This window comes from Schistocerca cancellata, chromosome 2, assembly GCF_023864275.1.
Source record: "Schistocerca cancellata isolate TAMUIC-IGC-003103 chromosome 2, iqSchCanc2.1, whole genome shotgun sequence".
Classification (NCBI taxonomy): Eukaryota; Metazoa; Arthropoda; class Insecta; order Orthoptera; family Acrididae; genus Schistocerca; species Schistocerca cancellata.
This window is the reverse complement of record NC_064627.1, coordinates 659,453,372-659,741,729: the sequence shown is the minus strand read 5'-3', so window position 1 is coordinate 659,741,729 and position 288,358 is coordinate 659,453,372.

The following is a 288,358-nucleotide window of genomic DNA, read 5'->3' as shown; positions in this document are numbered from 1 at the left end:
ACTAAATTCCTCTCATTTTTTGCCAAAGTTAAGTCTCAATGAGCTCCTGTCCTATGAGGGTAATCCCAAAAGTAAGGTCTCCTATTTTTTTTTATAAGTACAGAACTCTGTGTGGCAGTCGGTCACACTGTTACGAAGAGTGCTTCACGCGCTGTGTGTCAACACGCCCACGTCGCGCTCAGGCGCTCAGTCTTGGCCTGGCACCCGTTGAGAATGGAACTGCCGTTGGATGTTACCGCCAAGTGCGAATTGCGCGCAGTTATTCGGTTTTTGAATGCAAAGGGCACTGCGCCGATTGAAATCCATCGCCAATTGACGGAAGTATACGGTGAGTCGTGCATGGATGTCAAAAATGTTCGTAAGTGGTGTAGAGAGTTTGCAGCTGGTCGGACCGGAATTTACGAGCGGGAGACCGTCAATTTCTGAGGAGACAGTGTTGAAGGTTGAGCAAAGCATGCGTTAAGATCGGCGGATCACCCTGGATGATGTCTGGCAGGTACTGTGAGACACTGAAAAAACTCAAACGGGCTATTGAGAAACGGAGAAGAGGAATGTTGAGCAAGGGCGTACACATTCTCCATGACAACGCTCGCCCACACATCGCTCGGCAAACCGTTGCTCTCCTGCAACAGTTTCAGTGGAACATAATCACCCACCCACCCTATAGTCGGCGCCCAGTGGCTATCACCTGTTACCTAAGTTAAAAGAACATTTGGCCGGAAAGCGATTCAGCTCCGGCGACGAGGTGAAAGCAGGAGTTTGTGGTATCGATAGCTACGATGCCACGGCGTAGGTGCAAGTTCATAGGTTGGCACTCTCCAGATTCAGCCCATTTGATCCCGAGTAGACGACCTAGCAACATTGTTTCTGTTTCCTAGTGGGCGAGCCACTACAGATTTTGCCTTTGTACCTTCTAGCCGATGTTTGATTTATGTACAGCTTCGCACCTACGTGCTCATCTTCAGTGCAAAGTTACGTATGTCATTGACTAATATTCTCTATTAAATTTTCTGTAAAGTTAAACGAAGTTCCGAAGCATTTCACCTTTTCCTGCTTCTAAACACTTCCTACATTCGACCTACCCTTCAGTTTACAGGAGCAGACCCATGCGCCGCCTTTCCACGCGGGATACAAAAAGTGGCGACGAGGATGGGATTGAAAATTTTTTTCCCTCTCCTATCATTTTTTTGTTGTTGCTCGGTACTGCTTTCTTTTCGTGCTAGCCCAGTGTGACTGCCTCCACCCTTCGCTCTAAGACTTTCATCTGTAGCAACCATGGTTTCGTCACAGGAACAGGCTTCGCTGTTCGATCTTGTGCGTTTTCAGGCTCAGCAAATGACGCAGCTGCTTGCTGCCATAAATGGACTGGTCACCCTACAAACTGCAGCTACTACGGCGCCTCCGACACCACTGCCTGCATCGACGCCGTCGCCGACGGCGCCGCCATTTCGTGCCTTCCATCCTGACGTTGAACGCTGGCCAGGATACATCGCCCAGCTCGAGGCCCACTTCGCAGCATACAACATACCAGGTACAGAGCGGCTTGCCTTTTTCATTGCCAACACGGGTGTTGTTATACCGTGTGCTCGTAAAATTGTATCCCACCACCCGCCCAGAAACTAAAACTTACGACGAAGTGACTGATGCTTTGAACTCCCACTTCCGTGACAGTGTTTAAATGTGGTAGCTGCACGCTACAAATTCTTTCGCCTCCGGCATGGCCCTATTCAACCAGTAAATCTTGGTTAGCGGACCTTCAGGGACTAACAGCTGTATTGACTTTAATTGCTCATGTGGGCTCTCTTATGCAGATATAATGATTAGAGACGCTAATGTGGCAGCTCACCGCATCCACGAGCAAATCATCAAATTTAAAAACCCGTCGTTATAGGAAGTAGTGGACTTGCTAGACAGACAAGATACATTAGACATGGCTACTTCCGCATTCGACGTGACCCCGGGTGTGTGTACTGTTAGCGCGGCACAACACGAGACCTCCCGCAAGGCCCCGATCCCAGCACATCCAGCCACACCTCGCCGCATCGCATGCACGTAAACAAGTCTCACGCCTGGCACCTACTCAGAAACTGAAATCATGTCCGAACTGCTTTCGTGCCCACCCACGGGACAGTTGCCCATCCTGTCAAGCACAGTGTTATTTTTATAATAAGAAAGGATGTGTGCAAGCTGTGTGCAGTAAGAGAACCTCTAATTCACAACTTGTCTCCTATTCGTGTGACTCGCGTGGGCGTCATCGCAACGGAAACCGCCGTGATTATGATTCACATCAGCCTGTGGACGTTAATGCCATTTATTCAGAGACCTCTGCTTCTCTTGCTTCTACAGCACGTCGTGTGAATCAAGCTTTCCCAACACTTCCTCTCGCATTCAGTGCGATGCGATGAAACTTTTTGTGACTTTGCACATTTGTGGTCTTTCTGTTCGCATGCAGCTGGACACTGGTGCGTCAGTTTCTTTACTCAACAAATCAACGTATGACTTGCTTGGTTCGCCGGCCGCGGTGGTCTAGCGGTTCTAGGCGCGCAGTCCGGAACCGCGCGACTGCTACGGTCACAGGTTCGAATCCTGCCTCGGGCATGGATGTGTGTGATGTCCTTAGGTTATTTAGGTTTTCGTAGTTCTAAGTTATAGGGGACTGATGACCACAGATGTTAAGTCCCATAGTGCTCAGAGCCATTTGAACCATTCTGAACATGCTTGGTTCACCTCCACTTCGTTGTTCACATTCCACACTGACTGCATTTACTGGACAGGAAATCTCAGTTCTCGGCTTGTTTGCAAGCCACGCATGGTGCAACGGCACGTACAGTGTCTTTCCATGTGCTTCGCTCTAGTGATGCTACGAACATTTTTGGCACGGACGAACTTCCTGGCCTTGCAATTCAGGACAATGTACTTTGCATCAACGCCAGTGACCATGCTGACAGTGTTACCGCCCTATGCGATGATTTTGCTGAACTCTTTTCTGATGGCCTTGGTTGCGCCGCAGACTTTGCAGCACATGTTGTAGTTAAAGACAATGCCGTGCCTATTTTCCGGCACACACGCCCGGTACCGCACGCACCGCATGACACCGTAGCTGCTGAACTTCAGCATTTGCAAGACAGTGGTGTCATTGAACTTGTTTCCGCTTCGTCGTGGGCTTCGCCTATAGTCTGTGTGAAGAAACCAAACAGTCGTCTCCGTCTTTGTGCTGACTGTAAGTCTACAGTAAATCCCCAGACAGTGGTAGCTATGATTCCCTTACTTCATCCTGAAGGCATTTTTGATAAGTTTGGTGCAGGAAAATTCTTTTTCATGATTGACTTGCAGGACGCATACTTTCAGATTCCGCTCGACAAACAGTCGCAGCACTATTTTGTCATAAACACCCATCTTGGATTGTTCACGTTCCGCCGCCTTCCGTTCGGTTGTGCCTCGGCTCCTTCTATTTTTGAATCTTACTTGCAACAGTTTTGTGCCACTGTCCCTGGTTGTTCCAATTATCTGGACGATATTGTCGTATCAGTTCGCACCCCCTGACGAACATTTGCAGAATTTGCATGCCTTATTTATTGTACTTTTGCAGGCAGGACTAAAGTGTAACATAGACAAGTGCAATTTTTTTCAAACTGAGATTCAGTATTTAGGACATATGATTAACGGACAGGGTATCCAACCCTCGCCGTCACATCTCAGTGCAATTAGAGGCTTGCCAGCACCCAGGAACTTGAAAGAACTTCCGTCTCTATCGGGCAAAATTACGTATTCGATTTATACCAAACGCAGCGCAGATTGCAGTGCCTTTGCAGCGCCTTTGCATCGCCTCCTGCGTAAGAACGTTCCTTTTGATTGGTCTTCGGAATGTGACGCTGATTTCCACAGGATCAAATCTGCTTTGTTTAGTGATCGCTGTTTGATTCCTGTTGTTCCCTCCAAACCTGTTGTTTTGGCTGTCAATGCATCTTCTCACAGCATCGGAGCGGTTCTCTCGTACCGCATTAATTATGTCGATCGCCGGATCGCTTTTGCGTCTAAGTTGCTCAGTGCTGCCCAGCAAAACTATTCTCAAATCGAGAAAGAAGCTGTACCTATTGTATATGGAGTGACAAAGTTTCATGATTTTTTGTACAGTCGTAAGTTCTATTTGGTCACGGACCATAAGCCTTTGATGTCGTTGTTCCACCAGTCAAAGACAGTTCCGGCCCATACTGCACAAAAGTTGCAACGTTGGTCCTTGTTTTTGTCTAACTACAATTACGAAATTTTGTTTCGGCTTATGGCCCAGCATGGCAATGCTGATGCTTTGTCTCATCTGCCTATCGGTCCTGGCAAAGTGTTTGATTCTTTCGAATTGTCCGGCATGTTTATTGATTCGCAAGATATGTAATTAACTGGTGGTTTTCCGGTGGATTTTCGTCGCATTGCTCCTGCGACAGCCGCCGATGCTTGTTTGCAGATTATTTTGCAGTATATTCGTACTCAATGGCCTCCATCTGCTACCCAGATTAGTGATCCCTTGTACGGCGTTACTTTGCGCAACGTCACAACTTGTCTGTACACCACAGGGTTATCTTGTTACGAACTGACAATGATCAGTCTGGTGTGGTTGTACCTCGTTTGTTGCAGTCGGAAATCCTCAGATTGCTACACGCTGGTCATTGGGGTATAGTGCAGACGAAGCAGTTAGCGCCTCGTCACTACACTTTGGTCGGCATTGATAAACAAATTGAGAATTTGCTTGCTGACTGTCGCTCTTCCGCAGAGCATCAATCTGCTCCCCACCAGCGCTTCTTTGTGTGGACGACTCCGCCTGCGCTTTGGCAGAGCGTTCATATCGATTATGCGGCTCCATTCTGGGACTCCAGCTGGTTCATAGTTATTGATGCATACAGCAACTTTCCTTTTGTTGTACCTATGTCTTCTACTACATATGCCAGTACTATTCGGGCTTTGACATCTGGCCGGCCGCGGCGGCCGTGCGGTTCTGGCGCTGCAGTCCGGAACCGCGGGACTGCTACGGTCGCAGGTTCGAATCCTGCCTCGGGCATGGGTGTGTGTGATGTCCTTAGGTTAGTTAGGCTTAAGTAGTTCTAAGTTCTAGGGGACTTATGACCTAAGATGTTGAGTACCATAGTGCTCAGGGCCATTTGAACCTTTGACATCTATTTTGTGTATTGAGGGCCTTCCTGAAGTTATTGTCTCTGACAATGGCTCCCAATTCGTGACCTCAGAGTTTGAAGCGTTCTGTGCTGCTAATGGCAGTCCCCACCTGACCTCAGCCCCGTTCCACCCCCAGTCGAACGGCGAGGCTGAACGCTTCGTGCGTACGTTTAAGTCGCAGATGAGCCAGTTGCTCGCCACGCACTCTCGCGAGCGCGCGCTCTGGACTTTCCTTGCTTCCTATCGCTCCCACCCGCGCGGCACCCGTTCCCCAGCGGAATTGCTACATGGTCGCGCCCATCGGTCGTTCCTGCAGCTATTGTACCCGCCGCCGTGCCCTCGCGCTGCTTCGCCTCGTTCTGACTTGGCGCCGCATGATTTGGTGTTCTACCGCCTTTTCTCTGGCAGGCAGCGCTGGGAGCAGGGGCACATTCGTCGCCACCTTGGCCGCGCCTTCTTTGTCATTTCTGGTCCTTCCGGCACTGTCAAGCGACACCGGAATCAGATCCGTTTGTGCCGTCCTCGGTTTTCTGCCGCAGGTTGTTTTCCGACAGAATTGGAGGCTTCGCGACTTCCGCCGCCTCGGCCCACAACTCCACCGACGGCGCCTCCGCCGCTCGCGCCTCCGCCGCGGGCGCTTCTGCCGTCGCCGCCGCTGCCGGTCCGGTCACCTGCACCGGACAGACGCCTCTCGCCGCCGCCACGGCCCCACATCCGGCCGCCGCCGCCGCCGTGTTCACCCGCGGTGCCGGAACCGATGGACGCAGAGGCCGCCGTCACGTCGCCGTCGCCCATGGAGGTCGTTGCTCTGCCTCCTCATCTGAGCATACCCAGTGGCGGTGCGCGCCCTGGGCAGGTTTTCAACGGGGCATTTTCCTCGCCCCTTCGTAAGCAATTCGGGGATGCGGGAGGACAGCGCGCCCGGGCAGTTCCGCTGTCCGCCCCCCAGCTGCGCCGCCCCTGGGTCCCTCCACCCGCCGTCGGAAGCCATACTCAACGACGGTTCGTCGTTTCAAGGGGGAGGGATGTTGGTATCGATAGCTACGATGCCACAGCGTAGGTGCAAGTTCGTAGGTTGGCACTACAACATCGACCCAGACGACAGTGCCCTCTAGCCGGCACTGTGCAGCTATATGAGCGCAGCTCCAGATTCAACCCATTTGATTCCGAGCAGACGACCTAGGAACATTGTTTCTATTTCCTAGTGGGCGAGCTACTACAGATTTTGCCTTTGTACCATCTTGCCGATGTTTGATTTATGTACAGCTTCGCACCTACGTGCTCATCTTCAGTGCAAAGATACGTATGTCATTGACTAATATTCTCTATTAAATGTTCTGTAAAGTTAAACGCAGTACCGAAGCGTTTCACCCTTTCCTGCTCCTACTTTCCTACATTCGACCTACCCTTCAGTTTACAGGAGCAGACCCATGTGCCGTCTTTCTACGCGGGATACAAGAAGGTTCGTAACTTTCTGAACAGCATGGTGGCGAGCTGGTATGACATGGGCCTACCAAAACTGTCACAGCGTCTACAAAAATGCAACGACAGAAATGGTGAGTATATCGAAAAATAGCTAAATGTTCAAGCTGTAAACTGATGTAAACCACTGTAGAAATAAACAGGTCTATATATATAGGAGACCCTACTTTTGGGATTACCCTCGTATCAAAACAAGCTAAATATGGATGATGAACGAAGCTCTAGAATGGAGTAATGGCTGTGAACTACACATGAGTTTCCAGAAGAATGTGTACATTAATGCCTTTAGCTGCATTATAGTTCATCACCACAGTGGGAAAATTCAGAAAGGGAAGAAGTCTGACAACAAGATTCCATATTATCATCAAAACTATTCTCAGCATAGAGGAAGGCTTCAGATCCCTAAACTGAGAAATAAAGAAGGGATACTCTGTTCAAACACGGAGATAATACCACATTGAGGGCCCGTGACAAAGGTAGATAATTTTTTTCAGTCATTCATCATGTATGCACTTTATTACTATTACTGGTCTCAGTGCTGGCCATCTTCATATCTCTTACAGGAAATATAAGTCAGAAACTACAATTAACGATTATATTTCAACAAACACGATGAACTATAATTCACATTTGTATTGCCTCTACATGTAGTATAGGTATTAGGTTCAAACAAACTCGCAGAGGCTAAAAAAATGTGAATTAAAGTCCATTATGTTTGTTATAATATAATTATTTATTGTAGTTTTTTATTATATTTGCTGAATGGCTAACGTCGAAACTGGTAATCGTAATACCTAGAAGATAATATAGTAGAAGGGATACGTGTCCATGGAACTTACCTTGACAACCTGCAGTTAACGAATGACACTGTACTATTTGCCTCTAGTGTCGATAGACTTTGGGAATTTATGGAACAATTTAAAAGAGAAAGTTTGAAAGTAGGCCAGAAAATCAGTTACAATAAGACTAAAATAATATATGATCAGCTCATCGAAAATAAAACTGTACAAATTAACTATTAAGCCACAGTTTTGCATTTAGGGCAGTTGAAGACAAGAAGTTAATGGAATACAATAGAAATAAACATGAAAAGCGGCGAGCCATGGGCCATCTGGTGTGTCCCTTTTCATTTAATATGAGAATTACATTCAACTATGAGGATAATAAGTAGGTGGAGCATTACAATAACAGCTTAGAAAATAAAACTGGACTGCAGTGAATGTACATACTGGCCTCTAACTAACTTCATGTCTTAACTACATTTAACATGGTGTGGGTCTTCTTTTTCATTGCTTTCTGAGAGCGCTTAGGAACAAGGTGCACACTGGATTTGAGACGGGAGAGGCAGTGTCTGAAATAATGAAAAAGCATGGATTCTGGCATTCGCAGAAAACAGGGCAGTAGCGTGAGGCGGTGTCAGCGTGAAAGTTGCGCGTCTCCGGGAGAGTCCCCAGGCGACTGGTGCTATTGTTTGTCTCCAGCCTAGCGGCCGATGAGTGCCAAGGGAAGGAAGTTTTGTCAGTGGGAGACTGGCACACCGTCATGTTCAAAAAAGTACCGTCAGCCGATAACAATCGCGTGAAAAAAAAACATGAGACGCCGCAAAATAAGAGCCTAACGTCGAGCACAGGTTTTTACTTGCTTAGGACCTGTGATGTGCATCTGCAATTGGTACGAAGGCTCGTGATGTCAGGAGGACGGATAATAGGGGGACGTTTTTCGGTGAAGAAGGGTGGATTGGAAAGTCATTGGAGTTCTAGTGTGACGCAGTTTTTATTGGCGGGATTTTTGCGGAAGAAGCAATTACGCCATTTGCAGATGGGGAGTCCGATAACAATGATTGGCGGTCATGTCTTGCTTGGTGGGAGAGAAAGAGCAGGCTGCATGGTTCACATGAAAAATTCGGGAGTTTGATGCTGAACGCATCTCCGTTGACCGCGGCCTCCATTTGGGCAGCCGACCAGGGTCAAGGGTTCGTGTCGGGGAAGCACAACCTTCGCCCTGTACTTCTGTCAGTTAGTCGCGATGCACGACTCATGCTGATAATTCACGGTAGCATTACTAGCAGCACCGGCACCTTAGGAATGTCCATGGTCAGTATTTAGTCAGATTATTGCAGTTATCTGCCCTATATCCACCAGGGGATTGGTAGACATATGCGTTTTTTCAGTTTTTCAGGCAAATAGTCACTTCATTCGTTTAGTTAGGAACTCTCATGTCATTTCAGAATGTCAGTTGCATCTACAGGGCACGTTTTCTAACTGTTCAAGTAACTCTGGAAACGAGGAGGTTCGCGAGGTGTAAACCATTAGTGCAGTTTTGTAAGTTTAACTTAGTACTATCAGATACTCAGATACATATCATGTTTGTGCTTTATTTGAATAAATTGATGCATTGAATTAACTATTGACACCTTCAGTTAATTTAATATTCAATATCTTGCAATTCTCCACTTTAAAATCCACAGCTAGGGCCCCGACGTTTCATCGCATTAGTTAATCAGTTTGCGCTCAGTAATTTAGCTTGGGCCTTAAAGGTCTGCCTGTGTAATAATTAATTTTCTGAGTCCGGTTAACGATTTCAGTCACACGTGACATTTTGCAAACAGAAGAGTACAAATAGACGTCAGACCTTTTGGTGAACACCGTTTTCAGAGCTAACCTTTCGGTAAGTCTGAAACGGACAAATTACAAGCAGTGTGTATTGCATGTGACTACGGGAAAAATGAAATGTGCGTACAGCATTTTTTGCTGGGAGTCGCTTCCTGGGGAGTTCAGCCACTTGATGCAAGTTTTTCTATTTGGCGCCTCCTCGGCTACTTGCGCGTCGATGATCAAGTGACGATGGCGACAGCCTGGAGTGGAGAAAAATCTCTAACTCGGCCGGGAATCGAAACCGCATTCCCGCGATCAAGAGTTAGCACGCTACCCACAAGATGCTGAGAAATGAGTCTTGAGTGCGAGGAATAGAAAGAATCTCGTAGGGACTTACTTGGAGAGCCATGAAAACATACGAATGGATTAGGGAACCAGCTGGAGTCCAAGAAGTAATTAGGAGTGCAGTGAAGTGGAGGTGGACAGGAGATATATCCAGGTGAACGGACGGTAGGTTGAGCAAGCACGTTCGAAGAGACGGGGAAGGACCGAGAAGACGACGGGACCGAGAAGACGACGAAGTGAAAGGTAGATATTAATTTGCCGTCCGTTTTTGATCTAAACAGTTTATGAATGGAAAATACAGAATATGAATGTTATTCGTTTTCCTCATTTGTGTCTTTTGGACTGGCAAAGTCGTCATCAAACAGTAGTATCTTTGTCCAAAGTAGCCCTGACAGTAATCTTCCTCTGCATACCTGTTGGCTGTTACGTAGTATTTCGCAAAGTTGCTTGCAAGTCTGCCATCGTTTTTGCCCAACCGAACACATATTAACGCAAAAATAAACAGTATATTACATTCAAAAGAGGTGTCTTTCATTTATTATTATTAATAATAAATGGTCTTACTAAGTAGGATTGAAAGGTTGAATTCCTATTGGAGGTCATAATATTCCTTGTTCAATTGGTGCTAGTCTTCTTCTAAAGAAGGCTAAGAAGAATGATAAAAAGAATAATACTTGTGGAAGGATCAATAAATATGAGTTTACTTTATTGCGTGTGGAAGTTTCAGTCTTTGTTTCTTTCTCTACGCGTTTACTTCTACGTTTACGTAAGTGCGGCTCGAAGAGAAGCTTAGCTTCTCATTACTTTCTTACACAGTGAAACTTGTGTCCAACTCTGTCGCCTGCTTTTGTATAGAAATTGGCCGCTATCGCATTTTTCCACCTTTTAGGTGACCTTAAATTCCTTGATGTTGATGTTGCTGTCTGTTAAAGGACAGCTCAAGAACTAATTAAGATACGGCCCTCCATCTGTGCTCTCTCTCTAATGACCACGATACGTACAGGTCATTAAACTCTTACCTGCTCTTTCTTCCAATGCTGTCGACCTCGATACCACGCATCAGAAATTTATTGAACTGCGTTGTGATTTTCCTCTGTTTTCGTTCCTATAGATTTTTAATTATGGTAGATGTATATTTCATTCTGTTAATAAGCCCTTTACTGTATCACCGATTTGAGTGTTTGCTATAATCTGTTATGGCTTTTGTCGCGCTATGAATTATAACCAGTGTGGAAGAAGATGTTCTAACTTACTTAAGATGTCGTCGTTGGTCTCATTCACTGGTAATGGAAAACAGCCGTGACAATATCCACGACCGGTGTGAACTTAGTAGTGGGAGCAAAATCCTGGTTCCAGAACTGAAACTTCATCGTCACTCACCTGGGTATAAAATCAGTTAGGGGCCACCAGTGGTGACTTCGACGTCATGTGGTCTTCCTATGTGCGGAATCGCCTGCCGCCTACGTAATACCATCAATAAATTCCGAGATCGAAAAACTAAAATGCTTGGTCAGCTGTAAATGTAGCTTAAATGGAGCCTGGTAGGTGTTCTCCAGGTTCCGGCGGATAAAGTTGACACCATGACGTACCAGATTGTGGCTGGCCCGCTTCTTGATTCTCGTGGCTGCCGCCGAATCGATGTGATTCGTGTTCTCAGCGAAACGGAAGAGCGTTTGTAAGTAGGCTGTTTATGTTTTCTTATTGGCAACGTTACATAGCGCTCTGTGTGCTAGTTTGCATTGTTGTCTGCCATTGTAGTGTTGGGCAGCGGCAGCTGGATGTGAACAGCGCGTAGCGTTGCGCAGTTGGAGGTGAGCCGCCAGCAGTGGTGGATGTGGGGAGAGAGATGGCGGAAGTTTTGAAATTGAACTGCTATATATATTATGATTATTAAGGTAAATACAGTGTTTGTTCTCGATTAAAATCTTTCATTTGCTAACTATCCCTATCAGTATTTAGTGACTTCCGTAGTTTGAATCTTTTATTTGATGCTACCATATACGAGGAATGTGATTACGTGTTTATATGTATATGAATAATGAATAGAAGTTAGGGACTCTTGACTTGTGAAAAAGGATGTTGGAAACCAAGAATCGTACTTTAAGAGTTATGAAATGTGTGTCAATGCGTGAATGTATCACAATGCCGGCGAAAATTTTTTGGACACTGTTATATTCATAGGATTTTGTTTCTACACATTTGCAACGTAAATTCTCGACCTGTGAAATTTTTATATGAGACTGTCCCTGTAGCGGGAACTTCTGTCGTAAATATTTCCGTACGAAAGTTAAGTGACCACCTGCACGTGCGTCGTCGGCACACAGCTGTGTCAGACACCTGGAGAACAAGCCATTAGGGTGTGCCTTTCCGGAAGCACAGGTAGAAAACAAAAGAGAGGCCATTAACCTCGCTGTTGACATTCCTTTGTAGAGGGCATCGCTAATGCGACACGCTCGTTACTTGAAAACATATGGTTACTTATACTTTGTGCTAATTACTGAAATGCTTATGAATTGATGGGAAATATTCGTACATCTGCACAGCTGATTATGACAAGTATCTTTCTATGAGAGTTGAGAGAATTTCTACTAACTTATGAAATGTCACATGACTATTGAATGATATTTTTATGCTTTGGTTTGCGTAATTGCTTATTTCATTTGATATCTGGTTTCCAGCTGTGTTGCAGCATTGCTTTTATAAAATAAAATGCATTTGCTAATGTGAACACTTTCTGTCAACAGATCTATTAAATAATTATTTTATGATCCACATTCTTTAAAAAAGGAGCACTTGGAAAGGAAAGAACAATAAGAAGGAACTAGTAACAGTAACACATAATTTTCTTTTCAAGTACATGGTAATATTTTTTTTTACAATAAGTTGTTGTGGTGCACCACTTTAATTACATAGACATTAAGATGTGAATAGACATTTCCCTTATCTGCATTGTTGTTTTTACTGTAATATTTTTTCTGCTTGAGCTATGTCATGTTTAGGTATAAGTTGCTGCTGTTTGTCAGGCATAGTGTTACTGAATTTGACTTTGTATTATTATGTTAAGCCAGTTTTACTACTGATTTATTTTTAGTTGCTGCACATTGGCTCATATTAGTTGTGATTTTGCATTTTATCTGTTAATTTAGATTTACTGCTGCTTGCATTGCTGTTTGTGTTAATTTGTTATGTGCTGCTGCATTGCCTCATCCCTTAGTTTATCATCTGTGCTCAGTAGATTTAAGTTAGCTTAAGAAGGGGTAGACTATATAAGAAACTAACTATGATGGATTGGAAGAAATGCATTGAGGAGCTATAAGAAAATGTTTTGGCAAAAAAAAGTAGTGTACAGTGGAGAAAAACTATTTTTGAAAGAGGATGTGAACAGAATACAGACAGCAGGCGTAGATAGGACTTTTTGTGAATAATGATGAACGAAGGGAGATCTCCATGCAAAATACTGCAGTAAAACAAACCCTGTCCTTTCCTTTTGTGTTATCCCACTATGTTTTTGTGTACCCTTGTGTATTTGTTTTCTTCCTGTCTCTGTGTAGTTTCATAGAATTTTTTCTTCTTTTAATATTAAGCTACATTCACTATGATGAGGAATACTGTTATCCTCAAATATAATTGGCATTGATAATATGATATTTACCTTGTGAAGATGTTTAGACGTTATTTATTCTGTTTTGTTTTAATGCTCATGTGTAAAGTTGATGTTTCAAAAGTTATTCTGATCGTTTATGTATTTACTTATGTCATAATTCCTGTAACACTGATGTATATGTTTGTTTCTATTCTGTTGTAAAGCCTGTACTACAAATGTTATCTGTATTGTTATGTTCTTTAATGATGTATTTTGTACCTTTGTAATTGTATTCTCATGTTATAATATTGTAATTGACACCAGTTAATCAAATTAAGTAACTTGTAAGTTCCATTTCACTGCACACGTTTCTGTTGGTCATAGTATATGGACAATATGTGAGGAGTAGGGACTGATAGTGTTTGCACGTGTGTTAATAATTCAGCAAGGGACTGGATAACAGCATTGCTGGTTTTAAGGACAATTCCAAAACTTTGTGAGTGCACAAGTGGTGGTTATGAACTTGCTATATTATCTGCAAGACTCTTCAATGGTAATTGTGCACCTGCACAGTCACAACAGATGGCTGCTGGCCATCTCTACAAGGACTACAGTGGGTCTGCATCTTTGATGGCCAACCAATACCACAATCTCTACCAGGACTACAGTGGGCCTGTCCACAATTTCTACAAGGACTGCAGTGGGTCTGCACCTCTGGTGGCCCACCAATACCATACTCTCTACCAGGACTACATTGGGTCTGCTCTGTGATGACCTATCTACCAATATTCATCAACTTCGACTGACTCTGCTGTGGGTTTGCTCCATTGTGGCCCATTACCTGTCAGCATGTCAAGAGTCAGCACTGTCTTTCCGTTGGAAGGACACCACTACTTCTTCAAGACTGCATGGAAATCCACTACTTCTGTGTGCAATTTTTTTTACTAATGAGACTTTGTGAAAAAAAACTGTAATTACTATTATGATGAATGATCAGGACTGTCTTTATGGACTGTGAGAAAATTTTAGCTTTTGACCAACATTGTATAAATAAGTGTGTGCATTTGATATCTTTGTTAAAATTTTTTCAAATCATTATTGGCCACTGCCCAAAAATATTTTGTAAAATTTTTTGTGGGGAGCATGGGGGCTATGTAAGTAGGCTGTTTATGTTTTCTTATTGGCAACGTTACATAGCGCTCTGTGTGCTAGTTTGCATTGTTGTCTGCCATTGTAGTGTTGGGCAGCGGCAGCTGGATGTGAACAGCGCGTAGCGTTGCGCAGTTGGAGGTGAGCCGCCAGCAGTGGTGGATGTGGGGAGAGAGATGGCGGAAGTTTTGAAATTGAACTGCTATATATATTATGATTATTAAGGTAAATACAGTGTTTGTTCTCGATTAAAATCTTTCATTTGCTAACTATCCCTATCAGTAGTTAGTGACTTCCGTAGTTTGAATCTTTTATTTAGCTGGCAGTAGTGGCGCTCGCTGTGTTGCAGTAGTTCGAGTAATGAAGATTTTTGTGAGGTAAGTTATTTGTGAAAGGTATAGTTTAATGTTACTCAGGGCCATTCTTTTGCAGGGATCTTTGATAGTCAGATTGCGTTGCGCTAAAAATATTGTGTGTCAGTTTAAGCATAGTAAAAATTCTTCTAAGGGGACGTTTCACATTCAGCAAACGGAATCTTCGGTAGAGCATATTGCGCGCATACTGAAATAGCAGTGAGTATTAACTGTTTTATGCCTGCCCAATAACGCACGAATATTGCTGGGGAGAGGGTCCACCCCGATAGCTGAGTGGCAGCGTGACGGATTGCCGTCGTACGGCCCGGGTTCGATTCCCGGCTGGGTCGGAGATTTTCTCCGCTCAGGGACTGGGCGTTGTGTTGTCTTCATCATCATTTCATCCCCATCCGGCGCGCAGGTCGCCCAATGTGGCGTCGAATGTAATAAGACCTGCACTAAGGGGGCCGGACCTGCCCCGCAAGTGGCCTCTCGGCCAATGAGGCCAAACGCCCTATTTCCGCTGGTGAGAGGGAAGATGACGTCGGTATATGGAAGGTCGGGGAATACTACGCTACTGGCCATTAAAACCGCTACACCACGAAATGACGTGCTGCAGACGTGAAATTTAACCGACAGGAAGAAGATGCTGTGATATGCAAATGATTAGCTTTTCACAGCATTCACACAAGGTTGACGCCGGTGGCGACACCTACAACGTGCTGACATGAGGAAAGTTTCCAACCAATTTCTCATACACAAACAGCAGTTGACCGACGTTGCCTGGTGAAGCGTTGCTGTGATGCCTCGTCTAAGGAGGAGAAATGCGTACCATCAAGTTTCCGAGTTTGATAAAGGTCGGATTGTAGCCTATCGCGATTGCGGTTTATCGCATCGCGACATTGCTGCTCGCGTTGGTCGAGATCCAATGACTGTTAGCAGAATATGGAAACGGTGGATTCAGGGGGGTAATACGGAACGCCGTGCTGGATCCCAACGGCCACGTATCACTAGCAGTCGAGATGACAGGCATCTTATCCGCATGGCTGTAACGGATCCTTCAGCCACGTATCGATCCCTGAGTCAACAGATGGAGACGTTTGAAAGACAACAACCATCTGCACGAACAGTTCGACGACGTTTGCAGCAGCATGGACTATCAGCTCGGAAACCGTGGCTGCAGTTACGCTTGACGCCGCATCACAGACAGGAGCGCCTGCTATGGTGTACACAACGACGAACCTGGGTGCACGAATGGCAAAACGTAATTTTTTCGGATGAATCCAGCATCTGTTTACAGCATCATGATGGCCGCATCCGTGTTTGGCCAAATCGCGGTGAACGGACATTGGAAGCGCGTATTCGTCATCGCCATACTGGCGTATCACCCGGCGTGATGCTATGGGGTGCCATTGGTTACACGTCTCGGTCACCTCTTGTTCGCATTGACGGTACTTTGAACAGTGGACGATACATTTCAGATGTGTTACGACCCTTGGCTCTACCCTTCATTCCATCCCTGCGAAACCCTGCATTTCAGCAGGATAATGCACGACCGCTTGTTGTAGGTCCTGTACGGGCCTTTCTGGATACAGAAAATGTTCGACTGCTGCCCTGGCCAGCACATTCTCCAGATCTGTCACCAACTGAAAACGTCTGATCAATGGTGGCCGAGCAACTGGCTCGTCACAATACGCCAGTCACTACTCTTGATGAACTGCGGTATCGTGTTGAAGCTGCATTGGCAGCTGTACCTGTACACGCCATTCAAGCTCTGTTTGACTCAATGCCCAGGCGTATCAAGGCCGTTTTTATAGCCAGATGTGGTTGTTCTGGGTACTGATTTCTCAGGATCTATGCACCCAAATTGCGTGGAAATGTAATCACATGTCAGTCCTAGTATAATATATTTGTCCAATGAATACCCGTTTATCAGCTGCATTTCTTCTTGGTGTTGCAATTTTAATGGCCAGTAGTGTAAATTCTGCGTCATTGTGGTAAGACATACAGAGTTATTCTGCTGCCCCCGTCGATTTGTTTTGTGAATCCCGCGCTACGTCTGTATCAGGAATGATATACCGACAGTCGACAGCCATGTAATCGACATCTCTGTCGGAGCTTTGGGCGACTATTAGCAAAAGGAATCATACTGTAAAAAATGTAACTGGCCATATGGCAATTTTGGAATTTCTTCCATACTTGTCCAAGTGTCTCCAGTCTTTGTCCGTGTGATTAGGTGTTGAATTTCTCTGTAATTAATTCCCTTTATAATACTTAAGTATTCGTAAATGGTTCAGAAACGTTGCCTTACATTGTGTTTCACCATCGGAAACAACGAAATTGACAGGAGATATCGAAATGAGTAGTTTGGAAGTAACAACTTTCCCGTTTATAAGATCCATACTAATTACGAGAGCTTAAATAAATAAATGGAATAAACTTACAGAGACATCCGTATGACTACACCCATAATTATACAAAGAAGGATTGTAGATACTTGGGTAATAGTATTGGTTAAAAGCAGTATTGGTTGCAATTTTAGTTTTTTAGTTTTAAACGACGCGTTTCACCTTATTTAGGCATCTTCAGGTTATCTTTTCTAGATGGACGCGTCCATCTAGGAAAGATAACCTGAAGATGCCTAAATAAGGCGAAACGCGTCGTTGAAAACTAAAAAACTAAAATTGCAACCAAGACTGTTTTTAACCAATACTGTTAAGCACTAGTTTGCTGTATGCCACATATGGATTAGAAAAAAATACTTGGGTAAGTATGACACAAGTAAGGTGTGTCTTGGTGGAAAAATACTGTGCAACTCATGGCCAGTACTCACTTGTACTTTTACAGTACGATTCTGCGTGCTTACAGTCATCCAAACCTCTGAGAGGAAACTTATATCGATTATACGGATGTCGCCTGTATGGATACCGTTCGTGATACAGGCGTAGTGTGCGTTGTATAAAACAAGTCTAGGGGCAGACGACTCACTCCGTGTGTAGGACAAGCAGTGCGCACTGCTGAAATCGCTGTCGAGTACACAAACGCTACACTCGAATAGTCGACGATCGCAGAGTAGTGTTTGTCCGAGACCCACCTGATGGAATACGAATATATTCAGATTTTAGGGAAACGTCGAAATGGACAGCGTCGTTGGAAAGGCCATCGAAATACGTACCAGGGACAATCTGCGGCTGTAGTCTCAGCGAGACTTGCGAACCAGCATTGCGTAGAGTTGAGAAGACACTCAGCAAACGCGCCAAGCTGACGGCCAGGGCGAACGGAGCGGCTGGATCGCCACCGACGCGCGACCTCGGTCGTGGACCGCGTACGGATCGGTCCGAGGGGGAGGGGATGTAAGTCGGTCGTGCGGTTCCGGGAGGTCATTCGCGCCGCCGACACGGCAGTGACGAGACATTACCATCAGCTCGAAACCGAGCTCCTTTATAAGACAAATATGGCAGGCCTCAATAAAAAAGGCACAAAATCGCTAAAGCACACAGTCAAACCCAGCCAGGATTTTAACAGACGTTTCTCCCAACCGCAAGTAAAATAACGGGACCTTCAGCTTTCATCCTTCAAGGGTTATACCTTTCGGCCCTCGCAGAAGTATCGATAAATTGATTCAAATCAGAATAACGTAAGTTATGTCAAGACACAAAATAACAAGGTCCTGCATGTGCCCACCTTCTCCTTCTGGAGGAGTAAAAAACACATGATGATTGCGACACGTCTGATCGCTGAAATATTGAATTCACTGGACACTATGACCTGGCAGTACACCTGGACTGTTCGATCAAACAAAAAGTGAATTATGTAATTTTATTGCTTCATCCTGATAGTTAACCCTTTCGTGGGTGAAGCGATACGTATGTCCCACTAAAGTAATTCACATTTTTTAGCGTTGGGATGTCTTCATCTCATACCTGTCTAGTACTACCACGTAACGAGGTGCTCTCAGAACTTGGAGAAAATACTACCGACCACAGGGTGGCTATATGGAAACATACGATATTGCAGCGCCTGTGTTGTTCCGAATTACCATGCGATCCGGACATGCATGCATGTTCGAAGGAAGAGTGCATCGTAATTCGGAATAATACAGGCGCTGCAATATCGTGTTTATTCGCTGACACAGGGCAATCGACTTTCAAGTAATATATCTCCCCTGTATAGGAATATACATCATGGATGTACGAGTACAGGGTGTAAACAAATGGTTGACGACATATGGAAGATTGGATGTGGCTGTGAGTCGTTCTCGAGTAGCCAAATATTAAGGCAACCGTTCGCGATAAGCTGGAAATCAGGGTTCGACTGCCGGTCGAGCACAAATTTCCATTGGCGTCATTCCGTTATACAGTTGATAGTTGTCCATATTCGCAACTGCGAATACATTTCATGGATATTCAGAAAACTGTGAGTGACAAAATAGGGCAGAAAATGTTTATAGATGACACAATGTGTCTGGTTCACGTAAATCAGATCAAATCACTATCTTATCCATTCCAAGAATGTCTGAAGTAACTTACCGTATTTTCTTAAACACCGCAGACATCGTTTCGAAACAATACTACATACCTCAGTAATTCTCTTGGTTTGTGCATAGCTGGTTCGTAGTCGGACGTATATGCCCCAGAAAACGCCGTGGAATGTAGGAAACATTGGTGTGTGGTATGACAGCCATCTTCAAACATTATGTTGAAAGCTTGGGTGCGATATTTCATGTTTTTCATTCTCAAGAGAATAAACGTGCTTTGTACTGATTTGTTATAAATTTTTCTATAATGGCGATCCTTATAAATCAATCTAAAATGAAAAATTTAACTCTTAAAACCTTAGGTTTACATCAAAACATGGATCCAGTTAAGTTCGATAGACACACGTGTCCTACTTCACTGATTTTCAAAATCGGTCAGCTTAAAATTTTTTTGGCAGTGAAAGTGTATCATTTATCACAAAAGAAGACAGTTTTTGACCTTTTATTTTTCAAATATACGCAAAATAAATTTTACTCATGAAAGGTTTAAAATTTGTGATTGCTCCTAATGTGCAACCTCTTTCGGAGATAAACTGCAAATTCCCACTATCTTGCCAATGATTCCTAGCTCTCCATTTTATTTTAGTGAAACTCAAGCTGTGTAGTCGTTAAATTTCATTTGCACAGGATTTGGTATACAGGACTTCCGCAACTGAGAGGCATGATTAATTAATTTAAAGAGATCCGTTTCATTTGTATAAAGGATCATTCAAACCACGAGCGGTTTCGGGATGTTACAATCTCATCTTCTGCTGTCTGAAATTATTGTACTTTGTAACGCATCACATGCGGTCGGGCCAGTCGGTGCAAGAGCTCCGGCCACTGCACATAGGCCGAAAGTCTCCCCAGTTGAACAGCGGCGCGGTGGGAACGCCACCAAATTAATCAGTCTCTACACGTTGCTACTCCCAGATGTATGTATGAAATAAGTGACTGCTTTTGTGACTCATTAATGCTACATCTTTCTCAGTAAGGTCTACTTCTCTATCCTGAATGACACAGTGAAACTTAAACCACAAGAATTCTATCGTCCAACTTACGATTTCACACTGGTTGCGTTATAAAATTATAGCTTAGAACTGGAACTGCATTTCCTTGTGAAACTGATACTGAAATCGTGGAGCAGGACATAAAATCTTATGTGTTTTAAGGTATCTACTTGGGCTACAGTTTCCGCAAAAAGAAACCGTAAGTTTCTTTCGTAACAAGAAACATAATGAAGGCAGAAAATTGGGCAGTGAACATCCCACGTTTTCTGCATTCGATAACTTGGGACCGTCGGTGTGAAGGCGTTAACAGGTAAGCATATAAGTTTACCGAACAAAATATTAACCATTATCACACGGGGGCACTCTGGAACATTTGAAGCTCTGTACATGGTGTAGAGCCGCTGACCCAAGCACGGCAGCGAAGTGGTGTGTATGTGCCAGTCGATTACATGAAATCAGCGCAGTAACATGGGTCATAGGTGGGGACGTGACAGAATGGCATAATGAGCATGTCCACGAGCACACTGTGCGTAAACGTGTCCGATTTTGTTGGTGTATCAATGCGGATCGGCAAACGCGTCTAGCAGAGGTGTACAAATTCTCCTTCCAGCCTGCCTGTCGCTATCTCCACCGCAACCATTGAAGCAACTCAGCTTGCCGCAACGGAGGTACAAGATTACATGTGCACTGAAGCACACTGGTTAAAGCAGACCTGCTTGGGTTTCCGAAAGCCTGGCAAGCTTCACGGGACCCGTTCAGCCCGCAGCACCTGACAAGTTGCGCTATCACTCCAACGTATTTAGCCATGCATATATCTGAGTATGTAGTTCCACTGCAGCTCATTTATCACAACGATGGGAGCAGCAAAATGAATAAACCAGACTTAGAGATGATTCGGGAGAAATTAAGAACTGGGGAACATGTGTCAATGACGAAACAGAGCCCTATTTCAGCAGGGGATAAGTTGTGTTTTATGAGGCGCTTCAGATAAACCGATAGGTGTCTCGCAATGCAGATTGTGTAAAAAGTTACTAAACACTCATTCGGGAACCTCGAGTGTGTTACGACATGTTCATAAATTGGACCAGCTGTTTCCTCACTCCATAGATATTTTGAAAGAGGACAGAGATTTTGCGGCTGACAAGAGCTTGTAAATGTGTGCTAAGAACTTGAGGCCATTTAGCAGCATTAGGCTTTCTAAATTTAGGGCATACATTGACTGAAATAGGAAAAAAACCTGGCTCAGTGGATATTAAAAACCACATTCTGATGGTGCGCAACGTAATGCGAAAAAAGCTTACTATGACCGAAAAACTTCAGACATGTACATTTACATTAACATAATATTAAAAACGAACTTCGTGTTTGGTAAAATACATGTGGGAAATTTACATCGAACTGTTTCGGCCACTTGCAGTTAATTTAGAGATGCCGCAGTACACTTCGTGGAAAAATAAATTAAAATTTGTACAGCTGGCATCGTTTTTGGCTGGAATGCACTAAGGTTACAGAAATAGACTACCGAAACTTTACTTGAGTTAACGTTGCAGTATAACAGACACTTTCAGGTTCACAGGTGCAAACCATCTCGACTTTAAGACATAGTTATGATTACTACAGAAAACATGTATTAGAGGTGACCTGATGATAGTTCGAATTGAGAATAGCCAGCATGACTCGAGAGAGGGTGAAGCTGCAGAGAAAATTGTTCATATCGAAATAAATAAATAAGACCGAAACACGCCGAAGGAAAAAAGGACAATAAAATTCACCATTTTATGGCCTACAATGACGCAAAGTGAATTCATATTTCACTGAGCCTCGTCATATGATACTCTGGTAAAAAAAAAAGACTTTTCACCAACTTCCGGCACCACTAATAACACTACAATGAAAGCGTACAGAATAAACCGCTGCGTAACGTGGCACAGAGGGAAGAGGGACAAGCAAGCAAGATTCCTTTAACCTGCCTGGGGTGGGCACAGATCGGCATGAATGGGAGCAGAGCATCTTGCCCGTTGCTCTGATATCGTGAGGCAGCTTTCCTGCCTGGCTCACAGGCGAGAAAGGGCGGGTTAAAGGCGGAATATGTACACCTCCGGTGTCTACAAGCAGTGGTGTATCATTAGCCAAGGGGTGAGAACCGTAACCATAAAAGACGATTCTGACCGTCAAGGAGCGGAGACAAGTGCCACATCTTGTTAATGATAACGAGTTTCAGACAAGAGCGGAGTTGCTACTTTCAGTGAATGCGGGTCTTTCTGAAACGGTACTAAATGAACTGCATACTACAGGCACTCGGAGTCGGGTACCTCGCTGAAAGTCACACACAGTGGCACAGACACGTATTCATTGGGCCAAAGTACAAGAAAATTGCACCGCACCTGATTGGACGCGTTAAGAGTGATCCACCGAGTTGCAGTTTTGTCTTTTTGAACCATACGAGGCGTCGACTGCCTCGACAATCCAATGAGGCGCTTACTATGGAACGTGCGGGGTGTTCAGTCCGGGCTGGATTTGGTTCTGCCATGTTTCTGTGGTCATCATCATTATCGTCATCGTCTTCAAGGATTAGGTCTTTTGGCCTGTTCCGTGTCAGAATTGTTCACGCCATCTCTTTAATTCACATTATCTTTCCAGTTTACTCAGTATTTTCAGGTATGTTTGTAATAGATTCTTGTCTAGTATCAGTACTTATTTTATGGTCCAACATTGAAAATCCCGCTACAAAGCGGAGGAACTTCATCTTTGATGATTCGATTCGTCGTAAATGATCATTCGCTATCATAAAGCAGCAAAGGTAACGCGATTACTTAGTAGAGTTTAATGTTTCTTTCCGGACGTTACGTTTTAATGCACAGTGTGTAGTTCCACAGAAATGTCTGAACCTGGCCAGTTTTAGCTCTTCATAATCATATATAAACTCTCTTAATTGGTTGAATTATATGTCCAGCTGTTACAATTTTGGCTCTTACGTTTCCAGTCCTTGAAATGCCATCACGTTTGTTTTATCTGTTGATACTCTCATTCCGTATTTAGCGGCAGTTTGACTCAATCTGTGTTCTGAAATTTGAACCTTTTCTTCAGATTCTGTTATTATAATCTGATCACCAGCAAATAGCATCGTCATAAAATTAAAATTACCAAGTTTTAATCTGTCATTTGATAAAGTACCCATTCACTAACGGTGTCTTCGCTAGGGATCACTCACAATTATTACTTTAGAAAATAAAGTTTTCCTTATTTTGTGTGTCGCTCTCTAGTGGTAATTGAAAAATACATTTTAATAAGATGAAATTAACTGAAGTGCCGTTAAGTAAAAGAAGCAGCCAAGTAAACAAAATGATAAGTTTCAATTATCACACGGCACAGATAAATTTGCTACTAAGAGAGAGAAGATTAATAATTCAATATTTTGTCTAGCCTGCTTTGATAGAGTGGAGTGAACTGACCGCTCACATCGTTTGATGGTCGCATGCTGATCATTAATATTACGCGTTTTGCACAGAAGTGGTGTCCGGAAACTGCGTTTACAGATCAGCTTAACAGATCTCGGGGAGGTACGAGTGGCTGCTACCAATTCGAATATCAATGATGTTCGGCAGCAGCCAGCAAACGATATGTCGGCAGTCTCGCAGTGCTTCTAGCTGAAACATACAAACGTTGGCAGGCGAGATTAATGTAGGTGAAATGAAACACTGGTAAACAATAACAGTTATTCATATATTGACGATACTTTCAGATATACAAATACTTTATACACCTTAAAAATATCTTTCAAGTACAACTGCCTGTTACAACGTCATTCGAGAGAGCGATCATCAATAGAGAGAAGGCCCCAGGACAGAGAAAGAGAGAGAGAAAGAGAGAGCCAGACGCCGCTCGTATTTATACCCTCCTGGAAATTGAAATAAGAACACCGTGAATTCATTGTCCCAGGAAGGGGAAACTTTATTGACACATTCCTGGGGTCAGATACATCACATGATCACACTGACAGAACCACAGGCACATAGACACAGGCAACAGAGCATGCACAATGTCGGCACTAGTACAGTGTATATCCACCTTTCGCAGCAATGCAGGCTGCTATTCTCCCATGGAGACGATCGTAGAGATGCTGGATGTAGTCCTGTGGAACGGCTTGCCATGCCATTTCCACCTGGCGCCTCAGTTGGACCAGCGTTCGTGCTGGACGTGCAGACCGCGTGAGATGACGCTTCATCCAGTCCCAAACATGCTCAATGGGGGACAGATCCGGAGATCTTGCTGGCCAGGGTAGTTGACTTACACCTTCTAGAGCACGTTGGGTGGCACGGGATACATGCGGACGTGCATTGTCCTGTTGGAACAGCAAGTTCCCTTGCCGGTCTAGGAATGGTAGAACGATGGGTTCGATGACGGTTTGGATGTACCGTGCACTATTCAGTGTCCCCTCGACGATCACCAGTGGTGTACGGCCAGTGTAGGAGATCGCTCCCCACACCATGATGCCGGGTGTTGGCCCTGTGTGCTTCGGTCGTATGCAGTCCTGATTGTGGCGCTCACCTGCACGGCGCCAAACACGCATACGACCATCATTGGCACCAAGGCAGAAGCGACTCTCATCGCTGAAGACGACACGTCTCCATTCGTCCCTCCATTCACGCCTGTCGCGACACCACTGGAGGCGGGCTGCACGATGTTGGGGCGTGAGCGGAAGACGGCCTAACGGTGTGCGGGACCGTAGCCCAGCTTCATGGAGACGGTTGCAAATGGTCCTCGCCGATACCCCAGGAGCAACAGTGTCCCTAATTTGCTGGGAAGTGGCGGTGCGGTCCCCTATGGCACTGCATAGGATCCTACGGTCTTGGCGTGCATCCGTGCGTCGCTGCGGTCCGGTCCCAGGTCGACGGGCACGTGCACCTTCCGCCGACCACTGGTGACAACATCGATGTACTGTGGAGACCTCACGCCCCACGTGTTGAGCAATTCTGCGGTACGTCCACCCGGCCTCCCGCATGCCCACTATACGCCCGCGCTCAAAGTCCGTCAACTGCACATACGGTTCACGTCCACGCTGTCGCGGCATGCTACCAGTGTTAAAGACTGCGATGGAGCTCCGTATGCCACGGCAAACTGGCTGACACTGACGGCGGCGGTGCACAAATGCTGCGCAGCTAGCGCCATTCGACGGCCAACACCGCGGTTCCTGGTGTGTCCGCTGTGCCGTGCGTGTGATCATTGCTTGTACAGCCCTCTCGCAGTGTCCGGAGCAAGTATGGTGGGTCTGACACACCGGTGTCAATGTGTTCTTGTTTCCATTTCCAGGAGTGTATATTAGCAGATAACTGGAGGCAACTTTACTGTCACTTTTCCTTAGTCTTTCCCTGTTCTGGAAGCCTCTTGTGTGGAAAAATGTTCGAGAGACTTCGCTGCTCTCCTTTCCGGCGCGGCTGATCGCATAAAATTTGATTGTTGACGCCGCTTGCGCTGCGTCTGATGCGTTATTTACCAATTAAAAAATACAGTTGCTCTCTCACATTTAAGAATTAATTACAATTCGACATTATAAGACAATTTAAAGATAATACACGGAATCAATACAAAAATACAGCGACTCTGACGTAGGTTTAAAAAACGGATTTTAGTTCTGGGGCTTAAATTTATTTAAAGATGGAAAGAAACGTTTCAACTTATTCGTGTTTCTGTGAACATGAACTAAAATGTTTGTTTCAACATTCTCGGTGACCAAGCGTTGTCCTTTATTCTACATCTTCGGGATGACTCTTCCAAGACCACAACAGTCACGTTCACAGGACCAATACGTATACAGGGTGGTCCATTGATCGTGACCGGGCCAAATATCTCACGAAATAAGCGTCAAACGAAAAAACTACAATGAACGAAACTTGTCTAGCTTGAAGGGGGAAACCAGATGGCGCTATGGTTGGCCCGCTAGATGACGCTGCCATAGGTCAAACGGATATCAACTGCGTTTTTTTTTAAATAGGAACCCCCATTTTTATTACATATTCGTGTCGTACGTAAAGAAATATGAATGTTTTAGTTGGACCACTTTTTTCGCTTTGTGATAGATGGCGCTGTAATAGTCACAAACATATGGCTCACAATTTTAGACGAACAGTTGGTAACAGGTAGGTTTTTTAAATTAAAATGCAGAACGTAGGTACGTTTGAACTTTTTATTTCGGTTGTTCCAATGTGATACATGTACCTTTGTGAACTTATCATTTCTCAGAACGCACGCTGTTACAGCGTGATTACCTGTAAATACCACATTATTGCAATAAATGCTCAAAATGATGTCCGTCATTTGGCAATACGTGTAACGACATTCTTCTCAACAGCGAGTAGTTCGCCTTCTGTAATGGTCGCACATGCATTGGCAATGCGCTGACGCATGTTGTTCAAAAAAGTTCAAATGTGTGTGAAATCTTATCGGACTTAACTGCTAAGGTCACCAGTCCCTAAGCTTACTCACTACTTAAATTATCCTAAGGAGAAACACACACACACACATGCCAGAGGGAGGACTCGAACTTCAGCCGGGACTAGCGGCACAGTCCACGACTGCAGCGCTAGACCGCTCGGCTAATCCCGTGCGGCGACGCATGTTGTCAGGAGTTGTCGGTGGATCACGATCTCCATAGAAAGAAATCCGGGGACGTCAGATCCGGTGAACTTGCAGGCCATGGTATGGTGCTTCGACGACGAATCCACCTGTCATGAAATATGCTATTCAATACCGCTTCAACCGCACTCGAGCTAAGTGCCTGTCATCGGCCCGTAATTTCTCTTGTGCCCAGTGGCAGTACTGTACACGACGTTCAAAGTCATCGCCATGCAATTCCTGGTGCATAGAAATATGGTAAGGGTGCAACCGATGTTGACGTAGCATTCTCAACACCCACGTTTTTGAGGTTCCCGATTCTCGCGCAATTTGTCTGCTACTGACGTGCGGATTAGCCGCGGCAGCAGCTAAAACACGTACTTGGTCATCATCATTTGTTTCAGGTCGTGATTGACGTTTGACATGTGGCTGAACACTTCCTGTTTCCTTAAATAACGTAACTCCGGCGAATGGTCCGGACACTTGGATGATGTCGTCGAGCATACCAAGCAGCATACATAGCACACGCCCGTTGGGCATTTTGATCACAATAGGCATACATCAGCACGATATCTATCTTTTCCGCAATTGGTAAACGGTCCATTTTAACACGGGTAATGTATCACGAAGCAAATCCCGTCCGCACTGGCGGAATGTTACGTGATAACCACGTACTTATACGTTTGTGACTATTATAGTGCCATCTATCACAAAGCGAAAAAAGTGATCCAACTACATTCATATTTCTTTACGTACTACACGAATATGTATTAAAAAAATGGGGGTTCCTATTTTAAAATGGTTCAAATGGCTCTGAGCACTATGGGACTCAACATCTTAGGTCATAAGTCCCCTAGAACTTAGAACTACTTAAACCTAACTAACCTAAGGACATCACACACACCCATGCCCGAGGCAGGATTCGAACCTGCGACCGTAGCAGTCCCGCGGTTCCGGACTGCAACGCCAGAACCGCTAGACCACCGCGGCCGGCGTTCCTATTTTAAAAAACGCAGTTGATATCTGTTTGACCTATGACAGCGCCATCTATCGGGCCAACCATAGCGCCAACTGGTTTCCCCCTTCAAGCTAGACGAGTTATGTTCTTTGTAGTTTTTTCGTTTCGTGTGATATTTGGCGCGGTCACTATCAATGGACCACCCTGTATATTCGCACCTCTACTGGCCTCCTAAATCATCCGATCTTAATCCCGTAGTAAATATCTGCGGGACTGGAACGGCGGATAAAACTAAGCAAATCGACATACTCGCAGTCTGGTAGTTGTGTAGGATTTGATCATCAGTGACGAGAACCTGGAGAAACCTGCAGACTCTGTTCTTCGCCGAGTTGAGGTCATTGCCCAGCCAGTAGGCGGGTGTACTGGATATCAGCGTGAGGTCTCCTGTAGGTGAGTGATTTATTGCCCGATGTGGTTGGTCGGTGCGTGCTGTGCGCCGCGGCGTGGCGGGCCGCAGCTGTGCCGCCCTGTGGGCGTCGCTATCTTGGGCGGCGGCTATCTTGGGCGGCGGGACTGCGCAACTGCGCATGCGCGCGCCCGCCGCCTTGCGGCTGCCCAGGAAGCCACCTGCGGGTCTGCTGCGGCTGCCCTCCCTGGCTGCGGCCGGCTCTCTGTTCCCAGAACGCCCCGAGCCCCGACCTCGCGGCTTCGCCACGCCGCGCTGCAAATACCGCGCCGACTCAACGGAAACTACTCTGTGACGAGCCAATGGTGCCATGGCTAGTTTACTCGCACCTAACGTCCACACCGGTTGGTTCCAACTCGCCACCCTACTTTCCGCTGGACGCAGACATACGTCATCTATATAAAGTTCAGTAATGGGAAATTAGGGCATGACAAACAGAAACTTCAACCTCGAAGTTCCAAGAACACTTTCAAATTATCTTTGCTCGTAAAAAAAGCACACTCCTCTTTCTGACCGTTAATCACTCTGACACACACGTTGTCCCGATTCCAACTCTTTTGTTCACAGGGTTAGAAAATTTGTAAAACATCAGGACATCTAACTGGTGGTAGAATGAGAATCACAAATATAAAAAAAATGTTCCAATTCTGAGCGATTTTTATGGAGAACCATTCAGAACCGTATTGCATACCAAAGATTCCAGGCTCAAGCAAGAACACTTAGCGATGCAACGTACTGCGTGTCATCACAGACTGTTCTTTATTTTCAAATGGTTCAAATGGCTCTGAGCACTATGAGACAACTGCTGAGGTCATCAGTCCCCTAGAACTTAGAAATACTTAAACCTAACTAACCTAAGGACATCACACACATCCATGCCCGAGGCAGGATTCAAGCCTGCAACCGTAGCTGTCGCGCGGTTCCGGATTGTAGCGCCAAGAACCGCTCGGCCACTCCGGCCGGCCTTTATTTTCAGTTGGTACGTCGTGCGCCTTCGTCAATAAGGTTCAAATGGCTCTAACCGCTATGGCACTTAACATCTGAGGTCATCAGTCCCCTAGACCTAGAACTACTTAAACCTAACTAACGTAAGGACATGACACACATCCATGCCCGAGGCAGGATTCGAACCTGCGAGCGTAGCAGCAGCGCGGTTCTGAACTGAAGCGCCTAGAACCGCTCGGCCACAGTGGCCGGCGGTCCATAAGGCGTGCGTTACGAGTCCAGATATTTGTCAGTTTAGTCATCTCTGTAAATCAGTTTTATGTCCGCAAGTCTGTCTACTTGATTCAGTCTCTTCTTCACTAACAGGTAAATCGCAATCGCCCGCTCTTTGCATACTGCCTGTTAAGTGAGAGCGTGGTAGGCAATACACACAGCTGGTAAAACATATCTCCTTAGTTCTGTCACAGCCCAACTGAGGGAATTCGCCCTTTACACAATGTCCTTAAACCATGGAGAGACATGAGTAGGGCTTACGCGTCGAGTTTAGAGGCTGCGTTTCTCTTTAGACAGCCCCAATGTTCCGAAAATGAGTCACACCGTGGCGTCTAAATACACAAATTAAGAAAAGTTTTGCATCACCACGGTTCCCAGATTTCCTGAAGACAGACGTTGACTGTGTATATTGTATCACAGACACAGTCCCTCTGACTGTTCAGAGATGTCACTAAACCCGTCCAAAGATGTAAACAACCATGCATGAACAGCGCCTATTAGACGGAGGGGGTCCGACAGCTGATCGGTTCCAGTCATTCCACCAGGAAGGAGGTACACTGCTCGGATTGTCTGTAGTTCAACCATGCCTAGACGATCAATACCGCGGTCCGATCGCGTCCGCATTGTTGCTTTGTGCAAGGAAGGACCCTCAACAAGGAAAGTGTCCAGGCGTCTCGGAGTGAACCAAAGCGATGTTGTCTGGACATGGGGGAGATAGAGAGAGACACGAACTGTAGATGACATGCCTCACTCAGGCTGCACAAGGGCTCTACTGCAGTGGATGACCGCTACCTACGGATAATGGCTCGGAGGAACCCTGATAGCAACGCCACCATGTTGAATAACGCTTTTCGTGCAGCCACAGGACGTCGTGTTACGACTCAAACTGTGCACAATAGGCTGCATGATACGCAACTTCACTCCCGACGTTCATGGCGAGGTCCATCTTTGCATCCAAGACACCACGCAGAGCGGTACAGATGGGCCCAACAAAATGCCGAATGGACCGCTCAGGACGCATCACGTTCTCTTCACCGATAAGTGTCGCATATGCCTTCAACCAGACAATTGTCGGAGACGTGTTTGAAGGCAACCCAGTCAGGCTGAACGCCTTAGATATACTGTCCAGCGAGTGCAGCAAGGTGGAGGTTCCCTGCTGTTTTGGGGAGGCATCGTGTGGGGCCGACGTACGCTGCTGGTGGTCATGGAAGGCGCCTTAACGGCTGTACGGTACGTGAATGCCACCCTCCGACCGATAGTGCAACCATATTGACAGCATAATGTCGAGGCATCTGTCTTCATGGATGAGAATTCGCGCCCCCAACGTGCACATCTTGTGAATGACTTCCTTCACGATAATGACATCGCTCGACTAGAGAGGCCAGCACGTTCTCCAGACGTGAACCCTATCGAACATGCCTGGGATAGATTGAAAAGGACTGTTTATGGACGACGTGACCCACCAATCACTCTGAGGGATCTTCGGCAAATCGCCGTTGAGGAGTGGGACAATCTGGACCAACAGTGCCTCGATGAACTTGTGGATAGTATGCCACGACGAATAGAGGCATGCATTAAAGCAAGAGGACTTGCTACTGGGTATTAGAAGTACCGGTGTGTACAACAGTCTGGACCACCACCTCTGAAGGTCTCGCTGTATGGTGGTACAACGTGCAATGTGTGGTTTTCATGAGGAATAGGGGAAATGATGTGTATGTTGATCTCTACTCCAATGTTCTGTACAGGTCAGGTTCCGGGACTCTCAGAACCGAGGTGATGCAAAACATTTTTTGATGTGCGTATATCAGGAAATCATAGTCGTTTGTACAGATGTCGGTAAATTGGTTCAAAACGAGTATTATTTTGACAATGCGCTACACTCATGTGTCTTCTGGGGTATCGCAGTCAACCATCAAAGTAAACTTAATGGACATTGCTTGAAGGACATAGGTCCCTTCCGTTGGGTTGTGAAACAACTAAGGCGGCATCTTTGACCGTTTGTTTATAATGCCAACCACGCTCTTACTTAAAAAAACTGTGAACCTGCTGATGAACGTCTGAAAATAAGTCAGCGACATTTCCAGGAAACTACAGCTGTATTCGAGAAAACGGGGAAGACATCACAGCAATAAGCAAAACGTCTGTGTAAAGCATGGAAACGACCAAGGAAGCTTATAAGTAAGTATGGTGAAATGTATCTGGTTTTCAACTCTGGAAATAAAGTGTATTCTTTGATTTATCACCCAGTCATGTTTCAGCACCTTTGTCCCATACTCTGTGGATATCATTTCATTTCTCTGTAAATGCAGCACAATTTTACATAGCACGAATATTATTTTTAGACCAATAATGCTAGACCAATGAGAAAATTTTTCAGCCAGGCAGTGAAACACTTTTGTGTTTTTCGCAAAAAAAGTCCTTAGTTTTTCGTGGAAGTTCCCCTTTCAGGTCTCTGCATATTGTTTGAGACTTGTTTTTAGCTGAGTCTGTAAGACCCTTTTTATTAAAAATTATCTTTAGTGTGTAAAATTTTGTGTAACCGTTCAGGCCCAAAGAGCCCATATACCAAGAATTGTACTGTCTGTACAGATAAACGTGGGCGCGGTCTTCAGTTTTTCTGAAGACAGCTGGGAGATGCCTGGCTGTTCGCTTTCGTCGTTTGTCATCCAGATCTTGTAATGTAAAGATCGTTCTCTGTAACTCTGAATAATTTCCGCTGTATTAAGCTAATTCTCATTCAAAACGCGTTCGATTGCTTTATTATAATACCAGTCCACATATTTATGTTAATGACTATTGTACCGCCAGATCCATTTCTCAACCTTTTGTGGAGGAGACGCAACATTTCGAGGTGGCATCGATACGCCGTTCGCTTGACTTCGTTACTAATTTTCAAGATCTTTTTTCTGTTATCGTACAACTTGAACTGCAGTCATTCGAAGAAGAAGTCCGAGAATTTTAACCAATTACACAGCATAGAGCGATTATCAGAACATGATATGCAATTTACACATTCAAAAATTCTATCGGTCCACATCTTTAGTTGCGCGGCTCCCAACTCCAGTCTGGCACAATTGCAACATGTTTCACTTCCCTGGATCGGTACGTATTTAGCGAGCGGAGGTGGAAGCCAACTCACAAGTATATCCGTAATGCAGAGGAGGATACGAACCGTGACTCCATTACCAGCCTGCGGAAGTGCCTGGTGACTAATGGAACATTCCATCTTCCTCCTGACTCATGCCTGAATTTCGTAGCATTATTACGATAAATCTATTGCATAATATCTGTCTTTCAACGATGATGAAATTAATAAAATAAGTATGTTTACAACTTCTACTGGAACAGAGATTTTTTTGGTGAGATCTGAAATTTTTTATGCGACATGTTTCGGTGCATGATCTTCATCAGGCAGTTTTACCAATACGAAAATCACTTAAAGATTTATCTTTTTAAAAAAAATTGTGTTGTTGGGGTACTGTGTGCAATTGAACATGATTCGAAAGCGACAGTGAGATGCACTTTAAGAAAAACTGCTCCAAAATACACTACTGGCCATTAAAATTGCTACACCACGAAGATGACGTGCTACAGACATGAAATTTAACCGACAGGAAGATGTTGTAATATGCAAATGATTAGCTTTTCAGAGCATTCACACAAGGTTGGCGCCGGTGGCGACACAAACAATGTGCTGTCATGAGGAAAGATTCCAACCGATTTCTCATACACATACAGCAGTTGACCGGCGTTGCCTGGTGAAATGTTGTTGTAAAGCCTCATGTAAGGAGGAGAAATGCGTACCATCACGTTTCCGACTTTGATAAAGGTCGGATTGTAGCCTATCGCGATTGCGGTTTATCGTATCGCGACATTGGTGCTCGCGTTGGTCGAGATCCAATGACTCTTAGCAGAATATGGAATCGGTGGGTTCAGGAGGGTAATGCGGAACGGCGTGCTGGATCCCAACGGTCTCATATCACTAGCAGTCGAGATGACAGGCATCTTATCCGCACGGCTGTAACGGATCGTGCAGCCACGCCTCGATCCCTGAGTCAACAGCTGGGGACGTTTGCAAGACAACAATCATCTGCACGAACAGTTCGACGACGTTTGCAGCAGCATGAACTATCAGCTCGGAGACCATGGCTGCGGTTACCCTTGACGCTGCATCACAGACAGGAGCGCCCGCGATGGTTTTCTCAACGACGAACCTGCGTGGACGAATGCCAAAACGTCATTTTTTCAGATGAATCCAGGTTCTGTTTACAGCATCATTATGGTAGCATCCGTGTTTGGCGACATCGCGGTGAACGCACATTGGAAGCGTGTATTCGTCATCGAAAAAATAGTTCAAATGGCTCTGAGCACTATGGGACTTAACATCTGTGGTCATATGTCCCCTAGAACTTAGAACTACTTAAACCTAACTAATCTAAGGACAGCACACACATCCATGCCCGAGGCAGGATTCGAACCTGCGACCGTAGCAGTCGCGCGGTTCCGGACTGACACGCCTAGAACCGCAAGACCACCGCGGCCGGCTGTATTCGTCGTCGCTATACTGGCATATCACCCGGCATGATGGTATGGAGTGGCACTGGTTACACGTCTCGGTCACCTCTTGTTCGCATTGACGGCACATTGAACAGTGGACGTTAGGTACATTTCAGATGTGTTACGACCCGTGGCTCTACCCTTCATTCGATCCCTGCGAAACCCTACATTTCAGCAGAATAATGCACGACCGCATGTTGTAGGTCCTGTACGGGCCTTTCTGGACACAGAAAATGTTCGACTGCTGCCCTGGCCAGCACATTCCCCAGATCTCTCACCAATTGAAAACGTGTGGTCAATGGTGGCCTGGCAACTGGCTCGCCACAATACGCCAGTCACTACTCTTGATGAACTGTGGTATCGTGAGCCGGCCGAAGTGGCCGTGCGGTTAAAGGCGCTGCAGTCTGGAACCGCAAGGCCGCTACGGTCGCAGGTTCGAATCCTGCCTCGGGCATGGATGTTTGTGATGTCCTTAGGTTAGTTAGGTTTAACTAGTTCTAAGTTCTAGGGGACTAATGACCTCAGCAGTTGAATCCCATAGTGCTCAGAGTCATTTTGTGGTATCGTGTTGAAGCTGCATGGGCAGCTGTACCTGTACAAGGCATCCAAGCTCTGTTTGACTCAATGCTCGGGCGTATCAAGGCCGTTATTACGGCCAGAGGTGGTTGTTCTGGGTACTTATTTCTCAGGATCTATGCACCCAAACTGTGTGAAAATGTAATCACATGTCGGTTGTAGTATAATATATTTGTCCAATGAATACACGTTTATCATCTGCATTTCTTCTTGGTGTAGCAATTGTAATGGCCAGTAGTGTAATACTCATGGCGGTTGCCGATGGAACACTTGTCGTTATTATCTAGACGAATGCTTTTCAAATGTCACCGGTGGTTTGTACGAATAACATTGAAGCAATACTATGGCCGTGGTGATTTAGCTTGATTAAACAGTTGTCACTGAACTAGCGCCAGTGACACGAGACTGTGACCGGCAAGCACGTTTGCTGCCCTGAGCAGCGCGCCTCTCGTAGACAGCACGCAGTTCCCTTTGTGTGGAAGTAATCTGGAGGCACAGCAGCTGTGACGTATGACGAGGGACCGCTCGAGCGCGTGCCCGCCGTGTGTTACGTAAGCTGCGGTGCGGTGCCTCGCTCCTAATTGCCGTGTTGACTGCCGGCCGCGATGAGGGGTGACATCATCAGCTGCAGGCGCCCCCGCTGCTGTTTGTGCTGCTGTGTAAACGCGCTCTGCAAATGTTTTCGCAGACCAGCGAGGCCGCACCGGGGTCAGGGCGCCTTCTCTGCCCCCTCACGTGGCTGGTGGACTCTCCTCCGGTATACAGCAGGCTAGGACGCGGCGGAAGCACTAGACCTGCCTGGCGAAGTTGAATTAAAATAGCGAAATGGAGCGCCCCGTAAACTGTTACCTCACTCGTCGGAATATTTTCTTCGTGAGACTCTTCGGTCGCTGGACAATACAGGTCCATTTGGAAAAGACCAGTTCGTGGTGCGTGTGGAAGCCCGTAACCGCCTGGTGCACAATCTCGTCTGACATGAACCGTTGATCCTTCAAGGCCCTTTTTGAGGGACCGAAGGCGTGAAGGTCACATGGGGAGAGATAAGGACTCCAGAGCGGATTCTCGAGTCTCTGCCACTAGAGTTCGTGTAATTTTTGCGTTACGACATATGCTATATAGGGACCTGCGTTATCATGAAGCAGCAGCAGCACCCATCGTCAAATTTTTCCCAAACGCTTCGCCTTAATGGCAGACACGCTGCCCCGTACAAATTATTCATTCTCCGATGGATGTCTTACCGGTTTTTGTCCTTCGGCCTGAGCATAACAGTGTGAGGTGGCAGAATAAATGAAGGTCAGATTCGCACCTTACATGAGAGCTTCATACATCGCAACAGGAAGGTGAATATGGCACCTAACTTAATTCGGCGGTAATGAGCAAATTTGCCTAGCAGTATGTAATGCAATAAGGGATGACATTCAGTCTATGGTAATTAACACACCGTTCCTATAATACATGTTTGAGTGGAAGGTGAAACAATCAGTGAGAAGCGTTTTACTTTGGAATTCAGAGAGACGGCGCAGAGGCAAGGCCGCGCTACAAGGGGTACCACAGAAACCACTTAAAGGGGTATTCCAGACGATCAGGTGAATCAGACGGGGAAAGCGAGTATAATGGCCCATCTAAGGGAGAACAGGAAAGAAAGCTTTTAGTAAACTGCGTTTCGGAATTCCAAGTGGATACGAAACAAGACCATTTTTGATCACATGTTCAGCGAGTGGTACACACGTGAGAGGGTCAATGTACGCATTTAGGCATCTGGAAGAGGCACAAAACATCCAACTGGCGGAAACGCGCTAGGAAGGAGAAAAGATCCAAAGTTTCGACGCAATTTAATGGTAGGGACCATGCGATTGGTGGAGACAGTTTCCACAATATAAGAGGAATACTACCATTGGTCGAAAAAAGTCGCGATGTGAAGAACAAAAGAACCCAGGTGGAGAGACAGTTTGGCTATGAGCAGAACGTACCTATAGCTTTTGCATGGGGGGGGGGGGGGGCGGTCCATCACTATCATTTAGGAAGGTAAACCAGTCTTCGCCCACCACATAAAAAGGTTTTGCTGTTAACGCCAATAGAGTCAATCAAGCACAAATTAAAAAACCCACAAATACGTTAGCATCCGTATTGCATGCGGGTAAAACTGTAGAGAAACACTAACTGATCCAAAAGTCTTTAAATAAAACATATGTATTGTAGCTGTTGAGGTAATTATTTATGAAAAAGCAACTAATTGTAAGCTAACATTGGAGGTAATTATATATTTTTGAATATCATTATTAATCATTTATATTAAGCAATAATATAATTATATTAGTCTTTGTATTTAAATTGTGACACTTTGGCATTTTGCTGTAACTTCAAGTCGTAAGTTAATTTAAAAATAAACATTAATTACTTTAATTTAAAGTACTATACACTACTGGCCATTAAAATTGCTACACCACGAAGATGACGTGCTACAGACAGGAAGTAGATGATGTGATATGCAAATGATTAGCTTTTCAGAGTAGTCACACAAGGTTGGTGCCGGTGTCAACGCCTACAACGTGCTGACATGGGGAAAGTTTCCAACCGATTTCTCATACACAAACAGCAGTTGACCGGCGTTGCCTGGTGAAACGTTTTTGTAATGCCTCGTGTAAGGAGGAGAAATGCGTACCATCACGTTTCCGACTTTGATAAAGGTCGGATTGTAGCCTATCGCGAATGCGGTTTATCGTATCGCGACATTGGTGGTCGCGTTAGTCGAGATCCAATGACTGTTAGCAGAATATGGAATCGGTGGGTTCAGGAGGGTAATACGGAACGTCGTGCTGAATCCCAACGGCCACGTATCAAAAATGGTTCAAATGGCTCTGAGAACTATGGGACTCAACTGCTGAAGTTATTAGTCCCCTAGAACTTAGAACTAGTTAAACCTAACTAACCTAAGGACATCACAAACATCCATGCCCGAGGCAGGATTCGAACCTGCGACCGTAGCGGTCTTGCGGTTCCAGACTGCAGCACCTTTAACCGTACGGCCACTTCGGCCGGTGGCCACGTATCACTAACAGTCGAGATGACAGACATCTTATCCGCATGGCAGTAACGGATCGTGCACCCACGTCTCGATCCCTGAGTCAACAGATGGGTACGTTTGCAAGACAACAACAATCTGCACGAACGTTTGCAGCAGCATGGACTATCAGCTGGGAGACCATGGCTGCGGTTGCCCTTGACGCTGCATCAGAGACAGGAGCGCCCGCGATAGTGTACTCAACGAAGAACCTGGGTGCACGAATGGCAAAACGTCATTTTTTCGGATGAATCCAGGTTATGTTTACAGCATCGTGATGATCGCATCCGTGTTTAACGACATCGCGGTGAACGCACACATTGGAAGCGTGTATTTGTCATCGCCATACTGGCATATCACCCGGCGTGATGGTATGGGGTGCCGTTTGTTACACGTCTCGGTCACCTCTTGTTCGCATTGACGGCAATTTGAACAGTGGACGTTACATTTCAGATGTGTTACGACCCGTGTCTCTACCCTTCATTCGATCCCTGCGAAACCCTACATTTCAGCAGAATAATGCACGGCCGCATGTTGAAGGTCCTGTACTGGCCTTTCTGGATACAGAAAATGTTCGACTGCTGCCCTGGCCAGCACATTCTCCAGATCTCTCACCAACTGAAATGTCTGGTCAATGGTGGCCGAGCAACTAGCTCGTCACAATACGCCAGTCTCTACTCTTGATGAACTGTGGTATCGTGTTGAAACTGCACGGGCAGCTGTACCTGAAGATCGTCTTTCGTAAAACAATCAGATAACTCTTTCACGTCGAACTATGCACCGTAATTACACATTCTTAGCAGGTAATCTATGCGAAAGAGGTCTCGATCTGCCTTGTCGCTGTTTTTATTAGTCTGATCAGGCATCTTGCTGTCGTAGGCGGACAAAGTGGTGTGATACATTTCATTACGCTGCACTTTTATGGTGAACAGTAGTTTATCCGTCTGCTGCCCACGCGCAGCTGACGCCATTGTGATAACGGCCTAATAATCATCAGCCACTAACATCACCTGATCAAGGGATTATTGAATATAATGGGTTATTTTTGCTTTCGTGAAGGCATGCACACGTCGACTCTGCCCACTAGCTTATCGCTGAAAGTCAATAAAGTTATGAAGTCGTACTGATAAACTGTTGACACTGAAGCATAATCACTGTAGCAAGCATTATTATCGTTGCAAGCGATGATGCGAATTAAGCAGCCGGAGCACGTTCCAAACAACTACGACGGAAGAGTTAATAGCCGGAAGCGTGCTCATCTTTCCAGTCAGCACTTCCTTCTGCGTGGACTCGCATTCGGGAGGACGACCGTACAAACCCGCGTCCGGCCATACTGATTTAGGTTCTCCATTATTTCTCTAAATCGCTTCAGGCAAATGCCGGGATAGTTTCTTTTAAAGGGCATGGCCGACTTCCTTTCCCATCCTTCCCTAATCCGATGAGACCGATGACCTCGCTGTTTGATCCCCTACCTCCCCCCCCCCTCCCTAAATGAACCAAACAAGCAACCTTCCGGGTGCGTCAGCAATTGGCGCTTTGACAGCATTCTGCCGTATAACGAGCGTTTCTCAGAGCGTGGTTTCCTTGTCCTGGAGTAAATATTTTTATTCGTTCCCCTGAAATATCTGCAAACTGCCTATATTTTTACTTACATTTTTGAAATTCCTGAGGACCAGTACTCGTATTCTCATCGATTTGTGGAATCTTGAGTACGGTATGTGTCGTGGTGACTGACGTCTTTCGAGCTTAAACCAAATTTTTTGTTTGTTCGTTACCTCTAAGGACTTCAATTCACTGGCGAAAACATCTGCCACGAGAAAGCTCTAAAGCCATGCATTTTAGAGTGCATGTTTTTTCTTATTTTGGTCCTTACTATCTTCTCCCAAAACATGGAAATCAAAGAGGTTGCAGTATTGGAAATTTGTTTCACAATATCGAAGATAAACAAGTATTCATAGTTCTCAAGGTATGCATTTTACAGCACATATTTACTAGACACTTTTTCCTTTCTTTTGTCCATAGCACTCTTCTGGAAGTTTGTCTGTGGACTTCTGGCCCACACTGTACATAAGCACCTCACATCTACCTTGTCGACGCGGTCGAAGCCTCAAAAAACAGCAAACCAAAATAAATGGACGGGATTAATGATAAGAGCCGAAAATAAGATGGAAGCTTCTTGCATGATAGACTCATGCTCCCACTGGATGTGTTATGGAGACAAGGAGGCACACCTCAGAAACCTGGGAATTGCCTAAAGCCGAAGATAATTCCTTTTTACAAGACCGGTAACAGGAGTGAAAGCGAAAATTACAGAGGCGTTGGTTTGCTGCACAGTGCCTATAAAATATATTCCAGAATAATCAACAGCGGGGTTAAGGGCATAGCAGACACTATCATCGGAGAAGAACAGATAAGGTTTAGAGAGGCCCGCTCTACAGTAGATGCCATTTTCGTAGTGAAATGAATGACTGAGAAAAGATGGGAACTGAATCTGGAAACTCACATCGTCTTCATCGATTTTCAAAAGGCATTTGACAGCCTGAATAGAGATGTGCTCTCGGAACTTTTGATCAGAAAATGTTTACCATATAATCTAATAAAAGCGATCATAAGTCTGTATCAAAAGGCTACTCCGTTTACTCACACAGGGATGCAACTAAAAGTAGCAGTAAAAACTAATAAAGTTGTTAGACAAGTTTGTTGTCTCCCCCGCCCCCCCCCTCTCCCAATAGTTCGTGGACGAGCTCATAGTAAGAGGGAAATAAATTTTCAAGTGTGGCATAACGCTCGTATATTGAGTGGGGTATTAAATACAAACGATGTTGTCACTATGTGACAGACGGAAAAGAATTACAAGGTGTCCCAAAAGCCAGGAACGGACTAAATATCGCTAAAGTGGTAAGAGGCAGGGACGGGTTGGATTTGGATATAAACAAAGGGGGTGAGGGGAAACTTTTTGGGTGACGTGAGAGAACAGTCCGCCATCTTTGTATCCGTCGTACTGGTTTCGGCTTACATTACTTCAATGGGAGAAGGATCATATGATATATGTTTTGAAGATATAATTTGACTAGAAACACAGTGGTGAAGTCCGTTTTGCGATAACTTTGATATGTAAAAAGTTATGGATCATTTGTCATAGCATGTGTAATTCGTCATGAATCACGACACATTGCAAAACAAAGTGCACTTTACAGAATGTGTTCCACATGCTGTTTGTGTACCTGAAGACATTTCGGTATCCATCGGAGAAAGTTTGCGTGAACACGACGCAACACAACAGGTGTGACAGTAACACACGCTTCGATAATCGGCTGTTCCAGGTGCTGTACGGCACGAATCTTCACAGAATACACCACGGACTTCAGGTATCTCTACAGACAGAAATCTAGGGGGGTGGGGGGTGGGGAGTAGGGGGGGGGGGGTCAGATGAGGTGACACTCCATAGGACCACGACGCCCAATCCAACAACTGATGAACTGCATCTCAAACCATTCCCATGCACAGGCACCATAATGGGCTGGCGGCCTATCCTGATGAGAGTACAAAAGAAATGTCCAGTCTTCGTTGAGAACCATAGACATGACCATCTCATCCAGCACCTGGAGATAGATCGCAGTATTCCGGGTCTCCGTCAGAAAGCTAGGGCCAATAAGACACATTCCCCAAATGCTGTACCATAGCATCAGTTTGCGACGTCCTTGAGTCCTACTGGGAGAGGTCCACATTGGGTAGTTCGATGACCATTATCGCAGGTTGTGCTTTCTGACCTGCCAATTGACGTACAAATTCGCCGCATCGCTGAATTGTAAGCAATATCTTGATCGGTGGCGTGTTGTGCTAACACCCCCGCACAAAACTCCATACCCTGATAAGGTTCGTCTTGCCCATGACGTTGGGCGAGTCGCCTGATACCTTGGATAGGATTCGTGGCCACTGCTGCCTAACACTGCCGTGATTGTAGTCTCATCAGTTGCTGTGCAGGGCACTTGGTACGGGGCATATGTGGCACAGATCCAATTGCCTGAATCTTTCTGATCGATTTCCTTACAGTACTTTCCGTGATGAGCTCCCTGCCAGAGTGCCGCTGGTTGAAGCCTGTGGTAATTGCCGTGGAACTCTGGCCACCAGCTGACAGGATGATTACGATCCTCTCTTCTTGGGTCAGTGGCACATTGTCCTCCATATTGACAGCACACCTGTAACGACAGGAACAACACGCGATCAGGTTTGAGCATGCTGCATGAGGAATTGCACATGTTACAGAAAATGATGCATACTTTTTACCTACCAAAGCTATTGCAAAACTCCACGTAAATGAAAAGTAATAGCATTTCTAGCGAAAATCACGATAAGATCTAAAATCTGGTTGAGTGTAAACTGCATCGATAGGCCCTCACCTGCTCACCTGTAACGACCAACCGCCGTGTCATCCTCTGCCAATGGCGTCATTGAATGCTGTATGGAGGGGCGTAGGGTCAGCACCCTACTATCTTGGACGTGAAATATCCCCAACAATAGATCGCGATATAGAAACGAGACTTTACAAATTTAAACATGCATGTGGAACAATTGGTAGAAATCCAAACTATATAACCAGAAAGGTTACTAAGCAGTAGCTTTCTAAAACAATGGCTGTACCGATAATATTATATGGAAGGGAGACGTGGGTACTCTCGAAGAAAGACACAAGGAAGATTACATCAACTGAGATGAAGTTTCTCACGCCAATCAAAGGTGCACACTGATGCACAAAATACGAAACACAAAAATAAGACAAGAGTTATAGATTTTCGATTTTGAAAGAAAAATTAAACAATATGAAGTCAACTGGTGTAATGGTTAGAATGAATGCAGCAAGGTCGTCTGCCTAAGTCGCCATGAACTACAAGCCCACTAGACAGCGAAGCGTCAGACGTCCGAGAGCAACACTGTTTCTGGTTCAAAAAAATGGTTCAAATGGCTCTGAGCACTATGAGGCTTAACTTCTGAGGTCATCAGTCCCATAGAACTTAGAACCACTTAAACCTAACTAACCTAAGGACATCACACACATCCATGCCCGAGGCAGGATTCGAACCTGCGACCGTAGCGGTCGCGGTGTTCCAGACTGTAGCGCCCAGAACCGCTCGGCCACACCGGCCGGCACTGTTTCTGGAACAGGCTGTGCAGTCAACTACTTGAAGTGAAGATGATATTTCTTCACTCTATCTTTTTACCTATACGGTGATAATTATTACGTAAATTGAAAGTGGAGGGGGAGAAAGGAAAGGAAAGGAACCAATGATATCAGCTGTATCAGGACTTTATGCGGAATCAGTGACGAGGAGTGAAAATGTGTGGTGGACTGGAACTCGAACCCAGGATCTCCTTCTGTCTAGGTAGTTGGCGTTAACCACTGCGCCTCCCGAACAGAGTGTTTATCGCAAAAGCGTGGACTACCTCGGCTCGATCCCCAGACTACCCCCCCCCCCTTCCCCCCCCCCCCCCCCCCCCCCACAGACACACACATAGCACCACCTGTCTGCAGTCTCCGTCCGTGTCGTCCAATCTCTCTAATTTTAGATTCCCGCTGTAGGTCGAACTCGTGTGTCCGTACTGAAGATTGTGGATTCATTGCCCATGGAGGCGAATCAATTATAAGAGCGTGTAGTGTCTGTTCTTTCGGAGAACATATGATGATAGCCGACGACGCTCCCCCCCCTCCCTCTCCCCCTCCCCCCTTCCCCCCCTCCCACACACACACACACACACACACACACACACACACACTCACTCACTCACACACACACACACGCACACACACCAAAAGTCAACTCAAAACCTTTTCTTCCGAAAAGCCTTGCCGTTAAACGTTGACACCTCGTTCCATTGACGGCCTGTGTGAATGTGAATACCACCATTTTAAATGCATTCTGTAACGTCTAATCGAGCTTTACTTTAAATGCTGTGTCTCTCTGTCGTTTGTAACAGCTTTGGTCTTTACGAGATCAGTAGCCATACATGTGATTCGCGACAAACTCTGTCCACTGCCAGTAACGTGGGTGGTCAGTCAACCAGAACGTGCCAGAGTGTTCGTGGGACTTCAGCACTCTTCTTCTCTGGAAAATGCTTCAGTGTAGACAGCCATAAGCCTGCATTGGCTCGGTGTCTGACGTGCACGATTCCCGTCGCTATCCCGTTCGTCACAAGCCGAACTCAGCAGGAAAACCGTATCACATAAAAGAACAGCGTTAGTATTCTCGTGACACGCGAAGGCGTGTTGTGTCATTAGAACAGGTGGCTGTCAGCCGTGCCCTTTGCGCCTTCCGATTGCCACGCTATCCATTGTGGAGCAGCAGCTGCTGGACTGAACTTTGTGGCTGGCACGCACAAGCACTTGCGCACTGCCTGTCGTGTTGTAGCGCCCGCCTGCCATGTTATACACTTCGTTTAAAACAATTTAGGTTCAGTAAAGCCATAGGAACAAAGAAGCTGTTGAATGATTGAGGGTGACAGGATCAAGAATGCTGGAATATACCTGGGATATGTACAACTGTTGTGGGATGGAAAAGGCTTTTGGCAGAGAAGGCAGAAGTAAAGTTCTAAAGCATTACGAGGTTTAGAGTGGGAGGACAAAATATTTATGCACGATCACTTGCCAAGACAAAAAGTGAAACCTGCGTGAAGGAAATAGTACACGGTGTCCAGAAATGTTGCGACAAACTTCTAGGGGAATCGGGACACATCATAAGGATTGATAATTGCGTAGCAACCAATGGCCTCAAACGTCAGGGGTAAATGGTAGCAGAGGTCGAAGATCGGAAAAAAGAGAGTGATTCATTTGAAACATTTATTGGACGCGATGAGTACACAAGGTCTACAGCATGAGTACAGTTCTAAAGTTACAGCGTGAGAGATTTCACGGCTCCCCATAGAAAGATATCAAGGCTCGACAAATCCGGTGAGCGTGGGGGCTCGGGAAGCGGTTCACCTGCCTCAATCCATCGAAGCAGGAATGACCAGTTCAAATGCCTGCGGACAGTCAGTTCAAAATGAACAAATCTTTCATGTATGACACTCCTGTAGAGTCTGAAATGGATCCCGTCGCAAGAATAGTCTGCGCAGCTGCTGCAGTCAAAGAAACTGTCGGTGTGTTCGAGCGTGTCTGGCAATCAATGCTCCGTCAGTTTCAAGCATGTGTGGCGTCTTATGACGCAAATTTCGGGCATCTGTTGTCACATTACAGGTGTATTCAGGCCGTACGCCATATGTTGTCATTATGTCCAATAAATGTTTCAAATGAATCACGCTTTTGTTTCCTTTCCGATCTTCGACCTCTTACCCGTGACATTTGCTGCCGTGGGTTCAAAATGGTTCAAATGGCTCTGAGCACTATGGGACTTAACTTCTGAGGTCATCAGTCCCCTAGAACTTAGAACTACTTAAACCTACCTAAACTAAGGACATCACAAACATCAATGCTCGAGGCAGGATTCGAACCTGCGACCGTAGCGGTCGCGCGGTTCCAGACTGTAGCGCCTAGAACCACTCGGCCACCACGGCCGGCGCTTCCGTGGGTTGCCACGCAAATCTGAATGTTTATCGTGTGGCCCACCTCACCTAGAAGTCTGTCGCAACATTCCTGGGACACCGTGTATAATATATATATAGGTAAAAGAAATTTTGAAAAGGTGAAAGGTATGTTGTCACCAAAAAGAACTTGGCTAAAATGAAGAGCGAGACTAGTCAACTATTTGCCTGGAATGTAGTATTATGTAGTAGTAAATAATGGACAGTGACTAAGTAAAATACTAGGATGATTTTCAGAAAAATGTTGAAAGTGTAATAAATTGGCAAAATGAAGAATGAAAAAGTACTTATAAGAATGGGAGTGAAAGCAGACTATGGTAAAACTGGACAATTTGTGAGAGGGTATTGCTGTGACAACGGTACTCTCCAGCTTTTTTATTCTTAAACACTGTAATTCTGATCGACATCCACCATATTGCAGTCTGTTCTTCGACAGTGCTGCCATTTGTGATGGAAACTGCAAGTATATGCATTAGACTTGAGCTGGGCACAAAGCCATTTCGTTCGCTGGTGGCCGCGTGGTTAGACACGCCCTGCCACTGACTGCGGGGCCACTCCCGCCGGAGGTTCGAGTCCTCCCACGGGCACGGGTGTGTGTGTGTGTGTTGTTCTTAGCATAAGTTAGTTTAAGTAGTGTGTAAGTCTAGGGACCGATGACCTCAGCAATTTCGTCCCTTAGAAATTCACTCACACACACACACACACACACACACACACACACACACACACACACATGGTCCAAATGGCTCTGAGTACCACGGGACTTAACTTCTGAGGTCATCAGTCCCCTAGAACTTAGAACTACATAAACCTAACTAACCTAAGGACATCATACACATCCATGCCCGAGGCAGGATTCGAACCTGTGACCGTAGCGGTCGCGCGGTTCCAGACTGTAGCGTCTAGAACCGGTCGGCCACACTGGCCGGCACACACACACACACACACACACACACACTTGTTCCCTGGTGGAAAAAATATACTTGTAGACTTCATGAAAACTTTCTGCTACTGCCGATAACTTTGAAGAGCTGACTAACTGAAGGTAGTTTGATATAAATAAGTTGCATATGCTGACCATTCTGTGTAAGAGACAAATTTTCCAAAAATATTCTTCAGCCACTGGAAGCGAAAAAATTATTTTCATACATTACTGGGTGACAGCACACATACCTGCAGAAACGAGTGGAGCAATTGAAATTGTAGGAAACAAGTCTCGTTAATGAAATTACAGACATTCGTGAATAGTTTACTACAAAACACGAAAGTTTTATTTTGTACTATAACTTTGTTTCTAAATATAACGTATAGTTGCTCCGAATATTGTATTAAATGTGCTACGAATTTGTATTTTCTCATGTCACTGAACCTGTAAGTGTGTAACAGTTTAATTAACTTGCTTAGCGGATGTTGTATCAAATGTGTCGCGACCTACTTCTTTCTCAAACGGTTCCCCTGAACAGATGCGTAAACAAGTGTGCAAAATTTTTGTTTAATTACCTTGCTTAGCGCAATTCACTTTTCCGGTTCTTATTTTGTTTCAATGACAATGGGCCTAGAATTATTTAGATTTTCAGAAAAATAAAGAAATAAGTTTTACCGAATCGGCAAAGTTTGTGACACAAGTTTTCCTGTTTTGGATGAAACACAACTCATAAAACTGGGCAAATGTGCGACAAACTTATAATGGTAGATCCATAAAGGAACCCTAGGCTCACCATCTTTCTGATAAAAGAATTTAACTATACTTTTGCTGTCTTAGACTGCACATCACATTGTTGTCCTGAGCTGGGGCGGTAACTTTATGACTATTATTAACCTACCACGTTCTGAGTATCTCACTGCACACAAAAACTTTTCTGCTATCAAAATTATAGGATTAACGTTATAAAATTCCATATATTCGAAATTAAATGTCACAGTACATGTTTGTAAAAGGTTATGTTACAAGATGTATCATGAAGCTTCCCAGTTTTACGGTACTGGAGATGATAAGAATGATAAAAACCGCTTGGCTGGGGCATGTACAGGGTGATTTGCTAAATGCAGACTGCAGGAAACCATCCCTGAGAAGATTGGGGGCAAAGAAAGATAATGTTGGCATAAAACCGGAAATGCGTTCCCAGGTAGTACATCCACTTGCAGTCAGAGATAAAAGATATTTGGGCAGCGGGAAGGTGGACTGCCGGCTTGGAGTAAGCCACACGACTGTGTGGAACGTTCTCCACGATTGTCACTATCTGTATCAAGGACTTGCCCCTGCGGCGACGGTTTTACCGCTGATTCATCACACAAGCCACTACGATCCTGGTGTTTCAATCATTTACCCTACTTGTATTCGCAGATGTGGCTACTTGTGAGAGGAGCAGTATTGTCAACCTTGACAACACCTAGCTGTGGACTATGGGATTGGACCAACAGAACCAGTCCAGCTAAATGTGCAGTCAGGGATTATTAGTGACCACCTCGTGCGACTAGTCACCTTTCCATAACACATCAAGGGCGAGACAAATCTATACTTCCTGTGGATGACCGTGTCGTCTCTGAGGAAGACGTGCCTTTAGTGGTGGGAAAAACAATGCGGCTACTGCGTGACGTTGCTCCAGCTGACTGACTTTTGAGTGTGGACTGTGGAGCTAAAATACTAACACAGGCAGAATACTCCACTTGCCTGGAGTGTTCCAATCAGTGAAACCTACACTGTCAAGAATCGTTTATCTCCACCTTTAGGTTGGTGTGCATCCCTCGGAACGCATTCCTGGCTATATGTCCGCACGACCTTTTCTTACTCCTTACCTCTCAGGGATTGCTTCCTTATGTTTGTTCCCATTTAGTAAAATCTCCCTGTATAGCGAAGGAACCGCCTGCAATCAAGAGTAATGGAAGGAGAAATTGCAAGGAAGATAGGTAGAGAAGAAGAAGAGTTGGAAACCTGGATAACATTAAAATGGACGAATGTGCCAGCAGAGTAAAGAAGAAGCACAAGATAAAGGGAACTGGAGAGTGTCTACTCGATACTTGTCTTACGACAGATATACAAAAACACAATTAGAAGAAGAACAAGGCAACAGCGAAATCGATTGGAACTGTATGCATGGTACACTAAAAAATGTGCCCAGCTGGCATTTCTGCAAACACACATGAGATCGTCTAAATATATTAAGTGCTATCAGAGCTCTGAGATTAATAATTACTTAAATTTTGCAATTCTGCCGCTTCAGGTGTGAAAGGAATGGCCAAGTAAGAAGGGAACCTGCACGTTGGCTACCTGAACAACTAAAACGGCTCATGAATTTCAGAGACGCTGCTCATCGTACATACAAACAGCGTCCCACGCCTGAAAAGCGTATTGCTTTACAAGCAGAAGCGGGACAGAATCCGTCACACTGTGATAACCGTAAAACTCAGGCATGCTCATACATTTACCGACAGCAGAAATAGACCAGCTGTCCCATGGAAAAACCTAAGTGGTCCTAGTATAGGGAAAGTAAAATCTGCAGCTGTTTCCATTGTTCGAGCCGATAAACTGAACCGGTGCTTCCCATTGCCTACAACGGCAATTGAACCGCAAACGAAACAGAAAGTCATTGATTACTTCATGGAGGTAAACCACTGTAGAGACGAAAAATTCTATCTAAAGTATATTACTTGCAACACCGCCAAGAAAGCCATCATGCCTATCAGATCAACATCTAATGGACACAACGTCATCACAGTCCAAATGAAGAAGCTGATTATTGACCCACTAATAACCACTATGACAGATATAGTCAACCGCTCTTTAACCACAAGTGTTTTCTCAGCGGCCTGGAAACAGGGACTAGATAAGCCGTTACCTAACAAGGGCGGTGCCACAGCACCCTCTGAAGACCGATCTATTTGTACTCTTCCTGCGCTGTCCAAGGCCTTAGAATATATAGTCCACGACCAACTAACAAACTACCTAAGTACAAAAAAACTATTAAACGAATACCAATCAGGCTTCCGTAAGCATCGCTGCAAAACATTTGCTGTAATAAAGCTAACAGAAGACCTGGTGCTTGCCGTGGATGCATAAGAGTCAAGTACCATGTGCTTCTTACAAGGGAACCTCCCCATCGCACCCCCTTCAGATTTAGTTATAAGTTGGCACAGTGGATAGGCCTTGAAAAACTGATCACGGATCAATCGAGAAAACAGGAAGAAGTTATGTGGAACTATGAAAAAAAAAAGCAAAATATGCAAACTGAGTAGTCCATGCGCAAGATAGGCAATATCAAGGACGAAGTGAGCTCAGGAGCGCCGTGGTACCGTGGTTAGCGTGAGAAGCTGCGCAACCAGAGGTCCTTAATTCAAATCTTCCCTCGAGTGAAAATTTTACTTTCTTTGTTTTCGCAAAGTTATGATCTGTCCGTTCGTTCATTGACGTCTCTGTTCACTGTAATAAGTTTAGTGTCTGTGTTTTGCGACCGCACCGCAAAACCGTGCGATTAGTAGACGAAAGGACGTGCCTCTCCAATGGGAACCGAAAACATTTGATCGCAAGGTGATAAGTCAACCGATTCCTCCACAGGAAAACACGTCTGCTATATTCTATACGACACTGGTGACGGCATGTGCGTCACATGACAGGAATATGTTGTCGACCCACCTAACTTGTACACTTGGCGAATGGGTAAAAAGATTCTTCTACCTTGCCCAATTTAGGTTTTCTTGTTAATGTGATAATCACTCCAAAAAAAGTGATGAAAAATAAGAGTTAGTCACATAAACTGCAACAAATGAATGCAACAGTTTCACAGTCGCACAGTTTTCCCTGTGCTCTGTCAAAACATATGTTTTTAACGTTTTCATACAACGTCCCCATACTAGGGCGCAGTTACCTCGCATCGGACGAATCGCTCCGCAGCTGCTCACGCTAACCACGGTACCACGGCGCTCCTGAGCTCACATTATCCTTGATGTTGCCTATCTTGCGCATGGACTACTTACTTGTATATTTTGATTATTTTTTTCATAGTTCCACACAACTTCTTCCTGTTTTCTCGATTGCTCTGTGTTTAGTTTTTCAAGGCCTATCTACTGTGCCAACTTATACGTAACTAAATCTGAGGGGGGTGCGATAGGGAGGTTCCCTTGTCAGACTCCAGCAAAGCCTTTGACATTTTACCTGGCGAACTTAGCAGCCTAAATTTCTTGCCAAGTGCAGCACAATGGTTTCGCTCATACCTGACGTCTCGCCAGCAATGCGTCATGGCACCATAGGATCACAACCGAGGCAGGTAGTGTCAGGTGTCCCCAAGGAAGTGGTATTAGGTCATATACTCTTTTCATTGAACGTAAATAATGTGTCATCAGTTTTGTCCTACTGCAAATACCACACGTACTCTGATGATCTCTAGTTGTATCTAAGTACGAAACCAATAAACCTGAAAAACAGCTATCGAGGATATCAGTCCCGTCTTACGTAAACTACTAATATGGGTGCAGGATATAGGGTTAAAGATCAACCCAACCGAAACCCAAGCGGGTGATTGGTCATTCTAGGCTCAATAGTCCGAAGTATCGGAAATCAGTGCCATCTTTAACCCTAAACGGGATAAATATCAACTTCCCTCTTTCAGCAAAGAGTCTAGGAATAATAACAGATGAAAGTCTAAATTGGACTGAGCACAGAACTGCAATGTCCAAGAAGGCATCAGGACCTTTCTATTCCCTACAAAAATATAAAAAGCTCTTACCTCTTGACCCGAAGAAGAAACCAGCACTTATACTTCCAGTTATCGATTAAAGCGATGTTATCTTGCAAGGCATTTCTCAAAAAACTCACGGTTCCTCTAACTGCTTATGAATGCCTGTGTTCGTTGTACCTGCGATATTCGACTATTTGATCACATATCACCATCATATGCCCAGCTATCCTGGCTGCATGCAGACAAGTGCAGAGATTTCCATACCCCCCGTCTTCTCTATTGTGTTAGCAGTGAGCCCTGTCCCTCATGTCTTTCCCTTAGTTTAACGCTCTTGTCTGAACAATACGGAAGAAACGGCCGTTCCCACCAGAGGAAAAAGCCTTCCCATCGTTCGGCCACCTTTCCGAAGTCCGTCTCAGCAGCAGGAGCCGACTCTGCAATAACCTCCCGCATTATATTACAGAACTAAATAACATCATCAGCTTCAAAAGAGAGGTAATGACGTATCTACTAAAGCAACAGCAAGGGTTATCATTGTCCTTGTACGCACTCGTTACCATTGTACATCCCTATTTCCAACCTGATCTTCCTCAATTCCCAGTTTCTTAAACGATGCAGTCTCCTTAAATTTCCTTTTCCCAGAACTCGTTGAATCAGGAAACATCTGTCTTGTACACCTATAAATTCTTCTTACATCTGCGACTATCGTTATTGGAATCAATGTTACAATTATTGTAATTTGGTCATATAAAAATTGTTATTCTTTAAGTAACTATGATGCAATACAACGTTTCCCAACCTGGGGGTAATTACCCTCCAGAGGGGTAAAATATAATTCTCTGAGGGGTAAAACCGAAAGGGTTCAGTTGTACTTCGGTCATCAAACTAAACTGTTTTTAAAAGACCATCACTGTTATCATTATTTCGAAAAAACTGTAATACTGATTACATGCCTTACCAATAATGACAATTTTTTTAAATACTAACATTAGTGAAACGAATGTATAAACATCATCTCCCTCTCAAGGTGCATCCACAACACTCACTTGTACTTTGTCCAATGCGTCTACGGCAGTAAAACTGAGATATATTTATACATCACATATGCTTCAATATTTCATGAAAATACCTTGGGGCACCTGAGGCAGTAAACGCACCATTGGCCGTCTATGGCTAAACTAAGCCACGCAACTCTCTCGAGACACGCGCTGCGTCCCTTGCCGCCGTGATATTGATGACCCATCCCTATCCTTCGACACAGGTCTGCAATGTGGCTTTTAAAGAAATAAGTTGCGTCGTGGCTCGCCGCCTCCTCTCCATTCCAGGTCTGAGTTGCCATCGAAATGTATGTACATACAAATGGCAAAAGGGGTTACTGTTATCATATTCCAATCAGCCAAGTAAACTTTCATTATCATTTGATATACAAATTAAGGGAGACGAAAATTTAATAGCCATGGGTGACTGAAATTCAAGAGTAGGAAAAGGGAGAGAAGGAAACATAGGTGAATATGGATTGGGCGTAAGAAATGAAAGAGGAAACCGTCTGGTAGAATTTTGCACAGAGCGTAACTTAATCATAGCTAACACTTGGTTAAAGAATCATAAAAGAGGGTTATATACATGGAAGAATCCTGGAGATACTAGAAGGTATCAGATAGATTATATAATGGTAAGACAGAGATTTAGGAACCAGGTTGTAAATTGTAAGACATTTCCAGGTGTTGATGTGGACTCTGACCACAATCTATTGGTTATGAACTGTAGATTAAAACTGAAGAAACTGCAAAAAGGTGGGAATTTAAGGAGATGGGACTGGGTAAACTGACTAAACCAGAGGTTTTACAGAGGTTCAGGGAGAGCATACGGGAACAATTGACAGGAATGGGGGAAAGAAATACAGTAGAAGAAGAATGGGTAGCTCTGAGGGATGAAGTAGTGAAGGCAGCAGAGGATCAAGTAGGTAAAATGACGAGGGCTAGTAGAAATCCTTGGGTAACAGAAGAAATATTGAATTTAATTGATGAAAGGAGAAAATATAGAAATGCAGTAAATGAAGCAGGCAAAAAGGAATACAAACGTCTCAAAAATGAGATCGCCAGGAAGTGCAAAATGGCTAAGCACGGATGGCTAGAGGACAAATGTAAGGATGTAGAGGCTTATCTCACTACGGGCAAGATAGATACTGCCTACAGGAAAATTAGAGAGATCTTTGGAGAAAAGAGAGCAACTTGTATGAATATGAAGAGCTCAGATGGAAACCCAGTTCCAAGCAAACAAGGGAAAGCAGAAAGGTGGAAGGAGTATATAGAGGATCTTTACATGGGCGATGTACTTGAGGACAATATTATGGAAATGGAAGAGGATGTAGATGAAGATGAAATGGGAGATACGATACTGCGTGAAGAGTTTGACAGAGGACTGAAAGACCTGAGTCGAAACAAGGACCCGGGAGTAGACAACATTCCATTGGAACTACTGACGGCCTTGGGAGAGCCACTCCTGACAAAACTCTACCATCTGGTGAGGAAGATGTATGAGGCAGGCGAAATACCCTCAGACTTCAAGAAGAATATGATAATTCCAATCCCAAAGAAAGCAGGTGTTGACAGATGTGAAAGTTACCGAACTATCAGTTTAATAAGTCACAGCTGCAAAATACTAACGCGAAATCTTTACAGACGAATGGAAAAACTGGTAGAAGCCGACCTCGGGGAAGATCAGTTTGGATTCCGTAGAAATGTTGGAACACGTGAGGCAATACTGACCTTACGACTTATCTTAGAAGAAAGAATAAGGAAAGGCAAACCTACATTTCTAGCATTTGTAGACTTAGAGATAGGTTTTGACAATGTTGGCTGGAATACTCTCTTTCAAATTCTGATGGTGGCAGCGGTAAAATACAGGGAGCGAAAGGGTATTTACAATTTGTACAGAAAGAAGATGGCAGTTATAAGAGTCGAGACACATGAAAGGGAAGCAGTGGTTGGGAAGGGAGTGAGACAGGGCTGTAACCTCTCCCCGATGTTATTCAATCTGTATATTGAGCAAGCAGTAAAGGAAACAAAAGAAATATGCGGAGAAGGTATTAAAATCGATGGAGAAGAAATAAAAACTTTAGGTTCGCCGATGACATTGTAATTCTGTCAGAGACAGCAAAGGACTTGGAAGAGCAGTTGAACGGAATGGACGGTGTCTTGAAAGGAGGATATAAGATGAACATCAACAAAAGTAAAACGAGGATAATGGAATGTAGTCGAATTAAGTCGGGTGATGCTGAGGGAATTAGACTAGGAAATGAGACGCTTAAGGTAGTGGATAAGTTTTGCTATTTGGGGAGCAAAATAACTGATGATGGTCGAAGTAGAGAGGATATAAAATGTAGACTGGCAACGGCAAGGAAAGCGTTTCTGAAGAAGAGAAATTTGTTAACATCGAGTATAGATTTAAGTGTCAGGAAGTCGTCTCTGAAAGAATTTGTATGGAGTGTAGCCATGTATGGAAGTGAAACGTGGACGATAAATAGTTTGGACAAGAAGAGAATAGAAGCTTTCGAAATATGGTGCTACAGAAGAATGCTGAAGATGGGTAGATCACATAACTAATGAGGAGGTATTGAATAGAATTGAGGAGAAGAGGAGTTTGTGGCACAACATGACAAGAAGAAGGGAACAGTTGGTAGGACATGTTGTGAGGCATCAAGGGATCACAAATTTAGCATTGGAGGGCAGCGTGGAAGGTAAAAATCGTAGAGAGAGACCAAGAGATGAATACACTAAGCGGATTTAGAAGGATGTAGGCTGCAGTAAGTACTTGGAGATGAAGAAGCTTGCACAGGACAGAGTAGCATGGAGAGCTGCATCAAACCAGTCTCAGGACTGAAGACCACAACAGCAACAACAACAACAACAACAACAACAACATACAAATTAAGTCTGTTACTCCCAAAGTATGGCGTATGATGTATCATTTGACTCGTCTCGTCGAGGACATGCCCACGGAAGGTGGTAAAATCGACTGCCACCTTATCACTGCTGAGTTTTTTTTGTCAACAACTGAGACGTCTCATAGACACAATCCAAGATAGCGATCGAGAAGACTGAGCGAAGTGATTCTGCTCCATGATAATGCCCACCCGCATTCTTCTAGACTGACAAAAAGCACTGTACAAGAGTTGGGCTGGGAAGTCATTCCACACCCACCTTATTCACCTGATCTTGCGCCTTCAGATTTCCATCTTTTCGGCTCCCTACCGACCAACCTTCAAGGAACTTTCATTTCGGATTAAAATGCACTCCGAACATAGTTCGATGAATTATTCGCCTCAGAACCACGTGATTTCTGCATTCACGGAATTGAAAAGTTCCTCCAGCATCAGCAGACTGTTGTAAATAGTGAAAGATGCTATATTACTGATGACTAACGTCTCTGTTACGTGTATCTCTTGTGTTTATAAAATTTATGGAAAAACGCTACTTACTTGAGCACCAACCTATTACATGTGAACTCCCCACATAATAAAGGCACGATCTGTAATTCATGGGTCGTGCGGTAGCGTTCTCGCTTCCCACGCCCGGGTTCCCGGGTTCGATTCCCGGCGGGGTCAGGGATTTTCTCTGCCTCGTGATGGCTGGGTGTTGTGTGCTGTCCGTAGGTTAGTTAGGTTTAAGTAGTTCTAAGTTCTAGGGGACTGATGACCGTAGCAGTTAAGTCCCATAGTGCTCAGAGCCATTTGAACCATTTGTAATTCATGTGTATAACTCCGTATGAATTCAGAAAGTTTACTGGACGTTGATTTTTTACCGATGATTAATCAGGAACATTGCTGTCGCAATGCGTAGAGAAAAAAATCAATGAGCTTTGTTAACTTAGAGGTTAAAACGCGTACGTTTCATATGTATTCAGTACCAGCGATGGCGAAGCATGAGAGAATCTCTGACCAGAGAGTTTTTTTATCGTGGCTAGTCTGCGCTTGACCGCGCGAGACGACAGTAGTAGTCGAGTTCAGTTGCGAGTTGCACTCAGTAGTAGGAAGTTGCTAGTTGCACTGAGTCGGATACAGTTGGAGAGTAGTAGCGCGCCGGAGACGTAGTTGTGTGTGAGGAGTCGGCGGGCGTCGACATGGGTCTCTGGTCACGGTTCTGGACGAGGTATATTGTTATCAAAGGTAATGAAGCAGCATTGCGCTCAGCTAATAACATATGGTAATTGTAATTAATTTGTTCAAGAATTCCCCCCAATAATAAGTTTTTATAAAGTGGATCTTTTAAACAAAGTAATCATTTTAATTTAAAGAGTTTTTCCTATGCATTTCCTCCAAGAATCAGAATTAAATATACGCCAGCGTTGCACGAAGCTGTGCCAAAAATAAGATAGTGATACAGTTTTACTGATGTGAGAATTTTGGTTTTTGTGTTCAGGTATAATTGTTCCACAGGGCCAAGGGTCAGCGCGGCTGCCCTTATAAAATTTATCAGGTTCATTTTAGCGTTAATTTTGTGGGAAGCTAACATTCTGGCTCATTTGCATTTTTACTTAACATTGACATTCTTAATTTTGCAACGAGGTTACACTTTCTATATTATTGACTTTAAAAATTCTTGAGGGGAGGTTACACTTGGCTCTATTCCCATTAACATTTTTAAATATTGTTTTTTTGAAAATTTTTCTTGGGAGGTTACAAGGTTTGACAGGTGGTTTATGAATTGGCTTTAGTTATCATACAGACTACGTTTTTTAGATAACTGCGACTAGTGACGGGTTCCCTGTCCTTCAACTAGTTTATTGCTGTCATTCCTTAAGTGGCCTTTCATTAATCGGCTGTTTATGTTTTCTAAGCACGCTCTGTGTTTCGTAGTATGTATTTAAGCAACTAGTTTAGACACACACTTCTTTTAATCTTGTCCTTTTTATTTCATGTCTTTGTTTTAGGATTTTCCACCACATACGTGAAACAAAGTTACTGATTTTACTATAATAAAGTTACAACGATAAGAACTCGCTTACTCATTTACAACTGGTGTTTCACAAATCCGTGACTGAACAGTAATCAGCTTTCCTCTCATAGAGGCCTGTTTAGCAGAGGGATCTAAGTAGTGTGTTCCTTGGCTGGTGCTCGTGTTGTCCTTTATTGCTGCTAATCGATTCTGCATCACTAATAGTAAAAAACAACCGAGTTCTGTCTATTTGGCCCGATTGCAGTCCAGATGAACGTATGATTAGCACTGGGGTGTTCAACACCTGTGCCTTTGGGATAATTATGTGAATCACCATATGTGCAAGCTCGAAAGGATGACAGCAGTACCAATTACGCTTATTGGTGACGAAATATGCTGTTGTATAACTGTACTGTTGAATCTTTCAGCCTAACGATAAAGTTTATAAGCCAGTCGAGGTTTTCTTGCTCATGGAGGCAAATTGCAACCGTTGCCTCTGTATTAAACAGCTCAAGGCTGCAATAACTTGAGTACTCGACAAGCGAGTTCTTTCATGTCTTGAGACCGTGGCCGCAAAAAAAGGGCAGACACTGCCACTGTCGGGAGCTGTTGGCAGTGTGAGTCAAGTTGTGTGCGGTAATTACCGGTGTGTGTGTGTGGGGGGAGGGGGGAGGGTGAGTGGGTGGGCGGGTGCTGTAACAACTTATTACCTGCCGAGTTTTAAGCAGACACACTGTTTCAATGTCTTCGGTTCCCTTTGGCTCAATCAAAAAAAAAAAAAAAAAAAAAAAGTGGTTCAAATGGCTCTGAACACTATGGGACTCAACTTCTGAGGTCATTAGTCCCCTAGAACTTAGAACTAGTTAAACCTAACTAACCTAAGGACATCACAAACATCCATGCCCGAGGCAGGATTCGAACCTGCGACCGTAGCGGTCTTGCGGTTCCAGACTGCAGCGCCTTTAACCGCACGGCCACTTCGGCCGGCGCTTTGGCTCAATCATTACAAATCGGAAGACTTAAAAAAAAAAATGGCTCTGAGCGCTGTGGGACTTAACATCTATGGTCATCAGTCCCCTAGAACTTAGAACTACTTAAACCTAACTCTGCCATCACGAGGCAGAGAAAATCCCTGACCCCGCCGGGAATCGAACCCGGGAACCGAGAACACTACCGCACGACCACGAGATGCGGGCACGGAAGACTTCGAGCAACCGCATCTACGTCTGCAACTGACAACGTTTACTGCCAAATAATATTTCAATGCTTGAAAGGCTTCAGTTGCATTGTCCAAGCTGTCTACTTTTAATTTCGAATTCTCCGTGAAAACTGATATTTGTGCAATAGCGATAGAAACAGCTCAGCATGTCTTTGGCTTTATAAAACTATTAGGCTTTATAAAAGCATTAGGACTTGTTTAAAACAAGTAAGCTTTCGTGATCTCTGTAGATCATTCCAACTGCACTGGCAGGCTAAAAGTCATGGGCGTGTTCAGGGACAGGAGTCGGTCGGAGGCTGCTCAAACCTATGCGGCGCTTTTGTCTGCGTAGTCTTGGGTCCCCTACTCCTCACACTGAAGTCGGTGCCGGTATGATTCAGTATACCGCCAATCGCTCCGTAAGGCTCCGCGGAGGCGACCAGACGACCGTCAAAATGGTTCAAATGGCTCTGAGCACTATGGGACTCCCCTAGAACTTAGAACTACTTAAACCTAACTAACCTGAAGACATCACACACATCAATGCCCGAGGCAGGATTCGAACCTGCGACCGTAGCGGTCTCGCGGTTCCAGACTGCAGTGCCTAGAACCGCACGGGCCGGCCAGACGTCCGTCCATCAATCACTTGTGGCCATCCTGTCCGGCGGCTAAGAAAGTGTAAACATTATCTCCGTGGCACTGAAGATCCACGCCGGACACGCTTGATCTCAGAAACGCGACTTCTTGTATAATCTGGCACATGCGCCTCGCACCGATTATCATCCCACGTTCAAAGTCGATTAACACGCGACGCGTTCCCACGTTCACAGCACGGCTGTCGGTGAAAGACTGCTCAGTGTCGTGTCTACAGTCAAACCGTACGCTAGATCTGCCAGCAACATTCGGGCTTCATGCGCTCCACGTCTTCAAATGGAACAAAGCTTAACATTAGGAAGATATTTCATATTTCCCTTAGGAAGGTATTCAGTACAGATATACGTACATGCTTCCGATACTCGGCTCTGTCTTATTTTTGGGGTGGAAATTCCTTCCTCTTCTTCCCACTCTCGTCCCTAGAGTCAACTATCAGATTGCAGTGACTTAGTACGCTTGAAAGATACTTCAGTTATGAAGTTACGTACGATTTAACTAGCTGGAGTTAGTGTTTACACAATTAGCGATCTAATGATGAATTTAAAAATTGTGGAATGAGTGATTAAACTCACGAGCTGTGAAAGCAGTTCCTTAAGTACATTTTCAACTAATGTAATGTCCATGAAGACGGAAGATATTTTTCCAAGTAGGCGACCAACCACGTGGGCCTCTCGAAACAGATATAACACCTGGCGCCTGATGGCTGAATATCAACACAGTGCAGGTCGTGAGCGAATACAGAACGTTTCGGCGCAGCTAGTCATGCATCTCCAAGTGGCTGTCGCAGCAGCTTGGCCTACACTTATCTCCACATGCATGGCACAAATACGTATATCGGCTCGTTGGTCTAGGCGTACGGTTTCGAACCGCGCCATCGCTTGAATTTTGATAGTTGGCCTTCGGCTGTGTAGCGGCAAGGATGTGCTCCGCGCTCCGGGACGCGCGCCGCTAGCGTTTGTTTACTCGCGCGCGGCGTTGGGCAGTATAGTAGTGTGATTTAGATCGACTCGAAGTATTATGGCTCTTTCTCACCTAAAGGCGACGTTCAAGTTACGTTCAGCGCACAGTACACCAGACCCAAAGCTCATGAAATTGAATGTTTCTTGCGTGACGTGCTGCAATTAGACCCACAAAATCTGCTTTGTTTTACAACCTCCGGCTAGAGGTGTCCCAGGTGCGAGAAGAGATAGAAACGAGGGTCCACAATTCAGGGTCGATTCCAGTCTATGTACACAGGTACATATGGGACAGTACTCCTCGTCATACGAGAAGATGACCTGGACAATCAACGTGCTCAGCTGTTACAGAATTTTCTTTACTTGGTTAGTATGGTATTTAGTTTGTTATTAAATCAAAAACAAATAAATGAAAGGAAAAACCATTGGGCCCGTGGATGAGTGTACTACAGAGTCCGAGAACAGTAGTGCGTTATTATGGTGGCCCCAAGTTGCCGACTGTCGTAAACTCATCACCTTGCTTGATCTATAGAAGTGTAAGCGACAGGAACCGTAATGTACCATGGGCTTCGTGGAGGTGTATATGGTTCATTAGAGGCACCGTCCCAGCCAGAAGGCATCGTGATTAAGGTACTGTGCCCCCCCCCCCCCCGTCTCTTTTTCTGCAGGAGGGACATAAAAACTCTCGGCTTGCTACTCACGTTTAGGGGTTCCTGTGATTTCCAACGAACGCCGGAATAATTCCACAGTCAAGTGAAGCAAGTCCGATGCCTCCCTTTCTCCCTCCACGCTAGGCAAAAAACTGAAACTACCAGTTTCCTTCCTTGTACAAGCTGAGTGATTGTTCCGCCTCCAGTTGCCTCAGCTTCAAAGGCGTCTTGTTGCCTTTTTAATTACCGTCGGCCAATGCTTATGAAGGCGATGGAACTTGTCTTTGGGTTATGTAAGAGATTCAAGGTACAGAGTCGTTTGTTGTGCCAAATGTTTGTCTTAATTTCCATTTAGAACTTGAAATTGAATAAAAACAGCAGATATTAAACAGTGTTAGAGGTGTTAAGACCTCAGCTGAAGTTTCAACGTTGCCTTGTTTTACTGTTCACTGTAATCTCAACGAACCCTATAGTAAACTGAAACGTTTGTTGCTACGGTTAGAAATCTCGCTCTTTAGAAGGCAGTGGAATCATTGTGGGGTGGGGTGGGTCGGTATTTTTCACTGTTACTTAGTATATTTTTTATGTGGATTACTTACTAACGCAGAATCGGAGAGGAAAGGAATATGTGGAAAACACTGATAAGGAGAAGGGACAGGATGATAGGACATCTGCTAAGACATGAGGGAATGACTTCCATGGTTCTAGAGGGAGCTGTAGAGGGCAAAAACTGTAGAGGAAGACAGTGATTGGAATACGTCAAGCAAATAATTGAGGACGTAGGTTGCAAGTGCTACTCTGAGATGAAGAGGTTAGCACAGGAAAGGAATACGTGGCGGGCAGCATCAAACCACTCAGTAGACTGATGACAAAAAAAAAAAAAAAAAAAAAAAAAAAACTTACTAACACAGAACCCCTGTTTCCATGTAGCAACTTCAACTATCTCTCGGCATTTTTTTGTCATCGAATCACTGTCTTCCGAATACAACCCATCTTTTCCTGTAGCGCCTTTGATTTTGTGCCATAGAACTGCAGTTTCTGCCAGCATACGCCATCCATTTCTCCTGGTTGATAGACAGCACACGAAATGGGTTGCCTGGAAGTGGCTAAGCTTGTCTTCGTTGACATAAGAGTAGTACTGAACGGGTTTAACCAACGGTTTAACGTTCCGCCGCCGACGAGATCATTAGAGACGGAGCACGACATCTGACTGAGGATGGAATTTAGTCGCGTCCTTTCAAAGGAAGTATTTCAACTTTTGCCTTAAGCGATTTATGGAGATTAAGAAAACCCTACATCAGGAAGGGCGGACAGGTGTTAGAACAGCCATCCTCCCGAACACGAGTCCACTGACTCATAACTGCGTCCTCTCGTTCGGTTTCGTCCTTTAATTGAGGATTGTTGTAATTACTATTATTACTATTACCTTGGTGGTAGTTGCAGCAGCAGTAGTAGCAGTAGTAGTAGTAGCAGGAGTAGTGCTTTTATCCAGCTCTGCACATCGATGCCCTATCATTATTCTTAGTGCTCTTTGCAGGATGACCAAAGTGAGAAAATAATTACTGCCTAGGTGGTCAGGCAAATGAGTCTAACGGTGTCGAATACATACAACAGAAACTGATTCCAACAAGAAGGAGCGGGGTGTCGCAATGGATTGGGGGGGAGTGGGGGGAGGGTGATTCATGTTACTGTCCCACTACTCAAATATTTTGGTTTTCCACATATACATCTACTTACATATTCCGCAAGCCACCACACGGTGCAACGCAAAGGGGACCTTGTACTACTGCTAGATATTCCCTTTCCTGTCCCAATCGCAAACGGAGCGAGAGGCAAACGGCTGTCTATCTCAAAGTTTTAAACATGGCTGCTTGGTTCAGTGACCATTTCTAAATTAAAATTGAAACAAATGAACCCTCACTCACACCTATTTTTAGTCCTATTGACCATGTTTCAACACTTCTAAGAGTGCCTTCATCAGAATTAAAACAATTAAAATTGCCTATAACATAGTTACAGATTTATAGGAAAAGACATTTTTTATATTAAAAGTGATAGTCAGTACTTACTTAAAGTGTTAGTCAGTACTTACACTTTTTATATAAAACATGTCTTTTCCTATAAATTTGTTACTATGTCATAGGCCATTTTGATTGTTTTAATTCTGATGAAGGCACTCTTAGAAGTGTTGAAACCTGGTCAGTAAGACTAAAAATAATTGTGACCGAGGGCACATTTGTTTCAATTTTAATTTTGACTGTCTATCTGTTTTCGCACGAGCCTTAATTTCTCTTGTCTTGTCTATGCGGCAGTAGAATCGTTTTGTAGTCAGCCGCAAATGCCGACTCTAAATTTTCTCAGTAGCGTCTCGCGAAATCAATGTATTTTTTCTCCAGGGGTTTCCATTTGAATTATCTGTATTTTTGTAATACTCTCGTGTTGATCGAACTTCCCGCTAACAAACCTAGCAGCCTGCATCTGAATTGCATCGATGTCGTTCTTTAATCCGACCTGCTGGGTGTCCAAAAGACTGGAGCACTACTCAAGAATAGGTCACACTACTGGTCTATATGCGATCTCCTGCAATTCTCCCAATAAATCAAAGTTGGCCATTCGCCTTAAACCCAAGTAACCTAAGGACAGCACATACATCTAGGCCCGAGGCAGGATTCGAGCCTGCGACTGTAGCAGCACCGCACTTCCGAACTGAAGCGCCTAGAACCTCTCGGCCACAGCGGAGGGCAGTCTCCCGGCCACTCACGTATCTGAGAACTGTTCCGTATGCTCATACTTTCGTTAGCAATCTGCAGTGGAGCACTGTGTGAAACGCTTTCCGGAAATCTGGGAATATGGAATCTGCTGTTTTTTTCCATCTTTGGTTCACAGGTTGTCGTTTGAGAAAAGGGCAAGCTGATTCCGCACAAGCAGTGCTTTCTTAACCCGTGCTGCACTGTGGACAGAAGCTTTTCCGTCTCAAGGAAGTTTGCTGTAAGGGAAGAGACTGATCACTAATCGCTTTCATATCCATTGCACTGGATACTGCTCGAGTGTCTGTCATCCATGACAGATAACATAAAACGAATGCCCAATATCTTACAATGAAAGAAGAAGTGGTCACTCTTGTGTTCGGCTTTTCCGTGGTTCCCCTCCATTGGTTAAGGTGAATGCCGACATGGGTCCTGCAAAAAGAATAAGTCAGAGTTCCTTCCTCGATCTGAGCTGGGTGGTCCGTCTCTAATGCCATCGCCGCCGACGTAACACTAAGTCCCAGTCTTCCTTTTCCCTTGATTTCGACAGCAATAACTTCGTCAAGTCGTACCAGTGATACCGATCACAACGTGAAACATGCAGAATGTAATTTTACAGCATGGTGTTTGGTAATATTATTACGGAAGAAGGGGCTCGAAACTCTGCTGATCCATCTAGGTTTGGGTTTTCTGTTGTTTCCATAATCGATTACTGCTATGCCTTTAATGAAAGCGCCGCCGACTATATCTTCGTGTCATATTACATGCAGCTTATGAGCTCTTATTTTACAGCGTTTTTGTGACTTTCTCCAGCTATCCGAACGAACCCGCGACCATTCGCTCTTTCATTTTAGAACATAGGATATCCCTTTTGCCACACACAACAAGGATAGTAGATGCTCTAGCGGTATTGCGGTGTAAGGAAGTGAAAACGATTAATGACCAGTCTCTTCTGTTGTGAAACTGAAGCTTCGTAGTACTCTTTATAATTGAACAGATGTGTGACTTGCTTAACCACTAATAAGAGTAAACAATAGTATTCTCAGTCTTTGGTGTAATAAGAATGAATCCAGCAGTATCCTATTAATACTGTAATCAACATTACTGAAATTTTGTAAATTCCTGGTTGGTACAATATGTAAAACAAGGGAAAGACAACCATTATGTATAGCGCATCGATGCGTGGAGCACAGAAACACGTAATAGAAAAGCGCATTCACACTAGCTTTCGAACACTATCTCTTTTTCTAGCAAAAGTACGCACATTCACAACTCTTGCCTTGGCCAGGGTAGTGTATATACGGATGTCTGTGTGGCTGTGTGTGTGATGTGTGTACTTTTGCTAGAAAAAGAGCTATAATTTAGACGGCGTAAGGAGGTCGCTGATAGTTCACAGCGCTGTTAACCAGCTTTCAACTGCGAAGCGCTAACGGCTGCAGCGGATAAGAGGGGCAGTTAATACGGCTGTGGCGACAATGAAGCGTTGCCATAGAGACGTTTCCAAAATCGTGTTACAAGATTGGTAGAAAGAGGCCCTCGAAACTGCCATGCCCAGCCCACTGAAACTGTCAGGGATCAACAACTTAACGCCGAATCGACTATTGTACTCGAAAGCTAGTGTGAATGCTGTTTTCTGTGTTCCACGCCATCTAATCGGTATGGGTGAGTGGTTGTCTTTCCCTTATTTTGCGTATTCCTAAAGTTTTGGTTAAATGCTCTGCGAAATTATATATTTCCGAGCATTTACAAGTCCGCCAGTATTGTGACTCGATATTCATCCAATACCTTTCAACTAATATTTAATCACAGAAAACAACGCCGTATCTTGGCTGTCAGAGGTCGCAAATAATGTTATCTGCCATCTGATTAATAGAGAGGATGAGGTACCTAACTTTTTATCCGAGTATCTTCTGACAAATGAAAGATATCAGTGAACTGTCTTCGTCTAGGCGAAGTTACAATGTGCTCGAAAAACAATAGCCAACACGTTTTCGTAAGAACGAACTACCGTGATAAAGGGATCAACATTATTTAAATATGGAACTGCGATGCTCTTAGGAATCAGAACAACTCTTCTCGTGGAGACAGATTCATTGGCATAAGGATTCCGTACGTGCATTTAGAAATTACAGACTCTCAATGCATGAAAATTTGAGATATTTGTGTTTTCCTGGAGGGCTGAATGACGTATGAAGTGTAAACTTGTATCGCTCTCAGTTGTAACGAAAAACTTGGTCACTACCTGTTTATAGCCACTCGGAGGGTTTTAATGAGATGCTCATTTTGAGTTGGTCGAGTTTCCTCCGAGATATTCTGAAAATCAAATGCAGTATGTTCTTTGCACAACAGTAACGTCACTGATTTGATATTAATGACATAAATGGAATGTGAGTGTTCTATGACTATTACAAACGAAAGTTTGTTTGACGTGGAACGATGAAACAACTCGAAAAGTGCGCTTTACGAAGAACGTACTGCAATTTAATTTCAGCATACCTCACAACAAACAGGGTATGCGCAGAAAGGGTGCCAGTGCATTTTACTGGATGTCTCTGAGGTCCTTAGTAAAAAAAACTCATTATCTCTTATCCCTATCACGTGCATTTCGTTGGGAAAGGCGTTAACCTTTGAGTAGTACGCAACTGAGTGTGCCAGAAGGAAAAAAGATATATCGTTAGTGTTTTTCTCATCAGACCTTCGAAATAGTTCTTTTCTCAACGAGAAATGCTATTCTGAAAAGAAAAAAAAATGTAGTCCCATTTGAAGAGAAAAACTAGTTCTCCTTCTATCGGATGTTACAGACGATCTAGATGCAAGTTGCTTACTATTTTACGACCTCCTCGTGTGAGGTGTCCGATTTTAATTTATAGAACTTACACTATGTAGTAAATTAATTTGTATCGTAAGGTCAGCGATTTGGTCATTTTGAGGTTCTGCCTAACTCATATCGTTGTAGTGAATGTACCTGTGACTGACTTTCGATTATCCTCTGTTTTAAAACAAAATAAGGATTGTAACCTCCGGTCTGTCACTCTCTTGCCTCAAGCCTTGCAGGATGTAAGCACGCTGTGTTCTTGCTCACTGTAATTTTGTCATTAATTATAGAAGAACAAACGTGAACTACGTTTTTATTTGTTAGAAAATAACTAACAATATGCAAAACCTCTTGTTATATTTCAGTTTTCAATAACGTTGGGGAGCGATTGGTTTAGTGACGTGTCAATTGCATACCAACCGCGCGCCACTGCATGCACATTATTCACATGTCGAACCTTGAAATATTCATTTCTTGTCACGAAGTTCGATTATTGCTTTCCTTTGTGTAATGTATATCATCATATTGCATTATATATCATATTATCGCGGTCTCCCGTTACCAAACTATTCTGCTCCCCATAACGACTGTGCAGCTGACTACAAAGGAAAAACAGATACCAGCAGCTAACAGAGTCATTTTGGCCATGTTTAACATCAACGGAAATTAAAACTATAGTGATATACACTATTGGCCATTAAAATTGCCACACCACAAAGATGACTTGCTACAGGCGCGAAATTTAACCGACAGGAAGAAGATGCTATGATATGCAAATGATTAGCTTTCCAGAGCATTCACACAAGGTCGGCGCCGGTGGTGACACTTACAACGTGCTGACATGAGGAAAGTTTCCAACCGATTTCTTATACACAAACAGCAGTTGACCGGCGTTACCTGGTGAAACGTTGTTATGATGCCTCGTGTAAGGAGGAGAAATGCGTATCATCACGTTTCCGACTTTGAGAAAGGTCGGATTGTAGCATATCGCGATTGCGGTTTATCGTATCGCGACATTGCTGCTCGCGTTGGTCGAGATCCAATGACTGTTAGCAGAATATGGAATCGGTGGGTTCAGGAGGGTAATACGGAAAGCCGTGCTGGATCCCAACGGCCTCGTATCACTAGCAGTCGAGATGACAGGCATCTTATCCGCATGGCTGTAACGGATCGTGCAGCCACGTCTCGATCCCTGAGTCAACAGCTGGGGACGTTTGCAAGCCAACAACCATCTGCACGAACAACAGTTCGACGACTTTTGCAGCAGCATGGACTATTAGCTCGAAGACCATGGCTGCGGTTACACTTGACGCTGCATCACAGACAGGAGTGCCTGCGATGGTGTACTCAACGACGAACCTGGGTGCACGAATGGCAAAAACGTCATTTTTTCTGATGAATCTAGGTTCTGTTTACAGCATCATGATGGTCGCATCCGTGTTTGGCGACATCGCAGTAAACGCACATTGGAAACGTGTATTCGTCATCGCCATACTGGCGTATCACCCGGCGTGATGGTATGGGATGCCATTGGTTACACGTCTCGGTCACCTCTTGTTCGCATTGACGGCACTTTGAACAGTGGACGCTACAGTTCAGATGTGTTACGACCCGTGGGTCTACGCTTCATTCGATCCTTGCGAAACCCTACATTTGAGCAGTATAATGCACGAGCGCATATTGCAGGTCCTGTACGGCCCTTTCTGGATACAGAAAATGTTCGACTGCTGCCCTGGCCAGCACATTCTCCAGATCTCTCGCCAATTGAAAACGTCTGGTCAATGGTGGCCGAGCAACTGGCTCGTCACAATACGCCAGCCAATACTGTTGATTAACTATGGTATCGTGTTGAAGCTGTATGGGCAGCTGTACCTGTACACGCCATCCAAGCTCTGTTTGAATGAATGCCCAGGCGTATCAAGGCCGTTATTACGGCCAGAGGTGTTTGTTCAGGATTTATGCACCCAAATTGCGTGAAAACGTAATCACATGTCAGTTCTAGTATAATATATTTGTTCAGTGAATACCCGTTTATCATCTTCATTTCTTCTTGGTGTAGCAATTTTAGTGGCCAGTAGTGTGTATTTCTTCGTTATACTTCTGCTGTGGTCACTGTGATGTATCCCACTTCCGAACAATTATCTTTCCGAAAATTAGTTATTATACAAGTATTTCATTTCATGCATTCTTTTTTAGAATTATACATTACAGACTCCAGCAGGAGTCGGAGCTAGTTACCTGCAGACAGAGCGTCAGCGACTTCGGCTGCGGTGACCGATTTCCTGTCAAAGGGTGCTTTACGTGACCAAGTTAGCAGCGGCGTTATAGTGTTTAGCGTCAAAGGGATAAGCCTAGCCTACCTCCTCTGACAGACAGTTGAAATAAAGTCTGTGCCTGCTGGCGACTCTCCTCCTACTCTAAGTTGGCTGATTTGTGGGGAGGGGACCAAACAGCGACGTCATCGGTCCCATCGCGTGAAAGGAGGATGGGGAAGGAAGTCGGCCGTGCCCTTTCAAAGGAACCATCCCGGCATTTGCCTGAAGCGATTTAAGGAAATCACGAAAAACCTAAACCGGGATGGCCAGACGCGGGTTTGAACCGTCGTCCTTCAGAATGCGAGTCCATTGTACTAACCACTGCGCCACCTCGCTCGGTCCTCCTGCTCTGTATAGTGGGCAGCCACCGAAATACGCTGTCGCCCATTGCGACGTGCTTTTCAACTGTGGAAAGGGCAACAACCTTAAATCGGGAGATAGGGAGAGCTGTTGTTAGTGCGGCCACTGACGTCACGCTGCGCGCTGGGTTATAGCGGCCGTGTTTGCCAGCCGACTGGCTGCAGCGGTCACCCGCCCCCCCCCCCCCCCCCCGCCTTTCCCCAATCCCACTCCTATGAATAGCGGCTCCAGCGCGGCGCCTGAGGTCAAGGACTGCGGCCGCCTGCGCTCCGGCCTGACACATCCTCCCACTCACGTGCAGTTACGTCTGTTCCGCCATTATACAGCCACGTTCTAAAATTCCAATTCGTGACTACGATTTTTTTTTTCTTTTTTAAGTTTATCTAGCGAACCCGGCAGTGCTACGCAATTAGCTACATATGTCTGGAAATTGGATATATGTCCTCATCTCCATCTTCCTCCCCCTCTCCCTATCCCTCTCCTCCTCTCGCCTCCCTTTGTCCGTCTCCTCCTCATCCCCCCCCCCCCTACCTCTGTCCATCACCTTCCGCCTGTTCCCTGTACATCTCTTATCCCATACTCTCTCCATCCATCTCCTCACCCCTCATCTCTCTGTCCATATACTCCATCCGCTTCTTTATATCGATATCGTTCACCTACTCTGTTCATCTCCTGCTTCCCCCTCTGACCTTGTTGTTGTGGTCTTCAGTCCAGAGACTGGTTTGATGCAGCTCTCCATGCTACTCTATACTGTGCAAGCTTTTTCATCGCCTAGTACCTACTGCAACCTACATCCTTCTGAATCTGTTTAGTGCAAACATCTCTTGGTCTCCCTCTACGACTTTTACCCTCCACGCTGCCCTCTGGTAATAAATTGGTGATCCCTTGATGCCTCAGAACATGTCCTATCAACCGATCCCTTCTTTTAGTCAAGTTGTGCCACAAATTTCTCTTCTCCCCAGTTCTATTCAGTACGTCCTCATCAGTTATGTGATCTACCCATCCAATCTTCAACATTCTTCTGCAGCACCACACTTCGAGAGCTTCTATTCTCTTCTTGTTTAAAATATTGATCGTCCATGTTTCACTTCCCTGCATACAAATACTTTCAGAAAAGTTTTCCTTACGCTTAAATCTACACCCGATGTTAACAAATTTCTCTTCTTCAGAAACACTTTCCTTGCCATTGCCAGTCTACATTTTATATCCTCTCTACTTCGATCATTATCAGTTGCTTTGCTCCCCAAATAGCAAAACTAATTTACTCCTTTAAGTGTCTCATTTCCTAATCTAATTCCCACAGCACCACCTGATTTAAGACGGCCGGTGTGGCCGTGCGGTTCTAGGCGCTTCAGTCTGGAATCGCGCGACCGCTACGGTCGCAGGTTCGAATCCTGCCTCGGGCATGGATGTGTGTGATGTCCTCAGGTTAGTCAGATTTAAGAAGTTCTAAGTTCTAGGGGACTGATGACCTCAGATGCTAAGTCCCATTTGAACCACGCAAGATTAATTTTGCATCTAAACTCCAAGTAAAAGACGAAACTATATGCCACCCATTAAAAGCTTTGCAAGGGTCCACAGAAACAAAACCAGGACAACCAACTCGCCCACGATAGTTATCTACAGTGTACTACTACCAACACCTGGCTACTATAGGCAACACAACCACACAAAGCTAAAACTACTGTGTCGACCAAACAATAACGTATTGCTGGTACACTGTCATCGGACAACGGCCTCGCCGTATTTGCAATTTCACAGTAAAGATCTATTTACAACCAAAAAAGCTACAATCTACACATCCACGACCATGCTGTGCTAAACAGTTGGCAATAGTTTTGGCATAATCAAATTCCACACGGCCTCGACATATTTCCACGCAACAACAAACTGATTCAAGTCAGTTTCGCCTGTTCCGCCGTACACCACCACACTGTTATCCAGTCGCCGCTTGTCAACAGCAAATATGGCTCACAAAATCAGAGGTCGCTTGTGTTCTGCACTGTCTCGCCGTAACCAGCTTCTCCACCGTTCCCCGTCACTGACTGAGCTGCCATTTTTTTCTGGACACCAACAAGATGACGCCGTATGCTACCCCAGCTCGACGTTATCTGCATTACAGGCGGTCGTGCCCCATGAGGAACGCTGCAGTTCAGTGCTGGTGTCATCACGCTTGTCGCAGTTCCACGGTGCTCTCTCTCCAGGGCCTGCTTTGCTCGGTGGCCGTCCACAAACTGAATGCCCATAAAGCTACATCACCTTCAGAGGATAACTGCGGCCAACTCCCTGGCCTGTCAAGCCGATAAAGCGGGAAGTGCAGCAGGCGGCCCAGCAACAACCCGACGCGTGATTTTTGATGTTTGGGTCTGGGACGTGACACCGTTGCTCAGGTAACACCAATGGCGAGCCGGTTTTCTCTACCACACTGCCAGCGGTTCGGTTGGTAAAGCACCTCTGTCGCCACACTGTGGGTAAACAGTACCATTTGGTGTCGCGCTTCAGTTGCTTTTGCGTTCGTTAGCTCTCTTTGTAAAGTGTTATTTTTTGTCCTTGAAGTGTTCTGCTGTGCTCAAGTGCTGTGAACGAGTGTTTCTGTGTTGGTGTTGCGTTGATAATAACAGGTCAGCATGACTGAACGCGAGATTCACAGTAACAGAGGTCGTCCGACAACACGTTCACCGGCTGCGAAGATAGAGAAATGTGGAAAGGGAATTACGATCCGCGGCCAAGGTCGCGAATTTGTGTGCTCTGTGCGCAGTTATTTTGAACTCAAATACAATAACGGCGGTTCGATTTTAGAGGTTACAAGAGTGGTGGGCAGAACAGCTGCTGCACTTAACACTCATCGATCAACGGCGCTGAGGGTTGGCAGGTCATTCTTTTTCAGAAACTCCAAGCAAGAAAAAATTTTATGACAGACGGATCATGAAGATGGACGCATTCCAGCAGGATGCAATTCGGAGACATGTGTACGCTTTTTATCAGCGCAAGGAATATCCTACTTTATATAAACTTCTTTTCAGCCTCAAAGAAGCAGAGCTTTTCAATGGGAGTAGGTCGTCGCTTCGCAACTGTTTACTCGAGCTTGGTTTCCGGCACGAAAAGTTTTCGTCTTGGACATTTATCTTCGAGAGATGTGACATAGCGGCGTGGAGAGGCACATGTCTGTGTGCAGTGATGAATGTTTCGTTCGAAGACATTGTATGCTTGGACGAGACGTGGCTTAATGCGAGCCACACGTTGACAAAGGGGTGGACGGTTCGCACAGCACAAGGAACGACGAAAGCGCCGACAGGCAAGGGTGGCGGGATAATCGTCCTCCACGCTGGGTCTCCGGCCATCCTGATTTAGGTTTTCCGCGATTTCCCTAAATCGTTTCAGGCACATGCCGGGATGGTTCCTTTGAAAGGGCACGGCCGATTTCCTTCCCAATCCTTCCCTAACCCGAGCTTGCGCTCCGTCTCTAATTACCTCGTTGTCGACGGGACGTTAAACATTAACCACCACCACCTCCACGCTGGCTCTGCTCGTGGTTTCATTCCAAACTGTTTATCGCTGTTCCGCTCCAGGAAGCGACTATTATGAGGAAATGAATGCCAAAGTTTTCATGGAGTGGTTCTCTGATGTTCTGCGGCAGAATATTCCTCCAAATACGATAACAGTAATGGACAATGCGCCATACCACTCTATTGTGATAAATAAAGCTCCGACAATGCAGTGGAGGAAAGCAGATATTTTTCTCTGGGTGCAAAGAAATGCTCTATCCGATAAAGTTGAATAAGGCATGAATAAGGCAGAATAAATGGAACTTGTAGCACTTTACAACCCAAAAACTCCACGCTATCATGTCGACGAACTGGCTACCGATAAAGAGCATAATGCAATCTGGCTTGCTCCATATCACACACATTGTAATCATATGGAGAACGTATGGGTGCAGGAGAAAGGTAGTGTGGCAAAAAACAACAATAAGTTTACACTCAGTGAGCCTGAAACGCTGACAAAAGAAGCCGTTGCAAGTGTTACCCCTCAGGACTGGTTTCGAATTGTCAACCATACAAAGGAGGTAGTTGAGGAGACGTGGATTCGTGAAGGACTGGTGGAAGAACAGATTGAAGAGCTGGTAATTACAGTCGGCACCAGTATCAGTTCCGAGGAAGAGGAAAGAGACGGTTCTTCCCTTGATTTCGCTTCACTTACACCATAACTGTGAGTATGGATAAAAGGTAATTGATTTAACTGTTTTGTTCACTATTGTCGTTTATTTACCGCCAAAGAATGTTTGCCTGGCGGCCGCTGACGTTCGCGATATAAGGTAGGCATGGCTTTATTGCCGGCCGCTGACGCGCTCGGCACACGCTGGCAGCTACGATTCCCCCTACTCGCCCTGCGCGGAACTGTCAAAAGTCGCAACTAATTTTAAACGCACTATAGTCTGCCACTGTCCACAGCGGTTCCGGACTAGCGCACGACAGTGTGGCTGGTCCCACTCCTTACTGCTGACTGCCAGTTTTCCTGTTGATTGTTTTCTGTGGTGACTCCATGGACCAACCACACCGATGCACGCCATATAACTCTCAAGCCTTGCCTCACAACTTGTCAAGTGCTGCTCACTACGGCCTCCGGCATTAGCTCAAGTCGATGCCACATCATCCTCTTAGGACTTCAAACTTTCCTGTCGCGCTGCCCCAGCTCAAACGAACAATGGGGACAGAAACTCGCTGGGCTAGATACCACACGCCCTGGCGTGTGGAAGCTAGCCAGACACTTCACCAGGGAGAAACATTACATTCCCACGCTACAAGGAGCAGACGGCCCAGCTTACTCCGCGACGGACAAGGCAGAGCTTATGGTCACAACACTTGCAGCGTCTTTCATGTCGAATCTGGGTCCCTCAGATCCAGTATTCACACTTGAAGCGGACCAAGAGGTTACACGACTTGTAGCCCAGCCCACGCGCAACGAAATTAGACGCACTAGCACAAACGAAATCACATTGGCTATCAAGCATACCAACGCTAGGAAAGCGTGTCCTGAAGGAGTTCACGGATAAAGCCGTAGAATACCTTACACGCATAACGAATGCCATCCTAAAACACCAACACTTCCCTGACTTTTGGAAGGCTGCCGAGGTCCTGATGTTCAGGAAGCCAGGGAAAGACCACTCCCTCCCACAAAATTACCGACCCATCAGTCTGCTGTGCTTGCTCAGCAAGATTGTTGAGAAGGCAATATTAAAACGTATCACTAGGCACTGCATCGCCAATGACACCCTAAAACCGGAGCAATTCGGCTTTAGGAATCACTACTCGACAACACAACTCCTTCGCGTAGTCGAACATATACCACACGGCTACAACATGAACACACCCACAGGGGCTGTGTTCCTGGACATCGAAAAAGCTTTCGACGGTCTCTGGCACAACGGCCTCATACGCAAACTAAGCGAAGCTGGTTTCCTGGACGGACTCGTACGTCTCATACACTCATATCTCACGAACAGGTGTTTCAACACTAACGTGCAGGACAAACAATCAACACAACATGGTATCCAAGCGGGAGTACCCCAAGGAAGCATCCTAGGGCCCATGTTGTTTAACCTGTACATTGACGACTTCCCAGCAACACAAAAATGGCTGGTTCAAATGGCTCTGAGCACTATGCGACTTAACTTCTGAGGTCATCAGTCGCCTAGAACTTAGAACTAATTAAACCTAACTAACCTAAGGACATCACACACATCCATGCCCGAGGCAGGATTCGAACCTGCGACCGTAGCGCCCAGCAACACAAAACACGACGTTAGCCATCTACGCGGATGACACCTGCATCCTTGCGCAAGATTGGAAACCGTCGAACATTAATTCACGAATACATACGACACTCAGAACAGCCGAGTCTTGGTTGGAGCGATGGCGTATTAAAGTAAACGTCGACAAGTGCGAAGCAGTTCTGTTTACACGCAGACCAAAACTACTGCGCAAACATCAACACAGTAGACAGATAACACTACATACACGCCCAATGCGTTTCCGAGAGAAAGTCAGATACCTACGTGTCTGGCTCGACCGGAAACTTACATGGAGGGACCACATCGAGTACGTTGTCAACAGAGCGCACGCGAAGCTCAAATAACTCTACCCAATGCTCAACAGGAAAGCACACTGAATAGGAGGGTGTCGAGGTACATATACATGACACTGATTAGACCTCTGGGGATATGCAGCTCCTACACGACTGCGCCGCGTGCAGATCATACAGAACAAAGTGCTATGAATCATTAGCAACGCTCCACGCTACACACGTACCGTGGATCTTCACCAAGAATACCGCCTTCAAACCCTCAAGGAAGTATTAAAAAAACACGCCACACAACTATACAGGAACTCGAGACACTCGAACAATCCTTTCATCCTCACTCTGGGAAACTACGATCACAACCACAGGTGGAAACACAAGCGGCCAAAGACACTACTAGCTAGGGCATAGCCACCTATGGTAAACTGACATACACCAACAAGCGACAAACGTCGACAATCTCTGCATGTCAGCAACACTGACTGCTAACTACCAGCTGCTATTAGTGCCGACCAACAGGCTACAGCAGGGACACCGACGAGCTCGCCCACTAACGCACAAACAATTCGCCAACATCGCCCTACACTGTGCATCCGATATATGAGCTATCGGACACAAAAACGATGATAAACCTAACTGTTGCAGGTTGCTGACGCTGACCGAGAGTTCAACACCGGCACCCAGCGGCAGCCGCCGAGAAACAGCACCGCACAGTGTCAAAGGTATCGACATGCATGATACCCACTACTAACAAAGCCTACCCTTGCACGACCTATCGCAGGCAGCAAAACATCCGCTACTGCTCTAACCACCCGGGCTAACTATCGTAGACTTTTTTCCCCAGGCTCTTGCCTTGGCACTTTTTTTCCCTCTGCCCTTCAAACCGCTACCCTTCGTTCGACTTCGACCCAATCTATCTCCAGGTGAGCGCGTATTAATGGTTAACCTTAACCAGGCATACGCAAACATCGCAGTACCCACATCCTGCGACACCTCACTTTAGTGAAAACTAACCATTATGCAGAGATGGCAGTAGACCTTTTGAGTTGGCCATCGTGTCGGTGTGGGCGTGGAGGGGTTCCACCTCTGTAAAAAAAGCCCCAGATCAGCTCAACGTGGCTTTGTATCTACTACTTGGTGACACACACGCCCTCTGCTGCGATCTCAGCGCTGGTGCGATTAGTTGTGTGGGCATAAATACAAATGAGACGCGGAACTTTAATTTCGCGGCACATACGACATACGCTACGTGATGAAAAGTATCGGGACACCCCCGTTGTAATAATGAATCGCTCACTAGACGTCACTAGAGATGGACGCACCAGTATGCAAGGAGGCGGGAGTATTGTGTTATCAGTAGAGACGAGAGACGCAGTAACAGCAGACTGGATCGGTCAGGAGGGCTCAGTCATTTCGAACGTGGAGTAGTCACTGGATGTCACCCGAGTAATAAACCCGTCAGGAACAGTTCAACCCTTCTAAACTTGCCAAAGTTGACAGTTGGTGATGCGATTATGAAGCGCAAACGCGAAGGAACAATCACAGCGAAACCAACGCCTGGCAGTCCTCATGTAATGTCTAACATTGCGGAGGGTGGTTGTAAAAAAGTCGCATTACGTCAGTAGATGGAATCACTCGTGAGTTCGAAGGTGCTACCAGCATTCCAGCTTAAACAGTGTGTGTGTGTGTAGCTAATGAAAAGGAATGGGGCAACAGTGTTGGAGCACCTCCTCATCAGCCACACATTTCTGTAGTCAGCGCCAAGCGACGCTTAAGGTGGCGCAAACGTCGACGCCACGGAACTGTAGATGACTGGAAACGAGTGATTTAGATTGACGAATCGCACTATACCCTGTGACAATTCATGAAAGGGTTTTGGTTTGGCGGATGCTTGGACAACATTACCTGTCATCAGGTGTAGTGCCAACAGTGAAGTACAGAAGAGGTGGTGTTTGGGCATGCGGGTGTGTCTCGTAATTAGGCTCTGGCCCCCTTATTGCGCTTAAAATAAATCCTATACCCGGATAAATATAAACACCTTTGGACGAAGGTAAGTCAATTATTATCCGCAAAGTAGTTATAAAATTTTATTGTAATCAAATAGGAAACTTACAAGAACATCATTTTTTGACATAGTCTCCTTGCGTTTCAACGCATTGGTCCATCGTTGTATGTACTTCCTGATGCCCTAATAAAAGAAGGTTTTTGGTTGAGCTGCGAGCCAGGAATGCACGCTTCTTTCACTGCTTCGTCCGAGGCAAATCGACGGGCCCTTAATGCCTGTTTGAGTGGAGCAAACAGGTGATAGCCAGAAGGGGCAAGATCGGAACTATATGGAGGATGATCCAGTACTTCAAATTTGAGTTTCTGGAGCGTTTCAGCAGTATGGGCAGCAGTATGCGGACGGGGGTTGTCGTGCAATAACACAACACATTCTGACAGCAGTCCTCGGCTTTTGCTTCGAATTGCAGACTTCAACCTGGCAGTAAGCATCTCACTGTAACGTACACTGTTTATTGTTGTGCCTCTTTCCCCATAATGTTCCAGTACTGGACCTAGTGCATCCCAAAAAACCATAAACATCGGTTTCCCTGCGGACGGTTGGCTCTTGAACTTTTTCTTGTACGGCAAATTGGATGTTTCCATTCCACATTCCGCCGTTTACTCACTGGCTCGTAATGATGGAGCCATGTTTCGTCACCAGTAATGATCTTGTCTAAGAAGTTGTCCCCTTCGTTACTACATCGATCCAAATGTTTGTTTATGCAGCTGTGTGAGCTGTTTTGGGACCCATGTTGCACAAACTTTATGAAACCCAAGTCTGTTGTGGATGATTTCGTAGGCAGAACCGTGACTAATTTGCAAACGATGTACCATTTCATCAATAGTTAATCGTCTGTCCAAGAAAATCATTTCACGTGAACGCTCAATGCTTTCTTCATTTGTGGCGGTAAACGGTCGTCTGGCTCCTTCATCGTGCGTAATACTTGTGCGACAATTTCGGAATTTTTCAATCCATTCGTTGACACTCTGTTGTGGCAAAACACTGTTCCCGTACTGTACCGAAAGTCTTCGATGAATTTCGGCCCCTACATTTCAGTAGGACGATGCACGACCACATGTTGCGGATCCTGTACGGGCCTTTCTGGATACAGAAAATGTTCGACTGCTGCCCTGGCCAGCACATTCTCCAGATCTCTCATCAAATGAAAACGTCTGGTGAATGGTGGCCAAGCAACTGGCTCATCACAATACGTCAGTCACTACTCTTGATGAACTGTGGTATCGTGTTGAAGTTGCATGGGCAGCTGTACTTGTATACGCCATCCAAGCTCTGTTTGGCTCAATGCCCAGACGTATCAAGGCCGTTATTACGGCCAGAGGTGGTTGTTCTGGGTACTGATTTCTCAGGATTTATGCACCCAAATTGGGTGAAAATGTAATCACATGTCAGTTATAATATAATATATTTGTCCAATGAATACACGTTTATCATCTGCATTTCTTCTTGGTGTAGCAATTTTAATGGCCAGTAGTGTAACAAAATTGCGGATAGTAATTGACTTACCTTCGTAGTACTGTGTACTGGCTGTGGCAGAGGAACTATATGGAGATGGTGATGCTTTGTATCAGCATAGCAATGCTCCCTGTCTTAAAGCAGTATCTGTGAGGCAATGGTTTACGGACAACAACATTTCTAAAATGGACTAGCATACCAAGGGTTCCGACTTGGACGTAATGGAACTCTTTTGGGAAGAATTACTACGTCGACTTCGCTCCAGACAACAGCGTTCAATAAAATTACCTTCTGTTCCTGATGAACAATGGGCTGTCACGTCTCCACATTTAGACACATCATTGAAAGTGTTCTCAGCAGAGTTCAAGCCGCCATAAAGGCGAAGGATGGACACACCACAAATTAATGTCCAGTAATGGGTGTCTAGATACTTTCGATCATACAGCATACACTGCTTTGCGCGAGTACCAGCTGTCTGAACCTATTTCATGGTCGTTCCAACTTCTATTTTGGACTATCACTGACATGTGAAAGAAGACATATAGATTCAGTTCACATAATTTTATTTGGTGCGAGAGGTTTTGAACAAAATTGCTCTTGGCGATGAGCGATAAACTATAAGCGTAAGACCTGTCAAGTCATTAGCTCTAAAATGAATGCTGGCCTTCTGTTGAAGGCAGTTAACTGAAGACATTTCTCACAAAAAGTTCGTAAGAAACGACTTTTATATAACGTATCTGTCTTGAGAGATATACCTCTACTAAACAAGTTCTCTATATCAAAGCGTATTACGGATGGCGTATGTTCATGAAGAACATCTTAAAGTATATTGTGATCGAGCCCTTGTCATATTAGCAGCTTGTGTAACCTCTTACAAAGATACAATCTTCCGATCGTATTTTTTAAGTGATGGTTGCATTGATATTGTATGTCGTGGCCATTCCAACGTGAACCTGCAGACCAATTGTGGTGTCACCGCCAGACACCACACCTGCTAGGTGGTAGCCTTTAAATCGGCCGCCGTCCGCTAGTATACGACGGACCCGCGTGTCGCCACTGTCAGTGATTGCAGACCGAGCGCCGCCACACGGCAGGTCTAGAGAGACTTCCTAGCGCTCGCCCCAGTTGTACAGCCGACTTTGCTAGCGAAGCTACACTGACAAATACGCTCTCATTTGCCGAGACGATAGTTAGCATAGCCTTCAGCTACGTCATTTGCTACGACCTAGCAAGGCGCCATTACCAGTTTATATTGAGATTGTACTTATGTATCATCAAGAGCGATGTTCTCCAATTATAGATTAAAGTTAAGTATTTCACCATCTGCGTCCGTTTTTCTAAGTTCTAATTTCCTTGTCATATTTCAGATCTCACGCAGGCCTGCGTGAGCTTAAACGCGTGCCTTTTGGCTTCCTCCAATCCCCGTGAATTATCTCCTGCCAATTCACAACACCAGTCACAGCTGCCTTCTGCCCACATACGATGTCCGCTGACACCACTTGCGTGCAGTTTGACTGATTGAAATAAGCGGTTAGAAGATGTGCTATAAATTGTGGCTGACCTACATTGTGAGAGCCTGCTATTTCTTGTAGCAGCGCTTCCGTGGTGTGCCTTGAAACATTCCAGGGAGCGGCGCACGCTATGCGTGCGCAACCAGAGGTCATAGAGCCGCCTCGACTGTTGGCTGGACCCTGTTGTGGGGCCGTGCATCCGGTTGCGGAGGCCAGCGTGTAATTTTATTTGTGCAGCCAAAACAAGGTAAACAGACAGCCTTTCCGGAGGTTCCCTGAATTTAATCAGTGCCAGTGGACCGCTGTTGCTTCGATAACGAACCGCGAGACCTCTAAACACAGCACTCGATCGTGTTTACGGACTGTAGCTTGTTTACCAGTACCACACAAGGCTGTCAGACTGTTCTACAAAGACCATAACAGGTGTTACAATATTTTTCTGCCTTGGAATCGATAAACACCGGTCGGAACCCTTGATTCGCAAAGACTGGGACATCTTATTTTTCCCTTCGAAATCAGTAGAGCCTTTCAGGCTACATCGATATTCAAAAACTGGGACATGTTATGTACGAATCTGTACTATGATATGATCAGATTATCACCAGATATGTAAGGCAGTATTTCCCGAATCCGCGTTGAGTATAATATTTAGATGCCCGATAGTCTCCTTATAGCGATTCGGGGGAACGGAACGTGACTTCTTAACGTAAGTCTGGCGCGTTAAGGGGTCTACTACATTACTGACCATTAAAATTGCTACACCAAGAAGAAATGCACATGATAAACGGGTATTCATTGGACAAATATATTATACTAGAACTGGCATGTCATAACATTTTCACGCAATTTGGGTGCATAGATCCTGAGAAATCAGTACCCAGAACAAAAACTTCTGGCCGTAATAACGGCCCTGATACGCCTGGTCATTGAGTAAAACAGAGCTTGGACGGCGTGTACAGGTACAGCTGCCCATGCAACTTCAACACGATACCACAGTTCATCAAGAGTAGTGACTGGCGTATTCTGACGAGCCAGTTGCTCGGCCACCATTGACCAGACGTTTTCAATTGGTGAGAGATCTGGGGAATGTGCTGGGCAGGGCAGCAGTCGAACATTTCCTGTATCCAGAAAGGCCCGTACAGAACCTGCAACATGCGGTCGTGCATTATCCTGCTGAAATGTAGGTTTTCGCAGGGATCGAATGAAGGGTAGAGCCACATCTGAAATGTAACGTCCACTGTTCAAAGTGCCGTCAATGCGAACAAGAGGTGACCGAGACGTGTAACCAATGGCACCCCATACTATCACGCTGGGTGATACGCCAGTATGGCGATGAGGAATACACGCTTCCAATGTGCGTTCACCGCGATGTCGCCAAACACGGATGCGACCATCATGATGCTGTAAACAGAACCTGGATTCATCCGAAAAAATGACGTTTCGCCATTCCTGCACCCAGGTTTGTTGTTGAGTACACCATCGCAGGCGCTCCTGTCTGTGATGCAGCGTCAAGGGTAACCGCAGCCATGGTCTCCGAGCTGATAGTCCATGCTGCTGTTGTCTTTCAAACGTCCCCATCTGTTGACTCAGGATCGAGACGTGGCTTCACGATCCGTTACAGCCATGTGGATAAGATGCCTGTCATCTCGACTGCTAGTGATACGAGGCCATTGGGATCCAGCACGGCGTTCCGTATTACCCTCCTGAACACACCAAATCCATATTCTGCTAACAGTCTTTGGATCTCGACAAACGCGAGCAGCAATGTCGCGATACGATAAACAGCAATCGCGATAGGCTGCAATCCGACCTTTATCAAAGTCGGAAACGTGATGGAACGCATTTCCCCTCCTTACACGAGGCATCACAACAACGCTTCACCAGACAACGCCTGTCAACTGCAGTTAGTGTATGAGAAATCGGTCGGAAACTTTCCTCGTGTCAGCACGTTGTAGGTGTCGCCACCGGCGCCATCCTTGTGATGAATACTCTGAAAAGCTGATCATTTGCATATCGCAGCATCTTCTTCCTGTCGGTTAAATTTCGCGTCTGTAGCACGTCATCTTCGTGATGTAGCAGTTTTAATGGCCGGTAGTGTAAATTATCCCCTGAGAAAGCTACATCAACCAGTACAAAAATGACAACTGAGACTGTAGGTTAGTACTTGACTGTATCAAAACTGTTGCGCCACTCCTGTGCTGTTAACAAAATAATTGAAATAAATATAACAGTTCCAAGAAATAAACGTTTGCCGTGGCTTCACGCACCGACTCAAAAACAGCACACTTGCAAAATGACTGAAAAAGTAATGAGCCTAGTTTCTTATGCGTTCTCTGGGTGGAATAAACTATTTATCACCGAATTAAAAGTATAATATTAGTTTGGTGAATAAGGTGAACGTAGCGTTTTTGTTTTGCATGTTGGTATTCCGGTTGATATGGGTTTAATTTTCGATTGTCATTTTTTATTTGTAGTTTACTGTTGTCGTACCCGTACACGTATTGTCATTTTATCATGTGGAGATAGTGGGTGGAGTTGTGGACCCTAGAAAATGGAGTTTAATGTGGAGAAGTCTGAACATTTCCGACACATTCTTCTGTTTGAGTCAAATAGGAGGGTGACAGCAGCGGAGACAGCCACAGATATTTGCGCCTTTTTTGGGTTCAAAAAATGGTTCAAATGGCTCTGAGCAGTATGGGACTTAACATCTGAAGTCATCAGTCCCCTAGAACTTAGAACTACTTAAACCTAACTAACCTAAGGACATCACACTCATCCATGTCCGAGGCAGGATTCGAACCTGCGACCGTAGCAGTCTCGCGGTTCCAAACTGCAGCGCCTAGAACCGCTCGGCCACACCGGCCGGCCTTTTTCGGGGATAATGTTACTGGGCACAGTACGACAAGAAAAAGGTTTTATCGTTTTAACTAGGAACGTTTTGACAGTACTCATTCTCCACGTTCAGGAAGACCTTTGGGGTTTGATGAAGATCGTTTGAACACACTAATCCACAATAGTCTACATCAGTGCACTCGAGATCTAGCAAATGCGATGAATTGTGGTCATTCCACTACAATGTGACATATGCATGCAATGGGGAAGGTCCAAAAATCGGGTGTCTGGGTACAGCAAGCTCTAAGCCACAATCACAAAAATCAGTGGGTGGCCATATGTACGTCTCTACTTGTTTATCGTCAATTGCATCGTGAACAACACCAGCCATGCCTGTCTTGTATCATTACTGGTGACGAGAAATGACGTCTTTATGCTAACGTAAGGAAAAGAAAGGAATGGCTGAGCCCAAACGAGGCAGCAACTCCCCTTACGAACACCTGCGCACATCGACGAACGATATTGTTATGCGTCTAGTGAATAGTGATGATGTGGTGTACTACGAATTGCTTCCCCGTGGTGTTGCAACCTTCCATCTTTCTATTGCAATCAAGAATTTAATAAAATGGCAAAGGTAATGTTAATCAGAACACTAGGAGGAGTTGTGGTCTAAATAACAATTTATTTATTCATTCTTTACATCACGGCTAAAGAAAGGTCACACAAACATTTTTTGTTCGACAAACTCTTTCAATGAAATGCAGTCTATTGTGAATAAAGTGATCGGCTGGGCATCAACACACTACACTAACCAGAACTAATCGCTTTACCTGACTTCATACAGGTGAATTTGTAGTACAGCCCAAAAACTACACTACTATCAAGCATCTGTACTCTACTATTCCACAAAGAAAAATATGGCTCCAAAGAACAGGGTGCTGAGAAACATATATTGGAGCCCTACGCCATAGCATCGAATACTTTACCCTTCTGCTGGTCAGGGTGGCACACAACGATGCGCTCAGCGACTGCAGTAATTGACAGCGACAATCTGTTATTAAAAGCGCATGCCCGGAAGTAAGCAAATATGTACTCTCACGTTGGGCTAATGCGGAATGCAGGTGATTCCCTATGAGCCTCTGAAACCCCGGTGGATTCCAGTGTGCAGTTGGACCCGTTTGCTGGTGTGCCGAACCAATTTGACTCATGACACAACTATGCGTGACGGAATATGTCAAATGTTTAGACGGCCGACTCAAAATCTCACGCATCACTCATTGTGTGTGTGTGATGCACGAAGCAGTACCTCTGGCGCTTCAGATAGTGACTGGCACAGGCTCAAGTGGCATACTAGCAAAGGACACAAGTTTCACCGTTTAGGTAAAGACCTGCCTTTTTTTACTACTGAAGTGCCAGTGCAAGAGTGTGTAGATTAGATTAGATTAGATTAGATTAATACTAGTTCCATGGATCATGAATACGATATTTCGTAATGATGTGGAACGAGTCAAATTTTCCATTACATGACATAATTAAGTTAATTTAACAACATACTTAAGTTAATACAACAACTTTTTTATTTTTTTGTGTTTTTTATTTTTATTTTTTATTTTTTTAATTTTTTTTTTTTAAATTTATATCTAAAAATTCCTCTATGGAGTAGAAGGAGTTGTCATTCAGAAATTCTTTTAATTTCTTCTTAAATACTTGTTGGTTATCTGTCAGACTTTTGATACTATTTGGTAAGTGACCAAAGACTTTAGTGCCAGTATAATTCACCCCTTTCTGTGCCAAAGTTAGATTTAGTCTTGAATAGTGAAGATCATCCTTTCTCCTAGTATTGTAGTTATGCACACTGCTACTACTTTTGAATTGGGTTTGGTTGTTAATAACAAATTTCATAAGAGAGTATGCATACTGAGAAGCTACTGTGAATATCCCTAGATCCTTAAATAAATGTCTGCAGGATGATCTTGGGTGGACTCCAGCTATTATTCTGATTACACGCTTTTGTGCAATAAATACTTTATTCCTCAGTGATGAATTACCCCAAAATATGATGCCATATGAAAGCAACGAGTGAAAATAGGCGTAGTAAGCTAATTTACTAAGATGTTTATCACCAAAATTTGCAATGACCCTTATTGCATAAGTAGCTGAACTCAAACGTTTCAGCAGATCATCAATGTGTTTCTTCCAATTTAATCTCTCATCAATGGACACACCTAAAAATTTGGAATATTCTACCTTAGCTATATGCTTCTGATTAAGGTCTATATTTATTAATGGCGTCATACCATTCACTGTATGGAACTGTATGTACTGTGTCTTATCAAAATTCAGTGAGAGTCCGTTTACAAGGAACCACTTAGTAATTTTCTGAAAGACAGTATTGACAATTTCATCAGTTAATTCTTGTTTGTCAGGTGTGATTACTATACTTGTATCATCAGCAAAGAGAACTTACTTTGCCTCTTCATGAATATAGAATGGCAAGTCATTAATATATATTAAGAACAACAAAGGACTGAAGACTGACCCTTGTGGAACCCCATTCTTGATAGTTCCCCAGTTTGAGGAATGTGCTGATCTTTGCATATTATGAGAACTACTTATTTCAACTTTCTGCACTCTTCCAATTAGGTACAAATTAAACCATTTGTGCACTGTCCCACTCATGCCACAATACTTGAGCTTGTCTAGCAGAATTTCATGACTTACACAATCAAAAGCCTTTGAGAGATCACAAAAAATCCCGATGGGTGGTGTTCGGTTATTCAGATCATTCCAAATTTGATTGGTGAAAGCATAATGGCATTTTCTGTTGAAAAACCTTTCTCGAAACCAAACTGACATTTTGTTAGTACTTCATTGTTACAGATATGTGAAGCTACTCTTGAATACATTACTTTCTCAAAAATTTTGGATAAAGCTGTTAGAAGGGAGATTGGACGGTAATTGTTGACATCAGATCTATCCCCCTTTTTATGCAAAGGTATAACAATAGCATATTTCAGTCTATCAGGGAAAATGCCCTGTTCCAGAGAGCTATTACACAGGTGGCTGAGAATCTTACTTATCTGTTGAGAACAAGCTTTTAGTATTTTGCTGGAAATGCCATCAATTCCATGTGAGTTTTTGCTTTTAAGCAAGTTTATTATTTTCCTAATTTCAGAGGGAGAAGTGGGTGAGATTTCAATTGTATCAAATTGCATAGGTATGGCCTCTTCCATTAACAGCCTAACATCTTCTAATGAACACCTGGATCCTACTATATCCACATTTAGAAAATGATTATTAAAAATATTTTCAACTTCTGACTTTTTGTTCGTAAAGTTTTCATTCAATTTGATGGTAATACTGTCTTCCTGTGCTCTTGGTTGACCTGTTTCTCTTTTAATAATATTCCAAATTGTTTTAATTTTATTATCAGAGTTGCTGATTTCAGACATGATACACATACTTCTGGATTTTTTAATAACTTTTATTAATATAACACAGTAGTTTTTATAATGTTTGATAGTTTCTGGGCCACTACTCTTTCTTGCTGTCCGATACATTTCCCTTTTCCGGTTACAAGATATTTTTATACCCTTAGTAAGCCATGGTTTGTTACAAGGTTTCTTACGAGTATATTTAACTATTTTCTTGGGGAAGCAGTTTTCAAATGCATTTACAAAAATGCCATGAAATAAATTATATTTTAAATTGGCATCAGGTTCACGGTACACCTCATCCCAGTCTAACTGCTGTAGGCTTTCCCTGAAATTTGCAATTGTTAAATCGTTGACTGAACGTACTACTTTGGAGGACTGTTTAGTATTGCTGAATGGAGCTATGACATATATTGTAACTAGCTGTGCACCATGATCAGAAAGACCATTCTCAACAGGCTGAGCATTTATATGGTTAAACTTATCTTGGTCTATAAAGAAGTTATCTATCAGTGAGCTGCTATCCTTTACTACCCGAGTAGGAAAATCAATAACGGGTGTCAAATTGAAAGAACCGAGTAATACTTCAAGGTAATTTTTCCTATTACCCTCTTTCAGAGAATCTACATTGAAGTCCCCACAAATAATAATTTGCTTCCCCCTGTCTGACAGATAGCACAACAAGGAGTCCAAATTTTTCAGAAATAGATTAAAATTTCCTGATGGGGACCTATATACAGTTACAATTATAAATGTGCCTTTATTTAATTTAAGCTCAGCTTTTCTCGCCAGCTCGGTAGCCTAGCACATTTACAAGCTTAGACTACTCCCGCTTTAGCACAAGCCGATCACAAGCTATAGCACGTTATTCGAAGCTGGGAGACCGCCCAATGCTTTGCATACACAGATCTCACCAACCAGCGACTTTAAAAATTAATTGGGAGAAAAGAAAAGAAGATTCAGCTCTAGTACCTCTTTTCCACGCGTTTACACCATGTCTTTGCTAAAAGCATGACCTGGATAGAACCACAGTCCTCCATAAAATGATCGTTATCCCCCTGTTGCGTCCATTTCGAACTTTCCAAAGAACGCCCATAAACTCATTAAAAGCCTCGTGTTTTCACAAATATGTTTTGTAGCAGAGTCTGGACCCCTGGGCGCCACTGACCTGTCCCACAGAAATTCGCAGAAACTCACAGCCGTCTCATTGGCTTTCTACGTAACAAGGGCTCATCCTCTGCTTTATTGTCGGTCATCAATGCTCTGCCCATAGCAGCAGCGACTTCTCGGCGCTAGTCAGCCTATCTGGGTGCGGCAGACGACCAACAGGCGCCATCCAATGTGTCTGCACAATGTGACCGAGGGACTGGGCAGTTCACAAATGTTTTCACCCTGATTGTGCAGAAAAAATGCTCTCCTCAGCCCTCAGTCGACATACCCTTTTCTGCAGTCAGTTAACTCGGCACCCTCTTACTTTGAACGCAGGTAAAGCTTACCACTATTCCTTCACTTGAGCACAGAAGCAGGAGTGTTAACCATTTCATCATATGAATGAAGTCAGATCGTATCCGATATAGCAACCAAGTAATAAATATCATCTTCCCTAAGAACATCAAGCAACATGACACCATATCAGAAGCGAGAGTGCCCTGCAATCTCTCAGTGTAACTCACTGTTGACATTTATTACAGATCTTATCTTGCAGATGGAACTCCATGATAACCCCCGCCAGCATTCTTCTAGACATACAAGAAACGCTATACGGGAGTTGGGTTGGGAAGTTATTCCGCACCCACCTTATTCACCTGATCTTGCGCCATCAGATTTTCTACTTTCCCACTTTCTATGGAACAGCCTCTAAGGAGCTTCCTTTCTGGAGGAAAATGCGCTCTGAACACAGCTCGACGAGTTCTTTGACTTAAAACCAAGTGATTTCTATCGTCATGGAACAGAAAAGTTTCCACAGCATTGGCAGCGTGTTGTAAACAGTCAAGGGCAATACATTGATGATGAATAAAGTCTCTGTTTGTTAATCTATTGTGTTTATTACACTTGCGGAAAAACGCTACGAACTTATGCATCAGTCTAATATGACGCTCCATTAATTTCACGGGCACAGTGTCTCATAGATTAACTTTCCTAATGGCTTGAGTAATCAATCATAAAAGCAACAGCCCTGGTCTGGCGCTACTATAAACACGTCAGTCCAGAACGGGGACAGTACAATGACTAATTAGATTACATTGCCACGTTTATGTTAATTCGTGACAAAACAACGGCTGGTAGTGGATGCAGTGCCGCTCGTTCTTTAATCGTTATTCCCCGCCTTTGCGGCATCCGCATCAGTCTTCAGGGCACTCCAAGCCCTGGAATGTGATGATGTCTGGCAGCTCGGACGTTCCTTACCGGATGTGACAAGCAGCAGGTTCTTACTGATAGGTTAGTTAAAGACGTTTTCCCACTCACTGTCCTTCTCCCAACACTCATCAACCCTTTGACATCTTGACTGCTAAGATGCTGCCGGCCACAGCACAGCCTCGTGGCTAACGCCGCAGATTGGCTTGGACCGGTGGCGAAACATTCATCACAATGCGTGAGGCAGTCAACATGGTAATATTCATTGTACCCCCTTTTGCACGTTAAATTAATATTTCTGAGGGAGGCAACTGAAAATGTATGTACTTTTGGAATGCTGATGGAAAAGAAAAAAAAATAATCAGCTGTCATTCAACAGGTGTTTCAAATGTAGAGGAATTTCTATGACCATTTTCCATTATTTTTTATTTTTTATTTTCTGTAATTCGACATAAATGAAAGGGACAATTATATAACAAAGACTATGATTTCATCCATCATAAAGAATACTTGTATATTTCTTGAGGGTATTTTAGTTCTGTCATTGCAGCTACAAAAATACGTGGTCTTTTTCACGAGACGAGTTTCGCTTTATTGAAGTAAAGCATCATCAGTGGTCTGTAACTAAGTTATTTATATCTTGATTTGCTTTAAGATTGAAAACAGTTCGTTAACAACATGTTGGTTTGTTCTTACGGTGTTTTTCGCTTGATTTCTCGCTTACATCGGGAAATGCCGTCTGCTAGCATATCGTTGATGTTTTTCTGCTTTAGACACTGATATCTGTGGTCTAATTTTTAGTCGTTCTGCAACACTATACGTTTCTGATGTTTGTCACAGCACGCTTTTTTGCACACCACTGTTTTCTGTTTGTTTTTATACTTCTAAGTATGTGCTGTGGTTCGTGTTTTGTAGTGTTGCCAACATAACCTTGCCAGTAGTTTGTCTTTGACCTACAATAATTTTTTGGGGGGGGGGAGGGGGTGGGGGAGGAAGAAATCTTGATGAGTGGGTACAAGTGTATAGTAATGTAATGGAGTGTAAGTTAGAGGAGAAGGTAAGGAGTAAGAAATGAAATGAAATTGGGAGGGGTGGGGTTGGGAGGGAGAGTGGGAGGAGGTGAAGGATGGAAAATTGGAATTTGTGGTAAGATCTTATGGGACCAAACTGCTGAGGTCATCGGCCCCTAAGCTTACTCACTACTCAGTCTAACTTAAACTACCTTACACTAAGGATAACACCGACACACATGCCCGAGGGCGGACTCGAACCTCCGACGGGGGAGCCATGCGAACCGTGACAGGACGCTCCAGACCACGCGACTATCCTGCGCTGCGTGAAGGATGGAAAAGGCTCTTTTCTTTTTCATGCAATTTCATCAATTATTTTATACAGTGTTGGCAACACTACAAAACGCAAACCAAACACATACTTAGAAGTATAAAAACAAACAGAAAACAGTGGTGTGAGAAAAAGTGCGCATTGAAAAACATAAGAATTGCATAGTGCTGCAGAACGACTAAAAATTAGACCACAACGATCAGTGTCTAAAGCAGAAAAACATCAACGATGTGCTAGCGGACGGCATCTCCCGATCTAAGCGAGAAATCAAGCGTATGTGTAAACCAACATATTGTTAACGGACTGTTTTTGATCTTAAAGGAAAGTAAAATATAGACCACTGATGATGCTTTACCTCAATAAAGCGAAACGCGTGTAGTGAAAAAAAACACGCATCTTTGTAGTTGCAACAACAGAACTAAAACACCCTAAAGAATTGTAATGCAACCACAGACAACATGACTACACAAATGAAGAAATACTTGCACACATCGAAAGCCTGGTACTGTGTTTCTAATTATTTAAATGATAAGATACTGCACAAGTTACGTCCGATCACGCGTAGCACGACTCACGAATTTACAATCTGCTGTCGTCTTTCTATGGTATTAAGGAAGTCTGACTCCTTTGTTATGAGAAATTCACATATATACAACTCATCATTCGCACGTTTACGACAAATTGTAACATGTGTACTGCAAGTACAATGAAAATAGGGCTGCTGGAAAATAGAGGCAGGAGAACACACTCAGACACCTCATACCCAACACTAAAGGAAACTCACAAGCACTTGAAAATTAAAATAAATTCTCATGTTGCGTCGTGCTTGAATAACGTTAGTACCATACTTTATTTCTGAAATCGTCGTAACACAGATACTTACACAAACGATAAAATATGTAAAAAAACATAAAAAAACATCCGCCTCTATAGCTGCTGGGTGAGCATTGCAGATTGTCTACCGAATGGGCCCGGGTTCGAGTTCTGGCTGGATCGGAGATTTTCTCTGCTCGGGGACTGGGTCTTGTGTTGTCCTTATCTTCGTTCCGTCATAACTGATACCAGGATGGCCTGCAGGGAGTCACTTGACAAGTCTGTCTATATATCTTCATACTTCGGTACGGCTTGGCCCTAATGAATGTTCTGAATTGTCGAAGCATACTGTGGTATCTTCGACTGTCGATATGGCTGTATGTGCACTTCCCGAAAGCCAATGTTAATAATAATTAAAAGGATTATCCAAATGGAAAGGTAGTTATTATGCTGATGAGAAGGTAAGAATTTTAAGAGAGACAAAGAATATGCCGAACTGAACCAAACCATTCAGTAATAACTTCAAGTGAGTGAGAGAAGATACAGTGAACATGTCGTAGAGAAACGATAGAAAACGATAAAAGTATGAAGAAAACATTACACCGTATGATGAGCAGACATCACGTTTTGTGAGTTAACATAGCACACTAACTAACAACAAAGTGAAAGTTTTGACAGCATTCGAAGATTTCTTTAATTGTTTATACACAATGGAGCAGAGAAATGGGAAAAATGTTGGCAGCTTTGCAGTCATTGTACGAGGACAAGCCAAAACTAAGGTCTCCTATTTTTTTTATAAGTACATAGACCTGTTTATTGCTACAATGGTTTACATCAGTTTACAGCTTGAACATTTAGCTATTTTTGGACTTAATCACCATTTCTGTCGATGCATTTTTGTAGATGCTGTGGCAGTTTTTGTATGCCCATGTCATACCAGCTCGTCGCCATGCTGTTCAGAAAGTTATGAACCTCTTCTTTCACCTAGTCGTCGGAGCTGAATCGCTTTCCGGCCAGATGTTCTTTTAACCTAGGGGACAGGTGATAGTCACTGGGCGTCAAGTCAGGACTATAGGGTGGGTGGGTGATTATGTTCCACTCAAACTGTTGCAGGAGAGCAACGGTTTGCTGAGCATTGTGTGGGCGAACGTTGTCATGGAGAATGTGTACGTCCTTGCTCAACATTCCTCTTCTCCGGTTCTGAATTGGCCGTTTGAGTTTTTTCAGAGTCTCACAGTACCTGTCAGCGTTAATTGTGGTCCCAGTGGGCATAAAGTCGACCAACAATACCCCTTTCCGATCCCAAAACACGGTTGTCATGACTTTACCGGCAGACTGTGTTTGTTTGATTTTCCGCGGCTTTGGCGAAGAAGGATGCCACCATTCGTGTGATTGTTGCTTGGTCTCAGGTGTAAAGTGGTATGCCCAGGCTTCGTCACCCGTGACAATTGAGTCCAGAAACAGCATGGCGGCGAGCAGGTATGACATGGACATACAAAAACTGCCACAGCGTCTACAAAAATGCATCGACAGAAATGGTGATTATGTCGAAAAGTAGCTAAATGTTCAAGCTGTAAACTGATGTAAACCATTGTAGAAATAAACTGGCCTATGTACTTATAAAAAAAATAGGAGACCTTACTTTTGGGATTACCCTCGTAGAAGTGGGAAACGGCGTCAAACTGTGTAACATAGAGGGATATTCCGTTACCACGAAGCAGTGGACCAGCGCAGAGGGCGCAGTCACTGTACGTGCGTTTTACTGACATTGTGACAGTTTGACAGGCGGCTGCAAGACCAGTGATCCAGATCCCGTCGTTACTTGAGGTCGCAGGGCGGGGTCGGAATTTACAAGAGGCTGGCTGAGCATTGAAGAAACAGTCTAGAGCGTTTACAGTCTATGTGTACCCGAGAATACACTGATTCCGTGCGAACTACCATCGAAAGGAGTCCTTGTTGTTCGGTGGGAGAACTTTCATCTCTGCAGTTCGTCGTCGGTAAAGCTAGAGAATACTCCATCAGCTGCAGTTTCATCCGTACAAACTCCATACTGTGCAATAACTGAATTCTAATGATTCTATCTAGTGCCTATAAAGTTTTGAACAATTGTGTAAAATTAGTGAGTTGTGTCCTTCATTGGAGTTCTTTGGATGTCCATTTTCACCTAAGTGATTATGTGAATAAACAGAACTTCCGTTATTTGGTTGAAGGTGCGAGGTGCCGGGGCAAGCAGTATATTTAACACTAAATTCTTCTAGAATCTCCATATGTAAATGATGCTCTAAGCCCCCCCCCCCTATTCTAACTCCGACTTTTGCTGTTGCACATCGATTAAAAAATGTACGCGAACTGACTGTAATCAACCCTGCAAGTGGAGTAGAAAAGAGTTTGGCACCTGCAATAATTTAATTTGATAAATAAGTTAAATAAAGGAATGTTTCATTAACGTAGTGAGAAATTATGGGTTGCTCTACCGATTAACAGAATGAAAGTTCTGTCCAAAATAACAATATGATTTATTAAGACTAAACACAAAATAATAAACAAAAACACATGAAACATTTATACTACATCAAATTGGCTCAAATTGGATACTCAAACAAACGCCATGAAGGTGAAGTTGTCCCTAAACTAGATTGTGAGGTTTAAGACGAAGTGGTATGTGGAGCCAATTCCTTGCCACTCAAATCTTAAGAGAGACACACAGCTAACCCAACATTAATTGCTGCTACTCAAGACAGAACAAAGTTAGAAAAAGACGAACAGGCGCGCTCTGCTGAGCTCTGATTATCACCTAGGAAAATCCCTATCTGCCGGTGCTGTGGACATACATTACCAAACTGTCTTCTTAACTGCCAGAACACGATCTGGCGTACCGGAGGCGATGGCTGGTTGCTTCGACGTCCTCGACCGAAAGGCGAGAGCCGACTACACAACATTCCCGCCCCCACGACAGTGGCCGTGGTTAAACGTTCCAATCAGCAACTCGAAAACCGGCGGAAAATTCCACTCTATTGCCGGAGCACTACCATTCCACCAATGGAGATTCTTGGCGCCAATTTCTGCGCTGATTTTGCTACGTCACGGAGTTATGCCCTGAGCAAGCCAATCACAGTTACTATTTTGCAGAAAGCGCGGGAATTTTCCCGCCACAACTGCCTGGGTACACAAGTCATTCCCACGCCTCGCTGGTAGCCCGCCAGAAAGTGTTTTCGCTAAGTTTCTGCGAAGTAACGGAACCTCTAGCCCAGCCGCTTACTTCAGACCCCTCCAGGCGTGTCTTTTGACAATGTCGGCGTCTGCAAAGCATTCACTGACTTCCTCACACCCGTCGGCTTAACGCTTTCCAGATCAGCAGAGCCCGCCTGTCACCGGACCACCTGGGTGACGAGAGACGCTGCGTGGGAAGTCCGCATGTGAAGGAATAGCGACTTTTCACTGCATGCAATTAGAGAGGAAAATCGTAAGATAGAAATATGAGAGGGGGCTCATGCCACCTCTCAAAGGAAATCTTGCTCAACTTCACCAGCGTCGATTACGCAGTAATGGTATGTTGCGCAATCACGTGTCGCAGGCTTTTTCGAGGACGAAAGAGGCGCTGATTATGATTCAGAGCTGGGAGCTGCGTTTCCGATTTGCTAAATTAAATTTTGTCATACAACAATAATCTGACTCAGTCGAATCAACTTTACTTGCAATCTTATTGCAACGATCCATCAACGCGACTGAAAGGCTTAATTCCAACTTGCAACATATTGTCATACAAATAATAACTCGAGACAAATGAGTTGACATTATCAGACAAAGCTTCCCCAATATCGCTGCGATGAAGGCTGTGGAGAATACTCTCGTAATATGCTTTTGTTGTGGGGTTTATCATGTAATACTAGGCAACTGTTTCAACTTGGTAATTTAATTTACAAATATTTCTTTTCTTCAAGTGAAGTGATTCATAATATGAAATTGTCACTACAGCGTTGTACACACACGATGATCAGCAGCTCGCATGAATTTCAGGATCGTTATGGTTACTAAAGTTTCAGCCTTGGCTGCACAGTAGGGTTTATCTACGATTTATTATACCAGACCGACATCGCGTCTCATGTTCATCTTCAGCGGTACAATAGTATGAAACTACGATGTAATTCACACAGTGCCTAAAGGAACCCCTCATTTGCATTTTTTCGATGTGAAACACTTGGGCGACAATATCTGTTAGCCTAGATAATCTGCTGATTTGTTGCTGCGGTTGACTCATTCTGCACAGGACACAGCCACCACACAAGCTGCTCGTTTCGGCTATCAAGACTTGCCTCAAGCTCCATATTCTCTTGTCATGATTTCTTCCTCTTTCCTCTGATGAAGAAACCAATTTGTGGCAATAAAGTCTAGACTGACGAGGAGGTGATTTTCAAAGTGAAACATTTCCTGAACAGCTAACGTGCATAAATTTACCATCAAGGTCTCCACCAAGACTTCGATCATTGGGAAAAATGGTCGCTTTGAAGGGTGAATCTGTAGAGGAGGGCTAACACCAGTTGTCGTGGTCAGCCAGCCGCGGTGGCCGAACGGTTCTAGGCACTTCAGTCCGGAACCGCGCTGCTGCTACGGTCGCAGGTTCGAATCCTGCCTCGGGCAATGATGTGTGTGATGCCCTTAGGTTAGTTAGGTTTAAGTAGCTCTAAGGGGACTGATGACCTCAGATGTTAAGTCCCATAGTGCTTAGAGCCATTTAAATATTTAGTTGTCGTGGTCCCCGCTTTATTTTTCCACAAACTAATATTTGCGGCTTTATGACTGCCTCCTAGCAGATGGTGGCGACTGGAAAGCGGCCAGCAACGCCACCTGGCTCCGCCCTGGTTCACTGCGCCACCGTTGCTGAAGGCTGTACCCCAAAAGCCGATTATTATCCTGCCTCTAAAGGTTTCTGACTCTACTGTTCATCACTGTCTGCCGGGGATAACAAGAAACAATTAGAATGTATAAATCACAACACTATCAGTGAGCGTTCGAGCGAAAATGAGAGTTGTATTTGATATAAAATAATAAAGGGCGAACATTAAAAAAATAGAATTGTTGTTGAGAAATGTTTGCCATTCCTTGAGCATGTATATCCTATGTCGTATGTAGTAGAGAAGTTTCAAAGAGCAAATCAACCTGTCTTCTCATCATTTTATATATGTTTAAAGAATTTACTATCATCGAATGGCATTGAGTGGCAACGAGAATTTCAGCTAACATTTTTGCAAATAAGAGTACCGTGGCTGTGGTAGGAGTATTTTATTGCATTGAAAATTCTCGGTTCACTATTGTTTGTTGTATCTGCTAAGTCCGACGTCGGGAGAAATTCATTCCACATCAACGGCATCCTTTTTGTTTGTAGGAAAAGACAAACGTAATTGTCAGTTACCAAGAATTTTTTTAATTTTTTTAATATCCCGCGCCCCCCTTTGCATGCCGGAGAACCACAGCTGCAGCTGTTAGCGCATCGCCGTTGAAAGCTGGCAACGTTGCTGTCAGCGATCTACATACGCCGTCTCTGCTATAGGGTGGGCCAAATAAAAGTGGCCCCGAGATTAGAGTTCCATGGTACAAAGAAACACAGTACAGGAAAGGAAACACAGTAATAACGTGACTGTATCAGGTGTTGAAAGTGACTACCTTCATCCCTTGCCACTTTTGGGCCATAGTCAGCAAGTTGGTAAAGGCGGATCGAAGCTGGGACGCTAGAATTGCTGCAGTCTCATCCGAAATGTTCTGCTGCAGTTCTTGAAGACTATGTGGGTTGTTGCGATCCACCTTAGACCTGAGGCTCCCCACGCAAAGTAATCGCACGCTGACAGATCAGGTGACCTCGGTGGCCAGCTAGAGCCGTGACCAGCCTCATCTCTGCTTACAACTTTGTCAGGCGTGAAGATTGTGTAATCGTGATCCAAGGAACCGCTGTGCATCACCTGGCAGGCGTACACGTGGTATGTGAGTCACGGGATGTGGTTATATGGGTATATTCACGTCCAATCGTATCCGTTCGTCCGGGGCACTTCTATTTGTCCCACTCTTTATATAGGTGCAGTACTATTGTAGGTGATACGCCCTTGCCTTCATCCGACTTCCGAACTAACTTTGTCAGTTATGAAAAGACCTTCCCTTGTAAGCCTTCTGCTCTCTTTGTTTAATCCTCTTACATGCAAATACGCATCCTGAAGTGCACCTTGAATGAAATGCCCTCTTCAGTTTATGAGGTTCAGAGCAATGAATTGATATGATAACGCCATTAGGCTACATCGCAGTGGCCATCTGTCATCTCAAATGGTTCAAATGGCTCTGAGCACTATGGGACTTAACATCTGAGGTCATCAGCCCCCTAGACTTAGAACTACTTAAACCTAACTAACCTAAGAACAGCACACATATTCGTGCCCGAGGCAGGATTCGAACCTGTAACCGCAGCAGCAGCGCGGTTCCGGACTGAAGCGGCTAGAAACGCTCGGCCACAGCGGCCGGCCATCTGTCATCTCGCTACGTGTAACTAACTCAGTTTGTAGCCAAGGTGAGTGCAGTGAGCGTGCTTGGTTCTGTCTGTTAGACTTGCATTTCTACCGACAAATCTGAAATTCAAAGACACAAGACAATGAACTGCCTCCTCTGTCTCTTCAGTTCCTACTACGGACTTAACTTTGTGGCTCGTCAAACATGCAAAGAAGAAGATGAAGCGTAATGTACTGCAATACTGATTCAGGAAAACTGGTATCTCTGCGGCAAGCAGGAAACTAGAGCAATAGGTGTGATAACTCGATTCCGTTTGCAAAGTGCATACTTAGATACAAAGATTTTAGAAATTTTAAAATACTGACAAGAGATCGCGTATCAACCTCATAATCTTTTCAAATGTAATGGAAAGTACTTAAAAAGGCTCACTGAAAGTGGATGTGACGAATTCAACTGCCCTAATTAGGATGAATAATGTAAAATCGATTCTGTATCGTGCTTCAAATACCGCCCATCTCACAAACAGCAAACGTATTGTTTTAACGTAAATAGGTGCCCGTTAAAGATCTGAAAACGCTGTTCAAAGAGCTTACGGCAATGTAGCCGGGTGACGTCGTCGACAACCGCGGACATTTCGACAGGAGCACACCCTGCCATTTTCAAGCCCTGCCTCGAAAATGGTAGGGTGTGCTCCTCTCGAAATATCGGTGGCCGTCGAAGACGTCACCCTGCTGCATTCCCGTAAGTAAGTTATTTGAACATTGCATACTCAGGACTCACATCTGAAAACGCTGTAAGCAGTGCTATCCCAAGCCTTGCAGTGCGAACCAGAAAATAGGCACGGGTGTATAGCACGATATCTGAAAATAAACAACAGATACTGACTGCATTTCCACTTAACATTTTACTCAACCACAACAGCAGCTCTGCAGAACCAACCAACCCATGTGGACCGACAACATCGAACTAGCACTCCCCTTTGTGTATGCTAACCAAAACGTCCACAGCAGACCATGCCGCGGCTTCGTCTCTGGTTGGCCTCCGTAGCCACCTCGCCAAAGTATTTACCTGCAAATAACACTTCTACTGTGTGTGTCAAAATACAAGTATACTTTCAGAGATCGATTTCTCGGCCCGGAAAACATCTTTGCAGCGTATCTACGATTCAGAATAGACGAACGAAAAATCACTACTGAAAGTTACGACCGTCACAGACGATTCCCACTCTTGAAAGTGGATTCTGAGCAACGGTACAACTCTGCGGTTTACAAGAACACAAGTTATTGCCACAAGTGTTCTTGTTGTGGTTTTCAGTCTTTAGACTGGTTTTTATGCGGTTTCCCCCTAGGCCACAGAGGAAAGAAGTGACGAGCAACAGAAAAAAGTCCTCAGACCGACTGGGGGCTAAAACCAAGACCTTTGGGTTAGCAGACTGATACTTACTCACTGACCCACCGAGAGGCAAACTTCAGTTCCGTCCGTCGCGAAATTAACACAGCTTTGCCACAGACTGCCCCAGGCTGTGGCAAAACCATGTGTCCGCAATATCCATTCTTCCAGGAGTGCTAGATCTGCAAGTTTCTCAGGAGAGCTTCTGCGAAGTTTGGAAAGTAGGGGACGAGGTTCTAGCAGAAGTAAAGCTGTGAGGACGGGGCGTCGGTCGTGCTTGGGTAGCTCAGATGGTAAAGCATTTGCCCGCGAGAGGCAAACGTCCCGAGTTGGATTATCGGTCCGGCACACAGTTTTAGTCTGCCAGAAAGTTTCATATCAGCGCACACTCCGCTGCACAGTGAAAATTTCATTCTGAACCTCACAACAGGCCACAGCAATCTACCCACCACATCGTCGCGAACCCAGGGTTATTGTGCGGTTCGGCCACCAGTGGACCATCTCCCCCCCCCCCCCTTCCCCCCTCGACAACGTAGCTCAGAGTAACTTTCGTTTATGGAAGAAACAGAAATTCGCATTATGTGCAACTACCGCTACTAGAAAGAAAGTAACAGGCCCACGCGAAGGAAGACATCCTGAGTTTGAAGCTTTGGAATTCGTCCGTGATAGGAGGAAGACTGGTCAACCTGTTGTAACGCCGGAAATGCATATCCTCTTATTTCCATCTATTGTACTATAATTTTTTCTCCTTGTTTTGTTACCTCAAGTTATGACATTTCTGTGTCTTTATATATTGTAATTGTTTCACTATTTGTATATATATATATTTATGCATTTATGTCGATGTATAATTGGTTTGTTTTGTAAATATTATTTGTATTTTTACGCTGGGTCTTGCCTAGGGAAAACTATGCTATCGAACGGATACATCGATAGGTCGTGTGGAGAACCAAAGTCTTTAGGATCTTTGATAGTGTGAATTCGGCCGCGTGGAGCGCGGGCAGAGCAGTCGGGCTGGAGGAGAGCGGTGGAGCAGGTGTGTTGTGTGACGCTCCCGCGAGTTGCCGCGCTTTCGGGGTTTGGCAGCATGTAATCGCGCTCGATAGTTTCTGACACGGTGTCGCGGACGGGAAGCATTAGCTGGCGCACTTCAGGATCCCGTTTCGCTTGGTGACCGTGTCGAGAAGAAGGCGCGCCAACATCCAGCTTCTGCAACAGCGACGGCCGACAATGAGTGATTGTCGCCACCTCCTCGATTGACGGTTTCAAACCTTCAATCAACCAACAAGGAAGACTGGAAGCATGTCAAGTTTTAGAACTGTATGGCAGACCTCAGCTTTTAAAACTGTTGCATCACAAAAATACAGCAACTTAGCATGAACCTTTGTTGCTCATTGTCCCAATTGCGTTACCAAGTAGGGTCCCTTCCTTTTCTGGAATGAACCCGAGTGTCGTTGAAATTCATACGCCAGCATTAAAGTAATATCATTCCATTTCACTGCTTTAATTTCAAAGTTCAATTAAAGTATTCATAGCTGGCTACAATATTTAGATTACACAAGCGGAAATTAAGAGTGCGAGTTTTGTTACCATATTTTAGCTTACCTGTGACTGCAGCTCAGCTTGGTACGTACTAAATTTTACTATTGTTAATTGTTCAGAATCATTTAATTCAAGTTCAAATTTAAATCTCTTATTTCTAAATTGCGTAGATTCAAGTAGCTTTTGAAATGATTGTTGAGATAGCCCAAGACTAACCTTATTTTACTGAATTTCGTAGTGCTTCAGAAACAAAGTTCACTATTAATTTCAGTCACTAAATTAACTTTCAGTTTTCCGGTTTTATTAATTTTTTTGCTAAATTAAGTCAGAGTGTAGCGCAATTTATTACTTCTGAGAAACATTCAGTTTTCACACAACACATGTCAACCTTCAGTTGCCACACTTCTAGTGCTAATTATGTGTGCAATAACCTTCCTTATTCAGTTATTATAGTAGTTGTCCATAGGACTGGCGACCGTAATTTTCCCCAAATCTCAAATATCTAATTAACGCCAGTTAATTGTTAACGTAACGACCACACATTTACTTTATTAACTTTACCCCTTTTCAAAATTAATTTGCACCAGTTTCATTTGCATTTTTCCTTTCATTTAGATGTAACCCTTTCCTCCCTCTTTATCGACAGATTAACTTCGGTGACGATTGCTTTCCCCAAATTTCCATTAGGTACACGCGGTTTAATTTTTCACTGTCATTAAGGTCGGTAAGTGATGGGGAGGTTACACTGTGACTACTGACATCATAGGAAACGAAGAAGGAGAGGTGGCTGCAGTGTTTAATGTACTGAGGCAAGAATTATGGATAGCCGTGGGTCGGTTGATCGCTTTATGAAACGGGTGGGGCTTATCTCTACGACACTGAACAACACTACTCCAAAAACTTGCACAGGATTTTCAGAAAAAAACTTCAGAAATTTGAGATGAGTCAAATAGGCAACGCCGATGAGACGCCAATTTGGTTTGATACGCCACGTGATTACACGATTAACCAGAAGGGGTCAAAAGAAGTTATCATCAGAATATCAGGGCGTGAAAAACAATGCTTAACTGCAATGCTGGCAACCACAGCAGAGGGGTGCAAACTTCTCCTTTTCTTAATCTTCAAGCGGTAAATTCCCCGATGATGTCACTGTTCGAAATCAAGAGAAGGATCGGATGAAAAAAACTTCGATGCTTGACTGGATCCGAAATGTGTGAGAACTCCGTCCTGGTACGCTTTCCAAATAACCGTCAGTGCTTTGTCTTGATGCATTTCGTGGTCATCCCACTGACGACGTAAAAAAGATCTGCAGTCTAGTAAGTGACCTTGTTGTTATTTCTAGAGGAATGACTTCTACGTTACAACCCCTGGACGTTAGTATAAACAAACCTTTCGAAGGTTACGCTCAGGAACAGTACGAAAAAGGTTTTGTGAGCCAAACCTTGAACTGACTCCGACAAGAAAAATTAGGTGAGCTGCGTCGCACATTATTGTACACTAAATTTCGGCTGCTTGGAAAAGCATTGAAGCACTAATGATCGTAAAATAGTTCAAGAAATGCTGTGTTTCAAATACTCTGGACGGCAGTGAAGGTGATGTACTCTTGAACGACATCGAGGATGATGGGGAAGAGGAAACGAATCTGTTTCTAATGTAGACTCTTTCGAGGATACCAGTCATTATGACGTTAGTGAATAATGAGGAGTAACACCTTTAATTTATGGTATGTTTGCATGTCACTTAGGTAATCAAGTTAGACGTTCTATTTTAAAGACTGTCACTCGATGATGGATCACTTAAAAATTATTTTTGTTTTGGTAGTTCATCTATACATCCACTGTTGTTTAAAATAAATTTAGTGTACTAGCGATGCTCCAACGATTTTTTTATGATTTTAAATTTGAAACTTGGGATGCGCATTACATTCGATGGATTAAATTCCCGTAAATACGGTACTTAATTTGTAATTTCCGATGTACCAGTATATCAGAAGGAAGTGGTAAATTAAATGAGAAAATAGTACCTTTCTCTAAAATGTTAAAATAATAACATTGTTTTATTACAATAGAAAACCATAAAAATGGACTTTGGTTAAGTTTTTACTAAATTGAAAGAAATTCAGTTTTTTTTCTGTGATAAACCACACTTATTTGGGTTACTAAGCCGCGATCGAATGAATTTGTCGCAGAAACTTGACATTTCATTTCCATCTGTGGAGGATACTTTCAAGAGGGACTTTTGCTCCTACGAAGGTCAGATTCAGTCCTTGCACACTACTGATAGTCAACATATTTACTGCCGGCCGAGGTGGCCGAGCGGTTCTAGGCGCTACAGTCTTGAACCGCGCGACCGCTACGGTCGCAGGTTCGAATCCTGCCTCGGGCATGGATGTGTGTGATGTCCTTAGGTTAGTTAGGTTTAAGTAGTTATAAGTTCTAGGGGACTGATGACCTCAGATGTTAAGTCCCATGGTGTTCAGAGCCATTTGAACCATTTGAACCAACATATTTACTCCTTCGAAAGCAGACATGTATCGGATAGATCTATCTCGACTATGTAAAACTTGTGTGTAGAAAAGGAACTGGCATGAGTAACAGCTCAGAATGATCTAATAAATCTTTGTGACGGGTGCTAATGTCGGCTTGATTTACATACTTGACATTTACATGTGTTTGCTACCAATTTAAGGCCTCTCTCATTTTCAGTCAATATTGTAATATATCGTTTCCTAGTCAACAATGTGTAATAACTCTGTTCACTATTTGTAATTTCTTCGGCCAGATTCCGGTTGCAGAAGGAAGGGGGTTTTTGTGTGGCTTTTATTACCGAGCCTTCGTGACTGGCTTGAAGGTTTGTGATCTTCTGAGATGCTCGCTATTTACCGAAATCTGCGTGACAGGAAGTTCTAAGAGACCTGGCAGGGAAAACCAGCTTACAGAAGCGGAACTAGCGGGAGCAGTAAATGGCCAACCAAAAAGCCTGGTGTCTGCTTCTGATTGGCCTAAAGGCCTACACGTTAAAAAATTTCGTGAACCGGTTTTGGAGGCAGTGAAATCAAGAAGTCGGCCGGCAACCCTTCATCTACGTCTACAGCTACGTGATTACTCTGCCATTCACAATAACGTGCCTAGCTACCGTCCCACTCTCGAACGGCACGCGGGAAAAACGAGCACTTAAATTTTTCTGAGCCAGCCCTGATTTCTCTTATTTTATCGTGCTCATCATTTCTCCCCATGTAAGTGGGTGCCAAAAGAATGTTTTCACAATTGGAGGAGAAAACTGGTGATTGAAATTTCATGAGAAGATCCCGTCGCAACGAAAAACGCCTTTGTTTTAATGATTGCCACACCAATTCACGTATCATGTCTGTGACACTATCTCCCCTATTTCGCGATAATACAAAACGAGCTGCCCTTCTTTGTACTTTTTCGATGTCATCCGTCAGTCCCACCTGATGCGGATTCCACACCGCACAGCAATACTCCAGAATAGGGGGGACAAGCGTGGTGTAAGCAGTCTCTTTAGTAGACCTGTTGCACCTTCTAAGTGTTCTGCCAATGAATCGCAGTCTTTGGTTTGCTCTACCCACAATATTATCTATGTGATCGTTCCAATTTAGGTTATTTGTAATTGTAATCCCTAAGTATTTAGTTGAATTTACAGCCTTCAGATTTGTGTGACTTATCGCGTAATCGAAAATTAGCTGATTTCTTTTAGTACTCATGTGAATAACTTCGCACTTTTCTTTATTCAGGGTCAACTGCCACTTTTCGCACCATACATATATCTTACTTAAATCATTTCGCAAGTCGTTTTGATCATCTGATGATTTTACAAGACGGTAAATGACAAAATCATTTGCAAACAATCTACGACGGCTGCTCAGACTGTCTCCTATGTCGTTTATATAGATCAGGAACAACAGAAGGCCTATAACACATCTTTGGGGAACGCTGGATATTACTACTGTTTTACTCGATGAATTTCTGTCTATTACTATGAACTTGTGTAGCAGACATGAGATCTCTGGGGCTGAAACGGTGTTTTCCTGGTATAATTCAGAAAGCCGGGAGAGGGTGACCCTTCATGATCAACAGAATACGAGAGCGTGCTGAAAAGTAATGTCTCCGAATTTTTGTATTCTATTCTTAATATCGGTTGAGGTGTGACATGTCATGCAAATTACTCGGTCGGCTTTCGCGCTTCGCTGACGCAAGTTGCAATCCTCTGCCGGTACATGGCACCAAAATGTAACGTTTAACATGGTGGTGTGTAACGTATCTATGTCGATGCGTGAGGAACCTCGTGCTGTAATCGAGTTTCTCACTGCAGAAAACGTGCCTCTAACTGAAATCAATAGAAGAATGAGAGCTGTGTTCCTTAACAACACAGTGATAGGTGATGAAAGCTGGCTTGGCCATTCCGATCATGCACGCGAGAGAGTATTAATGGAGTTCGGCCACATCAGCAGGCAAAGTCGCGCTCACATTGTTCTGGGATGTTCAAGGTGTGGCGCATTTTGAATCGATACCGAAAGGCACCACCATAAAATCTCCAAGGTACTGCGAGATTCTCAGAAAACTAAATACACGAATCCGAAGAGTTCGCCCACACATTGAGCACCCTCACTTTCAACACGACAACGCTAGACCTCACACGAGCGCTGCGACATCTGCAACAATCCGACGCCTTGGGTTCACTGTCAACGATCAAGCTCCATATAGCTCCGACGTGGCGCAGTCCGATTTCATCTGTTTCCAAAACTTAAAGAACACCTTCGGGGACTTCACTTTGATAGTGATGAAGCAATGCACGCTTAGGTCAGGTTGTGGTTCTGTTAAATAAGTCAAAAATTCTCCACTGATGGTATCAACAAACTGGTCTCTCGTTGGGAAAAGTGTATTCGTCGCCAGGATGAGTATGTTAAGGAATAAATGTGTATACATGAAGAATAAAGATGTAGAACGTTTGTACGAGGGTCATTCAATAATTAAAGAGACAGATTGGTCTGAGGAAAAAACTGTTCGTAGGGCAAGTTTGGTACTTTCATGGCTTTAAGTTGGCATCACTGGGACGAGCCCTGATCAGCTGATGTATCAACATTGTTTTGTTTATAACCTCAAAAATATATATCAAGATGGTGAGTCGACTTGAAACGTCCACATTAGTTGAACAACTTTCTGTTATTCGTTTTTTTACTTAATGAAGGCGAGAAACCAGTGAATATATACTGTAGAATGTCTAAACTTTATGGTGAAGGTTGTATGAATAGTGCAAATTTTTACAAATGGGTGTAGTAGTTCAAAAATGGTCGCGACTCAGTGACTGCCGTACACCGTTCTGGCCGACCAGTTGCAGTATCAACTCCCTCACTTGAAAGTCGAATTGATGGCATTATTCGTGCCGACTGCTGTGTGACTGTGCATATGATAATTGATAAGGTTCACGTTAGCACCGGTACAGTTCATAACATTATCTGTAACAAGCTGAAGTACCGCAAAACATGTGCAAGATGGGTCCCAGTGGAGTTGACGCTGCTACACTAGGAAACAAGGTTGAGAGTGTGCACAGAGCTAAAGGAACGTTTTGAAAGAGAAAGTGAGCACTCCTTCTACAAAATTTTAACTTATGATTAAACTTGGGTTCTGTTATGAGCCAGAATCAAAAAGACGAAGCATGGAGCGGAAGCACACCAATTCACCTGTCAAGAAAAAATTCAAAACCCAAGCATCAGCAAGAAAAGTCATGTTGACGATGTTTTGGGATGCTGAAGGTACAGTTTTTTGTGATTATCTCGAAGAGCAGCGTACAATGAACAGCCAATACTACTCGGATCTGCTTTTAAATGAGGTGAAGCCAGCCATGAGAGAGAGACGTCGTGGATCTCAGAGGAGAGGTGGGTTCTCCAGCAAGACAACGCACGTCCTCATATAGCTCAACTAACCCGTGAAATCATCGACAAAATGGGCTGGGAAGTACTGCCTCATCCCCTTACAGTCCTGATTTAGCAGCTAGTGATATCCATTTGTTTGGTGTACTAAAGGAAGCATTACGTGGGAAGAGGTTCCAGACCATGAGGACGTGGAAAAGTCTGTTAACAAGAAGTTTGTTGGAAATTTGTTCAGACATCAAGATAATGTGTTCTTTGCAGCTGGGATAAAAAAGCTTGTAGCCCGTTGGAACAAGTGCATAAATGTTCAAGGGGAGCCGGCCGCGGTGGTCTCGCGGTTCTAGGCGCTCAGTCCGGAACCGCGCGACTGCTACGGTCGCAGGTTCGAATCCTGCCTCGGGCATGGATGTGTGTGATGTCCTTAGGTTAGTTAGGTTTAAGTAGTTCTAGGTTCTAGGGGACTGATGACCACAGATGTTAAGTCCCATAGTGCTCAGAGCCATTTGAACCATTTTTTTGTTCAAGGGGATTATGTTGGAAAGTAGAAAAAGTATTGTTTTGTAAAAATAAACGCTTTTTTCTCCAGAACAATTTGTCTCTTTAAGTATTGAATGACCATTGTAGGTTGATCGATTTAAAAAGCTTTAATAGTTTTCACATAAAAAATTCGGAGGCATTGCTTTTCAGCACGCCCTGGTAAACTCACGAAACAATTTTCATCAAAAATACGTTTTTTAGCGGTGAATATGGCACCTTCTGTGTGCTGTACAGCAGCTAGCTGGACGGTAGTGTTTTAGTGAAGGAGGCAAACTTGCCGAGGTTTAGCAAAATCCAATAAATTCTATTGCTCTCCATGTGACTTTGAGAGTTATGCTTCTGTGGGGTTCTTTCGTTATTAACTTTGAACTGTATTCCTGTTATGTTATTGTGGAAGTTACTGGCGGGAATTCTTAGAAGCCACTTGGAGGCAGCGTATAATCTGTTAGCGTTGTACACATTTCAGTCCACCGGTGAGATCTCGGAATACTTCTGGTAGTAGATCGACTGTTAAAGGGCTTTTAGTTATGGACTTTGGAGTGGTGAGAAGTTTAATCGTGCCTCTTGGGCCAAAGCGGAGCTGGCAAACCTTGTTGAGATTGATTTTACGTATGTAGTAGTGCAGGAATTAATACCTTAACAAGTAAAACCGCGGAGTCTACGTCGCGCAATTTGTCTCTTTCGCCTCACATTGCCAAGAGTGGAGGGATTATGGTAGCAGCCGCAAGTGTGTTTGAGCCCATCACCACGGAAGAATAGATGCATGTAAAGTTACAGTGTCATACACTATTCTTACATTGTTGCTGTTGTGGTCCTCAGTCCTGAGACTGGTTTGATGCAGCTCTCCATGCTACTCTACCCTGTGCAAGCTTCTCTACCCTGTGATCTACCCATCTAATCTTCAGCATTCTTCTGTAGCACCACATTTCGAAAGCTTCTATTCTCTTCTTGTCTAAACTAATCTATATCTTCCATGTTTCACTTCCATACATGGCTACACTCCATACAAATACTTTCATTCTTACATTAAGGGGTTTTATGTAATGAGGAATAATTGTCGCTGTTATGTTGCATACGAAGGAAGAAAGAAGTGTGTCATGTTAATTAATATGATGTGTGGCTAAGTACAGTGAAAAAGCCGTTATTTAGTTGATGTAGAAGTTACCATCCGAGAAAGGGTGAAGCTGGACACGAGTAATGGCTTAACAAAGTCTGATTACTTTGTCTTTTATTTTGTAAGGTTTCTACGGTATTATTAACGTCAGGGTCAGATTAGGAAAAGATCATCTAAGATTTCATTTCCCCTGCAGGCAGTTCATACTTACAGTGCAGCGTTACATTTGAATGAGGATCATTTAGCGTTTGGAGGTTTGTTTAGTCAGTTTGCGTACATAAATTTATAGGGCATTTTTACAGAAACATCTTGGTTATTTGTTCTTTCAAAATTCGTTTCTTAATTTTATGTAGAATTTTTATTCTTCTAGTTTTGCGTGTTAGAATTGCACCTCACGCATTGTAGCACTATTCACTGAGGCCGGCCGGAGTGGCCGAGCGGTTCTAGGCGCTACAGTCTGGAACAGCGCGACCACTACTGTCACAGGTCGAACCCTGCCTCGGGCATGGATGTGTGTCGTGTTCTTAGGTTAGTTAGGTCTAAGTAGTTCTAAGTTCTAGGGGACTGGTGACCTCAGAAGTTAAGTCCCATAGTGCTCAGAGCCATTTGAACCATTCTGAATTATTCACTGCACAGCAAAATACAGAGTTTCACAGGTCATCTCATTTATTTACACTTTTGGTTTTCTAATTAATTTGGTTGAAGTTAATTAAAAATATAGCTATAGCGTGCTGTCTGTCTAAGGGCGTCGTCCAGTTTAGGGAGAAAGTCGGGACGCCGTTGTCACAGCCACCAGCCAATAAGACGAGAGAGCCGCCATTAGGCGGGCTCGCCTCATTACTCGCCGCTTATCTGCCTGCGGTCGAAGACGGCGCGGAAAGTTCCTGCCGTGACCCCGGGGCCGGCAAGGTCGGTCGCCCGCGTCCTGAGGGCAGAAAAGACTGACTCTGCGGCCGGAGGCACGGCGCCGTTGCGTGGAACCTTATCGGACGTTGTTGACGACGACGTTATTTGACGCAACAGTGCTGCCCCGTTACCTCATTCATCACCGATTTACATTTCAAGTGGCGAAAACAAGATCACGCTAGTTATTTCGGGCTATATGTATCTCACCGCTGTTTCGTCGTACACATCATTATCAAACATATTGCATGAGCTACGGATGCGGCGTATTGCATAATTTTTTGCTTATATTTAACTGAAATAGCGCTACTACAATATCACATCATGAAATTTCTCATAATTAGAGACAAGAAGTAGCGATCCTTAATTGCTTTGGAGAAAATTTAACAGCCAAGATCGCATTCAGTAGTATTTATTCCGGCTAACCGGTTCAACTGTTAACACTGTCATCTTCTAAGCATAAAAAGAATTTGTTATACATCCTGTTCAATAACGAATGTCAACATAGTATGTGTAGTACAGTCATAATGGAACAGGACGTATAACACAGTTTTTTTTTTTTAAAATCACTAGGTGACACAGTCTTAACTGTTGAAACCGGTAACCAAAAATAAATAATCCAAAATGAAAATTTCACTCTGCAGCGGAGTGTGCGCTGATATGAAACTTCCTGGCAGATTAAAACTGTTTGCCGACCGAGACTCGATTTCGGGACCTTCGCCTTTCACAGGCAAGTGCTCTGCCGACTGTGTTATCGAACCACGACTCAAGAGCCCCCCCCCCCCCTTTCCCCCACTCACACAGCTTACTCTCCTACTACCTCGGGTAGTCAGTCGTGCTTGGGTAGCTCAGTCGGTAGAGCACTTGGCAGCGAAAGGAAAAGGTCCCGAGTCCACTACAAACGACGAGCAACAGTGCAGACCGTCAACCTACTCTTATACTTTTTTATCCTACAAAAAGTTGTACACTAGTAACATAAAACTATTTATCTGGTGAGAGAAATCGTCAAATAAAATCCCATACTAAATGAGCAAAGAAATCAACAAATCTAACTCGAAAACTTCAGACAGAGACTGAAAGCATTCCAAAAATAGCCGGTCGCGGTGGCCGAGCGGTTCTAGACGCTCAGTCTAGAACCGCGCGACTGCTACGGTCGCAGGTTCGAATCCTGCCTCGGGCATGGATGTGTGTGATGTCCTTCGGTTACTTAGGTTTAAGTAGTTCTAAGTTCTAGGGGACTGATGACCACAGATGTTAAGTCCCATAGTGCCCAGAGCCATGTGAACCAATTCCAAAAATAGACACAAAGAAAAATATCTGAAGTCCAAAAACAAAACGAACTCTCAACACCGAAAAGATATTCAATGAAAATGTAATAAAAGAGGAAAGTTTTGAAAGGAAAAACTGAAACGAAATACAATGTAATAATATGCGCTATTTTTATGAATATACTAAATTGAAGAAAGTTTTATGATTGTTAAAAAAAGTTTTCCAGAAAGTTTTTTACTAGCGTACACTCCATTGCACAGTGAAAATTTTGTTCTGGAAACATCCCCCAGGGCCTGGCTAAGCTACGTCTCTGCTATATCCTTTTTTCAGGAGTGCTAGTCTTGCAGGGTAGCAGGAGAACTTCTGTGAACTTGGGAAGGTGGAAAGGTAGGAGCAGTGGTACTGCAAGAGGGGGGGGGGGCGCTCGTGAGTCGTGCTAAGATAGCTCAGCCGTCAGAGCACTTGTCTGCGAAAGGCAAGTCCCAAGTTCGAGTCTTAGTACAGCACACGGTTTTAATCCGCCAGGAAATCTCCACAATAAAAAGTACTGAATCGTGACTAGCAAAGTTTCTCCAGATACATATGCGTCAACAGCCCTGCAGTAATTTAGGAACGACAATTTTTACTGCGTCCATTGTTATCAAACATATTCATTCTCCACGATCGAAATTTCGGCATATTATGCCATTCTCAAATGATAATGCATTAGGAAATGCATTAATGCATGTTGTTCCCTTTAAGAAGACACTGACCTCCTGTCAACGTGCATAATAAGACATGAGTCTTCGTCATTTATGTAGCATTTCATGCAAAAATTACTGTGGGACTCATATGCTAAGTTCTTTTAGATACACGATATAATTATACACAGGGGATATGTAAACATGTCTGACACGACACAGTGTACTTTTAGAAGGAATGATATGAATTCATGCACTTCGAAGTGAGCTATCACTCCAGAATGGCATCACAACCCAAAATCATGATAAGAGGGGCACATAATGCAATAGCCAGCACCCAGGATCATGATTTGCAGAAGGTATTCGATACGTCCTGCACTGTCGCCTAATGAACAAAACAGCACCATAAAGAATATAAGACCAGCTATGTGACTGGAATGAAGAGTTCATAACAAACAAAGCGCAGTATGTCATTCTCAATGGAAAAATCTTCAGATTTCCGGCATACCCCAAAGGAGTGTTTTAGGACCATTAGTATTCACAATATACATCACCTAGTGGATAACATCAGGGGCTTTTTTGAGGATGATGATGCTGCTGTATATGGGGCAGTCGCAACCCAAGAAAACTGAGACGAAGACCTGCAGAAGATGGCCGCTCGCTGTAGGGCTTGGCTGTTGACCTTCATCGTAAACAAACTGTTAAGGCACTGTTTTTCTAAAACTGCTTCATAGCCTTATTAATGAACCATTATTCACATAAGGATACCCAATCCATATGAATTATTAATGCTGGATGCAAGTATGCAGACAATTAAATCTAATATCAATTACTGCAAATCTAAGTAATACTGTTTCCTTTGATTCTGTTTGGTATAACGTTTTTCTGCAACCTGAAACAGCTAGCCGGCTACGAGAATGAGCAAGAGCTCTGAGGAGAGGACGCTGCACAGACCATAAAAAATGTTTCCGCTGAAAATGGGGGCGACAGACCGAAAGTGCCCAGCATGTTGTAAACTTTCACTGGGCGAGAAAATTAAAGAATGCCCTTTAGAAAAGACAACCTCTGCAAAGGGAAGAGAAAAGCACGATGCACTGATTATAGGACATAATCGTTGGGGGCCACGGGAAGCTCCAGGCGATAATTTTTAAGTTTTGTAAGGAGACGCATGGTTGTCTCGTGAAAATATCGTTGTGTTGGTGGAGATTCGTGAATGCAGACGTGCAGCCATTTCTATTGGATGAAAAGCGAAAATACACATGTAGTGGGAGAGGATTTCTGTCTTCTGTCCCATTATAAGCGAGAAGTGAGCGGTATTGATTAAGTATGGCAGTTTCGTTCGGAGAAGGGAAATAGTTGCAATTATTATAAACTTTTGATTGGTCAGAAATGTGAAACTATATTGCTATTGGCAGGAAAGAAAGAGATGGGGCCCCTCCACGCCCGCACCAACGTGGTGACCAAACCAAAAGTTCTACTGTCACCTCCGTAAACATGTTAGTTATCTAGTAGGTGGATCACAGGATGCTGGGCTGTGATGTTGTCCGTGCGTCTGGGTAAGGCTACGTATTAACACGGTCCATCAGGTGATAGATAGTGGACGAAACGCGAATGAGGGTAGCGATTTGAAGAGCAGAGGGAAAAAAGTGCCATGGCTCGTGCCGTGGGAAAAAAACCTCTGCGACAGTGGGATGGGTAGTAAGAGCAGTAGTGGCTTACTAGCTGCGATAGCTCATGCAAGGTTGGATTTGTTAGTATAGGTATCATGCATCATTACCGTGTCAGGCGATGGCGATGTGTCCCAGTTGCTACGGCTGCTACTTTCCTGGAACAATCAAGATCGTTATACAGTAGTGGGAGATCGGCCATAGATCATCTCACTGTGTGGGGGATGTGTGGAGCTTGTTTGCTTGCAGTGTACGGTACGGCTTCCCTGTGTGGTGCCAGTTATTCGGCAGTGTATTTCAGCTGGATATTCAGTAAATGCGTCTGATTAACAGGGGCTCGCCTGTGCCGTTATGTTTGCGTAAGCTTGGCCATAGATGTTATGTCCTTGCAAGTATGTCTTTTGGTCTTTTATGTTTCCATCTATGGTTGTGGTCGTAGTTCCCCAGATTCAGAATAAACGGGTTCTGCGAATGTCTGGAGTTTCTGTATAGTCTTGTGGTGAGTTTGTGGATTACCTCCGTGAGAGTCTCAAGTCGGTATTCCCGGTGTAGATCCACGATGCGTGTGTATCGTGGAGCATTGCTTATGATTTTGAGTACCTTGTTTTGTATGAGCTGCAGACGGCGCAGGCGTGTAGGCGCAGCGTATCCCCAGACGGGAGCTGCGTACGTCATCAGGGGTCGGATAAGTGTCATGTACATGGACCTCGACACCCTTCTGTTCAGTGTGCTACGCCTGTTGAGCATAGGATAGAGCTGTTTGAGCCTCGCGCTAGCTCGGTTGGTCATGTGTTGTATGTGGTCCCCCCAGAGTAATTTCCGGTCCAGCCACACACCGAGATATTTGACTTTCTCGCGGAAACTTATTGGACGTGCACGTAGAGTTATTGGTCTGCAGTAGCGCAGTTGTTTCGGTCTTCTCGTGAACAGAACAGCTTCGCACTTGTCGACGTTTACTCTAACACGCCATTTCTCCAACCAAGGCTCGGCCACTCTGAGTGCAGTCTGTAGGCGTGACGTGATGTTTGATGGTTTCCAATCTTGCGCAAGGATGGCTGTGTCATCCGCGTAGATTGCCATCATTGTGTTGTGTGTGGTTGGGAGATCGTTTATGTAGAGGTTAAACAGTAGGGGCCCTAGGATGCTTCCCTGGGGTACTCCCGCGTGTATACCGTGTCGTGTTGACTGTTTTCCCTGCACGTCAGTGTTGAAACTCCTGTCTGTGAGGTATGAGTATTAGACGCAGCAGCCCGTCAGGGAATCCCGCGTCGCTGAGTTTGCGGATGAGGCCGTTGTGCCATAGACGGTCGAAAGCCTTTTCGATGGCCAGGAACACTGCCCCTGTAGCTTTGTTTATGTTGAAGCCATGTGTTATGTGTTCAACGACCCGTAGGAGTTGTTGTGTTGTGGAGTGGTAATTTCTGTAGCAACTGAGTTTCTGGCACTGGCAGAACCACCTAGATTTTGTGGAGGAGTGGAGAAAGATACTTCATCTTAGGCCATGATATAGAGTATGGACTTAATTTCAGATCTTCACAGGGAGAAGACTTCATCTTGTGATGGCAGGCAGAGAACACTTTGGTACTGCAGAAGCCGATGTCTCCGTTTAAGGGTTGAACACATAATTCTCATGAGTTGTGAAATAGTTTCAGTGAGGTTGTATAGCGACCAAGGAATTATTTATTTTCAGAATGACATTTTCACTCTGCAGCGGAGTGTGCGCTGATATGAAACTTCCTGGTGGATCAAAATTGTGTGCCGGACCGAGACTCGAACTCGGGACCTTTGCCTTTCGCGGCAAGTGCTCTACCACTTTTTTTTTACAAAAATTGAAAAAAAAGGAAAAAGGATTTTGGAAAGTTTGTTTTTCTGCTTTTTTAATTTAAATTTAATTTTATTTTTATACAAATGGATAAAAGGAAGGCCGTTCCTCTTCGGCTACATAAACAGAATAATAGGAAGTCGTCCCGTTACGACAAAGAATGCTCCATACTACAGCCCGCTGCGAATTTTTCGATGACTGTCGTCTCGTTTATGTGTTGTTTCCGTTGTTTGTTCAATCTCATAAAAATAAAGGAACTGGGAAGAGGTGCTATGGTTATCTTCTCATGTCATCGATAATCCAGCTGCGAGGCGGATTATGGAATGCGCTCCAAAGAAAATTAGAAAAATATTGCTTATATTTAGGGTTCTTGACGATCGCACAATGTCGTTCGTTGAGGTAATACCAAAAATCGGGTACTGTCTTTTCGCCATTACCGAATAGGTAGTGAACGCCGTGGCCGCTGATCCACGTCACAGAGTTCGTTTTTGCTCTTGGGAAATAAATCTTATCGGGGAAAGGAAGTGATCGGGTAGTTATTCTGTCGAGGGTCGTGCGTGTGAGAAAAGCCAGTATCTGACGCACCAAATACCAAACGTCCTTTGCCGACCCGCATTCGAAACGATGTTCATCCGTGTCAATCACTTGGCATGTGGCACACATGGGTGAATCAGCGAGGTGGATGTGATGTAGGCGGGACTGGCACAACTGTTTCCCATTAACAGTTACGTACCATGCAGATTGCACGTCAGTATCAAGGGTGGTGGCATTCACTGCCTGCCACACAGCGCGCCACTTAGTAGTGGGGTGTTTGCTTTCAATCACATTCGGCGTCCTGTTCATTTGCATGGCAGCATATATCGCCCTCGTCATCATCAAGCGTGTGGGTAGTAGTTCGATGCGGATGTAGCTTAATTCAAGGAAGAATTGGCTAATGTAGAAGAAAGGTGCTGGGATGTCCGATATCATCACAGGGGGTGCGAATGAGATTGGTCGTAAGGCTTCCAGTAACATACTTGTGAGGCACGTCGGACTTCGTCGCTACAGTTGCAGGTGACAGCTGACGAACAGGGCCTTCGCTCTGTTCTGAACATGACAAAGGCCTAAACCCCCTCTTCTCCTCGGGAGGGTTAGGGTGTAAGTAGGCTGTTTAGATTTTTATATGGGTAATGCCACGTAGCGCTCTCTGTATGAAAATCACTGGCTGTGCTGTGTGCAGTATGTGGCTAGTTTGCATTGTTGTCTGCCATTGTTGTCATGAACTGCTATAGCTGGATGCGAACAGCGCGTAGCGCTGGGCAGTTGGAGGTGAGCCGCCAGCAGTGGTGGACGTGTGGAGAGAGATGGCGGAGTTTTGATAATCTGTAAGACTGAATGTCAATTATGAATATTAAGGTAAATACATTGTTTGTTCTCTATTAATATCTTTCATTTGCTAACCATCCCTATCAGTAGTTAGTGCCTTCAGTAGTTTGAATCTTTTATTTAGCTGGCAGTAGTGGCGCTCGCTGTTTTGCAGTAGCTTGAGTAGCGAAGATTTTTGTGAGGTAAGTGATTTGTAAAAGGTATAGGTTAAAGTTAGTCAGGGCCATTGTTTTGTAGGGGTTATTGAAAGTCAGATTGCGTTGCGCTAAATAATATTGTGTGTCAGGTTAAGCACAGGCTTGTATAATTGTTCTAAGTGGACGTTTCACATGTATAAATTGTTTTAAGGGGACGTTTCATATGTCGACCCTTAGCCTAGGATACCTCACTGGAATCTTCTGATTTTTTCTTGTAGTTTGTGTATTTAATGTAGCTTTTGTTTATTGCTAGTGCGTAATTGTAGAGAGAATCTCCTGGGTAGTTGCAGACTTTCATTGTTGCACAGTAAAACAGTTGTGGCATGCATGTAGATTTGCACCAAGTATTTCGCAGCTGCAATTAACTACATATTATTTTCAGTGCTATGTTAATGTGTTCTCTTATTTTTGCTATTCAAATTGTGCTTTTCTGTGTTATCGTGTGAAATATTGTGAAAATAATGGCGTGTGAAAAACGTAACACTCGACTCCAAAGTAAACTGAGAAATGACAGTGAAGACGAAAGCAGTGTGTTGGCCCCATCATGTAATGAGTTAACTAATATTCAAAGTAGTAATTTGGTAACTGTGCATAGGGAAATGGAGCGGGCGTCAGACAATGGCGTAGGCAGTGAAACAGGTAGTGAACAGGGAAGCATTATCGATCGATCGGTCGGCAACAGCTCGCCTCAGGAATCCGAAATGACAGGACACAATTTTGCAAATACTGTAGATTCAGGTTTTGCGTCCTCACCGTTTTCTCAAATGAGTCAAGACACATTTTCTGCTTGTCAAAATGTGAACGCTGCCGGTGAAAACGCACTGCCAAAAAGCATAGAGAAACAGATTCCAGACACTAATACATTATTATTGCAATTAATGCAACAAATGGAACAAAATCAGAGACAGATGGGACAAAATCTTCAAAAGTTAGACACAATGGAACAAAATCTTCTAAAGTTAGACACAATGGAACAAAAGCTTCAAAAGTTAGACTCAGTGGAACATATGCTTGAACAAACACGTGAAGATTTAACTACTGAGTTACATAAAATAGAATCGAAATGTCAGAAAGTCTGTAATGACGTAAAAACACAAATTTGTGAGCATTTCCAACCTATTTTTTCGCGTCATGAGAAAGCATTACAGAATCACGAAGCAGCCATAAAAGAGCTGCAAACCATTGTTCATGAAAATCATGAGACCTTGTGGGCTAAAATTGACTCAGTTGCATCTACCGATTCGGTTACGCAACTGGCAAAAACTCAGGAAAACTTAAAGAACACAGTAGATTCGATTTCAACACAAATGGACACTCTGAAACTTGGTTCAGAAAAACACACTGAGGAAATGTGTTCACTATCGGAGAAAGTAGCCGAACTTTCGGATCAGGTCACTAACTTATCTACAAAGGTAGATGATGATCTGAATGACACAAGACCCATAGCCTTCACTGACACAGAAGAGTATGAACAAATTAGAAAATTCAAACAAAATCAAAATCAAATCAACACACAGTACAGAAGAGAAATCCGGGAAGTACAAGATCAGTTGACGCAGGTAATACAAGAATTACATATTTCAGAGGACACTCGCGCTCCAATACGGGAAGAGGGACATAGAAATACGGAACAGCCACAAAATAATAACACAGGGCATTTCGGAAGTTATGAAAGAAATTGGCAATGGGCACCGAATTTTGAGATCGAGCTGCCGACACGACGTAACAATGACCGACATGCTACTCGCCGACACGATGATTTTGACTATAAGCTGTTCATTACTACACGTAAATTCAAAACATTCAAGAATTCTGCCAACGACATTCATCCACAAGCGTGGCTCCATCAATTCTCTCATTGTTTTCCTCCCAACTGGTCATTAGAACACAGATTAGAATTTATGTGTGGCTACTTGGAGAATGAACCAGCTGTAAGAATGCGATCGGTCATTCACGATTGTCACAGTGAAGGAGAATTTTACCACGCCTTCCTCTCAGCATATTGGTCTCAAGCTACACAAGACCGCGTAAAACATAGCATCATGATGATGAAACACTTTGAACAATCTGAATTTTCCAGTCTTGTGAAATATTTTGAAGACATGTTGCACAAGAATCAATACCTGTCAAACCCATACAGCCCCTCAGAACTCATCCGCATTTGCTTAATCAAACTGCCTGAACATTTACGGCATATTATTTTGGCAGGACGTTGCAAAGACGACATTGAAGCTTTTCAGGGACTGTTACAAGAACTAGAAATTGACACAGACAGTCGCGGGATGCGAAAACAGGAAAACAATCACTACAGGTCACATCCGTCACAATTCCGTGACGACAGAAACAATAAATGGCCACGACAAGCCTATTCTTACAACGTAAATCGTGACCAAAACAGACACCACCCATATGACAACCACTGGCAGAGTAATAGTTACAGGGAAAGATCACCTTTCCGCGGTAATGACTATCACAGAGACAATCAGAGAAACAGACAATATGGGAACCAAAACAATTATTATCAAGGGAGACAGAATAACTTCAGACGCAACGGTCCAGCACGCAGTTACGACTCAGGCAGAAATTCTCCACCACGTAACAGACAAGAAAGAAACTATGTAAACTACCGACATGACGACAGGCGATATGATCGTAACGACAGACCTGAACTGCATCAGAACTGGCGAGTTTTAAACAGAGCTGGGCCCTCTGGGCAAGGCGAATTTGTGGAAGTTAGGCCTCCTAATCCCAATAACGGCGCGCGCCGACAAAGAAACAGACAATGACTCGCACCGCAGGCAGCTGTGTGCGCCGGCTGGCTCCGAGGAAAATAACATTGACGCTAACCTTGAGCAAAATTCCCGTATTCTTTACGGACGAATACCGCATGATAATTGCATTCAAGTTGAAACTCTGCGTACTGAGAAGAGAAAAAGGTTTTCACCACATTTCTCATGTAAAACCATTTATTGACAGATAATCTGCTTTTTAACTTAGTCTTTGCAATTTTCACTTCACGCTACTAGTACAATTTGTCAGACTTAAGAAACTGTTAACATGCAACATTTTGGTTTGCTTGAGAGTGGATTCTGGATTTGAGGTGCTTTCTGTGAAATGCCAGATGACACAGTGGTTAGTTTATGTGACAGCTACACGATTTTATCACGACGCTGCTAATGCGTGACAATTTACAATGTTGCTTTTGCGGTGTATCTGTTTTATATCTGCACAGTTTTTTCTGAATTCTTCTATAAAGTGAGACATGTTTTAGTGATGACTTTTGTGCTATTGCTACAAGGAGACAACCTTTTCTGTAGCACAACAATACGTTACAGCACAGTACTTTCTTCATCACGGCAATAAGCGTAATAAGTAAGTTATCTATACGCAAAGCATTTCACTTTTGTGTATCATGAGGTAAGTACATTGACTTCTGCAGAACTTAGCTTTCGGAGGACAATAACTACGACACTTCCCAGAGATTATCTTACAGCAAGACGCATATTTAGCGCTACTGGACACGTATTTGAGTGATTAATTTTGTACTTAAAACATTTATTTTTAAAGATTTTTGAATTACAAAGAAAGTTTTTCGTGATACATTTCATTCCATTGCTGTAATCTGTAACACCTGAGGGTATAATTACAACAAACCTCAGGGGGGTACACGCCTACTTTGTGTACCATGTGTTTGGCAAGCACAAGGAGCCCTAGCTAATATGGTATTTGCTTATACAATTTAACACATCGGTACCATATTTCTCTAACACATAAATTACACAGCTATCTGATCATTTAACAGAGAAACAAACATCTTTTTACTACGTCAGTGACACATGTTTACGCAATTACAGAGTTGGATTACTTCACACTTAAGAAATTGTACTTTGTCTGTACCTTTTGCACTGTTCATATTTTTTTGGTACCATTGTGATACTATGAGAGCTTTGAATGATGTATTTTGGTATGAGATCATAATTTTTAAAGTACGTTTGAGGTAGATGACACTACTGAAATGAGCAGAGAATTTTCTTTAGGTTTTGAAATCATTGGAGGAAGCTACGACGTTTTTGACAATTGACTGAGGTGTTATGATGTTATTTTTACGACGACGATGTGTATTATGCTGTTGAGGTATGTTTATGTCAATAAAATTCTTGACCTGTGAAATGTTTTTATATGAGACTGTCACTGTAGCGGAAACTACTGTCGTAAATATTTCCGTAAGAAAGTTAAGTGACCACCTGCACATAATGCGACGTGGGCACCCAGGTGTGTCAGACACCTGGAGAACAAGCCTTTTCAGACGCTCAGGTAGAAAAGAAAGCCATTAGGGTGTGCCAGAGGCACAGGTGGAAGAGAAGGACAAAGAGAGGCCTATACCTCTGTTAATGACATTTCCTTGTAGAGGGCATCGCTAATGCGACACGCTCGCTACTTGAAAACATATGATTTTTGTAATGCGTTGTGGGCACACAGCTGTGTCAAACACCTGGAGAACAAGCCATTAGGGCGTGCCTTTCATCGCTAATGCGACACCCTCGTTACTTAAAAACATATGATTACTCGCACTTTGTGCTAATTATTGAAATGCTTATGAATTGACAAGAAATATTTTTACATCTGCACACCTGATTATGACAAGAGTCTTTGTACGAGAGTTGAGAGCAATTAACTTATGAAATGAAATGTCACATGACTACTGAATGATATTTTTATGCTTTGCTTTTCGTAGTTGCTTATTTCATTTGATGTCTGGTTTCCAGCTGTGTTGCAGCATTGCTCTTATAAAATGAAATGCATTTGCTAATGTGAACTCTTTCTGTCAACAGATTTATTAATTAATTATTTTATGATCCACATTCTTTAAAAAGGAGCACTTGGAAAGGAAAGAACAATAAGAAGGAACTAGCAACAGTAAAACAAAATTTTCTTTTCAAGTACATGGTAATATTTTTTTTACAATAAGTTGTTATGGTGCACCACTTTAATTACATAGACATTAAGATGACCACTTTAATTACATAGACATTAAGATGTGAATATGCATTTCCCTTGTCTGCATTGTTGTTTTTACTGTAATATTTTTTCTGCTTGAGCTATGTCATGTTTAGGTATAAGTTGCTGCTGTTTGCCAGGCATAGTGTTATTGAATTTGACTTTTGCTAATTTATGCTGCTAGCTTTGCCAATTTGCATTTTTTGTCATTTCTGTTTGTGTTGATTTGTTGTGATGCTGCATTGCCTCGTCCCTTGGTATATATATATCTGAGCTCAGTAGATTTAAGTTAGCTTAAGAGGGGGTAGACTATATAAGAAACTGACTATGGAGAATAGGTAAAGTATGCATTGCAAGGTTACATGAAAAAAGATTTGGGCCCAAATGAGTGTTGTACAATCAGAAATAATCATTTTGAAAGAAATATGAATAGAATACAGGAAGGAGGTATAGGTAGGATTTTCTTGGAAATAAATGATGAGGTAAGCAATATGTGAACATATAAATACAGAAAGCATGCTTGGATAGGATTTTTTTGGTGGAAACAAATGTTGAAATAAGACGAAAGATCTATCGAATGAAGTTGTGGGGTGGACTGCAGTACCAAATGTTACACTGAAAACAAACCCTGTCCTTTCCTTTTGTGTTATCCCACTATGTGTTTGGGTACCCGTGTGTATTTGTGTTTTTCCTGTCTTTATGTGTTTAGCTGATGAGAGCTATGTTGTAGAATTTTTCTAATACTCTGTTATTTTCTTTGTAAAGATGCTTAGACTTTATTTATTCTGTTTTGTTTTAATGCTCATGTGTGAAGTTGAATTTTTAAAAGTGATTCTGATCTTTTATGTATGTACTCATGTCATCATTCCTGTAACACTGATGTATATGTTTATTTCTATTGTTTTGTAAAGCCTGCACTACAAATATTATCTGTATTGTTATGTTTTTAATGATGTATTTTGTATCTTTGTAATTGTATTCTCATGTTATAATATTGTAATTGACACCAGGTAATCAAATTATTAACTTGTAAGCATTCATTTCACTGCACACTTTTCTGTTGGTCATACTATATGGACACTATGTGAGAAGTTGGGACTGTTAGTGTTTGCACGTGTGTTAATAATTCAGCAAGGGACTGGATAACAGCATTGCTGGTTCTAAGGACAATTCCCAAAAACTTTGTGAATGCACAAGTGGTGGTTATGGACTTGCTCTATTATCCGCAAGACTCTTCAATGGTGATTGTGCACCTGCACAGTCACAACAGATGGCTGCTGGCCATCTCTACAAGGACTACAGTGGGTCTGCATCTCTGGTGGCCCATCAATACCATACTCTCTACCACGACTGCAGTGGGTCTGCTCAGTGATGACCTACCTACCAATATTCGTCAGAACTTAGAATGACTCTGCTGTGGGTTTGCTCCATTGTGGCCCATTACCTGTCAGCATTTCAAGAGTCAGCACTGTCTTTCCGTTGGAAGGACAACACTACTTCTTCAAGACTGCATGGAAATCCACTACTTCTATGTGCAATTTCTTTTACTAATGAGACTTTGTGAAAAACAAAAACTGTAATTACTATTATGATGAACAATCTGGACTGTCTTTATGGACTGTGAGAAAATTTTAGCTGTTGACCAACATTGTATAAATAAGTGTGTGCATTTTATATCTTTGTTACTGTAATTGTGAAAAATTTTTGTCAAATCTGTATTGGCCAGTGCCCAACACCATTTGTAAAAATTTTTTGTGGGGACCATGGGGGCTATGTAAGTAGGCTGTTTAGATTTTTATATGGGTAATGCCACGTAGCGCTCTCTGTATGAAAATCACTGGCTGTGCTGTGTGCAGTATGTGGCTAGTTTGCATTGTTGTCTGCCATTGTTGTCATGAACTGCTATAGCTGGATGCGAACAGCGCGTAGCGCTGGGCAGTTGGAGGTGAGCCGCCAGCAGTGGTGGACGTGTGGAGAGAGATGGCGGAGTTTTGATAATCTGTAAGACTGAATGTCAATTATGAATATTAAGGTAAATACATTGTTTGTTCTCTATTAATATCTTTCATTTGCTAACCATCCCTATCAGTAGTTAGTGCCTTCAGTAGTTTGAATCTTTTATTTAGCTGGCAGTAGTGGCGCTCGCTGTTTTGCAGTAGCTTGAGTAGCGAAGATTTTTGTGAGGTAAGTGATTTGTAAAAGGTATAGGTTAAAGTTAGTCAGGGCCATTGTTTTGTAGGGGTTATTGAAAGTCAGATTGCGTTGCGCTAAATAATATTGTGTGTCAGGTTAAGCACAGGCTTGTATAATTGTTCTAAGTGGACGTTTCACATGTATAAATTGTTTTAAGGGGACGTTTCAAGGGACTCGTAACGAATCTTAAATAACATGCCCGTATTATCAAAGGATCCCAAAACCGCCAACATGCGGTGAGCCAGGGTAGGTGGTATCGGGAGTATTTGTGCAAAATGGGGGATACGTGACTCCAAATAGACGTTAGCATATCGTGTCCGTTGCATGAGGTCTAGATGTCTAAGACGGTGGTCACTTATTCCTGCTCTCATCTGATCTGTAGTTAAGGGCTGTTGAACGCTTCATGTCAGATGTGAAATCAATGCCAAGACAGCGGATCGTGTCACTGATTCGTAGCGGTGCGACGCTCTCGTCGGGTAGGCCTCTGCCTATAGACAGGGCGTGTGATTTGTGGAGATTGAGATGGCTCCCCGATGCCGCGCCGTAGGTCGCCACCCACGCCAGTGCTGCACGAACATCGTCATTATTGAGAAGGAGTACCAGATCATCCGCATAGGCAGTGAGCAAAGAGTGTGTCCACTAAGGGACATCCCAGTCAGGCGTTGTCGGAGGCCGCAGAGGAGTGGTTCCAAGACGAGGGCGTACAATATCGCCGAAAGAGGGCAGCCTTGTCGCACCGATCGCTGGATACCACTGAGCTACCCAAGCACGACTCACGCCGCGTCGATCCAGTTACTGACCACTAATGTTTATCAATCAGCTTATTAATTTTGCCCTACGATGACCATCTTCAGACTTGCGTAAGTGAAGTATACTACACAGTTCGTGTCACTGCGTATTTTGCTGGTACAGTCAGGTTAATTAATTTTGATGAAGCTTGTATGGCTATTCAATGTGACTATACATCAAAATACGCAGTGACACGAATTGTGTAGTATACTGCATTTGCTCAGATATGGAGATGGTTCTTGTGGGCCGAAATTAATAATCTGACTGACAAACGTTTGACCGTGACTGGATTTACAATAATTTTTTTAAATTAGAGTTCTCAACCGCCACAGCAGCCATTCTCTGCACCTGAGAATCAGCAGAGTGATAAGCATCGGTAGCACTTGCGTACATAGGGACGTGTGGACCGCAAAGTTCTTTGTTTCACGTCAAAGTTTCGTTTTCTGAATTGATTGATACAGCCAGGTAGCTACGCCCAGTAGGCGCTTAGGCAAAAGAACTGGTACTTGTACGTCTTCTTCTGGGCCTTTTCCTTGGCCTATCAACTTATTCAACAATCACTGGCGATTCTGGTGGACGCAGTTTTCGTATCGTTTCTATTTCAAATCCACCCACCTGTGCCAAGGTCACATATGATTTTGCACTCTTGTACCCTTTTCTAATTATTTATATTGTTTATTCAGAGACAAGAATCACATTAATGCAGCTATCAATAAATCATATTGTTATTGTGACGTTTAGTTTCATTTAGTAGTTTGGTGGAAAACTTTATCAAAATATCTACGGTTCATGTTTCATGTTTAATTGGACCACGCCTGTCTAATTCAAATAATTTAATTAGTTATCCGTTGTGCGACTTTGCTTTTTCATTTCACTTCATCTCATGGGGAGCAAACGACTCTATGCGTAGGTTACTACTTACCAATCTCGCAGCATCTCAGGTATACGCTAAATTCCCAACCGACACGTCACAAAACGTAACATATTGCAGAAAGATCCATTATTGAATGATTATCCAATAGCAAGAACATCACTAGAAGGACTCACATTCATAAAAAGCTAGGGGTATGCGTGCAGAGCTTTTAAAGGTGGAACTACCACATAAAACTAATCGCAGGTGAGGCAGATGTCAGACTGCAATCCATTAGAAGAACGGTCACGAAGTGTAGTCCACACACAAACCAGGCAACTTACAGAACCCTCGGTCGGCTGATACTTGAATATCGGTCGACAATATGGGATCCGTCCCAGATAGAATTGATAGAGGAGGTGCAGAAGGTCAAATGAAGAGTTGCTTGTTTCGTTGCAGGTGTATCTCGTAAGCGTAAAACGTCATGGAGATGCTCAGCCACCTCAAATGGTAGAAGCTGCAAGAGAGGCGTTTTGCTTCACCGGGGGCTTTACTGTTAAAACTCCGAGAGTGTATGTTCCTAGAAGAAAACAAAAGTGGGATTAGAGTTTAACGCCCCGTCGACAGACCGGTTCAGTAGGGTCTCCTTGTGTTCCTTGCGCATAGGGAGGCGGACGACGTCATCGAAGAAGTCACAGAGGAAGAGGTCGCGCAACAAGTTGGGCGCCTGCAGACAAGGAAGACCAGCGGGTGCGACAACGTCAGTAGCGAGCTGCTGAAGATGCCGCCGCCGAACGCTGTACGGCAACTCACGAGACTCTTCAATCCCGTGCTCAGGACCTGCAACTTCCCGATTGCATGGAAACATGCGGAAGTTGAAGCGGTTTCCCAAGGTCGGAAAAGACCTACGGCTACTGCAAAATCACTGAGTGATCAGCATGTTGCCCGCAGTTTCGAAGATATTCGAGGGGCTGTACATCAAGAGGCTGCGGCGGCACGGCCTGGACTTCAGGAGGGGCCACTCCACGCAGCAGCGACTTCTCCGACTGGTAGAGCAGGCGATGGGGGCGCTGGAAAGTCACGAGTATCTTGGGGCGGTACTCCTGGACGTTTCCAGGGCCGTCGACATCGTGTGGCACGAGGGCCTTGTGCATAAACTACACTACTGGCCATTAAAATTGCTACACCAAGCAGAAATGGACATGATAAACGGGTATTCATTGGACAAATATATTATACTAGAACTGACATGTGATTACATTTTCACGCAATATGGGTGCATAGATCCTGAGAAATCAGTACCCAGAACAACCACCTCTGGCCGTAATAGCGGCCTTGATACGCCTCGGCATTGAGTCAAACAGAGCTTGGATGGCGTGTACAGGTACAGTTGCCCATGCAACTTCAACACGATACCACAGTTCATCAAGAGTAGTGACTGGCGTATTGTGACGAGCCAGTTGCTCGGCCACCATAGACCAGACGTTTTCAATTGGTGAGAGATCTGGAGAATGTGCTGGCCAGGGCTGCAGTCGAACATTTTCTGTATCCAGAAAGGCCAGTACAGGACCTGCAACATGCGGTCGTGCATTATCCTGCTGAAATGTAGGGTTTCGCAGGGATCGAATGAAGGATAAAGCCACGGATCGTAACACATCTGAAACGTAACGTCCACTGTTCAAAGTGCAGTCAATGCAAACAAAAGGTGACCGAGACGTGTAACAAATGGCACCCCATACCATCACGCCGGGTGTTACGCCAGTATGGCGATGACGAACACACGCTTCCAATGTTCGTTCACCGCGATGTAGCCCCCAATGTGCGTTCACCGCGATGTCGCCAAACACGGATGCGGCCATCATGATGCTGCAAAAAGAAACTGGATTCATACGAAAAAAAGACGTTTTGCCATTCGTGCACCCAGGTTCGTCCTTGAGTACACCATCGGGCTCTCCTGTCTGTGATGCAGCGTCAAGGGTAACCGCAGCCATGGTGTCCGAGCTGATAGTCCATGCTGCTGCAAAAGTCGTCGAACTGTTCGTGCAGATGGTTGTTGTCTTGCAAACGTCCTCATCTGTTGACTCATGGATCGAGACGTGGTTGCACGATCCGTTACAGCCATGAGGATAAGATGCCTGTCGTCTCGACTGCTAGTGATAAGAGGCCGTTGGGATCCAGCACGGAGTTCCGTATTACCCTCGTGAACCCACCGATTCCATATTCTGCTAACAGTCATTGGATCTCGACCAACGCGAGCAGCAATTTCGCGATACGATAAACCGCAATCGCGATAGGCTACAATCCGACCTTTATCAAAGTCAGAAACGTGATTTACACGAGGCATCACAACAACGTTTCACCAGGCAACGCCGGTCAACTGCTGTTTGTGTATGAGAAATCGGTTGGAAACTTTCCCCATGTCAGCACGTTGTTAGGTGTCGCCACCGGCACCAAACTTGTGTGAATGCTCTGAAAAGCTAATCATTTGCATATCACCACGTCTTCTTCCTGTCGGTTAAATTTCGCGTCTGTAGCACGTCATCTTCGTGATGTAGCAATTTTAATGGCTAGTAGTGTACTTACACGGGGGCTACCGCTGTCGCACGCACGCCTGCTCCAATCCTATCTGACCGGGTGCACTTTCCAGGTGTGCGCCGACGACGGGACGTCGACAACGCGTCCCATTGCACCCGGAGTACCGCTGGGGACCGTCCTCGGCCGTTGCTCTTCTCACTCTACACCGCTGACATCCCTAAGGGGCAGGGCGTGCACGTTGCGGTCTACGCCGAAGACCCGTCGTTATACGGACGAAGCGTCAGCGCCAGGTTCATGCGTCACTTTCTGCAATCGGCTTGCGACGTCCTGGGAGCTTTGGCCACCAAATGGCGGCCAAGTTTAATGCAGCCAGAAGCCAGGCGGTGATATTCGCAAAAAAGAAGATTCCTGCCTACCTGCAGTCACTCAGCATCATGGGAGGCCCCATCCCATGGACGAACACGGGACGCTACCTAGACGTCATTTTGGAGCGGCGCCTGATGTGGAAGGCGCACATCAGGGAGGTAAGTGGTAAAGCGCTAGGCAGACTGCGCTTATTGTACTCCTTACTGAACCCAGCGACGACCCTGCCCCCCCTCCCCCCCCCCACACACACACACACACTGCGGCATCATTCTGTACCTGACTCTAATCAGGCCAGCGTTGGAGTAGCTGCTGTGCTGTGGGGCAACGCGGCCGACTCGTCGATTATAAAGCTGCAGACGGTCCAGAACAATGCGCTTAGTTAGCGCTACACGTACCGAGAGACTTCAGCACCGGAGAAATTCGAAGAATGGCAGGAATCCCGCTGCTACAAGACCGATTCCGGCAAGCGGCGCAACGTTTTTACGCGGCCGTGCGTACGTCGGAGGACGCTCTCATCCGTGACTTGGGCAAACAAGTCCACTGCCGACCGACCACAACATGGCCAGACCCGTTGCTGGCGCAATAGAACGCCGCTCCACGAGAAAAGAAGAACACATTGGAGCTACGCAACCCAGACGACGATTCGACACGAGAAGAACAAGAAATCCAACCCATGAAAGAAGTAGGAAAGGCGTAATACGCTCACCCTACAACACACCGGAACATTCAGTTCCGCGGAATTGCAATGCGATGCGATGCGACCTGTCACTAGAGACGGAACACAAGCTTCGATTACGAGAGGATATGGAAGACAATCGGCCGTATCCTTTTCAAAGGAACCATCCCGGCATTTGCCTGGACTGTTTAGAGAAATCACGGAAAACCTAAATTTGTATGGTCGGAAGGGGATTTGACCTGCTATCCACGCGGATGCGACTCCAGTGTGCTAACCACTGCACCACCTCGCTCGGTTTACTAGAAAGGAGAATCAATATATTGCTTCCTCCTGTACATATCTCACGAAAAGACCATAAAGGTAAAGTTTGATTTAAGCTTATACGAAGACTTGCCTGCTTTCGTTCTTCCTGCGAATAGAACAGGAAAGGCGGGGAAGTGACGCTGGCACACAAAGTACCCTGCACCATACACATAAAATGGCGTGTGGAGAACAAATGTAGACGTAGACGTTGTGGATAAATACATTTAATAATACAGGCGAAAAATGCTGTCCTTTCTAAAATATTGCATAATTTACGTTAAGAAGTAGGTACATATTAAAATTATGCACATTAAAAATATGACAACATGAATAAGAAATGATGCATATGGTGTTTCAAAAAGTACTTTACAATTACAGTGACATATAACTTGACTTGTAAGTAGCTAAAAGTAAAGTCCTCTGATGCACAAACTCAAAATTTTATTTGTGTGTGCATGTGTGTGTAAGATAATGCCTTTCCAGGTGACAAGAGCAACATAACTGAAAAAGATTTTCTCCGTTGTTGCAGGGTAGTAGGAGCACCATAAATGACAAAGGAGAACGCTGTGTAAGGCTTGATTTATTGAAACTAAGTCAGTCACCATAATTCAGAAAAATTTCAGAACGCAACAGGGGAACCACCCTCTCGGCCATTCATAAGAAAACTGCACAGAAACTTCATGGAAGCATGGTGTACGGATTTGATGCATCGTGTAGGCAGGCCTAGGAGAAGTGACGAAGGTACGGAGAGAATTCGACAGGTTTTCCAGCATTCACTACAGAAGTGTGTTCGTAATTCATTAAAGGAACTGCCAGTTCCTTGTACGACAGTGCACCGGGTACTCCGAAAGCGTCTTCATCAGTTTTCGTCCAGACTGCAGCTGTTACAAAAAATCAAACCAGATGACAAGCCAAAACGTGCTGTATTCACTCAGGACATATCCGGATGAATAATTTCTGAGGCACAATACATTTTCAAATGAATCAACTTTTCACGTGTGTCGCAACGTTGATAAACATAACCTACGCACATGGGCTCGACCAAGGCACACGCTATAAGGGAGGTGGTGCGTGATAGTTCCAAAGTTGATGTCTAGTGCCGCATGCTACCTGACCGCATTGTAGGGCCATTCTTTTTCGCCAAAGAAACAGTAAATACCTCAAATTATTGTAACGTGCTTGAACTATACCTAATACCATAATTGCATAACCGGCAACCTCATGTTCTTTTCCAGTAAGATGTTGCACCTGCACACTGGGTTTGCCTGTGCGACTTCTCCTTAACAGGACTTCCCTAAAACAACGGGTTGGGAGAAATAGTCCGATTCCCTGGCCTCCTCGATTCCCTGTCATTACACGCTTCACTTCCTCTTATGGAGATACGTCAAGGACCTAACGTACTGCATATCCCTGTATGCTCTTGCTGATTCGTAGGTAAGAATAACGCCAGCTGCTGAGACAGTTGAACTGAGATGTTAGAACGGGCTTAAACCGATTTGGACTATCGACTAGATACTGTACGTGCCACAAGGGTAGCGCACATAGAACTTGATTAAGGAACCAGAAAATAACTTTTTCAGTTGGTACATCAAACTTTTTTTTCTAGGTTAATTACAAGTCGAGTTATATGATATTGAATTCATGGCACGAGTGCCATAATGAATCTGAAATCAGTTTTCAGGAAAACCCGTACACCTTTTCAAAGGAAGGCGGAAAATGCCTGAAATTGATACTAGACTATGGTGATATCCGGAGGCGTGTAGAATGCTGAATTATGGGTCCATCGCACCATGAAATTTTTTTAAAAAAAAGAAAACGCGTCGTAATAAGGCTTGAAAAAATCCGTTCAGGCAATTGTGACTCGTGGGCGGTTTACCATATAGCACATGGTATGGGGACCATGCTGTCAGGGACCTCACAGCCGCGGTGTCCAATATTTCGTAGAAGGATCTACCAACGAACTTGACATTTCAGACTAGAGCACGCAGTCTTTTTTGAAAGACAGTTTTTTATTCACAATTGTCTTGATCGCACTAGATGGACTTAACAACAGTTTAGAGATTTCGACTCAAGCGAGTCATCATCAGAACCAGTATCTCGTTACAGAAGTGACACATCTAAAATGTCGTAAGTCCATTCACTGCGATCAAGAAAACTGTGATTACAACAGGAAAATTAACCATTAACAGCTCTGAACTGAAATTAATGATATTTTAGGATTATGTACGCATGATGTTGCACTATCTTCAAAGCCCTGCGCTACAATAGATCATTGACATAAAACTGAGTGTATTTTTGGACGTTTGAAGAATACATTTGGCGTAATTCAATTTTTTCATTCTACATTTGATGCATTACAAATTGGTATGAAAGTTTTATTTACATCTTCTGCTCCGGTGTGGTTTGCTGTGTGTTGTTATCAACTTGCGTCGCAATATTGTCGACAAACATAATTTGCTTCATATTTTAGCAAAGAATGCATAAAAATCGATGGTGATGTGACTTGTGAAGATACCAGCAACTATAGGTTAAATGATAAACTCCAATAAATTCGTAAAGTTGGTCGGCTGAGCCTGTCACTCTGTGGCCTTAAACGATCACCTGAAAATATTTAGGCTGCCGTTACAATAGGTCGTGTCTTGCTTCGATGACAGCATGACATAAAGCATACTCGTACTGTTCCTCTACATCACACTGACGCCGATCGAGTCGATGAACTAGAAAACAATGTTGTATGGGCCATATAAACTTTCAGTCCTAAACAGAGAGCCGGCCAGAGTGGCGCTTCAGTCTGGAACCGCGCGACCGCTATGGTCGCAGGTTCGAATCCTGCCTCGGGCATGGATGTGTGTGATGTCCTTAGGTTAGTTAGGTTTAAGTACTTCTATGTTATAGGGGACTGATGACCTTGATATTAAGTCCCATAGTGCTCAGAGCCATTTGAACCATTTTGAACCTAAACAGAGACCCAATTTCCAAGCTGTAGTGCAAATTGACGAATTTTGTTTTGTTATATGAACATTAGACAATGGCCATTCAATTACTCTGAGTCCATGTGCTGCTAGAGTTTCTGATTGTCAGATTCGTCTACTTAACTATATTCCGCTGCACTACCGTGTCTCTAATTATTCCCATGATCTTAGATCTTAACTTCAATACCAATTCATAGCGGCTATCACAGTTTGCAAGTTCCTCTGTTGATACAGCGCCATTTTCCTATTTTGATATCCTTCCACGACAGTATTAGGAGAATTCCCCCAAACTGATTGTTTCACAGGTAATGTACTTTTCCTAGTCCGTAATCAAGCCTACTTCCAACTCAGGTAAGTCTATCCATCTTCTCATGACAGCAAAGAATAATACTGTACACATGGGCACATGTGGGATAGTTTATAAGCCCTAAAGAAAAGGGTTGCATGCAAAGCGTATTCATTACGGCCCTGTCACAACATTGAAAAAAGTGCTTTATCGTTTGCTGCACTGAGGAAGTTAGTAACCATACTCAGATGTGTACATATGAGCTAAAAGGTGATCCTGTTCAGAATGGCCACCACTAGAATTGGAACTGGAGACCGAAGATTGACTGTCAGAACTATAGCAGATGTTTTAACGACACACTGCGGGCACATTCAACATATTTCTTTTGAGGGTCTGAGTATGTATGAAACTTCTCGTACTATGGTGTCAATAAAATGTGGATCTTTCTCATGGGGCGTGCAGACCTGGATTTAGGGTTGTAAATCTACTGTAATTTACTATGGACTATCGTAATTGGAGACTCGATAGTTTTCCTAGTAGCTTTGGTCAGTTAAGGTTGTTCCTGCGATACCTGTACATTAGATGTGTTGCATACCTGTCAGGCGCCGCCTCATAACGTTCGGTTATTTACGTATGCGATCAGTGTCTTAATAGATTCCCCTAAAGACTGGAAGCGGTGAAACGTTTAGAAACTGAGTGAAGATACATAAAGGTCTAGGTAACCTACGGAACATTTTTTGTTTTAGATAGTTTTCTTCTATCTGCTACTCAAAAGTAAGCAGTATTTATGGAAAAATTGAAACAGTGATTGATTCAGGTTTTATTCGAAAATTGTTGATTTGTAATGTGAAACAGAGGGATGATATAGTAAAAATAAAGAAAACAATACAGATTTATGAGACAGAGCTAGAAAACGCAATTTCCTCAGCAAAAAAGTAAAATAAAAAAACTGCAAACAAAGATATATCAAACATCGTTTCTATACTTCGTCGAACTGACATAAAACATGTTTCTGTTATTCATAGACAACCTTCGCATTTATCAGTAATAACAGGAAACTCTTGCCTTTGGTCATCATGAATAACGTTCCATTCAGCACAAAAGTGACTGCTTTGGTTAGATAAAAGCGCAGAAGGTACGCAATCAACTTATTTTTGTTATTTATAGAAAGTACTTCATATTCTGTACGAATAGAAAATACACGATGAACTAACATTGAATGATGTGTGATTCTAATTATGTGAAAAAGAAACAAACAAAAGAACAAAGAGCTGTCGTCACCTCCAGTTTCTCTCTTACACCTTCGTTTATGTTTCTTTCCCTACCAATGTTACCATACTAACGGTAATCCTACCATTTACTTCGTCATTTATGTACTGTACCCAAACTACCGAACAGTAGTTTTGCTAGAGCGCAACTCTACCTGTCCCGCATCTGGTTTTAGTGACCCGATCCGACACACGAGCGCCTCGGTGACAGATCTGATGTTCTTTGTACGGTGTTTATGCTCCTGATTTTCTTGTTGTACATCACCCAATGCGAACAACCCGAGAGCAGTAGACACATCTGGTACGAGACACTTGAGGATTGCTAGATTATTTTTGCGCAGGAGCTACCTTTTGTGGTCATGAAAAGCGTCGCACACAGAATGATTTGCTGTGTAGCGGACGTTATCAGCCCCTGAGGCACTTGCCACGGCTTATCACAGGGCACGGTAGGAGTGGCCGGCTGTATTTCAGAAGGCTGACGTGCTTCGGCACTGTTTTCGCGAAGCACCTGCGCGATAACAGATAAGGCGTGCACACCCACTCTTGCCGGCGAAAACAACACGCCCGCCAGGTGCCGGGCAGAACGTCTGTCAACACGTCGCACACCGACGGCGACCTTAGCGGCAGCAAACAATCCGCTCCGTGTTTTACTGGTCGCTGGGCGACGCCACGTTACCAAAGGGGCGTGACCGACACAACGCCCGGTGTACTTTGAAACGACCGTCCTCGAAAGGAGTGTTTTCGTCTGGATATGTAAATCACCGTGACATCAAGTTTCACTGACCTTGTCAACTCGATAAGATTACTAGATTAACGATTGCTCTACCGATACGTCTACAGAGGCCTCAGTATCCGCCACGAAGAATACTGTAAGTGTACCGCAGTGACCATGTTGTTGTGGTTTTCAGTCTGAAAACTGGTTTGATGCAACTCTCCATACTGCTCTATCCTGTGCAAGCCTCTACATCTCCGAAAAACTACTGCAACGTTCACACTTCTGAATCTGCTCACTGTGTTCGTCTTTTGGTCTACCTCTACAACTTTTAGCTCTCACACTTACCTCCAGTACTAAACTAGTGATCCCTTGACGTCTCAGAATGTATCCTATCAACCGAACCATTCTTCTGATCCGGTTGTGCCACACATTTCTTTTCTTCTCAGATCTATTCTGTACCTCCCCGTCACGTCGTCTACCCATCTAATCTTCAGCATTCTTATGTAGCACCATGTTTCAAAAGCTTTTATTCTCTTCTCGTCTAAACTATTTATCGTCCATGTTTGTCCTCCATACATGGCTATCCTCCTCACAAATACTTTCAGAAGAGTCTTCCTGACACTGTAATCTCTACTCGATGTTAACCAATTTCTCTTCATCAGAAACGCATTTCTTGCCATTGCCCGTCTGCATTTCATATCTACTTTGGCCATCATCAGATAGTTTGCTAACCCGAATAACAAAACTCATCTACTACTTAAAGTATTTCATTAGCTAATCTAGCTCCCTCAGCATCGCCTGATTTAATTCGAGTACATTCCAGTCTCCTTGTTTTGCTTTTGTTGATGTTCATCTTATATCCTCCCTTCAAGACTCTGTCCATTCCCTTCAAATGCTCTTCCAAGTCGTTTACTGTCTCTGACAGAATTACAGTGTCATCGGCAAACCTCGAAGCTTCTTCCCTGAACTTTAATCCCTACTCCAAATTTTTCTTTTGTTTCCTTTACTACTTGCTCAATGTACAGATTGAATAACATCGGCGACAGGCTACAACTCAGTTTCATTCCCTTCTCCAGCACTGCTTACCTTTCGGGCGCTGATAACCACGCTGTTGAGCGCCCCACAAACCAAACATCATCATCATCACTGCTTACCTTTCATGCCCCTCGACTCTTATAATTGCGTCTGGTATCTGTACACCTTGTAAATAGCCTTTCGGTCCCTGTATTTTACCCCTTCTGCCTTCATTATTTCAAAGAGCGTGTTCCAGGTAACATTGTCAAAGCCGATTCCTAACTCTGCAGATGCTAGAAACGTAGGTGACTATAAACCTGCTTATGAGTCATTTTTATGGAAACGAGGAAGATGTATCACTGTCCCTCCTAAATGGTAGCAACACTAACCTCGGCGCAACTATTTTTGACGGTTCATTTGAACATGCAATGTCTTGAAAAACAACGCTAAGAAGTTCAAATCATTTCACAGAATTTTCACTGTATGTGGTTACACGAGTACGTAGTACACAACAAGAATAATTACCCTCTCAATGTGTCGAAACAGACCATTACTTTCTGAAGCTGAGCTTTGTGCTTTCTCGTAGCGTTCTTTTCTTTAAAGACGTCATAGAGCCTTTGATTTGAAGCCGTCTGGCAAATTATCTGTAAAATGGCTGTAATGAGAACGCACAATTTTAAAAAAACCGCACTGGAACAGATACGAACACAAAGAGGATAAAGCAATTAGAATGCACTTGCTAACTCTCCTGTGCTTGTGACGAAGCTACTTACAGAATATCACACACGCTGCGTTTGTAAGCAGTTTTCTTTCTTTCGCGCCGTACAGGGGCGTTACTGTCCTCTTGACATAAGCAAACACTCGGTAAGTATGAAAGTGCTTTATCAGAAAGTACTGGTTTCATGAGAGTCGTTGGAAAGTATGGTCTAACAGTCCGCCCCGAAAACATTGTTCAAACCATAAAGATACCGCCACTTCTGTAGTGTAACGACGTAAGTTTCTTATAAATGATTTTCTTTGGACATATGACCATGTGCAGACTTCGTCACCTACGTCAGTTACAACCCACTTCAAAATTATTTATATTCTTTTTAAATTGTCTCAGAATGGTTCTTGAACGAAACTGTAAAACATCATTTGAGTCGTTTGCACAGAATTACGTCACTCGGGCCAATTGGTTTTCGTAAACTTTTTCAATTTTAGATGTCGTTTGTTTCTCCTCAGAAATTATATTGATACACGTTGTCTTGATTTATCGATATTAGAACCACATTGAATAAACTTTTTGAGATTCACAGTCGCGATGAACACTGTCAAAATTCAATAAACGTGTCAAATATATTATTAATTCATTCACATAATTCTTCATAAATAAATCCTCGGAACACATATTTCAACTTTAGTAGCATCTGCTAGTTTATTATCTTCCTACATACAGACGTGAACCTGAGCCTTGACGAGACAAAACTAACATTTTCAATAAGATTAAACTTCCTATGATATTGTTGTACAAAACATTACAAATTTTCATTTATTTTATTTTTTAGAAGCACGACGCAACAACTCGGTTCCAGGATCTTCTGTTGCTCTTTGGCTGTCGACCCGCGACGTATAGTGGCCAGCAATTTTCTCTCTGGTCCCGGCAGCGAAGATGCTGTCTCCGTTCGTTGCGCCGCCCTCTCCGTACATGAAACATAAAAAATACAAAAACTTTAGACAATTCACAACCATTACAAAATATTACAAAAATACACAAACAAAACTAAATTAAACTTATATTCACCTGCAAACTGGGCTGACACTGGTGGATGGGTGACGCTTCAATTTCGTCCCACCACACTTCTTTATATTGTTTCAAGAACTGTTGCCGGAGACAGAGTGAATTCGTGATTATGTTACAAGCCTTCAGGAATGATGGAGAAGGCTGATTGTATCAATTTGAGGTATGGTACCCCAGTCCGGAAACGACCGAGTCGAAAGCTATAATCGAAAATAGTTGTGATACCTCTGACAGTGGAATACATCTGCCGATTTTGTTTTCGCTAGGACGGGAGGGTAGCCAACTTTCAGCGGTGGTAGTATGGACCAAAACAAGAAAAAAAAAATGTCGAATGAAAACAGGCTTTAATTGCGTACCTTAAGAGCTATGAGCACTTATTCTTCTTTACATATTTTAGATCGTTTATTTATTTATTTATTGTATGGGTCCATACTACCTCGTCCAAAAACATGGAACCAAAGAGCTTGCAGTAGAAGAGATATGTATCACAGTTGTTCAAGTGCTCATAGCTTTTAAGGTACGCATTTTAAAGCCCACGTTTACTAGACTACGACCCCTGAAAATTGTCTACTCTACAATCCTAGCAACAATAACACCGATACATGTAGTCTGCTGTTGGAGATATCAAAACGTTTCTGGAGCAGTGTTCCTTATCTCAGACTGATATATTCACCTTTTTCAATCATCCCTGAAAGTTTGTAACAGTATCACGGAACCACATTGTATAGATCTTCATCTTTTATCATTTTACAAGTCCATTCAGTAAAATACGGAAAGAGATTCTTTGAGGAAGGTACAGGCTCATCCACAGGGCATCCAGCTGCTTTATAACTTCAAACCAGCAAGTAGTGCCTATCTACTGCGTTAAGCACGCATTTGCTCCATCTGTGAACAATTTCGATTCGAAGCTGGTGCAGTTCATCTCGTTGCTCGGCCTTCGTAAGTCAGTGTTCACATCTAATATGAAACATAGAATGCGCTTCTGACTAAACTCATCTCTTGGCGCTGTAACATCTACACTTACGACATATGACTGCTCTCACACAACACGAATAGCGCTCTTTGTCCTCATTTCTCTGCTCGCTACATTTGTATTGGACGGGCATTCACTCATTCTAAATTGTAGAATTCTCATTATTTGTGGAAATCCTTCTTCCCCTTCTACGATACTTTGCTCTACGCCAAAAAAAGAAAGTAATGCCGTGTGCGCCACACATCTGAAAGTACTGTAGTCAGTCTTATGTTTTATCATGTTTTAACCATTTGCGGAATTGAAAAAATAGAAACCACTCTGAGGCAGGTTAGTGTTCCAGTTCCACTGTCGATCCAACGTGTGATTTCGTTCTACGTCTGTCGTGCATGTCTATCCTGTAAGCGTTCCATAATAAGAAAATGTGAACAGCCACAACTAGACTAAAGCTATGGTTAACGATATCTGTTTGGAGCTCGGATAAATCAGCCTTTTAAACCACCTGGTCGCACTTGTCTGCACGGCTTATCAAACACTAATACATTGAAATGCCCAGTAGTTTTGAAAGTTACATCACATTTTTTTTTAAATTAAACACTACCAGTACCACAAGTAACAGATGTGAGATCTATATGGACCAATACGCCAAAGAAAACACAAACGCAGCAGCGTACAGATCCTACCGGCGAAGGAATGTATAAAATAATATTAGTTTCCAGCAATAATATAACCAATGATTCAAAAAATTAAGCTCACCGTCTTTTGAAACATATGATCGCAGCACATTATTATAAAATCGTTTAAAAAACGTATAGAAATTACAACAAATATATTCTGAACCTTAACAGTTGGAGAACATGTTTGATTTGCGAGTTATGTCGTATCTGTAACTGTACCACGTGGGTGTCTGCTTTTAGTGCCAATGACTAGATGGCTTGAATGGATTCGTTTTTTGTCTGAAGGTTCTTGACTTAGCGTACCCACAATTTTCCCCTGATTTAAAGAAACCAGCCCAGCCTTTGTACGCCAGTTTGCAGTTTGGAGACCGACTGCGGCCTGCTGAGGGCACTCTGACCGCACATCTGGCCAATGTGTGTGTGGCAGCAGTTGGCTCATGACCGTTGGCCATCTTAGATGACCGACCGACCTCATGGGATGTATCTAGTGCTGTGACTATATGTACCGTGCATGTGCTTATGTTTCTTTCTTGAGATCTGTCTGTCTTTGTGGTATATGTACGAGTGTCTGGTGGTCGATAGCTATATGCAGGATGCAGAAGTGATGATTTTGTGCAGGATCCGAATTTTGTTTACTGCATCGATATGGTATATGGTGATATAGCCCAGTTGGCAATCGGTTTCATGCTGAAAAATTCAAGTTTTCCTTGACAGTAGCACAGCAGTGTAATTGAGGAAGTGTCTTTGGCGATAGTTTCTATAGATCACTTTTGCAGGGTTTAACTGTTAATGCAATACGACTGCTGTATTTTTTTCCATCTGTATAAAATAGTTTTGCCACTGAAACTCTCATAAATTGTCTGTCTGTAGAAAATGGTGGACAGTAAATTCAGTAAGAGCCAATCACAATGCTCCATTCACAAGGGGAGCAAGGCAGGTGCCTCCACGTGTGCATTTTACTTACATGCTACATAGAAGAAAGTAAAATGTCGGCGCTCCCCGGAAACGTTGCCCAACCGGACAACGGCCAAACCTTCCACCACCGGAAACCAATGCAATCAAAAGCCAAAAACAGAAACACGTCCTCTTCAGGGACAACCCTGACGATCGTCAGCCTGAACGTCGAGGGACTCACCAAGAATAAGGAGGATGTAATATCGCAACGATGCCAATCAGAAAAGTGGGACGTACTGTGCCTGCAGGAAACGTATAGAGATGAAACAGCAAACAGACCCAATATCAAAGGAATGCGCTTGGCAGTAGAAGCACCTCACAGAAGGTATGGGAGCGCAACATTTACCAGACCCGAGATGCTGCTCTCTTCCACGAGTAAGACAACCACCAACAACATTGAAGTGTTAGCGATAGAGAGTGGATCATTTACAATATGCTCCGTATATAAACCCCCCAGCCAGAACTTACACACTTCAACGCCAGAAAGCTTCAACAACCAAAGGACACACTTCGTTGTGGGCGACTTTAACAGCCACAGCACCACCTGGGGCTACGACGAGACAGACGCCAATGGTCAGCTGCTAGAACAATGGGCTGAGGCAAATAACCTCTCACTTCTCCACGACCCCAAGCTCCCCTGCTCCTTCAACAGCAAAATTTGGAAGTGAGGTTACAATCCCGATATTTGCTTCGTCAGCCGGAACATCTACGACACCTGCTGCAAAACAGTATATGATGCAATCCCAAAGACACAACATCGACCTATTGCAATTCAAGTCTACTCAACAATCAAAACAACCAAAATACCTTTCCGAAGGAGATTCAACTTTAAAAAGGCTAGGTGGTCAGAATATTCCCTAGCGCTGGATGAGGAATTAGCCAGTCTGACGCCAACTCCAAATAATTATCTTATCTTTGTTGAGACTTTGCGAAAGGTATCTAGACGCTATATTCCTAGGGGCTGCAGACAACACTATATCCCAGGGCTCTCAAATGCCTCAAAGGACATCCTGGAGAAGTATCAAGTATTGTTCGCGGAAGATCCATTCAGCGACGAAACCATCACCTGCGGCACAGCTTTAATGTCAGCCCTCAGCGAGGCACGCGAGAAGAAGTGGATAGCAACCCTAGAAAGAATGGATATGTCCCACAGTAGCAAAATAGCCTGGAACCTGATTAAGAAACTGGATGGTGACCCAAGGCTAAGCAAGGCCCCGGCCAACGTAACTCCAAATCAGGTGGCCAACCAACTCCTTCTAAACGGCAAGTTCACCTCCAAACGTCAGAAAACTAAAATCACATGACTACTGCCAACGGAAAACACCAACTTCCAGAAACCATTTAGCATGAGAGAGTTGAACAATGGCATAAATACCATGAAGAATGGGAAAGCCGCTGGGTTTGATGATATTTGCTTGGAACAGATTAAAAACTTCGGCCTTGGCGCCAGGGACTGGATGCTTGGACTTTTTAACGTGTGCCGTGAAACCTTTCAAATCCCGAAACTGTGGAGGAAGTCAAAAGTGGTGGCTCTCCTTAAACCCGGCGACGACCCAGAGTCTGCGAAGAGCTATCGACTCATAACCCTTCTCTGTCACCTGTTTAAGCTCTATGAAAGATTGATCCTCAACAGAATAGAGAAGATCGTTGACTCGAAGCTAATTGCACACCAAGCAGGTTTTAGACCTGGAAAGTCCTGTACCAGTCAAATTCTGGCATTGACGGAACATAGGATGGGTTTGAGAATAAAATAATCACCGGGCTGGCACTAGTCGACCTAAGTTCCGCCTATGATACAGTAGATCATCGGACACTACTGCATAAAATCTACGAGACCCTGAAAGACTACCACCTAGTCAAGATAATCGAATCCCTGCTCCAAAATAGACAGTTCTTCGTAATGCTTGAGGGGAAAAAGAGTCGATGGCGGAATCAGAAAAATGGGCTCGCCCAAGGGAGCGTGTTGGCGCCAATCCTATTCAACATATATACAAATGACCAACCAACCCCAGACAAAACCAAAACTTTTGTATATGCAAACGACCTGGCAATAACAGTTCAAGGCAACAGGTTTGAAGCCATCGGGGAGAAACTAGAAACCGCCCTTTCTACAATGTCAACCTACTACAAAAAGAATTCTCTAAAACCCAATCCCTCCAAAACACAAGTGAGTGTGCCCGCATCTCGTGGTCGTGCGGTAGCGTTCTCGCTTCCCACGCCCGGGTTCCCGGGTTCGATTCCCGGCGGGCTCAGGGATTTTCTCTGCCTCGTGATGGCTGGGTATTGTGTGCTGTCCTTAGGTTAGTTAGGTTTAAGTAGTTCTAAGTTCTAGGGGACTAATGACCACAGCAGTTGAGTCCCATAGTGCTCAGAGCCATTCTGAACCACAAGTGAGTGCATTCCATCTGAGCTCGAGGCAGGCAGAGTACAGCAGGCTCAGTGTTACCTGGGATGGGACACTACTAGAACACACAGATACTCCCACCTACCTTGGCGTCGTGCTGGACAGAACACTGACATACAAATATCATTGCGAAAAAACACGCAAAAAAGTAGAAGCACGAAATTCCCTAATAAGAAAGCTGTCCAACAGCAAATGGGGTGCCAAAACTACCGTGGTCAGAACTTCAGCCCAAGCTTTGTGCTTCTCAACTGCCGAATATGCCTGCCCGGTATGGTGCAGATCCGCCCACGCAAAAAAGGTAGATATTAGCTCGAATGAAACATGCAGGATAGTGACAGGCTGTATGAAACCTACCCCCATAGAAAATCTTCACAGGGCCGCAGATTTCACAAACCCTGACTCACGTAGGAAAGCCCATGAACATACCGAGAAGCTAAAACAAACCTTTGATGCCCGTCACTCAATATTTGTCCTAGAGTGTGGCCCCAGCAGACTCAAATCCAGACGCCGTTTCCTAAGTTGCGCCTTAGATGAGCCCCCCATTTACCATCCACTAAGAGAGGACCCACCAAGCGGCGTTTCTGGTGATTGGAAACCTGGAGAATGCTTAACCGCATCAGAACTGGGGTGGCTCCTGTGTAATCTAATCTGATCAAATGGGGTTTGTTGGACGAAAATGACGACAAATGCGACTGCGGCACTCGACGGGACATGGAACATCTCCTACAATGCCCTGCCTGCCCGCACAGGTGCACCCTCGACGATCTATGGCTGGCTAAAGAAGAAGCATTGGACATTGCCCAATATTGGGCAAACAAATTGTAGTTTCCGGACACGAAAAAGTAAAGTAAGCCCATTCACAAATGGTTCAAATGGCTCTGAGCACTATGGGACGTAACATCTATGGTCATCAGTCCCCTAGAACTTAGAACTACTTAAACCTAACTAACCTAAGGACATCACACAACACCCAGTCATCACGAGGCAGAGAAAATCCCTGACCCCGCTGGGAATCGAACCCGGGATCCCGGGCGTGGGAAGCGAAAGTCCATTCACAAGACATCCTTTGTGTAGGGATAAGGGGCCTCTACAGACTGATTTGAACAAGAGAGGGGCAAGGTATCTACAGAAAGTTCTGTGACATCTGAGAGTAACATAATGTCTTCTTTGTTCGAGTGTTGAGAGACACGTCGAAGCAAACTGTCCACCTGTGGTGGGATGCTGTCCCTTATCTGCCATTATGGCTTCAGTGCATCTCCACACTAGCACCTGTAGGACACCGAAAATTCTCCAAAATGTCCAGCCACTTTTTTTCGTCTGTAGGACAGTGCTTCAGATTGTTATGATGTTCCCGTCTGTGCTTAGACAAAAGTGTGCACCTCGAGAAATGAGAAAAATAAAGTCCCTGACTCCAACAGCAGTACAAAATTAAGCCCACTCACCGTTACAGAAAATTGATGAACATCAAAGCAGCTGCAGGACTCAGAAATTTTTCTCTCTCTGGCAGTGCCTTCAAGCAAGAAGCTAAGACTCAACTGGTCTTGTGTTCAGAGTTAGAGATATTTATTTCGACTTCCAGATATCATAGTTTTGGCTTGTAAAAATCAGATATTGCAGTTGATATCGGTTTTGGCATCTGTTTCCCAAAATAGTGTATGAAGTGTTTCAGGCAGGTTTGACAGGTGTGCTGGGATCCTTTTAGTGTCTGTGTTCAAGTATGGCAGTGGTGGTATTCCTCAGAATAAAATGTGTAATTGTTTAAATTCTCACATCATCTGCAAAGCTGTCTCTCTCTTTGTGCAGTGGTAAATTTAGTTCCTGTGACACCTTCAAGTTATGTATGTGACAATATTCTGCAACACCAGGTGTAATAACTCCTGAAGCAGTTCGTGTTCAACAACAAAGGATACCATATGGTGGGGATGGGAAGGAGGAGGAGGAGGAGGAGGAGGAGGAGGGCCACAGGTGTTTCCAATCTGACAGAAAACGCATAGTGAGCGGCCCTGCAGCTGCCACATGTCATTTCTGTCAGCCAGTGTGCTCCCTGCTCGAGTCTGCGTGCTTGTTGGATGAGGCCCTCGGGTGGATGAACATCTTGCCTCCTGCACTTTGGTTGACTGAGTAACTGGACTTTTACTGAATGATCTGCGGTTACAGCACACATATTTATTACAATGAGTTACGAAGCGTAACTTAGCCCCATCCTACTGCATATTCACTATTTCATGAAGTGTATTTGTCTCCAAATATCATTACTATCAACACAGCCCTTAGATGCATGGCTACAGCTAATACACTCCTTCTCCAGCACAGACATCTCATCCATTGAACACAGTAAACATCAATTCTCTCAGTCCAGCAGCTAGACACAGACTGAGTCCTTTTTCCGCCATTTTTTCCCAAGATGGCCATCTTGGATTACATCACAGGAGGGAAGAGAAGGAGGGACGATAGCGTCCTCTGATGGCTGTGCTGTGAATTAGGTCAGTTGGACTCTGGACCTCATGGTGAACACACTGGATGGAGCTACTGCCTATAACAATCCAAATTGCTTAAATAAATAATGCATACTTATGTCCATCCTATCTGGTAGCCCAGCACAGAATGAGTCATTTTCCTGCTAATTTCCAGATGTGGGAGAGGAGGGAAGGGGAGTAATGCATGCAAAATAAAGACTTATGTTCATCTTACCCGTCGGTCCAGCACAGACTCTGTCCTTTTCCCATCAATTTCCAGATGGAGGAAGGGAGGGGGGATGGGGAGGGGAGGGGAAGGGGGCAGGGAAGGAGTTAGATTAGTGGGGGTAGCCCAATTGACCTATTTACCCGTCAAAACTTGAACTTCCCGCAGTGCTGTCACTGAGATGTTGCCACATCTATGACCGCCATGATGGATCTGCCAGCTTGAATAAATCTGGCAACAATGCAGTGTGAGGTGGCGCCCACTTTGCTCTACTACTTCCAATTCCCAGTCGTTTTTTATTACCTTTTGCCTTTACTTTTAAAAGGTCTCTTGTATTATTTAGAGGAGTGAAAACAGGGTTGTAGTTTTTCTGTACTTTCTCAGCTAATCCAAGGAGACCAGCGACCTGATAAGTCATACTCACTGTCAAACAACACAGAACACGACGGTGGAATATGGCCATGGGTATATGTATCGCCACCAGAGGACTTAAATGAATGTTCTTTTGCCAGTTATAGAAGACACGTTTAGAAATTTAGTGCGCAGTTTTCCTTGTCACCAGTTACGATTTTAAATATAGGGTAAGGATGGATTCTGGCGACTGCACGGCCGTGTGCGATGCCTGCCCGGTCCTTGAGCCGCGCGCTGTGTCCCCTCAGACATGTCATTTCGCGCGCCTGTATTTTTTTCAGAGCTCTGGCCATGACGTCTTGGAAGCTGGTTTCGTTCCAAGACTATTTTTAAAAAAACACGTCAGTGCTAATAATGCGACGAGTTCGCTTTTCTACTCCCGTTTAGCGAACACGTGGCTTTTGTAACCTAAAACTGTTGACATTTCAATCTTAGTACAGGTTTTCTCGTTGTGAACGAAATACCAGTCATTATAAATGTGTATTAGTCCTCTGCGAGCTTTCGTTTTGTCTGGAACCCCATCAGATAGAGTAAAAATTCTAGGGTGTAAACTTGTTGTGTTTATTTGAGACATTATAAAAACACTGATTGAATCTCCGTATTTAAGGGGGCAGTTACAGTTATCAGTGCTCAAAAAATTCTACTTTCAAACTGTGTCTCAAAAAATTCCTAGTTTCTTTAGGATTACATAAGACAAGATTTCTACACAATTTCTTCATTTGTTGTCGAGTTATAGAAAAATATGTAGGCTGGTGCCCAGTGACGTTTGAACATTCCATGCCCACTTCATCAAGTAGTTCCTAACTCTTAAGTTTGCTTTGACATGCATTTCACGTACATCTGTGTCACAGAAATGCACTGTAATAGTGATCTCATACTTGTTAGGCATAGTTCAGTCAGTCAGTTAGTCACCTTAGAAGTGTTTATTGCTTGAATTGTGTTGTGTTATTAAGTACGCAGACTATTCCGTGTAACTATTTTAGTGAGACTTATGAGGTAATTCTTTTTTTTTTTTTTTTTTTTTTTTACAAATGGGAAAGCAGGAAGCATCTTATAAAGTGAAAAATGCATGCTTTCAAGAAACAGACATAGTCATTTATACGGGTCTACTAATAATCGTAACCACACGCCGCGTTCTATGATGTAAAAAGCAGAAACATCTTTCAGTCTCAAATAATCAACAGCAAATAGTGCAAATGTGATTAGCAATATAGATTTAATTTTTCAGGAAATAGAAAGGTGAGCGAGTGGATTCACTCAAAATTCTGCTGATTCATTCCATTCCAAAATTTGGAAGATATGTACAAAGATAAGTTTCTTTTGGAAGAAGAAGAGTGCAAACAGGGACTTGTGATGCTGTGACTACTTTCAGTGATGGAATGGATGGTGCAGCAAAAGCTGTTGAGAGTCTTAAAACGCCTGTGGGGCAAAATATGATAAAATATATGAAGAATGAAGACGTGCAGAGAATAAACTCTTCCAAGAAAAGGATAGAATGATCAAATCAAGAAGGCAAGCAAAGCAGGAAAAAGGCTGAAACTACAACATGAAGTGAGGAAGGAATAAGAGCAACCAGTATGCTAGTCATCTAAGCAATTTTAGTTCGCAGGATTTGTTCCAAAGCACAGTAATGCCTTTTTCAGACTACAAAGCTAGTTATCTCACTTCGCATGTTTACAAAATGATCTCTCGCGTAAGGTTTTGAGTAATGCATGAACAATATTACAAATTTTCAGGGGATACTATACTTATGATGGCCTATTATGTACACTAAAATTTCTACTTAAGATTGAAAACATTTTAAGTTATAAAATTAATGCAAAAACTGGTTAAGGAAATATATGTATTACAAAACAATTTTCAGAAGGAGTGACTTGATGATTCTAGTGAATATCCTACCTATGTTTTATAGTCATTAAATTGTTTGAATAAATGTGAAACGTTTATTAACTGTAAGTTATCAAGGAAACCATGAAAATCAATATTGCTGCCAGGCTAAATTCTAATTGTTAATTAAGGTATTTGCAAGTGTGTGTATTTAGCATCATTTTGACATTACAGCATATGGACTTGGTAACAATATACAATAGATAGTCTGCGAATCAGTACTGTATCTAGGCGTTGTAGTGTCCTAGTAATCATTTAATAACCAGCTGTAAATAAACGAAAAACAGTACATGAGCGCTCATACGCTCTAATTAGAAAAAGCCTGCTGAGAATTGTAATACTGCCAATGAACTTACGAATTTTGCAAGACTCACAATAATTTGGTTAGTTGCGTACTTATGTACGTTTTGATAGACGAGTTGGTCAAGAAATTTCGCATTAACTTGGTGCATGTTAAAAGCAGAAAAGAAGAGTGTGGAAGCGTTCAGCAGATGGTGTAACAATGGGGTGCTGAAAGCTAGGTGGATAGATAGAGAAGAAATGAGAAGGTTCTCCACAGGAACGGCGAGGAAAGCAATATGTGGGAAACACAAACTACAAAAAGAGACAGCATGGTATGAGAAGTGTAAAGGCATTAGGGAATAAACTCCACGGTACTAGAGGGAGCTGCAGGGGAAGACAGAGATTGCAAAATATACGGTACATAATTATGGAATTGAAGATGATGAGTGTTTATGTTGTTCTGTGATAAGGGGGTTGGCATAGAAAAGCGAACTGTGCTGAGACGCAGCAGGAAAATGGTTGGAACAAAGTTAAAATTCCGTATCACTGATATCTTTGTACAAAGAGAAACGCACAAAACAATAAAATGTTAAAACAGAAGAGGCTAGTATAGTAGTTATTTTGCCGATTTGCCATGCTGAAGCAGAGCGAATTCTGTGAACGGAATTCAGAAGATATGTCACCGAACAGATAGAACTTTTTGAAAATAAGATCGTATATGGACGAGCACTTAATGCTCCCTAAACAGTCCAAGGGATGGGAAGGCAATATAGAATGAAAAGGTGAAAATAAGAGCGCTCCATTGCAGATAACAATATTCGCGGCCTATTTGAGTAACTTGTTAAGATATGACAAGATCTCTCGAGATGTGAACGTGATGGAGAACGAGTTACGGTTGGTGGCATTCTCGTGAAGGTGCTGAGTAGATAAGAAAGGAAACAGACGTTCTGTGATGTTCTACTGGGGAGAGGTCCCGAGGAGAACAAACCAGCTCGCAGGCGCGTGAGGACGTCTTACGTCATATACCCGTCATGGTCTGAAATTTGTACCATAAATACTTGTGTGTGGCATTTCGTTTCTTTGTCGACTATCAGTATTCTTACTCCTTTCGAATTACAGCTTACAACTGAGATTATAGTTTCCAGAATATAAATTTTGTAATTCAAAGTTAAAACAACGAATTAATTACTTCACAAATTTTTAAAGCACTTGATGATTCTATAACATTGTGTGCAGGTTTAACCACTCTCTCTGATCGTAAGAGCACTTCCTATAGTACGACCGGTACTTGTGCGATTCTGTTATGACCAGTTTCACAAAATAGGGACGAGGGACTTTACAAACGGATGGCGGATTCCGTGTCTTCGTAACGTCTAGCAAAAGTGCAGGTGGTGAAGACTTCGGATTCTGGAATGATGTTAATGATTTAATCACATTTTCAGTTCCGCATGGATTGCTTACGTTTTTGTGATACTGTTGAGATGACTGGATGCTCGTCTGTTCTGGGGTCTGTAGCGTTGCAAAGCGGCCTCCCGCAGCATCGCATTATTTACCGCGGACCTGTGAAACCTGTAGTACTCTATGATGCTTGTTGGTTAGCGTGTCTGACGATTTGCTCGAGCATCTAAATTCACCCACAACGAAATATGATTTGTTCTGCAACGGATGTTCAGTAAATGAATAGGTGATTGCAGAACTGCGAGGCATGTCTCTCGCAGCCTTGCCAGGAAAAGGCCGCCAGTAAACGTTGTGTGCGTAAAATGACCCTTCCTGTGAACAAGAACCCCTTTTACGAACACGGTGTTACGCAATTGCTACAACAGACGTTTTACAAACGTCGGAATGCTATCTGTCCAAAACTCAAACACCCCAAGTGGAGCTGAGAGGGTCTCGTTTGTAATAACAAAACATGGTTATAAATAACGAAGCAGTTAATGCAAAAAAACTGATTAGCGTCTTGATCTCACGCATACTGCCGCCATTTCCTTTGCAGGAGAAAGTCTGAAGCGATGGCATATTCCACGAGTGTGCAGATATGGGGAGCATGGAGTAGTCATCGCAGATAATTACTATGGTTCACCGCAACAGGGCATACACCTAAAGTGTTTTTGCCATTCTGTAGGGTCTTATGCCATATTGAATTGTGTCACTCAATATTTTACATTTTTCAGTCGAAATCATAGTCACATTCTCCGTATGTGCCACTGTTACTTTCAGAAGATCGCTGCCGGATTGTCCATTGGGAGATGGTTCGAAAAGGAGATCTTTTACATTAGGTGGTATCCGTTTGTCTTCTTTAATTGTCATTTTATGGATTGTAGAGGTGAATGGATCCGAAGATGTCGGAAGCCGATGCAGTAACAGGTACATCGTTTCTCCACGTGAATATTTGCTCGTGAAATCTTCTCGGTGCGGCCCGGTGAAGTTGGGACCCGACTTTCGAGAAATGTACATTTTTTTCAGAGTTCTTGATAGACATGTTTAGTTCTACAGTTCTCTGTACAAAATAGCTCTGCAGCATTTCGCGATAAGAACAATATTACTCGCTGAAATTTTAATCTTGTAAACAAATTATTTGCCGATTTGCGAAAAAAATTATAATCACAGTTCCGAATAGCTCTCCAAGAATTCTACAGAAAACGGTAATGACATTTTTGTGCAGATAATAATTTATGAGATAATTGCAATAAAGAGGACCCACTAATAAGTGAAAGTATGTGCACGCAAATACCTTGGAACTCGTAACTATACTTTTAAGGTAGCAGGAGAGCCATTTACAAAAGTGGAGTCACGCAAAGGAAATCTTTTAGCCAACGACTTCGGGTAATACCAGTAGTAGTTGAGTTTTAAGTCAATATAAGTCATTATACCGATTAAAAATGTTATAAACGTACCTTCTACAGAGCCACCTTTCTTATTTTATCCTGACAACTGGGCGGGACTGCTGTCATATATTAAAGAAGCCACACAAACAGTATCTGAAGAATGTGTCGTTGTTGGATTCGCTGTTCACCTCCAGCTCTGTCATGTCGACTTGACACTGGAATGCCACCACAGCGCTGGACAGGTATGCACCAGTGCAGTCCAGACGAGATATCGTCGGACTGGATTCGGAACGTGCACCTTGTCCTCCTGTTCTGTCCGTGTTTTGAAGCTAGTTGGCTGGCGCCGGCGCGCCGGCTGCAGTCGACGGAGATGCCGTCGACGTCGGACGCTGTCGCCCTTAAATAACCGGAGGTCGTTTTCAACTTCTACCTCAGGAATTCAACTTGAGGCACTTTTATACTTCGTTAATTATTCCTGATTCATGTCCACGTGCGGTGAGAGACCATAAACCTAACTCTGTGACAAAGCGAACACCAGACTGTATCGATTTTGCTTGATCCATCTTGTCCAGGTTTACTAGGTTCTGTTGGAGCGTTTACTGCGGTCACCGCTGGGTGGATTTAAATGGCTCCTGATGCAAGCAAGCAATGAGCAATATTTAAAGTTTCTATATCTCGTGTTATGACGGCTGGTTCGTGAGACAACTTAGTCTGCTAAAGTCAGTAAGTAGTATCTACTAGGCAAATAATATATTTACACTTTTAACACAGTAGAATTCGCCAGCAAAATAGTTTCACTGTCCACGTAGTTTCTGGATAGTTTCGCGCTCCACTATTTTTTCTGTACACTGGTTTAATTTGGTTAATTGTATGTTGCGAACAAGAGAGATTAATTATTATTATACTGGAACTGGCTTCTTATTAAATGAACAGTTTTGTTACTGTAACTCAATAGAATGCGCAACATATTCGTCTCTGCTACAACTATAGTAAAAATGTTCTGAAATTATTTCTGTTATCGAAAATAATGATGTTACCGTGCGCAATGCTTAAAGAACCTCAAACCTTGCAGTGGATTTTTCGTCAACATTACTTATTAATCAGTGCCACGGCTAACAACAGAGCATGAGACATCATTATTAACCAGAAAATAATTTTTCTATAACTTTTCCCAGTCCATATTTTTGCTTAGCAAGATTTCCTTTTGAAACATGAAAGTATTTTAACTTCGACACTGTTAAAGTTTACAATATTAGCAGCCTGCGTCCGCCTGTGAAACACAACGTGAAATCTGCTGCTTTGTACTCCGATCTCGAACCGCTGTAAGAAGTAATTTTAAATTTTTTAAATTCACTTTTTACCTGACCGCTTATTGTGGTATGATACCCTTATTATCAGACTTGAATCTGCCACGGCGGCGGCTCGTTCCGCCGTGTCGCAGCTCTGCACCACCAACACTGCTTAAAAAGCTGAAAATGTCTTAATTAAATGGGTACAATACCAGGCAAGCTTTCTAATAATAACATGCGAGTTTTCATTAAATAACTATATTTAAAACTAGAATAATAGTAAGTTCACAAACCTTTCTTTATAATCAGCGCCTAATGGCGTCCTGCTTACAATCTTGACCAATGAAAGCTACCTATGCGTTAAACATAGCGTCACAGATTCCTCCTCTCTACGTGACTCCAAGAAGACGACAACGATATCATTATTCTTACACTACTTTTTATACAATGGCTGATTGTCATGAAATCTATGAGTTTTTCTTTACTAATTCTTTTCTGTAGTGGTTTCAGAACGCGCCGACACAGATATTATTTCGCAAAAAAATGGCTCTGAGCACTATGGGACTTAACTTCTCTGGTGATCAGTCCCCTAGAACTTAGAACTACTTAAACCTAACTAACCTAAGGACATCACACACATCCATGCCCGAGGCAGCATTCGAACCTGCGACCGTAGCGGTCGCGCGGTTCCAGACTGTAGCGCCTAGAACCGCTCGGCCACTCCGGCCGGCTATTATTTCACAAATCCAGTACTTAATCCTTTACAAATACAAAATATAACGTAATTGTCTCTATTCTATTATTATTCAGAGTTCACAGACGTAATCAGTGCCTATATATATAAATAAAACTGTAATTGCATAGTTATAAAGTATGCTTTACCTGAAAATGTTATAATAGCAATGTTTTTGTTTTAATACTTTTCTCTGTTCACTGTAATAGTACTCAGTAAATGAAATACTGATGATGGTGTATGTACAACAATTTTCATATTGTGAAAATTGTGATGTTGTCAAACTTGTGACAATTTGTTGTTGCTATATAGAGAGATTCTAAAATCACTATACGTTTCGCACTTAAGCAAATTTTATTAACCAATATGTAATGGCACTGCAACTTATGTTACAATAGGACATAATTTCAGTACATTTCAATGTGACCACCTTGCATGTCAAGGCACCCCCTCCCCCCTTCCCTCCCCCCTCCCAGCGCTCCACTGTAGACCGACAAACCTGCCCAAACATATCTGGTGTAATCTCTGCAGCTGTGGCACGAATCCGCTGTGTTAAGTGTTCAGTGCTCTTCAAGTGCTATACCTTAGACTTGATAAACCCCCATGCAAAAAAGTCTAAAGGTTTCAAGACAGGAGAGCGGGGTGCCCACATCCGTGGAGAGGCACGGCCAATCCATCTGCTGGGAAATGCTTGATTCAGATAATCCCGAACAACGAGGACAAAATGGGGTCGTGCATCATCCTGTTGAAAAACAACAGTATCCATAATCCCATCAGATATCAACTGGGGCTCCAAAAACTGTTCCAACATACCTAGGTGTGTGGTTCCAGTAACGGTTTTTTCTGCGAAGAAGATGGGCCCGTACACTGTTGACCTCGTTATCCCTAAACACACTTTCACTTTTGCAGTGTCCCGTTGCCAGTCCTGCAGCACACTTGGTTGTTCGTCTGCCCAGATCCTGCAGTTGTGTCTGTTCACAAGTGCACAGGTATGAAATGTAGTTTCATCACTGAACAAGACATTTTGCATCAAATTATCATTTTCCATAGTTTGTGGCAGGTCATGACACATAGCTTGTCTGGCTGCGTAGTCCTGCGCTTCAAGCTTATGTACGACCTGGATATGGTACGCAGCCGGCCGAAGTGGCCGTGCGGTTAAAGGCGCTGCAGTCTGGAACCGCAAGACCGCTACGGTCGCAGGTTCGAATCCTGCATCGGGCATGGATGTTTGTGATGTCCTTAGGTTAGTTAGGTTTAACTAGTTCTAAGTTCTAGGGGACTAATGACCTCAGCAGTTGAGTCCCATAGTGCTCAGAGCCATTTGAACTATTTTTTATGGTACGCACGTTTGTGCAGCTTGTAACGAAGAACTCTGCACACAGTGGTTTGAAGAATACCAAGCTCCCTACTAAGTCTCCTGGTAGATGCGGAAGGCCTACGTGTGACCGCATCCTGCACACATTTTGCACGGTGTCTGGTGTTATGGCCCGCCTACCTGGACGTTCTTCATCTGCAACACTACCAGTTCGCTGGAATTTATTGACGAGGATCTTGATAGCAAGCCTTGTGGGGCAGTTTTCTGGAATCGATGGGCAAAGTCTGTCCGCACCTGTTCATACGTCATTCCACGAAGACGAGCAGAAACAACAGCGATTCGTTCTTCTTTGGCTAGCATTCTGTTGTAGTACCTGCAAGAAACAAATACTCCGTTACTATATCACTGAAATGTACAGTGACTTACTATATCACTGAAATGTATAGTGGCTTTAGAATCACCCTGTACAAGATGTCACAAACCTTTTGTCTCAAATTGAAACAGGTGATAGTGCGTCCACAACCTATTACATTGAGATAGGAAACCAATGGTCGGAAGTGCATATTTATTGTCTCATGAACATACACAGCGCACAGCGCACACCGCACACCAACGACGTAGCTCATGGTAACTGTTCAATGTAATCGCCAGTCAAAGTGCCTGCGTGGCAACGGCGCAAGCAGTTCTGCTCTCTCTCAAAGATCCCTGGTGTGTGTTGTACCAGGATAAAGACAGCTCGGACCCTAGCAGCCAGGTCTTCATCCGTTTCTGTACGGGTTTCATACACTAACATCTTGGCATGCCCCAGAGAAAAAAGTTCGTAGGTGTGAGATCCGGCGACTGCGCTGAGGTGCGACAGGACCTCCTCTTCCAATCCACCGATGAGAGTACGTGTTGTTGAAGTGCTGGCAGACATTAAAATCGAAGTGGGCTTGTGCTCCGTCGAGTTGAAGCCATATATAACGTGGACCAGTCAAACGGGTAGACAGCGATTAAGGTCCTGTTAGATTATATTGGACAACGCCCGCCCATACGTTGGACTAGAGTCGTTGCTGGTGGCCATCGATGTGGGTGGCATGCAGATGATCCTCACGCCAGACATACAGCGCATGCGTTGATACTGGCCGTCGTTGCTTTGAACAATTACTACGAGCTACGTAGTTATGTGGCGTGTGCTATGTGTGACCACAGGGAAGTGGGCAATACCACATGGTATATTGAGGGTGAGGAAGGGCAGAGTGTGTGTAACAAACTTTAGACCAGCACCTCCCCCCTCTCCCCCTAGCACCCCCCCCCCGCCTGCCCCTCGAGAACAGAAGCACAGAGCCGCGCCTGACGTAACGCAGCGCCGTGCGTCCCCGCGTGCTGGCTGCTGGCGTAGAAACCGGACAGCTGCAGCTCTTTAAGGCGCCGCAGCGAGAAGCCGCACAGCGGACGGTCCCACCTCGGCCAGCCGCGTGCTGTCTTGCGTGACGCTGTTACTACAGTCTTTCTGCCAGCGCCGCCGACCCCGCCACAGACCGCTCGTCGCTGACTCACTCTCTAAGGCCTTTACTTCATATTCCGTCCCTCTCGTGTACTAATAAGGCCTCCATACGGTCCCACCTGGAAATCTACATGTACGTAAGTCGTTCGAATAGTAATGTCGAGCTTGTGGCACGGAGTAATTCATTACACACTTCCTTTCCTGTTCCAGTCATAAACAGACTCCGAGGAAAACCGCTATTCGTAGGCCTTCGTACACACCTTAATATCACTAATCCCACCCTTTACATTTATTTATTTACTGAATTTTCTGCCTTCGACAAACAGGCCCTCGTGTCACTCTTACACTGAGATGATAGAAGTCATGGGATAGCTATACGCATATATGCACATGGCAGTAGTATCCCATACACAAGCTATAAAAGGGTGGAGCAATGGCGGAGCTGTCATTTGCAAGGTGATTCACGTGAAAAGGTTTCCGACGAGAACTCGATAGGACGACGGGAATTAACAGACTTTGAACACGGAATGGCAGTTGGAGTTACACGCATGGGACATTCCATTTCGGAAATACACTACTGGCCATTAAAATTGCTAAACAAAGAAGAAATGCAGATGATAAACGGGTATTCATTGGACAAATATGTAATGCTAGAACTGACATGTGATTACATTTTCACGCAATTTGGGTGCATAGATCCTGAGAAATCAGTACCCAGAACAACCACCTCTGGCCGTAATAACGGCCTTGATACGCTTGGGCATTGAGTCAAACAGAGCTCGTATAGCGTGTACAGGTACAGCTGTCCATGCAGCTCCAACACGATATCACAGTTCGTCAAGAGTAGTGACTGGCCTATTGTGACGAGCAAGTTGCTCGGCCTCCATTGACCAGACGTTTTCAATTGGTGAGAGATCTGGAGAATGTGCTTGCCAGGGCAGCAGTCGCACATTTTCTGTATCCAGAAAGGCCCGTACAGGACCTGCAACATGCGGTCGTGCATTATCCTGCTGAAATGTAGGGTTTCGCAGGGATCGAATGAAGAGTAGAGCCACGGGTCGTAACACATCTGAAATGTAACGTCCACTGTTCAAAGTGCCGTCAATGCGAACAAGAGGCCACCGAGATGTGTAATCAGTGGCACCCCATACCATCACGCCGGGTGATACGCCAGTATGGCGATGACGAATAAACGCTACCAATGTGTGTTCACCGCGATGTCGCCAAACACGGATGCGACCATCATGATGCTGTAAACATAACCTGGATTCATCCGAAAAAATGACGTTTTGCCATTCGTGCACCCAGGTTCGTCGTTGAGTACACCATCATGCAGCGTCAAGGGTAACCGCAGCCATGGTCTCCGAGCTGATAGTCCATGCTGCTGCAAACGTCGTCGAACTGTCCGTGCAGGTGGTTGTTGTCTTGCATACGTCCCCATCTGTCGACTCACGGATCGAGCCGTGGCTGCACGATCCGTTACAGCCATGCGGATAAGATACCTGTCATCTCGACTGCTAGTGATACAAGGCTGTTGAAATCCAGCACGGCGTTCCGTATTACCCTCCTGAATCCACCGATTCCATATTCTGCTAACAGTCATTGGATCTCGACCAACGCGAGCAGCAATGTCGCGACACGATAAACCGCAATCGCGATAGGCTACAATCCGACCTTTATCAAAGTCGGAAACGTGATGGTACGCATTTCTCCTCCTTACACGAGCCATCACAACAACGCTTCACCAGGCAACGCCGGTAAACTGCTGTTTGTGTATGAGAAATCGGTTGGAAACTTTCCTCCTGTCAGCACGTTGTAGGTGTCACCACCAGCGCCAACCTTGTGTGAATGCTCTAAAAAGCTAATCATTTGCATATCGCAGCATCTTCTGCGTGTCGGTTAAATTTCGCGTCTGTAGCACGTCATCTTCGTGATGTAGCAATTTTAATGGCCAGTAGTGTAGTTAGGCAATTCATTATTCCGAGATACCGAGTGTCCAGTGTGTACCGAGAATATCAAGTTTCAGGCGTTATCTCTCACCACGTACAATGGAGTTACGTTAATGACCGAGATCAGCGGCGTTTGCGTAGAGTTGTCAGTGCTGACAGACAAGCAACACTGTGTGAACCGCAGAAATCGATGAGGGACGTAAGACAAACGTATCCGTTAGGACAGTGCGGCGAAATTTGGCGGTAATGCGCTATGGCAGCAGACGACCGCCGAGACTGCCTTTGCTAACAACACATCACCTGCAGCGCCTCTCCTGGACTCCTGAACATATTTGGTTGGACCCTAGGCGACTGGAAGACTGCGGCCTGGTCAGATGAGTCCCGATTTCAGTTGGTAAGAACTGATCGTAGGGTTCGAGTGTGGCACAGACCCCACGAAGACCGGATCCAAGTTGTCAGCAAGCCACTGTGCATGCTGGTGTGGTGCGCACTGTGTTTACACGGAATGATCTGGATCCTCTGATCCAAATGAACCGATCACTGACTGGAAATGGTTATGTTCGGCTATTTGGAGACCGTTTGCAGGCCTGTTTTCAAACAACAATGGAGTTTTTATGGATGACAGTGCCCCATGTCATAGGAGAACTTGTTCGCGATTAGTTCGAAGAACATTCTGAACAATTCGAGCAAATGATTTGACCACACAGGTCGCCAGACCCTGAATCCTACCGAACATTTACGGGACATAATCGAGAAGTCAATTCGTGCACGTTACTTTCGCAATTATGGACGTCTGTAAAGGCAGGATGGCTCATTATTTCTTCTCGGGACTTCCAACGACTTGCATGTCCATGCTACATCGAATTGCTGCATTAGGCCGGGCTAAAGAACACTGTAGCGCGTCCTCTTATATTACTATGTTTTGCTATTGTTATTGTTAGAAAAATCGTTATTCAGTCGGTCGTCAAAATTTTGAAATAAAAGTTACTGTGGATGTCGCGTAATAAGTGTTCCGCGTGAAGAGCTATTGCGACACAGGCAAAGATCAGTTGTGGAAACTAAGCTACTGAATATTACAAATAATGTTATTAAAGAATACGGCTGACTGACTACATCAAAAAAGAGGGTACGTACATTCGCGAATGAGTGGTTAAAAAAAGCGTTAATACTGTGTAGAAAATGAGTATTAAATGTAGTTACGCTTGTACACACTCAAATGTCTGCGAACATACGAACGGCATAGAGGCACGTACATTTTGAGTGCAATCATCCCCCGTGGCCTGGATAAAAAGAATTACAGTTAAATGCATTTATTCATCTTAGAGCGTAAATGCGTCGACTCCGAAATTAAATGAAAAGAAAGACTGCAGGTTCTGAATGTCGCGGCAAATGTACTGAAATTGACGGTAGCGGCCACGAAAGGAAAAAGATGAACACATTCGCGACCTCTATTGCTGAGCAGCGTCGCCGTGAAGATCGTCGCCTCCATCTAAATTATCTGCATAAAATTAAAATAATAGTAACAGTTTTCCAGAATTTCAGGAGCTGCGACCCATGGTATCACAAAAGACAAAATCGCTCTGCTTCAAAATCACTTTCATTATTTAACCCAATTTTATCAGTAAGAAATGGCACAACACGTCTTGAGCGTAAAGCTTCTTTTGTTCAGCAAATGCTTTACGCATTAATCTCTGGTAGTTGAACTAGTGTCTATATATTAAAAAAAAAGAATTTATATAATTCCTTTACAACGTCTGACACGATGTTAGGAGGTATCCCATGACTCTTGTCACCTCAGTGCATATCGGATTCCCTTAGCATTGTTGTGAACATTGAATGCGTGGGATAGACGTACACTTTTAATCATCACCACGAAAAGTAAAGTTATATAATTCATTTTTTGCTGTTTGCAGGAACATGTCTGCAGGCCTGGTACACAATCGAATTCCCGCGCCACAGCATCGTAGCACGCCGAGCCCACACGGCACAGCCTGTTAATAAAATGGAGTAGCGAGCGGTAGTTCGTTTTCGGCAGCAGCGGAAATGTTGCAGTTGTGTCAGGCCAATACAGATGACATCTTTAGCCCCTTTATTAGGAGCGTAGCAGGCAGTGGATTCGTTAACCGAAATCTCCTAACAAAGTTACGCGAGGCTGCCACACGAAGCTTCGCAGGAATCTGCTCAACAACCTGTTTTTGCTCCAAATGTCCCAGATCATTCAGGATACACGCTGCTCCATTCGGAGATCAACTTTTGCCTCAACCACATTTTCTCCTGATATAGCACCCAGCGGCTTCTTCCTCTTACCTCGGATGAAGAACCAAGTGCGTCGCAAGAACTTCCAGACTGACGACGAGGTTATTTTGGAGGTGGAGCAACGTGTTCAGAGCAGCCACAATGCGGATTTCTGTAATCAAGATCTCCGCCAAGCCATCCATCGTTGGGGGAAAATAAGTTGCATTGGAAGGTGACTATGTGCAAAGGACTATGGCGCCATCAGTTTCATGATTGCGCTACTTTTTTCGAGTTGATAATAAAAACTTTGTGCCTAAACTTGCATCTCAGCCGAAGAGGTCCTAGTGTTATTAACTGACTTTCTTCTTTTTAGGGTTCTGTTCCTCAGTTGGTAAAAACAGAACCCGTAAAGAATCGCTGTTGTCCGTTCGACTGTTAAGAACCACTTTTCTCAGAAACGAGTTGACGTATCGCGGTGGTATTCCCATACTCACTCGTCAAAACTTACAGGGTACTTTGCCGTTGATCTATAGTCATGAAATTTCGCAAGAAGCTACGTTTCACAGTAGAAGTAAAGCATAAAATCAGAATATTGTTAATTTGTAATTACATCACACGAAAAAATATTTTTGTCATGTTTTATCCGTCTGTCTATCTGTACATCTGTTAAGAGGTGTTTCTCTCAGGAACGAGTACGCAAATTTATATCACATACTAAGGTCTACACTCCCTTGGAGGCGTTAAACAATTTAGCTTTTAAGTTAGTGTCATAAGAAGATACGGCCACGTGTGTCATACATTTTGTTACAAACTCACGCATTAAAACTGATAGACTGAATGTTTTAACCCCCCAAATCCCCAAAAATAAATAAAAAATATACCTATTCAAAAAAGCAGATAAAAATTCACTTGACGCCTTCCTGAGAGACAGTCTCCAATTCTTCCAAATTAACAGTGTAAGTGTAGACCAAATGTGGCTTGAATTCAAAGAAATACAATCGGCAGCAATTGAGAGATTTATACCAAATAAATTAACAAACGTCAGAGCTGATCCTCCTTGGTACACAAAACAGGTCAAACACTGTTGCAGAAAAACAAAAAAAACATGCCAGATTTAAACGGACACGAGATCTCCAAGACTGGGGATCTCGTACAGAAGCTCGAAATTTAGCGCGCACTTTAATGCGAGATGCTTTCAATAGCTCCCACAACGAAACTTTGTCTCGAAAGCAGAAAATCCTAAGAGATTCTGTCGTATGTAAAGTATGCTAGTGGGAAGACACAATCAATGACTTCCCTGCGCGATAGCAATGGAAGTACTATCGACGACAGTGTTGCCAGGGCAGAGTTACTAAACACAGCCTTCCGAAATTCCTCCACCGAAGAAGACGAGCAGCTGCCAACATGAGTAACGTAAAAGTAGATATCCTCGGAGTAGTGAAGCAATTTAAATCACTTAACAAAAGGAAGTCTTCCGTTCCAGACTGTAAACCAGTTAGGTTCCTTCCTGAGTATGCTGATACTATAGCTCCTTACTTAACAATCATATACAACCGCTCGCTCGACGAAAGATCCGTACCCAAAGATTGGAAAGTTGCAGAGATCACACCAATATTCAAAAACGGTAGTAGGAGTAAATTACAGGCCCATATAATTAACATCGATACGTAGAAGGATTCTGGAACATATATTGTATTTTATCATTACGAATTACCTCGAAAAGGACGGTCTATTGACACACAGTCAACACGGATTAGAAAATATCGTTCTTGTGAAACACGACTAACTGTTTACTCACACGAAGTGTTGAGTGCTATTGACAATGGATTTCAAATTGATTCCGTATTTCTAGATTCCCAGAAGGCTTTTGACAGTGTACCACACAAGCAGATTGTAGTGAAGTTGAGTGCTTATGGAATATCGTCCCAGTTACGTGATTGGATTCCTGTCAGAGAGGTCAGAGTTCGTAATAATTGACGGAAAGTCATCGAGTAAAACAGAAATGATTTATGGCGTTCCCAAGTACTGTTATAGGCCCTTTGCTGTTCCTTATCTATATAAACGACTTAGGGGACAATCTGAGCAGCCGTCTTAGGTTGTTTGCAGAAGATGCTGTCGTTTATCGGCTAGTAAAGTCATCAGAAGATCAAAACAAATTACAAAACGATTTAGAAAAGATCTCTGTATGATGCAAAAATTGGCAGTTGAGCCTAAATAACGGAAAGTGTGAGGTCATTCCACATGAGTGCTAAAAGGAATCCGTTAAACTTCGGTTATACGATAAATCAGTCAAATCTAAAGGCCATAAATTCAAGTAAATACCTAGGAATTAGAATTACGAACAACTTAAATTGGAAGGAACACATAGAAAATATTGTAGGGAAGGCTTACCAAAGACTGCGTTTTATTGGCAGGACACTTAGAAAATGTAACACATGTACTAAAGAGACTGCCTACACCACACTTGTCCGTCCTCTTTTTAGAATACTGCTGCGCGGTGTGGGACCCTTACCAGATAGGGTCGTAGATGTAGACAGGGTACATCCCACTGACATAGATTCACGAAACTTGGCAAGAACCAAGATTTCACAGTACAAGTACAAGAAAAAATCCATTACCTGTCAAACTGTCACTATATAAAATAAAAATATCTTTTTGCCATTAGGATTTACATTGCATTCATAATCCGTCAAAAGCACAATAGGAAATATATTGGTGCATGGAAACATAAAATGCCACTTGTAGACACTATTTGCTAAGTACGTAAAAAAATAAATTATTAAATCTTCTCTCTCTACATACGAGTATATGAACAGAAGACTCCTGTTCGTTTCTTTTTTGTATGTCCGATCTAGTCTTAGAAACTGCTGCAGAGATTCTGAAAAGGTCTTGGAATTCACAGGACAGATATCTTACCAGTATCGACATCGGTAACATACAAAATCGTCGAGGTTTTCGTTTACCGGGATGGGTGGACTATCAGTATAAATAATTGAGTTTGTATGGAACACTCAGTGCGCGAATCCTACTAGCACTAGGGCATTTTTTTTATGTGGTGCTACCGAGTAGTTGCAACTTAAAAAGAAAGTCTGTTGCATACGGGAAGGACTGAAGCCCTCATTCACATCCATGTCTAGCCGATCATCGTGGAACGAGGACATCCTCATTAAGGCCCGTTCCACATAACGAAACGCTACTGGCCACTGCACTGCGCAACGCGCATCGTTCCAAGTTTGTATTTCAGTATCCCAGGTGTCTTAATACAGTGTTAATGACCTCCTTGACTTCCAGCAATGACGCAACCTCCGTTGCTACTGTTTCACGATTTCTCTTGATACTACGCTTGACATCACAAAGATGTTGTCACGCTTTTCCTCGATTTGACGCCAGAATTATTAGACGCAACTCAGGTTGCGAAGTTTCTTCGGATAAATCTAACAGTTGCAGAAAAGAGAGCGTAACCTGAAAATAGAGACTACTTGTGCGTTCAGTATAGCCACTATGAGGAGACACGTACCACAATATACACTCTTGGAAATGGAAAAAAGAACACATTGACACCGGTGTGTCAGACCCACCATACTTGCTCCGGACACTGCGAGAGGGCTGTACAAGCAATGATCACACGCACGGCACAGCGGACACACCAGGAACCGCGGTGTTGGCCGTCGAATGGCGCTAGCTGCGCAGCATTTGTGCACCGCCGCCGTCAGTGTCAGCCAGTTTGCCGTGGCATACGGAGCTCCATCGCAGTCTTTAACACTGGTAGCATGCCGCGACAGCGTGGACGTGAACCGTATGTGCAGTTGACGGACTTTGAGCGAGGGCGTATAGTGGGCATGCGGGAGGCCGGGTGGACGTACCGCCGAATTGCTCAACACGTGGGGCGTGAGGTCTCCACAGTACATCGATGTTGTCGCCAGTGGTCGGCGGAAGGTGCACGTGCCCGTCGACCTGGGACCGGACCGCAGCGACGCACGGATGCACGCCAAGACCGTAGGATCCTACGCAGTGCCGTAGGGGACCGCACCGCCACTTCCCAGCAAATTAGGGACACTGTTGCTCCTGGGGTATCGGCGAGGACCATTCGCAACCGTCTCCATGAAGCTGGGCTACGGTCCCGCACACCGTTAGGCCGTCTTCCGCTCACGCCCCAACATCGTGCAGCCCGCCTCCAGTGGTGTCGCGACAGGCGTGAATGGAGGGACGAATGGAGACGTGTCGTCTTCAGCGATGAGAGTCGCTTCTGCCTTGGTGCCAATGATGGTCGTATGCGTGTTTGGCGCCATGCAGGTGAGCGCCACAATCAGGACTGCATACGACCGAGGTACACAGGGCCAACACCCGGCATCATGGTGTGGGGAGCGATCTCCTACACTGGCCGTACACCACTGGTGATCGTCGAGGGGACACTGAATAGTGCACGGTACATCCAAACCGTCATCGAACCCATCGTTCTACCATTCCTAGACCGGCAAGGGAACTTGCTGTTCCAACAGCACAATGCACGTCCGCATGTATCCCGTGCCACCCAACGTGCTCTAGAAGGTGTAAGTCAACTACCCTGGCCAGCAAGATCTCCGGATCTGTCCCCCATTGAGCATGTTTGGGCCTGGATGAAGCGTCGTCTCACGCGGTCTGCACGTCCAGCACGAACGCTGGTCCAACTGAGGCGCCAGGTGGAAATGGCATGGCAAGCCGTTCCACAGGACTACATCCAGCATCTCTACGATCGTCTCCATGGGAGAATAGCAGCCTGCATTGCTGCGAAAGGTGGATATACACTGTACTAGTGCCGACATTGTGCATGCTCTGTTGCCTGTGTCTATGTGCCTGTGGTTCTGTCAGTGTGATCATGTGATGTATCTGACCCCAGGAATGTGTCAATAAAGTTTCCCCTTCCTGGGACAATGAATTCACGGTGTTCTTATTTCAATTTCCAGGAGTGTACATTTGCATGCGAAGTTATTAGCTTACATTTTCCAGATATACATATGTTGTTCTTATAGAAGTACAAACTGTAAAAACAGTTACAGACAATACGAACAGCCCAGCTTCGGGGACTTATGACTTTTTGTAGCTGATAGCCCTGCGTAAGTAAACGAAGCGTCAGTCGATGTCTGTATATTGGACCTTTTTTATGTTGGAGTAGATGGAGGAAAAATAGCGGGAAACGGCGGGCCAGCTATATTAATTAGTAAATCTCTTTTGCATCATAGGATAGACACCTACCACTCGAAGACATACGTCCTGAGCAACTTAACGTGAAGAGGCATCTGATATAAACTGCTCAAAATTGCGTTGTTCCACATGGATTTCTGCTAACACGTATGATCTTAGGTTCAAGGGGAGCAAGGAATGAAAGAATAACCCTAGTGAAACTAAAAAATGTTACTGCGAAGTAAAAACAAGCAGTTAAGCCTGTCTATAGGATGGTCTGCATCTTTGCATATTTGTGAAATCAAATTCTGCTGTAGGGTAACATTCAGAACCGAGCTGATCTAACCTGTGCATTGTAACATGCTAGCGTCCTCCTCGGCTACTGTTCACAAGATGGTCCAGGCGCTGATACGCCGGCCTGTCCCAAGCTTTCTAAATTTTCACAAGCTGCCGGAGTATCTTTGCAGCAATAATTCAGTACTGGGAACTATTTTCACCATTGTTTCATGTTAACATGTATTTTGTCTGTAAAATTATTGCAATTTAGCAACCGAACATTTTTATCTCTATCGTCCCCATTCTCTTCGTTGTATTTTGTAACTCTGTGCCGCTTCTGTTAAACCAACCCATAAAATTTTCGATAGCATGTCAAACACCTCTGTTAAAAGTTTAATTGTATCTTTATTTATATTCGTGCACACAAATATTGTTAATCGTTAATATTGTTATATTGTTCTTCCATCTTTTGCCTTAAATTAACAAAACCTGTTCAATATCTGAACACACAGTCTACATCTACATCTACATGGATACTCTACAAATCACATTGAAGTGCCTGGCAGAGAGTTCATCGAACCACCTTTACAATTCTCCATTATTCCAATCTCGTATAGCGCGCGGAAAGAACGAACACCTATATCTTTCCGTACGAGCTCTGATTTCCCTTATTTTATCGTGGTGATCGTTTCTCCCTAAGTAGGTCGGTATCAATAAAATATTTTCGCATTCGGAGGAGAAAGTTGGTGATTGGAATTCCGTGAGAAGATTCCGTCGCAACGAAAAACGCCTTTCTTTTAATGATGTCCAGCCCAAATCCTGTGTCATTTCAGTGACACTGTCTCCCATATGTCGCGATAACACAAAACGTGCTGCCCTCTTTGAACTTTTTCGATGTACTCTTGTCAGTCCTATCTGGTAAGGATACCACACCACGCAGTAGTATTCTAAAAGAGGACGGACAAGCGTAGTGTAGGTAGTCTCCTTAGTAGATCTGATACATTTTCTAAGTCTCCTGCCAATAAAACGCAGTCTTTGGTTAGGCTTCCCCGCAACATTTTCTGTATGTGTTCCTTCCAATTTAAGTTGTTCGTAATTGTAATTCCTAGGTATTTAGTTGAATTTACGGCTTTTAGATTAGACTGATTCATCGTGTAACCGAAGTTTAACGAATTACTTTTAGCACTCATGTGTATGACCTCACACTTTTTGTTATTTAGAGTCAACTGGCAATTTTCGCACCATACAGGTAATTTTTCTAAATCATTTTGCAATTTGTTTTCATCTTCTGATGACTTCACTAGCCGATAAACAACAGCATCATTTCCAAACAACCTAAGACGGCTGTTCAGATTGCCCCCTAAATCGTTTATATAGACAAGGAACAGCAGAGGGCCCCTAACACTACCTTGGAGAACACCAGAAATCGATGACTTTCCGACAGTTACTACGAACTGTGACGCCCCTGACAAGGAGTCACAAATCCAGTCACATAACTGAGACGACATTCCATAAACACCCAATTTCCCTACAAGCCTCTTGTGTGGTACAGTGTCAAATGCATTCCCGAAATCCGGAAATACAGAATCGATCTGAAATCCGTTGTCAATAGCACTCAACACTTTATGCGAATAAAGAGCTAGTTGTGTTTCAAAACAACGATGTTTTCTAAATCCATGTCGACTGTATGTCAATAGACCGTTTTCTTCGAGGTGATTCATAATGTTCGAACACAACAGTCCTGACATTGTAAGTAGGCTGTTTAGGTTTTTATATTGGTAACGCCACGTAGCGCTCTGTATGAAAATCACTGGCTGTGCTGTGTGCAGTCTGTGGCTCGTTTGCATTGTTGGAATTTGCTATTGTAGTGTTGGGCAGTTGGCTGTTAACAGCGCGTAGCGTTGCGCAGTTGGAGGTGAGCCGCCAGCAGTGGTGGATGTGGGGAGAGAAATGGCGGAGTTTTGAGAGCGGATGATCTGGACGTGTGTCCATCAGAGCCAGTACATTTGTAAGACTGGATGTCATGAACTGCTATATATATTATGACTTTTGAACACTATTAAGGTAAATACATTGTTTGTTCTCTATCAAAATATTTCATTTGCTACCTATGCCTATCAGTAGTTAGTGCCTTCAGTAGTTTGAATCTTTTATTTAGCTGGCAGTAGTGGCGCTCGTTGTATTGCAGTAGTTCGAGTAACGAAGATTTTTGTGAGGTAAGTGATTTGTGAAAGGTATAGGTTAATGTTAGTCAGGGCCATTCTTTTGTAGGGATTATTGAAAGTCAGATTGCGTTGCGCTAAAAATATTGTGTGTCAGTTTAGTGTTGATCAGAATAGGTAAAGAGTGAAATGTCTGAGTACGTTCAGTTTTGCTCAGCTGTTTGAAAATCAAATAGCGCAAGAGTTTTATCAGCACAGTAATTCACTAATTTTCCTAAGGGGACGTTTCAACATTATCCAGAATGTGATGGGGTTCCCCGGACGCCCCACTGCTACTTTCAGCAGACATAATCGGGTTCACTTCAGCAGATACCACAGTCTATTCCACTGCGGTTATTTCTGCCTTCTGGAAAAGGAATTTAAGAGTTGTGCACAGTGGAATCGTCCATTACAGTTCTGACAGATCACTCATTCGCCGGAATGTTGATTATTGGCCTGGACAATAGGTTGGAGGATCCTGACCCTACACTGCTCAGCAACGAAATTACCCTCCATAGTGACAAGCGGCGTCCGACGTCTGTACTTGATACTGGTCCAAAACACGACTGCCACTCCTCTGTGCTGAAGCTGTAGGATTGCATACCCGAGATGTGCATGCCTACCACACGTCTACAGCAACCACCAGACGTCAGCATGACACTGATGCCACTGATACAGATCTCATTCCAGAAGCTCCTTTCCCGACCTCTGTGTACTACAGTGTTGGGTGGACTCTTCCGTTGATCGTAACGGACACCTTGGGACCCAGGCTGTTTATGTGGAAGCGATATCTGGATCGACACAACCCACCCAAGTTGTCTCTAAAAAAAGACAAAGAGCAGTTCCGTTGTACTCTCATCGGGAAACCTACACTACTGGCCATTAAAATTACTACATCACGAAGATGACGTGCTACAGATGCGAAATTTAACCGACAGGAAGAAGATGCTGTGATATGCAAATGATTGGCTTTTCAGAGCATTCACACAAGTTTGGCGCCGGTGGCGACACCTACAATGTGCTGACATGAGGAAAGTTTCCAACCGATTTCTCATACACAAATAGCAGTTGACCGGCGTTGCCTGGTGAAACGTTGTTGTGATGCCTCGTGTAAGGAGAAGAAATGCGTACCATCACGTCTCCGACTTTGATTAAGGTCGGATTGTAGCCTATCGCGCTTGCGGTTTATCGTATCGCGACATTGCTGCTCGCGTTGGTCGAGATCCAATGACTGTTAGCAGAATATGAAATTTGTGAGTTCAGGAGGGTAATACGGAACGCCGTGCTGGATCCCAATGGCCTCGTATCACTAGCAGTCGAGATGACAGGCATCTTATTCGCATGGCTGTAACGGATCGTGCAGCCACGTCTCGATCCCTGAGTCAACAGATGGGGACGTTTGCAAGACAACAACCACCTGCACGGACAGTTCGACGACGTTTGCAGCAGCATGGACTATCAGCTCGGAGACCATGGCTGCGGTTACCATTGACGCTGCATCACAGACAGGAACGCCTGTGATGGTGTACTCAACAACGAACCTGGATGCACAAATGGCAAAACGTCATTTTTTCGGATGAATCCAGGTTCTGTTTACAGCATCATGATGGTCGCATCCGTGTTTGGCTACATCGTAGTGAACGCACATTGGAAGCGTGTATTACTCATCGCCATACTGGCGTATCACCGGGCGTGATGGTATGGGGTGCCATTGGTTACACGTCTCGGTCACCTCTTGTTCGCATTGACGGCACTTTGAACAGTGGATGTTACATTTCAGATGTGTTACGACCCGTGGCTCTACTCTTCATTCGATCCCTGCGAAACCCTACATTTCAGCAAGATAATGCTCGACCGCATGTTGCAGGTCCTGTTCGGGCATTTCTGGATACAGAAAATGTTCGACTGCTGCCCTGGCCAGCACATTCTCTCACCAATTGAAAACGTCTGGTCAATGGAGGCCGAGCAACTGGCTCGTCATAATACGCCAGTCACTACTCTTGATGAACTGTGGGATCGTGTTGAAGCTGCATGGGCAGCTGTACCTGTACACGCCATCCAAGCTCTGTTCGACTCAATGCCCAGGCTTATCAAGGCCGTTATTACGGCCAGAGGTGGTTGTTCTGGGTACTGATTTCTCAGGATCTGTGCACCCCAATTGCCTGAAAACGTAATCACATGTCAGTTCTAGTATAATATACTTGTCCAATGAATACCCGTTTATCATCTGCGTTTCTTCTTGGTGTAGCAATTTTAATGGCCAGTAGTGTAAGAGCATAATTTGTCGGCAGCGGTCATCAGCTGTTGTTGTTGACTGCAGGCGACCACTACGAGACAGATCTTCTGTGCTTTGAGACTCATAATAGCGGCTGAATGATCGAATGACGTCCCTGCGGTGTAGGCCAATTCGGCGGGCAACTTCCCGCGGTGGCGGTCCTGCTTGCCATAAAGTGATAGCGTTCCGAGACATTTTGATGGACTGAACAGGGCCTATTAACTATTGAAAATACAGCTCGCTTACCAAACAACTCTAAAAAGTAGATTTACTTTCACCTCCGTCGTTGCTCGTAGCGATTTCGTGTGGCCGAGAGGTTAGCAAGAGATTTCACTAAAAAAAAATACTGCAACATATGGTGATTTGAGGCTAGTGTGAAATATTTTTTGATCGGTTTACTATAAAGTCACATAGGACATCCAAATTGCACTGTTCCTCCTGACACTCGACGCTGTTAAATCCAGAGTGGTGGGCAAACGAACTGTTCCAACTGAGAGAAACTGTTCGAGGCCAACAAACCTTATATTTTTTTCATTGCTTTCCAGAATAATTGGATACCTACTACTCAAATTTGGTGATTACGGAGGCTACGGATGTGTTATTCAGCTTTTATTTTCGTCAAATCAATCTCGAAGATTTATGCTTACGTGAATACCGACAATGTCTTCTTGGAAGATGAAGCTTACTTCTGGTAAATTTCATGTGGTACTGAATAAACATGGCTACTTTTCCAATGATTTTATAGATCTCACCAGCTATATCCCCTGTTAGTATGACGATATAGCCCAATGGAACTCACTCTAGCGCCACCCAAATCATTAAATACTTTCACCAAGCTCCACAGGTCGAATAACTCGGCGTCCATTTCCCTTTGTGTTCTATATATGTGAACACACACGACGGAAGTAGTGTAGAAATGAACATATCGGTCAAAATTACATGTTTCCGCAGATCGATAGCCCAGATTTTTTTACTCCTTTTTGCTAACGCAGTTTCTTCCTTTAAAACTTTGTTCTCTAGGTGCATACGAATATTAAGGTCAACGATCACTTTTTTCAATAAAAACCTATTTCATGCTCTCCTCTATCAACAAACTTTTTGTTTTCTAGTTTTGTGTTTAGCAGACTAAATTGTTTCATGAATTAGCCCTCATGACACAATATACGGAAGGTCTAAATATACCAAATATATTAGTGGCTGTTGTCATCGATATATTTTGTAAGTTTGCAACGACTGTTTCCCATGGTCGATAACACTATAACGATCACAAACTTATTGTCTCTTTGTAACCCATCTACACCAACTGGACCGTGGATATACATTTCATATAATACGAAGTTCATCCATCAGACTCCGTGGGGACATATGACCCAAATCTAACGAATTAATACACAATTTCTAGAAAGCTGGTCAAGAAACGAAAAAAATTTAAGTAAGAAGATTGCAATTTAAAAGGCAAAACAAAAACATTTCAGCCTCGTGATGACTGGGTGTTCTGTGCTGTCCTTAGGTTAGTTAGGTTTAAGTAGTTCTAAGTTCTAGGGGACTGATGACCATAGATGTTAAGTCCCATAGTGCTCAGAGCCATTTGAACCATTTGAAAGACATTTCAACAGTACATACAATAAATAATAAACAAGACTGCACTGCGATAAACCCCGTACAGAATAAATGCAGTGTGGTGCAAAGAAGCTTTTCTAATCAGATCAGAAAATCTCGAGTCTATGAATCGGTAACAGTTTGAAAATTAAAGCCATAGTTTCAGAAATATAATATCTAGCCACAGAGGAAAGCGTGTACACTACCAGAATTTATAATTTTCATCGCTATATCGCCAAAACAAAGATTAAATTTAGAAAATAATAGTGCAATTAACCTACAGGCGATGAGACGAAAAGAGGTACCCAGAAAATCTACGTAAACAAGGAAAAGCCAAATAATTGCAAATTATATTGTTGCTAGTCCAACTACACGACACTGTTAATAATCTAATTGGTTGTTGTAGATGAACTATTACATAGTTTAATTCAACCAAACGCACAATGGACAGATTATCTACTGCTCGAAAAATAAAACTGTATTGTTTCAATGAAATGCCGTCACAGAATGTGATCACAAACACTACCCGTGTGCAGAATTTACACGTCATCGGCGGCATCTAGCGAACAAAGCCTTCACGACATATGTTGATCATAAACTGACCAATGTAAGGCCGAAATCGGACATGACTGTGGCTGTATTCTATGATTATGTCCATAATAAATATAAGCGTATATAATACTCGAATATCAAGGAAGAATGTCAGTTTTTCCTAAAAATCAAGGTGTGTGTCAAAGTGTTTAAATTCAACGTAAAGGAATTCAAATAATCGACACTTATTGCAAGACCTGAAATACGTGCTTTCTTTACAGCAAGTTCATTGTTCGGGATGAAATTATTTAAATGGAAAACAAAGAAGATAATACAGATCAGAAATTTATTATATTGTTGTCATCTCTGCATCAAGACTGTATGATGCGCCTACAGACCAGAGAAGAATATAATGAATTAACATGCCAGAAAATTTATATAGTTACATCACAAACTGTGTTAGACGTTAGGTGCATTACATTTAAAGAGCTCGACAAAGAATAGGAAAACTTGGTAGGGACCATAAAAACGTTACGAAGGCTGATGGCTATTGAAACAAGTCTATTTAACACACTCTGTTACAAGAAATATTCCTATGTTACACTTTTGTAGATACTAACCTTTGTACTTGTCGGGTAGTGACGTGGGGACGTAAAACTTGGCAGCTGTTTTCCTCGGCTTGGCTTATATTAGTCTTGGCGTCAGCCCCTAGTGGTTCCTGCAATTATCGAGACAAAGGACTTCGCCTGAAGTTAGTGACCCAACAAATGTACAGTAATATACTAGTTGACAAACCCGGCATTTATGGGGTTTCATTTTGCCGATTCTGTATTACAAATGAAAACGAGAAATAACCTGCGTTTCTAATCAAGTAACGAAAAAAATTCGTTTCCATGTATTCGCGAAAACACCTTTGAAATTATGAAACAGCCGTACATAGAAATATGCATGTGTACAAATGTCTAAGTACAGTATCCAGGGCAATTTCTGTACGCGTGCCTACGTAGCGGGTTTGTAAACGTCTCTATGGCAACGCCTCGTCATAGCGCTACATGTTTTTCGTCTAGAGCCGTTTCCACTTCGCAGTTGAAAGCTGTCAAAAGCGTTGCCAGGTGTCAGGGAATACCTTAAGTTTACTCGACCGCAGAAGTGTCTTAGTAGTGAAGAATAAATGTATTAAAACGTTATGTATGATGCAGCACTTGTTCTCGTATCTCAATGTTTACGACGTCATATCTCTTGAACTATGTGTCGTACAATGATGTATTTGTGGAGGTACATTCGGGTACGTATTAGGATACTGTCTGTGAAATTTGTTGCGAATACAGTTAGTAGCAAAGAAGTAATAAATGTAAACGTCATGCATGATGCGGCAGTTTTTCACGCATCGCAGTGTTTATGACCTCATATCTCGTTAACTATGATAGGTAGGTAGTTCTTACCTCCAAATCGATTGTTGCCTGACTTAAGGGATATGTGTATCAAGTTTGGTTGAAATCGGTCCAGTAATTTAAGAGGAGATGTGGATCATACATATATACGAATATAAACGTACCACTCTCCCATACATACACACAATCTTTTTTTATGTATGGATGTTTCGAAAGAAACTATCCGATTTTACAAGATTATATCTATTACATGAATGTACGTACAGTATTGAGGGTACTCATTAATATACATTTAGAATCAACGTTTTCATTTACTTTTCACAGATGTTCAGTGTAGTCTCTATTGGCCGCACGAAAAACTGCCAGACAATAGTAAGACTCGACCCATACTTTCGCGAGCATGTATTTAGTTAACTTCAATCATTGTTGTCGCAGTTCACGGATAGTTTTGGAAGCCGAGGAGCATTCAAGAAGTTTTCCACAAAGCTCCACAAAAAAGGTTACATACTGTGAGATAAGATGGTCATGGAGGCCAATGGTGCAATGCGACATTCTTACGCCACTTACGTTATAGGTATTGCACTGCCGTACTATTGACGCACAGCTTTAACCGAATAGCACCTTTTGAATCGGGAAGCGCAAAACGCCTATTGTGCTGTGTTATTGGCCACTGAGTAATCAACGAGCGAACCTGTACAGAGAGACCTGAGGACGTCGTGTTTTTTATCTCCATTGTGTTTACTGTGGGTGAAGTATAAGGCCTAGTATGTGACCTTTTTTTGTGGAGTTCCCCGCAAAACTTCTTGTTTGCGCGTTCCTCTTCCAACAGTTGTTTTATCGCCCCCAGTATCTATTCCGTGGCATGATTATTTGCAGGTGCACTACTGCATTGTATACCATAAGTATTTAATGCCGAAGTTTGGTACCGATGTGTGTGTTGGTGGTTAAGTGGTACAGTGCCTGATTATTAATCTACGGACTTCGGATTCAGCCCTCGCTCGATCTAACGTCCGTATTTTTTTCCCTTCAACTACTGCTTCCTTCAATTGTGATTTTATTACTGCTAAAAATTTGATTTGCGTTTTGTGAGATAATGTCTTTAGTAATACATCCAGTTTACTGACTGCACGTTTTTATTTACAGTCTGGTTTTTAAAGCTGCTTTTTATTCACATTCGCAAGGCAAATTATTCGTTTTGGAAAATGAATGTCAGGGAATACAAATCTGGCAATGTACATCTCGCTAGCATACGTGACATCGATAATCAATTAGATACTTTACTACCACAGTATCACTGTAGGAAACGTAGGTGTTTTGTTGTCGAAAACCATCTGCTGTGAGTTTGTTTTTCCAATTCTTTATGCATTTGTCAGACACAAAAACTTTTTCCCGATTTGCCCAATATAAGAGAAAGTTATTAGCTTCATAATGGCTCATTGAAAAAAAGAGTATGCTTGAAATATATTCATAGCTTACAGAATACTAACATCATTTATGAAAATCCCAACAGTAACAGTTGAGACAGTTTCAGAAAATATGAAGTAAAACAAAAGAAGTTTTATCTCGTCGGTTCCCATTATTTCCAGAACGTCAAGAAAAGTATAAGAAATGGGTAATATTTAACTATTCTCGGCGTTCATCGGACATATACATTGCTTCACACTAGGCTATTCAGTATACTCTACACTGAACGTACAGCCTTAAAGGGTGTTATTTACTGTAGCCACGTATCAAATAACAAGTTAAGAGTGCTGTTTTCGCTTCACTTGTCAGATCGTGTCTTGTTACAGCCGACAGACGTCTGCGTTTCACGTTGCGACGCTACGTGATTGTTCATTCCGAGTGCAGTCTGCAGAAAGCATGGCTGTCGCACGAGAATTTCCCCTCCAATCCACTCATTACTTTAGTTAGGTGATCGACTTCCAGGCGATTATAATGTTTCAAAAGTAACATAAAAGTTTTATCTGTAATTTACTGTTCAGTAAGTGCTGTACGGGATGTGATCTTAAGAACTTGCGTTTACAACAGTCTTGGTTCAAATGCCAAGTTGAACAGCGAGATATGTTTTCTGCGGCTGCCCTCATTCCCTTCAGACAAATCCCGGTACGGTCCCCACATCCAGTACCTCATTTCTTCGTTCACGCCTAGCCATCTGAGCATCTGAGCTTTTGCGCTAAAGGATTGCGATGTCAACAGGACATTCAACTACAGCCTTACATTAATTTCTGTCACCAATCATCTGTTTGATGAAAGGGAGGTAATTGCTTAATGTGTCACCACACTATTACATACGCATAAACTTGGTGCATAATTAGTGTTTTGCCGGCCGCGGTGGTCCAGCGGTTCTAGGCGCTCAGTCCGGAACCGAGCGACTGCTACGGTCTCAGGTTCGAATCCTGCCTCGGGCATGGATGTGTGTGTTGTCTTTAGGTTAGTTAGGTTTATGTAGTTCTAAGTTCTAGGGGACTGATGACCACAGATGTTAAGTCCCATAGTGCTCAGAGCCATTTGAATTAGTGTTTTGTCTACGTAATATATCCGTAGACGGCAATAGCCGAAAAAATTCGCGCATCCCTGTGAACGTGTCTGGCAGCGGTTAATTACTGCTTCTGTGTTACAACAGTAGGTTATGTGTATATTTAAAGGGAATTTGAAACGACGGGAATGCCAGTGAGGCAGTGTGATACAGACATTGCTGGATGGGGAGGGGTTGACCTTACGACTCCGTGATTGTAACGAAATCTGACTTTATTGGAGATAAGTTTAAGAAAAGCAAACCTTCGTTTATAGCATCTGTAGTTTGAGAGAAAGCTTTTGACAATATTGACAGTTTTGACAATATTGATTGGAGAAATCTCCTTGCAATTTTCAAGGCAGCAGGGATAAAATGCAAGGAGCCAAAGGTGATTTACAGTTTGTAAGGAAGCCAGTCAGCAGTTATAAGAGTCGAAGGACATAAAAAGGAAGCCATAATTGAGAAGGGAGTGAGAAAGAGTTGTAGCCTACCCTATCGTTATTCAGTCAGTATACTGAGCATTCTTCAAAGGAAACCAGGGAGCATTATAGAAAGCTAACTAAAGTTCAAGGAGAAGAAATGAAAAGTTAGAGGTTTGCATATGATACTGTACTTCTGTTAGAGACGGCAGAAGACACAGAGGAGTTGTTGAACAGAATGGATAGTGGCTTGAAAAGTGGTTAAAAGATAAACATCGACAAAAGTAACCCAAGAGTAATGGAGTGCAGTCCAATTCAACCAGACGAGGCTCAGGGAATGAGACTAGAAAATGACATACTAAAAGTATTAGATGAGTTTTGATACTTGCGCACAAAAATAACTGACGATGGCCAAAGCAGAGAGGATATAAAATGCAGCATTTCCCGAAAGAGGAGTTTATTAACATTTAATATAAATTAAAGTACTAAGAACTCTTTTCTAAATCTATTTGTCTGTGTTGTAGGCTTGTAAGGATGTGAAATGTGGACGAAGAAGAAAATACTCGTACGGAATGTATACTGTAGCGCCAAACAAACTGGTATACACACGCGTATTCAAATACAGAGATACCTAAACAGGCAGAATACGGAGCTGCGGTGTGCAACGCCTGTATAAGAGACCAAGTGTCTGGTGCAGTTGTCAGGTCAGTTACTGCTGCTACAGTGGCAGTGAGTTTGAACGTGGTGTTATAGTCGGTGCACGAGGGATAGGACGCAGCATCTCCGAGGTAGCGATGAAGTGGGGATTTTCCTGTACGACCATTTCACGAGTGTAGAGGTATACCGTGAAGATCAGGAATCCGGTGAAACATTAAATCTCAGACATCGCGGCCGCCGGAAAAAGATCCTGCAAGAACGGTACCGACGACGACTGAAGAGAATCGATCAATGTGACAGAAGCGCAACCTTTCCGCAAATTGCTGCAGATTTGAGTGCTGGACCATTAACAAGTATCAGCGTGCGAACCATTCAACGAGACGTTGTAACGTCCCCTTAGAAAAATTATATAAGACTGTGCTTAAACTAACACACAATATTTTTAGCGCAACGCAATCTGACTTTCAAAAATCCCTACAAAAGAATCGCCCTGACTAACATTAACCTATACGTTTCACAAATCACTTACCTCACAAAAATCTTGGTTACTCGAACTACTGCAATACAGCGAGCGCCACTACTGCCAGCTAAATAAAAGATTCAAACTACGGAAGGCACTAACTACTGATAGGCATATTTAGCAAATGAAAGATTTTGATAGAGAACAAACAATGTACTTACCTCAATAGTGTTCAAAAGTCATAATGTATATAGCAGTTCATGACATCCAGTCTTACAAATTTCAAAACTCCGCCATCTCTCTCCCCACTTCCAGCACTGCTGGCGGCTCACCTCCAACTGTGCAACGCTACGCGCTGTTAACATCCAGCTGCCCAACACTACAATGGCAGACAACAATGCAAACTAGCCACAGACTGCACACAGCACAGCCAGTGATTTTTCATACAGAGCGCTACGTGGCGTTACCAATAAGAAAACCTAAACAGCCTACTTACAACATCATAGATATGGGCTTTCGGAGCCGAAGGCCCACTCGTGTACCCTTGATGCCTGGGCCCGTCAACACCGGTATTGGACTGCTGATGATTGCAAACATGTTGGCTGGTCGGAGGAGACTCGTTTAAAATTGTATCGAGCAGATGGACGTGTACAGGTATGGAGACGACCTCATGAATCCGTGGACCCGGCATGCCAGCAGGGGAATGTTCAAGCTATTAGAGGTTCCTTAATGGCGTGGGGCGAGAGCAGTTGGAGTGATACGGGATCCCTGATACGTCTAGATACCACTCCGACAGGTGACACCTACGTAAACATCCTATCTGATCACCCGCATCCATTCATGTTCATTGTGCATTCCGACGGACTTGGACAATTCTAGCAGGACAATGTGACACCCCACACGTCTGGAATTGCTACAGAGTGGCTCCAGGAACGCTCTTCTGAGTTTAAACACTTCCGCTGGGCATCAGACATCGCAGATATGAACATTACTGAACATATCTGAGTTGTCTTGCAACGTGCTGTTCAGAAGAGGTCTCCACCCCCTCGTACTCTTACGGATTTATGGACAGCCCCGCAGGATTCATGGTGTCATTTTCCTCCAGCACTGCTTCAGACATTAGTCGAGTCCATGCCACGTTGTGTTGCGGCACTTCTGCGTGCTGACGGGGGCCCTTTGGTTCTTCAGTGTAGATGATGCATTCGTACCTACTTTGAGCATTGGCGCTGAAGCTGTAATCATTGGTATGTCTCAGCGTGTAGTATACTTTCTGCTAATTACACGCTGCCTTCACGGTGTTGCAGTTTTAACAGCCAGCTGTGCATTTCCAGTAGAACTTGGCAAAAATTACTGCTGATAAACTGGCAGCGACTGACGTGTTCATAATCCTGAGTTATTGCCTTTTGTAACATGGATTCTCCGTTCGTTTCGCAGTAACGGACCACAGACAGTTACTGACTACTTTCGCAGAAGATGATTCAATATGAACCAAGGCAACAGGTAGTCAACAAGAGTGCCCACGGTGGGAGGAGCCTTGTCGAAACGACCCCTGCCGAGGACTGATGTTAACTGATTGACCCAAGGCAAACGTGGCTCATCTTGGCGAGAGGTGACACAAAATAATCATGCTACACCATGTCCAGTTTACGTAAGAATAAGTCTGCGGTCACGGTAACTGAAGCGCCAATTATCGGCTGACGTAATATGTGGTTCTCCCCACGTCATTGCTGTGTATCTCGCAGCTTGCTCGGCGATTTTTCCTTTTGGAAAACTTGACGCCGCTGTTCGGGGAGCTGTTAAGGTACAGCAAGGAATAACAAAACTCTGCATTACTGCAATACGTCACGGCCTTGTATGCTATCAGCAACTCGTGGAGAAAATTTGCAGTTTCTCTTGTACGCACTGGTCTTTTTGCATTACTCGTACCGAAATTTCATTAACTTGGAGAAAAACTGTTGTTCATTTTTGCATCCTTGTGTTCTACAGCCTTAAGTAAATGTTGCTACCCTTCAGGTTGCTATCAGGATGATTCAGAAAGTAACGCGTGAATTACTTTCACGACTGCGATATTCCATAGCTCTTCCAAGGAAGAGGATGCTGGTAGACCTCCTTAATTCATATAATCTTATGCAAACCGTATTCTTTCCAACGAGAGTGCAAGGGAACAGTAGAACAACCATAGACAACATTTTTGTTCATTCCTCATTACTAGAAGGGCATTCTGTTAGCAAAAAGGTGAATGGCCTTTCAGATCATGATGCACAAATTTTAACTCTAAAAGATTTTTGTGCTGCAACACGTGTTAAATATAGTCATCAGCTGTTTAGGAAAGCTGATCCAGTTGCTGTAGAGACCTTTGTAAACCTTATCGAGGAACAAGAGTGGCAAGATGTTTATAGCGCTGATACAGTAGACGATAAATATAATGCTTTTCTCAAGACTTTTCTCGTGCTCTTTGAAAGTTGCCTTCCGTTAGAACGTTCAAAACAGGGTACTAGCACAAACAGGCAGCCTGGGTGGCTGACTAGATTGATAAGAATATCTTGTAGAACAAAGTGGCAATTATATCAAAACGTTAGAAACAGTCAAAATCTAAATGCAGCAGCCCATTACAAACAGTATTGTAAGGTGCTTAAAAATGTTATTAGGAAGGCAAAAAGTATGTGGTATGCAGATAGAATAGCTAAGTCTCAGGATAAACTTAAAACCGTATGGTCAGTCGTAAAGGAAGTGGCTGGTCTGCAGAGACAGGTCGAGGACATAGAATCAGTGCGTAGTGGGAATGTCCGTGTTACTGATAAGTCGCATATATGTACAGTATTTACTAATCACTTTCTGAATATAGCAGGTGAACTAAATAGAAACCTAGTCCCAACAGGGAATCATATAGCGTTCTTAGAAAAAAGTGTTCTGAGACTGTTACCTGAAATTGAGTTAATACCTAAATCACTAAAGACCAAGAACTCTCATGGATATGACGGGGTATCTAGCAGAATACTGAAGTATTGTTCTATGTATGTTAGCCCAGTACTTAGCCATATATGTAACTTTTCCTTTAGGAGTGGTCGGTTTCCTGACCGATTAAAGTACTCGGTAGTGAAGCCACTTTATAAAAAGGGAGACAGGGATAATGTTGACAATTATAGACCTATTTCTATGCCATCGGTGTTTGCTAAAGTTATCGAGAAGGTTGTATATGCAAGGTTACTGGAGCATTTAAATTCACATAATTTGCTGTCAAATGTTCAGTTTGGTTTTAGAAATGGTTTAACAACTGAAAATGCTATATTCTCTTTTCTCTGTGAGGTTTTGGACGGATTAAATAAAATGTTGCGAACGCTAGGTGTTTTCTTTGATTTAACGAAGGCTTTTGACTGTGTTGACCACAAAATGTTACTGCAGAAGTTGGACCATTATGGAGTAAGGGGAGTAGCTTACAATTGGTTCGCCTCGTACCTTAAGAACAGAAATCAGAAGGTAATTCTCCACAATATTGAGAGTGGTAGTGATGTTCAGTCCCAATGGGGCACTGTTAAGTGGGGCGTTCCCCAAGGGTCGGTGCTGGGGCCACTGCTGTTTCTTATTTATATAAATGATATGCCTTCTAGTATTACAGGTGATTCAAAAATATTTCTGTTTGCTGATGACATCAGCTTGATAGTGAAGGATCTTGTGTGTAATATTGAAACAGTATCAAATAACGTAGTTCATGAAATAAGTTCGTGGCTTGTGGAAAATAATTTGATGCTAAATCACAGTAAGACTCAGTTTTTACAGTTTCTAACACACAATTCAACAAGAACCGATATTTTGATCAGACAGAATGGGCATATTATAAGCGAGACGGAACAGTTCAAGTTCCTAGAAGTTCGGATAGATAGTAAGCTGTTGTGGAAAGCCCATGTTCAGGATCTTGTTCAGAAACTAAATGCTGCTTTATTTACCATTAGAACAGTATCTGAAATAAGTGACACTTCAACACGAAAAGTAGTCTACTTCGCATATTTTCATACGCTTATGTCATATGGTATTATTTTTTGGGGTAATTCTTCTGATTCAAAAAGGGTATTTTTGGCTCAAAAACGGGCTGTTCGAGCTATATGTGGTGTAAGTTCGAGAACCTCTTGTCGGCCCCTATTCAATAGTCTGGGAATTATGACATTGCCCTCACAGTATATATTTTCTTGAATGTCGTTTGTTGTTAGCAATATTAGCCTATTCCCAAGAGTTAGCAGCTTTCACTCAGTTAATACTAGGCAGAAATCCAATCTGCATGTGGAATGCACTTCCTTGACTCTTGTGCAGAAAGGAGTGCAGTATTCTGCTGCATCCATTTTCAATAAGCTACCACAAGAACTCAAAAATCTTAGCAGTACCCCAAACACTTTTAAGTCTAAACTGAAGAGTTTCCTCATGGCTCACTCCTTCTATTCTGTCGAGGAGCTCCTGGAAGAGCTAAAAAATTAAGCAAATTCCAATGTTACATTGTTGATTTTCTTTATTTAAATTTACGACTTGTCACCTTAATATGTTTTTTTATATTTCATTTTATCTGTTTCTAATATCGTGTTATAATTTCATGTATTGACTCGTTCCATGACATGAGCCGGCCGCGGTGGTCTAGCAGTTCTAGGCGCTCAGTCAGGAACCGCGCGACCACTACGGTCGCAGGTTCGAATCCTGCCTCGGGCATGGATGTGTGTGATGTCCCTAGGTTAGTTAGGTTTAAGTAGTTCTAAGTTCTAGGGGACTGATGACCACATATGTTATGTCCCATAGTGCTCAGAGCCATTTGAACCATTTGAGCCATGACCATGGAGACTTCTCCTTAATTTGGTCCCACGGAACAATAAATAAATAAATAAATTAATTAATTAATTAAAATTTCGATTTAGAGCCTAATTGAAATTTTGATTTAGAGTCTCAGCGTAATACAACATCGTTATCAAAAGGCAGTACAGTGCGGACTATGCTCCAGGTGTCCTCTTACGAGTTGAGTGCCGGGGCTGCTGCGTTCGCCGAAATATAGTCAGCCGTACAAGCTTAAACTGTGAAAGATGTTTATGTCAAGAGACTATATCGGCACCAAACAATTATCGTAAATTTTTTGAGATATACAGTCCTAATGTCATATCAGTGGAAACCTTTGTGTGTTTGCTTGATAGAGCACTGCCTGTTGATGGCAACTATCACGTTTTCCAGTAGAAAGCAAATTATGCCCACTTCTGTTCCCTTAAAATGATTTGTAGTAGATCTGGCTTGTTTTGCTTTTTACCCTTTTATTTTCGTTGGGTAGTTTACCTATTTTGCCAACGGCCTTGCCACAGTGGTAACGCCGCTTTCTGTAAGATCGCCGAAGTTACAAGCTGCTGAGCTTGGATGGATCACCGCCCGAGGCTGCCGAGCGCAGTTGGCAAGGGGCTGCACTCAGCCCTCGTGAGGCCAACTGAGGAACGACGTCACTGGGAAGCAGCGGCGCCAGGAGAGCGGTGTGCTGACCACGCGCCCCTCCGTATCGGCATCCAGTGACGCCTGTCGACCGAGAGTGTGACACGGCGGTTGGGCGATGCCGTTGGGCCTTCCGAGGTCTGTTCAGACAGTGTTTACACTTCGGTTTTAGTTTACTTGTTTTGGGAGCTACTGCCTTCCTCTTCAGAATGTAACCATTTTAGTAATTTTCAAATATTTTACACCATTCCTCGCTTGCTTAAATATCCTTGAAGATGTCACCCGTCTATGCATCTGAAAGGAAGGCTGTTTGTTCTGTGCCAGACCCATTTTGCTCCTTTTTTATGATGGCAGATTCGATTGAAAGTTTGCAAAGTAATATTTCAGAGCTAGATCAGAAATGTAAGGAGTATGGTATGAAGATTAGCATCTCCAAAACGAAAGTAATGTCAGTGGGAAAGAGATATAATAGGAGGAGCAAAGTTAGAACAGGTGGACTGTTTCAAGTACTTAGGATGCATATTCTCACATGATGGCAACATAGTGAAAGAACTGGAAGCGAGGTATAGCAAAGCTAATGCAGTGAGCGCTCAGCTACGATCTACTCTCTTCTGCAAGAAGGAAGTCAGTACCAAGACTAAGTTATCTGTGCACCGTTCAATCTTTCGACCAACTTTGTTGTATGGGAGCGAAAGCTGGGTGGATTCAGGTTACCTTATCAATAATGTTGAGGTTACAGATATGAAAGAAGCTAGGATGATTGCAGGTACTAGTAGATGGGAACAGTGGCAGGAGGGTGTCCACAATGAGGAAATCAAAGAAAAACTGGGAATGAACGCTATAGATGTAGCAGTCAGGGCGAATAGGCTTAGATGGTGGGGTTATGTTAAACGCATGGGAGAAGCAAGGTTACGCAAGAGACTCATGGGTTCAGCAGTAGAGGGTAGGAGGAGTCGGGGCAGACCAAGGAGAAGGTACCTGGATTCGGTTAAGAATGATTTTGAAGTAATAGGCTTAACATCAGAAGAGGCACCAATGTTAGCACTGAAAAGGAGATCATGGAGGAATTTTATAAGAGGGACTATGCTCCAGACTGAACGCTGAAAGGCATAATCACTCTTAAATGATGATGTCCATGATGATTTATGAAGGTTCTTCAGTGGTCTGTAACACATATTTCTTTTTCATACATACTAATTTCGTTGTATTATGATCTCTGATATGTTACTACATAACAGTTTTTTGTTATTCTATTGTTGTTAGGTAGAAGCAACAACTTTTTTAAAATTTGTTTTCGTTTCTACTTACGATTTTGTGATCTTATTATTTAATATGTGTCATCAGGAACCCTGGTCCGGAAACGACCGAGTCCAAAGCTATAAGCGAAAATCGTTCTGATACCTGTGACGGTAGACCTCTTCTACCACAAGGTCCTTGCTTTCCATTTTCTGAGAGGTGGTAATACGGACCAAAACTAGAAAAAAAGCCCAGTAAACAAGGGCCTAAAAGAGCATACCTCAGAGCTATGAGCACTGGTTCATCCGTGCTACTGTGAAAAACATCCCTTCGATTGAACAAGTACTCACAACTCATTTTAAAGGCCATGTTCGGTAGACAATTATGTTTTTGTTTTTGTTCCTACTACCTCATCCTAACATTTGGGAAGCAAAGAGCTTGCAGTAGAAGAGGTCCACAGTCAGAGGTATCAGAATGATTTTCGTTTATATCTTTTGACTCGGTCGTTTGTTGATCATGATACCTTACCTCAAATTGATACATTTACCATTCTCCATCATCCCTGAAAGTTTATAGCATCATCACAAAATCACCTCGCACACTTATTTGCAATCATGACATTAAAGCTGGTAGATACCTGTTTCTTGGTATTTGTTTCGTTTCTCTGTTGATGTTCGTAAATGTAACTGGAGTGTATTTTTTGTTCTGTGTCCTCTGTGCAAGCCTTGTTTCTTCAGTACATTTGCAATTCTGCGTGTCGATTTGCGTTTGTATGTTAAAGAGAATCATTTCTTTTTGTTAGTCATGTCATGAGTTTCTGTTCTGCGTATTTGTGTGCAGCGAATTGTATAGTCAGTCCGAGAGAGAGAGAGAAAGAGAGAGAGAGAGCGAGAGAGAGAGAGAGAGGAGGTGGGAGGGAAGTGAGGAACTCGTGGCTCAGTGCGAAGACGACTACAGTATTGCAAACAAATGCGACGACGACAAGTAGAACACATCTCTTAATAGGTACGAGTATACAGTTAACTGCAGCATGTAACGTGCTGAAGCAGTATCGCATCTCTTGCAAAGATAGGTCATGCGATGGAAAAGAGCCACCGTGGTACAACAACCGAGTTAGAAAACTGCTGCGCAAGCAAAGGGAACTCCACAGCAAACATATACATAGCCAAAGCCTTGCAGACAAACAAAAATTACACGAAGTGAAATGTAGTGTGAGGAGGGCTATGCGAGTGGCGTTCAATGAATTCGAAAGTAAAGTTCTATGTACTGACTTGGCAGAAAATCCTAAGAAATTTTGGTCTTATGTCAAAGCGGTAGGTGGATCTAAACAAAATGTCCAGACACTCTGTGACCAAAATGGTAGTGAAACATAGAATGACAGACTAAAGGCCGAAATACTAAATGTCTTTTTCCAAAGCTGTTTCACAGAGGAAGACTGCACGGTAGTTCCTTCTCTAGATTGTCGCACAGATGACAAATTGGTAGATATCGAAATAAATGACAGAGGGATAGAAAAACAATTAAAATCGCCCAAAAGAGGAAAGGCCACTGGACCTGATGGGATACCAATTCCATTTTACACAGAGTACGCGAAGGAACTTGCCCCCCTTCTTGCAGCGGTGTACCGAAGGTCTCTACAAGAGCGTAGCGTTCCAAAGGATTGGAAAAGGGCACAGGTCATCACCGTTTTCAAGAAGGGACTTCGAACAGATGTGCAGAACTATAGACCTATATCTCTAACGTCGATCAGTTGTAGAACTTTGAAACACGTATTATGCTCGAGTATAATGACTTTTCTGGAGACTAGAAATCTACTCTGTAGGAATCAGCGTGGGTTTTGAAAAAGACGATCGTGTGAAACCCAGCTCGCGCTATTCGTCCACGAGACTCAAAGGGCCATAGACACGGTTTCCCAGGTAGATGCCGTGTTTCTTGACTTCCGCAAGGCGTTTGATGCAGTTCCCCACAGTCGTTTAATGAACAAAGTAAGAGCATATGGACTATCAGACCAATTGTGTGATTGGATTGAAGAGTTCCTAGATAACAGAACGCAGCATGTCATTCCCAATGGAGAGAAGTCTTCCGAAGTAAGAGTGATTTCAGGTGTGCCGCAGGGGAGTGTCGTAGGACCGTTGCTATTCACAATATACATAAATGACCTTGTGGATGACATCGGAAGTTCACTGAGGCTTTTTGCGGATGATGCTGTAGTATATCGAGAGGTTGTAACAGTGGAAAATTGTACTGAAATGCAGGAGGATCTGCAACGAATTGACGCATGCTGCAGGGAATGGCAACTGAATCTCAATGTAGACAAGTGTAATGTGCTGCGAATATATAGAAAGAAAGACCCTTTATCATTTAGGTACAATATAGAGGGTCAGCAACTGGAAGCAGTTAATTCCAGAAATTATCTGGGAGTACGCATTAGGAGTGATTTAAAACGGAATCACCATATGAAAATTAATCGTCGGTAAAGCAGATGCCAGACTGAGATTCGTTGGAAGAATCCTAAGGAAATGCAATCCGAAAACAAAGGAAGTAGGTTACAGTACACTTGTTCGCCCACTGCTTGAATACTGTTCACCGGTGTGGGATCCGTACCAGATGGGGTTGATAGAAAAGATAGAGAAGATCCAACGGAGAGCAGCGCGCTTCGTTACAGGATAATTTAGTGATCGTGAAAGCGTTACGGAGATGGTAGATAAACAGTGGAAGACTCTGCAAGAGAGACGCCCAGTAGCTCGGTACGGGCTTTTGTTGAGGTTTCAAGGACATACCTTCACTGAGGAGTCAAACAGTATATTGCTCCCTCCTACGTATATCTCGCGAAGAGACCTTGCGGATAAAATCAGAGAGATTAGAGTCCACACAGAGGCATACCGACAATCTTTCTTTCCACGAACAATACGAGACTGGAATAGAAGGGAGAACCGATAGAACTTCTGAAAGTACCCTCCGCCACTCACCGTCAGGTGGCTTGCGGAGTATGGATGTAGATGTACGGTAGATCCAAGTAGACGGGAACTTTATCGAAAATTTACGTGCCAAATATTTTTGCAGTTTCCAGGACCATACCCCACACTGAAGTCAGTGGCGACACGTGGCTACACATTCGCAGTTATTTCATAAACGACCAGTTTGCACTCGCAAATACACTGGAACCCTGTATGCCAGCTCCTGCACGATTGCTGTGCAGTGCGTCTTCGCATTGCTGCTGATTACATGTCACTCGAAAAAGAAACATCCATTGGCTGGTTTTTGTTTGCTCGACATGTTTTCAGCATTTACTGCATTTTTCTGTGAAATGTTTGAGTGGCAACAAGTGCAGTGACGATCAATTTGATTGTACCCCTCACAAAGCCCTTTAGGCAACCGTTCTTTGTTATAAGAGGTGGTTCGATTTACAGGCTAGCTAATAATGTCTCCCTTTTTAGAGGGCTTCATTCAGTTTGCTGTGGCGTCCAGTTCAGTAGCTGTTGACACACCGCTGCCTAACGTCCTCACAGCGGTCGAAGCGGCTCAGGTCGGTTCACACGTTTTACAGAAGCCTTCCAAGAGAGTCTACTGCCACACTGACCTAAGTGGTGGCCTCATTCTACGCAAATACCGTAGTCTGCTCATTTAAATTAAGCGTGAGTACCTATCCCATACCATGCCCTCCTTTAGTGTGTAACATGTTGGTTCTCATCTGCTGTTAAGGTAACTTGCTTCTAAACGCCTGGAAAAATACTTACAATTTTCCTAAAACTTACCTAGCTCTAACTGAAAGCCATGAATTCTTAGTAGGATGAAACTCTAGGACAATAGGAGCCTTTCTTTCCGAAACTTTTGATATACGATTGATCACATTAGTTCTCCTACTGACTTTATTACAACTTTTTGTGAAGATAAGTAAATTACATATTCTACTTGCCAGTCAACACTTGGAGTCTATGCACTGACTAACTATCTCCCTTAGATGCTTGAAACTTTAAATACACATTAACAACACGTCTATCTAAAAAGCAGATTACACTCATGTCTTTTCAGTCACAAGTTTTTATCGTAGAAATATTTGCATCTGATAATCAAAATTAAGGTTACTTTTCTATAATTAATCAGCACGTATTTTCTTCCTGTTCGTAATACGTTAGTGTCTGTCGTCTCCTTCTTTTCCAAATAGCGTCCTTGAGCATCCCAAAAAATTTCAAACCTTTAGTTAAAACAGATTTTTTGTGGACAAAATAAACATGTGAGAAAATTTTAATCTTCCGAAAATTCAATTTAAAGTTATATTTGATATACGGCTCACCTTCGTTGTTCCTGATACATTCCAACTGCATGGTCTTCTTGGTTTACATGTTTCTCATTTTCTCTCTTCCTTTCCATATTCCTCCTCCTTATTCTTGCCCCTTTAGTTTCCTCAATGACCCACTTTTCAGCTTTGGCCACTCTCATGGAATCAACTGCCACCAGTGGTTGTCTCATAGTGAACCCAGAATATATTCCTAGCAACTATAGAACTTTAAAAACACTTTTTTTGGAGTCTTAATAACTTTTGAGAATGACAAGCTGGCAGAAAATGAAAGTACAGAAACGTTTATATATATCTTCTAACAGGACTGACGACTCGATAAACAGCATGGAAGTCTAACGGCAACATTTCACGTAAGAAATCAGCGAAAACATGGGTGTGGCCGCACGCCAAGAGATCTGTAGTTAGTTTTCAAACAGCTCCCCTATGTCCAACTCAATTCTGTTAACTATCATTTTGTTCAAAAAACTCTGAGTGCCGATTTAACAAGAAAAACAAGCAGGTGACCTTAATTGTGCACCGCAAGAGAACTTGATCCGTCCACCCGTCCTTGTTTTTCCTTTTTTAGTACTTGTCCACCAGTTAGTCTTTGTTTTCCTGCTTCTGTTGAAATTTGCTAATTGGTACACTGGTCTGCATAGATTCTATGAAAATTTGCGTAAACGATACGCCAGGCAATAAACGAAAATCATTGTCTCTACGTGGAATAACAATTGCTCACAGAATTCGCGATACAGAGATCAACCTTCATGGATGGTACTGAACCAGTAAGGGCCCGTAACAATCACAGCTTTGTGAAGAACCGTAACAACTTAGTTTTGCATGGTGTAAGGAAAGTGACGACTGGATAATACGATTCGAGAGATGTTAATTTAGGATAAACGTGTTCTTATTTTAATCATGTTGACAGGAAGCTCCTTAGACACTAATAACAGCTCAAGCTAACATTAAAGTAAGCGATGTTCCTACGTTTTCTGAGATGCCTTTGCTTGCTGTGTTTCGCCACTGAAACGAGGATTTCTTTGTATTGCTTCATACTTTTTGTGAACAAAAGACATTGTCGATCCGCTGTGACTACTTACTAGTAACGTTAATATAACCGAAATTTCAATTAAGACAGTATGTATTAATAACACATTACTAACTTGCAATCCATAAAATTTGTCTAGACAATTTGCCTAGGGTTATTAAGTGTTCCAGGTTTCACTGACCTCTTTCTTTGGACTGTAAATGGCCTTGTCAAGGGTCACCGACGGTGCATTGTCGTCGATAGCAATCCAGTCTTGTCAGATGTGGCGATTGAATAGAAGCTGAGGAAGTAGGTTTTAACGTCCTGTCGACTTGGTTGATAGAGTCTGTGCTATGATATAAAAAGGATGGGGAAAGAAACGGGCGATGTTCTTTGGAAACGAAACACGATATTCAGCGTGATGTGTTATTGTGTTAGGGGAAACTACGGTCATTTGGGAATTTGAGAGCCACTTCCTTAAAGCTTCAACCACTAGATGACACAAACGCTTAATGTAAGGTGACCATATTTTCTAAACTCAAATTCGGGACAGTACAAATTGCGACATTGCACATAGCAGCCGACCGGGGTGGCCCAGCGGTTTTAGGCCTGCCTCGGGCATGGATGTGTGTGATGTCCTTAGGTTAGTTAGGTTTAAGTAGTTCTAAGTTCTAGGGGACTGAACACCTCAGAAGTTACGCCCCATAGTGCTCAGAGCCATTTGAACCATTTTTTTTTTTTTTTTTTTGCAAATAGCAAATAACTAATAAGCAAATCAAATAAATTAAAAATATAAGTAAAGAACTTAATTAAATGTAGTAAACACAAAATATCACTTTCACTTGTTACAAAAGTTACGTTAGTTTCTACTTTATTAGTACCTTTTACGACGAAGGAATTTGAATTTGACTAACACAATATAGCGTAACTCTACGTAGTATACGAAAGAATGTGATATAATTTCGCTCCTACAGATGACATTTCGTGATAGGAACCAGCTTTGTGCCTTGTGCGTAACAATGCAAGCGCATACTCTTTAGTAAAAGTAGAATCTCTTTGTCAGACAGCTCCGCCAACTTAACTAAAACTGGGACTAGTAATAAAATATATCGATAGAGGCGAAATAAATATCTGGTTCGAGATAAGTCGTTTCCTAATTATTGTTAAATCTGGGACAAGTAAGTGTTCGGGATTACCGTTGAAAAAAATCCGGATAGAGCTACAAAAATCGTGATTGTATCGAAAAAAAATGCGTCTAACAGTCATCTAATAATACGTCCGACAGCTATAGACTATTGCATGTTGAAATGTGAGATCTAATTTCTAAAAAGCTCGTTTGACATTTCTATTAGCCAAGAATAAGGAACCTTGTTTACCGCATTGTGTATTCGATTTCATTTCTCATGAGTGCCACGTCTTCACTTATCAGTCACAGTCGTTCTAGATTATAACATTCAACGGAAAAACACTGTTGATCTGTTCTGTTTCATTAAGATGAATCCGTTTTCGATAGCCTGGATAATTTCGTGAGTCGGTCCTTGGACCGTTCTCACAGCCAAACTGGATATATCCAGCTCAGAGCCAACAAACAGGACGAGAGCTTTGGAAGCCGGTTCCAGGGCTTCTCTCTGAGGTGATGTACGTCCTAGACTAGGGGAGTGGTAGGTGGGGAAGGGAAGGGGGGGTAGGGAGAGAGGGGAGGGAGCCGGAGAAGGCTCAGCGGTCACGCTAGAGGTCCCGGCAGGCGTTGGCCGTAATCTCTGACGCGATGCCTTTGATGTTCTGGGCTCAACTGCTCGGCGGTTGCCAAGGTTAAGGGTTCCTCTCTTTCAGCCACAACTTCAGATGTGAGATTTATGAGTTATTTTTCGCTGTGTGCGGCTCTTCTAGATAACAGCTCACTCTCAGCACACCGTGTATCGTCTTATTACACTACTGGCCATTAAAATTGCTACACCAAGAAGAAATGCAGATGATAAACGGATATTCATTGGACAAATATATTATACTAGAACTGACATGTGATTACATTTTCACGCAATTTGGGGTGCATAGATCCTGAGAAATCAGTACCCAGCACAACCACCTCTGGCTGTAATAACGGCCTTGATACGCCTCGGCATTGAGTCAAACAGAGCTTGGATGGCGTGTACAGGCATGGCGATGACGAATACACGCCTCCAAAGTGCGTTCACCGCGATGTCGCCAAACACGGATGCGACCATCATGATGCTGTAAGCGGAACCTGGATTCATCCGAAAAAATGACGTTTTGCCATTCGTGCACCCAGGTTCATCGTTGAGTACACCATCGCAGGCGCTCCTGTCTGTGATGCAGCGTCAAGGGTAACCGTAGCCATGATCTCCGAGGTGATAGTCCATGCTGCTGCAAATGTCGTCGAACTGTTCGTGCAGATGGTTGTTGTCTTGCAAACGTCCCCATCTGCTGACTCAGGCATCGAGACGTGGCTGCACGATCTGTTACAGCCATGCGGATAAGATGCCTGTCATCTCGACTGCTAGTGATACGAGGCCGTTGGGATCCAACACAGTGTACCGTATTACCCTCCTTAGCTCACCGATTCAATATTCTGCTAACAGTCATTAAATCTCGACCAACGCGAGCAGCAATGTCGCGATACGATAAACCGCAATCAGGATAGGCTACAATCCGACCTTTATCAAAGACGCAAACATGATCGTACGCATTTCTCCTCCTTACACGAGGCAGCACAACAACGTTTCACCAGCAACGTCGGTCAACTGCTGTTTGTGTATGAGAAATCGGTTGGAAACTTTCCTCATGTCAGCACATTGTAGGTGTCGCCACCGGCGCCAAACTTGTGTGAATGCTCTTAAAAGCTAATCATCTGCATATCACAGCATCTTCTTCCTGTCGGTTAAATTTCGCTTCTCTAGCACGTCATCGTGATGTCGCATTTTTAATGGCCAGTAGTGTAGATAGCGTATTCGGAAATTCAGATTAACAGTTCTTTTTTTATTTTTTTACAGTAAGTACTTGCAAATCAACTCGCAATCACGTCTGAATCTATGTATTTCACTTTTCTGGTTTGTTTTTCGTGATTTCTGTGGCGCTTGTAAAAATAGTGATGGATGCATTTGCAGATATTCATTACAAATGGATAATGCCATTTGTAAATTTGGAGTTATTTCTAAAAGAAACTACGGGATCTTTGTTCTATAAATGTTGTGTTCAAGCTACAGGACACGAAGTACCTGAAATGTTCGTTCGAATTGTATGTTGGAGCTGTGAAATAAGTAGAATGGCTAGGAGATGTTTGGGAAAGTAAAGCATGTACAGGGTGGGTTTTAAATGTTCATATGTTTCGTGACTGTTGGTATTTATTAATGAACGTTACTTTGTTTTGTTACAGGACTCCGGAGAATACCTTGACCGTCCGTAGCATCTTCTTACAATGAACGACGAAATGCCAGGAAAGTTGTCTTTACAATAGCGCGCCCCGGTTGCTTCGTGGTTTGAAGTTTGGCGATGTGTAGCCCTCTTTCAGTGATGGTGGCGACGTGTTCTTGGCCCTCATGCCACACTTGATGCTTCACCATAAGGAATTGTCACACCAAGCTAATGACAACTGGGTCAGTTGCAGATAAACCACTGGAGGACAACCTTCGGTGCCGCGACCTCCAGATAATGTAGCGACAGTGAGGGACATCTTCCCGTACAGTCCTCGTAAATCAACACGCCAGGTTCTCGTGAGAGTGGAATCAGCAGGCACAGGAAGAAGGACGTGATGTGGACACCCCACTAAATTCAGGAGTTATCGTGACAGGTGGATTGTATATGGGGAAATCATGCTGTCGTGGTATAACGATTGATTTGTTAAAGAACATTATCTGGAGCGATGAGGCGATGTTTCAGACTGGGGGATTCGTCAATCGAGACAACTGTCATTACTGCACATAAAAAAAACCAGTAATGACAACTGAAAAGTCACAATGTCGACCAAAATTGACAGTCTGGTGCGGTATGACCACGGATCGCCTCATTATTCCATTCATATTGCGAGGCATCATGAACAGCAACCAGTATCGCCAGATGCTGAATGAATACTTGTTGCCACTGATATCACAATCGGGAAATGTTGTGGATATCCTTTTTCAGCAAGACGGAGAACTACCTAATCTTGCCTGCATCGTTCGCGACTGGCTGGCCGAACACTTTGCATGACGGCTGGGACGGCCAGGACCCTATGAATAGCCTCCGAGAAGTGGCGACCTCTCGCCTTGCGACTTTTTATTGGGGGGTTGGACCAAAGAAATTGTTTACTGAACAGATGCACGCACTCTGGCCGAATTAGAGGAGATGATCGCAGTTGCCCTCGGAAACGTACCTGTGACTTTTCTGCAGAAATCAATTGATGACTTTCCTATGCGTTTACGTTGTTTGGTCGACAACGCAGGAGCATGTGTGGAATTTTAGTGTAGTACAGTTATACCCACGGTTCTGAGAAACGACTACAACTTGTTCCATGTGCAAACATTCATCATTAAAAAATGTATGGACATTTTAAACTAGGGAGCGACTTGTCACCCACTCTGTGTATGTGAGTGTCTCACAAGTTATCGCTGGGCATTTATTTGAGTGATAAACAAATAACCAGGGACAATGAATGTGACACGGACACACGCACCTACCCACCCACACACCCACAGACACACACACACCCACACACAGACACACACACACACACACACACACACACACACACACACACACACACACATAGTGCACAGACGCAGTTAAAAAATTAAACAGCATCTACAGGCAGTGTACGGCAAAATTCACAGACCCACTACTTACATAGAGTAGAAGGGAAAACCTTAAAGAAACACCAAAAGCTTGGTTTGGGCAAGGGCGGGAAGGAGGGAATCGGCCATTTCGTTTACAAACACACCATCCTGGCGTTCGTCTAAATTGATTTAGACAACCTATGGCAACTTGAGATTTGGACCTCTCTCCCCCTGGATATGAGTTCTGTGCCTTACACATTGCACACTTCTCTCGGTAAAGCTCGAAAAAACTCCGAAAGCTCAAAGCGAGAAATCTAAACATGAAGTCTGAAAACCAAACACTTAAAATACCATAACCATCACCTGAAACATACAGAACAAGATGTGACCTTCGTCAGAATTTAAACTCTATCTCTCTCACTCTGTTCCTCTCTCTATCTCTGTCTCTCTCTATCTCTATCTCTCTCATTCTGCCCCCCCCCCCTCTCTCTCTCTCTCTCTCTCTCACTCTCTCTCTCTCTCTGACACGCTAAAGCACATAGGAACCTTGAAGAGGATCAGTGGAAGGAGAAAAAACATTAGTTATTTTGTGTAGTAGGCAATACACGTAGGTAAATCTTGTTTTAAAGGAGAAACACTGCTTGCTACCGTTGCAACTTTCTAAATGTCAAGGTGATAGCCAGAAAATAAAACTGCCAAACCGTGAATTATTTTAATTCTGTAGAAAATTTTACAATCCCGACAGAATGTTAGTTTTAACCTTCGACAAGGTCGGGGCAGCTGTGGTATATAATGTAAGCAAGCTGACTATTGTAATACCCACGCACCTCCAGACTCGAAGGATACCTTGGAAACTGAACCAGTAACAAACGATTAATATTACAGAAAGTTGGCAAAGTTCAAGAAAGGTGATTTTCACGTACGCCCAGCAGCGCTCTCCTTTGTCTGAGTCACTGAAGCGCCAAGTCCAGTCACTGAAAGGCCCTGAAACAGAGAAGGAAACTTGAAAGTGCTAGCGCTTCTTTGGAGTCGAAGTGTGCGATACTACCACGATGGATGAGATCGAATGAGGCAAAATCATCAGACTCCTGGTCATTTCAGATCCATGTTGGCAAGTCGGAACAAATTGATAGAAGAAGACCTTGCCCAGCTTCTACTTGGTATTGAACCTTGCAGAGCGAACATAGATGGCATCATCAACATCTGCCGGAACGGGGTCACTGGTTACACTGATGATCAGCTTTGCAGATAATCCGCTCCTTAAGTAATAGAAAACGGGTCAATAACGTAGAAAGACTTCGAGGAATTTAACTTTTGAATAAAAAAGTGGCTATACTGCAGGAGCCTTACTCAGTGAAAGCTCAATCTGGACTTTATACGAGTGACTATACAACACGCTGACTTTCACGGCACTTTACGCAGTGAATGTTGTAACTGGACTGATTGTAGCTTTATTCGCACAGTTATTTAAAGACTAGCGTAGGAACGTTCTTACAAAACCTTAAAATAAAAAGCTGTTACATATACGATAAATTTTAATACGTAGATACTTTTGGCAACGAACCTTTTTTTTAACTAGTGACTATATATCCTTAAAATGGCTTTAATACTAGGAACTGTTTTCTGAAGCGAATTTTTGGGCGTGTGTTTATATCACCATGTTTTAGCAAAGCCCATAAAAATTTTTCTAGAAATTCAAATTTATATTTATAATGTTTCATAACTTAAAATACTATCTCAACAGAAGGATACAATTTTGAGCACAGAAAAATTAGGGGTACAACATAACAGTACTGGATCCGAAAAAAAGATTACCTTTTAAGATTCCAACATTCTGGAATTCTTGCGTTAATAATACTTTGATAAAGATATTTACTGAATTACGGAAGTATCAGAGAAGGCGGTATGTCCTTTATAAAGAAGGAAATCTAGGCTTTGAAACATAGTGTGTCCGCCACAAAAAAACTATTATTAGTAAGGTCGAATTTTAAGTGTGCCTGATTTTCCTGAAATGTATATTTCGCATATTTCCTCTAAGAAATTGGTTCTATACGAACTACTTATAATTTCGTCATATCAGTTAAATGTAAATTATATTTTGAATAATAAATTTTGTAAAAAGACAACTTTAAAATGAATCTGGATATTTCAAGTGTATGTGAATTACACTGAAGAGCCAAACAAATTGGATCCACTTGCCTAACATCGTGTAGGGACCCCACGAGCACGCAGAAGTGTCGCAACACGACGTGGCATAGACTCTTGAGTGGTGCTGGAGGGATCTGACACCATGACTCCTGCAGGGAGTAAGAGTACCAGGGCTGGAGATCTCTTCGGAACAGCACGTTGCAAGGCATCCCGGATGTACTCAATAATGTTCACGTCTGCAGAGTTTGGTGGCCAGCGGAAGTGTTTAAACTCAGAAGAGCGTTCCAGGACCCACACTGTAGCAATTCTGGACTTGTGGGGTGACGCATTGTCCTGCTGGAATTGCCAAAGTCCGTGGAAATACACAATTGACATGAATGGATGCAGGTGCTCAGAGAGGGTGCTTACGTACGTGTCACCTGTCAGAGTCGTATATCACTGCAATTGCACATGGCCCACACCATCACAGAGCCTCCACCAGCTTGAACAGTCCCCTGCTGACACGCAGGGTCCATGCAGTCGTGAGGTTGTCTCCATACCCGTACAAGACCATCTGCCCGATACAATTTCAAACGAGACTCGTCGGACCAGGCAACATGTTTCCATTCATCAGCAGTCCAATGTCGATGTTGAGGGGCCCAGGCGAGGCGTAAAGCTTTGTCACCTGCAGTCACCAAGGGTACATGTGTGGGCCTTCGGCTCCGAAAGCATATATCGTTGAATGGTTCGCACTCAGACACTTGTTGATGGCCCAGCACTGAAGTCTGTAGCAATTTTGCGGGAGGGTTGCACTTCCGTCACGTTGAACGATTCTCTTCAGTCGTCGTTGGTCCCGTTCTTGCAGGATGGTTTTTCCGGCCCCAGCGATGTCTGAAATTTGATGTTTTCCCGGATACCTGATAATCATGGTACACTCGTGAAATGGTCGTTTGGGGAGATCCCCTCTTCATCGCTACTTCGGAGATGCTGTGTCCCTTCGTTCGTGCTCCGACTTCAACACCACGTTCAAACTCACTTAAATCTTGATAACCTGTAATTGTAGCAGCAGTAACCGATGTAACAACTGCACCAGACACTTGTTGTCTTATATAGGCGTTGCCGACCGCAGCGCTGTATTCTGCCAGTTACATCTCTCTGTATTTGAATAAGCATTCCTACAATTGTTTCTTTGGCGCTTCAGTTTACGTATAAGAGAGAAGAAAAGGTAAAAAAATTAATACATAGGAATGAAGTCGCAGCGCGTGGTGTCGGTTTCTACATTTGAGCTGATCTATCGAAAGGCACAACAATGGGTTTTTGGACAACTCGCGCATCAGCCTTCGCTACAGTGACGACTGCATACGTGGTAGATGCTGTCACAGCGATCGCAGTGGCTAGCTGCAACGTTGAGCGCCCTAATGGATGAACGCCTAGTGCAGTGGTTTGTTGCGTTAATGATTACAACATGTGACTAATGACGACAGATTATACAACAATGGAACCGCGCGACCGCTACGGTCGCAGGTTCGAATCCCGCCTCGGGCATGGATGTGTGTGATGTCCTTAGGTTAGCTGGGTTTAAGAAGTTCTAGGGGACTGATGACCTCACATGTTAAGTCCCATAGTGCTCAGAGCAATTTTTGAAATTCCATATATGTAATATTTCAGCTACACGATGGTCGGCGCATGTGGCAAAGAATGTTCAAGCCTTTTCTTAACAACTATGACGATGCTAATTGCTTAGCTTGCACTTTCGCATTCATGTCATCTGAGATCGAAACAATTGCGTTAATTGCTAAATATCGTGTACGATTTTATTGGTAGATAGTTATTTTCAAAGAGCAGTATTGTCTTCAGTGTGCCAGTCACAAACTTAGTGCGTCTTGAGCGGTAAAGTTTTGTGGTGAGCAAAATTTTGTTATAAGTTGCTGTAGCATCCACGCTAAACTACGTCCATATTATTTGTTGTAATTCAATAACATGTTTCCAAATTGTGTTCTTCGTGGTTGAAATACAAACTGGTGAAAGTTGTTTGCGACTGTTACAACTGAGGACAAAATCGCAGTTAACAGCTTTTCCAGCCATTTACATGTACACCAAGGAAATAAACTTAAAATGTCATCACACGAAACTCGTTACTGGTATGGAAACTGACACATCTGAGTCACGAGTCGCGGAACTCAGAAGTTCTTACATCACAATATGAGCTGTGATAGTGCTTTTTGCAAGTGAGTGTTAAATGGTGACGTTTCCACTGTAGGACATCGTGTAACCACATTTTTTATGAACTGTGGTCATTAGTTGTTTCCGTATCATCTTGGTTCTCCCATCGAAACCAACAGCTGGTTCCTTGTGTCGGATCTGACAATTAGAGCACTTCGCCACATCCTCTAGAGGGCAAGATTAAGTTGACTGTTCAGCCTTTCCCGAAGGATATGTTGAGTGGATGACTCTGTCTCTCACAGTATTTCCTCGAGGCACCTGCTCGACGTTGTGAGTTGGTGGCTGCTCTTTACCGATACTTGACAACGGTAACAAACAGACACCCTGACGATGTCGAGCAGGTGCCCCGAGGAAATACTGTGGGAGGCACAAAATGTGGTCTGGCGACAGACCTGAGAGTGTTCCTCACGGTTGAAGGCCAGAGAGTTGTAGTTAGAGACTTGTAAAATTTTATTAGCTCTTTCAAGATGATGAATGTAACATATTGCTATAATGCAGACATTACATGAATGACGCCTTACAGTGTTTTGTACATCTGAAATATATCAGTTTACACCGTGATTCACATTCCATGATCATTACAGATCCTTCGATGACTAATAGAAATATTTTTTAAAATATTAAAAAAACTATTAAATTTTTTTAAAAACCTTCGGTAGCCGCATTAGCTGTTAGTAGTTCCTTTATTACATGATCATATTCGGCGAGGTTCGCGATGTTTTAACCGAAACCTCAGGTGTACACATATAACTAATTTAAATCGGGTCATTAAAGATACAGCGTCTCCAAACGTTCGGATGGCATCCGAATTGCCAGAACCGCTTAATTTGGATGCGTACAAGATGAAATATTCAAAATTCCAGTGGGTGACAAGTGCAGGCAATGTACAGTACACGACCAGTGAGAGCCGCGGTTATGGACCAGCGATGAAAACTCAGCAGATGGCCGCAAAAGCCACGTGGTGACGTGACAGTGTGTCAGGCAGGTTTGTCATCCAATTAAAGCTCTTCTCACAATTCGAATGCCGCCCGAACGTTGGGAGACCATGTATCTTCAATGAACCAATGTTAAACTGATTATATGTATATATCTGAAGATGCGATTAAATCATCGCGAAACCGGTCATGTATGAACCTGTATTAAAGGAATTATAAATAGCTAATGCGGCTATCAGAAGTTTTTAAAAAATTTTAAATTTTTTTAAAAACGTTTCTATTATGTATTTAAGCTAGGGATACCCAAATCGTAAAATCACATGTTCTTCGATAACTGGTGGGTGGACCGCTCCATTATTCGAAGAAAAGCAAATGCATACCACCAGCTTAGAACGCCATTGTAGTGTTCAATATTACATGTCGCTTTTTGCTTAAGCCACAGCACGGAATATGAGCAGAAGTTCGGCGATTATTTAGGGAGTGTAGTGGTGCGAACATTCCCTGGAGGTGGCATGTTTGCCAAACGACGTGTGACAAATAAATTCTTTCGTGAAAAAAAAGATATTTTAACAGACTGACACTAACTTATGCTGCTTATAAGCACCAGTGTGAAACAAATCCTGTCCGTGTATTCATCTTATTTTCAGCACAGCACGTTTTGGATTCGCCTGTTGGATTTCTCTTCAGCTGTTGGTTTCCACCTGCTTGTGCTACTCGTGTTCATCCCATGGCCGCTACCTAGTATTATCTATCACAGTAAATAAATTTTCTTTTCTTTCTTTTCCCTAGCGTATATCTCGCCTATTGCGCTTTTTCAGGATTTAGAAAATTTTATTTTTTTATTTAAGTATTTGGCCGTATGCCCTTCCACAATGGTTTTAACAAGGACAAACAAAGCACTTAGCAGTGGCGTTCAGAATATGTAGAACCTCCAACGGAACATATCTTCGAACTTAGACACCTGGTAGTGTACGTCTGTCATGAACAGCGTTGTCCCACAGTCCAACCCTCGGTGATTTCCAAACAAAACTTAACGGCGATTGTTTCTATGTCGTATCGATTTCAAACCAATTTCGACTGTGCTGTGCCAAATTCGGCTACATGTTACTAAAACCCAGTTCTACTTTCGTCAATACACTTGGTTTCGCGAAGTATGTTGTTAGGTGTATTAACTTTTACTAATAAAGGAAGTAAACTGATATAAAGAATCAGCAACGTTAATGACCTTTATGAATATTTTCGTCTTGACCACATTACCATTTTTTTAAATGATTTATTCCACGTTCCATTTTCCGCCGCTTGCCATCTTCGGACACAGAACCAAACAAATAAAATCAAGCAAAATGCCAATATAATTGTAAATCAAACACGAAGCAAGTGTCAAGATAAGCGTATGATTAGGCTGTGATTTACCACATGTGTCTACGGATGGCAAGAACCAAGGCACGTAACACGGAATGACGTAATTGTAAAAAAATCTTTAAGCGATCCGGACTGAATTGTTCGTAAATATTAACTACTGGATAATAAAAAACACGCACTTTTTTCCTGTAAGAGTGTTGCACGCTGCCTCCAGCCGAGACTCTTGAAGGCCTTTTTCAGGCGGTTGAACAAGGCTGGAGAAAGAGGCCTGCCGTGTCCTTGAATGTCTGAGACATTCCCGCTGCAACTTGACTTGGTTTAGAAATGTTTCGTAAAATATAAATCAGCTTATAAGAAAACGAAATTAATTCCTGGAATGAGTCTGCGATCAATATGAACTTTGGCGAATAATCCAACTAACTCGTTTAATAATGTTATTATTAGAGTACTTCATGACATGGTTAAACAAATGTCATTATCAGAGGCTGTAATTAAGATATAAATTAAAAAAAAGAATGAGTGGTGTTGTGTATACATTATTTGCCAGTGACCGTAAAATTTCATGCACCAATCAGTCAGGCAGCATGCTCCCCACTGACATCACTTCTCGGCAAGCACTCGTATTTGAGAAAACTTTTGAACTGGGTTACCTGCCGATAACTCGTGTTGGCACGGTTTTGTTGCATGTTAACTCGGAACATTGTTTGAGAAATTATGTTTAGTGATTGTTGACTGGTATTGTTTACGTACCTGTTCTCATCGTACGTTACTTTTTATCATAATTACTGGATCTGATGTTGGCATAGCCGAAATATGACTGAAGTACTGTATATACAGGGTGAAGTAAAATTCTCCTACTCGGACACTGCAGCGCGATTCCTCGCGTACTAGCAATATAAAAACGTCTCTCACAAAATTTCGTCCTGAACATATTTCCCGCAATAATTGAACGTTAAAGATTGACAATCTGGCAACACTGCAGTTACCTGTACGGCAACTATCCCTGTCAGTATAAAAAGGTAGTGCCACGCGGGGCAGCCGTGCGGTCTCGGGCGCCTTGTCACGGTCCGCGCGGCTGCCCCCGTCGGAGGTTCGAGTCCTCCCTCGAGCATGGGTGTGTGTGTTGTCCTTAGCGTAAGTTAACTGAAGTTAGATTAAGTAGTGTGTAAGCTTAGGGACGAATGACCTTAGCAGTTTGCTCCCATAGGAACTTAACACCACCAAAAAGGTAGTGCTGTGGACAGCGTTGCGGGCCAGCATGAGGAGGTCAAGGGTTCGATTCTGGGCCGAGGCGTATTTGTTTTCATTTGCTAAATGTAGTCTGTGTGATATAGTATCTGGTGTCTTAATCGTCGTATAGTGATTACTGTGAGTCTTGTGCAAAACATTTCCACTTACATACTACGATCACAGAAATGGAAATCCAATCGTTTTCAGTTGACAGCTTTCAAAGAAGCCTTTTGGACGTCGCGGATGCGAACTATTTCATACCACTGCATCTACTACATTCCGAACCTGTTTTCTGTGTACCAACGGTCCCTTGGATTAGTACCATTTATTATTCTTGCCACGTTTGGTTCCATTAGATTTGGTTATGGCCTTACTTCACCGTAGGGCTAGCAAGGTGCTTTGAAAATAATTTCCAAACATTTGCTATGCAAATGTCTGATACATGTGACTTACGAAACTACAGTATTATACGGCGGAATGAAAGTGGGAAATAAATCCAAATCCGCCTCAACTCGGAATCGAACTCTCAACTTTCTGCATGCTAACCCAAAACGCTTTGCACCAGCTCCACCGCACTGATCCCATATGCTGACAGAGATGGTTACCGTAAATGTGAGTACAGTGTTGCCAGATTGCCAATCTTTAACGCCCGTTTACTGCCGGAAATATGTGCAGGACGAAATTTTGTGAGGGACATTTTTGTATTGCTAGTACGTGGGGAATTGCGCTGCGAAATCCGAGTGCACGAATTTTTGTTCACCCTGCATAACAACTTCTCGTTCCGGCTCTGAGAACGTTGCGGTGTCCAACAGCCACCGTGTCATCCTCTGCCAAGGGTCTCAACCGGATGCGGTGAGGAGGGTGCGGTCGCAGGGCTCTCCGGGCCCTTATCCGTCGCCACTCCTGATTCAAGTTAGTTGTTCCTCACTCGGACTCAAGAAGCAGAGCGCACCCGTTCCAGCCATCCAAAGAAGGAACAAATCTTTGGCAATGCCGGAAATTGAACCCGAGTCCTTCATATGGCAATCAGCCACGTTGAACGTTCTCGTAAAGAGACAGGCAGGAAGTAATTAATTGTTAAAAATCGTTAATGATGTAGACAGAATTATTCACACGAATGAGATTCTGCTACGTCCTCTTGTTTAGAAAACCTTAGCACTGGGCCTTCTTTTCTTGTGTCTGTTAACAAAAAGGCGGTAGAGCAGGAGGGGACCAACACAACGTGATACTGTGCAAGTTGTTCTGGGGATTTAAAAACGAAACTTTGTCCTCTAACTCCTTGCTTGCTGGCCACTTTCTGATCTGTAATTACATAGCACACACGCTTGTCCTCCAAAGTTGACGTCAGGGCAATATCTAACCACCACGGTAAAGCACGAATAATTCCTGGAACGTCTTTCGTCGGTGGACTTTGCCCTGAAGCTATTACAGCGGCCCTTGCTGTAATTAGCTTGTTTGCCGTTGCCAGTACCGCATTCGTGGCTGCTGTTATCTTGATAGTAACGGACCGCTACAGCATTGTGCAACGGAAACGCAGGCACACTGTACGACTGAGAAACAGCGGCGAGATCGTTAGTCTGTGATACGGCGAGCGAAGCCGCGACAGTTACCAGGCCACTGCGTCTGCGACTCATTTACACGACCGTCTGCTGCCAACTAACGCAGAGAAATTCCTCGAGCAGCGTCGCTCTTAATTATCTGCCTCAAAGTGCAACCACCCACATTTATATTTTTTATGTCTAACTTAACACAAGCTACGAGTTTCGAACATGTTCTGCTCACCCTCAGGCGTTTAACACACAGACATATACATTATTAAACAATAAAATGACTTGACTAGTCAAAATCAACAGCTACGATTTTGTGCAATGCTATTGAGTTGGACATCACAGCCCGTGTGGGAGGCATGCAGATAGTTTTACACCGTTACTATGGAGCAATACTGGTATGATACATTTTTAACATGTCATTTGTTCAGTTACGATATCGACGTAGTATTCCCTTCAGGTTCTGTAACATTAAGCTAGAGCACTGACAATGACTGCAATCTATTTCACTGCATAACACGTTTTTATATGGATGCAAACATTTCACACTTTTAACAGTACGGGAGCCTTGCAGAGTGTGGCCAGGTGTCAACTATTGCTTCTTTCACAAGGATATTCACGATACTGACAGTCAGGTAGTTTTTTCCACACTGACGCGTCTTAAAATATGTCGCATTAGAACTGGCTAAACGCTACTAAAGAATTTCAAGTTTTTAAGCTCAATCACTTAATTGAAAATACACTGAAGCGCCAAAGAAACTGGTATAGGCACGCGTATTCAATAAAGACATATTGGAAATTCGAAATTTTTGGTTAGGTCTTATGGGGCCAAACTGCTGAGGTCATCCGTCCCTAAGCTTACACACTACGTAATCTAACTTAAACTAGCTTATGATAAGGACGACACACACACACACCCATGCCCGAGGGAGGACTCGAACCTCCGACGGGGGAAGCCACACGGACCGTGACAAGGCGCCTCAGACCACACGGCTACCCCGCGCGGCCTAAAGAAATATGTAAGCAAATAGAATAAAGCGCCTATATAAGACAACAAGTGTCTGGCGCAGTTGTTAGATCACTTATTGCTGATACAGTGACAGGTTATCAAGATTTAAGTGAGTTTAAAGTGGTGTTATAGCCGGAGCACGAGCGATGGGACACAGCATTTTCCAGGTAGCGATAAAATGGGGATTTACCCGTACGACCATTTCACGAGTCTACCGTGAATATCAAGAATCCGGTAAAACATCAAATCTCCGACATCGATAAGGCTGTAAAATATCCTGCAAGAACGGGACCAACGACGACTGAAGAGAATCGTTCAACGTGACAGAAGTGCAACCATTCCTCAAATAGCTGCAGATTTCAATGCTGGGCCATCAACAAGTCTCAGCGTGCGAGCCATTCAACGAAACGTCATCGATATGGGCTTTCGAAGCCGAAGGACCACTCGTGTACGCTTGATGACTGCACGATAAAGAGCTTTACGCCTCGCCTGGGCCCATCAACACCGACATTGGTCTGTTGACGACTGGAAACATGTTGCTGGGTCGGATGAGTCTCGTTTCAAGTTGTATCGAGCGGATGGACGTGTACGGGTATGGAGACATCCGCGTGAACCCATGGACCCTGCATTTCAGGAGGGGACTGTTCAAGCTGGTGGAGGCTCTGTAATGGTGTGAGGTGTGTGCAGTTGGGGTGATATATGACCCCTCATACGTCTAGACACGACTCTGACAGGTGACCCGTACATAAGCATCCTGTCTGATCACCTGCGTCCATTCATGTCCACTCTGCATTCTGACGGAAATGGGCAAGTGCAATGAGACTCCCCATACGTCCAGAATCGCTACAGAGTGGCTCCAGGAGCACTATTCTGAGTTTAAACACTTCCGCTGGCCACTGAACTCCCCAGACAGGAATATTATTGAGCATATCTGGGACGCCTTGCTACCTGCTGTTCAGAGAGATCTCCATCCACTCGTACTCTTACGGAATTATGGAGAGCCCTGCAGGATTCACGGAATCAGTTCCCTCCAGCACTACTTCAGACATTACTCGAGTCCATGCTAGATCGTGATGTGACACTTCTTCGTGCTCGCGGGGGCCCTGCAGGGAAGTGTTCCAGTTCCTTTGGCTCTTCAGTGGATGTCGGGCCTGGTAGTCTAGCGGGGCAGGCACCGTAGCTCAGCGTGTTTGGTCGTAATAAAGAAAACTGAGTGTAGTTTTCAGCGATGAATCTGAAGCGTGTCATGTGACGTCCGCCCAGACCAAATGGTCGTGCTGGGTAGCCGCGCGGTCTACGGCGTCTTGTCACGGTCCGCGCGGCTCCCCCAGTTGGAGGTTCGAGTTCCCACTCGGGCATGGATGTGTGTGTGTGTCTTCTTTAGCGTAAGTTAATTTAAGTTAGATTAAGTTGTGTGTAAGCTTGACCGATGGCCTCAGCAGTTTGGTCCCATAAGACCTTACCACAGATTTCCGAACTTTCCAGACCAAATGCCGGGAACAACGACGAACAATAAGAAAAAAAAAGCGGTAAAGCGCTTGACTGGAAGCCAAGAAGCCACGGGCTCGAATCGCGGTGGGATCTTCGATTTTTCAGTTTGCGTTTTAACTGAGCCTTCACTTTTCAACAATGTGAGGGTTCGGATTCCACTTTAAACCGTAAGTCCCCTTTCTCCGGTTGGATAAGTGGGGTAGGTCACGGACTAGCAGCGAAGCGGCGTCCTGTAGGAAGATTTGACCAGGGCAGTAAGTGAAACGAAATTGTTTTTATTGAGAGTATTATTTACTTTTGTCTTGTTATGGATGATTTTTAAAAACTCAAAATAATTTATTTATTTATTTATTGTATGGCTTACAAAATTGTATTTACAAGTACATACGTACCAATGAAAACTGGAGAACCGGCGGTAGCTAAAAGAAGTTGAGATATCCATTTCCCATCATAGATGGATATACAGAGGCTCCAGCCAGTTAACTGCTGCAGTTGTTACGTCCGCAAAATCTTTCCAAGTACCCATGAATTTTCTTTCTGAGCAGTCAGGCAAAATACGGTTTAGTATTTGTTCCTATGATCCGCAGTCACATGGGTCATCATCGGTCATTACCAATTTATGTAGCGTTGCTATGATCAGGGCGTGGCCAGTTCTAAGACGCTCGACGTAGCTCCATATGCACAATGGACATGAATGGATGTAGGTGGTCAGACAGGACGATTACGTACGTGTCACTTGTCAGAATCATATCTAGAAGTATCAAAGGTCCCATATCACTCCCACTGCACACGCTCCACACGGTCAGAGCCTCCACCAGCATGAGCTGTCCACTACTGAGATATAGCATCCATGGATTCACGAGGTTGTCTCTATACCCGCACACGCCATCCGTTCGAGGCAATGTGAAACGAGACTCGTCCGACCAGGCAACTTGTTTCCAGTCTTCGACAGTCCAATGTCGATGTTGACGGGCCCAGGCGAGGTGTAAAGTTCTGTGTCGTGCAGTCATCAAGGGTACATGAGTGGGCCTTCGGCTCCGAAAGCCCATATGGACGATGTTTCATTGAATGGTTCGCACTCTGACACTTGTTGAAAGGCCCAGCATTGAAATCTGCAGCAATTTGCGGAAGAGTTGCACTTTTGTCACGTCGAACAATTCTCTTCCCTCGTCGTTGATCCCGTACTTGCAGGATCTTTTCCCGGTTGCAGCGATGTCGGAGATTTGATGTTTCACAGGATTCCTGATATTCATGGTGCACTCGTGAAGTGGTCGTACGGGAGAATCCCCACTTCATCGCTACCTCGGAGCTGCTGTGCCCCATCGCCCGTGCGCTGACTATAACGCCACGTTAAACTCACTTAAGTCCTGATAACCTGCCATTGTAGCAGCAGTAACCCGTCTAACAACTGCGCCAGATACTTGTTGTCTTATCTAGGCGTTGCCGACCGCAGCACCATATTCTGCTTTTTACATATCTCTGTATTTGAACACGAATGCCTATACCAGTTTCTTTGGCGCTTCAGTGTATTTCTTGCTTAGTGAGTTCCCGAGGACTGGATGGTTGGATCTGTTTTTACCTACCTTCTTATGACCATAAGAAGCTCGTACACCGGTTGCTCTGTTCTTGTTAGATCGCAGCTATCTGGGGAGAAGTCGCCGTTGTTTGCCCAGATTGGTTGTCTAGATTTTAGTCGAGTGCATGATAAGTTGTTCAGTGTTTCATGAACCGGTATGTTTCTGGATCTTTTGAGTTTCGTCCATTGATGCGTTACTGGTTGTTGTTGTTGTCGGAGATTTGGAGGGGCAATACTGGCGTTTACTGACGGCCATGGTGTTGGTGTGGATTCGGCTGGTTCAAATGGCTCTGAGCACTATGGGACTTAACTTCTGAGGTCATCGGTCCCCCAGAACTTAGAACTACTTAAACCTAACTAACCTAAGGACATCACACACATCCATGGCTGGCTCTGAGCACTATGGGACTTAACTTCTGAGGTCAACAGTCCCCTAGAACTTAAAACTACTTAAACGTAACTAACCTAAGGACATCACACACATCCATGCCCGAGGCAGGATTCGAACCTGCGACCGTAGCGGTCGCGCGGTTCCAGACTGTAGCACCTAGAACCGCTTGGCCACTCAGGCCGGCGGTGTGGATCTAAGAGCGCCTGTTGTGATCTCCATTGCGTCGTTTAGACGGTCATTCATTTCGTTGACAGGGCTGATTCTGCTCCAAATAAGAGTAGACACCGCAACACGCCGTCTTACGGTCACCTCCACTCCCGCACCCCCACATACTCCACAATAGCCAATACGTCAGCAGAACACTGCACAGAATTGTAGTTTCAGTATTTCTGTATTCTTTAGATTAGTTATCATATTAGGCCAAACAAAGCAAGTCCCGACAGATGTGAATACTAACGAACCATCAGTTTAATAAGTCACGGTTGCAAAACAGTGACACGAATTATTTACAGATGAATGGAAAAACGTATAAGTCGCCGTTGAGAATGTCAGCTTGAGTTGCAGAGAAATGGAAGAACATACGAGGCAATACTGACCCTATGATTTATCTTAGGAGATAGGTTTAAAAAAGCAAACTTACGTTTATTTATAGGATTTGTAGGTTTACGGATAGCTCTTGACAATGTGTACTCGGCTACACTCTTCGAAAATTTGAAGGTAGCAGGGATAAAATACAGTGAGCGAAAAGTTATTTACAATTTTTAAAGGAACCGGACTGTAGTTATAAGAGTCTGACATGAAAGGAAAGTAAGTAATAGTCGTGGAACTTACTTGAATTACGGATGAGATTACAGAGGCTTGGCAGCAGAATATTCTGCAGGAGTATTCTTCTCCAAAGTGCTAACACGTATTTGGTTGCAGCTTCTTGCAGCGTAGTGGTAGCTGCGCTTGCGGCACAGCCGAGAAGTGTTCCTTTTTACGTGGAAAACGCATTCATCATAGGTAAACTGCCGTGGAGGAAGCATAAAACTTCTGTGGTTTTACTGAGACTGCGTGTTACATGAACTCACCAGACCTTGTGACGGAAGTGATGAAAGCGTCTGTGTGCTTGCATCATTGTATTCCTCCATTAAGGCAACGAAGTGTGGGGAAGAAAGACAAATTCTTCTTCGACATACCATACGGAAATTGCGACCACTGTCAGTACACTGTAAAAACACCGTCTGGGTCATTCACATTTTTATTTTTATTTTTATATACCATCATTTTCGAACTGGTGTACTGATCATCCGAGGATTTGTGTACTAGGTCGAAAGCGGTTATCCAAATGAAAAAAATATGTAGTTATTGACCCAAACGATACTTTTACAATGTGTAAATCCATATGTTTCAGCCGGTGGCCGTGCGGTTCTAGGCGCTCAGTCCGGAACCGCGTGACTGCTGCGGTCGCAGGTTCGAATCCTGCCTCGGGCATGTCTGTGTGTGATGTCCTTAGGTTATTTAGGTTTAAGTAGTTCTAAGTTCTAGGGGACCGATGACCACAGATGCTAAGTCCCATAGTGCTCAGAGCCATTTGAACCAAATGTTTCCAAGTAATGTCTGTTTTCATCGCAAGTAGACGCGTCAACGTTCTGGCTCCAATTCATAGAATATGTACACTGATCAGTCAGAAAATTATGACCATCGACCTACTATCGGTACAAACCCGTCCAGGCGATAGCGGTGTCACACGGAGAGGAATGACAGCTAGTCAGACACATGCAGGGTGCATGTATTATCAGTGAGCTTGCCGACCGCTTGTAGAATGGGGAAGGCGTGCGATCGATCTGAGTTTGTCCGAGGGCGGATTGTGATGCCCCAGAGGCTCGGCACGAGCATTTCTGAAACTGCACAGGTCGGGTGTTCGAAGAGTGCTGTGGCGAGTGTCTCCAACACGTGGCGAAAGTAAGGCGAAACCACGTCCAGGCGTCGTGGGGTTGGACGGCCACCCCTCATTACAGGTGTCGGAGGTCGTAGGCTGGACAGACTGGTAAAATAGGGCAGCCGGCGAACTGTGGCGGAACTAAAATCAGACTTTGATTCTGGACAGAGTACAAGTCTATCTGGCCACACAGTGCACCAAACACTCCTAACGATGGGCTTCTGCAGCCGACGACCCATGCATGTGCCAATGTCAACACCACGACATCGGCAACTACGACTGAAATGGGCACGTGACCATCGGCACTGAACGTTGGCGCAGTGGCAGAGCGTTGCATGGTCTGACGAATACCGTTGCCTTCTTCATCATGCCGATAAGAAGGCGCGAATATGTCGTCTTCCAGAGGAACAGCTCCATAATATCTATACAGCCGGACAGAAACAAGCTGGTGACGGCTCCATTATGCTCTGGGGAACATGAAGGGGGCATCCGTGGGTCCAATGGAACTTGTGCAAGGCGCTATGATGGCCAAGGAGAATGGTACACCGGTTGCAGATCATGTATACCCCTTTACGACGAACATGTTTCCTGATGTCAGTGGCATTTCTCAGCAAGATAACGCGCCATGTCACAAGACCACGAGCGTCATGGAATGGTTCGGAGAGCAGAGTGGCGAGTTCCAATTGATGTTCTGGCCCCTCAACTCGTCAGATCTGAACCCGATCGAACACATCTGGGATGTGACTGAACGTGGTGTCCGAGCTCATCGCTCCCCGTCCCCAAAATTTAACGGAAACAGGTGACGTTTGTGTGCAGATGTGGTGCCAACTGCCTCCAGTGATCTACCAAGGCCTCATTACTTCCATGACATGACGCGTCGCCGCCGTTATTCGTGCCAAAGGTAGAAATACCAGTTTTTATGTAGGTGGCCATATATGTTCTGGTTGATCAGTGTACATTGAAGGCTGACGCACTGGGCTCCAACGTCCAGACACGACCTAAAAATAACGATGAAATGGTCATACGTTCACACTCGACTACGTCCCACTGCCGAGAACTGAACTGAAAATGAGGTAATAAGAGGACGCCTGTCTTACAGAAGTAGTAATACAGTTTCAGCGTTGAGGAGCTAGCATTTTTAGTTGTCCAACATATCAATGACCAAAGCGGAATTCATTATGGATGTTCCTTACAATCGTAATATGGTAAATTCGATTCACTTGCTATGACCTGTAAGCACAAGGAAAGTGTAGTATAATATTTCAAATATTTAAAAACATAAACAGTTATTTGATTAATTTAGTATACAAAAAAAAAACAACAATATGTATGGATTGGTTCATATCATGCTCTGCTTTATTCCTCGCGTCTCGTTTTCTTTCTACTTGCTACGTTAACTGAAGGGTAACTGATTGATTATTTCCGCGTTGAAGCGATTTTCATTTAAAAAGCTTATCTTGACGTCTGTTTCTTCCTGTTTATGCGATTTGTAAGCTTGGATAACTTTTTTCCACTATTTCAAAATATCCTCGTGCAAACTTCCTAATGAATGATGAAAACAGAGCAAGATAAGATTAAAAAATAACAGCACAGTTCACTGTTATAACACAAATGAGAGCGGCGAGAGTAGTTTCAACTTGGGGTACTAAGCAGAAGACAGAGTTGCGCTAGATCAGTGCTGTGACATCATCGTTCCATCAACGGAAAAAATTCCTTCCAGAAAATCCTTGGCGTGACTTAACGTGTCGTTACGTTAACAACTGGTACGAATGCCGCCGTTTGAAACTCTCTGGAATGTTTTGGCGTGACGTGATGTTACGTGACGTGACTTACAGTGTCCATCGTCAACCCATCGAGAAGGAAGTTGCACGGACTTCCAGAATATACTTACGTTTTCGTTCAACACAAGTCATTGTATTCTCCATGAGAGAGAATGCTTGGTACAGTTACTACTCCATTCTATACCAATTCCACTCGCACACTGAGAGGAGAAAAAATAACAGCCCTTTGCCACCTTTCGTATCGTCATCTATCTCACGCGCACTTATAATCCTTACACAGAATACAGACAGCGGAACGATTTCACTGTCTATCTGAAATTTTAATTCTGTCTGTGTTTCGGTAAAAGAAAATGCCCTTCCAACGACTTCCGTTTCAGTTGCATGAACACATCCGTCATATTTTGGCCGTGAGTAAACTTCTTAAGCGTATAAGAAAATAAAAATACCATCTAAGGAAAAAAAAACAGAAAGAAAGCAACGCGCCACGAAGGAGCTGTGCAAATTCTTAACAAATTGATATTCGAACAGGTACCAAAAGAAAAAATTATAAACTTTGGCAGCCGATGGATGAATGTGTGACGCTGCTGGGCAATTTCACCGCGCAGCTGGCAACGTAGTAAACAGATGACATGTCGATACCAGGGCATAAAGCCTTTGCAAATTTCATTCCGTGTACTCTGACGGACAGTAACTATGCCTCACAAACAGGCGCGTCAACAACATATGCAGATGGCAGTATTTTAGAGAGGACAAGTAGATGGGGCCAAATAAGCCGGATGGAGTAATCGGCGAATCGCTCGACATTTGTATAGGAGCGATGTCACTATTCGGCGATGTTGGCAGGAATAGGTGAATCATTGCCGAACAAGAAGGAAGCGGTCGACCCAGAGAGACGACAGAACGTAAGGACTGAGTAATCGTCAGAAAGACACTGAGAGCCCTAGATTCATCATTATCATCGATCCAACGTGCAAAAATGGCTCTGAGCACTATGCGACTTAACTTCTGAGGTCATCAGTCGCCCTGAACTTAGAACTAATTAAACCTAACTAACCTAAGGACATCACACACATCCATGCCCGAGGCAGGATTCGAACCTGCGACCGTAGCGGTCACGCGGTTCCAGACTGAAGCGCCTAGAACCGCACGGCCACACCGGCCAGCTCCAACGTGCAACTGGTGCTTCTCTGACCACAAGGACCATTGATACGCAGCCCACAGAGAGGGGGCTGAGCTCACGGCGCCCCTTGCGCAGACTACCATTGATCTCTGTACAACAAAAAGCCCGTTTGCAGTGGGGTCAGGTACACTTTATAATTATCTTCAGTGATGGGTCCCACTTCGAAATGAGCCGCGATGACCAGCGAAGAGCCGGTCGCTGTGTCGAGCGGTTCTAGGCGCTTCAATCCAGAACCACGCGGCTGCTACGGTCGCAGGTTCGAATCCTGCCTCGAGCATGGATGTGTGTGATGTCCTTAGGTTAGTTAAGTTTAAGTAGTTCTAAGTTCTAGGGGACTGATGACTTCAGATGTTAAGTCCCATAACGCTAAGAGCCATCTGAACCATTTTGAACCAGCGAAGACATGTCTGGGGCCATCCCGGATGGTGGTGAGATACCAACCAGAATGTCGCCCGCCATAAGGGCCGACAACCAGGAGTGATAGTCTGGAATGTCATTTCATTTCATAGCAGGACACCTGTGGTTGTTGTCCACGGCACACTTACGGCACAGCGGCACGTCGACGATGTTCTACGCCCTGTTTTATTGCCCTTCACGGCAACCCGTCGTGGGCTTGCATTTTAGGAAGGTAATGCCCACTCGTACACGGCGAGCGGTTTTACTGCTTGTCTTCTTGTCTTCTTGCTTGCCAAGCCCTATCTTTCTCCCAGAGTGAGAACGTTTTAAGTATTATGGGCAGCGCCCTCCAGCCACCTCTGGATTCTGACGATCAACGTCCCAATTGGAAAGAATTTGGTCAGGAGGACCGCCAACAACTCTATCAGTAAGTACCAAGGCGAATAAGTACTTGCATAGGGGCCAACAGGTTACTGACTTGCTCAATTTGTGAAGCTCTTTATCTTGAATAAGTCATCGAATTTTTCTGAAATTGTAATCATTCGTTTGTCTGTAAATGGACATCACATCTGCCGATTTCCGTTCCATTCGGATAATTTCTCCGTGGTGCGTCGTTTCTTCTTGGTCTTAGACGGTATGTAATTTATGTTCAGAAACTAATCACAAAAATGTTATGGCGTACTCCAGGAACAGTGTCCCTCTTGCAGCAGTACGTACTACTCGACCAATTCTTTGACGATCAACGCGCTTATTGAACGGGCCAGTCACGTATCACTCAGCTCTTCTCAGAATATTTTCGTCTTCCGTTAATATAACTTATCCCAAACAGACAAACGAACCTGAAAACTACCAAAGGCATAAAATTTTCCTGTAAATGTGTGCCTGTTGTGATTTCCGATATCCCTTTGCAACCGAGAAGTGCTTTACACCTAGACGCCTCGATCTGCAGAGGTTTCAGGGACGCTGGAGAGGTTTGGAAGGCCTAAGTCAATCATCGATGAATAAAGGTGGAAATAACTTTATTCAGTAACAGAATAAGTTATAATATGACACAATGTGAGGGTATTGTACGATTAATCATCGGATGTGCTTTCGACATTACAAGTAACAGGATTAATATTTTTCATACAGACACAGAAAACAAATTGAAATGCCATTTATTACATCGAATGAATCCTATTTTTCCGCATGTCGAAGGAATCTCCAGAGTTTCTGAGTAAAACCGAAGCTTGTTGACATTTTGAAAAATTTCTCTTTATTCCGACAATTTTGGTATAAACCATGCCTAACGCAACATTTTCGTAAATATCGGTGCCGAAAACTGGCGTTGTGCAATTCAATGTATTTTAACAGCATAACAAGACGCAATTTTTACGGAGCTTGAGCGCTAACCATGCGACTGCAGCCGTCTTTCCTGTAACGATGCGACGCACCGGTAAATCACCGGCGCATAAAACTTTTCTTGCGGTTTTATCGGAATTGTCTAAGTAGTACTACTTGCAGATTATGGACTATTGAAACTGTACAAAGTTTGAATGCGTAATCCGAACGTTGTGGCCTCCCCTTATAAAATACGGCCACACTTATGATCTTGAAATATAAATATTGGAACACAAAATGTGGAGGACATAAATAGTATTGGCTGTTTAGGACTAATCTATTGCCCGTACTTCTTGAACAATTTCTGAAGATGCCACAAAAAGGCGAAACAGATCAATAAAGCTTCTGTTGTCATTGCAGCCTAGACTGGTTGTTATAGGAATGTGAAATCCTCACGAGTGGTTACATATTATGTAACTGAAGGTGGAGAGGGAGAAAGGAAAGAAACTAATGATATCAGCTGCATCGGCACTTCATGCGGAATCAGCGGCGATGAGTGAAAACGTGTACGGGGCTGGAAGTCAAACAGAGGACCTCCTACTTACTAAGTAGTTGCGTAAACCACCGCATCACCTGGACACACTGTGAATCACACATGAGCAGACTACCTCGGTACGCTCCCTGGCCAACTGACACTCACATGTAGCGCCACCTATCCACAGTCCCCACTCCACAGTCCCCACCCACCCCCTTCATGCTCGCTAATTTTAGATTAGCGCTGGAGGTCGAACGTAAATGCGCATGTGCACAATTGCTGAAGGTTGTGGATTCACTGCCCATCCAAAAGAACAGACACAACCCATTCTTATAATTAATTTGCTTCGATGGGCAATGATTCCACAATCCTCAAATAATGTGCGGATACACATTTACATTCGACCTCCAGCAGGAATCTAAAATCAGCGAGCATGAAGGACACGGACGGGGACTCCACATAGGTGGCGCTAGGTGGGAGTGGGAATTGGTTGTGGGAGCGTGCAGAGACTGTCTGCTCATGTGTGATGCACAATGTCTCCAGTTGGCACAGTGATTGACGCAACTACCTAGAAAGCAAGAGATCCTGGTTTCGAGCCCAGTCTAGCATACATTTTCACTCTTCATCGCTGATTCACCATGAAGTCCCGATTCAGTTGATATCATTAGTTCTTCTCCCTCTCCACTTTCAGTTACATAAAAGACTAATTAACTTACTGAAAATATATCACTAAGGCCGGTGCACCATTGCAACAGAGTGGGAAATCTTACTGGATTGGTTGTTGACAGCAGGTGCACCAGTCTGTGACTTTGCATCTATACATGGCTGGAATTCTACCTGTCATTCAGCCGACCGTTGTGGCCGAGCGGTTCTAGGCGCTTCAGTCCGGAATCGCGCTGCTGCTACGGTCGCAGGTTCGAATCCTGCCTCGGGAATGGTTGTGTGTGGTGTCCTTAGGTTAAGTCTAGGGGACTGATGACCTGAGATGTTAAGTCCCATAGTGCTTAGAGCCATTTGAACCTGTCAGTCAGCAAGACCAGCCACATGAAGAACTCATATCTCAATCAGCTGAAGAGTATCCTGCGTTGAATGTAGCTTGTAATTTCTAGAATTCCTTGTCATTTTCGGAACTTAGTTTTCATTATCTGAAAGTCAGATGTGAAATTCGGAAAGTGGTGTATATAAAAAATGTAAACGGATCTAATTTTTTGTGGGCAGTCAGGGGGTTGTCATGCCTCCCTCCGCCCTCGCCCTCCGTACGGGCGCGTGCACTGCGTGCTTCACGCAGTTCGCTAAACCTGCCAGATGCATCGCCACCTAACACTTATCCTGGGTGAGCACAGTAGGAAGCAGCTCCAGCCTGCGCTGACGGCGGTTCCTGGTAAACAATCGCGGGCCGCGTGCCGTAGGTAGGTAGCTGCAGCTCGAGTCCCGCCGCGTACAGCAGCCACGGCGAAGACAGCAGACCGCGGGTCGCCTTGACCTTTGCAGCGGGCGAGCGGCGCTGGCTGCGTTGTTTGGCCGCCCTGCGCGGCGCCAGGCCGACAGGAGAGAGAGAGAGCAGAGCGACCACAGCCGTCCTCCCGCGGCTGCAGTGTCCGCGCCACTCCGGCCGTACGTAACGGGACGGGCAGCTGCATGGGCGGACCGCTACCGACTCACCTCCCAGACAGCGGCGTATTATCTGTGAACAGTTACTGGGCGTCCCGGCGTGGAGATGTGGAAGAATAAACCTGGTCCGCTTCTAACCTCACTAACGGATTGGAAATGGACACTTCTGTATATTTTGAGTCATAACCAGACAAAAACAATCGAAGTGTAAGTTTTCTACGTCCTCCTCGATAGCTGTCAGTGCAGCAGATTTTTAATCGAAGGGGTCCGGGTTCGTTTCCCGGCAGTGGCGGAGATTTTCTCCTCTCTGGGAATGGGTGTTGTGTTGTTCTCAGGATTTACATTTCACTATTGAGATGGCTGTATGCCCACGTCCCGTAAGGTATTAAGTTTTAAAAAGAAGTTTTATAAGATTTACCTTACTTGTGTGTAGTTCCAGTGTTCTGTCAAGCCCCCGTCAGTGCAAGAACTTTCGAGACTGCATTAATAAAGAAACATAGAAAAGTTAAGATCGCGGTTTTAACGCTCGCGCAGTTTCTCCTCCCCACTCACTTCAATATAACGCACAGAACATTCATATAGCCATGTGGGACTGTCAGAAAACGACTTCATCGGATTGGCGTCTAACTCGCGCGTCACACTGGTTTGTTAAAAATGTTAAATGTGTGTGAAATCTTATGGGACTTAACTGCTAAGGTCATCAGTCCCTAAGCTTACACACTACTTAACCTAAATTATCCTAAGGACAAACACACACACTCATGCCCGAGGGAGGACTCGAACCTCCGCTGGGACCAGCCGCACAGTCAATGACTGAGCGTCCTAGACCGCTCGGCTAATTCCGCGCGGCCACACTGCTTTGCATCGTTTTCTGGTAGGTTCGTATTGACAACACCAAGTCTCGTCACGATTGATCATTTTTTTTCCCAGAAGTAGTTGTCCACATTTTTCATTTCAATGCAGACGCGTACGGCATCCACGCATCCCTGTTTATTGTTTTATGCACATTTTTTATTTCAAGTTATTGTCTTTCACTTCATTCCCAAGCAGCTTTCTCAATAGTGGCAAGACACTGTCTTTGATGCGATTTTCTCGTCAATAACGACGATATGAATGTAGGGATAACGCAACACCCAGTCGTCGAGTAGAGAAAATCTCTGAACCGGCACAGAATCAAACCCATGTGTCATCGTTTAACGATGTGCTGCACTGACCGCGCAGCTACTGAGGTGGATTTGTTTATTGTTCGTTGCACTCACTTTTCTATTCTTTGAAACATTCCGGACAACGTCCTGTACACTAGGTTTACTGAGGCTGCTCCATTGCAATTTGTTCAGTTCATTGTTTAAAATTTGTGACCCAACAACGCTGAGACACCACGGACACTCTTAACACTACCTGCTCACAACTGACTGGTCAAGAGCACGTCTGTTGTTTCAAGCTGCCACCGCAGTTACTGCACTGATGTCATTAGTATTGGCACAAAGTATATTCTAGCCCAAAGTACCGTTATCCAAGATGGCTGCAATGACCTCATCCAAGATGGCGGCCGCGACGCCATCCAAGATGGCGGATTTTGGCGGGAAGTTTGAATTTTGCCGGGAAGATAGGACAATTGGGCTACCTTCACTAACCTAACCCCCCTCAACCCCCCTCCCCGCCCCTCCCCCAGACAAAAGGCAGGAAGTTCAAATTCCAACAGGATAAAGCATCACACCACAGTTATCTCTACTAACCTAAGAAAATCGCAGGAAGAAAGGTCACTTGGGATACCTCCACTAAGCTGACCCCCCCTCCCCTCCCCTCCCCGAGAAAAATCGCGGGAAGTTTAAATTCCAACAGTATAATGCATCACACCAAATAACATAAGAAAAGGACTCGACCAGTGCTGGACATAAGTCTTTATTTTGCAGGCACCAGTCTTTATTAAAGTAATTTCATGCAGAACAGCCATCCAGTGCGTTCACCACAAGGTTCGAACTCCAATTGACCTAGTACACACTACCACCAGCAGAGGGCACTGTCATCCAAGATGACGGACATGTCGCCAGCTGCTGATGCGAGTACTGTTATCCAAGATGGCGGCAAACAGTGTGTTCACCACAAGGTCTAGACCTAGTAAACAGTACAACCTCTGTCTGTGCTAGATATAAGTTTTTATTTTGCAGGCAGTGTCTCCGCAACGAGATCTAGACTCCAACTGACCTAATATACAATACTGCCACCAGAGGATGGTGTCATCCCTCCAGCGACGTAATCCCAGATGGTAGTCTGGAGGGGGAAAATGGCGCGAAAATGACTCAGCCTGCACTGGACTGCTGGAGAGAGTAAGGACGGAGTGTACTTTATTTATTTTGGAATAATTTATTTACGGATGGAGTATATTTATCACACTGATACAAAACATATGCTTGGGGTCATGCCACAGAGCCCACAGACTTGTAAACTACTCCTAAATAACGCTCTGCAGACAAGCAAACAACTCCAAATTCACCAAAATAATTTCAGTGCAGACATGCAGACTCCTCCTAAATAATGCAGTTCACTGATGTATAGACACGCTCAATACTTGTAAAATGTCCAAATAACGCATAGCGCAGCCCACAGACCTGCTCACAAAATAATGCAACAGACATGCAAACAACGTACGCAGACACCGTCCACCACCCCTGTTCAGTAGACCGCACAAGAGACTACTGCAGCCCCACGAAGTGACGTGGTCATCAGCTGTCAAACCACGCACAGGTGCCCTCAAGCATGAGGCAGCGACATCCCTTTCATACTTGGTACCTGAGAAATTCCTCTCAATATACATGTTCACCTAGACACTGTTGCTGACGCGACCAGGCGGGAGCACAGACGCTCCAGAGGTGCGTGCGTTGTCGCAGCCGTGAGCATTTGCTGGACGCAGGTGAAAGTTGCCTCTACTTTCGGGTATACAGTCAGTGTTATACTGACATCACAGAACTCCAAGGCGCACTCACACAGCTCCCATATGTGGGACACCTCTGAGCAGCATGTGTCTTTACCACTGATGACAGAGTAGCACAGGGCGCATTGTTCCTAGCGTGACATGAGAGACGTATCTAACCGTGCTTAACTGTCCAGCGAAGTGTGTGCACATAGCTACAAACCATCGCAAGGGCATCTAGCAAGATTCTCAATCTTTTACTGATGTCACATGACTACATAAAAAATAAGAACCAACTCGACCTCGTGGAAATTGTATAGTGTCCCAGAAATAGTTAACACTCAATTTCTTGGTGTCTCAGCTTGCATACACAGAAGTTCTTGCCCTAACAGAACCTGTTTACGAAAATAGCGCAGAATAACGTCGAATGCAGTCTTCCTCATGGACCTTACGTGGTACTACATCCATCATGTGTTACTCTTCCTGCTTTCAACACACACAAATGTCCCCTCTGCTATGTAGAGGCTCTTATATCCCAGCACAAACGATGTGAATGAATCAAGCATTATGATTGGCTGTTATCGAATTTACCCACCAAATTACTGATGCTGCAGGTATCGAAGCAACGTCCACCTTTTTTTCTTCTGCAGACGAGACTTTCAGTGGTTATTTTACACAGATCGCCATATTGCACTGGCAATTAAAACTTACAAACTACCATACATATCATCAAATATGGAAAGACTCTTACTCATTTACATTGCTCTCCCACTGAGGACAGGAGCTTGGATATTAGAACGTGAAACCAACGTGTGACCCATCAATATATCACCGCATACCCTACATAACGTGAGATACAGAAAAATTCCTACTCAATTACACTGCTCTCCCAGCGATGACAGGAGCTTGAATAATAGTGCCCGAAACTGATCTCCAACCCACCAATATATCACCACATACCGTGTTGATGTAGTGAACATACAGTTCGTATTCTGCACCAAACAAAATCATCCCTTTTACATCTTTTGTACATATACAATGAAGATGGCCAGTACCGTATATTCTCCTCACAGCACTAGATATTTTCCTGCAGACGACTATCACAAGTCATCCACCCCCAATATGCGACCAGAGAACCCTCAGCAGACCGAAGTTGCTCTCAGAGCTGTTCTACAAATTCGGGCTCGTTTCCCCTCGACACAAACACGTTACTGTTTCTGCTCCGATCCTGCTTCCTTGCTTGGTCACTTTTTTACACACATCTCCAGACTCGGGGATTACAAGAATACATGTATTTTCGCATGGTTCGCCATAATATTGTACAATTTTCGCGGTACTTCTCGATATCAAGCACTAGGTAGCATCCTACCAATCGCTAGCGCAACATAATGCTCAAGATACAGACTGGAAATTATTTCTCTACAAACCCGAAACTTTAGCAAGGTGGGGCATGCTGTAAACCACTGACTAACTACAAACTTGTCACGTCTCCAATGACATTCACTCGCGCAACTTGAAACATATAGAGGAAACTAATATTTCCACTCTTGAATACTGATGTCGCTGATGTAGTAGATTCCAAATCATTCCTATAATTTACAAGGTCAATTAAAGTGTTTCTCATGTCCAGAGAACTGGCAAACGTTTCTTCTGCATACTAAATGCACACACCACAATCGATCTTCTCTCAACTAAATAAAGGTGCGAAATGTGCAGAAGCAGTCAACTGAACAAATTACATGGGAGGGAATAACGATCCAGTGATAATGCACCTTTATATTCAATCTTCTCAAATTTACATGCAATCATAATAGATATCCAAACATGCTAAGTATTAGTTTCCTATTCGGTCGTCTAGAGGACAATACGGTTAATTCATCTACATTCCTACACTCCAGCAGGCATATCCAGTCTGACAGCTCCTATCATTAACGGGAAACATGAATCACCACTGCACAGGTCACCAGCGCTGTAGGCCGAGCACGCACAGGTAGAATTGTTTATCCTAAGAAATCGGTCACATACGTATTTTACCCCTGTACTTACAACTAAATGTTATAATCGCAGTCTCAGTTGAACGACATTCGACAATGAGTGAAGTACCGGAAATACACTCTGTTGACGGCTGTGGCTCTGGAAATAGAAATATCAGTACCACTCTTATGACCTGACATACTCTTCCCTTTGCTATCACAGTACTCCACGTCAAATCCATACCTTCCTTACGACTGGACATATTCATTTCCTTTGCACATGTTGGAACACAAACACACACTTTATAAGCCTGATGCTCAGATGTGAACGTACCACACACCCCCTACTACTAAGTATAATACTTTGTCAATAACTGATCGCTGGTGATACGAAATAATACCGTGAGAAAATCAACCATGGATGGACAAGTCTAATAATTTTTTCTTGCGAGTGCCACCACCGTGTCCTAGAAAGAGAGATGTAATCGGCCAGATGTTAAAAAAACTCGATTCCAACAACTACTGTACGTTAGTGTCACAAGCGGCCATGGTTCTACAGGTGCACACAAGTATTCAAGTTAAAAGCTATACTGGCTTTATAAATCGAGGTACTATATTACCTCTGAATGAGGTGGTTTTTCTATCTGCACAAATACTGAGATGTGATTGCTGGAGTGTATATTATCAGATCAGCACTCCAGCTACGTGTAGCCCATGATGCAACCTCGTTATAAAATCGCTGAATTTTGAAAGTGATTCGTCTAAGGGACGTGGTATGTAAGCGGTATTTACGACTCCCTCACACCACCGCAGCTAGATATTTCTATAGTACTTGTAACATATTCTGACTCGATACCATATCAGAGGTTCTGCGATATGTCCACTGAGTTACAGGCGGTGACTGATTGAGAAGGAACACAAACAGTAGTAGTAGATGATGTGCTGATTGAGGTCATAAGAAAATGTACACTAGCTTTTCAGATCTCTGGTGTTACACTGTCTGCCAGAAATGATGTCCATTATTTGGAATCAAGTCTTTCCATTCAACCATATACCTGCGTCGGATCATACACACAAGTGAATCATATTTCTGGCACTCTCATATCTCGAAATGAGTCACCTTTCTTGAACCTGGTTTTAGTGAGCCCCCTACGCATCTTGTAACTGCTCCCATTTCTACAGCTTTGCGCTTGTGATCGTTCCATTTTAAGTCAGAACTGAGCAGAAGTCAGAGAAACACATATCTGCCACCTTCTGCAACCCGTGTGGAAACAGAACGATCCGAGTTAGTGCAATAGGAGCGCGTTTTGACCATTCGGTGGAAATGCGGTCATTGTGGTGCCCCTCCAATTATATACAGATACTACAATCCGAAGCAGATCCGAGTCCATTTACATCTATCTCCACAACATGCCATCATCTTTATTCTGTACCATCCAACAGAAAAAAATTACGAATCTTAAAAGCTCCACTAACTTCATCCGATATAGAACTCATTTACGCGCCGTTGCTAGTGCGATGACGCATAGCTGCGATATGGGTCCGGCACAGAGAGAGAGAGAGAGAGTTGTTACGATGCTTCCCACAATAGCATTCCTAATGGGACACGCCATCCATCATCGATTTTATCTATCAAACTGCTTCTGTTGCTGATGCAAGACGATCCTATTAAATATACAACTTTTTATCCATTGTAGACGGCAATTTAAGGTTTCATCGCCCACACTATAATAGGATCGTCGTATCCCACAGACTATACTGTAAGTCGCAAGAGACGCTCCCTGTGACCCTGTGTCATTGTTTGAAACATAGTTTTCTAACACACTTTGTACACTGTCATACATTTTGTTTTTCTACTACGACTTTGATGTCTATGTCAGGTCCCAAACTGACATTAAGACGCTGTCATCCACGGTATCTCGCACAAAACTAGACATCGCACAATGTAAATCATATTGTTGCTGTGAAACTTCCTGGCAGATTAAAACTGAGTGCCAGACTGAGACTCGAACTAGGGACCTTTGCCTTTGGAGGAAAGCTTCTGCGAAGTTTAGAAGGTAGGAGATGAGGTACTGGCGGAATTGAAGCTGTGAGGACGGGGCGTGAGTCGTGCTTGGGTACCTCAGACGGTAGAGCACTTGCCCGCGAAAGGCAGAGGTCCCGAGTTCGAGTCTCGGTCCGGAACACAGTTTTAATCTGCCAGGAAGTTTCATATCAGCGCACATTCCGATGCAGAGTGAAAATTTCATTCATATTGTTTCTGTGGCTACCATAACACACCACAAATAATGTATGATTTTAAATAAAAGAGAGTTACAACATAAGCAAACTGGAAGAGTTTTACGACGTTGGCGTAGGTTTCCAAACTACATTTGAACTCATCTGTCATAGTCACGGAATAGCTGATGACTCTACGTTCCGTTTCGACTGATTCATCATATTGCAGTCATGTGAGCGATCAGTGTTTCGGTGCTATCCACCTCCGAAGGTTTTTTTATTATTTCGTTTGGCATCAAGGATACATTACTTGAATTGAACAGCAATGATGTTACTGGTAACACAATATGCATATACTACAAATAAAATAGATTACATTCATTTATGGTAATAAAAGTCTTAGATTAGATCGATAAATCAATAATATACATATGGATAAAAACACTGCGATCAGTTACATGTAAAAGAGAAAAATGTGGTTTTTATAAACAGTAATATTGACAAACAGAGTTTCAAGTTGTAATAAAAACTATGGGTTAATATCTAAAGTATCCAGCCAGGAGATTGCTTTCTCAGAGACCTCATGTATGCTGGTCAGAGTTCCAGCATATTTCCGCAGGGGACACTCTGTGACTATGTGGTGTATTGTTTGTCGTTGGTGTCCGCAGTCACACTTGGCACTTTCAGCGTTTCCCCACTTATGCTTCAAGTCCTGGCATCTTCCGTGCTTGGTGCGTACGCGATTTAGGGTGGTCCACGACCTCCTAGGTAAGTGGAATCCAGGAGGGACTCGTGTAGGACCAGCAATGAGACCTGCAGAATCGGGATTGGCTGCGAACCATTCTTCCCGCCATGCTGTTTCTGGTTGGAATCCTTCAGAAGTAAGCCTTTTTCCAAGTCTCCAGGAGGGTTTCCTGGACTTAAGACGTTGCCTTTGAGTGGCATCACAGTCCTGGTGTAGCGGTAACTCGGGATTCTTGGAGCATTTCTCCCATTCCCTTTTCAACGCAGCTTGACGTCGTAACTTCGGTGGTGCAATATTAGACAGAACAGGTAGCCATTTTGTGGGTGTGGATTTTATTGTCCCGGATACGCTTCTCATGGCTACATTCAACTGCGTGTCTACCATGGCTGTATGGGCGCTGTTCAGCCATACTGGGCTGCAATATTCCCCAACAGAGTATACAAGTGAGAGGGCAGTTGTTTTGAGTACTGATGCCTTAGCTCCCCAGCTTGTTCCGGAGAGTTTGTGTAATATATTGTTTCTGGTTCTCATTTTTAAAGCTGTTTCAGTTAGGTGTTTTCTATGTGTTAGCAGCGAACGATCCAAGGTCACGTCGAGATATTTTGGGAATGGGTTATGTAACAGCAACTGATTTCTAAAGGAAATTTGCGGTTTATAGCGAGAGTGCCTATTACTCAGATGGAAGGTGGAGGATTCAGTTTTATTTCTGTTTACTTTGAGTCGCCTCCGAAGGTGATGTCCATCCACAAAACTCTTTCCCCAACTCAAACAAGCGATATCACGGAATCATTATGTGGTAACCAACAGTGTACCAGTGCACAGATGGGATGGAAAAGACACCATCGATATACTCTAATAATAAGTACCACAGTTGATAGTACAAAGAATTTTACAGTAATTTCAACACCGACCAATGATGTGACATCATGTTTCTCAATTTCAGTATCATAGCTAAACCGCCCCTTCTCCACTTTGCGAGTATCATTGCGAAAGTGGATAGATGATGGTGCTGTACGTCCATTCATTGTTAATTCTCGAACATTCACATCATCAAAGTATACCAGACAGCGCTCCACATATTTCTAACATCACGAGCATAGTGCTTAATTTACGATCTATCTCTCTGCCTATAGGAGTCACAGGGGTATTCTCGCTGTCTTAGGGTAAAATTAGAGAGTGAGAAACCCTCCTCACACTGTCATTGACCAACCCGCTCTGCACCACCATTACCGAATTAACGTGCAACTGACCAGAAGAAGACTGCTACACTCCACGTCTCGTGAATGAATGGAGGTTTCCGAGTCCTAACCTATCCAAATGCATGAGATTTATCGAGATGCGCCCATGTCGAGGAGCTTAGCACTTCTTATCGATGTATAGTAACAGATTTCAAAGTGTCGTGATGTAAGACAGTTAAGACAGTTAGACAGTAAGACAGTTAAGAAGAACAAGAAACGAATGATTTTTATGCGCGATGGAGCTCCAGATGGATGGAGTTCGATGCATTTTTACGTAAATCAACCAAGCTATCAACACTAAAGTATTCTTTTAGAGTTTAGAATCGGTTCCTGAAAGGTATTGGTAAAAGAGAACATAAACACATGCACTCCTAAGGCTACAACGTTCTGCACTTAAAACGGCCTATAATGTTAGATCGCCTGCGTTTCCGACCTATCAGTCTTATGGAATGTAGCGCTGTTAATATTCCAATGTAAGAAATACATTTCACGCGCATGACACACATCCTTCTTCCCGGTTTCTCTACGATAAACTATGTTATCGAGCCGTAAAACGAAAAAGCTACTTCTGTAAAACATTTGCTCTGAGTGATACGAGCACAATATAGCTTTCCAGAGACGTATAGTGTCCATTGTTCATATCCGATCACGGTTCAGAAATTATACGATCAGGCCTATATAAAATGATCGTTAGTAACGGGGGGTACCTCCTACAAGGAAACAGATGAACGCATAGCAGCAGCGTACGACATGTGAAAATTACAAGCCATTCCGTCACTAACTCTGTAAACAGCACATCTGTCAGGCAAATGTGTACAAGCACCTATCGCTAACTTAGTTATGACGCTGAAGTCATCTGTCAGGCAAATGTGTTCAAGCCCCTATCGCTAACTTGGTTATGACGCTGAAGTTTCGATTTTACACCCAAGATGCGATACGGGGATGGAATACATCCCATAAATTACAGTTCATTTAGAGGAATATATCAAGTTTCATCACATATGAGATGGAAGTCCTCTGATGACCGACAGGTTTACCGGTAACGATCGCAAGTAGACAGTGCTTTAAACCACATACAGAACACGTGGCTGTACACGAGTAGAACGCAGGCTGTGTCACGTGACTGACGCATCCGGACAGAACAGTGGAAAAATTGACCTGCAGCAACTTCTCCTTCTCTAGAATGCATCAGTCAACCGTTAAATAGTACCCCATTACAGCTGTATCTCAGTCGCTCACCCCGTCCACTCTCTGTTATCCTTTAACGCAGATGCATGTAAGTTTAGAGGTGAATGGGTCTCTGTCCTCCTGAAAAGCATCAAGTACAGTAGTCAACTCGCGTGTATCACACGTATCTCAATAGACATACAGTATAATGCTGCCTCGATTGGGAAAAATTGACTGCCTCCCTGATTCCCTTCGTTTCGATGTCGACGTTTTCTCGGTTTCCTCTTGTCGCCGCATGCTTGTTACCATGTGCAAATTGTTCGGCGCGAACCAGAAGATACGCAAGTACTTCCTCAATTTCCCCGCATTTCGGTGTATATTCGGTGCTACATTTACAAGCAATTTTATATCACAGAACGAGAGGTTATGTCATGATTGCATGGATACATCTGACATAAAATCGATAGAATTGCGAAAAATGACGAGGGAAATTGACTAAATATACACCGAAATGCCGGGAAATTGAGGAAGTACTTGCGTATGTTCTGATTTGCGCCGAACAATTTGTACATGGGAACTGTGTGTGGGCTGTGTGGCGTGTTGTCGTCGTAAGGTTTCGTTCGGTCGTTCGTCGTTGTTCGTAGTCTGTCCTTTCCGTTCGTTTGTTTGTTCGCGGGCCGCTCTCCATTTGGTCCCGCCGCGCTTCGCTTTCGGCCAACCCGCGACCAATTTCCACATTTAACTTTCTCGCCTATTCTGTGATAAAACTCATTTCTTGTTTCAATGTTAAGACGTTCGTTATCTGATAGTGTAATTTCTGATAGGATACTTTATGCACGGCGTAGATTAGAGAAAAAAGTCAACATTTTCCGTTAGATCCTTGAAGTTGTAAGCTCCCCCTAACTTATCGACCTTAATGACAGTGAAAAATTAAACCGCGTGCACCTAATGGAAATTTGGGAAAAACAATCGTCACTGAAGTTAATTTGTCGGTAAAGAGGGAGGAAAGGGTTACATCTAAACGAAAGGAAAAATGCAAATGAAATTGGTGAAAATTAATTTTGAGAAAAGGGTAAAATTAATAAAGAAAGTAAATGTGCAGTCGTTACGTTAACAATTAACTGGCGTTAATTAGATATTTGAGATTTGGGGAATATTACGGTCGCCAGTCCTATGTACAACTACTACAATAACTGAAAATGAAAGATTAATGCACATATAATTAGCACTAAAAGCGTGGCAACTGAAGGTTAACACGTGTTGTGTGAAAACTGAATGTTTGTCAGAAGTAATAAATTTCGATACACTCTGACTTAATTTAGCAAATAATTAATAAAACCGGAAAATTGAAAATTGATTTAGTGACTGAAATTAATAGTGAGCTTTGTTTCTGAAGCACTACGAAATTCAAAAAAATAAGGTTAGTCTTGGGCTACCTCAACAATCATCTCAAAAGCAACTTGAATCTACGCGATTTAGAAATAAGAGATTTAACTTTGGAATTGAATTAAATGATTTTGAACAATCAATAATAGTAAAATTTAGTATGTACCCAGCTCAGCTGCAGTTACAGGTAAGCTAAAATACGGTAACAAAACTCGCACTCTTAATTTGTGCTTGTGTAATCTAAATATAGTTCTGTTTGTTTATTGTAGCCACTTATGAATACTTTACCTGAACTTAGAAATTAAAGCACTGAAATGGAATGATATTACTTTAATGCTGGCGTTTGAATTTCAACGACACTCGGGTTCATTTCGGAAAAAGAAGGAACCCTGCTTGGCAATGCAATTGGGACAATGAGCAACAAAGGTTCATGCTAAGTTGCTGTATTTTTGTGATGCAACAGTTTGAAAGGCTGAGGTCTGCCATACAGTTCTAAAACTTTACGTGCTTTTAGTCTTAATTGTTGGTTGATTGAAGGTTTGCAGTCGTCGATCGGGGAGGTGGCAACTGTCACTCATTGTCGGCCGTGGCTGTTGCAGAAACTGGACGTTGGTGCGCCTTCTTCTCGACACGGTCACCAGGCGAAACGGGCTCTTGACGCCAGCTAATGCTTCCTGTCCGCGATGTCGTGTCAGAAACTATCATAGTAAGTCGAGCGCAATTACATGCTGCCAAACCCCGAAAGCGCGGCAACTCGCAGGAGCGTCACACAACACACCTGCTCCACCGCCCTACTCCAGCCAGACTCTCTCTGCCCGCGCTCCATGCGGCAGTGTTAACACTACCAAAGATCCTAAACACTTTGGTTCGCCACACTACCTATCGATGTAATCGTTCGATAGCATAGTTTTCCCTAGGCCAGACTCAGCGTAAAAATACAAATAATATTTACAAAACAAACCAATTATACATCGACATAAATGCATATATATAGTAGAACAGTTACAATATATAAAGACACAGAAATGACATATCTTCAGGTAACAAAATAAGGGAAGAATTTATAGTACAATAGATGGAAATAGGAGGATTTGCATTTCCGGCGTTACAATGTGATTCATGGGACGGTATAAGGAACAATACGTCACCTGCTAAAATAACTTACGGGAATGCAGCCGAGTGACGTCGTCGACAACCTCTGATATTTCGGCAGGTGATCACCCTGTCATTTGCAAGGTGAAACTGGGCAGTTTTGCCTTGAAAATGGCAGGGTGGTCACGTGTCGAAATATCGGTGGTTGTGGACAACGTAACTCGGCTGCATTCCCATAAGTTGTTTGAAGATTGTATATGCCGCTAGAAACTCAGGCCTCGCAGTACATTACCTCGTTGAAAGAACAGCCCCTATCTAGTTTTTACAATGCTGTCACGGGATCTGAGCATGCCGTAAATTTTGCTTATTGTGGTTACAGAGTGTTGTAGGAAGACTACATTTATATATTTGTAGGTGATTTGGGGATATACAGTATGCGAAATTTAGACACAGAACTGCCACCTCTGGCGGCAACAATAGTTTCATCCTGACTGGGCAACGTGCCCAACTGAGTTTGGATGGCAGGTATGGGTACATGATTCCATGCTGCTTCAACTCTGTACCAGTGTTTTTCAATCGTGGTGGCTGGGAACTGGTGGTGTGCTAACCTAATATTTTCACTGTATGAGAGATGTGGTGAAGGTCCTGGCCAGTGCAACAGTCTAACACCGTCTGTATGGAGGTATGTCGGGAGACACACATGTGACCGAGCTATGCGGCGCAGTGGTTGGCACAATGGATTCGTATTAGGGAGGACGACGGTTCAAACCCGCGTCCGGCCATCCTGCTTCAGCTTTTCTATGGTTTCCCTAAATCGCTTCAGGTAAACTCCGGGATGGCTCCTTTGAAAGGGCACGGCCGACTTCCATCCCCATCCTTTCCTAATCCGATGGGACCGATGACCTCACTGTTTGGTCCCTTCCCCCAAATCAACTAACCAACCATACATGTAATCTTGCATTACCTTGTTCAGATATAACGTTAGGAAGACTTACAACATGTGCCACAGTCACCGGGCTTAGCACGTCAGAAATGTAACAGGTGTTGTCCAGGTTATCGGCTATGCGAACCAGAAGTGATCACGTTTTTTAACCAACGGTGCCCTCACCATGACACTAGATGGTGGGCCCATATGCCGAAGAAGAATGCAATGTTGCATCGTTCGTTGCCCTCGAGGCCTCGTATACTGTAAGCATAAGCGGGACTCTTCTGAGAAGACGACATAGTGGCACTCCTCTGTCCTGAGTTCTGTTGGGCGCTTCTCCTCTGTCGTATCACAGGAAACCGCAACAAGGTTTGCTGTGCTGACAGGCTGTGGTACTGCAGATGTCGTCACATTCTCTACGTGGGTACTTGACTTGCTGCAAGCAAACCAGTTTCATGACTCAGGCTACGTGACGTGGCTGTACGATTCTGCACGGCCAAGCGAAGAATGTTTTTCCACTCTGGCGCTAATCGCGTGGGATCATGAGATTTTGAGTTGAATATGGCTCTCCTGAAAGCATCGACTCCATATTCGTTTTGTTATCTTGGGATTCCCAACACATGGAATACGAATACCGCAAAATGATAAAATGAAGTCTCGGAAGGCTACGATCCTGCTGCAGTCAAAGACCGACACGGGCAGTTAGACGCTTCTGCTTCTTACACGAGGCGTAACATGATCTTCTCACAAAGAGACAACATCCATATGCGATTTCTGTAAGAGAAATCTGCTGTGTAATCTTCCAATATACAGGGTGTTTGGTTATTATCGCTACGAGTTGTGTTCAACAAGTAATGCAACACAGTTTTTTAGGAGACCAGGTTGGTTTTATTCAGGATTCAAATACACCATATTATTGCTCACTCTTGTGGTTAGAAAAACCTATCTCCGTTCACTGTGACAGCCTTACGCCACCTTACTAGCAGGGCCTGTACGCTCGCATGGCATCACTGTACTGGTCGAAATCAGAGCCGACGCTTTGGAACATCAATAACCTCCGCATAATCCACGTTCTGCCTCCCACGGAATGCATCCTTCATTGGGCCAGACGATGGTCGGAAGGTACGCGATTCGAGCGTTGGATGAGCAAGAACAGCCCAGTGTGGTTTTCTGAGCTCCTCTTGGGAGACTTGTGTGAGGCCTTGCATTGCATTGTCACGGAGAAGGAGAAATTCGTTTGAATTTTTGTGGCGATGAACACGCTGAAGTCGTTTCTTGAATTTCCTGAGGGTAACACAGTACACCTGAGAGTCGATCGTTGCACCATGAGGGAGGATATCAAACAAAACAACCCCTTCAGATCCCCAGAGGACCTTCGCTGCGATTTTACCAGTTGAGGTTGAGGCTCTGAACTTTTTCTTCGGAGGAGGGGTGGTGTGGCGCGACTCCGTGCTTTGACGTTTTCTTTCCTGTTTGAAGTGATGATCTCACGTTTCATCGCCTGTGACGATGCTCGATAAAAGATTGTCACTCTTAACCTCGTAACGCGCAAGCAATTCCGCATGAGTGATCCTTTGTTGCTCTTTACGGTCTTCTGTTAGGCAGCGAGGAACTCAGCGGACACACGCCTTTGAGTTCCCCAACTAGTGGACGAGTGTGTCAGCACTGCCAACAGAGACGCCCAGTTGAGCTGCAAGGTGTTTGTTTGACTGTGATCCGTCGATCACCTAGCATGAGAGAGTCCGCACGGTTTAACATTGCAGGAGTCACAGCTGTGCGCGGCCAGCCAACGCGCTGGAAATCGGCGGGGATTGGGCGACGTTGTTGCGATAGTTACAGACACCTCGCCCAACGACTCACCGTGCTTATGTTCGCTGTCACGTCTCCGTAGGTATTTTGCGAGCACCTATGAATACCTGCTTGGTTTTTCCGCCAAAAGAAAGTCGATCACAGCTGTCTGCTTGGAACACACCTCCGTTACAGACGGTATTTTGAAGCTACGTGTAGCACCACCACCCGTCAGTACTGCACGAAGTCCCATAATAAATTCCGCACTTTTTCAACCGAAATTTGCCGAGAAAAAATCGCACAAACTTCGCTCAGCGGAAGAGGTGTCGAAATAAGCGAACGCGTGTCTGGACTTATCCATAGGTACTTGACCATTTCCGAGAAAACTACAGTCAAAGTTTTGAGACAGTTTATGTGCCGTCCAGCACTTAAGCCCTTCACCGCTTGCTTCGCAGTCTCACACTTTTGCACCACGTGGTCGAGACCCGTTTATTGCTTTTATTTTATTTTATTTTTCGTCTGTCTACCCAAGTCTGTAGAACATTACTACACGGATGTGTAAAACAATAAATGAATGAGAAAAATTCGAAACTGTTTACAGTCAAATTCCTGTTGTCCGGCTTGTCTTAATATTGGTGGTGTCCACAATGAAAGTTTCACTCTGCAGCGGAGTGTGCGGTCATATGGAAATTCCCGGCAAATTAAAACTGCATACCGGAGCGAGACTCGAACTCGGGAGCCTTATTTCCGCAGGCAAGTGCTCTGTCAACCTAGATACCAAAGTAGGGATCACATGCCCTCCTCACAGTCCGACAAGTTTCGCAGTACAACTTTTGTGAAATTAAGAAAGTATTAGATGCACTGGTGCTGCAAAGGTTGTGAGGACGGGTCGTCAGCCGTGCTTGGGTAGCTCTGTTAGCAGAGCACTTGCCTCTGAACGGCACGTGTCGTGAGCGAGTCTCCGTACCGCACACGGTCTTAATCTGCCAGGAAGTTTCAGTATTGGTGGTTTTGTGTACTTCTTCCTGAGAAGTGGGGTTTGGTCGACCAGCAAGTACACACGTTTATTCCTGCAGCCAGCAAGAAGGTTCTTATTTTCAATACATTCTGACCGGCCAAGCTGGAGAGAATCAGTAAGTAAAACATGTCATTCCCAAATCAGTTAACAAAGCGAACAAACAGCAATGGACCATACAGATATACATTATATAATAAATGTATGAACCTTATTGTGAAACCCAATTGTAATTTTACAGTTAACATAACGCCCTCGTATGTACTGGATTCCTGGCCGTGCGGTTCTAGGCGCTCCAGTCCGGAGCCGCGCTGGTGCTACGGTCGCAGGTTCGAATCCTGCCTCGGGCATGGGTGTGTGTGATGTCCTTAGGTTAGTTAGGTTTAAGTAGTTCTAAGTTCTAGGGGACTGTTGACCACAGCAGTTGAGTCCCATAGTGCTCAGAGCCATTTTTTTTGTACTGGATTCCGGAGAAATGTAGGAAGACGCGAGGCAATATTCATCCTACGACTTATCTTAGACGATAGGTTAAGGAAAGGCAAACGTACGTTTATATCATTTGTAGAGAAAGCATTTCACAATGCTGACTGGAATATTCTCTTTGAAAATCTGAAGGTAACAGGGTTAAAATACAGGAAGCGAAAGACTATTTACAACTGCTACAGGAACCGGACGGCATTAATAAGAATCGAGAGGCATGAAAGAGAATCAGTGGTTGAGAAGGGAGTGAGACAGGTTGGAGCCCATCCCCGATTTTATTCAACCTGTACACTGAACAAGCAGTAAAGGACACCAAAGAAAAATTTGGCTTGGGAATTAAAGTTAAGGGAAAACAATTAAAAACCTAGGTTTACCGATAACATTTCAATTTTGTCAGAGACAACAAACGAGTTGGAAGAGCAGTTGAACGGAATGGATATTGTCTTGAAAGGAGGCTATAAGATGAACATCAAGAAAAATAAAACAAGGATAATGGAATGTAGTCGAATTAAATCAGTGTTGCTAAGGCAATTATACTGGGAAACATTAAAGTAGCAGATGAGTTTTGCTATTTGAGCAATAAATTACTGAAGATAGCCGAAGTTCAAAAATGGCTCTGAGCACTATGGGACTTAACATCTGTGGTCATCAGTCCCCTAGAACTTAGAACTACTTAAACCTAACTAACCTAAGGACATCACACACATCCATGCCCGAGGCAGGATTCGAACCTGCGACCGTAGCAGTCCCGCGGTTCCGGACTGAGCGCCTAGAACCGCTAGACCACCGCGGCCGGCGATGGCCGAAGTAGAGAGGATATAAAATGTAGACTGTCAATGAAAAGGATAGCAATTCTGAAGAAGAGAAATTTGTTAACATTGAATATAGATTAAGTATTAGGAAGTCTTTTCTGCAAGCATTTATCTGGAGAGTAGCCATGTATGGAAGTGAATCATGGACGATAAACAGTTTAGACCAAAAGAGAACAGAAGCTTTCAAAATATGGTGCTACAGAGGAATGTTTAAGGCTAGATGGGTAAATCACGTAACTAATGAGGAGGTACTAAAAAGAACTGAGAAGACAAGAAATTTACGGCCCAACTTTACCGAAAGAAGGTATCGGTTGATGAACACATTTTGAGACATCGAGGTATCACCAATTTAGTATTTGAGGGAAGTCTGGGGCGGGGAGGGGGGTGGGGAGCGTGGGAGGTAAAAATCGTAGAGGGAGACCAAGAGATGAATATAGCAAACAGATTCAGAAGGATGGAGGCTGCAGTAGGTACTGGGAGATGAAGAAGCTTGCACAGGATAGGGTAGAATGGAGAGCTGCGTCAAACCAATCTTACGACTGAAGACCACAACAACAGCATCCCCTCACTTGATAGGAAACATGTGTTTAGTAAACTTCTACGGACATGAGTAGATAAATGAGAAAGAAAAAGTAAAGTGAAAACAATAATTGGGTTTTGAACACGGGACACGAACGTGAGAAACCGTGACGCTATCAACTGTTCCAAAGCTTAAAGCTCTCAAAGTTATCGCCCAGTACAAGGCATCTAAGTTTTGTCGAAAACTTTTCTGACTGTCATTTTCTCAGAAACGGTTGAACATCTATGGATAAGCCGAGACAAGCTGCGCTTATTTTGTATTCTCTCCACTGAGTGAAGTTTCTGGAAAATCGGTTTATGGGACCTGCCGTGTTCTCCTTGTCAGTCGTATTACGTCACGTCGGAGAAATCATAGCCTGCCGAACCTATGTTTATTAGAGTTCTTTGTTTGTTTTATATCCTCTACTCTCCCCTTTCGTTTATACCTGTAATAGCGACGCGCACAGAAAAGTACGAATGGACGTCGTATATCTCGTGCGGTTGCGCTGAAATGTTAGTCATTTGCTTATCCAAGTATGCTACACACTCCATGCTAATTTGACGTTTGTTGCATACGGCCTTCATGGTGCGTCAGTTCTAACCGCCAGCAATGAAAAACGCGCTTTCTGATGTGATGCTGCGTGGTCGCTGTGCTTTCTTCCGTGCAGGTACCGAACATAAACGCTGATAGTGCTGTAGAGATACTGCGACCACGGCTTGCTTACGCACACCCGGAATTTAGCCAGGTGCTGACACGTAACTGTTTCTTACGAGGTGCTTTTCATGCATTAGCTGGCTGTCACTTGTTGCTCAATATACAGCCGCTGAGGAAGGCAATGAACTTGAGCATCAGCAATATCGTTAACGACGTGTTTGCTACTCACATGTCATCGGTGATGCCCATTACTACTTTGTGGTCATCTTCTCGAAAGTTTCGGAACAACGTAATCCAATCTCCTTGATGCCACAATCAACAGCATTAAAACTTAGCAGATGAAAATTCCAGTGTGATATTATTACGACTAGGAAGGTTCCCTCTATCGACTGGTCTATATGTAATTCCGCCGGCCGGTGTGGCCGAGCGGTTCTTGGCGCTACAGTCTGGAACCGCGCGACCGCTACTGTCGCAGGTTCGAATCCTGCCTCGGGCATGGATGTGTGTGATGTCCTTAGGTTAGTTAGGTTTAAGTAGTTCTAAGTTCTAGGGGACTGATGACCGCAGCAGTTTAGTCCCATAGTGTTCAGAGCCATTTGAACCATTTTGTAATTCCAGTGAAGAAAATTTTGGCTAGTCTCTGCTCCATGTACGTATTTCACGAATGGAAATGACATTGTTGGGGCTGGGTTGAGTTGTTTGGGGGAAGAGACCAAACAGCTAGGTCATCGGTCTCATCGGATTAGGGAAGGACGGGAAAGTAAGTCGGCCGTGCCCTTTCAAAGGAACCATCCTGGCATTTGCCTGGAGCAATTTAGGGAAATCACGGAAAACCTAAATCAGGATGGCCGGGCGCGGGATTAAACCGTCGTCCTCACGAATGCGAGTGCAGTAATGACATGGTAACACCATTGTTATAATTGGATACTTCGTTATGATATAGCGACATGTTCCTTAACATAAAAGCACTCCGTCTTCAGGCCACAAGAGGCCCATCAGGACCACCAGGCCGCCGTGTCATCCTCAGCGGAGGATGTGGGCAGGAGGGGCGTGTGGTCAGCACACTGCTCTCCCGGTCCTTGTGATGGTTTCCACTACTAATCGGTCGAGCAGCTCCTCAATTGGCATCACGATGTTGAGTGCACCCCGAAAAATGGCAACAGCGCATGGCGGCCCGAATGGTCACCCATCCAAGTATCGGCCACACCCGACAGCACTTAACTTCACTGATATGAAGGGAATGGGTGTATCCACTGGGGCAAGGCCGTTGCCATTCCTTACCATCCTTAGATAAAATTAAGCCATGTAATCCTTATTAAAAAGATCTAAAGAGAAGTGCTGAAAGATTAATATTTTTCAGCAGCCAGAAACATCATAGAAATATAAATACAGTCTAAGACAAAAACACCACCCACTATAAAGGAATTATCCGAATGGTATGGAAATCGGTAGATGTGATGTGCATGTACACATAAACAATTGAAAACAATTTCAAAAAAGCTGAATGATTTATTCAATAGAAAGAGATGCATAAAGTGACCAAGTCAATAACACGTTGGTACACCTCTGGCACTTATGCAAGCAGTTATTCGGTTTGTTACTGACTGATAGAGTTGTTAGATGACATCTTGAGGGACATCGAGCCAAATTGTGTCCAGATGGCGCGTTAGATCATCAAAAGACGGAGCTGGTTCGAGTGTCCCGCCCATAACGCTCCAAACGGTCCCCCCTGGGGAGAGATCCGGTGACGCTGCTGGCCAAGGCGGGGACTGACAAGCACGAAGCCAAGCAGTAGAAACTCTCTCCTTGTGCGGGCGGGCATTGTCTTGCTGAAACGTAAGCTCAGGATGGCTTGCCCTTACAAAAAAACGGGGCGTACAATATCATCGACGTACCACTGTGTTGTAAGGGTGCCGTGGATGACAACGATAGGGGTCCTGCTGCGAAAAAAAAAATGGCAACCAGACCACCACTCCCGGTTGTCGGGCCTTAGCATTTGTATCCCACTGCTATCTGAGGCGCCTCCAGAAACGTCTTCGCTGATCGAGGGACTCAGTTCGAACAGGATCTCATCACTGAAGACAATTATACTTCAGGCAGTGGGACTCCTGGCCGAAGACCTGTCTGGATACGCCCCAGGCAGCGGTGGGCTACCGACCTGACTGCAGCTCGCCACACGACCAGACAATCAGGAGTGATGCTCTGAGGTGCCATTTCTTGTAGTAGAAAGACGCCTTTGGTCTTCATTTGCGGCTCCCTTGCAAGACAGAGGTACATCGACGATATTGGCACGATATCCCTCACAAGGACATCCAACAACTCTATCAATCAATGCCAAGCCGAATAGCTGCTTGCATAGGAGTCAGAGGTGGACCAATACGTTACTGATTTGCTCAGTTCGTGAAGTTCTTTCTCTTGAATAAATCATCCATTTTTTCTGAAACTATAATCATTTGCTTATCTGTACATATACACCACTTCTACCGATTTCCGTCCCTTTCGGATAATTCCTTCGTGTTTAGTCGGTTTCTTATGTGTGTTTGTGTGTATAGAGAAAGAATATCCATGAACGGTGAGACGGTGGATACTGATAAAGCGTAGTAATACTGCGTCGGAAAACTACACTTGTCAAACAGGAAAATCATCAAGGCACACCAAAGTTATTATTTGAGTGAGAATTGAGTTTTGGTAATTATTAACTGACCATCTGTTGAAACTTCCTGGCAGATTAAAACTGTGTGCCGGACCAAGACTCGAACTCGGGACCTTTGCCTTTCGCAGGCAAGTGCTCTACCGACTGAGCTACCCAAGCACGACTCACGCCCCGTCCTCACAGCTCTACTTCCGCCAGTACCTCGTCTCCTACTTCAGAGTGAAAATCTCATTCTGGAAACATCCCCAGGCTGTGGCTAAGCCATGTCTCCGCAGTGTCCTTTCTTCCAGGAGTACTAATTCTGCAAGCTTCGCAGGAGAGCTTCTGTGAAGTCTGGAAAGTAGGAGACGAGATACTGGCGGAAGTGGAGCTGCGAGGAGGGGGCATGAGTAGTGCTTGGGTAGCTCAAATGGTAGAGCACTTGCATCCCAAAGGCAAAGGTCCCAATATCGAGTCTCGGTCCGGCATACAGTTTTAATCTGCCAGGAAGTTTCATATCAGCGCACGCTCCGCTGCAGAGTGAAAATCTCATTCTGATCATCTGTCATTAATTACATGTTCAGTACTACCACAACACAGTTCACAGAGAAAGGTGTCACATTTAACTTATTTTGTAAATACTCAAATGTCCAAAGCCTTTATAAATACGAAAACAGAATCCAAATATGTGTGTTCTTTCTTTTCGTAACACAGAGTCGAAAACTCGGTCAACACAGATATGGATAAATAATATCAGATATCATGCTCCTCAGTGAAAGAATTTAACTGCTATCTAGAAATCGAACAAATAAAAGGAATGCCCTAATGGCTCTGAGCACTATGGGACTTAACATCTGAGGTCATCAATCTCCTAGAACTTAGAACTACTTAAACCTTACGACATCACACACATCCATGCCCGAGGCAGGATTCGAACCCGCGACCGTAGCGGTTGCGCGGTTCCAGACTGAAGCGCCTAGAACCGCTAGGCCATACTGGCCGGCAGAATGTCCTACAATGTAGGCTAAATTGTGCAGTGTCGTCTTTACACTGACCGCCTTACTTGTGAAAAATGACGCTGTTGACAGTATTAGAAATTAGTCGAAATCCATTCATAGCTGCTCTTTTTAAGAACTCTCGGATGTCCTTAAAGAAAGTAAATTATTTATTAGGAAAGACATCTGCTTCAGTATATTGGTAGCTATAAACGCTAAAAGTCTTCACTTTAAGGCAAAATATTCGCCCATTTGTCAAATACCGCTTTGAAAAATGTTGTTTCCATGTACTGAACCGTTTATCGTATGTATTGGGGAATCTCATTTCGTGAGACAGCTTATTTATAACCATTATTCATTTTCATATTTCTCATGCAGCCAAGGTAGTACATGCAACTGAAACAAGTAGATTTTCCTGAAACAGTTTAGAAGCTAGACCTTGTAACCTGAGCCGAGCGGTTCTAGGCGCTACGGTCTGGAACCGCGCAACCGCTACGGTCGCAGGTTCGAATCCTGCCTCGGGCATGTATGTGTGATGTCCTTAGGCTAGTTAGGTTTAAGTAGTTCTAAGTTCTAGGGGACTGATAACCTCAGTAGTTAAGTCCCATAGTGCTCAGAGCCATTTGAACCAACCTTGTAACCTGAAGAACTGGTTTCCTTGCTGATCGCCAAATAGAACAGAAATTAGGCCGCAGTCACCTTGCAGTCACCGTGCTAAGAACGAGGAGAGTAGGTGTGGCTGATCCTTCGAACTTAGCGTTACTAAAATGCTGTTCTTACGAGGCTGTACAAGAATATGACAATACAAGGTTACCGGTTTGGCAGTAATCCTACGCGTGGGCATGGTAGAGGCGCACGTCCGCGCATAACACACTGTTACCTGCAGAAAGCTCTTGCTTCCAGCGTCGATCAACTGATCAAGTAAGTGTCTGCTGCGACCTACAACCGGAAGAAGTGGCGAAAAAAACTGTAGCGTGTATTAAGTTCTTAGACGGGCTCCTACAGAACAAAAAAAATGTCAGAGAATGAAATTATAAGGAATTCCAACAAAATTTTGCTGCTGATGATGTGCGACTCATTTGCTGTTCACACACGAAGCATTATTCTTAATTTTTGCTTACATATCTTCAAAACAAACATTACCGTGAGGTGTGAATATTATTATACAGAGTTTAATGGGTATAAGTGCAGATATTTCTATTGGTGACTGAGGACAGTGTATTGAACAATATTGCATCAGTATCTGCTTCATTTGCAGACTGATCATTACAGCTATTAGGAGCAGTATGATTTTAGGTTGGGTAGTACCTCCAAGTACATGTGGTAAGATAAAGACATAATGCTTATTTTCCCCTGGGCAGCAGGCCAGGTGCTGCAGTGTGGACATGTGCATGCAAAACAGATAGTTTATAGTGCAAGGTGTCGTTAGTAGTAGGACAACGGGGGTGCTGGAGCATATTGTTAGTGTTGGTTGCATACATTCAGAGGCAAGCTTACACTCAGGGGACTTATGACCCCCTCTCCCTCCTCATAAACAATCATCTGTCAATTGGTTTATGAACCCCTTCAGAGAAAGCTCCCTCCCCTCCCCCCTCCACCTTCCCATCCCTCTGGGAAACCTTCTCACCATTACAAGCACACATTTTATATCAGATAAATTAACTGATTAATGAAATAGATAAATAAATTAACCCTTCCCCTTTGGTAAATCCCCCAGGCCCCTTCGCTTCCCACCTGGAAATTTTTGGGAAAAGACTCAGTCTGTGCTGGAAAGGAACGATCTCATTTGACGAGCTGTGGTGATACGACATCGTTAAGAAGAAGAAGAAACATATGGTTTATGCATGATGACGCTCCAGATGGACGGAGTTTGAGACACTTTATGTAAATCACCTATTTTATTACTTCCCGAGTTCTGTTCTAGTGTCTGGAGCCCGTATCAAGAGGTACTGGAAAGAGAGAAATGATCTTAGAACAGAAACACACATTCTTAAGGCTACAGGATTCTGCACTTAATCACACTATAATCTTAAGGCAAACCCTATACTAGATGTAGTGTATTGCGGATCTGCCTCCATACACCACTCTGGATAGATATAATGCGTGGTTTGCCGACCGCGGTGGCCGTGCGGTTCTAGGCGCTCCAGTCCGGAGCCGCGCTGCTACTACGGTTGCAGGTTCGAATCCTGCCTCGGGTATGGGTGTGTGTGATGTCCTTAGGTTAGTTAGATTTAAGTAGTTCTAAGTTCTAGGGGACTGATGATCACAGCAGTTGAGTCATGGGAGTCATGGGAGTGATTCGTGATACTCAAACAGCCACAGAAGTACATAAAATAGAGAAAATGCACTGGAACTGTAGAATATGTGGTTGAAAGTGACTGGATGCATTCGAGTACAGTGCTGTACCTTAACGTCTGACTAATGTGCTGTTTAGTCTCGTAAATAAGAATGATACTCACGAAGGACTGTCTTCCTCCATCCAACAGACATCTTGTACACAAAACAGCAGGACTGGGGTGATCACGCGCCGTCATTGTCGATCTTTTAGAGTATAAAAGGATGTGTGATAGGCACAGCGGGATGCTTGTTATTGCTGGAGACTCTAGACAATCTCGTTACAGATATATAAATTATATCGAAAATGTTATGCTCTTAGCAGGATGAATTTAAATGTGCTTACACCCATCGCAGAATCGTTTTGTAGAGAGTATTTCGCTGTTTGCAGAGCTGTAGCACTGTCGAAAATGACGTACTAGTGGTTGAAATCGAAGCTTCGCAATTGGAAATATGTGTGCAAAGTCTCTAAGTCTATGTATGTAGAGCTGTCAGTGATGAATGGGTGCGGTTCGTACACATAACTTGCTAACTGTTCGCCTATAAATGACACAGCCAGGACGATACATTCTGTAGGTAGAGTGAGAGACAACGAAACTCTTGTGGCCCAAGATGCTACCTGCAGTCGACACTCTGTCAACTAACGAATGACTTACTACTGGGGTAACAAAAATAAACACCGAACAGCTACAGTCTGTGGAAGTTCTTACAGGGTTGTGGGTATGTATCAGAGTTGGAAGGTATAAACGGAAATAAGAAGCACATCTGGTAACGAATAACAGCCTATGCTTGTGGAAAGAAATCTGAACAGCAACAGAAATCAATTCTGTACTCATGTCAAGTCCCTGTTGCAGACACCTACACGATGGAGTGGAAGGGAGATGAACATGCAGAAATGTTTCCAGACTTTGAATTTCCATCAAGTGCGGCACTACATGAGTCTGCAGACTGGCTTTCTGATGGGTTGGAGCAGTACACAGAATTGTTTCCATAGTTCGAGTTCCCAGTACATCCATCATCTGCACCACTCGTTAAGTCTCATATAGGTACAAAGCGACTGTTACTATACTTTCCATGATCGTCCTATCCAAAATTCATGCATGTGGGTCATCAGGAAGAGGGGAAGTCTTAGGATTTTTTACGAGGGTTGGATCTTAAATAGCGGCAACTATTTATTCACAACCGACGCAAAAGAGTTACATGTTTGCACCTGTTACTGTCCTTCAATGTAATCGCCAGCGTTGTGTAGAACCCGTTGCCAGCGATGTGGGAGGCGTAGTATACCATTAGCAGAGCCTGTTCTACTGATGGTGCGAATGGAGCAGTCTAAGGCTATGGTGATTCTCGTGTACGACTGTGGTGGTGTTATCCTAAAGCATTACGTTCCTCCACGGCAGACCGTCAATGCACAGTATTACTGTTCGTTTTTCGAGCATCACCTATGACCAGCTCTGCGAAAGAAGCGGCGACACTTTCTGCGCAACCCACCCATCATTTTGCAGGACAATGCGCGGGCGCATACATCGCAAGCTGTGGCTGCTCTGTTCGGTCGATGCGACTGGGAAGTACTGTACCATCCACCATACTCCCCGGACTTAAGTCCTTGTGACTTTGATTTGATTCCGAAGATGAAGGAACCACTTCGTGGCATTCGCTTCAGAACTGTTCCAGAGATTCGACAAGCAGTAGACCGCTCCATTCGCACCATCAACAAACAGGCTCTGCTAACGGTATACTACGCCTTCCACATCGCTGGCAACGGGTTCTACACAACGCTGGTGACTACGTTGAAAGACAGTACCAGGCGTAAACATGTTTCGGTTGTGAATAAATAGTTGCCACTATTTAAATTACAACCCTTGTAGTAGGTTGGTATATAAGACACGCAAATATGCTTTTAGAAAACCAAACAGCTCATGAGTATGTCAGCAATATGAACATATACGTATGGAAAACTGTCGAAAAAATATGAATAATGATATATAGCCGGTAAAATTCGAGAAAATCCGGTATAATCACGAAAAATTGATGTGAAATACGTAACATTGAGGGAAATATGTAAAATCGCGAAAACGTAGCAAAATTACGGAAACTGACTGAGAATACATAAAATTAGAGAAAAAATACCATGAAAGGAGTACTGAGCGAAATCAATAGAATTGTCTGTTCTAGAGGAGAGTGGACTGATGCCCCTGCTAGCCAGCTTGGGAACCTACCTCTCGCTCCTTACTCCATACGTACTGCAGCGCTGATACATCCACTTCGCATATGTGAAATACTAAACTGGAAATAAAGTAGACTGAATTGTTATCTGCAAATAAGGAACATATTACAAGGTGACTCATCATCTGAACCTAAAATTCCCTGGAAAAGGAATCCGTAGAAATGGTGTCGTTAATTTATTAGCCACCAAAGTCCCCAGATTCTCTTTTTTTCCCTGAGGAAATGATTGAAAGTCGAAGGCTACAAAGAAAAAGTAAACACAAAAGACGAATTGAGCGTTCGGATTGTCTGTAGTGCTGCTCTCATAAAAGGGTGCCAAGACGACCTCAGAAACGCTACACATGGTATTGTCAAGAGAATTAGAAAATTACGTAGAAGTTAGAGATAACATTTATGAAAATTTGATTTAATCGTTTCCTTATTTATAATACCTTGCGTGAGTATTTGTTTGGGTTGCATCCTAACAGCTGTATCTCTGTAACCAGTGACTATTGGATACATGTAATAAGGAATGTTTTATTCGAACTACTCTATACTACCACCTTCGGAAATACTTAGTATTGCTCCTGAAACACCTACACAGCAGTGATTTTGAGAGGACCAGAAACAAAGAACAACGAGATATGTACTAAGATCAAAAGCACCTTACAACTGTTGACGCGAAACAAGAAAGTAAAATAAAGCGATTCGTCCGTCCAAAAATGTAACCTTATTTAATAAATGCAAAAATTCATATTAATAAGTGGCAAATGAAATTCTTTGGTCATCTGTGTAGAAGAGAGATTGAAAATAATGATAATACACTATGTAGCAACACTTAAGAACTAAACACCTTCGCTGAACAAAATTCGAAAGGATCTAAAAAACGCAAACGTAAGACCAACCGACAATTTTGAAAGAGGCAACTTCAGACACAAAGTAGACAAATGGGTAGTTACAACAGAACAACGAAAACAAAAACAGTACAAAGCAACGTGGTCCGAAGAAAGTGAAAAAAATTTCTAGGAAAGAATGAAACGTTACTGGAACAACAAGAAGAACCTAAAGAAAAGTTTACTGAATTATTTTCTTCCATTTATTGTCAGAATTCCCGAATAATAATTACAATACTACTACTAATAATAATGAAAAGAACCTAAACGTTATAACGTTTCTGGAGGGAACGAAGCTTGCCTCCTGTAGAACAAAACTTGCTTTGTTCGTACATGATACCTCGTAAACAGTAGGAGCCATCTTCCTGGATTTCCGAAAGGCGTCCGACATTTTGCGGCATCGCCAGCTAATAACCAGCACACAATTATAAGCATTATCTTCGTAGATCTGCAGCTGACTCAATGAATTTTTGACCACTAGTATTTTACAAGGGTCGACCAATCTTAAATGGAAACGAAAGTGGCTTCGGGCGCGCCCCGTGAAAGTGTTGCAGGATGTCTAATGTCCTCAGTATACATGAGTAATTTTTCAGACAGGATCAGCATGATTCGCTGACTACACTGTTGTCTACAAGTAAATTTGATGGAGATGCTCAGAGAGCTTAAATGGGAATCCTTCGAAGAAAGGTGGCGCTGTTCTCGCGAAACGCTGATGGCTAAATTTAGGGAAGCTGTTTCGAGGAAGACTGCGCGGCAGTTCTGCTGCCGTCGTCGTATATTTGTCTTAGGGGTGATGGGAATGACGTATGAGAAATTAAGGAACGCAGTAATAGAACAGAACATCGGTAATATTCGTACGGAGGACCCTACGCTACGCCCTTTAGAGTGGCTTGCAAACAACATATGCAGATATTTATTTTGAGGCAACATGGCGATCATCAGGCACTCTGAGATGACACGCTAATCATCACGCATCCTTGTCAAGGACGAAACGTTCTGTTGAAAACGTGCTAGAATCTCGTCTGTAATATTGTCAATGACAACGATAGTTGCTGTCCGATGATGGAGCTGTGTTACTAGCAGGGTTTAATTTCGGCCAGAACGCTTCGGAAATACGTTCTGGCATCTCTCAGGGATTTTTGTTTTTTCTTTGAACTCAGTGGAACAAGTCGGTACCGGAGATTTAAAATAGAGCACACGTACTGAATCGCAACGTAACTCGTATTTGCAGTAATGAATATGAACTTGTATCAGTCCAGTTGTAGCACAACTGAATCAGCACAAGGCAAATGACGTCCAAAGGATTTACTAAACAATCTAACTCAGTGTCTCATGTCTCATCGTGTATTGTTTTGTCTAACTCTTCGAGAAGTTTGCATGGTTCGTGACCCCAATAGGCCAGGAATATCTCTCTCGTGTTTCGTCACTAAATTCTTCAGTAATTAATGCTGGACACACGTTCACCGAAGAGTTACCAATGCAACTCTTCGAACATTGTAGCTGGCAGAAGTCGAAAACATGACGTCATAGTCACGAAGACAACCAACATGTGCCGATATGTATCGAGTAGAACTAGAGAGCACAATTACACTGCTACGAGAACAGACAGTAGCAGCTGTTCTTTACGTCAATTCTTGTAGTTTAGAGTTCTGATTACAAGAAATTATGTTTTAAAAACCCGAATTTCTGAACAGTATTTTGTAAAAAGTTGATTTATCTTTGTAAGTTTCGTCGGAAGTACATATTATTTTGAATTGCGGGCAACCGCAGCCAAATGTCCACATTTTCATAAGAGGTTTTTCAACTCGGTTTAAAGACCGTACCAGTTGCGCGAATTCTGGGTCAGCATTATGTGCACGTTTACGCGACACAGGACATAAGATCACGCCATAAACGAGAGTATGTGGATCATATATTTGGAGAATAAGGGCACCAAGAGAGAAGAGACAGCGATTATCCCAGTCTTATAAAAATCTCCTGCACTCGTCGTAAACAGCCAGACAGAACTGAGACATACGGACATTTTGGGAAATTTTGACTGCGTAACCAGATAGCCCATCATTCTTATTTTTGCTGCATGTAATCACTTTTACTATTCGTACATTCTCCACTGGATTTCGAATTGCATGGAATAATTTACATTATAAGTCTTAGTAGTCTACATCATACGGGATTTACTGTATTAGTGCTCTACCCCACGTTCTATATCACTAGTTGATTTGAATTGCAATTTGTTTTTATGAACAGCACCTGCCCCTCTTTCATGTCTACCATTAGGTGCACTAGCCCCACTTTCTCTACCGCCATCTCGGTGGATATCACGGCCACTGCAGTTCTCCTCATGGCTGCTTGCATATGGCTCTAGCTAGTTCAGTGTTCCTTATGGCCGCGCCCTCATCGCCTCCAGCTGATAATATGATTCGTTTGTATTGGTGCTTATACACATTTTCGCACGCTTTGCAGGGCTTATTTCATTCTCTTCGCACCAAATACTCGTTTTATTTTGTTTTAAGGGGAGCCGGAAAGATGAAAATGACAAAATTAACGTTTTTTGGTTTTTTCATAATAAAATTATTTGGAATTTCTGAATAAAACATATCAAGTTTCACCCTTCTAAGTTAATTCTAAGTGTGTTTTTTTTATCGCTGCAAAGTTGACGCGCCGCGTAAACGGTTGTAGCGACTCGGTGTGTCACCTCTGACGGCGTCGCTCGCTGGCTGCAAGCAGGGTGTCTGTGCGGAATTAGACAGTGTTTTGTTTTCCAACTTTGCTTCACAACTTTCACTATGTTCGTCCTTGGTATTGCCCTTACATCTACAATGTTTTGAGAGAATAGCAACATCAATTACTTTGCAACTGTCTCCACTGGTAGCCGTCACAACTCCATTTGGAGATTTATGACCTCTACGTTGCCATGATCCATGATATTTTGGTATTATGGGTGTGCAATTAGGCAAAATATAAGAAGCATTGAGCATATGAGGAGAGCAGAATGGGCATTATTTTTTCATACTGCAACAACAAATGAGCACCCACAACATGCACTGTGCCCCACAGGTGATGACCCATGGCGTAAGTACCAATCAGAAAAGGAATATGGCCATAAAAACAGTTTGCCAAATGCTGTAATTAATGTAATTAAGCCCATATTCAGAGATTTATCACAACCAAGTTTATTGGAAAGGGAAAACAAAAAATCCAAATGAAAGTGTAAATAATTTAATTTGGATTAGGATTCACAAAAGAGTGTTTGTACAGATAAAAACATTGCATTTTGGAGTGTATGATGCAGTGGCAACATACAATGAAGGTAACATTATTAAATGTGATGTGCTGAAACGTCTAGGTTTCCAACCAGGACACAACGCCATTTCCACAATGTGCCTAATTGATGAAGAAAGACTAAGAGGTGCAGGAAGAAGAGACAAAAGCCTACAACATTCAGCAAAATGGAAGAAAAGACCAGTGAAAAGGAAACCAGCACTGGAAAAACAAGAGGATACTGATAATCCATCATATGGGGCAGGAATGTATTAAAAAACTTTGGAAGCCATTTCCCGTAACTTTAAAATTTCCATCTTTGAGGAACATTTTCTCAAAAACTGCTAACAGCATATCAAAGAAATTTAGATACAATATTGTTTACTTCTTTTCATTTATTTTTATAACAAATTGTAAAAAAATTTTGTACAATTCAAGAGTTATAGAAGAAAAAGTGCTAAATTTTAGAGAAAAAAATAAGCATCTGTTTAAAAAAATTGTAAAACAAAAACACATATTTCTTAACATGGAACAATAACTTTGTAGAGAAATATTCACTGAACATGTAGTCCAAATTTCAGAGCAATATGTTTAATGGTTTTAGAAAAAAATGTTCCTTCTATTTGCCAAAATGAACATGGAGGAGATGGATCGCTCCGGCTCACATTAATTTATCAGTGACGTGAAGAACGGGGAGAGGCTTCAGAACATCGTAAAATAATGTTGTAGACACAACTTATGTCAGTACCTAATATACAGGACTATTCTACTTCATATAACAATGTTTATTAAGCCAGTATAACAAGAAAAAATTGTGAAACACTTCCTTTCTAATTCCCGTTTAGATCTCCTGAGGGTGCGCCTAAATTGGCGAGAAACCTGTCGTGGTTTTAACACAAAACTTTCTGCAGCCAGGGCGATCTATTCTGCCTCCTTATAAAAAAATTTATGAAAAGTTTTCAAAAATCGAAACTTGTTATTTTTATAGCTGATGGGTAGCAGAGGGAAGGGGGGAGGGGTTGTATGGTTGAAGAGGTGCGTTCTGGGACCTAAAATTCCATAAATTAAGCTATGGTTGTTACGGTAATGCCTTGCCTTCTTTTTTCAGTCCAGTAGGCGGCGTGGGCGCGAGGGGAAGCCTCTGGCTAGTTTGTTGCTGGGCAAGGAGCCGGTGGCCTCTGTTTGCGCCAACGGCGGTCATGGGCGCCGCCAAGGCTGGTGCGGACCGTGGGTCTCTCTGCTGGTGGCGGCTGCCCGCCGCAGCACGCAGCACGCAGCGCAGCCCGAGGACAGCCAGAGGTTATCGTCTCGTCCAAGGCGAGGCCGCCGCAGACGGAACACCGCTCAGTTGGACAAGGGTGCGGGAAATATTCGGCCGTGACCTTGCTCAAGGATCCTTTCCAATGAAGCACTTCGGAATACCGAGAAAGTGCAAATGACTGCATTATTATCTGCACCTTCATCTACTGTATACTCTGAAAGACACTGTATAGTGCATGATGGGGGGTACATCGTACCAGCGTTAACCATTTTCTTCCCTGTAGCATTTGCGTATTGGGCGAGCGAAAAATGACCGTATACAGTGCTTCCGTAAGGTCGAAAGGTTGAAACTTGCGCTACACTGAACAGTGTCACAAGGAGTTTCTGTAATACAAGTTTGATGTGCAGACGATGACGAAATACAACGAACTATTTATCAGCAGCGGATCGCCAGCTCAGTCGAGATGTGGACAGCACAGAGGAAACTTCAATGTGTTCTGTGGCTTACTGTATTCGAATCTGTGACCAACATTCAACGTGAAAATCATCGGGTGCACGACGAACAACCACCACAGAAAAATGAAATTATTTGGTGGAATAAGCAGTTGAGGGATACCGTCAGTATGTTGGACAACCCCCGTTCTCGTAAGCCTTCGGTAGTGACGGGTCTGTAGAAGCTAAACGAGATAGCTACCTAACGTGCTTGTGCTTGAGTATTAAGCTGATGAAGAGTACAGTTCATAAGGTTTTAAAGAAGTGTCTTCGTTTTTCAAGTTGCAAATTGCAGTTGTTGCGCGCTGTCAAACGAAACCGGCCGCGGTGGCCGAGCGGTTCTAGGCCCTTCAGTCCGGAACTGCGCGACGCAGGTTCGAATCCTGCCTCGGGCATGAATGTGTGTGATATCGTTAGGTTTAAGTTGTTCTAAGTTCTAGGGGACTGATGACCTCAGATGTTAAGTCCCATAGTGCTCAGAGCCATTTGAACTATTTTTTGTCAAACCGACTGATAACCCAAACGCCTCGCTGAGTGGCCGCGAGGTTTGAAGCGTCATGTCACGGACTGCGCGGCCCCTTCCGCTTGAGGTTCGAGTCCTCCCTCGGGCATGGGTGTGTGTGTCGTTCTTAGCATAAGTTACTTTAAGTATTGTCTAAGACTAGGGACCCGTGACCTCAGCAATTTGGTCCCTTAGGAATTCACACACATCTGAACATTTGATAAACAAAACGATTAGAATTTCTTACAGTTTTGCTTAATAATAATGATGAATGATTTACGAAGAAGATCGTGTTTAGTGATTAGGCCACATAATAATGATGAATGATTTACGAAGAAGATCGTGTTCAGTGATTAGGCCACATTCTGTATCTGGTCCAGTCCATCGCTATAACGTCAGAAATCCTCGTGCCTACCATTGACATTAACATCCCAAAGGTGAACGTGATGTGTGCCCTGGTTCAGGATAAAGTTGTAGGTCCATTTTTCCTTGCAGAGCAGACTGTGATGTCAGACAACTACCTTGACCTGTTGCTATTGTATGCAGTGACAATTTCCAAAAGGAGTCGTCTTCCAACTAGATGGCACTCCTCTACACTACGCCAACAATATTCGCGATTTTCTTCACACAAAATTTCTCTGGTTGTGAGTAGGAATGGGTGGTCTTAAGTTATGGCCACCGCGATCCCCGGACCTCACGCCATTAGACTTTCACTTTTGCGGCTATGTGAAGCAACGTGTGTACAGTTAACGTATCTTTTAAAACAGAGAATCACAGAAGCTTTTCACTTTGTTACAGTTGTCCTTACACGTGTGTGGGAAGAACTAGAATATCGTTTCGATGTGTGTAGGTCAACAAATGGAATCTACACTGGACTGCCCGTAAAAAGTATGCATACTTCGAGACTTTCTCTTTCATTTCCACCTTGTTTCACATTTCTATCTCAGTCCATTGCTTTTCTGTGACCGATTAAAACTGGAGCATCACCTTACGGTCGCCCTGTGTATACTTGTGTATCTTTCTTGCCTAAATGTCACGATTTCTACGAAAGAAATACGATGGTGGTACCATAACGGCCACATACTCTTCTTCGAATACAAGTTCTCTACATTTACCCAAGTGGATTTCGCGGGAACTACATCGCCTTTCTTCCAAGGATTCACATTTAAGTTCCCTGTGCATTTCCGTACAACTTTTGAATAGGCTATAGCGATTAGTTACGATCACAGCAGCGTACCTTTGATCTCATCCCACGTCTTTTGTCTCCCTAATCAAAACACTGGAACCATACTCCAGAACTTTTCGATTACCTTCACTGATACAATGCATTTTAAGAGGACCTTTCTGTCAAACTTATGCCTTCCATTCGCACCTTCGTAGAATGTGGGGTACAAATTTTCAATCATTTTGCATTGTACCGCATTTCTAGAAGATACTCTGTTTCGACAAACAACAGATTAGCAGTACCGAATGCCAAGGGAATATTGTAGTCTTGACGATTACTGCATTACTTGGGTTCGGTTGGTTGCTAACGCTAATCACGGGAAATTATGTCGTTTCCTTGGGGCAGCGGTGGCATTGACGCTGTCCAGCACCCGAGAAAGATGGAAACCTTTACATTCTTCCCTCAGCGAAGTTTGAGTTGTACCTTATACGCCATCTAAGATGGATCTTCAGTGATCAGAACACGTGCTGCTAACGTAAACATATGTGCTACTGTGCATTTTTTTGTGTACTGTGTCTTTTATGACGTAACAGTCATCTTCTTAGCGCTATGGACATGGATATGTGCACAAAGCACGTTTTGATTTTAAAAGTTTTATTTATGACAGACCCTTGTACAATGTGCGATATTTTATCTACATGACAACTTGGCGGGAGGCCCAACTCAAAATGAACACATTTTTATAAAAAAAATGTTTGAAGGCCTGAAGATGACAGCAATGTCTATCGAAACCGGTTGGTTGTAAATAAAGAAATTTTTATGCGATATTTACTTTAGAAAGCTTTACCAAGTAAAACAGATCGCTGCTTCTGATAGCTCAACATGAGAAAATTCAATAAAAGAAGGATCGCATTAAAGGGTGATTGTGCTGAAAAGGACCAAGCTTCGTGGCTCAATTTTTTCGAAATGACAGTTAAATCTTTATGACTACCATTGATATTATTAATACAGAACTACTGAACCTCCGTAAAAAAGCAAACTGTTTTGTTTTCTGGGCTTTGCTTTGTGAGAACTTCGATACGTAATACTAAGTTGCCGCGTAGAAGTAAACAAAGAAAATACTTAAGGCACTTAAAGCACAGCTGTTTCGTATGGTCCGCCAGATAGGAACGCACCCCGTGACACGTTTTTATTGTACGCCACTTTGAAGGCATAGGTGTAAAGTGTGCTACGTGTTTAAGCAAATATCATCCGTTCTAACCAAGTCCGTGACTGTCAGTATGAACTGACCTGGGTCTCTGATGCACTAGTTAGCAATGCTAATTGCTTGCTCACTGAAGGAGTCATTGTTGCAGATCTCTCTAGTTAACACCGTGCTAGCGTGTAGCTAACGAGGCCGACTAGTCTTATTCCTTCCTGGCAGATTAAAACTGTGTGCCCGACCTAGACTCGAACTCGGGACCTCTGCCTTTCGCGGGCAAGTGCTCTACCATCTGAGCTACCGAAGCACGACTCACGCCCGCTACTCACAGCTTTACTTCTGCCAGTATCTCGTCTCCTACCTTCCAAACTTTACAGAAGCTCTCCTGCGAACCTTGCAGAACTAGCACTCTTGAAAGAAAGGATACTGCGGAGACATGGCTTAGCCACAGCCGGGGGATGTTTCCAGAATGAGATTTTCACTTTGCAGCGGAGTGTGCGCTGATATGAAACTTCCTAGCAGTTTAAAACTTTGTGCCCGACCGAGACTCGAACTCGGGACCTTTGCCTTTCGTGGGCAAGTGCTCTACCATCTGAGCTACCGAAGCACGACTCACACCCGGTAGTCACAGCTTTACTTCTGCCAGTATCTCGTCTCCTACCTGCCATGTCTCCGCAGTATCCTTTCTTTCAGGAGTGCTAGTTCTGCAAGGTTCGCAGGAGAGCTTCTGTAAAGTTTGGAAGGTAGGAGACGAGATACTGGCGGAAGTAAAGCTGTGAGTACCGGGCGTGAGTCGTGCTTCGGTAGCTCAGATGGATGCACTCTGGTATATTTTAGTCTATGGAAAATTCCCGACTAATAGTCGACTTTATCGCATAGGACTGGCCACCTCCCCACTCTGCCCTGACTGTCAGCTCGAAGACACCGACGAGCACCGTCTTACGTGCCCCCTGAAACAAAACGTATGGCTCCTCATCCAACGAATCGTGGGCTTTTACCTCCGTGCCCCGCCAACGACGGTAACCCCGGATTTCCTGTTGTTGCCCCAGACATTTCACTACCCTCTTGCTAAGCACCATGCCCTCATCTGGTTTCGAGGACAGGCTTTAGAATACCTCTTTCAGAGTGGTCCGCATACAGCCCTTGACTTCTGGTACAAAGTTGTGACCGCGCATAGCACCCTCACCCGAAAACCATCTTACCGATAAACTTTTGCCGGTTATCTCCGCAGCGTCTTCCTTGACCCCCCTCAAAGTTGGGGTGTACCATGCCTACCTGTCACGTGATGCAACACCCTTATCCACGTTCTCATGCATCGACCAAAAAAATAAAAATTAATAAAAAAAGGACGAAGACAGAATATGTTATATTTTGTTGTATTTAATGTTTTTCTTTTTAATATTTTTTTTGTTTAATTAACAGTCATTTGTATATGTTTAAAGGGTACCTTGAAGAACTCTTGCATAGTGAATATATATGTACTTTTAGTTTGTTCAATACAAATTATTAAAAAAAACAAAGAAAACAGGAGGTGTTATATTTTGTTGTATTTAATGTTATTCTAATAATTTGTTTACCTAACACTCATTTGTATATGTTTAACTGGTACCTTGACGAACTGTTGCTTTGTATATATATATATATATATATATATATATATATATATATATATATATATATATTCTCCAAAAAAAAATAAAAAGATGGTAGAGCACTTGCCCGCGAAAGGCAAAGGTCCCGAGTTCGAGTCTCGGTCGGGCACACAGTTTTAATCTGCCAGAAAGTTTCATATCAGCGCATACTCCGCTGCAGAGTGAAAATCTCATTCTAGTCTTATTCCACTCAGATCCTCTTCCCAGAAATCGACCACAGACTGCGTGATATAACGTGACGCGCTAAAAAAAAATCGCCGTGATGAGTGTAACACCTACGAAAATGGCAATGTCACATTGTACTCTTTTCTTCTCCAGTTCCAATTCTACCCTATTCTTTCCTAAAATATGCAACTTCATTAGTTTCCGTTTCTGCGCAAATGTATTATCAATTTTGAAATTCCTTTGCGTATATATACAGGATCTGATGATGATGTGGGAAATGAAGCTTGTGAGTTAGAATAGTAAATTAGGGTAACAAACTTATTGCTAGGTTGTCACACAAACACCAAAAACTGAACATGCGCAATCTCTGAAAAATTTCTGTATGCTGCGAATTTACATTCTTTCACATCGTAATTTTAAGTGAATGAAAATCCAAACATGAATGATTAATCTCTGGTATCCAGTCAGAAACAGTAATGAACTTGGTAATGTCACGTGACATACGTGTCAAAGTGGACGCACCCTACGAATGTTAACGATCAACTGTTGCTAATTAAAATCTCACGCTCAGCACGAGTAACAACGATAATCCTCAAAACGCTGTCCACTGCCAAAGATTACTTACTTACCACTACTGAATGCAGCTTGACGGAAATTTTCCGCGCTCACAAAGTAACACAGCATATTTTCAATGATAGACAGTATTTATGTATGGGTGATTTAAAGCGATTTATACAACATTATTTTTTCAAAAAATATGAATTTAAATGAATATGGAATATACGCTAGCATAATAGAAAATGGAGGAATTAAAAAGAGGTGAATTTTAAAACCGTAGTACTTACACAGTGTACATCAGTAGATCAAACATATATTTTCTACATCTACATCAACGTGATTACTCTGCTGTTCACAATAAAGTGCCTGGCAGAGTGTTAAATGAACCATCTTCAAGCTGTCTCTCTACCGTTCCACTCTTGAACAGCACGCGGGAAAAACGAGCACTTAAATTTTTCTGTGTGAACCCTAATTTCTCTTATTTTATCGTGATGATCATTTCTCCCTATGCAGGTGGATGGCACAGAATGTTTTCGCAATCGGAGGAGAAAACTGATGATTGAAATTTCATGAGAACATCCCGTCTCAACGAAAAACGCCTTCAGATTTGTGTGACTTATCGAAATTTAACTGATTTCTCTTAGTACTCATGTGAATAACTTCACACTTTTCTTTATTCAGGGTCAATTGCCACTTTTCGCGCCATACAGATATCTTATCTAAATCATTTTGCAAGTCGTTTTGATCATCTGATGACTTTACAAGACGGTAAATGATAGCATCATCTTCAAACAATCTAAGACGGCTACTCAGATTGTCTCCTATGTCGTTAATATAGATCAGGAACAATAGAGGGCCTATAACACTTCCTTGCGGAACGCCGGATATTAGTTCTGTTTTACTCGATGACTTTCCGTCTATTACTACGAACTGTGACCTTTCTGACAGGAAATCACGAGTCCAGTCGCACAACTGAGATGATACTCCGTAGGCACGCAGTTTGGTTAGAAGACGCTTGTGAGGAAGGGTGTCGAAAGCCTTCTGAAAATCTAAAAACATGGAATCAATTTGACATCCCCTGTCGATAGCACTCATTACTTCATGAGTATAAAGAGCTAGTTGTGTTTTACAAGAACGATATTTTCTATGACTATGTGTCAATAAATCGTTTTCTTCGAAGTACTTCATAATGTTCGAATACAGTATATGTTCCAAAACCGTACTGCAAATCGACGTTAGTGATATAGGCCTGTAATTCAACTGATTACTTCTATTCCCTTTTTGGGTATTGGTGTGACTTGAGCAATTTTCCAGATTTTAGGTACGGATCATTCTGTGAGCGAGTGGTTGTATATAATTGCTAAATATGGAGCTATTTTATCAGCATACTCTGAGAGGAATCTGACTGGTATACAATCTGGACCGGAGGCCTTGCCTTTATTAAGTGATTTAAGCTGATTTGTTACACCGAGGATATCTACTTCTATGTTTCTCATCTTGGCAGTTGTTCTTGATTGGAATTCAGGAATATTTACTTCGTCTTCTTTGGTGGAGTTTCGGAAAACCGTGTTTAATAACTCTGTTTTAGTAGCACTGTCATCAGTTACTTCACCGTTGTTATCGCGCAGTGAAGGTATTGATTGTGTCTTGCCACTGTATGACGAGAATCATTTTCGCCATATATGAGTCAACAAAATACAGAACGTATATAATTGTCTTAAGAGTCTGTCTTAACACAGTCCATATAATTGCGCACTGTACCTTGGCACAATTACAGTAGTCCACACTTGGTGGAAACTCCACTCTTGATAACTCTCAAAGCTACTAAACCTACATGATCGTCAAAGAGATAAAGTAGAACCACATACAAAGTATGAATACCTAAAAGTTTACAAATGTTCTTTGTTCTGGTCAAAGGTTATAATAACAGAAATACAGAAATAACGTGGCGTCCTTTCTCTGAACAACGAAATAAATATATAATGTGAATAGACACTATGCAGATTCCGCAGCTGTGAGATGTCGCAGTGGCAGCGTGGTTTGAGGCGCCATGTCACGAATTGCGCGGCCCCTCCCGTCGGAGGTTCGAGTCCTCCCTCGGGCACGGCTGTGTGTGTTGTTCTTAGCATAAGTTAGTTTAAGAAGTGTGTAAGTCTCGGGACCGATGACCTCAGCAGTTTGGTCCCTTAGAAATTCAGACACATTTCAACATTTTTGTGATATGTGTTATGTAAGTTGAAGGTGGAGGAGGAGTGGGAAAGGGCTATTGTTGTCACCTGCATCGGGACTTTATGCAGAATCAGCAACGAGAGTAAAAACGTGTGCCGGATCGGAATTCGAACCCGAGATCTCCTGATTACGAGGCAGCTGTATTAACCACTGCGCCACCCGGACGCAGGGTTTACTGCACCTGCGCCCACTGTCTCGATGCTCCCCTCGGCCGACCCACGTTCCCACTCAGCGCCACCTATCCCCAGTCCCCGTCCCTGTCCGCGTCCTCCACGCTCGCTACTTTGAGATGCCAGCAACAGGTCGGACGAAATTGTGCATCCACACTGAAGGTGGAAAGAACGGACACCACACATTCATATAACTGATCCGCCACTATGAGCAATGAATCGAGCACCTCCATTGCGGATATACAATTACGTCCGACTTCCAGCGGGAATCTCAAAGTAGCGGGCTTGGAGGACATGGATGGGGACTGTGGACAGATGGCGCTGGGTGGGAATGTGGATCGGCCGAAACATGTGCCGAGATAATCCGCGCCAGTTACAATAAACATTGTGTAATATAAATACATAACCTGTTATAATGCGGTATTTCGACTTAAGTATTACAGAATTAAAAAGAAAGTATTTATCAAAACTAAACACTTTGAACGAAGACAATTTAAAAGACTGTAATGGAGAAGAACATTAAAAACTGCTATGCTATGTGATAATTGCAGGTGAAGTTATTATGTACGTAGGTCGACAAAGGCAATAATAGTATGAGAAGCGCTGGAGCCAGGCGTAGAAACCAGCTACCTTTAATACCCATTCAATCTGTTCAAACTCAAATTTGTGTTAAGATGACTACCAAGTCTTATTAAAGAATTATTTGGCGCTTGTGGGAACCATTAGCTGACATTAAAAGCTCTACAGAACGCTCTCAGTTTCGCACATGTAGACAGCTGGTCATACCACTGAATATATCTGTCCAGATGTTATTGTGTGTATTGGTTTACACATGAGGGACTGAAGGTAGCACATGGAATTAACTAATTGTTTAATCGCGTGTTTCAGTAAAAATCCCACAAATAAATGTAATCCTAAGGGATGTAAATCATAGACCCTGCCATGTAATATCTAATTAACAAATCTTACATGATAGGTTCTATAAGTCCCAATAATTAGATGACATACATAAGTAAGACCTAGACCTCGGGTGACAGATGGCGCAAAGCCTAGACCTCGAGTAATGGATGGAACCTGCCACTTCAGGTTGTCGTGCCATACACGCCATCTAAAGTGGCTCATCAATGAATGGATCATCTGAAGCTAACATTATCAGATGTGTTACAATACATTTTACTGTATATTGCGATTTTTAAGACTTAACATACATCTGTGAGCGCTTCATATGTGGACATGCCCATGTGCACAAGGTGCTTTTTGATTATAAAATTTTTATGTCTAACAAACCTTTGTATAATGTGCTACATTTTAGTCACTAATATGACAACTTGGCTTGAGTTTCTAACTTGGTCGGCCGCTGTGGCCGAGCGGTTCTAGGCGCTTCAGTCCGGAACAGCGCTGCTGCTGCGGTCGCAGGTTCGAATCCTGCCTCGGGCATGGGTGTGTGTGATGTCCTTAGGTTGGTTAGGTTTAAGTAGTTCTAAGTCTAGGGGACTGATGACCTCAGATGTTAAGTCCCATAGTGCTTAGAGCCATCTGAACCATTTTTCTAACTCGTATTGACACATTTTGTAATATAAATTTCGAAAGACCAGAAGATAACAGCGAACGCTGTCAAAACCGGCTGTCGAAAAAAAATATTTATGCGATCTTGGCTAAAGAAGGTTTTTTACGAACTAAAACAGTTCGCTTCTTCTCATTTCTGAACTTGAGAACATTCAATTAAGTCTTCAGCACCCCGTCGTCAAATTTCCGTTACCATTTGTCACTTCCGTCTCAATAAAAAATTACAGAGACTGCATGTTTGCAGAGACTGCATGGACTAAAGTATTCTCTTTCACGTATACCTCCGTTAGAGTCAAACTTGCATAGAACATAAGAATATATTTGCAGAATACATTAAATTCATTTACATTAATATTTTTTGAAAAAAATAATGATGTACAAATTGTTTTAAATCATCGTTACATATATCGTGTATGACTGAAAATTCGCTGTGTTACTCTGTGATGGAAAAAATCTCCGTCTCACCTGCCTATAGTGATACATCTCACCTCGATGTGCAACCACACGAAACAATAAACTTACTAAAAATGTTGAAAAACAATAAATATATGTGTGAGGATATAAGAAATCAGACCAGTGTACCTTAAATTGGGGTTTACGAAAGAGTCATAACAGACACCCGGGTAAGTGACTCCTTGTGTTTATGCGATGCTATAATTTTTTTTTCTTTTGATATATAGTGAGTAGTTTTCGATCAAACTACGAAAGTATTAAAAGACCTAGTTTCGTCTAATGGCGGATAGTTGTGGATGAAATGGTTATTCGCAAACAATTCTAGATCGTCTAAGTTTGGTTCGCAGCCACCAGTATCTTTAACATCGTGAGGTGGAATTAACAGCACCACACTACCGGCATACGATCAGGCAGAAGGATCTGAGCAGCACAGAGAAGCCATGCAGTTTGTGATATAGCTTTTCCAAGCCTGTAGTTGAGGTTTCGTAATAGCAAAGTATCTGATTGGGCCTTCCGTTAACCACTGACCATTAAACATGTTTGAAGAAATACGTCTTTTGCATTCATTTCTCTTTAAAAGCAAAGCTCTGTTTGTGGGACAATGAAAATAACCCCATAGTAAGATCACTTTCCATAATAATAAGAGAAACAGTTAAGAAGAAATTAAATTTCCATAAACCTAGGTAATTCTGCGCTCTCTGATAACAGTTATAGAAAGTGACACAAACGTCGAAAAAGCGGACTGAAAATTATGTTTATCTCTTTTTCTAAAGCACTGCATGAGAACCGCGGCATAATTTTGACATGAAGTCATGCCGATAATTTCCGAGCTTTTTTATATCATATAACGCGTTGCGTCTTTGATAACTTTGATATCAACAAATGGCTGGCAACTGTGATTTTCTCCTTAAAACGCAGCAAGTACCTTATTTGCGATTTCTCAAAAGACGAGAGCGCCGTGAAAAGATTTGGAAATTTCCTTTGTTCGTTTGAAAAACGAATTTGTTTCGGCATACTGGTACATACATCCTGCATTCACTGCAAACCTACGGTCGTTTCGTTGTGCCTTCGTGGAACCAGAAATTACGGTGTTGTACAGCTGTGCCGCAAGATTGCGTCGGAAGTATCTGGAATCACTTACCACAGAATTACCTGTGTCCTCCGGGAATCCTCTGGCAGCATTTCACCGGACTGCTGCAGAAGGGCTTCCCAGAAACTGGCATCTTCCGAGGTTTGTTTTTGTTGCTGAACAAGAGCCTAGCGGAAATACCAGTTGCTGTTGCTGTGCGTAGGTACCTCCGTGATGGAACAAATGAACGCGTGTACTTCTAAGCTAAATGACTTACGATGTCTTATATTTTAAAGAGTTATTCTTCCACTTCACACTTAACTGCAGGAAACGCTAAACTGTCTTAGCTCTTCACTCTGCATAGTCATTTTCTTTCTGATATTAGTTCAACGCATTTTAGCTAACGTTTCTTAAGATCGTTCACCGGTATGAGCCGCGGCCACATTTCACATGTACGGGTTGTCCCATTGTCTTTTTTGAAAGGCGTGTGGAAACGTTATACTGAGTACCTTATTCTGCACTACACTCCTCCAGCTGTATATACATAATTTCGGATTGAAGGTTACATTCTTCACTTTTAGCGAAGCACGTATCAATCTAAACATTGGTTTAACCAATAAGTGCAGTAGTAATCAAAGTCTAGCTCAACCAGTCAATTGAAATACGTGTAATTTAACAAGGTATTGAAACCATGTGGAAATTTGACATTACCCACAAACACAAAGGGCGAGCAAGGGTAAAAGTCATGTTACGTGATATAAAACATAATAAGAAAAGCACAACGGAAACATTGGTTTATAGTGTTGCATGTGTAGTGTTGTTATTTGCTCTAAGCTGGCAGCTATTTTATGTACTGGTCAATTCGTTGGACCCACTCTGGAAGTTCAATAGAGGTGATGGAAGTTCAATAGTGGTGATGATTTGATACATGATTCAGCTTATTATATATATGAGCGAGGTTTCTACGACTGCCGCCGCCTCTCGCATCCCAATCTCCATCGTTCACGGTCATTCCAGTCTCCTTCATTAAGGCCTCTCGCCACCATTGCTTCGTCGACGTCGTCTTTCCAGCATCTCGCAGGTCGACCGCGCTTTCTTCTTTAATGTGGGGTCCATTGCCATATACGTTTTGGGCATCTTGCGTCTGGCATACGCTGTACGTGACCATACCAGAGTAGGCGCTTTCTTTCTATGTGGTCTAGCATAGTGCTTTCGACATTCATAACCTCTCTGATCCTATCATTTCTAATACGATTCAGCCTGGATATCCACAACTCCGTCTCCAGAAATCCATCTCGACACTTTGTGCCTCTGAGTTAGTTCCCACAACTCTGCACCATATGTTGTGATACTCTCAATAATTGTGTGGTAGATGGTAAGTTTTGTTTTGCGCTTTTCTTTTTGGCTCCAGAGAATACAAATACCATTTAGTTGTTTTATGGCTCGCTTGCCCTGGCCAATTTTATTGTTTATGTCATCTACACATCTACCATTGAGCGAGGTTTCTAATTTCTACGGCTGCCGCCGCCTCTCGCATCCCAGTCTCAATCATTCACTGTCATTCCAGTCTCCTTCATTAAGACCTCTCGCCGCCATCGCTTCGTTGACGTCTTTCCAGCATCTCGCATGTCTACCGCGTTTTCTTCTTTGATGTGGAGTCCATTGCCATGCATGTTTTGGACTCTTGTGTCTGGCATATGCTGTAAGTGACCATACTAGAGTAGGTGCTTCCTTTCTTTGTGGTCTAGGATTGTGATTTCGACATTCATAACCTGTCTCATCGTATCATTTCTAATATGATCAAGCCTGGAATATCCACAACTCCGGCTCCAGAAATCCACCTCGACAGCCAGCAGGCGATCTTTCTGCCTCTGAGTTAGTTCGCACAACTCTGCACCACCTGCTGTGCCACTTTCAGTAATTGTGTGGTATTTGATATGTTTTGTTCTGCGCGTTATGTTTTCGCTCCAGAAAACCATTTAGTTGTTTTATGGCTCTCTTGCCCTGGCCAGTTTCATTATTTATGTCGTCCATACTTCTACCATTGGACGACAGTCTCTCTCCCAGGTACTTCAAACTATGACACCCTTTAACAGTATCAGCACCAAGTTGTAAGTCGTTAACCGCATTTTCTTCCACTTTCAGCCTGGAATAGATCGAAAAGGGCTGTTTATGGACTACGTGACCCACCAACCACTCTGAGGGATCTACGCCGAATCGCCGTTGAGGAGTGGGACAATATGGACCAACAGTGGCTTGATGAACACGTATGCCGCGACGAATACAGGCATGCATCAAGGCAAGAGGATGTGATACTGGATATTAGAGGTACCGGCGTGTACAGCAGTCTGGACCACCACCTCTGAAGGTCTTGCTGTATGGTGGTACATCATGCAATGTGTGGTTTTCATGAGCAATAAAAAGAGCGGAAATGATGTTTACGTTGACCTCTATTCCAATTTTCTGTACAGGTTCCGGAACTCTTGGAACCGAGGTGATGCAAAACTTTTTTGAAGTGTGTATTTGCATTCAAAGGTGCACAAGTATTGATTACCAAACCAACTGCAATTTGCTAGCATTTCATTTAGAGTACAAACCTTTCAATTTTTACTTAGTGCATATTATCACCAGCTGGTGTGTTGCTGCCAACAAGGACTCGTCGTGTAGCATCCTGTGGATGGCAGCGTTTCTGGACGGCACGTAAGAATTGGCAGATATCGGCTGTTTTCTATCTGCTGCTATGACCCAGGGCCGTCCAGTACCTAATGCATTTGCACCACTGACTGTCGCTGACTGTGATCTCTTGCGCCGACAACCAAAGAAACGTAGGACCTCTGAACAGCAGAAATGCCTCCTGTAAGACCTCGCAGTAAAATGTACCACGCTAAGAGGACCTCTCCCCTAGCTTTATGTGCTGTGGGTGTTGTAGTGATATGGAAGTAGTGATATGGAAGTTGTTTAACGAAAACAACAATGGTTTTCTTTTTACCTATACGTCGCGGAAATTTGATTTCACGCGCTGTTGGCTTCAATACTCTCCTGGTCTCCTGGTCGCCACAAGAAGCCTGAAGCTGTACCACATCCCCTGCGGTTCTTACTACCATGTATTGAAATAACTGAATGAATAAAGCAAGTAAAAAATATATTTAAAATTACATTCAGTCTCTTCTTGGCGTCGCTAGAATCAAGTCTAATTATCAAGAAACGAGTTAAGATTATTTATTGCGTGGCACATCACTGCATACGTCCGGTGGCGATAAACCTAGGTGACACATTTGTGAAAATTACTAATAATAATTGATATCTTACACTATCTTACGCGTCTACGAAGATTATTTCAATTGTGACTACATTTAGTGTTACCACCAACTGGTAACACACATACTCTAGGTCCAAAAAAGACGCACAACGCAGAATTTAAGCAGATTGGTCACAAAGTCACATTCATACAGGTATCTACGAAAAACCAAAAACTGTAAACCATGGTGGCCGATGGATCAATGTGTCACGCTGTAGCGCAGTTTCACTCCTCGGCTGGCAAGGATAGCAAACGGGGAATATGTCGATACCAGGGCATAAAGTCTTTGCGAATTTCATTCCATTACTCAGGGGGACAGTAATTATGCTTCGCAGACACGCGCGCAAACATATGTGCAGATGTCAGCATCTGGGAGAGGACGTGCAGTTGGGTTCAGAAAAGCCTGTTGGAATTATCTGTGAATCGCTCGTCATTTGAATAGGAGCGAAACCTCTATTCGTCGATGTTGGCAGGAATGGGTGAACCATAAGCGAATACAGTGTCAAGAAGGAAGCGGTCGGCCTAGAGAGACGGCAGAGTGTGAGGAGGGAGCAATCGTCAGAGAGTCACTCAGAGCTTCGGATTCGTCGTCATCGATCCGACGTGCAGCTGGTGCTTCAGTGAGCACGGGCGCCGGCTCACGGAAAGAGGGCTTAGCTCACGGCACCGACAACCGTTGCCCTTGCAGTGGTGTCGGGCACGTTCGGCCTGGAATCTCACTGACGGGAGTAGAATTGTCTTCAGTGATGAGTCTCGCTTCAAGTGAGTCCCGACGACTAGCGAAAGTGCGTCTGGAGACGGCCTGGACATCGCGGGTGTACCAACACGAGTGTAACACTTGCATAAGGGCCAGATGTGTACCAACGCGTTATTGACTTGCTCAATTTGTTAAGCCCTTTCTCTCGAATAAATCATCCAATTTTTCTGAAATGGAAATAATTTGTTTGTCTGCAAATGTATATCACATTTACCGTATTCCGTCCTATTTGGATCATTCCTTCGTGGTGAGTCTGTTTTTCGTCTTAGAGTATTTTTTGAAAAAGTCTTTGAATTCTGACAAGAGTGAAAAGTCAAAACGAATATTTTTGACTTCAATCTGGAACCGCGTGGCCGCTACGGTCGCAGGTTCGAATCCTGCCTCGGGCATGGATGTGTGTGATGTCCTTAGGTTAGTTAGGTTTAATTAGTTCTAAGTTCTAGGCGACTGATGACCTCAGAAGTTAAGTCGCATTGTGGTCAGAGCCATTTTTGAATATTTTTGATTTTATAATACTTCGCCGAGACCAATTTCTAAAACAGTATTTTTATGATTTAGATCAGAGTAAGTTATAAACTGAATGTGGATGAAAACTACATATAACGATTGCCTGAAAATAACCCTGAGGTATGTGAATGAAGTTAATTTCAAGTATAACTGCTAGCGCAAAAACCAACGGTCCACCGATTTTGGTTGAGTGTATGATTAAGCATCATCGTTAGTTGTCTGGGGAACGAAAAATATAAACTTCCGGTGGTGGATAATGAAAAGAATTTTCCTTTCTTATCGTATTATTCCTCAAAAGAGGCGAACGTGCAAACATTCATCTCATAATCGATATACTGTCAAAAGCTTTAAATATCAGAAGAAGTTGTGGTAGAGATGTGTCGATACACGGTCTATTCATATACTCTCTATCAACGTATAATACGTCTAAAAGGAGGCTGCTTCACAACAGTGTGTCCTTTTACTTTTGTGTCTGTGTCTCCCTGTTTACCGGCCTGTGTGGCCGAGCGGTTCAAGGCGCTTCAGTCAGCGGTTCAAGGCGCTTCAAGGCGCTACGGTCGCAGGTTCGAATCCTGTCTCGGGCATGGATGTGTGTGATGTCGTTAGGTTATTTAGGTTTAAGTAGTTCTAAGTTCTAGTGGACTCATGACCTCAGATGTTAAGTCCCATAGTGCTCAGAGCCATTTGAACCATTTTTTGTCCTTGTTTGTGTGATACTAATAGATACAAATATGTACCCTTTAATGTGCTTTCGGGTGTAACGTCTTATAGGTTACTTTGTTATCGTTGACTTAAGTGCCATGTTAAGACAAAAAGTGACACAAAAACTAATTTGTAGCGAAATGCAGAATAAGGCAGACAATTGGCTACAATCAACAAAATATACTTACGTGAACGACTGATCCACCTGAAGATGGGGGTGTAGGCCTTCGAAACGCTTTGTACAAGAAAACAGAAGTGACACAGCTAACACTTTCAATTTTATCATAAACAGTCCAAATTACGGGCAAACATACTTGAAATAATGTTTGCTGTTAACCCTAACTCGTTAGTCTGAATTTTAAACTTAGCTCGTAGATCCTGCAGACTTATTAGAAGCAGGAAGTCGCAAGGTAACTGTCATCAAAGCGGAACGGGTAAACACCCGATTGGTGTCTACTGTCTGTTATTTCAGGTAAAAAGTGGCAGCTAAGAGCCGGCGACCCCATCCGTGGACATCTGCCCTCTAATGGCTAGTTAACGATGTTTCCGCCCATATAATTTAGTTTACTTTACCCTGTTCCATAACCTGCACTACCGTTTGCATTCCATTACGAAGTCACTGCTGTTAAGACACACTTCCGTCCTGTGTACAGCTATTTTTTTGGGAATACTGAAGCTCCAGAGAACTTTTGGACTTGATGGACCGTTAGATTCGCGTCTACAACGCTCCTGTTAAGCTATCATCAAAAACACGTGAACAAATAGCTGCCATGTTTTCAATGCTTAATTAATTACCGTTGCTCCACAGTGAGCAATGTGCCTATCCTCGGTTAGTTGTTGATAGTTGTAAAATTCTAAAATCACCTGGGGCGCGATTAAATGTGACATTCTCACGATGAAGGACCACAGTGGTCCGGCATGTTGAACAAGTCTTTATTCCAATCTTTAATCGCAAAAGTAACATACAATTACAAGTTTCAGTAAATGACGATCATCTTCATGGCTATAAAATCCTTGTGAGGGAAAAGTGCCAAAGACTAGATAGTTACAAGAGCCTACTGCGGATACCAGTAATAACTGATTTTTTTCTTCTTCTTGTATTTCATGCTCACGTCTGCATAATGTCCAGTATGCATCGAAATTAGTAACCACATGTAACTGTTCCGATCAAAGAATGGGATAAAGAAACCCTTTAACCTAGTTCGCGTTAACTGCAAACGAGTGTCGCCACGCACGACCTGCGCGTAGTATCAGCAGCCTTTACACACTGAAGCGCCAGAGAAACTGGTACAGGCATGGCCTATTCAAATACAGAGATATGTAAACAGGTAGAACACGGCGCAGTCGGCCACGCCTATATAGGACAACAACTGTCTGGCACAGTTGTTAGATCGTTTACTACTGCTACAATGGCAGGTTATCAAGATTTAAGTGAGTTTGAATGTAGCTCGAGCGATGGGACACAGCATCTCCGATTTAGCGATGAAATGCTGGTTTTAACGTACGACCATTTCACGAGTTTACCGTGAATGGTTCAAATGGCTTTGAGCACTATGGGACTTAACATCTGAGGTCATCAGTCCCCTAGACTTAGAACTACTTAAACCTAACAAATCTAAGGACATCACACACATCCATGCTCGAGGCAGGATTCGAAACTGCGACCGTAGCAGCAGCGCGGTTCCAAATTGAAGCGCCTAGACCCGCTAGGCCTCAACGGTCGGCTTGTACCCAGGAATCCGGTAAAACTTCAAATCTCCCACATCGCTGCGGCCGGTAAAAGATCCTCCAAGAATGGGACCAACGACGACTGAAGAGAATCGTTCAACGTGACAGACATGCAACTCTTCCGCAAATTGCCGTGGATTTCAGTGCAGAGCCATCAACAAGTGTCAGCCTGCAAACTATCATCGATATGGGCTTTCGGGGCCGAAGGCCCACTCGTGTACGGTACCCTTGATGACTGCACGACACAAAGCTCTATGCCTTGCCTCGCCCGTCAACACCGACATTGGACCGTTCATGACTCGAAACATGTTGCCTGGTCGGACTTGTCACGTTTCAAATTTTATCGAGCGGATGGATGTGTACGGGTATGGAGACAACCTTATGAATCCATGGACCCTGCATATCAGAAGGGGACTGTTGAAGGTAGTGGAGGCTCTGTAATAGTGTGTGGCGTATGCAGTTGGAGTGGTATGAGACCCTGATACGTGTAGATACGACTCTGATAGGTGGCACGTACATAAGCATCCTGTCTGATTACTTGCATCCATTCGTGTCCATTGTGCATTCCGACGGACTTGGGACAATGCGACACCCCAAACGTCCAGAATCGCTACAGAGTGGCTCGATGAACACTCTCCTGAGTTTACACAGTTCCACTGGCCACCAGTCTCCGCATACATGAACATTATTTAGCATATCTGGGATACCTTGCAACGTGCTGTTCGTCAGTTCCCTCCAGCACTACTTCAGACAGCAGTCGAGTCCATGCGACGTCATGTTGCGACACTTCTGCGTGCTTGCGGGGTGCCTACAGGATATTAGGCACGTGTACCAGTTTCTTTGGCTCTTCAGAGATGCTGGCAGAAGTAAAGCTGTGAGTACCGGGCGTGAGTCGTGCTTCGGTAGCTCAGATGGTAGAGCACTTGCCCGCGAAAGGAAAAGGTCCCGAGTTCGAGTCTCGGTCGGGCACACAGTTTTAATCTGCCAGGAAGTTTCATATCAGCGCACACTCCGCTGCAGAGTGAAAATCTCATTCTGGAAACATCTTCAGAGTAAGATGAAGGCGCACGACCCGCTCAGGTCCAAGGACTTCATCCGGCCGCTATCGCACTTTCTGCATGTTCACCGGCGTACATACTGAGAGCATTAATACACCCGGATGATCCAGACTGAAGCGCCTAGAACCGCTCGGCCACAACGGTCAGCTTGTACCGTGAATATCAGGAATCCGGTAAAACATCAAATGTCCGACATCGCTGCGGCCGGAAGAAGATCCTCCAAGAATGGGACCAACGACGACTGAAGAAAATCGTTCAACGTGACAGCCGTACAACTGTTCCGCAAATTGGTGTGGCCACCGGCTGTTTCGGTCTGTAGCTAAGGTACATGGATCATGCGGTAGCGAAAAGGAGGGAAGATCGTGCAATAATATATTGTCAATGAGGAGGTCTTCTGTGGAGTTTCGGGACTGCAACCGAATTACGTCGACTTCTTGCCACAATATTTCGGCTGACAACCGCTCAGGTGAGCGTTTTGCACAGTACATTGCCAGTTCACATTGCTAACTTTATATAGTGGTAAGATGGTCGTCAGCCGAAATATCGTAACAAGAAGTGGACGTAACATGGCTGCAATCCTGAAATTTCGTGGACTACTCTTTGTGCGGGGAAAATTTCAAGAGACGCAATGAGGAGATCATTAGTTAAGAAGAACAAATTCGAATCTGATAGGTATGGCGAAAGACATCAGCCGTGTCTTCATCATAGGTGCCGTCTTATACTTTGCATGAAGCAGTCTAGGGAGCACGTAGAAAACAAAAATCTGGATGACTGCCCGGGATATGAATCTCCGTTCTCCCGACTGCAAGTCCAGTTCAGTCCCAGTGTTTTACGACGGTACAAGAAGTCAGCAGAACGCTTTCCTTTCTTTAAGGGGCAGCGGTCAGCGCCCACACTTCTAGTTTTGCTAAGTGCGTGAGTCAGAGTACAAAAGTTTCCACGGGCTGAGGGACACCAAAGTCGCATTCTAACCATTCGGCTGACGAGTCGTGGTATATGATGTGGGATGTCGAGCGCACAGTTCATACTCCAATATCATTGACAGAAATGGGTTCAAGAAATGGTTTCAACCTATTACGGTTGTAATACAAATGCCACAACTGGAAATCTCCTCCCAAATTTTCAGCTAGGACCCTCGCATCTGCCAAATCGCAGCTCACTGTGAACTGGCTGAAAATATCCGAGCTCAGAATGTGAGAATCCGAGATTCAGACCCTCTCTGAGCAGGTGACGATAAATGTAAAAACAAAACAACAATATAGCGAACAGCATTCGTGGAAAACTCAAACTGCCTAAATCCCCCCATATGTCAAAAACTTGTACTCAGTTCGAGAGTACTACTGCACACGGCTGCTAACATTGAAACTACTGTCAAACTTAGCAGCCATCCAGGAGTTTCGCAGGAAATACACATCTGAACTCTTCAGGATGCTGTAGCGAACAAATGTGGCTAGAGACAGAACTTACAACCAATAGACAATAAACCATACAAGCCAGATATCAACCAAGTAGCAGTTATAGGAAATTCTACGGCGCTTTCATTTCTGTTGCATATCAGCGTTACATCCAAAACAAAAATAATTGCTTTACTGTGTAATAAAAAAATTGGCTATTTTCTTTGACCGCAGTGCCTGTTATTACACTGTCAGTAGGTGGAAGACGGTGACTGTATTGTTTTTCAACCTTTAAACTTGCGTACAGGCTCCAGTTGTAATAATGTGCCCAACGCCTACGTTCGATGTCAAAGTGCAATAAATACCCACAGATGGGAGAGTCCGCAGCTCGTGGTCGTGCGGTAGCGTTCTCGCTTCCCGCGCCCGGGTTCCCTGGTTCGATTCCCGGCGGGGTCAGGGATTTTCTCTGCCTCGTGATGACTGGGTGTTGTGTGATGTCCTTAGGTTAGTTAGGTTTAAGTAGTTCTAAGTTCTAGGGGACTGATGACCATAGCTGTTAAGTCCCAGAGTGCTCAGAGCCATTCGAGCCACAGATGGCAGATGGCAGCACTAGCAGTGGAGGGTACATAAAGCGTGTCGGAACAGTACGCGGAAACACTGCAGTCATTGTCGCAACGCGGAAACGTAGCGATTTATCTGACGTCGAAAACAGAATGATCATTTCCTTTCGGGCCAAGGGTGGGAGCATTTCCAAAAGGGCTAAATTTTTAAACTGTTTGCATGCCGCCGTGGTTAGATGCCATGGGTGAACGACGGTTGCGAAAACTGTACGGACGAAGAGACGTGCAACTGTTGAGCTACTGACCACCTAGATGAGCCAAAGGCTACCAACAGCGTCCCCACAACGACGTTGCTGTGTATGGGCCTCCTCAACAGGAGCCCGGGCCATGCACCCATGCTGACTGCTGTTCACGGCGACACAGTCTGGAACTTGCACGACACTACCGCAACCACACGTCCACTGTGTGGCGACAGGTGGCCTCTCCAGATGAATCACTTTTTATAGTCCGCCGGACAGATGACCGCAGGTGGGACGAGGGAGCTTTATGGTCTGGGGAATGTTTTCGTGGCATTCCCAGTGGGATCTCGTCATTCTCTAAGGCACAGTGGAGCAACATAAGTATGCATCTTCACCCCTACGTGAAGTTTGTTTTTCCTTTGACGATGCCGTCTAATAGCAGGACAGTGCTGAGTACCAGACAGCTCGCAGTAAACGTGCGTGGTTCGAAGATCATCGGGATGAGCTTACCGTGTTCTCCTGGCCGCCAAACTCCCCGGATTTAAATCCAGTAGAGCGTCTTTGCGACCATCTCGATGTGGCCGTTTGTGCCATAGATCCTCGACCGAGAAACCTTCCACAGACGGCCTCGGCGCTGGAGTCGACAAGGCTCCACAACCCTGTCAGTACCTACTAGAACCTCACCGAATACCTTCGTGCACGTCTCGCAGGTTTATGATAGGTGGTCACATTGATGTGACTGGACAGTGTGCAGTTATTAATGTAGTGTGGCAGTCATTTTTTGTTACATCAAAAGACTGTTCTCCATTGCTTATGTCAGGAGCGCCAGAAAATGGAAATGAGCGTATGGCGTCAGTGGCCGGGAGTTCCCTGTCGGGAAGTTCGGCCGCCAAGTGCAGGTCTTACTGAGTGCGGCGCCACATTGGGCGACTTGCGCGCCGACAATGGGGATGAAATCTTGAGGACAGCACAACGCCCAGTCCATGAGGAGATAATATCTCCTTCCCCAGCCGGAAATCGAACCCGGGCCCTGTGCGTGGCATTCCAAAGCGCTGACCGTTCAGCTATTGAGCCGGACAGCGCCAGAAATATATCTGACACCTGAAATTTCGTCGAATTTAACAATTAGCTATCTACATTCCATGTTTTGTCTTGACAGGGGTTTTGAGTCAGTCATAAAGCGTATTCTTCTGCAGCGATGTTAAAACTGTACTTTCCTTAAATAATGTCAATTTCATCAAATTTGCGTATATTCTGTAATTTAATGGAACAAAATGGTTGCCTGGCTGTACAGGTCAACATGCAACGCGCTGAGTCCAACACGGGTTTGGGGAGATATAAATATAAATGTCGTGTGACTAGGGCCTTCCATCGGGTAGACCGTTCGCCGGGTGCAAGTCTTTCAATTTGACGCCACTTCGGCGACTTGCGCGTCGATGGGGATGAAATTATGATGATTAGGACAACACAACACCCAGTCCCTGAGAAGAAAAAATCTCCACCCAGCCGGGAATCGAACCCGGGCCCTTGGGATTGACATTCTGTCGAGCTGACCACTCAGCTACCAGGGGCGGACTGGGGAGATCTGGATGGAATAATGCTGAATTAACGACATATATCACACATCTTGAGCATAGTTTTCAGGCAGTTTTGCACCCTCATCAAGGTAAATGCCGGACTTGTCTCACATCGACTCGCAAACATAGCAAATTCACAGTGAATAGACGAAAATACACAAAACAAAAATTACACAACAAATGAGTTCACATCTTTCGTCCTTTAAGGTCGATTCATTCTGGAAGTTACGGAAATCATGGTAAAAACATTTCAAAATGCGTTGCAAATAACGACATTCACAATCGCAATATGTTCAAAAGTATCCGGACATATATTAGTGGAGGTTAATATAGGGTGTGTCCATTCTTCGCCTTTACGATGCCATGAACTCTGGTAGGGACATTTTCACTGAGGTTGAAACTTCTTTAATTAAATGTGTGAATCTGTACTTAAATAGCTCAATGAATGTGAAGATGAAACTTATACGTTATTTGATTCTGAAACAGCTGAGTAAAACTAAACGTACTGAGCCTACTTTCTCTTTACTTTTTCTTATCATGTCAACACTGACCTACAACATTCTAGCGCAACGCAATCTGACTGCTCAAAAAAAAAAAAAAAAAAAAAAAAAAAAAATCCAGCCTGACTTCAAATAATTAATACAAAAGAAGGTCCCTGAATAATAAGCAATCCTGACAATAACCTATACATTTCATTAAGCACTTACCCCACAAAAATCTTCATTACGCAATACAGCGAGTGTCGGTGCTGCCAGCTAAATAAAAGATTCTAACTACTAAAGCCACTAACTTCTAATAGGCATGTGGTTAGCAAAGGAAAGATTTTGTTGCAAACCAAATAATGTATTTTTTTTACCTTAATAATGTGATATCCAGTTCAGACACGAATATAAATCGTCATTCATATCTAGTACAAAGGTATATAATCATGAATAATATTCAATCTCCAAGTCGAACATGTACAGATCGTTAGCCTACGCTAACACTTCTGACCTGTACCCTCCATCAATGTTAACTTCTCACATCTAACATCCATCACTGCCGGCTGTTCACCTCCAACTGCCCAACGGTACTTTCATCACTGCTGCCGATTAACTTCAACTGCCCAACAGTACCGGCGATTAACTTCCAACGAGCTCGAACAGCCACAGAGTCTCTTACAAAGAAAGCGCAGTCAGAGATATAATGCAAAGCGCTACACAGCACTGCCAACACGGAAGCAGCCGATTTACAAGGTGTCTGAACGTCTGTGGAGGAATGGTGCCCCATACTTCCACATGACCCAAACCCACAGTGACGTCGGGCGCTTCCACTGGAGTGAAGTCGGCGTTCTAACTCACCCCCAAGGTGTTGCGCTGAATTCAGGTCGCGACTCCTGGCATTTCAGTACTTTTCAGGTATGTTATGGTCCGAGAAACGTTGTCTGACAGTGGTAGGGTTCCTACACTTAACTTAGTATCCACTTAGCAAGTAGTAAATACACGAAACCCTCCGTTGCCAAATTTACCTTTATTGTAATTTTAATTAACGTGGAAGCCATAAAAGCACCAAACATGGAGGCAAAATGTACGCATCTAAAGGCTACTTAAAAAAGGAATAAAATCACTTAAATTTGTTTCCACAAGAGGAGAATACAATGTCCCAATTCGGATCTCGCTAACACTTACATTTTACTGACATTAAACATAACAAGATAAATAAGCATACATGTGACGAGAACAAATGAATAACACTACCAATCTGTACAGATGAGAATACGACTATATCCACGAAGTTTCGCCCCCTGGCAAGGGAGATACTTAACTTCAACATGTAAGGTGATTACAGTAAGCCCTAATTCCACTCGACAAACGTAGTAACGATATAAGCGAGACAGATGTACTGAAGGAGGATACCCGGATGTGCCGTAGTAAAAAGGGCCACTATCAACCCCGTCAGGACGCGAACCCCGTGAACACGTTAGTTTCAGCTACCTGCAACATACACAGAGTCATTTGTAGCTTCTTAAAAACAGTTAACATGAAAAGGCACAACGCGTAACACACTAATAAAGTATAAACGACTACTTCACAGAGCTAGCTCCTCTTTAGACAAAGCAAACAGCAGAATATTAATAACACGTAAAATACTTCTAATCTATAACAAACTAAGGTACCACGTAATACAATACCGCCTTGAGCTCACAGAATACTCAGTTTGACTTGCCTGTTTATCGGTCTTAAAACTCAACAGTGTCAGCTTAAGCAAACCCGCGCCCGCATCTCGTGGTCGTGCGGTAGCGTTCTCGCTTCCCACGCCCGGGTTCCCGGGTTCGATTCCCGGCGGGGTCAGGGATTTTTCTCTGCCTCGTGATGGCTGGGTGTCGTGTGCTGTCCTTAGGTTAGTTAGGTTTAAGTAGTTCTAAGTTCTAGGGGACTGATGACCATAGATGTTAAGTCCCGTAGTGCTCAGAGCCATTAAGCAAACCCGCGAATACAAAATTAGAAATATGACAGGAATAATGATTGAAGCGCCACTGACAATGCTAGGCTGCCACACAGAGGACACAATAGTAATATACAGCGGCACACAACCGACCTTACTTCTCCAATTTAGTATAATCAGAATAAACAATTTTGTGTATAATAATTACTTACTGTACCATGACAACCTCCGAATAACACTTGTTACCCAAGGTAGGTGCTGGTATCGAAAGGCACCTTTAGTAATACAGAGTTCGAGTGTATTCACTTATTGGAAGGGTTTCAACTTTACATCCCTTTCCACATAGCTCTCTGTTTACACACTTCTATAACTTCTGCAACTAAATAGGGCATATAAATGCACATATAACTGACACAGATTTAAGCAGAATAAAACAGTGCCTTAGTATGGCAAAAAAATGGCTTCATTTGCTTTACACGTGGGTTATCTTCACCATTCAGTAATTCCAAAATACACTCCTGGAAATGGAAAAAAGAACACATTGACACCGGTGTGTCAGACCCACCATACTTGCTCCGGACACTGCGAGAGGGCTGTACAAGCAATGATCACACGCACGGCACAGCGGACACACCAGAAACCGCGGTGTTGGCCGTCGAATGGCGCTAGCTGCGCAGCATTTGTGCACCGCCGCCGTCAGTGTCAGCCAGTTTGCCGTGGCATACGGAGCTCCATCGCAGTCTTTAACACTGGTAGCATGCCGCGATAGCGTGGACGTGAACCGTATGTGCAGTTGACGGACTTTGAGCGAGGGCGTATAGTGGGCATGCGGGAGGCCGGGTGGACGTACCGCCGAATTGCTCAACACGTGGGGCGTGAGGTCTCCACAGTACATCGATGTTGTCGCCAGTGGTCGGCGGAAGGTGCACGTGCCCGTCGACCTGGGACCGGACCGCAGCGACGCACGGATGCACGCCAAGAGCGTAGGATCCTACGCAGTCCCGTAGGGGACAGCACCGCCACTTCCCAGCAAATTAGGGACACTGTTGCTCCTGGGGTATCGGCGAGGACCATTCGCAACCGTCTCCATGAAGCTGGGCTACGGTCCCGCACACCGTTAGGCCGTCTTCCGCTCACGCCCCAACATCGTGCAGCCCGCCTCCAGTGGTGTCGCGACAGGCGTGAATGGAGGGACGAATGGAGACGTGTCGTCTTCAGCGATGAGAGTCGCTTCTGCCTTGGTGCCAATGATGGTCGTATGCGTGTTTGGCGCCGTGCAGGTGAGCGCCACAATCAGGACTGCATACGACCGAGGCACACAGGGCCAACACCCGGCATCATGGTGTGGGGAGCGATCTCCTACACTGGCCGTACACCACTGGTGATCGTCGAGGGGACACTGGAATAGTGCACGGTACATCCAAACCGTCATCGAACCCATCGTTCTACCATTCCTAGACCGGCAAGGGAACTTGCTGTTCCAACAGGACAATGCACGTCCGCATGTATCCCGTGCCACCCAACGTGCTCTAGAAGGTGTAAGTCAACAACCCTGGCCAGCAAGATCTCCGGATCTGTCCCCCATTGAGCATGTTTGGGACTGGATGAAGCGTCGTCTCACGCGGTCTGCACGTCCAGCACGAACGCTGGTCCAACTGAGGCGCCAGGTGGAAATGGCATGGCAAGCCGTTCCACAGGACTACATCCAGCATCTCTACGATCGTCTCCATGGGAGAATAGCAGCCTGCATTGCTGCGAAAGGTGGATGTACACTGTACTAGTGCCGACATTGTGCATGCTCTGTTGCCTGTGTCTATGTGCCTGTGATTCTGCCAGTGTGATCATGTGATGTATCTGACCTCAGGAATGTGTCAATAAAGTTTCCCCTTCCTGGGACAATGAATTCACGGTGTTCTTATTTCAATTTCCAGGAGTGTATATTCAACAACGCGTGAGAGCAAGACGTCGCCGCGGTATCAGCTATTTACTTCACATAATTTCCTGCACAGACACAAGGCAGAGGAAGCATTTTCACATGCAACAGCGGCGAGCATCACACATTTCCTCCATCACGCAATAGACAAATCTCAGTTTCAACGGCCAGTAACAAGAACCTATACATGCCCTCGCAGCAGAAAAGCCCCAAAACACAACAGTGCACCACCGCGATACCAAACCCGAGGGAATGCCGGACATTTGCCATACCGGACATTTGCCACACTTGCCCCTTCGCCAGGTAGCGATACCTCAGGTAAGGGACGCCCTTCCCCGCACTACCTCTGTCCGCTTTCAAACTGCCGTCTCCACATCTTACTCGATACAACCAGTACGTAAGGAATCTTCTTCTTCGACATCTTGGCCAAATACAGAGCTTCTTTTCCGAAATCGAAATATTTATAACTTTTGGGAAACGAAAGCAATACCGACGATTATGTCAGTATGTAATTAGTTCTGCCAAGTATAAATATAGATTCCTCTGTCTGTACGGTAGCTTCCTTTCATGCTTACTGATTGCGATGGAAACAGTCCATCGGCATGGGAGAACAAGAAAGGAACGATGAAACGAGAATGCAAATGTATGCTAATCATTTCTTTTTTATCACTGCATTTGTGCCTACTTTAATTACTACAATTGCGGATGAGGAGGAGGAGGAGGGGGAGACAAGGGACCGAACCCTTCGGAGTGGGTAAAACCGTGGCAAATGTCCGGCGTGGCAACTGTCCGGACACCACCCGAGGTCCCATCAAGTCAGTCCCGGGACCTCTCGCTGCCGCTGCCCATAGCGTACAGGCGTCGTGCCACAGGCCCCACGGTAAACGTCAACAAGCCACCTCCGAATATCCACTCCGCTGTCTATTTTCTCCCTCAGTTAACCACCCGACCACCGGCTTGAATCGCGGAAGGCAAAGATGGTGCCCCTATAATCGATGGCGGCCATGCCATTCTGAGTGCGAGAACACTGGCGCCAGCCGCGCCACGGCTCAGACAGATGCTGCTTTACGACTCGGTGCTGTAACACACAGTCATCGTCTCCTGACTGCTGTTCTGCTCTACACAGTAGCCTACACAATGCTCTAAAATGCGTTCGTTTCCTTCCGCATTTAGCGTTTTCTTAAGCGCAACAAGCTGGCCACAACTTAACCATGATAAACATCCCCATACCGTAACACAGCCTCCAGCTGATTTCACTGTGGACACTACACACGATGGCAGATAATTATCTCCAGGCATTCACCAAACCCAAATCCTTCTATCAGAATGCCGTAGGAGACGGCGCGATTCGCCACTCCAAATGACTCGTTGTCACTCATCCACTATCCAGTGCCGTCGCTCTTCACACCACCTCAAGCGCCGCTTAGCACTGACTGCAGAACTGTGTGGCTTGTGATGAGTTGCTCGATCATTTTTTTTAACTCCCTACGCACAGCGTGTGTGTGAAATCTTATGGGACTTAACTGCTAAGGTCTTCAGTCCCTAAGTTTACACACTAATTAACCTAAATTATCCTAAGGACAAACATACACCCACGCCCGAGGGAGGACTCGAACCTCCTCCGGGACCAGCTGCACAGTTCATGACTGCAGCGCCGTAGACCGCTCGGCTAATCCCGCGCGGCTCCCTACGCACAGTCATCGTGCTACCTCGACTGCTGGTAGCACATTGAAAATCGCGTTTGATATCTTCCGACGATTTCATACAATTATTTTTTCACCGTTCGCAGTGCTCGACGGTCCCTATCGGTCTGTTCATGAAGTCTACCTCGTCTTGGTTTAGCAATGGTTGTTCCTTCCAGTTTCCATTTCACCATCACGTCACCAATAGTCGGGCATCTTTAGAGAGTCTGAACTATCCCTGGTTGATCTGTTACTCACGTGACTTCCAGTGACTAGCCCACGTTACTGCGCTCTCCTGACGACCAGTTGTGAGGTTACTGCTTCCCCACTGACTACACAATACTCTAGCGACATCTAGCCACCAGTTTTGCACAACAATGGGGTATCCGATTATTTTTGATCACATAGAGCACTCCGTCAATGGGACGGGACGAAACTGGTCATGGTCGAGGTTTTTGCGGGAGAATTTTTACGTTCACGTCGTCTGCTAACACCAGAGTTTAACGTTTTCTCAGTGTGCTCACTCGTGTCATAGTAATGTATTTTCTCACTTAATGCTTATTTTATCGATTTGTTTGTTGGCGTGACACATTGTTATCGTTGCAAAAGAACGTCATAGTTTTCCTACGAGTATTCTCCCTCAGAAGATGCAATATTTGAAAATGATAGATACGGTTGGAAAGTGCACAAATAAGAAACGAAAGAAATAGAGAGGCTTTTATAACGAAAATTGTCTAACCAGTACAAAAGGCTGCTCTTTTGACGGAGGAAAATACTGTTTTTTGACGTTATTTGGTAATGAGAAAGAAATGAAGATGGAAGGCAAAATATAGAAAAGGCGCCTTGTACCGCTTTACAAATATTGCTTCATGTGTTTACATGTATACACTTTCTAAAACAAATGTTTGGACAACACGTTTCCTACTCTTTCAGTCCCCAGCAACTTCGTAAAATTTGCCATACAACTTTTGTCAAGAAAATACGTTGTGAAACTTGTTCCTTTCGCCATAACTTAACTCTTCTAGCACTGTCAGTTCCATAATGCCGATAACTATATTCTTACTTGTTATGACCCAGGCAGTCTCTCATAAACTCACTATTACCACCCAGTGCCGGGCTGCCCGATGGAACGTTACGTCATCTATTGTGAACACCGTCATCTCATGGTGATGTTCCGTTTCGTCCCGTGACGAAATGACACAGAATTAAAATAATTTGACAAACCAAGGATCATCATTATCGCATCATGCCACCGTGATAGTGCTTCTCTACAGCCAAAACTTCCGTGTCGACATAAGCGACATTGCAGGTTGGGGCAGGTGGAGAAATCGGCCGTGGCAGAGCACGCGCTGAGTGAGACCGAAAATGGTTCAAATGGCTCTGAGCACTATGGGACTTAACAGCTATGGTCATCAGTCCCCTAGAACTTAGAACTACTTAAACCTAACTAACCTAAGGACATCATACAACACCCAATCATCACGAGGCAGAGAAATTCCCTGACCCCGCCGGGAATCGAACCCGCGAACCCGGGCGTGGGAAGCGAGAACGCTACCGCACGACCACGAGCTGCGGACGAGTGAGACCGACCATGTAATAAAATTCGCCGACACGGAAGTTCTCGTTGTAGAGAAGCACTATCATACACGCTTCTTTAGAGAAGCTGTAGAAATACACAAACACGGGAACAGTTTCAACAAGAAAGACGAAAGCCTTAAGGTAAACGGATCCTGGCTTCCCGTACTGCAGCGAACGACCGTCGCAGGTAGCAAGAGGAGAACCGCACCGGAAATGACCGCGGAGAAGCCCTCGGACGTTGGCGCGCCAGGTACATATAGTCTGCGGCCGCGAGCTCGGCTCCAGTTCACCACCGGCAATGGAGGGCGAAGCTTTGACAATACCAACCACTCGTGCTGGCGAAACATCAGTAAAATCATCAGACGAACGTCGGCCGAAGAACCCGAGACAGAAGCAAATAGGCAGTTTGTCATTACAGTGAAAATAAAAACGCTACATCGCAGGACCCGTAGTTACCCTAAGTCGACAAATACGAGACAGTTGGAAGAACGCAAAATATATCTGGTAGGTGTTTGTCATTACCCGGAACAGTTCCACAGCATTGATAAAAGAAAATATTTTTCCCCGCTTAATGATGCTGTTCAACTTGCAAAGGTGCCGAGTGCTTACGTCAGAGCGAGTGATTAGAGATGACGTCCTAATTTGTGGGGCTCGTCAACCCGTGATGGTGGGTTTTCCAGCTCTGGGAACACGTTGCGTCATCCTCGTTGTTTTTGAAGATGTCGTTAGGGCATTCAGCAGGCAGAGTAGCCAGACGTCGTTCTCAGAACATTCATGTTGTTGCAACCCGTCAGCTGCCGGAAGCCGTGTTTGTGAACAGCTCGCCTGCGTCTTCTGACGACAGAAGTGGAAGACGTCGACAGGATGGGAATACGCGCTTGTGCTGTTTGCAGCTATGCACGGGAGCGCCCAACGTCCCTCTTGAGTTCTGAACGTTCCGGATTGTGGAAAGGCAGGAGCTATTCCCGAGATATAATATTAAACGTACTCAGGAACTGTTAGCGTACTGTCATACCTTTGATAAGAATTTCGTACGCAAACAGGAAGCGCTGCCGGCCGGAGTGGCCAAGCGGTTCTAGGCGCTCCAGTCTGGAACCGCGCGACCGCTGCGGTCGCAGGTTCGAATCCTGCCTCGGGCGTGGATGTATGTGATGTCCTTAGGTTAGTTAGGTTTAAGTAGTTCTAAGTTCTAGGGGACTGATGACCTCAGAAGTTAAGTCCCACAGTGCTCAGAGCCATTTGAGCCAGGAAGCGCTCTGCACCGACGAACTGTCACAGATTGCTGGGAGAGGCTGACCGATGCTACAAGGACTTAACCACCTGTCGCTCACATTTAGCTTATCACGAAGTTATCTGACGTACTATCTTGGATTTCATTCTCATCTTACGCTAAAGAATCCTTGTGCAGTACACACAAAAGTTAATTAACTTTCGATTTCGTATTCATATGTGCTGTAACATCTGTTTAACCGAGCAGCGCTAGACAATATACGCAATATGATAAAAAAAGTATCCGTCCACGTATTAGTGGGCATTAATATGGGTTGTGTTCACCCCTCGCATTTATGATGGCTCTAACCCTGCTGGAGACACCTTCAGTAAGGTGTCTGAGTGTTTGTGGAGGAAATACAAGGCATTGTTCCTCAAGAGCCGAAACCAGAGAAGCCAGTGATGTAGCTGTGGTCTGGAGCGAAGTATACGTTCCAGCTAATCACAAAGCACAAACCACTGCCTCACAGATGCTGCATTATGACAGGGTGCTCATACCAACAATCGTTGTCTCTGAACTGTTGTTCTACTGTACGTAGTAGCCTACACAATACTATAAAATGTATTCGTATTGTCCGCAGCTCGTGGTCGTGCGGTAGCGTTCTCGCTTCCCGCGCCCGGGTTCCCGGGTTCGATTCCCGGCGGGGTCAGGGATTTTCTCTGCCTCGTGATGACTGGGTGTTGTGTGATATCCTTAGGTTAGTTAGGTTTAAGTAGTTCTAAGTTCTAGGGGACTGATGACCATAGATGTTAAGTCCCATAGTGCTCAGAGCCATTTGAACCATTTTTTGTATTCGTATCCTTAGCGTTTTCTTAAACACAGCAAGGGGAGCAGACCCTAACAACGGAAAACACACTCATGCTGCAACACCATACCCGCCTTACTTCGTGCTGTAGCGTGATTCATCACTCCAAATCGCTCGTTTCCAGCCAGTCACTCTCCGATGGCGTCACTCCTTACATGCCAAGCGTCACTTGGCATTGACTACAAAAGTATGTGGCCTCTGAGGGGCTGCTTGACCACGGTACCCCATTCTTTTTGACTCCCTATGCATGATTACTGTGTTAGACCAACTCCTGGTAACACTTTGGAGCACACGAAGTATTCTTCCCACTGATTTCATGTTATTTTTTACAGCCACTCTCCGTAGTCTTCGACGGTCCCTGGGTGTCAATACATGGGATCTGCCTCTACATCTACATCCACATCTACATCTACATTTATACTCTGCAAGCCACCCAACGGTGTGTGGCGGAGGGCACTTTACGTGCCACTGTCATTACTTCTCTTTCCTTTTCTAGTCGCGTATGGTTCGCGGAAAGAACGACTGCCGGAAAGCCTCCATGCGCGCTCGAATCTCTCTGATTTTACATTCGTGATCTCCTCGGGAGGTATAAGTAGGGGGAAGCAATATATTCGATACCTCATCCAGAAACGCACCCTCTCGAAACCTTGACAGCAAGCTACACCACGATGCAGAGCGCCTCTCTTGCAGAGTCTGCCACTTGAGTTTGCTAAACATCTCCGTAACGCTATCACGCTTACCAAATAACCCTGTGACGAAACGCGCCGCTATTCTTTGGATCTTCTCTATCTCCTCTGTCAACCCGATCTGGTACGGATCCCACACTGATGAGTCATACTCAAGTATAGGTCGAACGAGTGTTTTGTAAGCCACCTCCTTTGTTGATGGACTACATTTTCTAAGGACTCTCCCAATGAATCTCAACCTGGCACCCGCCTTACGAACAATTAATTTTATATGATCATTCCACTTCAAATCGTTCCGTACGCATACTCCCAGACATTTTACAGAAGTAACTGCTACCAGTGTTTGTTCCGCTATCGTATAATCATGCAATAAAGGATCCTTCTTTCTATGTATCCGCAATACATTACATTCTATGTTAAGAGTCAGTTGCCACTCCCTGCACCAAGTGCCTATCCGCCGCAGATCTTCCTGCATTTCGCTGCAATTTTCTAATGCTGCAACTTCTCTGTATACTACACCATCATCCGCGAAAAGCTCGTCTTGGTTAGCTTCACGTTTACACTTCAGTATTACATCACCAGCAGTAGATTTGGGCAACTTCAGAAGGATTGAAATATCCGTGATTATTCATGTGACATGCAATGAGTAGTCCGCGTTCGAAGTCACTAAGCTCTCCTGACGGAGCCATCCTGCTGTTTCTGCTTCTCCACTGACAGCACACTACTCCCCGCCTCCTTTCCTACTGGCAGGTCTCCCTCTCACAGTTTCACATTACAGAGGGGTGTCCGGATAGCTTTTGTCCGATAGTGCATCAACCACAAGCATGTTTCCTAATATTTTCACTCTCCTTCCTCACTATCACATCTAGTGGGACCTGGCCGTCATTCACAATAACTGTCAATCGCCTGTTCGCGGGAAGCAGCATTGTCGCTAACATCACGGTACCAGCTACGTTACCGTCATCTGTGCTCTAAATAGGAAAATCACCTTCATTGTGTTATTCCGTTAAAGTATAGAATTCTGTTTACATTTTGAATGATGTTCGGGTGAAGAGTAGTTATCTTTCCAGCCACCATGGAAAGGGAATGAAATCATCAAACGCTTTTAAAAAATCATGGCTGGACTACCAACAGAGCCACATCTGAAGATGAAAAAGGCTTGAAAACTAGTTTGTGAAAATAAACAAATGTTTCAAAAGTTATCGGCCACAGTTTTCAGTATTAATCCACTGTTAATAAACAGCGAAGTTTCCTACAATATCTACAACGAGTAAGCTTAATTTCTTTATTTATAACGACGGTTCGGCTACTGCCATCATTAGATAAAAACTCATAACTTGTAAAAAAAAAAAAAAAACGAAGTTCAGCTTCAATCGCAATAAAACCTATAACAAAAGCTGAGCGTCAGTTTGAATTACTATTCTATTCTTAGCATCCTTTCACAGTTCAGAGATAGCGCTTGCTTGCTCGGAACTTACAAATGAAAGCACTCGAGTACATATGTTACAACTCAGAACCTAATTATGATTTGGCACTGAAGTTAAAGTTCTCACCGACTGTTTCTGTTGACATGTAAACTTCCTGACATACAGTGAAGAATCCAGATTTAAGAAGGACATGTAAACTTCCTGACATACAGTGAAGAATCCATATTTAAGAAAGAATGGTTTGAAAATGTTCGTAGCTTGACAAGTGGCAGCATTTACAAAGGAGGCTGTAACTGCGAAAAAGCCATGATAAATATCAATTACATTTCCGAAAACGAAACACCATACTTCAACAACAGCATTAATCGAAGTGACTGACGGCATCTACAGATGTGAAGCAACTATTTTAGCACTGCTTAATTTTAGTAAGACTTTTGATACTGTTGATTTCAACATATTACTTATGAAAACGAAACACTTGAATTTCTCAAACAGTCCGACGCTGTGGTTCGACTGTCTCCTTAACATGTATCAACCAGCCTTCTGTGGAGTGGAGAAATAATGGAAACATGGTTTCTCACGAACCCTGTAGGGCTCGGTCCTTAGTCCGTTTGTTTTCTCCCTGAATGTCAAGGATACGGAAGGTATTCGCGTGCCGCGCAATGGAAACCACCGTAAAAATCCGATGAAGTTTTGCACAGATACGTTGGGTAGTGCCGCTAGTATGCCTGTCGATCGTGGCACATCGCTCTTTTCAACTCTGAGCTCACAGTGAGTACGTAAAGATGCCTAGAACACAATGTCTCCCGGTAATTGCATGGAAGCGCGAAAGAAACTGATATAGGCAAGCGTATTCAAATACAGAGATATGTTAAAAGGCAGAACACGGCGCTGCGGTCGGCAACGGCTATGTAAGGCAACAAGTGTCTGGCGCAATTGTTAGATCGGTTAGTGCTGCTGCAATGGCAGGTTATCAAGATTTAAGTGAGTTTGAACGTGGTGTTATAGTCAACGCACGTGCAATGGGACACAACATCTCCGGGTAGCGATGAAATGGGGATTTTCCCGTACGACCATTTCAAGAGTGTACTGTGAATATCAGGAATCCTGTAAAGCATCAAATCTCCGACATCGCTGCGGCCGGAAAAAGATCTTGCAAGAGCGGGGCCAACGACGACTGAAGACAATCGTTCAACGTGACAGAAGGCAAACCTTCCGCAAATTGCTGCAGATTTCAACGCTCGGCCATCAATAAGTGTTAACGTGCGAACCATTCAACCAAACATCATCGATACGGGCTTTCGGAGCCGAAGGCCCACTCGTGTACCCTTGATGACTCCACGACACAAAGCTTCACTCCTCGCCTGGGCTTCTCAACACCGACATCAGACTGTTGATGACTGGAAACACATTGCCTGGGTAAGAAGAGTCTCGTTTCAAATTGTATCTAACGAATGGACGTGTACGGGGATGGAGACAACCTCATGAATCCATGGACCCTGCATGTCAGCAGGGGAGTGTTCAAGCTGGTGGAGGCTCTGTAATGGCGTGGGATGTGTGCAGTTGGAGTGATATAGGACCCCTGAGACGTCTAGATACGACTGTGACAGGTGACACGTGAGCATACTCTCTGATCACCTGCATCCATTCATGTCCATTGTGCATTCCGACGGACTTGGGCAATTCCAGCAGGTCAATGCGAGACGCCACACGTCCAGAATTGCTACAGAGTGGCTCCAAGAACATTCTTCTGAGTTTAAACACTTCTGCTGGCCACCAAAGTCCCCAGACGTGACAGCTTGGTGCAGCTGTTTGAGGAAAATGTCACATCTACCGGGGGGGGGGGGGGGGGGGGAAGAGAGAGAAGAAAAGATCCGAGACAAACATCCTTTGTTTGCTGGCAAGTGGCTGGAATATTGGAAGCAGCTGCTAGCTTTAGAAAAACACTCTTTGTTGATTCTGAAGGAAACAGATATTTATGACATCAGTAGTACCCTTCGAAATACATGTTGTTAGTCGGGGTACAGCTCTTGTGTGAGGACATTAACTTTGCTTTCTTTTTCTTCTTGGTGCAGGCAGTTGCTGTGGGAGACGAAAAATTCTGTGAAAGAAGTAGAGGCCACTTTCTGAAAACATTCTTTGTTTGCTGGCAAGTGGATGAAAAATTGTGCACGTCCGCTATCTTTAGAAAAACACCCATTGCTCAATCTGAGACAGACTGGTAGTCTGACACGCCCAATGCCAGCTGAATCCCTCGAAATATATATTGTTGTTTTCCTTAGGAGAGAGCTATGGGGGAATATGCCAACCTTCGAAAACAACTCTGTTTTTGGTGGTATTGACCAACAAAGCGCACCTTGAGAGCCACATTGTACATTATAATCTTCTGCCGATTTCCACCAACTGGCGTGGAAGTTGAGGGCGGTAGGCAGACAAGTGGTCATCAGTAGACTGCCGTACACTTGGCGAAGCGGTACATGTGGTACGGTTGTGTCATTAGGCCGCCGGAGAGTTACGGGCTCGAGTGGCGAGGCGCCTTTCATGTTAAAATGCCAGGAGCTGGCCAGGAGGTGGGTAGTGCGGCAGTGTCCCGCGAGGTGGTCGTTGTGAATGCGGCCGGGCCGGCGAGCTGGGTTGGGTTGGGTTATTTGGGGAAGGAGACCAGACAGCGATGTCATCGGTCTCATCGGATTAGGGAAGGATGGGGAAGGAAGTCGGCCGTGCCCTTTCAGAGGAACCATCCCGGCATTTGCCTGGAGTGATTAGGGGAAATCACGGAAAACCTAAATCAGGATGGCCGGGCGCGGGATTGAACCGTCGTCCTCCCGAATGCGGCCGGCGAGCTGCTATCTGATGCAGGGTGAAGGGGTGGGTGGGCTGGTGGCACGCAAGCTACAATGGCCCAGTCCGTACTTGAGGCGAATAATGCGGGGGCGCCTTAATCACTTTGCGATGGCAATATACGAAGCGATTAAGCAATCAGAAGCTAAAGAAGAGTGTCCATGTCCTACGAAATGCAAATTATATCCTTCTCAGAGCATAATTCTCCGATTTCTCGTCCTCTGAACTGTTTTTTTTTTTTCGATTTCTGTCACCTATTCCCGTTTTATAGACAAATTCCATCTACAATTGCCGTTATTATTATGTTCTCTGAACTGCCGATTTGTACAGCGAAAATTCGAAATTGGCTCCAAAATTCGAAATTCACGCCAAAATTCGAAATTCCCGCCAACAGGATAGGTTGGGAGGGCGGTGAGGGTGGATGGGGGGATGGAGCTGGGGCAGGCTGAGAGGAACAGTAGACGTCATCCGAGAGCGGTGGTGGGCTTGGTCAGGCCCGGGGGTGGCCGGGGGGGGGTGATCAATTGATCAGATTAATTAATTTGCATATAAATTTGAAATCAAAATTGTGCTCGTGTCCCCAGCTCCCTACTACTTAGGTGCTCATGTCAGTTTGCGATGGAGTTTCATACCTTTGTCCGCAGCTCGTGGTCGTGCGGTAGCGTTCTCGCTTCCCGCGCCCGGGCTTCCGGGTTCGATTCCCGGCGGGGTCAGGGATTTTCTCTGCCTCGTGATGACTGGGTGTTGTGTGATGTCCTTAGGTTAGTTAGGTTTAAGTAGTTCTAAGTTCTAGGGGACTGATGACCATAGATGTTAAGTCCCATAGTGCTCAGAGCCATTTGAACCATTTTTTTTCCCCATACCTGTTGCACTTGGTCAGTCAATACAAGAACAGTTAACGCTAGTTGTGGATGACACTGGAATTGTCGTCTGACGATGTCCCTTTTGTACTCGACTGGAAACAGATGTTCTGATGAATCAGACCAAGGCAACATGTCGAAGAGCACGTTACGTTACAACAGCTGTACGTGAGCGAACCTTATCCTGTTGGAAACTGTTGATGAACGGCAGCACAACAGGTCGAATCACCAGAGTAACGTGCCAATTTGCACTCAGGTTGCGTGGGATAACCACAAGAGTGCTTCTACTGTCATTATTTATTGCACAAAAGCGTGTAATCAGAATAATAGCGGGAGTCCACCCAAGATCATCCTGCAGACATTTATTTAAGGATCCAGGGATATTCACAGTAGCTTCTCAGTATATATACTCTCTTATGAAATTTGTTATTAACAACCAAACCGAATTCAAAAGTAATAGCAGTGTGCATAACTACAATACTAGGAGAAATGATGATCTTCACTGTTCAAGATTAAATCTAACTTTGGCACAGAAAGGGGTGAATTATACTGCCACTAAAGTCTTTGGACACTTACCAAATAGTATCAAAAGTCTGACAGATAATCAACAAGTATTTAAGAAGAAATTAAAAGAATTTCTGAATGACAACTCCTTCTACTCCATAGAGGAATTTTTAGATATAAATTAAGAAAAAAAAACAAAAGAATTATATAAAAAAATAAATAAATAAAAAAGATGTTATATTAACTTAATTATGTTGTTAAATTAACTTAATTATATCATGTATTGGAAAATTTGAGTCGTTCCACATCATTACGAAATATCGTATTCATGATCCATGGAACTAGTATTAATGTAATCTAATCTAATACAAAATCACACCCCAGACCATAACCTCAGATGTAAGTCCAGAGCGCCTAGCACGGAGGAAGGTTGATTGTAGGCCTTCAACTATCCCCATTCTAACCAATACAAGGCCCTCTAATGAGCTCTCGCTTGACACCACTGAAAACGCAAATGGCGGTGGTTTGAGGGCAGTGGAATGCACGCTACAAGGCGCCTTGCTCGGAGCTGTCCTTGAAGTAAGCGATTTGTAACAGTTCGCTGTGCCACTGTGGTGCCAACTGCCGCTCAAATTGCTGCCGCAGATGCAGTGCGATGCGCCGGAGCCACGCACTGAACACGATGGTTTTCTCTCTCGGTAGTGCCACGTGGCTGTCTGAAGCCCGCTCTTCTTGCCACTGTCCTTTCTCGTGACCACCGCTGCCAGCAATCATGTACAGTAGCTACATGCATGCCAAGTCTTTCTGCAGTATTCCTAAAGGGACATCCAGCTTCTCGTAGCCCTATTAGACGATCTCGTTCAAACTCAGTGAGGTATTGATGATGGCGTCTTTGTCGCATGAAAGGCATACTTGACTAATATCAATCCCACGTCCAATCTCAGAGGTAAGTAACGCTCAGGACCGTTACAGCGTGTATTAAAGCAAACCTGAGTTGCATCCTCATATGCGACTGGCGCGAAATTTGAATGGATATCATCTTTCAGACGTAGAAACATGCCTACCAACTTTCGTCTATGTCGCACAACTCCTTCTTACTGCTGCGATTTTTTTCCGTCAGTGTATTTATCACAATGTACAACATGGATGTGGCGAACAATCGCCAAATGTTTCGAACAGCGATGGCAGTTTCCATACTGTATCCGAGCTATCGAATGAAAGCACAGAATTATTACTAAGCCAACGAAAAAGTGGTAAATCGTTCTTCAATAACAAACACACTTTTTCTTCAGTGCTAATTGCCACTGTTGATGCAAACTACAGCTCATCCCTACTGACATGGAATCAGCAGGAAGATTTAATAACCGCAGTCCGCAGCTCGTGGTCTAGTGGCTAGCATTGCTGCCTCTGGATCACTATTTTAACCTAACAGCACGACATCGCCTGCAATGCCTCTGCTAGGTTCGTGACCACATCGGTTGGACCCTATGAGGCTAGAAACCCATGGTTTGGTCAGATGAGTCTTGATTTCAGTTACTAACAGCTGGTGGTAGGGTTCGAGTATGGCACAGACCCCACGAAGCCTTGCACCTAAGTTGTCAACAAGACCCTGTGCAAGCTGCTGGTTGCTCCATAATGGTGTGGGCTGGATTCTCTGGTCTAATTCAACCGATCATTGGCGGGAAATGGTCATGTTCGGCTACTTGGAGACAATCTGGAGCCATTCATGGACTTCATGCTCCCAAACAACGATGGAATTTTTATGGCTGCCAATCAGTCATG